Source organism: Patiria miniata, unplaced genomic scaffold, assembly GCF_015706575.1.
Source record: "Patiria miniata isolate m_02_andy unplaced genomic scaffold, ASM1570657v1 HiC_scaffold_3, whole genome shotgun sequence".
Classification (NCBI taxonomy): Eukaryota; Metazoa; Echinodermata; class Asteroidea; order Valvatida; family Asterinidae; genus Patiria; species Patiria miniata.
Window position 1 is genome coordinate 33,647,204 of NW_024037069.1, and position 266,515 is coordinate 33,913,718.

Sequence of the window (266,515 nt, forward strand, 5' to 3'; positions counted from 1 at the left end):
CATTCATTCCTTTGTTTGTACTCTAAAGGAGGGCGCTATTTGTTTGGGGTAAAATCTTTTGTAGGACACCCTCCTACTAAGTCTGCCATATTATTTCGAAGTATCTTACGCAGATCAGATAGATCAGTCGTCGACAGACCATCCGTGCTAAAAGGAAACCGTGCATCCGAACAAAAAAAAATCAAAAAAGGGGGGGAGGGGAGGCCTCACACCATCTTCCTATGATGGACATGACGACCGTGACGTATTTCTATTTTTTTTTCTTTTTTGTGTTGCAAAAGGTTTTATGAACACAAAAGCGTCGCCAGACAACTTTGAAGGGGGGGGGGGGGAGGCTGATAACATATTCGCCGTCGGACCATCCGTGCAAAAAGGACAACCGGCATCCGAAAAAAAAAATCAAAAAGGGGGGGGGGGGACAATAATCGGACATTAAGGGGTGCACTTCATACCGGTGTTTCGTGAATTTAGGACTCTATGAAATACGGACTCATTGGTAGTATAGCGCATGCCTAAGTAGTGATGATTAGGAGAGCGACCGGTCACGTGAGAGGGTTTAATCAAGGATTCCGATTTTCTTAAGAGTCCGATTTTCATATGACACCGGCGCATGTTAAGGGGGCAAACGGGGGTGTCACACCCCAACCCCTCCGCACCCACAACTTGTAATAATTACACACTTGACTTGAAAATACAATACGTTAATTGTATTTACTTAATGATTACCCTGTGTACTTTAAAACCAAACAAAAACAAAACAGATTACCGTAGGCAATCATTTTGAGTGAAATGAAATGGTATCAATGGCAGTGCGCCCTCTTTTGTTTTGTTTTCATTTTCAGATTTTTAATCGAGTAAAACCTCACACATGTTATACCGCTGGATTTTCACATCCTTTCCATCCGATTGATTTTAAGCCGCACAATTACTCTTGAATGTCATTATTCACATTTTAGAAGTAATATCAGCATCAACATACAATGTAAGATGTTCAAGAGCATCTAGGACGATTCCGATGTTTCAACAAGTCTGTATTGTCCATTTTCAGCAAAAACTCGATGATGAAATTTGTAAGTATCAATTCAAATGCATATTAGTCTAGTAAACCATGTAAACTGTGCAGAGAAAAGGTGTGTAGATATTCAATTTTTTACAGTCTTTTTTCTGTTTGCCAAGCACCAAAACAAAATACAAACCATATATAAAAAGTGTATTTTATCGTACACAAATGTGCACTTGATTTAATGAATTACTGCAAAACATGTACACACTTTACTAACGTTTGCAAAGTTACTAACGTATCTGGCGTGACGTATCTAGTGGGCTTCTTTTAGAATCGTGCTGGTCGTAATATAAGTCAACATCGACTGATTTGTCCTGGCTTCAGTTCACGTCAGACTGAGAGTAACTATGCATGCTTCGAGTAAACTTACTGTTATTATAACAACTTTTTTGATAATATTTTTTACACAACTAGCTTCTGAGTAATCCTCAATAGTATATTAAACACGCGACAAAAATTAAGTGGCTTTTCAAAAAAAGTGAGTTTTCCCTACCAGACGTGTTTTAATGGAAGCCCTAAAGGTAGAGAACTTTAAAAGAAAGTAGTTCAAGTTAAAAAATGTGGTAAAAAATGGATCAAATTGAAGTCTTGAAAAATACTTCAGAATCTTCAAACCAGTATCATCCCTATTCCGCTCGTCAGTGATGCCGTGATATTTGTTTGAATCTAAAGAAAAGTGTTTCCTTCTCAAACCAAGATGTTGTCGACAGTGTAAATTGTTATGAATTTGCTTTAATATAAAGTTACACGATTTGTACATAAGCGCTTTATACGTTACTCTGGAATATGACTGAGTAATGATATTGTATTACAAAAAAATATCTAAATATAATTTTACGGCTATTAATTTTTTTGTCTTTTTCTTTTCTATGTAGCGATATTGTATTACAAGCAAATAACTTGATATAATTTTTCGGGTTTTATTGTATTAATTTGTTTCTTTTGTATTGTTAAAAATAAATGCATTGTTAAGTTTAACGATTACTCAATTTAACTAAAATGGGACCTTTATAAACATATCTTGGATAAAAAAGTTTATAATACAGTATATAATTTGTGTGTACCCCTGTTGAGTTTTCTTCGGATTTGAAGTTAAAAACCAAACATCAAAGTGGGACATTAAATAACACAGCGAAGTTTTAGTATCGCGTAAAATCATTGGTATGACCGCATCGTCCATAATTTGCATCGAAATTTTAAATTACAGAACAATGTTTCCATAATTCTAGAATTTTTCTCATATAATTGATTAGATTTGCTTAATATCGCGCCAGCACCGGGCGATGATTGGCTGAGCTGGCATGTGAGCGATCATCACATTCATCTAGTTATCGTCAAACTCAGGCTTGATGGTGAAATTCTCGTAGACAGTCGGTGACAAGTAATCCTGTAAAATCAAGGTTATAACGTACTAAAATGCATCATTTAGAACACCAAGTAATAACCCTTCAATTAAGAAAATAAAATTTAAATTATGTTACAAATCTTATTAAGACATATCTTGTAGTATCGAGTTTTAGAAAGAGATCAGCTTTGAAAAATATTGCAACTAAATAAAGCTCTTAATCAGAGCAACGGGCACATTTGGCATTAGTTCCCAATTATACGTACATTGGCATCTGGATTGCAGTTCATGTCCTCCAGAATTTCAACCAGTTTTCTGAAACTGGGACGGTTGCTAGGTTGCTCCTGCCAGCACTTCAACATCACATCGTAACTTGGTAAAATATCGAGGAGAAAACAATTATAAACCTAGCTTGGAGAGTGATCACGTCAAACGGATAATATAATTTGAGCCATATAAAAAGATGGCAGCAATAGACGAGCTTGTGAACTATTAGAACACTTATTTATTAATAATTCCGGTGCCAGTTTGACTGTTCCCAGTCAAACAGAACGGTGTGTTTTTACAGTGCACTGTTCCAGGAGAATAGGCTTGTTTTCCTTACATTTCATCAGCGCAGTTTTCCGGCTTGGGCATGCGGTATCCATCCAGCAGTCTTTGGGCCAGTGACTTGCTCTCAATACCAGGGTATGGGGTGGATCCTAAAACAATAAGTTATGAATAAGCCGGACTGCAAATTATCCATATCCTTTTAATTCCATCAGAAATGGAAACATAGATACAAAAACAAACTTGCTTTGTAGCTACCGATATTTCGTGGACGTGGTCACTGTATCTTTAAATTTAAAAAAGGTATATGTATGAGTAAACTGTGTTCTGTTCATCAAGATATCTTATTTGCTGCAGTAGTAGTAGACTTCACTTACATTTTATCACTTAAAAACAATTTGTGGAGAAACGCAAAAACACGATCAGAAATGAAACACCTACCGTACGTCACGATCTCCCAGAGCAAAATGCCAAAGGACCACCTGGATGGGGCAATTGTAGATAAAGCAGATTAAAAACACAGGACGGACAAAGTATCTTCTCGAAAAGCCATTTAAATTCCATTAACACATGCCTCATCACAGTTCATAAATTAGCAGGATGTAATTATTTTCATAATTTGTTCAACTTACACATCGCTTTTGGACTTGTAGACACGACGCGTCAAAGATTCGATGGCCAACCAACGAACGGGAATCCTGGTCTAATGAACAAAGATGTAACTAAAAGTTAATTAACATTTTAAATTATTTCTTTATCAATAATATTATACAAAACAATGTCGTGAAAATTTTAGAAACAAATGATTTGATTTGAATGTTATGTTATTTTACCGAGGATTTCTGGACATAGACGTCTTCTCCTCTGGATAGGCCAAAGTCAGACACTTTGGCGGTAAGATCTTCAGAGAGAAGGATGTTCCTTGCAGCCAGGTCACGGTGGATTATCTAAATACAAAATTGTCATTAATGAATTATTGTATTACAAATGTATTCCAAAGGAATATTTTATTCATTACGTCTCTGTATCCACTCCATTTTCAATCATTACCTATTTAATAACAGCTAGCAAATAGGAACAAAAATTGAGTCGAAATTTTTAAAATTACAAACGATCGGACAGAATCCTCCTTTTCGTCTCCAATTAGAGTAAATATGCAGAATCAATTTTTTACAGCACGTTAATTTAAAAAATACATACACTTTCTCCAGTTTCGAACGTTCATTTTTGTTTATCTGTTTTGTTGAATTTGTGACTTGCCCCCGTGTTGGACAGATGTTCCATTCCTATGGCCACATCCAGACCAAACTTGAGCAGGTTTGAAGAAGTCAGCGGCGACACATCATCTTGAGAGCCAGCTGCCCCTTGCTGCTCAGGGCGAGTACTCCTCAGATAATCCCGGAGATTGCCATTAGGTAGAAACTCAAGCGCCACGTAAAGAATCGCTATCAACACAATGGAGACATATTGGTGAAACTTTCAAATGTTGTTCATTGCTTACTATTGTACCGGAAAGTGTAAGGACTTCAGGGCCAGTTTATTCCTAATACATTTTGTATGGTATTCCATTGCATGAATCATTGTGAATGTGGATGACTAGCTTAGTGTCCAGTGGCGATGCTGCTTGCATGACATTGGTTGGCCTTGGCACGTAGCCAAAGACAACACACACTTATGAGCCCAGGAGTGCTAAGGCTCATCTTATAGGATAAGGCCTACCCCTAAAAGCCTTTGAATGGGCTAAATTCGGCGGATGTATGACAGTTCTACTGAGAAGAATTGGGACCAGATTTACAAAAGTTGACTGTTTTTTTTGTATTAAAAAAACACTCTCTATAATGCAATCTGAAGAGTCAAACTTTAATACATCTTTTGGGGTTGTATGTCGTGTAATGGTAAAGAAAATGTGAAGAAGAAATACGGTCGGAAAACAGGATTGGGCAAATGACTACCGATGTACCTTCGTGCATGCATGCACCCAGTAGACCAACGACATTGGGATGGGGCTCAATGCCTGCCATTGTCTGTATTTCCTTCAGAAAATCATCCCGGCTAGATTCTGAAACACTCCCTGTACACAGAAATATATGTTAAATACAAATTATTGTACATTATGTAAATTTAATGATCACTGGAGGTGGTATCGTATCTTTTATTAGGTGATTTGTTACATTCAAGTAAGTTTATCAGTAGGCCTATTGGTAACTTTCAAGATCAAAATTGATTTGCATATTAATTTGCATATGAAGCTGCATATGACCCAAAGAGTTTTCACTATAATCCAATTTATAATATAAATAAAAGTGAAAGGCATCTTGTTATTATTCAAACATTTCATGCTGTCTTACCTTTCATTGTTTTGATGGCTGCTTTGGTGACTTTCCCTTTAATCTTCACGCCTCCTGCCCGTACCTCGCCAAAGTTACCCTTACCAAGAATCTCATCATCGATGATCAAATTCCCCCGTTTGATTTCCAGTTTAGACGCCCAGCTTGGAAGAAGCCCGATATCCTCGTAGACAACGGGGTCGGCGTCGTCGTCATTAAGTGACTCACTTTTGTTGATTTTCGGTTTGGGGTTTTCGGAGAGAACCTTATACAAGTAAAAAAAAAAAAGAAAATGGAACCTAAACCGAAGTTTAGCAGGTAAAAACCTCAAAACTACCGTCCGTAAAACATCAGCAGAGATTTAGTGTACAAGTTTAACCAGCTTTTTGTATTTATTTGAAAAAAAAATACGAATTTCCCTTGACCTCGACGTAACATAAATTGTCATTGGTAAATAAATATCTTCTTGACTTATTAACAGTTCAGAGATATTAAAAGTTCACAGGTATTATGTTATTGTATCAGCTATACATGTTTGCTGATGACTCACCAGTTCGTCGGTCGCAGTTTGCTGTGAGCGAGCCGCGCTACGTTTTTTCCACAAGATGAATGCGGCAACGAGAAGTACAACCAAGAGGCCAATTCCAAGTACAACAGCAGCGATGATAGGCCCTGAACTGGAACTTGGTTGCTCAACTGCATCAAAAGAGGTTTAAATCAAAATAAATAGTCCTCAAAATCAAACAATTATTTCAACTGCTAAACAATTGAAGATCTTACCTTTGATAGTCAGCGGCTCTGAAAATTCAACATTGGCCACCTAGATAATAAAGCCAAAAGAGTTTGTTGAGAGCTATGACATAAATGTGACAACAATAATATTTGGAGACCAAAAAAAACCCCTATCAAGGTAGAGAAAAATCATGTTGTCAATGATTACGGATCTGCGGTATAACAACAAAAATTCAAATTCTAAAAATAAATCAATTGATGTGAGATTCAAATTTCCAGTCTCAGGAAAACTCATTCCAATCTGGAGCATGGAATGAAAGCCAATTTGCCGAATAACTTCAGGCACAAAGACTTGTTAGTCAAAGGTTGTGTGTTTGGGGGAGCAATTAAAGACAGTTCTAGTTTGTGACCCTAACCCCTTGTGTGAAGAATAATTACTAAATTGGGGAATTCAGGACCAGTCGGCAAACGAGCGTATATTTTAATTTTGTTTTAAAACAGAAGCACTGACGTATCAAAGCACGTACCGATTCGTTGCCCTTACTGACAGACCCAACACGAATGTTGTACACAGCACCCGTCTGCAGAGGGGCGTTATAGTAACCACCGTACATTTTGGTGTCCCCCACTACAAATTTGTCAGGCACGCCCCCTTTGGGGAGTTCCGCTGCTATGTAGTCATTGGGGGAATCCTCAAAATGACTTGGAATAAGAACATCTCTCCTGGTCACAGATGAAGACCTGGTTTTCTTGACATGAACAACGTACGATCTGCAGTATATGGACGATTAGCTTAATTTGTTACATTTTATACAAAAACTCAAAATGGGTTATTTAATTGTATTTTGATGGCACATGCTGTAAAATTAGAATTGCAAACTTCAATAAAGTTTTCAAGAGGAAAGGAGACCAATGAAGATATTCATTAATGTTAACAATGTTTGTCGATTTCTAAAATTCACACCTATGGAGAAAACTGAGGTGACATTATTCTACAATTGCACAACATCTGCCCTGGTTTGAATTTTGGTTAAAATTTAAATGGATGATGAAAAGCAGTTGTTTTTATTTTGCAGGATAAGTGTTACACAATATTAACATATTTATTTGATTAACATTCTGATTTTATTAGCATTTGATGCATTCCAACAAACTGAATGCAGTCCTGTATGGTACTCACTCAATGAAGTCATCACCAGATACTGCGGTAGTTATACCAATAGTGACGGTAGTATCTGTGGCGTCTCCTTGGTATGAAATCGGTTGAGGCGGTGCAGGAAGACCTATGGTACAGTAGAATTAAAATAATCGTTAACATCTACAATATTAACAGTGGAGAACTATAAAATCTATGGAGATCCATACTTGTTGGATTTTACCCTTTTCCATCATAAATGTGCGCAAATAATTAATGACAATCAACGCCCTAAATTGTTAGGCTTTTTTCATACTATGAGATTGAATCTGTTTGTATGGGTTGTTTCTTCCACTGTTATGACAAAATATTACTCGTTATTACATGAACAACATACTTGCTTTGCCTTACCTGATTGTGGTTTGGTATAAACTTCCAAAACTGTGTCACGTCCTATGAACAACTGATTCTCCGCTGCCACTCTGAACTCATACTTTGTACCAGGCTCCAGATTGTCTTTCACAAATGGCGGACTCTCCACTTCATTCCTTTCGTATTCGTCAGGTGCAGTGAAACCAGGTTGATGAGGCTTGTCTGTCGCTCGGTACTCCACCTGCGATGTTGAAATGTAGGGTTTTGATGAAAAAAGTCACGTTTATTATGCCAAATATCCATTGGAGATATTGTACATTAAAGGCAGGGGATTTATTGTTGCTCTATATTACCCTCAGCAAAATAACTTCTAAAGGTTAAAAAGGCAGTTTAACGGCGATTTCATGAATGTACGGATTTTCTTTAAATGGTTTTTACATATTAAGATATAATGTTGTAGCAAAATTTTCCTTGCTAGAATAGAATAGGCCTCTAATGTTACTAACTAACTACCTTTTACGTACGTGTTAATATTTAATAATGTTAACACAGAGTCGGCTAGTCACTTTCCAAATGTTTAACTCTGTAAATCAGACTCGCTCATGTCCCTCACAAACATGGTACATGACTTGTATAGAATATAAGTAAGGTCTCCATACGTACGACCAAAGTGATTTATGTTCATTTCTACCAAGTAACCACCAGGTTAAAGCTTATTGTCCGAACTGTTTAGCATTCTTAATCACCCGTTTAGCATTTCTGCGAACTTGGAATACCTGAACAAGGCTTGACTAGCGTTGTTTGCTTTGCTACTAAAGAGAAGTAATAAAAAAAACGTACTATGTATCTTTGTATTTGCCCATTCGGATTGAGCGGCGGCTGCCAGTCCAAGGCGATTGTGGAATCAGTTCTCTCTGTCCAATGGAGATTCTGGATAGGTCCAGGTTCTGAAAAAAAGAGACATTGATTGAGCTTTAACAGTAAAAAGTTGGATCTGTGAGTTGGATTTCGGCATCTGCCAATTTATAAGGCCACGTCCAAATATCTTGTCAAGAGCCATTGTTTAGAACTAAGGTAACTAAAATACACGCGAGATTTTACTGATCACAGACATAACCGAAGCCATATAGCTGGTGTTGTTTTTTATCAAATGTGTCAAAGTATAGAGCCTACAAAATGGCTGATATGAGCCATAACACTGATACCTCGTATTGTGGTCACTGCAGTCACTTCATAACTCCAGGGTCCTGCACCAACTGACGTCTCGGCTTGCACCTGGCGCAAACAGATATCAGACGTTTTAATGTTTCCCTCTCTAGACTATCCAACAAGAAACGGACCGAGCAATTAGATGTGTAGTCGATTTGATGTAAGGCAAATGAAAAGGTGGATTTCTTGTATAAAAACTTCTTCCTTGCATGTTGTTTCCGAGTGGTCAGCATGTTTGATCTGATATTATATACCGATCTGGGCAGTCGGGCACGGTAGCATGACCCCTTTCAATGCCAAAAGCACTGTGCTAGCTACTGAGCGGTTGTTTGTGCAGTATTGAAGCAGGTACAATGGTTTTAACAATTGAAGGGGCCTCCTTGGGTGTACAGTGATAACCTGCCCGGGTTCATTAGTATATATGCAATGATTAAGCAATTAGATTTAAACTGGAAGTGTAACAGACACATCAGACGCAAAAAAAAGGATTGAACATACCCGCACGAAGTATGTCACATTCGCTTCGAGGCCCGTTATCTCATGCATCAATTGCACCACATCGTTGATAACCGTTGGGTTTCCTGACTGTCCATTCCTCCAGTACCTAATGTTGTAATGGATGATGATTCCTTGTGGAGGGTCGGGCTCTGACCACTGGAGAGTGATGGATACGTCATCAACATTCTTAATGACGACATTCAAAGGTACTGTGGGTTCTGTTGAAAATTGTCCAAACAAGTATATGAGTGTTAGTGCAAGTATCTAAAATCTTCGAAATGACAAAAGGCAGTAGTTCGAGCTCATAATATGGAATATGGAATAGTGATTGAGGTTTGAATATTTGTAAGCATTGCTTACTTGCTTCAGCAGTTCTCTGAACGACAACACCACTGTAAGGCCCGGCCCCAGCAATGGTGTTTCCGGCAACTTGAAAACTGTAATTTGTGAAGGGGATTAAGGCATCTATCTCAACTTGTTCGGCTGTTGATACATCTGTGATGAGTTGTGACCCTGGTCCACTCAGCTTGTACGTGTAGCCTGTGATGATGCCACCTCGGCTTCCGCATGCCGGCTGACTCCAGGAGAAAGTCAGGCTGCGTTTCGCCGTTGAATCGACGGTCACTTGCTCTGGTGGGGCAGATGGTACTAAAGTAAAACAAATTAAAAATGAATCAAATTCAAGTGAGTTGATTCTTACTGACATGGCTATTATAACCATCTCAGTAAAAGCGAAGTTGTGGGTGGATGACTATGAGATGGTCTTGCCTTTGGTGCTGGTTGAAACAGTTATTTGAACTGTTAGTCCGGAGCTTCCATCCACGTGGGCTTGGACTCGTATCTCGTACATGGAATTGGCGAACAGGCCTGGTATTACCGTCGAATTAGTTCCAGAACACATGCAGTGCTGGATGAAGTTTAGTGGGTTGATGGGTAGGCAACCCTCTTTGTTTTCCAGCGCATATTGCACGGAGTAGTTGGCACAGTACACCTCACGCCAGCTGAGTGTGACACTGGCAGAATCGTAAGAAGTCACCACCACAGGGGAAACTGATGGATCTGAAAAATGGAGACAACCCATCAAGCCTTCAATCGCAGTTTGTCTTAATTATTATGCTTTGAGTGCTCGCAGTTGATGAAAATAAAAATGTTCATATTTAGTTATGGATATGAGAAAAGTGGCTCCACTCACTTTCTTGTTTTAATGTGGTTCCAGATGTCGATGCTTCAGGTCCTTGCGTACTACTGTACTGTGGGCGAATGTAAACCATATAGGTTGAACTAGATATCAAACCAGTGATGACATGACTGGTAGTTTGACCATCGAGTGGACCTGGAAGTGGTACCCGCTGTGGAGATACAATCTCTTCACATTGGCCCCTGTTTGTCAAGGCATACTCCAGTATGTAGCCAAAGACACAAGCATCTGGTTGCCAGGAAACTTGTAGTTGATATCGATCTATTGGCATCACTTTTAGTCCCAGAACGCCATTGTCAGCTGCAATGGAAAAATGACATCATAATGACAGGGATTAAATATAATGTGTCCGCAAATTTTATATACACGTACAGGTTGAAGCAGTTTTACTGAAAAAAGTAATATTGTAGATGCTTATTCAGTGTAAGATGTGGCCTCTTTTAATTCTTTCCTTCCCACTTCTCTCTATGTTTTGTTTGCTTTGTGTTTGTTTTATCCATCGCTTTCAGTCGAGAGGGTACCATGTGATAATCATAGCCCCTATTTATGCTTCTGTTGTTGTTTTCTTAACTTTCCTATTCAATTCAATTCAATTCAATTCAACTTTAATGGTCCTACCATGGAGGAAAATTGCTATGCATACATGCAATACACGAAATAATTAATTAATTACACACAATCATAAATAAACTACTGAAAATAAATTAGATTAATTAATCAACAAACCACATAATAAACCACAATGGAATCAAACTGAACCAACTGAACAACATCTTAGCAGAAATTGAATAATGTAGTTAACGTCTGGGCTGATCATTCATTGAGAAGACGGACAGAGTATGGTATGAAGGAGTTGAGGTACCTGTTAGTTTTGCATCGAAGTGACTGCCATCTCCTACCACTTCTTAGTCTTATGAAATATTTGTTCAACGGATGGTTGGTGTTACTTATGACTGCCTCTGCTTTAGAAAGAATCTTTTCTTTGCAAGTTACATCAAGATCTATGTCTATCCCTAGGATTTTCGATGCTTGTTTCACAACCCGTTTCATTTTACCAGTATCTTGTTTTCTTGCTCCATTGTACCAAACCACACAGTCATGAGTAACAGCACTTTCAATTAAACAGATGAGTAAAATAGAATCATAATTTCCTTGTCTACATGAAAATAATTTAATTTACGCAAAAAATACATTAACCGACAACCCTTTGCGATGAGCGCTGAGCAATGGTTACTCCAATTCAACTGACTGTCAATTATTGTGCCCAGGTGTCATCGGCATACTTGAATATTTTAACTGAACTGAGATTGGATGTACATTCATTTGTGTAAATAATAAACAATATGGGTGAAATGACACAGCCCTGGGGTGAACCAGTATTACAAACTATTGGGTCTGAACAAATGTTGTTGACTTTAACTTTTTGGACTCTTGCTGAGAGAAAGCCCCTTATCCAGAGAATTAAAGATGGTTTTACGCCTAAGTGTTTGAGGTTCTCTAGTAACAAAGTTGGTTGTATCGTGTTGAATGCCGATGAGAAGTCAATAAACAGAGCCCTTGCATAGCACTGCTGTTTATCCAGATGTTGGTAGATTTCGTGTGTGAGACTCAGAACAGCATCCACTTATCTACAATATGACGTCTGTTCGGATTAATAAGCGGTTGGAGTAGCCTGTAGTCAATAAAAGGAAGCTTCAATGTACTTACTTGAACACTGGCAGTTACTCCCGAAATATGGTAGTATGCAATCTGGAAAGAAAGAAAAAAGACTATAAAATTAGGTATTTTAGTTTATCAGGATAACATGTATCTTCCACAAGTCACATTTAAATTTGTACAAATCTTACTGAATTTCATATTGCAATAGGGTATCCTCCACAATCAAGTTTACCTTCTATTTTTTTTTTTAATAAATGTTACTCTCAATTTGCATTTTCAAACTATATAATTCGTGCAACAAGCTGTTTTACAATACAACTCTACATTCTCTTACTTCCAGTACATTCTCCCGTATCTTTCTCGCAGGAATCTCCAGATGGACAGTGACATGTCTGCTTACAGTCAGCTCCATACTTCCCTTCACTACATTCTATATGCGAAAAAAAAAATACTCATGGAACAAAACAAAAACTCAGTGCGTACTAAGGAGACGAATCAGCAAGGCTCAACGCCGACTATTTGGCCAGACTCTGATTTCAAACTTATCCACTCAAGGAAATCTTTAGACCCCGAATATATAACTACCAAAGAGCACGATGTTAGACAAGAAATACTTGGCAAGAGTTTGCTAATTCCATACCTTGCGTGCAGTCTAGTCCCATATACCCAGCAGCACAGGAGCATCCGTAAGGATCAGGAAGACAAAACAAGCGACCCTGGCAAGCGTCGTTGTGTGGATCAGTGCTATCAGAACAGGTATGACTAGCATTCTTGCCAAAGATGTGACGCCCGTGAACTACAAAAGAATGACATCACGAGAATAACAAGACGTCTAATTTAACCGACAAGTTTAACAAGAGGACAAATTCGCAAAACCTGAAAGATAATAAAGAATACTACCTTGTTGACAGTTTTCTCCACTGAATCCTGGAGCGCAGATACACGTTCCCGTCTTGTCATCACAGATACCTCCATTGTAGCATCGACGACAGGTGTTCTGGCATGAAGGCGGGCCCCACATACCAGCTGCGCATTCTGATTAGCAAAAATATGAAAGACCATATTAGATTTATATCCCTATCTGATTCTTTTTAAAGCGACGACTAAAATTATCAACGACTGTAAGAATTACGAAAATAAAGGTAATGATTTGTTTTTATCAAACAATGCTGCATGATTTGGAAATTGGCCTACTTTTGAAATGTTTCACGTCCATGTGCATACAGAAATCAGTGAAGGTCTACAATATGGTGCCGATCCTTGAAAACATTTCTGATTAAACAGACCAAAGTTTGGCCCAAACAAAATAAGAAAACAGTTAAAATTTACCTCTTACGATGAGCCTCATGAACCCATGGAGTTGCTGATCTTCTTCACCATCTATGAAGCAGCTGAATATTCCCTCATTGGTCTTGATGACATTCCCGATAGTCACGCTCAGCATGCCATCCCATTCCTGCTCGCTGTTTGCATTGTGCTTCCATCTGTAGTTGATGTTCGGTGGATTCACACTCTCCATCCGCAGAGTAACTGCCTCTCCGATACTTGCTGTCTGTGTTCGAAAGACTGGACGTGTGTGAATGGTGCCTGGTGTAGAACAAACATAACAGAATGATAGCCGGGCGATGAACTACAATGTGAAACGCTTCAGATCTAATCCCAATTTCCAAGCGTTTATTGAGCTTGCTATATATAGTTGCGCTCAAGCCTGTTTGGATAGCGGAAGGGGGTTCAATCAAGCTTTTAACTCGAACTTAAAAATCGAAATAAAAGAAACTGGTCAATCGAATCTAATTTGTTCAGGCCTTTCGGAGTAATGTAATTTTCTTTTTCATGATAAAGCCCTGAATGATTAAGGATGGATTCGGTATCGGTAAGGTCCGACACACCTTCAAACTTTAGAAACAGATGCACGCGTAATTTTGGTCATTTTTTTGAAATACAGAGCATAGGCCTAATAAGTCCACTGTCGATTTAAGATCTGTTAAAAGAGTCCAATACATGCCTTCAATCAGAGGCCTAGTAATTTCCTGCAATACCATTTGAATGGGATATTCCTAACTTCACGAATGTTTAAGTCCGATTTATTTCATTAAATCAACAAGTAATCATCCGAGGGAAAATGACTAGCTGCAAATATAGTCATTAGATTGAACAAAAAAGAATTGAACCCCGGACCAGTTTTGAAGCTGCGACCTCAAGAAGACTAACGATCCAATCCCGCTCCAGTCAATGTTCAGTGTACAATTTGATCGTTTTTTACACTAATACGTTTGTTATTTTGATTAACTATTAAGAAAAAGGGGTGTGTACCATCTTTGCGTAAGATCACTGTGCGTATCGTGGTAGCCATGCCGTTTAGAGCTGCAGTGCCGTAGAAGACACCTGTTCTGCCAATCCCACCATCTTGTGGTAAGCTAAGCAACCTGGCTGTACATCCTAAGTTGGCATCGTAAAACCCAGACGATCCTGCAGGAAGGTTGTCATTGCTCCCTCCTGTCGTCAATTGGCGACCGAATGAGACAGCAGCGGCGATGTCTGTCGGACTTTTGTAGGCTGCTAAAGTTGCATCGTTGTCACCTGTGGCTCCAAGCCAAGAAGGATTGGCTACCAGAGTAAAATCTACACCGCCTACTGGATAGAAAAACGAAAAAAAAAAAGAAATCTACAAGATACAAGATGTTCATTTGTAATGTGATCAATTTTAGGAGATATGTTTTGGGGAATTATTATTAATTTTTTAACTAGTTTTGCTATTACGATGTTATGGGATATGATGCCGCAGCTGTCATTGACTTTTAAAACCAACTTATGGTAGCTCTATAATTGAAAACGTTCATGCACATTTTCAGCATAGGAACTTTTGCACTCGTGTGGCAACCAGCTGAATTAAGAACTCGCACAACATTATTCAAATTGTTTTTCCACATTGATTAAAATTGATTACTTCTCAGATATTATGAATTTTTCAAAGCAAAAAAGAAATATTTCAACAAGTACAAATGTTTCATAAAATACAAAATTAATTGAATTTGAAAAAGGGCTTGACCCTTACACCCAACATGTATAAGCTAAGATTGCAACATATTAATGGGCACTCTTGGTAATTCACTAAAAAAAAAAGCAATTAAAAATGTTAAATGTTGAATCAAATGTGAAGTTGGGAATCTGCGGGAGCTTATTTTTTTCCCGGCAAATTATCATTATGCGAAATTTTGGAGACATTGAACATATATGTGTTAACCACGATGTCATTGCCCTCGTGAATATCCTAAATTGTTCAAAGTAACATAACATAAGACTATTGTCTTTGCTTATGTCGCGAACCAAGTGGGAATCCTTGCAAACATATTTTTATCCATCTTACCTGCAACAGAGGAAGTATCCTCAGTGTCTTGAATTTCCTCCACCATGACTTCGGCCAGAGCAAGAATCTGTGTTGTATTTAGGACCACACTGACGTATCGAGCGGAGACGATGGGATCTGCGATGAAATCAATCACTGCTCCGTTAGTTGCCTGAGAACTTGTGACTGCATCTCCTATCTGTGTGTTCTGCGAGAAATCTGCTGGATCCAAACCACCTCGCACTACAGCACCTGCCAATTTGTAACCTGCAGTAATTTGTCACGCCGTAAAGTAATAGGAATTATTTTGACTCATGGGTTTTGCACTTCCCTGGTAATTGAAGACCCCAGACAGTATATGAGGAGTTGCATATCACTTACATATAGCTATAATAAATTTAGATATGTTTCAACATTTGTATTTCTCTTTATCAAACTTCAACCTGTTCGTCGAAGTGAAACATAACGGTATGGATTTTTGTTATTAATACCACAGCTAGGTTTCAAGAGGATTTTAAAAATGAATTTCCGGGGAGCTCACTGTATTAAACATTTTGCAAAATTGATTTCCGACATTAAGCTTTGGTGCAAATGCCCACCTGAATCAGTTCGGCTGAATTGAATTAATGACAGAATTGCATCGCGTCTATGTTTTACACAAATTCTAACCTTACTCTATCATTAAAAATACCCCAATCTGGAAACGAATGTTTTTTACACACTGCGATGAAAACTGGATTATGTTTTTTTTTCTATAATCGCCGAACGCGGCTTGGAAGACATGCATAGAAAACTTACCAAAGCCATCTCTGTTGATAATTGTAATTTTCGTCAAGCAGTAGATAGCCTCAAGATCTACTCTCCACCACTGATTTGGGGCAAAATCTATAACAATAATAATAAATGTGTCTACATTGCCTCGTTTAGAGAAAGAGTGTGCAAACGTTTTTACGTCAAACAATTGCTTATCATACCAAATCTAATGTGATTATCGAGTTGCTTTAATTATTAATACGTAACTTGTTCAGCATGAGGTACAGTCCTGACATGGCTCAAACCACGGCAGTATTTTAGTGTTATAAATAATGATCACAGGCATTTATTTCTGAACGGTTTTGATAGTAAAATAAAACAAAATTTTACATTGCCGATAGCTATTATAAACCCGTTTTGACCACATCCAAATTTGTAGCCACATCGATTTGTTTTTAATCCACTTGTTTTAATCTTGGCTTGCACTTGCACAATCACAGTCAAAAATACATGACATCACAAATCATTGAACCCTAAAAAGGTTATTAAATGATCAAACTTCAGATATTGTGTAACCCATGTAATTCTTTTTGTGGGACGTTCTTAGTGAGGAATTCTTTAGCTATTCGTTTGTATGAGTTTGGATAATGTGGCATAAGCAAAACGGATAAATGACGCAAAAACTAACTAGAAGCTAAATACAATATCCCTGCTCAAAAAAGGACAACCCTACAATAATTTAACAATAGCGAATACGTAAACTTGGCCTCCAGACACTATTTTGTACAAATTTCTATTGGAATTGATATAAATTATTACACACTCTTTTTGAAATAGCCCAACCAATATCTAAAGGGACATCCCCAACATATTTTTCGCGTTTTGGATGGAATTCATCGTGTTAAGCTGTGCAGTTAATGGTAAATGAATCAGTTTAAATCAAATATTGGCCAACAACGTTTAGTGGGGGGGGGGGGGGGGGGCAGAAAAAGTGGGGGTGGTGACAAATGATATGATGTCCTTCCCCTGCTTGGAATAGTGAGGGAGTACATACCCCCTGCCACGTCCTCACCCTGATAGACACAAATAATGAAACAAGTTTATTTATCAACAAAGAATAACACCCCTTTTAAAAAGAAAATAACTTTTACTTGTGTGTGAAATGGTGGTTCGATCGCCATCTACTGCATTCTCCGCACGCCCCTCATTTGCATAAGTTGAACTCTGACTAGTTGGCTTGTTCTGCAGATTGAGGGCCAGACCTGTGTTAAAGGATATTAATAAATATCTTGGAGAGTTGATGGTTTCTGTTTGGTCGAGACTCGATCACGTGGCCGGGCATTAACGGTGATAATGACCGGCTTTAAAGAACAAGCGAATAAATGGCCCCTGAACCAGTCATACGGCAGCTTGTAACAATATTGCACTGCACATGCGCTCAACCACCTTCGCGTGAGACTGACGCGCACGTACGCAACACAGTTGCTATGGGTGCGCGCGCGTGAGGAAGTTTTGAAACGACATCGTACAGCGGCAGTTTACTATACTGAGGATGTTACGACGAAAGCGTAGATCTACGATTTATTTCTGTAAATACTTCGCCCATCGACATATCTACCTTTCTTAAACCAAGCATCTTTGTAATTCTGGATTAAGTAAAGAATCAGTTGAGGGCAAATGTGACTGCAGGGTGATGCTGATAGACATGTCTCTCTTCACTTTCTAGTGAGTGAGGCATAGTCCAACAACCATTGCTCCTTTTCTTATTTCTTGTTTTTATTGTGGGATGGTTTGTTGAAACAAGCACTTTATAGCCATCCTCATTGATTCCAAATACAACTGGGATTAAAATCTTATGAATCAAGATTGAAACATTATTCTTACCGTCAGATTTTTTGTTTTGAATATGGGGAACAATTCAACTCTTTTTCCCCAGAAATATTGGTGATTTTTTTCTATTTTTCTTTTCAATTTTTACTTTATTCGTGGAGGCGGGAAAATGTTTTTTTTCCATTATAGTTATTAATGGATATTCATCAATTCGTAGATCGTTAAATTGCTTTTAGTGGTGGACAGCTGCATTTTGTGATCTCTTTATTAAAATAGGCACGACTTGGGAATAGAGAATTCAAATTACGTGAAATTTTCAGAGTTACTACTCAATAACATGTTCTTTATCCCAATTATATTTTTTTTTATAAAATGGAGGGTGCCATTTCTTTTTCTTTATCATACTGTCACTTTATTTTTGACTTGCCATGTATTCACCTTTTCATCTGTGATAAACACAAATTGAGCTACTGCCATAGTCACACAAAAATAGAGTCTAATTGCCTGTCTTGTCTCCTTTCTAAATGTCAATTGCGTTTGCATGAGTCGAGAAGACTTTTGTTCCATTAATCGCTAAATGCTGTTTACGGCCATCACAATAAACGATTGAAAGATTGGCAATATGTTGTACTTGTAAATTACTAAAATATTCAATATTAAATCGTCCGGCATAGTAGCCGATGCGGGTGATACGCTGGTACAAAGCACAAATAGGCGTGCGCACGCAGCCATGAATCCTAAAAGTACATCTCGCCCACCACATTCAGTTTGTGACAGCGCCCTCCTATTGTGTCGGCCATATTCTCAAATAGGCTAATGGCGATGATGACGGCGGGCAGATTAACAGAAGATAGATCAGGCAAATAGGGTTCATCGATCTTCTATAGTGTATGTAATGGTATTGACATTATACACAAATAAAGTGGCATTACATTTCAGCCTAAGCCAGGCCTCTCTGGCGACCACCTCTCAATTCTTGGGTCTACATGTACAAGTCTATATTCCATGACTGAAATTTTAAAAAATAAATCAATATTTTCTTGCTCCAAATTTTTTTTGAATCAGGTTTACAAGGAGGTCCAATGTAAAATTAAAGCTGCTTTTAAATATCCGTTAGTAGTCATTGCTGAAACCAAGGGGTGGCTGTGGAGTTTAGGGTCCTGTAACAGTTTAGTTTAGTTCCTATAACAGATGAAACATCCACCTTTAACTTTTTACTTTTCAAATCCACCTTTAACTTTTTACTTTTGTCAAATTTCAACATTGCAAAAAACTAGTACAAATAGCCGTACTCCTATGAAGTTAGAGTTTCTTCATCAGATTTACACTTTATAGTAGTTAAACAATATTATATTTAAAAAAACATATGTTTTTAAAAAAGTGGCAACAATATATGGAGTTCATCAAATTAGGTTTTCCCCTTCTTTAAATTAGGTTGTTTCCCTTTTTAAAAAATTGATTGGACAATAACAAATTCTGTTGCCATGTTGTAATTTTTGGTATGAAGCAAACATGAAGAGCACTCGCATGACACAATTAAGCAGGTACAGGTGATTCCTAGCTTTCAATCACTTTCTTCACATCCCCATCAACATCATCATCTCAAGGGCAGACTGTTCAGCTGTAATTAGTGTCTTGTTTTTTTATTTAGATTATTGTTATGTATTATCCGCAGTCTCGGTCTCGGTCTCGGACCATTTCGGTCTCGGTCTCGGTCCGCCTTGAAGGGGTTGGTCTCGGTCTCGGTCTCGCAACTTCAGGTCTCGGTCTTGGTCTCGGTCTCGGACTATCCGGTCTCGACTACAACACTGGTGTATATAACAACGCTTATTGAAGAGACGGGGTACCACGCATAAGCTAAAATATGGCCCATGAACATGAACACAAAAAAGGTCTGGAAATATCGCCGGAAAAAGTCACAAAATTGGAGCGTTTTAACTGTTTATTTCGTTAAAAAGGTATTTATTAAAGGGAATAACAGTGTGAGGATCCACTCTTCACTGTGTGACAATGACCGGGTTTGGGGGTGACCTCGACCTCGTCTCGGTCTATTAACAGCGGTCACCCCTAAACCCGGTCATTATCACGCAGTGAAGACCGGCTCCTCACACTGTTATTCCCTTATTATTAAACAATGTCCATACTTTCAATTTACATATCAGAATGCATTTTAAACCCCACCACACGAAGGCAGCTTGGGACAGTATCTTGGCGATTGTACACAAACTATGTAAAATGCAATTTGTATTTTGTTAGCTTTGTTTTGGAGTGACATTATGTTTTGCCGTTTCAGATTCATGTGTGACATAAAACTATTAACCGAGTCGCAATCGTTCATTTTGTGGAGTCGCAGAATGCGTTCTTACCACACTCTGGAAATATGCTGTAAAACATCAAGCTGACCTTAGCTTTAAGAGGTAAATTGCAAATTCGTTTTGTTTTTAAACTCAAATAGTTTGTACTGAACGAATCGTGGCCGCGCTGTAGGTGCTAGATACGGGCAAATTTAACACAGGTTGCTAAATAAATCATGCAGTTATTAAGAGCATTAACAGTACATGGAGAGCTGTACATGCATGTCAAAAAAACATTCCCGAATCAAACGGCAGATTTTGGGAAAGAATCAGGTTTATCTTCATAACAAAACAACTACTATTGAACAGCAACGACCTCGATTTAGTAATTCCTTAGTTTTGAAGGATAATTTACATAAAAATGGCATTATAAATAGTTGAAAGATTAACGAAAACTACATGCCATTGAACAAACAAAATTAGAACGTGTTTACATTTCCCGAGAAACAAGGATCTTTTGCCTTTCGTGAAACTAAACTGTTACTTAACCAAATAACATGTTTGCCCAAATAAATCCAGAATGACGTCAAACTACACTGTTCATTTCCTCGATGATCAAACTTACCTCCTGTGTGAGTGAGGAGCAGAAACAGAAGCAGTGAAAAGATGGTAAAGTGTCTGTAGTCTCCACCTTGAGACGCCATATTTGATTTTATCCCTTGGAAAATCTTCTTATAACAGGGATGACTCTAACCTGTTCAGTCCTATACAGTTCATGCAAGGAAGTACATGCAATGCTACATGTACCTCCTTGTGTATTGCCCAACAAACTGGTACTGGTATCAACTAATTTCCTCTTGCCAATTCAAATGGCAATTTATAAAAGAAAAAGGTCAGACTTTACACCGTACTGTGATGGTTATATTTACAGAGTACCTTTCGACAAACCTTATGTACAGTGCAGCTTCAAATGCACATTCACATCACAAGTGCATTATGTTTGGTTTGCACTGTTGATATTAAACTTACTGAATATAGCCTGGCACTATGGTAACTCACTGGGATCCCGGTAAGACTGGGTACTGTTGCATTCCGACGATAGCGCATCCAGGTGAGAGGGTCAGGGTAGGTAGATAACGGTTGTAAAGTGCTGTGACGCTTTCGATAAATAAAAAAAAACAATTGCCAAAACTTTGCCAGGAGACAAGTTAACGTTCACCAGGACATTCGTGCTCAATTTAATATTGATTAATTATTTATTCGCATATATATCTGTGACGTATCTAGGGTTGAACTTCTGAGGGAGCACCTGGGGTGCACACATTTTTCAAAGGGGGCGTGAGGAAGGGGCACAGCTATCCACTGGGAAAACACGCGTCCCCCAACCCTCGCCTCTCCCTGCCCCCTCCCCACCTCAGCTCCCCTGTGGCCCCCCTTCCCCTCTTCTGTAGGTACGCCACTGATATACTCCATGTAATATTAATTTAGAATAAAGAACAGGTCGGACAGGTTCCGAATCTAGGCTGAGTCATCGTGTGAGTTTCGATTAAATAAATTCTGCATTGGACTTGAACTGTACGTGTATTTTTTACAAGTTACATCCTGGTTGAAATGTTATGTAGTCATTTTTATCCCCTTTGACCCAAAACTGGAATAAACACAGGCAGTTTGTGTTTCGTTTTCATTCCATTTCAGAGTTTCTTTTTGATCCGGAAACCACAAACACAAAATTCCTCTTGATACTCAGATCCGTCTTTATAATCGGATGATAACTGTTCTTCATAAAGGACCACAAGTGTTTATGAAGATTTGAGAAAATAAAGGTTCAACGAGTAGCGTGATTCCGTTTCTCTGATGAGCCCCATTTGACAATAACAATCATAATTACAGCATAGCAAAGTACATCACCGATTTCAGTATCAATTTCAGTATCGAAAAATCTACTAAACCATCAATTAGAGACTTAATTCCCCCCCCCCCAAAAAAAAAAACCCGAGAAAACTCTTCGGGTTGCGCCCCCCCCCCCCAACACACACACACACACACACACACACACACACACACACACACCCACCCACCCATACTTGTTTCACATGACTAGTGTGGACTTTCCATTGCTTTCGTGTAGTTAAGAAAAACCAGTGAAAAACTCATTTTTCTCAAACTGTGAAAACTCTTTCAACCCAATTTTTTTTCTATGATTCCCTTTAGTGTTTCTCTTCATTCTGCTACCGATAAACCTAACCCAAAAATGCCTCTAAACCTGTTTTCCAGAAATGGGGAAACACTGTGTGGACGTGGGGTAAGTCCACACAACGTCGGTGCTACCTACATTATGTGGACGTCTTTTGTTCGGAAGTCCACACTGCGTATGTAAGACAAGCTCACCCACCCACACATCTTTATTCAAGTATATAAACACCGGGCGATCGTGGACCCACTATTTTCGCTAATCCTCGTTCCTTTGTTTGTAAGGATTTTTTTGAGGTAAAATCTTTTGTAGGATGCCCTCCTACTAAGTCTGCCATATTATTTCAACGTATCTTGCGCAGATCAGATAGATCAGTCGTCGACAGACCATCCGTGCTAAAAGGAGGCCTCACACCATCTTCCTATGATGGACATGACGTCTTTGACGTATTTTTTTTTTTTTGGCCGCTAAAGGTTTCATGAACACAAAAGCGTCGCCAGGGGAGGCTGATAACATATTCGCCGACGGACCATCCGTGCTAAAAGGACAACCGGCATCCGAAAAAAAAAAATCAAAAAAAGGGGGGGGGTGGACAATAATCGGACATTAAGGGGTGCACTTCATACCGGTGTTCCGTGAATTTAGGACTATATGAAATACGGACTCATTGGTAGTATTGCACATGCCTCAGTGGTGATGATTAGGAGAGTGACCGGTCAGTTGAGAGGGTTTAATCAAGGATTACGATTTTCTTAAAGTCCGATTTTCATATGACACCGACGGATGTTAATGGGGCAAACGGGGGTGTCACACCCCAACCCTCCGCACCCACAATGACTTGTAATAATTATACACTTGACTTGAAAATACAATACGTTAATTGTATTTACTTAATGATTACCCTGTGTACTTTAAAACCAAACAAAAACAAAACAGATTACCGTAGGCAATCATTTTGAGTTTTTTTTTAACAGTTACTTCCTGAATGAAATGGTATCAATGGCAGTGCGCCCTCTTTTGTTTTGTTTTCATTTTCAGATTTTTAATCGAGTAAAACCTCACACATGTTATACCGCTGCATTTTCACATCCTGTACAATTAGTCTTGAATGTCATTATTCCCATTTTAGAAGTTATATCAGCATCAACATGCAATGTAAGATGTTTAAAAGCATCTAGGACGATTCCGATGTTACAACAAGTCCCTTTTGTCCATTTTCATCAAAACCTCGATGATGAAATTTGTAAGTATCAATTCAAAGGCATGTTAGTCTACTAAACCATGTAAACTGTGCAGGGAAAAGGTGTGTAGATATACAATTTTTTACAGTCTTTTTTTCTATTCGCCACATACCGAAACAAAATATAAACCGTATATAATAAGTGGATTTTATCGTACACAAATGTGCACTTGATTTAATGAATTACTGCAAAACATGTGCATACGTTACTAACGTTAGCAAAGTTACTAACGTATCTGGCGTGACGGGCTTCTTTTAGAATCCTGCTGTTCGTAATATAAGTAAACATCGACTGATTTGTCCTGGCTTCAGTTCACGTCAGACTGAGAGTAACTATGCAGGCTTTGAGTAAACTTACTGTCTTTATAGCAACCTTTTTGATAGGAATTTTTACACAACTAGCGTCTGAGTAATCCTCAATATTGTAATAAACAAACGACGAAAACTAAGTGGCTTTTCAAAACAAATTTAAATTAAAAAAACGAGGTTTCCCAACTGGATGTGTTTAGATGAAAGCCCTACAGATAGAAAACTTTAAAAGAAAGGAGTTCAAGTTAAGAAAATGTGGTAAAAATGGATCAAATTGAAGTCTTGAAAAATACTTCCGAAATCTTCAAACCAGTGTCATCCCTTTTCCGCTCGTCAGTGATGCCGTGATATTTGTTTGAATCTAAAGAAAAGTGTTTCCTTCTCAAACTAAGATGTTGTCGACAGTGTAAATTGTAATGAATTTGCTTTAATATAAAGATATACGATTTGTACATCAGCGCTTTTATACGTTACTCTGGAATAGGACTGAGTAATGATATTGTATTACAAGAAAATATCTTGATATAATTTTACGGCTATTAATTTTTTTGTCTTTTTCTTTTCTTTGTAGTTATATTGTATTACAAGAAAATAACTTGAAATAATTTTTCGGGTATTACTTTATTATTTGTTTCTTTTGTATTGTTAAAAATAAATGCATTGTTAAGTTTAACGATTAGTCAAGTTAACTAAAAAGGGACATTTATGTACATATCTTGGATAAAAAAATTTATAACACAGTATATAATCTGTGTGTACCCCTGTTGAGTTTTCTTTCGATTTGAAGTTAAAAACCCAAACATCAAAGTGGGACATTATGTAACACAGTGAAGTATTAGTATCGCGTAAAATCATTGGTATGAGCACATCGTCCATGATTTGCAGCGAAATTTAAAATTACAGAACAATGTTTCCATAATTCTAGAATTTGTTTCATACAATTGATTAGATTTGCTTAATATCACGCCAGCACTGGGCGATGATTGGCTGAGCTGGCATGGGAACGATCATCACATTCATCTAGTTATCGTCAAACTCAGGCTTGATGGTGAAACTATAGTAGACAGTCGATGACAAGTAATCCTGTAAAATCAAGGTTAAAAGTACTAAAATGCATCATTGAGAACTCAGGTTATAATCCTTCAATTTAGAAAATAGTGTTAAAAATCCTATTACGATATATCCTGTAGTACCGAGTTATAAAAAGAGATTGATTTTCCAAAAAAAAACCAACCGTTCAATACAAATTAGTAGTCAAATGCACATATTGCAACTAAATAAAGCTCATCATTGGAGTAACGGGCACATTTGACATTAGTTTCCAACTATACGTACATTTGCATCCGGGTTGCAGTTCATTTCCTCCAGAATTTCGACTAGTTTTCTGAAACTGGGTCGGTCGCTAGGTTGCTGCTGCCAGCACTTCAACATCACATTGTAACTTGGTAAAATATCGAGGGGAAAACGATTATAAACTTAGCTTGGAGAGTGATCAAGTCAAACGGATAATATAATTTGAGCCATATAAAAAGATGGCAGCAATAGACGAGCTTGTGAACTATTAGAACACTTATTTATTAATAATTACTCCCTCAAAATCCGGTGCAAGTTTGACTGTCCCCAGTCAAACAGAACGGTGTTTTTTACAGTGCACTGTTCCAGGAGAATAGGCTTGTTTTCCTTACATTTCACCAGCGCAGTTTTCCGGCTTGGGCATGCGATATCCATCCAGCAGTCTTTGGGCCAGTGACTTGCTCTCAATACCAGGGTATGGGGTGGATCCTAAAACAATAAGTTATGAATAAGCCGGACTGCAAATTATCCATATCCTTTTAATTCCATCAGAAATGGAAACATAGATACAAAAACAAACTTGCTCTGTAGCTACTTATATTTCTTGGACGTGGACACTGTATAATTAAATTTTATAAAGGTATACGTATGAGTAAACTGTGCTCTGTTCAAAGTATCTTATTTGCTGCAGTAGTAGTAGATTTCAGATAAATGCTATCACTTAAAAACAAGTTGTGGAGAAACGCAAAAACACGATGAGAAGATGAGAAATGAAGCACCTACCGTACGTCACAATCTCCCAGAGCAAGATGCCAAAGGACCACCTGGATGGTGCGATTGAAGATAAAGAAGAGTAAAACACAAACCGGACAAAGTATCTTCTCCAAAACCATAAACACATGCCTCATCATAGGTCATAAATTAGCAGGATATAATTATTTACATAATTTGTTCAACTTACACATCGCTCTTGGACTTGTAGACACGACGCGTCAAAGATTCGATGGCCAACCAACGAACAGGAATCCTGGTCTAATGAACAAAGGAATAACTAAAAGTTACTTAACATTTTAAAGTGAAAATACAACATTTGCAAACATAAAAAAATAAAACTACCAAATCATTTTGAAATACCTTGCTGGACTGTTAGTGAATGACAGTGTAAAGCATCCTGTAAAATCATGGCACCTGGTATACTGTCATTTTCAAGAAAAGTGGTATTTTTGTATCATTTTCCAACGCTGATCGGCCGATCAGCCGATCAGCGTCGGAAAAAAACTGGCTTTTTTTCAAATACTGGCCGCAGTTGACCGTCGCACTTGTTTGCAATCGTTTACACACCTATGAACGGGTACAAGCCAGCTAGACTGGTTCCCTCACCTTACAATTCCCCTATATATGTAAACTGCTCTGTTTCTTCTTAAATGGAGTCAGGGAACCAGACTAAAGGAAAATGATTGTTTTTCTTGGTTTTTATAGCATTTTCGAACCCAAAACCTCAAAAAAGTCAGTGTGACTATATTTGCTATGTATTTCTAACCCCCCAATTCCATCCATTTCTGAAAATTACAGCAAAAGCAAATGATGTATATTCCCTTTAAATTACTTCTTTATCAATATTATTATACAAAAACAATGTCGTGAAAATTGTAGAAACAATTTTTTTTTGAATGTCATCTTAATTTACCGAGGATTTCTGGACATAGATGTCTTCTACTCTGGAAAGGCCAAAGTCAGACACTTTGGCGGTCAGATCTTCAGAGAGAAGGATGTTCCTTGCAGCCAAGTCGCGGTGGATTATCTAAATACAAAATTGTCGTTAATGAATTATTGTATTACAAATGTATTCCAAAGGATTTTTTTTAATCATTACGTCTCTGTATCCACTCAAATTTTAATCATTACTTATATACTAACAGCTAGTAAATAGGAACAAAATTGTGTTGAAAATTTTAAAATTACAAACGATCCAAACAGAATCCTCCTTTTCGTCTCCAATTAGAGTATATATGCAGAATCTAGTTTTTACAGCACATTAATTAAAAACATACATATAGTTTCTCCAGTTTTGAACGTTCGTTTTTGTTTATCTGTTTTGTTGAATGTGTGACTTGCCCCCGTGTTGGACAGATGTTCCATTCCTTTGGCCACATCCAGACCAAACTTGAGCAGGTTGGAAGAAGTCAGCGGCGACACATCATCTTGAGAGCCAGCTGCCCCTTGCTGCTTAGGGCGAGTACTCCTCAGATAGTCCCGGAGGTTGCCATTAGGTAGAAACTCAAGCGCCACGTACAGAATTGCTATCAACACAATGGAAACACATTGGTGAAACTTTCAAATGTTGTTCTTTGCATACTATTGTACCGGAAAGTGTAAGGACTTCAGTGCCAGTTTATTCCTAATACATTTTGTATGGTATTCCATTGCATGAATGTGGCTGACTAGCTTAGTGTCCAGTGGAGATGCTGCTTGCATGACATTGGTTGGCCTAGGCACGTAGCCAAAGACAACACACACTTATGAGCCCAGGAGTGCTCAGGCTCATCTTATAGGATAAGGCCTACCCCTTAAAGCCGATGAATGGGCTAAATTTCGCGGATGTATAGACATTCTATTGAGAAGAATCGGAGTGTTGAGTGGGTTTTTTTTATTAAAAAAACTACTTTCTTTAATACAACATGAAGACTCAAACTTTAATACATCTTTTGGGGTGGTATGTCGTGTAATGGTAAAGAAAATGTGAACAAGAAATACGGTCGGAAAACAGAATTGGGTAAATGTCTTCTTATGTACCTTCGTGCATGCATGCACCCAGTAGACCAACGATATTGGGATGGGGCTCAATGCCTGCCATTGTCTGTATTTCCTTTCGAAAATCATCCCAAGTAGAATCTGAAAAACTCCCTGTTCACAAAAATCATTGTACATTTTGTAAATTTAATTATCACTGGTGGTATCGTATCTTTTATAAGGTGAGTTTGTACAAGTGCTTACAGGTGTTTTTATCAGTATGAGTAATTTTTAAGATCAAAAATGATTTGCATATTAATTTGCGTATGAAGTTGCATATAATACAAAGACTATTTACTATATTCCAATTTATAATATAAATAAAAGTGACAAGTTTCTTTTTATAAGTTCAACATTTCAGACCGTCTTACCTTTCATTGTTTTGATGGCTGCTTTGGTGACTTTCCCTTTAATCTTCACGCCTCCTGCGCGTACCTCACCAAAGTTACCCTTACCAAGAATCTCATCTGTGATTATCAAATTGCCGCGTTTGATTTCCAGTTTAGACTCCCAGTTTGGAAGGAACCCAATACTCTCGTATGGAACGGGGTCGGTGTTGTCCTCATTAAGTGACTCCATTTTCTTGTTTTTAGATCTTGGGTTTTCAGAGAGAACCTTATAAATTAAAAAAGAAAATAAAAATAAAACGAAGATGATCATGAAACAACCTCCAAACCACCGTACGTAAAACATAAGTAGAAAATTAGTGGATAACTTTTATCAGGTTCTTGTTTTTAATTGAATAATAATAACACGAATTTCCCCTGAACCTCGACGTAAACTTAATTGTCATAAAAAAAAACATATCCTGGACTTATTAACAGTTCACGGTTATTGGAATTGTGTATGTTATTGTATCAGCTATACATGTATGATAATGACTTACCAGTTCGTCAGTCGCAGTTTGTGAACGACCCGTGCTACGTTTTTTCCACAGGATGAATGCGACGACGCCAATCACAACCAAGATGAACACGACAATCCCAAGTACAACAGCAGCGATAATAGGCCCTGAATTGGAACTCGCTTGCTCAACTGCAACAAAAGAGGTTTAAATAAAAACACATTCAATATAGTCCTCGACATCAAAAAATTATTGTTACTGCTAAACAATTAAAAATCTTACCTTTGATAGTCAGCGGCTCTGAAAATTCAACATTGGCCACCTAGATAATAAAGCCAAAAGAGTTTGTTAAAAGCTATGGAATAAATGTAACAATAGCAATATTGCGAGACTAAAAAAAAACACATCAAGGTAGAGACAAATCATTTGGTCAGTTATCACGGATCTCCAGTATAACAACAAACATTCCAATCCTAAAAATAATTCAATTGATGTGAGATTCAAATTTCCAGTCTCAGGAAAACTCATTCCAATCTTGAACATGGAATGAAAGCCAATTTGCCGAATAACTTCAGGCACAATAGCTTGTTAGTCAAAGGCTGTGCGTTTGGGGGAGCAATTGAAGACAATTCTAGTTTGTGACCCTAACCCCTTGTGTGAAGAATACTACTACATTGGGGAATTCAGGACCAGTCGGCAAAAAACCGTATATTTTAGTTTTGTATTAAAACAGAAGCAGACGTATCAAAGCACGTACCGATTCGTTGCCCTTACTGACAGACCCAACACGAATGTTGTACACAGCACTCGTCTGCAGCGGAGCGTTAAAGTATCCACCGTACATTTTGGTGTCCCCCACTACAAATTTGTCAGGCACGCCCCCTTTGGGGAGTTCCGCTGCTATGTAGTCATTGGGGGAATCTTCGAAATGACTTGGAATAAGAACATCTCTCCTGGTCACAGATGAAGACCTGGTCTTCTTGACATGAACAACGTACGATCTGCAGTATATGGACGATTAGCTTAATTTGTTACATTTTATACAAAAACTCAAAATGGGTTATTTAATTGTATTTTGATGGCACATATACTGTAAAATTAGAACTGCAAACTTCAATAAACTTTTCAAAAGGAAAGGAGACCAATGAAGATATTCATTAAAGATATTCATTAATGTTAACAATGTTTGTCGATTTCTAAAATTCACACCTATAGAGAAAACTGAGGTGACATGAATTGCACAACATCTGCCCTGGTTTGAATTTTGGTTAAAATTTAAATGGATGATGAAAAGCAGTTTTTATTTTGCAGGATAAGTGTTACACAATATTAACATATATATTTGATAACATTCTGATTCTATTAGCATTTGATGCATTCCAACAAACCGAATGCAGTCCTGTATGGTACTCACTCAATGAAGTCATCACCAGATACTGTGGTAGTTATGCCAATAGTGACGGTAGTATCTGTGGCGTCTCCTTGGTATGAAATCGGTTGAGGCGGTGCAGGAAGATCTATGGCACAGTATAATTGAAATAATCGTTAAAACCTGCAACAGCGGAGAACGATTTCAACTATAAAATCTATGGAGAACCATACTTGTTGGATTTTACCATTTTACAAAATTAATGACAACTAAATGCTCTAAATTGTTAGGCTTTTTTTCATACTCTGAGATTGAATCTGTTTGTATGGGTTGTTTCTTCCACTGTTATGACAAAATATTATTCGTTATTACATGTACAACATAATTGCATTGCCTTACCTGATTGTGGTTTGGTGAAAACTTCCAAGACTGTATCACGTCCTATGAACAACTGATTCTCCGCTGCCACTCTGAACTCATACTTTGTACCAGGCTCCAGATGGTCTTTCACAAATGGCGGACTCTCCACTTCATTCCTTTCGTATTCGTCAGGTGCAGTGAAACCAGGTTGATGAGGTTTGTCTGTCGCTCGGTACGCAACCTGCGAGGTTGAAATGTAGGATTTTGATGAAAAAAGTCACGTTTACTATGCCTTTTCTGCATTCGATGAGATAGTGTATATTAAAGGCAGGGGATTTATTATCCTCTATATCACCCTTAGCAAAATAACTTCGAAAGGTGAAAAAGGCAGTAACAGGGATTTCATGGAAGTATGAATATATTAGCGAGACTAATACCTTGCTAAGAATAGAATAGGCTCCTACTGTTACTACCTAACTACCTTTTACGTACGTGTTAATATTAATACTGTAACACAGAGTTGGATAGTCTGTAATAGAAAAGTCACTTTCTAAACGTTTAACTCTGTAAATCAGACTCGCATATGTCCCTCACCAACATGGTACATGTATATAATATAAGTAAGGTCTCCATACGTACGACCAAAGTGATTTGTATTCATTTCTACCAAGTTACCACCAGGTTATAGCTTATTTTCTCGGAACACCTGTTCTAGACTTGACTAGTGTTGTTTGCTTTGCTACTGAAGAGAAATAATAAAAGACGTACTATGTATCTTTGTATTTGCCCATTCGGATTGAGCGGCGGCTCCCAGTCCAAGGTGATTGTTGAATCAGTTCTGTCTGTCCAATGAAGATTCCGGATTGGTCCAGGTTCTGTAAAAAAACAACAATAGAGATAACGATTTAGCTTTAAATGTTTAAAGTTGAATCTGTGAGTTAGATTTCGGCATCTGCCAATTAAATAATTAGTAACTCCAAATACACGCAAGATTTTGCTGATCACAGACATAGCCGAAGCTGTACAGCTGGTTTTGTTATTTACCAAACGTGTCAAAGTATAGGGCGTACAGAATAACTGATATGAGCCACTGATACCTCGTATTCTGGTCACTGCAGTGATTTCAGTAGTCCAAGGCCCTGCACCAACTGACGTCTCGGCTTGCACCTGGTACAAACACATGTAATGTTTCCCTTCATAGACGAACCAACAAAAACGAACCGAGCAATTCGATGTACATGCAGTCAATACATTTAAGGCACATAAAAAAATAGATTTGTTGTATAGGAACTTCACTGCACGTTGTTTCCGAGAGCCTCAGGTCTGAATGTTTGTATTATATGCAGTTGGGCACACTGTCACTTCTACAGCGGTGGCCCCCGTCAATGGCGAAAGCTAGCTATATGCTTTGTACAGCATATATAATGGTTTTATCAATTTAAAGTAGCCTCATTGGGTGTACAGTGATCACATGCCCGGATTCGTCATTGAATGCAAGGATTAAGTAATCAGATTGAATCCGTAAGTGTTACACACGTCAGGTAGAATTTAAACAGACCTGCAGGAAGGGCAAGGCCAGTTATCTTATGCATCAATTGCACCACGTCGTTGATAGGTGTTGGGGATCCTGACTGTCCACTCCTCCAGTACCTAACGTTGTAATTGGTGATGATTCCTTGTAGAGGGACGGGCTCTGACCATTGGAGAGTGATGGATACGTCATCAACGTTCTGAATGACGACATTCAAGGGTACTGTGGGCTCTGTTGAAGATTGTAAAAAAACTCAAGTATCTGATCATGTTCGAAATGACCAAAAACAGTAGTTTGATCCTACAATAATTATGAAAACTCGATCAAGGGTTTGGTATTTGTAAACTTACTTGCTTCATCAGTTCTCTGAACCTTAACGTCACTGTAGGGCCCTGCCCCAGTACTGGTGTTTGCGGCAACTTGAAAACTGTAGTTAGTGAAGGGGATCAAGCCATCTATCTCAACTTGTTCGGCTGTCGATACATTTAAGATGAGTTGTGATCCTGGTCCACTCAGTTTGTACGTGTAGCCTGTGATGATGCCTCCTCGACTTCCACACGCTGGCTGACTCCAGGAGAAAGTCAGGCTGCGTTTCTGTGAAGTGACGACAACTTGCTGTGGTGGAGCAGACGGTCCTTAAGGTAAATTATTGTACGAAGGAAAAATGATTCAGATAAATCATTGGCATTGTTTGAATGTGCCAGCCTCAGAGTTGTCAAAGTTATGGGTTTACTGAAAATGGTCTTACCTTTCGTGCCAGTTGTAACACTAATTTGCGACGTTGGTCCGTTGTTTCCATCTACATAAGCTTGGACTTGTATGATATACGTCGAGTAAGCGACCAGACCAGGTATTATTGTAGAAGTAGTTCCCGAACACATGCAATGCTGGATGTATGTGACCGGAGTGATAGGCTGACAACCATCTCTGTCAAGGAGTGCATAGTGAACCATGTAGTTGTCGGAACAGAGTACCTCACGCCAGCTCAATGTAACGCTGTCCGAATCTACGGACGTAATCTTCAGCGGATGAACTGATGTAGGATCTGAAAAAAAAACCACATTGGAATGCAACAAAATTTATGGCTGAAAATATCTTCCTTGACAACATTAGAATGAAATACATTCGGACAAATATTTGTCAGTGAGTTTTGGGTTAAATAGGGCAGTCTTACAATTACAAGCAGGGGTAATGTCAGTTTAATTTGTCTTTGCATAAACACAAATGTATGATTTATCGGCTATGATGCAACAGATTATCACATTTTAATCAAATTCGAAAGAATTGTTTACCGTTTCTTATCAATGTGGTACCAGATGTCGACGATTCGGGTCCCTGCGTACCACTGTACTGTGGGCGAATGTAAACCATATAAGTTGAACGAGATATCAAACCAGTGATGACATGACTGGTAGTTTGACCATCGAGTGGACCTGGAAGTGATACCCGCTGTGGAGATTCAATCTCTTCGCATTGGCCCCTGTTTGTCAAGGCATACTCCAGTATGTGGCCAGAGACACATGGATCTGGTTGCCAGGAAACTTGTAGTTGATATGGAACGTCGGAAAACACCTTTAGCCCCAGAACGCCATTGTTAGCTGCAATTAAATGAATTGTAAAACAATTACACCGAACATTTAAAACGTTTATATTACAATTTGGAGCAGTTGTTAGAATAATTTTAACAATATTTTTGTGTGCTGTTTTACCCATCGCCTTCCTCGAGAGTGTGCCATGTCGTAATCATCTGCACAAACTTCTTTAATCGTGCTTACTAAGACTATCTGATGCTTTTGTTGTTTTGTTCGTAACTTCCATCCACTTATCAGTAACATCTGGGTTAGAGTGTTTGTGACTGAAAAGATTCAATGAACTTACGAGAGCACTGGCAGTTACTTCCAAAGTATGGTGGTATGCAATCTGAAAGGAAGGATAAAAAAATGTGTCAGTTTATCAGATGTAACGTATATATATACACATATACATTGAATTTCACATTGTGTCCTTAAAAGTTATCTTTACTATTTATTACTTTAATTATATATTAACAAATATTACTTTATCAAGCTTCAGTGCAATTCAAATCCACATTTCTCTTACTTCCAGTACATTCTCCTGTATCCTTCTCGCAGGAGTCGTCAGATGGACAGTGACATGTCTGCTTACAGTCGGCTCCATACTTCCCTTCACTACATTCTAAAGTCAAAACAAAAATACTCAGATGAATAAAAGTTGGTATCTTTGGACATAAAATAATTCATTCCTAGCATATGGGACGAATCAGCAAGGTTCAACATAGACTAATTGGAAAGAACATCTCTGATAAAATCAATATCAACTGAAGGAAAACCAAATTAGCAAAAGAGGAGTTAGTTTGTTGGCAATATAATTATCAACAAGTACCCAACACGAAATAGTGGACAAGATATGTTGCCAATTCCGTATCCTTCTCACAGAAATCTCGAGATGGACAGTGACATGTCTGCTTACAGTCGGCTCCATACTTCCCTTCAGTACATTCTATATGCGAAAACAAAAATACTAATGCGGCATGCCTTATATACGGGAAGAAAACATATATGATCTTAAAACTGTACACTTCAGGGAAAAACAAAATTAGCAACATTCAAAGTGATTTTTGGGGCAATCTTCAGACCCGGGGTCTAAATATAGAAACCAACGAGTTCCCAGCACAAAATACTACACACTATTTTGATAATTCCTAATACCTTGCATGCAGTCTGGTCCCATATACCCAGCAGCACAGGAACATCCGTAAGGATCAGGAGAACAGAACAAACGACCCCGGCAAGCGTCGTTGTGTGGATCAGCGCTATCAGAACAGGTATGACTAGCATTCTGGCCAAAGACGTGACGCCCGTGAACTGATTGCAAGTGAACAACAAATCCGGAATTATGTCTATATAAAATCAACATTTTTGGTAGTCTGGTTGGTGTGGCGGTACCTTCCTTGCCTTCCACCGCTGTGATCCGGGTTCGAATCCTGCCTGGGCCAATATGTGGATTGGGTTTTCAGTCCCTGAAATTCCCTTGATTGAAATTCCCTTGATTCCGTGGGTTTTCCTCAGAATACTCCTCTGGGCCTTCCTCCCACCTCTAAAACTGTAATTTCTTCACATTGTCTTCTCTTTACTGGGACACATGGGACCTCAGTGGATTCCACTGAGTGAGTTACCCGGTTAAAATAAGAAATAAAATAAATAAATAAATTGTATATGAATAAAATGTTCACCATTAGTACCAAATAAGAAGATAATGAATTGATACCTTGTTGACAATTTTCTCCACTGAATCCTGGAGGGCAGATACATGTTCCCGTCTTGGCATCACAGATACCTCCATTGTAGCATCGACGACAGGTGTTCTGACATGAAGGTGGGCCCCACATACCAGCTGCGCATTCTGAATGTTCAAATTGCACCAACAAACAAGTCATTTTGATGAGCAAAAAAGTAAAAAGGTGATATAAAATTATCCTTTACATTTCCTTGAGACATCTTTTTTACTTTGCCATTCATATATTTAACTGTATTTTAGACGTAATATATTGTACATTATTATATTAAACAAAATGTTACTATAAATTATATGTTAAACTAACATATGTCGAACATTTAGATGTCAAAACTGTGCATGTGCTAAATAGTATTTCTTATAAGCATCAGGGGCAATGTGAGGAATTGTTGTCCGCCAACCTGACAGTAAATCTGTTAAATTTGTTATAAAAAAGTTAAGAATTCCATATTTTTTTTTTTATCAAACACTGCACAATTTGGAAAAAATTGCCAACTTTTGGAATGTTTCACGGTACATTATCTTTACTCCATTCATAAATACAATAACATAGTGTGCATGTCTATATGCAAATGTTTTTCAGAAATGTGGGCCTAGTACAATACGGTGTCGATCCTTACACATCCGATTACACAAATCGAAGATTGGGCCCAAAAAATAAGAAAACAGCGAACATTTACCTCTTACGATGAGTCTGATAAAGCCATGGAGTTGCTGATCTTCTTCACCATCTATGAAGCAGCTGTATATTCCCTCATTGGTCTTGCTGACATTCCCGATAGCCACGCTCAGCATGCCATCCCATTCCTGCACGCTGTCTGCATTGTGCTTCCATCTGTAGTTGGTGTTCGGTGAATTCACACTCTCCATCCGCAGAGTAACAGACTCTCCAACACTTGCTGTCTGTGTTCGCAGGAGAGGACGTGTGTGAATGGTGCCTGGTGTAGAACAAACTAACAGAATGATAGCCGGGCAATGAACTACAATGTAAAATGCTTCAGATCTAATACCAATTTTCCAAACATTTATTGAGCTTGCTATAGTTGCGCGAAAGCCTGTTTGGATAGCGGAAGGGGGTTCAACGAAGCTTTTAACTCAAACTAAAAAATAGAAATAAAAGATACTGGTCAATGGAATCTAATTTGTTCAGGCCTTTTGAAGAAATGTAATCTTTTTTTTTCATAATAAAGCCCTGAATGATTAAGGATGGATTCGGTTATCGGTAAGGTCCGACACACCTTCAAACTTTAGAAACACATGCACGCGTAATGTTGGTCAATGTTTTGAAATACAGAGCATAGGCCTAATACGTTCACTGTCGATTTTAGATCTTTTAAAAGAGTCCAATACATGCCTTCAATCACAAGACTAGTAATTTCCTGCAATACCATTTGAATGGGATATTCCTAACTTCACGAATGTTTAAGTCCGATTTATTTCATAACAACAACAAATAATCATTCAAGGGAAAATGACTAGCTGCAAACGTAGACATTGGATTGAACAAAGCAAAAATTGAACCCCGACCAGTCTTGAAGCTGCGACTTCAAGAAGATTTACGATCCAATCCCGATTCAGTCAATATTCTGTGCTCAATTTTATCCTTTTTAGCTCTAATACGTTGTTATTTTGAAGAAGAAGGGATGTGTACCATCTTTGCGTAAGATCACTGTGCGTATCGTGGTAGCCATGCCGTTTAGAGCTGCAGTGCCGTAGAAGACACCTGTTCTGCCAATCCCACCATCTTGTGGTAAGCTAAGCAACCTGGCTGTACATCCCAAGTTGGCATCATAAAACCCAGACGATCCTGCAGGAAGGTTGTCATTGCTCCCTCCTGTCGTCAATTGGCGACCGAATGAGACAGCAGCGGCGATGTCTGTCGGACTTTTGTAGGCTGCTAAAGTTGCATCGTTGTCACCTGTGGATCCAAGCCAAGCAGGATTGGCAACCAGAGTAAAATCTACACCGCCTACTGCATAGAAAAACGAAAAAAAGAGGAATCTACAAGATATTAGATGTTCATTTGTAATGTGATCAATTTTAGGAGATATGTTTTGGTAAATTATTATTTAAAAATGTTTAACTAGTTTGCTATTCCGATGTTATGGGATGTGATGCCGCAGCTGTCATTGACTTTAAAAACCAATTTATGGTGGCTCTATAATTGAGAACGTTTATGCACAATTTTCAGCATAGGAACTTTTGCACTCATGTGCAGATTCATTCAATTCACTAAGTGGCAAACAGCTGAATTAAGAACTCGCACAACATTATTCAAATTGTTTTTCCACATTGATTAAAATTGATTACCTCTCAGATATTATGATTTTTTTTCAAATCAAAAAGATTTCAACAAGTACAAATGTTACATAAAATACAAAATTAATTGGATTTGAAAAAAGGGCTTGACCCTTACACACAAGAGCAACATGTATAAGCTAAGATTGCAACATATTAATTGGCACTCTTGGTAATTCACTAAAACAAACAAAAAACAATTAAAAATGTTAAATGTTGAATCAAATGTGAAGTTGGGAATCTGCGGTAGCTTATTTTTTTCCGGCAAATTATCATTCTGCGAAATTTTGGAGAAAGTGAAAATATATCGTTAACCATGTCATTGCCCTTGTGAATATCCTAAATAGTTCAAAGCAACATAACATAGGACTTTTGTCTTTGCTTGTGTCGCAAACAAAGTGGGAATCCTTGCAGACATAATGTTTATCCATCTCACCTGCAACGGTGGAAGTCTCCTCAGTGTCTTGGATTTCCTCCACCATGACTTCGGCCAGACTCAGAGCAGTATTTGTAGTTAGTTCCACACTGACGTATCGAGCGGAGACGATGGGATCCGCGATGAAATCAATCACTGCTCCGTTAGTTGCCTGAGAAACTGTGACTTCGTCTCCTATCTGTGTATTCTGCGAGAAATCTGCTGGATCCAAACCAGCACGCACTACAGCACCTTCCAATCTGTGCCCTGCAGTAATTTGTAAGGCCGTAAAGTAATCGGAATTATTTTGACTCATGGGTTTTGCACTTCCCTGGTAATTGAAGACCCCAAATAGTATATGAGGAGTTGAATATCACTTACATATAGCTATAATAAAGTTAGATATATTTAAAGATTTGTAATTTTTCTTTATCAAACTTCAACCGGTTCGTCGAAGTGAAACATAACGGTATGGATTTTTTTGTATTAATACCACACCTAAGTTTCAGGAAGAATTAAAAATGAATTTACGGGGAGCTCACTGTATTAAACATTTTGCAAAATTGATTTCCGACATTAAGCTTTGGTGCAAATGCCCACCTGAATCAGTTCGGCTGAATTGAATTAATGACAGAATTGCATCGTGTCTATGTTTTACACAAATTCTAACCTTACTCTATCAGCAAAATACCCCCATCTGGAAACGAATTTTTGACACACTGCGATAAAAACTGGATTGATAGTGCTGAACGTTAACTCCCAAAAAGTAACATGTTCTTTTCTATAATCGCCGAACGCGGCTTGGAAGACATGCATAGAAAACTTACCATAGCCATTTCGGTTGATTACTGTAATTTTCGTCAAGCAGTAGATAGCCTCAAGATCTACTCTCCACCATTGATTTGGGGCAAAATCTGTAACATAATTAAAACATTTGTCTACGTTGCCTCGTTTAGAGAAAAAGTGGGAAAACTTTGTGGCGACAAACAAGTGTTTATCATACCAAATTAAATGAGATTATCAAGTTTTTTCTTCAATATATTAATACGTAACGTGTTCGGCATGAGGTACCGTCGGGATATGACACAAATCAGGGCAGTATTGTAGTGTTATAAATAATATTCACAGGCATTTATTTTCGACGGTTTCGATAGTAAAATGATACAACATTAATTAAATTATACCAATATTGAATGCTTCGAGTGGTGTAGTAAAACTAGCCTCCTGGGGTGATCCATGGACATTCTATTTTTCCGAGGCGAAGCTCTCGGCCAATCAAGACACAGAATCTGTGGTTGAGGTGTTATAATACCTAATATTCTATGAACCCATTTTTACCACTTATTTATCAACGGAAATCTCCTTTCTTGGCTTACATAATCAAAGCCGATAATACAACACGTCACAGATCATCCCTTAATTTAATTATAAAGGTGATCGAGGTTGAGATATTGTGTAACCCCTGCAATGCATTAAGGGCCTGTCACACTATTGCAAATAGACCTAACGTGTGCCCGACTTTTTGGAAATTTGGTGTACGTTCGTGTAAGTTGTCATTCGTGCGTGACACGTTTGGCAAAAGTTGTATTCGTTAGCGGTTCGTAGGGGTTCGCAGAGGTGGCTGGGGTCTGGGAAATTTTTTAGCGGGCGACAACTTAGTGATCAATACGCTATGTTCGTTAAGCATTCGCTGTGCAAACCGTTTCGCACGTTGGGCGTAGGTTGCTTCTTCGTCAGCTGTTTGGACATATACGTCCAACCCAAGGATCTTTGTCATATTGCGAATGCCCAACATATACATAGAGTATGTCTAATAACGAATGGCTGACGAATGTGACGACGGGGACTTGGAGAGCGTAATTACGGGTCAGCGGAGACACGTCACGTGACCGGCCGCAGCACGCTAGGCATACGTTGGCCGTTCAGCATTCGTTGGATGGACGCTACGCATGTGCTGTCATGCGTTACTATGGACGCTAGTTATACGCTCAGCATTCGTGTCTCATTCGTTGGGTATTCGTCTTTACGTCACGAACAAAAAAACAGATTTTGGAGGAGAATTGGAGTGTATCTGGACTTTGCCAAATTTTGAGAAAAAAATCAGTATGCTCGGGCATAAGTTAGCTCTATTCGCTACTATGTGACAGGGGCTTAAGCTATTAGTTGTGATATGATCGGATAATGCAACGTTAGCAAAACGGTTGAGAGGGGGGGGGCGGGAGTTTTGAAGGGGTGGTGACTAATGATATGATAGTCCCTCCCCCGCTTATAAAAGTGAGGGAGTACATATTCCGCCGTTATCACCCTGATAGACGCAAATAATTATTACACGAGGTTACAAAGAAGGGCACCCGTTTTTTAAAAGAAAACAACTTTTTACTTGTGTGTGAAATGGTTGTCGGATCGCCATCTACTGCATTCTCTGGAAGCGCATCAGCTGCAAACGTTGAACTCTGACTAGTCGGCTTGTTCCGCAGATTGAGGGCCAGACCTGTGTTGAATGATAGTATTAAACAGTGTCCATACTTTCAATTTACTTCAGAATGCAATTTAAACCCTACCACACAAAGGCGGTTAGGACAATATCAAGGTGATTGTACACGAAATCTTTGTACATATTTTGTGGAGTCACAGAGTACCTTCTTAACACACTCTGGAAATACGCTCTAAATTAGTGGATCTTGCATCAAACTGACCATAGCTTCGACACGCAGATTGCAAATTCGCTTTGTCTTTAAACTCGAATAGTTTCTACTGAACAAATCGCGGCCTCGCTGTGCTAGAAGCGTTTGTCAAACTTACCTCCTTTGCGATTGAGGATCAGAAACAGAAGCAATGAAACGACGGCAAAGTGTCGAAGGACTCCATGTTGAGACGCCATGTTTGATTTTATCCCTCAGGAAATGTTTACAAGACAGTACATGAATTAACTTTTGAAGTCCCAAACAGTTCGTAACTATTCCAACTTTGTCTTGCTGTCTGCTATACTACATGTACTTCCTTGTGTATGGCGCAATACACTGTTACTGGCGTCACTATAATTTCCTCGTGCCTAGTGAGTGTAATATAAATTTCCCAGGGATAGAAACGGACTTTACACCGTACCAAAAGCAATATTTACAGAGTACTTTTCGACAATTCTAGTTATAAGAACATTGTAGCTTCAAATGCACATTCACATTACAGCATTCTTGGTCTGCACTGTTGACAACTTGTTGAAAAAAGCCTAGCAGAGCAATGACTGGTATCCCGTATGACCCAGTTTATTCTGACAATAGCGCATCTAGGTTTGGGGATCAGAGGAAATGTACAGGACTATTTGTAAAAGTGAGGGGATGAAAATATTGGTTGTAAAGTGCCGTGATGTTTTCAATAAAGAATACATTGAAAGAAATTACAACAAAGGGGACAAGTTACCCCTCAGCAGGCCAATCGTGCTCGATTTAATAGCATTTATATGCTCAATGAAGAATGATTTATAACACAAGGCAGGCCGGGCAGATACCCAGTCCACGTTGAGTCATTATGTAGTTCTTTCTAAAAATTTAATTGTATTCCTTTTTAATTCTTTTGTACCATGCAGTTGCTTCCTGGTTGAAAAGTTAAGATGTTATTCAACACCCTTTGACCTAAACCCAGAATAAGCACAGCCAGTTTGTGTTTCGTTTTCTTTCCGTTTCAGAGTTTCGTTTTGATCTGGAAACCACACACAAAATACCTCTTGATGTCCAGATCCTTTTTATAATTGGATGTTAAGCAACAGACCTGCTCTTTATAAAGGACCATTTCATCCCTTAGGAAATGATAAGGAGGGGTTGAATATAACGTTTGCAGATGGATCCGATGCCGTTTGTACATGCCTGCCTGATACAACTTTGTCTTGCACTCTGCAATGTTACATTATACTTCCGTGTGTATTGCACAAGACTGTTTATGGCGTCACCTTATTTCCTCGTGCAAAGTCAGTATAATGTTAGTTTTCGAGGGATAGACCCAGACTTTACAGCCAGTATTGGTTCGTTTTAATTGATTTTTGAGTTTCGGTTTGATCCAAATTCAAACGCATGAGATACCTCTTGATATTCACATCTTTATTATGTGATATTAAGCTATAGAACTGCTCTTTATGAGGGACCACGAGTGTTTATTCAGCTTTTAGAAGTAAATATTCAAAGAGTAGCGCGATTCCGTTGTTTTGATGAGTCCCCATACTGACAATATTACAGTCATTACAGCACAGCCAAATACATCACCAATATTAGTATCAATTTCAGTATCGAAAATCTACTTAACCATCAATTAGAGACTTCCCAATCCCGGGACAGACCGTTATCTCGTTTTTCAAAACTGTAAAACGACAAAACGGTCAATGGTTTGTTTACAGTTGTGTTTTTGAAGAGATGCACAAACGGTAAAACGAAATAACGGTATGTATCGGGATTCTTCCCTCCCTCAATATTCCAGAAAACTCTTCGTCACCAGACATCGTTGAAAGGGGAAGGGGGGGGGTGGAGGGTGATAACTTATTCGCCGACGGACCATCCTTGCTAAAAGGACACCCGGCATCGGAAAGTCAAAATCAAAAACGGAGTGGGATAGACCTCACACCATCTTCCTATGATGGACAATAATCGAACATTAAGGGGCGCACTTCATACCAGTGTACCGTGAATTTAGGAATCTATGAAATACGGACACATTGGTAGTATTGCACATGCCTAAGGGGTGATGATGAGGAGAGCGACCGGTCACGTGAGAGGGTTTAATCAAGGATTCCGATTTTCTTAAGAGTCCGATTTTCATATGACACCGATGCATGTTAATGGGGCAAACGGGGGTGTCACACCCCAACCCATTCGCACCCACAGTGACTTGTAATAATCATACACTTGACTTGAAAATACAGTACGTTAATTTTATTTACCTAGCAATTGTTACTCTGTGTAGTTTCAAACCATTGCAAACACAAACAAAACCGATTACCATAGGCAATCATTTAAAAAAAAAAAAATTACCAGTTACTTCCTGAATGAAATGTCAGTGCGCCCTCTTTTGTTTTGTTTTCATTTTCAGATTTGTTATCGAGTAAAACCTCACACACGTTATACCGCTGGATTTTCACATCCTTTCCATCCGATTGATTTCAAGCCGCACATTTACTCTTGAATGCCATTATTCCCATTTTAGAAGTAATATCAGCATCAACATACAATGTAAGAAGTTGAAGAGCATCTAGGACGATTCCGATGTTTCAACAAGTCCTTATATTGTCCATTTTCATCAAAAACTCGATGATGACATTTTTAAGTTTCAATTCAAATACATGTTAATCTACTAAACCATGTAAACTGTGCAGGGAAAAGGGGTGTGGATAAACATTTTTTGTACAGTCTTTTTTTATGTTCGCCTCATACCAAAAACAAAATATAAACCGTATATAATAAGTCGATTTTATTGTACACAAATGTGCACTTTTGTGTACAAATTTAATGAATTACTGCAAAACATGTGCATACGTTACTAACGTTTGCAAAGGTACTTATGTATAAGGCGTGACGTATCTAGTGGGCTTCTTTTAGAATCGTGCTGTACGTAATATAAGTAAACATCGACTGATTTGTCCTGACTTCAGTTCACGTCAGACTGAGAGTAACTATGCATGCTTTGAATAAACTCACTGTCTTCATAGCAACCTTTTTGATAGGAATTTTTACACAACTAGCGTCTGAGTAATCCTAAATAGTGTTAACAAAAACTAAGTGGCTTTTCAAAACATATTTAAATTAAAAAACGAGGTTTCCCAACCGGATGTGTTTTGATGGAAGCCCTACAGATAAAAAACTTAAAAAGTTCAAGTTAAGAAAATGTGGTAAAAATGGATCAAATTTAAGTCTTGAAAAATACTTCCGAAATCTTCAAACCAGTGTCATCCCTATTCCGCTCATCAGCGATGCCACGATGTTTATTTGAATTTAAAGAAAAGTTTTTTCCTTCTCAAATCAAGATGTTGTCGACAGTGTAAATTGTTATAAATTTGCTTTAATACAAAGTTACACGATGTGTACACTAGCGCATTAAACGTTACTCTGAAATATGACTGAGTAATGATATTGTATTACAAGAAAATATCTTGATATAATTTTACGGCTACTAATTTTTTTGTCTTTTTCTTTTCTTTGTAGTTATATAGTATTACAAGAAAATAACTTGATATAATTTTTCGGGTATTACTTTATTATTTGTTTCTTTTGTATTGTTAAAAATCCACTGTTAAGTTTAACGATTACTCAATTCAACTAAAATGGGACCTTTATGTATATATCTGAGAAAAAAGTTTATAACACAGTATATAATTTGTGTGTATCCCTGTTGAGTTTTCTTTCGATTTGAAGTTAAAAACCCAAACATCAAAGTGGGACATTAGGTAACACAGTGAAGTATTAGTATCCCGTAAAATCATTGGTATGAGCACATCGTCCATGATTTGCACTGAAATTTAAAATTACAGAAGAATGTTTCCATAATTCTAGAATTTTTTTCATATAATTGATTAGATTTGCTTAATATCGCGCCCGCACCGGGCGATGATTGGCTGAGCTGACATGTGAGCGATTATCGCATTCATCTAGTTATCGTCAAACTCAGGCTTGATGGTGAAATTCTCGTAGACAGTCGGTGACAAGTAATCCTGAAAAATCAAGGTTATAACGTACTAAAATGCATCATTGAGAACACCAAGTAATAACCCTTCAATTAGGAAAATAAAACTTAAAGTTATGTTACAAATCTTATTAAGACATATCTTGTAGTATCGAGTTTTAGAAAGAGATCAACTTTGAAATATATTGCAACGAAATAAAGCTCTTAATCAGAGTAACGGGCACATTTGGCATTAGTTCCCAATTATACGTACATTTGCATCCGGGTTGCAGTTCATTTCCTCCAGAATTTCGACCAGTTTTGTGAAACTGGGACGGTTGCTAGGTTGCTCCTGCCAGCACTTCAACATCACATCGTAACTTGGTAAGATATCGAGGGAAAAACGATTAAAAACATAGCTTAGAGAGTGATCAAGTGAACAATAGACGAGCTTGTGAACTATTAGAACACTTATTTAATAATCATGATTACTCAGTTAAAATAAGGTGCAAGTTTGACTGTTTCCCAGTCAAATAGAATGATGTGTTTTTACACTGCACTGATCCAGGAGAATAAGATGTGTTTTCCTTACATTGCATCAGCGCAGTTGTCCGGCTTCGGCATGCGGTATCCATCCAGCAGTCTTTCGGCCAGTGACTTGCTCTCGATGCCAGGGTACGGAGTGGATCCTATACCGATAAGTTATGAATAGGACAAACTGTAAATTATCTATATTCTATTAATTCCATCAGAAATGGAAACATAGATACAAAAACAAACTTGCTTTGTAGCTACCGATACTTCTTGGACGTGGTCACTGTATAATTACATTTTAAAAAGGTATATGTATGAGTAAACTGTGTTCTGTTCAAAGTATTTTATTTGCTGCAGTAGTAGTAGACTTCAGATAAATGCTATCACTTAAAAACAAGTTGTGGAGAAACGCAAAAACACGATGAGAAATGAAGCACCTACCGTATGTCACAATCTCCCAGAGCAAGATGCCAAAGGACCACCTGGATGATGCGATTGTAAATAAAGCAGAGTAAAACACAAAACGGACAAAGTATCTTCTCCAAAAACCATTTTAATTCCATTAACACATGCCTCACCATAGGTCATAAATTAGCAGGATATAATTATGTTCATAATTTGTTCAACTTACACATCGCTCTTGGACTTGTAGACACGACGCGTTAAAGATTCGATGGCCAACCAACGAACGGGAATCCTGGTCTAATGAACAAAGGAATAACTAAAAGTTACTTAACATTTTAAATTATTTCTTTATCAATAATATTAATCAAAACAATGTCGTGACAATTTTAGAAATAAACTATTTGTTTTGAATGTTATCTTATTTTACCGAGGATTTCTGGACATAGACGTCTTCTCCTCTGGATAGGCCAAAGTCAGACACTTTGGCGGTCAGATCTTCAGAGAGAAGGATGTTCCTTGCAGCCAAGTCGCGGTGGATTATCTAAATACAAAATTGTCATTAATGAATTATTGTATTACAAATGTATTCCAAAGGATTTTTTTATTCATTACGTCTCTGTATCCACTTAATTTTCAATCATTACCTATATACTAACAGCTATAGTAAATAGGAACAAAAATTGAGTCGATAATTTAAAATTACAAACGATCCAACAGAATCCTCCTTTTCGTCTCCAATTAGAGTAAATATGCAGAATCTAGTTTTTACAGCACATTAATTTAAAAAATACATATAGTTTCTCCAGATTCGAATGTTGATTTTTGTTTATCTGTTTTGTTGAATTTGTGACTTGCCCCCGTGTTGGACAGATGTTCCATTCCTATGGCCACGTCCAGACCAAACTTGAGCAGGTTGGAAGAAGTCAGCGGTGACACATCATCTTGAGAGCCAGCTGCCCCTTGCTGCTTAGGGCGAGTACTCCTCAGATAATCCCGGAGGTTGCCATTAGGTAGAAACTCAAGCGCCACGTACAGAATCGCTATCAACACAATGTAAACATATTGGTGAAACTTTCAAATGTTGTTCATCGCATACTATTGTAGCGGAGAGTGTAAGGACTTCAGGGCCAGTTTATTCCTAATACATTTTGTATGGTATTCTATTGCATGAATCGTTGTGAATGTGGCTGACTAGCTTAGTGTCCAGTGGAGATGCTGCTTGCGTGACATTGGTTGGCCTAGGCACATAGACAAAGACAACACACACTTATGAGCCGAGGAGTGCTCAGACTCATCTTTTAGGATAAGGCCTACCACTTAAAGCCGATGAATGGGCTAAATTCGGCGGATGTATGACAATTCTATTTAGGAGAATCGGAACCAGATTTACAAGAGTTGACTGTTTTTTTTTATTTAAAAAACTACTTTCTTTAATGCAACCTGAAGACTCAAACTTTAATACATCTTTTGGGGTGGTGTGTCGTATAATGGTAAAGAAGATGTACCTTTGTGCATGCATGCACCCAGTAGACCAACGACATTGGGATGAGGCTGAATGCCTGCCATTGTCTGTATTTCCTTGAGAAAATCATCCCGGGTAGATTCTGAAACACTCCCTGTACACAGAAATATATGCTAGATACAAATTATTGTACATTATGTAAATTTAATGATCAATGGAGGTGGTATCGTATCTCTTATTAGGTGATTTTTTTTTACATTCACGTTTGTTTATTAGTATGAGTAACTTTGAAGATTAAAAATACAGTTTGGTATTGCTTTGTATATTAATTTGAATATTAAGTTACATGTAATACAAAGAGTATTCACTATATTCCAATGTATAATATAAATACAAGTGAAAGGCTTCTTGTTATTCTTCTAACATTTCAGACTGTCTTACCTTTCATTGTTTTGATGGCTGCTTTGGTGACTTTCCCTTTAATCTTCACGCCTCCTGCTCGTACCTCGCCAAAGTTACCTTTACCAAGAATCTCTTCTTCGATGATCAAATTCCCCCGTTTAATTTCCAGTTTAGACGCCCAGCGTGGAAGAAGCCCGATATCCTCGTAGACAATAGGGTCGGTGTTGTCCTCATTAAGTGACTCCATTTTCTTGATTTTAGATCTTGGGTTTTCAGAGAGAACCTTATAAATTAAAAAAAGAACATAAAGCGAAGCTTATCATGGAACAACCTCTAAACCACCGTCCGTAAAACATAAGCAGAGAATAAGTGCATAACTTATATCAGGTTCTTTTTTTACTTGAATATTAAAAAAACACGAATTTCCCCTCGACCTCGACGTAAACTTAAGTGCCATGAAAAAAAACCCATATCCTTGACTTATTAACAGTTCACGGTTAAAGGAATTGTGTGTTTTATTGTATCAGCTATACATGTATGATAATGACTTACCAGTTCGTCTGTCGCAGTTTGTGAACGACCCGTGCTACGTTTTCTCCACAGGATGAATACGACGACGCCAATCACAACCAAGATGAACACGACAATCCCAAGTACAACAGCAGCAATATTAGGCCCTGAATTGGAACTCGTTTGCTCAACTGTATCAAAAGAGGTTTAGATAAAAACACATTCAATATAGTCCTCAAAATCAAACAATTATTGTTACTGCTAAACAATTGAAAATCTTACCTTTGATAGTCAGCGGCTCTGAAAATTCAACATTGGCCACCTAGATAATGAAGCCAAAAGAGTTTGTTAAGAGCTATGAAATAAATGTGACAACAATAATATTTCTAGACCAGAAAAAAACATCAAGGTAGAGAAAAATCATCTTGTCAGTTATCACGGATCTCCGGTATAACAACAAAAAATCAAATCCTAAAAATAATTCAATTGATTTGAGATTCAAATTTCCAGTCTCAGGAAAACTCATTCCAATCTTGAACATGGAAGGAAAGCCAATTTGCCGAATATCTTCAGGCACAATGACTTGTTAGTCAAAGGTTGTGTGTTTGGCGGAGCAATTGAAGACAGTTCTAGTTTACGATCCTAACCCCTTGTGTTAAGAATCCTATTAAATTGGGGAATTCAGGACCAGTCGGCAAACAAACGTCTATTTTAGTTTTGTTTTAAAACAGAAGCACTGACGTATCAAAGCACGTACCGATTCGTTGCCCTTACTGACAGACCCAACACGAATGTTGTACACAGCACCCGTCTGCAGCGGGGCGTTATAGTAACCACCGTACATTTTGGTGTCCCCCACTACAAATTTGTCAGGCACGCCCCCTTTGGGGAGTTCCGCTGCTATGTAGTCACTGGGGGAATCCTCAAAATGGCTTGGAATAAGAACATCTCTCCTGGTCACAGATGAAGACCTGGTCTTCTTGACATGAACAACGTACGATCTGCAGTAAATGGACGATTAGCTTAATTTGTTACATTTTATACAAAAACTCAAAATGGGTCATATAATTGTATATTGATGGCACATACTGTAAAATTAGAATTGCAAACTTCAATAAAGTTTTCAAAAGGAAAGGAGACCAATGAAGATATTCATTAATGTTAACAATGTTTGTCGATTTCTAAAATTCACACCTGAAAACTGAGGTGACATTATTCTAAAATTGCACAACATCTGCCCTGGTTTGAATGTTGGTTAAAATGTAAATGGATGATGAAAAGCAGTTCGTTTTTATTTTGCTGGATAAGTGTTTCACAATATTATTATATTTATTTCATTAACATTTTGATTTTATTAGCATTTGATGCATTTCAACAAACTGAATGTAGTCCTGTATAGTACTCACTCAATGAAGTCATCACCAGATACTGCGGTAGTTATACCAATAGTGACGGTAGTATCTGTGGTGTCTTCTTGGTATGAAATCGGTTGAGGCGGTGCTGTAAGATCTATGGTCAAGTAGAATTGAATTAATCGTTAAAATCTACAACATTAACAGTGGAGAACGATTTCAACTATTAAATCTATGGAGATCCATACTTGTTGGATTTTACCATTTTCCATCATAAATGTGCGCAAAAAGTTAATGACAATTAACGCCCTAAATTGTTAGGCTTTTTCATACTATGATATTGAATATGTTTGTATGGGTTGTTTCTTCCACTGTTATGGCAAAATATCATTCGCTATTTAGGTGGCATGGGCGGCTTGTGCGTAAAGCGCTCGCCTCTCACCAAGGTGACCACGGTTTGAATCCTGGCCGCGGATCACATGTGAGTAGAGTTGTGCGTTGGTTCTCTCCTGTGAGGGTTTTTCTCCGGGCCCTCCGGTTTTCCTCACTCCGGAAAAATCACTTTCGATATCAGGCTGTGCTCCGTGGTCATATACGGGTCGATGTGGCCGGCAGCCATAGGCGCCTTTACGTGCCAGCGGCCCGACCACGTTGTAGCCGCGTCCTTCGCAATTCAGCATACCAGCTGTGAGTAAGGATGATTAGCCTCCCAAATTATTATGAATTATTATATTATTTGATGTACAACATAATTGCATTGCCTTACCTGATTGTGGTTTGGTATAAACTTCCATGACTGTATCACGTCCTATGAACAACTGATTCTCCGCTGCCACTCTGAATTCATACTTTGTACCAGGCTCCAGATTTTCTTTCACAAATGGCGGACTCTCCACTTCATTCCTTTTGTATTCATCAGGCGCAGTGAAACCAGGCTGGTGAGGCTTGTCTGTCGCTCGGTATTCTACCTGTCATTTTAAATGTAGGATTTTGATGAAAAAGAAGTCATGTATATTATGCCAAATATCCATTCGAGATATTGTACATTAAAGGCAGAGGATTTATTGTTGCTCTATATTACCCTCAGCATAATAACTTTGAAAGGTTAAAAAGGCAGTTTAGCAGTGATTTCATGAATTTACGGATTTACTTTAAATGGCTTTTGCATATTAAGATATAATGTTGAAGCAAGATTGTCCTTGCTAGAATAGAATAGGCCTCTAATGTTACTACCTAACTAACTTGTGCGTACATGTACGTTTGGCATTTCTGCGATCTCGGAACACATGTACTAGGCTTGACTAGCGTTGTTTGCTTTGCTAGTAATGAGAAATAAAAAAGACGTACTATGTATCTTTGTATTTGTCCATTAGGATTGAGCGGCGGCTCCCAGTCCAAGGCGATTGTGGAATCAGTTCTGTCTGTCCAATGAAGATTCCGGATTGGTCCAGGTTCTGTAAACAAAACAAAAATAGAGATACTGATTTAGCTTTAAATGTAATCTGTGAGTTAGATTTCGGCATCTGCCAAGTAATTAATAAGGCCACGTCCAAATATCGTGTCAAGAGCCTTTGTGGTCAGAACTTAGGTAACTACAAATACACTTGAGATCTTGCTGATCACAGACATAGCAGAAGCCATATAGCTGGTTTTGTTATTTACCAAACGTGTCAAAGTATAGGGCGTACATAATGACTGATATGAGCCACAGATACCTCGTATTCTGGTCACTGCAGTGACTTTGTTACTCCAGGGTCCCACACCAACCGACTTCTCGGCTTGCACCTGGTACAAATAGATACGTTTTAATGTTTCCCCTCACAGACGAACCAACAAAAACGAACCGAGCAATTTGATGCCCATGCAGTCAATAGATTTAGGGCACATAAAGAAGTAGATTTGTTGTATAGAATCTTCTTCTTTGCACGTTGTTATGCAGTCGGGCACACTGTCACTTCTACAGCGGAGGCCCCCGTCAATGGCGAAAGCTAGCTATATGCTTTGTACAGCATATACAATTGTTTTATCAATTTAAAGGGGCCTCATTGGGTGTACAGTGATCACGTGCCCGGATTCGTCATTAAATGCAAGGATTAAGTAATCAGATTGAATCTGTAAGTGTTACACACGTCAGGTAGAATTTAAACAGACCTGCAGGAAGTATGTCACATTCGTTGCAAGGCCAGTTATCTTATGCATCAATTGCACCACGTCGTTGATAGGTGTTGGGGATCCTGACTGTCCACTCCTCCAGTACCTAACGTTGTAATTGGTGATGATTCCTTTTGGAGGGTCGGGCTCTGACCATTGGAGAGTGATGGATACGTCATCAACGTTCAGGATGACGACATTCAAGGGAACTGTGGGCTCTGTTGAAGATTGTAAAAAAAACCTCAAGTATCTGATCATGTTCGAAATGACCAAAAACAGTAGTTTGATCCTACAATAATTATGAAAACTCGATAAAGGGTTTGATATTTGTAAACAGTACTTACTTGCTTCATCAGTTCTCTGAACCTTAACGTCACTGTAGGGCCCTGCCCCAGTACTGGTGTTTGCGGCAACTTGAAAACTGTAGTTAGTGAAGGGGATTAAGCCATCTATCTCAACTTGTTCGGCTGTCGATACATTTGAGATGAGTTGTGACCCTGGTCCACTCAGCTTGTAAGTGTAGCCTGTGATGATGCCACCTCGGCTTCCACACGCTGGCTGACTCCAGGAGAAAGTCAGGCTGCGTTTCTGTGAAGTGACGACAACTTGCTGTGGTGGAGCAGACGGTTCTAAAGGTAAATTATTGTACGAAGGAAAAATGATTCAGATAAATCATGGGCATTGTTTGAATGTGCCAGCCTCAGAGTTGTCAAAGTTACGGGTTTACTGAAAATGGTCTTACCTTTCGTGCCAGTTGTAACACTAATTTGCGACGTTGGTCCGTTGTTTCCATCTACATAAGCTTGGACTTGTATGATATACGTCGAGTAAGCGACCAGACCAGGTATTATTGTAGAAGTAGTTCCCGAACACATGCAATGCTGGATGTATGTGACCGGAGTGATAGGCTGACAACCATCTCTGTTGAGGAGTGCATAGTGCACCATGTAGTTGTCGGAACAGAGTACCTCACGCCAGCTCAATGTAACACTGTCCGAATCTACGGACGTAATCTTCAGCGGATGAACTGATGTAGGATCTGAAAAAAATAAACACACATTGGAATGCAACCAAATTTATGGCTGAAAATATCTTCCTTGACAACATTAGAATGAAATACATTCGGACAAATATTTGTCAGTGAGTTTTGGGTTAAATAGGGCAGTCTTACAATTACAAGCAGGGGTAATGTCAGTTTAATTTGTCTTTGCATAAACATATCGGCTATGATGCAACAGATTATCACATTTTAATCAAATTCGAAAGAATTGTTTACCGTTTCTTATCAATGTGGTACCAGATGTTGACGATTCGGGTCCCTGCGTACCACTGTACTGTGGGCGAATGTAAACCATATAGGTTGAACGAGATATCAAACCAGTGATGACATGACTGGTAGTTTGACCATCGAGTGGACCTGGAAGTGGTACCCGCTGTGGAGATTCAATCTCTTCACATTGGCCCCTGTTTGTCAATGCATACTCCAGTATGTAGCCAGAGACACATGCATCTGGTTGCCAGGAAACTTGTAGTTGATATGGAACGTCGGAAAACACCTTTAGCCCCAGAACGCCATTGTTAGCTGCAATTAAATGAATTGTAAAACAATTACACCGAACATTTAAAACGTTTATTTTAACAATATTTTTGTGTGCTGTTTTACCCATCGCCTTCCTCGAGAGTGTGCCATGTCGTAATCATCTGCACAAACTTCTTTAATCGTGCTTACTTAGTCTATCTGATGCTTTTGTTGTTTTGTTCGTAACTTCCATCCACTTATCAGTAACATCTGGGTTAGAGTGTTTGTGACTGAAAAGATTCAATGAACTTACTAGAGCACTGGCAGTTACTTCCAAAGTATGGTGGTATGCAATCTGAAAGGAAGGATAAAAGAATATTGCTGTGTCAGTTTATCAGATGTAACGTATATATACACATATACATTGAATTTCACATTGTGTCCTTAAAAGTTAACTTTACTATTTATTACTTTAATTATACATTAACAAATATTACTTTATCAAGCTTCAGTGCAATTCAAATCCACATTTCTCTTACTTCCAGTACATTCTCCTGTATCCTTCTTGCAGGAATCTCCAGATGGACAGTGACATGTCTGCTTACAGTCGGCTCCATACTTCCCTTCACTACATTCTAAAGTCAAAACAAAAATACTCAGTTGAATAAAAGTTGGTATCTTTGGACATAAAATAATTCATTCTTAGCATACGGGACGAATCAGCAAGGCTCAACATAGACTAATTGGAAAGAACATCTCTGATTTTGTCAATATCAACTGAAGGAAAAGCCAAATTAGCAAAATAGTTAGTTTGTTTGCAATATAAATATCAACAAGTACCCAACACGAAATAGTGGACAAGATATGTTGCCAATTCCGTATCCTTCTCACAGGAATCTCGAGATGGACAGTGACATGTCTGCTTACAGTCGGCTCCATACTTCCCTTCAGTAATTCTATGCGAACACAAAAATACTCATGCTGCATGCCTTATATACGGGAAGAAAATATATTTGATCTTAAAACTATACACTTCAGGGAAAAACAAAATTAGCAACATTCAAAGTGATTTTTGGGGCAATCTTCAAAGTGATTTTTGGGGCAATCTTCAGACCCGGGGTCTAAATATAAAAACCAACGAGTACCCAGCCCGAAATACTACACACTATTTTAATAATTCCCAATACCTTGCACGCAGTCTAGTCCCATATATCCAGCAGCACAGGAGCATCCGTAAGGATCAGGAAGACAAAATAAACGACCCCGGCAAGCGTCGTTGTGTGGATCAGTGCTATCAGAACAGGTATGACTAGCATTCTGGCCAAAGACGTGACGCCCGTGAACTGATTGCAAGAGAACAACAAATCCGGAATTAAGTCTATATAAAATCAACATTTTTTGGGAGTCTGGTTGGTGTGGCGGTACTTTCCTTGCCTTCCACCACTGTGATCCGGGTTTGAATCCTGCCTGGGCCAATATGTGGATTTAGTTTTCAGTCCCTACATGATTCCGTGGGTTTTCCTCAGAATACTTCTCTGGGCCTTTCCTCCCACCTCTAAAACTGTAATTTCTTCACATTGTCTTCTCTTTACTGGGACCCATGGAAGATCAGTGGATTCCACTGAGTGAGTTACCCAGTTAAAATAAGAAATAAACAAATAAATAAATTTTATATGAATAAAATGTTCACCATTAGTACCAAATAAGAAGATAACGAATTGATACCTTGCAGGCAATATTCTCCGCTGAATCCTGGAGCGCAGATACACGTTCCCGTCTTGTCATCACAGATACCTCCATTGTAGCATCGACGACAGGTGTTCTGACATGAAGGTGGGCCCCACATACCAGCTGCGCATTATGAAAGTTCAAATGGCACCAACAAACAAGTCATTTTGATGAGCAAAAAAGTGAAAAGGTGATATAAAATTATCCTTTACATTTCCTTGAGACATCTTTTTTACTTTGCCATTCATATATTTAACTGTATTTTAGACGTAATATATTGTACATTATTATATTAAACAAAATGTTACTATAAAATATATGTAAAACTAACATATGTCGAAAATTTAGATGTCAAAACTGTGCATGTGCTAAATAGTATTTCTTATAAGCATCAGGGGCAATGTGAGGAATTGTTGTCTGCCAACCTGACAGTAAATCTGTTAAATTTGTTATTAAAAAGTTAAGAATTCCATATTTTTTTTATCAAACACTGCACAATTTGGAAAAAATTGCCAACTTTTGGAATGTTTCACGGTACATTATCTTTACTCCATTCGTAAATACCATAACATATTGTGCATGTCTATCTGCAAAGGTTTTACAGAAATGTGGGCCTAGTACAATACGGTGTCGATCCTTACACATCCGATTACACAAATCGAAGATTGGGCCAAAAAAATAAGAAAACAGTGAACATTTACCTCTTACGATGAGTCTCATGAAGCCATGGAGTTGCTGATCTTCTTCACCATCTATGAAGCAGCTGTATATCCCCTCATTGGTCTTGCTGACATTCGCAATATTAACGCTCAGCATGCCATCCCATTCCTGCACGCTATCTGCATTGTGCTTCCATCTGTAGTCGGTGTTCGGTGGATTCACACTCTCCATCCGTAGAGTAACTGCCTCTCCGATACTTGCTGTCTGTGTTCGCAGAACTGGACGTGTGTGAATGGTGCCTGGTGTAGAACAAACATAATAGAATGATAGCCGGGCGATGAACTACAATGTAAAACGCTTTAGATCTAATACCAATTTTCCAAACATTTATTGAGCTTGCTATAGTTGCACTCAAGCCCGTTTGGATAGCGGAAGGGGGTTCAATGAAGCTTTCAACTCAAACTTAAAAATCGAAATAAAAAAACTGGTCAATGGAATCTAATTTGTTCAGGCCTTTCGAAGTAATGTAATCTTCTTTTTCATAATGAAGCCCTGAATGATTAAGGATGGATTCGGTTATCGGTAAGGTCCGACAAACCTTCAAAACTTTAGAAACAGATGCACGCGTAATTTTGGTAACTTTTTTGAAATACAGAGCATAGGCCTAATACGTTCACTGTCGATTTAAGATCTTTTAAAAGAGTCCAATACATACCTTCAATCAGAGGACTAGTAATTTCCTGCAATACCATTTGAATGGGATATTCCTAACTTCACGAATGTCCGATTCATTTCATAAAAGCAACAAATAATCATCCAAGGGAAAATGACCAGCTGCAAATATAGTCATTAGATTGAACAAAGCAAATATTGAACCCCGGACCAGTTTTGAAGCTGCGACCTCAAGAAGACTTACGATCAAATCCCTTGCCAGTCAATATTCTTTGCTTAATTTTATCATTTTTTGCACTAATACGTTTGTTATTTTGAAAAAGAAGGGATGTGTACCTTCTTTGCGTAAGATCACTGTGCGTATTGTGGTAGCCCTGCCGTTTAGAGCTGCAGTGCCGTAGAAGACACCTGTTCTGTCAATCCCACCATCTTGTGGTAAGCTAAGCAACCTGGCTGTACATCCCATGTTGGCATCGTAAAACCCAGACGATCCTGCAGGAAGGTTGTCATTGCTCCCTCCTGTCGTCAATTGGCGACCGAATGAGACAGCAGCGGCGATGTCTGTTGGACTTTTGTAGGCTGATAAGGTTGCATCGTTGTCGCCTGTGGCTCCAAGCCGAGCAGGATTGGCAACCAGAGTAAAATCTACACCGCCTACTAGATAGAAACACGAAAAAAAAGGAATCTACAAGATACTAGATGTTCATTTGTAATGTGATCAATTTTAGGAGATATGTCTTTGGGAATTATTATTAATTTTTTTAGCTAGTTTTGCTATTCCGATGTTATGGGATGTGATGCCACAGCTGTCATTGACTTTTAAAACCAACTTATTGTAGCTCTTCATGCATATTTTCAGCATAGGATCTTTTGCACTCATGTGCAGATTCATTCAATTCACTTAGTGGCAACCAGCTGAATTAAGAACTCGCACAACATTTTTCAAATTGTTTTTCCACATTGATTAAAATTGATTACTTCTCAGATATTATGAATTTTTTTTCAGAGCCAAAAAATAAAATTTTCAACTAGTACAACTGTTTCATAAAATACAAAATTAATTGGATTTGAACAAAGGGCTTGACCTTTACACCCAAGAACAACATGTATAAAATAAAATTGCAACATGTTAAAAATGTTAAATGTTGAATCAAATGTGAAGTTGGGAATCTGCGATAGCTTATTTTTTTTCCCGGAAAATTATCATTATGCGAAATTTTGGAGACATTGAAAATATATATGTTAACCACGATGTCATTGTCCTCGTGAATATCCTAAATTGTTCAAAGCAGCATAACATAAGACTATTGTCTTTGCTTGTGTCGCGAACAAAGTGGGAATCCATGCAAACATATTTTTATCCATCTTACCTGCAACAGAGGAAGTCTCTTCAGTGTCTTGGATTTCCTCCACCATGACTTCAGCCAGGCTCAGAGCAGTATTTGTAGTTAGTTCCACACTGACGTATCGAGCAGAGATTATGGGATCCGCGATGAAATCAATCACTGCTCCGTTAGTTGCCTGAGAATTTGTGACTGCATCTCCTATCTGTGTGTTCTGCGAGAAATCTGATGGATCCAAACCAGCCCGCACTACAGCACTTGCCAATCGCCAACCTGCAGTAATTTGTCATGCCGTAAAGTAATCGGAATTATTTTGACCCATGGGTTTTGCACTTCCCTGGTAATTGAAGACCCCAAATAGTATAGAGGAGTTGCATATCACTTACATATAGCTATAATACAGTTAGATATGTTTAAAGATTTGTATTTCTCTTTATCAAACTTCAACCGGTTCGTCGAAGTGAAACATAACGGTGTGGATTTTTTGTATTAATACCACACCTAAGTTTCAGGAGGATTTTAAAAATGAATTTACGGGTAGCTCACTAAATTGATTTCTGACATTAAGCTTGGGTGCAAATGCCCACCTGAATCAGTTCGGCTGAATTGAATTAATGACAGAATTGCATCGCGTTTATGTTTTACACAAATTCTAACCTTACTCTATCATAAAAAAATACCCCCATCTGGAAACGAATGTTTTTTACACACTGCGATGAAAACTGGCATTTATGTTCTGTTCTATAATCGCCGAACGCAGCTTGTAAGACATGCATAGAAAACTTACCACAGCAATCGACTCTGTTGATTATTGTAATTTTCTTCAAGCAGTAGCTAGCCACAAGATCTACTCTCCACCACTGATTTGGGGCATGATCTATAACATAAATAATAAATGTGTCTACATTGCTTCGTTTAGAGAAAGAGTGTGCAAACGTTTTTACGTCAAACAATTGTTTTCATACCAAATGTAATGTGATTATCGAGTTGTTTTAATTATTAATACGTAACCTGTTCAGCATGAGGTACAGTCGGGACATGGCTCAAATCACGGCAGTATTGTAGAGTTATAAATAATGGTGACATGCATTTATTTCTGAACGGTTTCGATAGTAAATAAACAAAATTTAACATAACTAGTACCTAATATTCTATAAACCCGTTTTGACCACATCCAAATTTGTAGCCACATTGATTTGTTTTTAATCCACTTGTTTTAATCTTGGCTTGCACATTCACAATCACAGTCGAAAATACATGACATCACAAATCACTGTCTTAAAAGGTTATTAAATGATCAAACTTTAGATATTGTGTAACCTACGTCATTCTTTTTGTGGGACGTTCTTAGTGAGGAATTCTTCAGCTATTTGTTTGTATGTGTTCGGATAATGTGGCATTTAAACGGACGAATTAACCGAATACTAACTAGAAGCTAAATACAACATCCTTGTTTTATAAAAACAAATGGTTTAACACTAGTGGACCGCTGTTAAGCTTTTTCGTAGTTGTGTATGCTCTACTGCCCTCCATTCAGTGGCGTAGCCACGGGGGGGGGGGGGGGGGGGGGGCGTGGGTGTCGCCCCTCCCCCAATGAAACCTTGTCGTCCCCCAGTCGCCACCCCCCCCCCCCACACTGAGATTTTGAGTTTCTAAAAAAAATATCATTGATCTACATGACGCCCCCCCCATAAAATGTTCAAGGCCCCCCCAGCCCCCCCCCCCCCCCCCTGGGCATTTACAAAATGATGTATTTTTTAAGATTAGAATCAAAAGTCTGCTTCGATGAGGTAGTTTCTCACCCTTGAATAACTGCAGATTGAATCATTTCTACAGTGCAATCAATTGCCCAAATGAAAATTAAGGAGTAAATGAATGTTTGACACGAAATTCAGTAATTTGGTGTGCACTGGAAGCCTACATTTTGGACGAGTAACTTGATGTTACAGTGTAGGCCTAAACTCCTTTTGTTTTAAGATAACAAAATGGCCGCCGTCATTTGTAACATGTTTGAAAAGTGTTTTATTTTTTATTTAGCAAGATTTATACCTAATTTCTTTTAACAATTTTTTTTAATGTTTCAGAGGTCATTTATGAAATATTACAAGGATGATAATGCAAATTACGCTAAAATATTTGGAGTTATTGATTAATTAATTACACACGAAATGTTCGGGGCTACTGGACCGCCATATGTCGGGATAACTGGCCCGCCTGGGCCAGTTGCCCTGACGGTGTAATTAGTATTCCCATATGATTGTATTTTCTTTATAAGAGTTTTAGTTCTTTACTAATGTTCATTCCAGCATTGATAAGGCTGCAGTATATCACTATGGGTTTTTTTTTGGTCTCCCTAATTACAGAATCATGCTGCGGACATATCGTGCTACGAAGCGTGGGCCTCGAAACAAATGGGAGGCAGATGCGAGGAGTAGAGCCATCACTGCGATCACAAGTGGAGAGATAATCAGTCCTCAAGATGCATCAAAGCTATTCAGATATAGTTCATGATTTAGCCATCCCAATCTAACATTAAAAACATGCAAATTGTAAGCATAATGTGTTCAGTTTTAAGGTCCAAAAAGTGCCAAAAATTGTAGTTAGCGTTTATGCAGAAACAATGTTTGCGGTTAATCAAGCTGCCTTAGAATTTTCTCAAAAGCAAAACCATGCATAAAGTGTGACCCATGTGAGGTATATACACTTGAAAAAAAACTTCAAATCGTGGTTCAGGGAATACAAAATACCTATGACAAACAACTCTGTAGGGCCTATTTGACTCACTGACATTCCGAGAATAGAAATTGCAGATTTTCTTCTGAGAAAAAGTACAAACTCTTTAAATTATATTGAAACAACTTAGTGAACACTTTGGTGTTTCTAAGATATTCACAGTTACATATTTGAGTGTTTTATCATCCATTTACTGTTTACAGTATTCATTTTTTTGCACTTTTGATGCCACAGGAGTGGGGCTAGTAGCCCACTTTTGGCGGAATTTTTAATTAATTAATATTCATATGTTTAATGAATGTGATTGATTTCAATTGTTTGCAATAAAGAAGCAAGTGTTTTGGTCATGTAATAAACATAGTTCTATCCCTTGCCTTCATCATTTCTATAGTGTTAGAATTGAAAATGTGCTTTGGTCCAGTAGCCCCACATTCCCCTATGACATAACCAGCATGGGAGTCGATTGCTTGTCTAACGTGTGTACATGCACATGGCTCCTTATGGGGCAGTAGGCACAATAGTACAATGTAGGAAGGAAGTATTTGAAAATCTATCTGCCCTTTAAGGATAACGCAATTGAGTTTGAGATTTCAATAAGAACAAAGGAGAACAAAAATACGCAAACAAAGATATTCACCAAAGGGCTATGTGTTGGGGATGTCCCTCCTATATTTGTATTTCCTCAAAAAAGGACCCTGGCGAGCGCAAAGCCCTAACGTCGTTGGGTCCGGGCCCGCTTGATGCCCAGGCAAATTTTGGACTCAAGAACCTCTGTTGTGGAACGAAGCACACATTTCTTATGGCTTTAGTCAGTTTTTGAGAGCATTTTTTTTGTTTACAATTGTATGCCGTCATTTATAGGCCTACGTACGTGCACGAACCAGTGGGACGTGTGGGTATATCCACTCGCTGTGGGCCCTGTAGATGTTTTAAACATTTATAAATCTGTTTCGCGTTTGGATGGAATTCATAATGTTAAGCATTAGCTTTGCAGTGAAATGATAAATGAATCAGTTCAATCGAATATTGGCCTACAATGTTTAGTTGAGAGTGGGGAAAGCAGAAACAAGGGCGGTGACAAATGATACGATATGTCTCCCCTGCTTGGAATAGTAAGGGAGTACCTTCCCCCACCCCCGTCCCCACCCTAATAGACACAAATAATTACACGAGTTTATTTATCAACAAAGAAGGACACCCGTTTTGAAAGAAAATAACTTTTACTTGTGATTGAAAAGGTGTTTCGATTGCCATCTACTGCATTCTCCGCAGACGTAACAACTGGAATAAAAGTTGAACTCTGATCAGTCGGCTTGTTCCGCAGATTGAGGGCCAGACCTGTGTTAAAGGATATTATACAACACCTGAATAAATCCCTGTCATCTGATTGGTGGATCGTTGATCACATGTCTTGAATTGTTCGTACCAATGCACGGCGCGCGCGTGGCGCGCAACGCGCGGTGCAATGGTAGTACTATTGGTCTGTGATTAGAAGTATTATATAACCGACATACAGATCATTGTCATTTGATTGGTGGAACTCACATCACATGGCATTCGTTATTGCTCCCATTTATGCCGCGGCTCAAAAAGTACTATCCGCCCATGGGGAATGGAAAATACTGTTCAACAGTTAGGATCATGACGCGGTATTTGTGTGCAATGGTGCAAATGCATGCTGGTGAGCGCGTTCAGCGTTGCGCGTAGCGCGTATGGTTCCAAAGAGCCAGCGCTACAGCGTTGGGTTCAAACATTTTCGTGAAGGGGTGGTTTGGAAGACAGAAATACATTTTCTTCCAGCTTTGTATTGCAAAAAGTTCAAATATATAAAATGACAAGGATCTATATGTCAGTTATATAAAACAAATAATTATTTAGTGGCTTTAAATTGTGAAATGAGAGGAATATTATCGCCCGGGTAAAATCTGGAATTTCCCAGTTCACTCGGCTTCGCCTCGTGAAATGGAAAAGTCCAAATTTTACCTTGCGATAATATTCCTCCCATTCCACGCTGAGCCACTCAATAATTGTATACCATTGCACTGTCCCTGCACATGTTGCCGATGGCGGCGCTGTGGTGTTTAAATTGGCAATTAAAGTTCTGAACTTATTGAACGGTTTGAGTTCTAAACTTATGGAAATGTTTTAAGGTAAGATAATTTTGAATATTATAGTTCTCAACCTGTTGAACAGTTTGCATAATATGATAACTCTGAACTTGTCAAACTTGTACACCTTTTTAACCTGAATAAATTGGCTATTAAAAGTCAACCAGATGAAATGTTCCATTCCACTCGGCTTCGCCTCCTGAAATGGAACATTTCATCTGTCACCTCATGAATTTATTTTTTATTCCATTGCACTCACAAACAGTCATTATTTGTATACTATTAAACGGTGTCCATACTTTCTATTTACATACCAGAATGCATTTTCAACCCTACCACACAAAGGCGGCTTGGGACAGTATTAAGGCGATTGTACACAAAATATGTGAAATGCAATTTGTATTTTGTTAGATTTGTTTTGGAGTGACTTACGTTTTGCCGTTTCAGATTCATATGTGACATAAAACTATTAACTTAATTGCAATCCTTCATTTTGTGTAGTCACAGAATACGTTCTCACCAAACTCTGGAAATATGCTGTATAACAGTGACACTTGCATTTAAGAGGTGCATTGCAAATTCGTTGTGTTTTAAAACTCAAATTAGTACTGAACAAATCGTGGCCCCGCTGTAGGTGCTAGATGCAGGCAAATTTAAGGATAGCTTAAATTATAAAAAAAAAATGTAACGTGATCATAATAAATTCTTAAATTGTAAACAATAATATTTTGAGAGAAGCGTTCATTATATACGGTTTTCACAGTAGAGGCGTTGAAAACTGTATCAACTTTGATTTAATTGTTGTGGAAAAAAGAGAAGTGTGTTGCCTCAGCATAGCATAATGGATGGGACTGATGGGGTGGGGGGGGGGGTTGTGTTGTGTTGTAGTTAGTATTGTAACAGGATAGGGACTCTTAAAAAAAGAAGGACAATTAGCTAGATCTTCATTGCAATGGTCAAACGTCATGATCAACTAACAGCAAGCCCTAGTAAGACCGTTTGAAAGCTCATAGACTGCTTTAAGACCAGTTATTGAAATTCCTGTACTTGGGCCACGGACCTACATTGGGCACATATGTCATGCATGTTGGACCTGAAAAAACATGACCAAATCACCCACATAAGTGGTGGGGCAGCACAGGGAGGGCAAACAGCTTACAGCAAACAGCAAACAGCTTTTTCGTTCGAACGCAGATTTGTTTCGTTCGAACGCAGATTTGTTTCGTTCGAACGCAGATTTGTTTCGTTCGAACGCAGATTTGTTTCGTTCGAACGCAGATTTTTTTCGTTCGAACGCAGATTTTTTTCGTTCGAAAGCAGATTTTTTTTCGTTCGAACGCAGATTTTTTTCGTTCGAACGCAGATTTTTTTTCATTCTTACCATGATTTTTTCAATTTTTTTTCTTCACCTATGTCCCATTAAAAGCTCCGTAAAAACTACATGCCATTGAACAAAAAAATTAGAAAGTGTTTACATTTCCCGAGAAACAAGGATCTTTTGTCTTTCGTGAAACTAACTGTTACTTACCGATTGTGGCAACAACTCTTGACCAAATAGCACGTTTACCCATATAAAATCCAGAATGACGTCAAACAACACTGTTCATTTCCTCGATGATCAAACTTACCTCCTGTGTGAGTGAGGAGCAGAAACAGAAGCAGTGGAAAGATGGTATCGTGTCTGTAGTCTCCACCTTGAGACGCCATGTTTGTTTGTATCCCTCGGAAAATGCTCCGATAACAGGGATGACTCTAACCTGTTCAGTCCTATACAGTTCATGCAAGGAAGTACATGCAATGCTACATGTACCTCCTTGTGTATTGCCCAACAAACTGGTACTGTGGTGTCAGTTTATTTCCTCTTGCCAAATCAAATGACTGTTTATGATAGAAAAGGCCAGATTTACACAGTACAGTAATGGTTATATTTACAGAGTACATTTCGACAACCCTTAAGCACAGTGCAGCTTCAAATACACATTCACATCACAAGCGCATTACTTTTGGTTTGCACTGTTGATATTAAACTTACTGAATATAGCCTGGCACTATGGTAATTTACTGGGATCCCGGTAAGACTGGGTACTGTTGCATTGCGACGATAGCGCATTCAGGTGTGAGGGTCAGGGTAGGTAGGTAACGGTTGTAAAGTGCTGTGACGCTTTCGATTAATAAAAAAAAAACAATTGCAAAAACTTCGCCAGGAGACAAGTTAACGTTCACCAGGACTTCCGTGCCCAATTTAAAATTGATTAATTATTTATTCGCATATATATATATATATATATATATATATATATGTGTGACGTATCTAGGGTTGAACTTCTGAGGGAGCACCTGGGGTGCACACATTTTTCAAAGGGGGCGTGAGGAAGGGGCACAGATATCCACTGGGAAAACACGCGTCCCCCAACCCTCGCCTCTCCCTGCCCCCTACCCACCTCAGCTCCCCTGTGGCCCCCCTTCCCCTCTTCTATAGGTACGCCACTGATATACTCAGTGTAATATTAATTTAGAATACAGAACAGGTCGGACAGGTCCCCAGTCTAGGCTGAGTCATCGTGTAAGTTTCGATTTAATAATTCTGCATTGGACTTGAACTGTACGTGTATTTTTTACAAGTTACTTCCAGGTTGAAATGTTATAAAGTCATTTTTATCCCCTTTGACCAAAAACTGGAATAAACACAGCCAGTTTGTGTTTCGTTTTCATTCCATTTCAGAGTTTCGTTTTGATCCGGAAACCACCAACACAAAATTCCTCTTGATATTCAGATCCTTCTTTATAATCGGATGATAACTGTTCTTCATAAAGGACCACAAGTGTTTATGAAGATTTTAGAAATAAAGGTTCAACGAGTAGCGTGATTCCATTGCTCCGATGAGCCCCATTGACAATAACAATCATAACTAGAAATGTGTTTATGGACAAACACAAGCTGTTTCGGATATTTGAAATACTCTGTGCATGTGATGAACAATTAATGACGTCACTACAAATGTCATCTATAACAGCACATTATATGTACATATCAAGTTACATCCAAATCGAGCATATACTGTAGTTCTGTAGATATAGGCTTTTAATAGAAAAGTGCCCCTTTAATTAATGGACGTCACATAACATTTGATGATGCCATCACTTGAATTTTTATCTGTAACACATCCAGGTATGGGTATACATATCAAGTAACAATCCAATCAGACCAATGGTTCTGTAGATATAGGCCTTAGAAAATGCCCTTTTAATGTGACGTCACATGAAATGTGATGACGTCATGATGATGTTACTTCAATGTCCATCTGTAACACATCATCGGGGACCATTTTTGGCTGCTGGTCTTAGTGTGTGCCAAGTCTAAAGTCAATTAGATATGAAAGTGTCAAAGTGTATGGTTTGAAGAAAAACGTGTACAAAACCTATGGGGAAAATGTGCATCTTTAATGTGACGTAAAGTGACACCTGATGACGTCACAATCACGAATTTCTTCTAGGACCATCTGTGGGTGGTGATGTAAGTATGTACCAAGTCTGAAGTCGATCAGATTTACATAGGTGCCAAAGTGGAGTGTTTTAAAACGTGTACAAACCCTATGGGGAAAAATGCATCTTTAATGTGACGTAAAGTGACACCTGATGACGTCACGATTACAAATTTCTTCTAGGACCATCTGTGGGTGGTGATCTAAGTAAGTACCAAGACTGAAGTCGATCAGACGTACGAAGGTGCCAAAGTACAGTGTTTTAAAACGTGTACATCCCTATGGGAAAAAAATGCATCTTTAATATGACGTAACCTGACACCTGATGACGTCATGGTCATGAATTTCTTCTAGGACCATCTGTGGGTGGTGGTCTAAGTATGTACCAAGTCTGAAGTTGATCGGATTCACGGAAGTGCCAAAGTGGACTGGTAGACGAAACGTGTGCTAAACCTATGGAGAAAAAGTTTGAAAAAGGAGAAAAAGAAAAAAGAAACTAGAAATGTGTTTGTGGACAAACACAAGCTGTTTCGGATATTTGAAATACTCTGAGCACGGGATGAACAATCAGTGACATCACTATAAATGTCATCTATAACAGCACATTATAATATGTACATCTCAAGTTACAACCAAATCGAACATTTTAGTTCTGTAGATATAGACCTATAAAAGAATAAATGCGCCTTTAAGGGACTTCACATGACATTTGATGATGATGTCACTTCAATTTCTATCTATAACACATCCATGTAATTATGCATACCAAGTTTTAACCCAATCAGACTTGTATTTCCGAAGTTTAGTTTAAAGAAAAACGTATACAAAAACCAATAGGGAAATAATGCATATTTAATGTGATGTAACCTGACACCTCATGACGCCACGATGAAGAATTTCTTCTATGACCATCTATGGGTAGTGGTCTAAGTGTGTACTAAGTATAAAGTCGATCAGATTTACGAAAGTGCCAAAGTGGAGCATTTTAAAACGTGTACAAAACCAATGGTAAAAATGTGCATCTTTAATGTGAAGTAACGTAACACCTAATGACGTCACGATCACGAATTCCTTCAAGGACCACCGGTGGGTAATGGTCTAAGTGTGTACCAAGTGTAACGTCGATCGAATTTACGAAAGTGCCGAAATGGAGCGTTTTAAAACATGTACAAACCCTATGGGGAAAATGCATCTTTAATGTGACGTAACCTGACACTTGATGACGTCACGATCACGAATTTCGTCTAGGACCATTTGTGGGTGGTGTTCTAACTATGAATCAAGTTTAAAGTGGATCGGATTTACGAAGATGCCAAACTGGAGTGTTTTAAAACGTGTACAAAACATATGGGGAAAAATACATCTTTAATGTGACGTAACCCGACACCTGATGACGTCACGATCACGAATTTCGTCTTGGACCATCTGTGGGTGGTGGTCTAACTATGAATTAAGTTTAAAGTTGATTGGAATTACGAAGATGCCAAACTGGAGTGTTTTAAAACGTGTACAAAATATATGGGGAAAAATGCATCTTTAATGTGACGTAACCTGACACCTGATGACGTCACAATCACAAATTTCTTCTAGGAACACCTGTGGGTGGTGGTCTAAGAATGTACCAAGTCTGAAGTCAATCGGATGTAAAAAAGTGCCAAAGTGGACTGTCAGAAGATACGTGTGTGAAACCTATGGAGAAAAAGTCTGAAAAAGGAGAAGAAAAAAAAAAAGAAAAAAGAAAAAAGAAAATCTTAACGAAAACAAGAGCTGTTTCGGTGTGTCACCGAAACAGCTAAAAAAAAGAAAAAAACAATCTTAACGAAAACAAGAGCTGTTTCGGTGTGTCACCGAAACAGCTAATTACAGCACAGCAAAATACATCACCGATTTCTGCATCAATTTCAGTATCGAAAAATCTACTAATCCATCAATTAGAGACTTAATTCCCCACTATTTTCCCTAATCCTCATTCATTCCTTTGTTTGTACTCTAAAGGAGGGCGCTATTTGTTTGGGGTAAAATCTTTTGTAGGACACCCTCCTACTAAGTCTGCCATATTATTTCAAAGTATCTTACGCAGATCAGATTGATCAGTCGTCGACAGACCATCCGTGGTAAAAGGGAGGCCTCACACCATCTTCCTATGATGAACATGAGGTCTTTGACGTATTTCCCTTTTTTTGGCCGCAAAAGGTTTCATGAACACAGAAGCGTCGCCAGACAACTTTGAAGGGGGGGGGAGGGGAGGCTGATAACATATTCGCCGACGGACCATCAGTGCTAAACGGACAGCCGGCATCCGAACAAAAATTAAAAGGGGAGGGGGAGGCCAAAAATCGGACATTAAGGGGTGCACTTCATACCGGTGTTCCGTGAATTTAGGACTTTATGAAATACGGACTCATTGGTAGTATTGCGCATGCATAAGTGGTGATGATAAGGAGAGCGACCGGTCACGTGAGAGGGTTTAATCAAGGATTCTTATTATCTTGAGAGTCTGATTTTCATATGACACCGGCGCATGTTAATGGGGCAAACGGGGGTGTCACACCCCAACACCTCCGCACCCATAATGACTTGTAATAATTACACACTTGACTTGAAAATACAATACGTTAATTGTATTTACTTAATGAATACCCTGTGTACTTTAAAACCAAGCAAAAGCAAAACCGATTACCGTAGGCAATAATTTTCGGGTTTTTTTACAAGTTACTTCCTGAATGGAATGTTATCGATGTCAGTGCGCCCTCTTTTGTTTGGTTTTTATTTTTAGATTTTTTTCATCGAGTAAAACCTCACACATGTTATACCGCTGCATTTTCACATCCTGTACAATTAGTCTTGAATGTCATTATTCCCATTTTAGAAGTAATATCAGCATCAACATGCAAAGTAAGATGTTTAAAAGCATCTAGGGCGATTCCGATGTTACAACAAGTACCTTTTGTCCATTGTCATCAAAACCTCGATGATGAAATTTGTAAGTATCAATTCAAAGGCATGTTAGTCTACTAAACCATGTAAACTGTGCAGGGAAAAGGTGTGTAGATATACAACTTTTTACAGTCTTTTTTTCTATTCGCCACATACCGAAACAAATATAAACCGTATATAATAAGTGGATTTTATCGTACACAAATGTGCACTTGATTTAATGAATTACTGCAAAACATGTGCATACGTTACTAACGTTAGCAAAGTTACTAATGTATCTGGCGTGACGTATCTAGTGGGCTTCTTTTAGAATCGTGCTGTTCGTAATATAATAAACATCGACTGATTTGTCCTGGCTTCAGTTCACGTCAGACTGAGAGTAACTATGCATGCTTTGAGTAAACTTACTGTTATTATAACAACTTTTTTGATAATATTTTTTACACAACTAGCTTCTGAGTAATCCTCAATAGTATATTAAACACGAGACAAAAAATAAGTGGCTTTTCAAAAAAGTTTAACATAAAAAGTGAGTTTTCCCTACCAGACGTGTTTTGATGGAAGCCCTAAAGGTAGAGAACTTTAAAAGAAAGTAGTTCAAGTTAAGAAATGTGGTAAAAAATGGATCGAATTGAAGTCTTCAAAAATACTTCAGAATCTTCAAACCAGTGTCATCCCTATTCCGCTCATCAGTGATGCCGTGATGTTTGTTTGAATTTAAAGACAAGATTTCTCCTTCTCAAACCAAGATGTTGTCGACAGTGTAAATTGTTATAAATTTGCTTTATTAAATATAAAGTTACACGATTTTAACATCAGCGCTTTATACGTTACTCTGGAATATGACTGAGTAATGATATTGTATTACAAGAAAATAACTTGATATAATTTTTTTCGGGTATTACTTTATTATTTTGTTTCCGTTGTTAAGTTTAACTACTACTCAATTTAACTAAAATGGGACCTTTATGCATATATATCTTAGAAAAAAGTTTATAACACAGTATATAATTTGTGTGTACCCCTGTTGAGTTTTCTTTGGATTTGAAGTAAAAAAAACATATCAAAGTAGGACATTGGGAAACACAGTGAAGTATTAGTATCGCGTTAAATCATTGGTATGAGCACATCGTCCAAGATTTGCACTGAAATTTAAAATTACAGAACAATGTTTCCATAATCTTAGAGTTTTTTTCATATAATTGATAAGATTTGCATAATATCGCGCCAGCACCGGGCGATGATTGGCTGAGCTGGCATGTGAGCGATCATCACATTCATCTAGTTATCGTCAAACTCAGGCTTGATGGTGAAATTCTCGCAGACAGTTGGTGACAAGTAATCCTGTAAAATCAAGGTTATAACGTCCCAAATGCATCATTGAGAAAACAAAGTAATAACCCTTCAATTAAGAAAATATAACTTAAGTTATGTTACAAATCGTATTAAGACATATCTTGTAGTATCGAGTTTTAGAAAGAAATCGACTTTGAAAAAATTGCAACTAAATAAAGCTTTTAATCAGAGTAACGGGCACATTTGGCATTAGTTCCCAATTATACGTACATTTGCATCCGGATTGCGGTTCATGTCCTCCAGAATTTCAACCAGTTTTCTGAAACTGGGACGGTTGCTAGGTTGCTCCTGCCAACACTTCAACATCACATCGTAACTTGGTAAAATATCGAGGAGAAAACATTTATAAACCTTGGTTTGAGAGTGATCAAGTCAAACGGATAATAGAATTTGAGCCATATAAAAAGATGGCAGCAATAGACGAGCTTGTGAACTATTAGAACACTTATTTATTAATAATTACTCCCTCAAAATTCGGTGCAAGTTTGACTGTTCCCAGTCAAACAGAACGGTGTGTTTTTACAGTGCACTGATCCAGGAGAATAAGATTGTTTTTCTTACACTTCACCAGCGCAGTTTTCCGGCTTGGGCATGCGATATCCATCTAGCAGTCTTTGGGCCAGTGACTTGCTCTCAATACCAGGGTACGGAGTGGATCCTTAAACAATAAGTTATGAATAAGCCGGACTGCAAATTATCCATATCCTTTTAATTCCATCAGAAATGGAAACATAGATACAAAAACAAACTTGCTTTGTAGCTACTTATATTTCTTGGACGTGGACACTGTTTAATTAAATTTTATAAAGGTATACGTATGAGTAAACTGTGCTCTGTTTAAAGTATCTTATTTGCTGCAGTAGTAGTAGATTTCAGATAAATGCTATCACTTAAAAACAAGTTGTGGAGAAATGCAAAAACACGATGAGAAGATGAGAAATGAAGCACCTACCGTACGTCACAATCTCCCAGAGCAAGATGCCAAAGGACCACCTGGATGGTGCGATTGAAGATAAAGAAGAGTAAAACACAAAACGGACAAATTATCTTCTCCAAAACCATAAACACATGCCTCATCATAGGTCATAAATTAGCAGGATATAATTATTTTAATAATTTGTTTAACTTACACATCGCTCTTGGACTTGTAGACACGACGCATCAAAGATTCGATGGCCAACCAACGAACGGGAATCCTGGTCTGATGAACAAAGGAATAACTAAAAGTTACTTAACATTTTAAATTATTTCTTTATCAATATTATACAAAGCAATGTCGTGAAAATTTTAGAAACATATTATTTGTTTTGAATGTTATCTTATTTTACCGAGGATTTTTGGACATAGATGTCTTCTCCTCTGGAAAGGCCAAAGTCAGACACTTTGGCAGTCAGATCTTCAGAGAGAAGGATGTTCCTTGCAGCCAAGTCACGGTGGATTATCTAAATACAAAATTGTCATTAATGAATTATTGTATTACAAATGTATTCCAAAGAATTTTTTATTCATTACGTTTCTGTATCCACTCAATTTTCAATCATTACCTATATACTAACAGCTAGTAAATAGGAACGAAAATTAAGTTGAAAATTTTAAAATTACAAACGATCCAAACAGAATTCTATTTTTTCGTCTCCAATTTGAGTAAATATGCAGAATCTAGTTTTTACAGCACATTAATCTAAAAAATACATATAGTTTCTACAGTTTCGAACGTTCATTTTTGTTTATCTGTTTTGTTGAATTTGTGACTTGCCCCCGTGTTGGAAAGATGTTCCATTCCTTTGGCCGCATCCAGACCAAACTTGAGCAGGTTGGAAGAAGTCAGCGGCGACACATCATCTTGAGAGCCAGCCGCCCCTTGTTGCTTAGGGCGAGTACTCCTCAGATAATCCCGGAGGTTGCCATTAGGTAGAAACTCAAGCGCCACGTACAGAATCGCTATCAACACAATGGAAACATATTGGTGAAACTTTCAAATGTTGTTCATCGCATACTATTGTAGCGGAAAGTGTAAGGACTTCAGGGCCAGTTTATTCCCATACAGGCTGGAATATACTAGCTGTCAGTATGGTATTCAATTGCATGAATCGCGGTGAATGTGCAAAGCAATGTGGCTGACTAGCTTAGTGTCCAGTGGAGATGCTGCTTGTGAGCCCAGGATTGCTCAGGTTCATCTTATACGATAAAGCCTACCCCTAAAAGCCTATGAATGGGCTAAATTCGGCGGATATATGACAGTTATACTGAAAAGAATTGGGACCAGATTTACAAGAGTTGACTGGTTTTTTTTTTTATTAAAAAAACACTCTCTATAATGCAACCTGAAGAATCAAACTTTAATACATCTGTAACCAGGTCGGGTTTCAGTACTTACTTTTACCCGACAGGTTCCTTACTCCAGCATTCATTTCATAACTTTTTCAACTTCGTGGTTGTGTCATTTCACATGTGAGAAGCCATTGCGATCATGCTTTTTGCCTAGCGCCCTCTCGCGGCCAACTAAACTTTTTTTGCACAGCGCGCGCCACCTAGAATTTTGCCCGCTACTTTTTAAACTATGCAATGGGCGTAGCAAGCAGGCGAGTTTTGCATTCCACCACGCTTTGTTTAAGAGAAATAGCTGGCATTCCGTGCGAAATAACTTTGATTTCGATCCAACACCTCGTTGCGGTCAGATCATCATTTTGCGAGCACTTACACTCTCCACTTTTATCTGCAAATTTTGAGTGCGGCTCCCCGATAGCAGTAAAATATTTTCGTCTATTTTGCTGCCGATCATCGATTTGACATCGACAGTAGCATGAACGTAGATCATCCCAAGTGATTCTTTAATGCAACCTGAAGACTCAAACTGTAATACATCTTTTGGGGTGGTATGTCGTATAATGGTAAAGAAAATGTGGACAAGAAATACGGTCGGAAAACAGGTTTGGGTAAATTGACTTCTTATGTACCTTCGTGCATGCATGCACCCAGTAGACCAACGACATTGGGATGGGGCTGAATGCCTGCCATTGTCTGTATTTACTTCAGAATATCATCCCGGCTAGATTCTGAAACACTCCCTGTACACAGAAATATATGTTAGATACAAATTATTGTACATTTTGTAAATTTAATTATCACTGGTGGTATCGCATCTTCAAGTTTGTTTATCAGTATGAGTAACTTTGAAGATCAAAATTGATTTGCATATTAATTTGCATATGAAGTTGCATATAATACAAAGAGTATTCACTATATTACAATTTATAATATAAATAAAAGCCTGAAAGGTTTCTTTGTATTAGTTCAACATTTAAGACTGTCTTACCTTTCATTGTTTTGATGGCTGCTTTGGTGACTTTCCCTTTAATCTTCACGACTCCTGCCCGTACCTCGCCAAAGTTACCCTTACCAAGAATCTCATCATCGATGTATGTTATTGTATCAGCTATACATGTATGATAATGACTTACCAGTTCGTCAGTCGCAGTTTGTGAACGACCCGTGCTACGTTTTTTCCACAGGATGAATGCGACGACGCCAATCACAACCAAGATGAACACGACAATCCCAAGTACAACAGCAGCGATAATAGGCCCTGAATTGGAACTCGCTTGCTCAACTGCAACAAAAGAGGTTTAAATAAAAACACATTCAATAATGGCGCGAAATCAAACAATTATTGTTACTGCTCAATTGTTACTTCATATGCAAATTGTTATTGCAAATCTTACCTTTGATAACTGCATCAAAAGAGGTTTAAATGAAAATAAATAGTCCTCAAAATCAAACAATTATTGTAACTGCTAAACAATTGAAGTTCTTACCATTGATAGTCAGCGGCTCTGAAAATTCAACATTGGCCACCTAGATAATAAAGCCAAAAGAGTTTGTTAAGAGCTATGAAATAAATGTAACAATTGTAATATTTCGAGACCAAAAAAAACCCATCAAGGTAGAGAAAAATCATGTTGTCAGTCATCACGGATTTAAATTTAAATTCTAAAAAAAAACTCAATTTATGTGAGATTCAAATCTTCAACCTCAGGAAAACTCATTCCAATCTGGAGCATGGAATGAAAGCCAATTTGCCGAATTGCTTCAGGCACAATGACTTGTTAGTCAAAGGTTGTGTGTTTGGGGGAGAAATTGAAGACAGTTCTAGTTTGTGACCCTAACCCCTTGTGTGAAGAATACTACTAAATTGGGGAATTCAGGACCAGTCGGCAAACGAACGAATATTTTAGTTTTGTTTTAAAACAGAAGCACTGCCGTATCAAAGAACGTACCGATTCGTTGCCCTTACTGACAGACCCAACACGAATATTGTACACAGCACCCGTCTGCAGCGGGGCGTTATATTAACCACCGTACATTTGTGTGTCCCCAACTACAAATGTGTCGGGCACGCCCCCTTTAGGGAGCTCCGCTGCTATGTAGTCATTGGGGGAATCCTCGAAATGACTTGGAATAAGAACATCTCTCCTGGTCACAGATGAAGACCTGGTCTTCTTGACATGAACAACGTACGATCTGCAGTATATGGACGATTAGCTTAAATTGTTACATTTTCTACAATAACTCAAAATGGGTTGATATATGTATTATCAGCAAATATTGTATATTGATTGCACATACTGTGAAATTAGAATTGCAAACTTCCAAAAAAAATCAAGAGGAAAGGAGACCAATAAAAAATATTCATTAATGTTAACAATGTCGATTTCTAAAATTGACACCTATGTAGAAAACTGAGGTGACATTATTCTAAAACTGCACAAAATCTGACCTGGTTTGAATTTTGGTTAAAATTTAATACACAATATTAACATATTTACTTCATTAACTTTTTGATTTGATGAGCATTTGATCCATTCCAACAAACTGAATGTAGTCCTGTATAGTACTCACTCTATGAAGTCATCACCGGATACTGCAGTAGTTACACCTATAGTGACGGTAGTATCTGTGGCGTCTCCTTGGTACGAAATCGGTTGAGGCGGTGCAGGAATTTCTAAGGTTCATTAGCAAGAGTAGAACTGACACAATATTCAAATATTGTAGGAGAATTCACAGAGAATCAAAGTGGGGCTATTTCACCTGTTTCTATAAAAACATGCACTTAGAACATTTGTATCAGTAATTAAGAGGTTTTTTTTCTCCATGGCATGAAATTGAATATGTTTACAGTCGTTTCTTCTCTTCCAATGTTAGGATGAAGTAACATTTGTATGCTGCCGTGACATCGAAGCACAAACAATGGGAGTCAGGTTGGCGAAGCGGTACTTTCCTCGCCTTCCACCGCTGTGACCCGGGTTCGAATCCCGCCTGGGCCAATATGTGGATTGGGTTTTCAGTCCCTGCCTGATACCGTGGGTTTTCCCCAGAAAATTCTTCTGGGCTTTTCCTCCCACCTCTAAAAATGCAACTTCTTCTCATTGTCTTCTCTCCACAGGTTTCTTCAGGCTTGCGAGCTACAGTGCCTAGGGCGCTTTTGAGGAATCCTTGGTTTCATTACCAGAAATGATTAATAATAATAATAATAATAATAATGAAATACAAAACGAAATACAATCTTTACCTGACGGTGGTTTGGTATAAACTTCCAGAACTGTAGCACTTCCTATGAACAACTGATTCTTCGCTGCCACTCTGAACTCATACTTTGTACCAGGCTTTAGATTTGTTTTCACAAATGGCGGACTCTCCACTTCATTCCTTTCGTATTCGTCAGGTGCAGTGAAACCAGGCTGGTGAGGCTTGTCTGTCGCTCGGTACTCAACCTGCGATGTTTAAATGTAGGATTTTGATGAAAAAAAGTCACGTTTATTATGCCTAATCTGCATTCGATGAGATATTGTACATTAAAGGCAGGGTATTTATTATTGTTCTATATCACCCTCAGCAAAATAACTTCGAAAGGTTAAAAAGGCAGTAACAGCGATTTCATGGAAGTACTGATTTACTTCAAATGGCTTTTACATATTAGCGAGACTAATACCTTGCTAAGAATAGAATAGGCCCCTACTGTTACTACTGAACTACCTTTTACGTACGTGTTAATATTAATACTGTAACGCAGAGTTGGCTAGTCTGTAATAAAAAAGTCACTTTCTAAACGTTTAACCAGGTTGTAAATCAGACTAGCTTATGTCCCTCACCAACATGGTACATGTATATAATATATATAAGGTCTCCATACTTACGACCAAAGTGATTTTTATTCATTTCCACAAAGTTACCACCAGGTTATAGCTTATTGTCCAAATTGTTTAGCATTCTTAATCACCCATATAGAATTTCTGCGATCTCGGAACACCTGTACAAGGTTTGACTAGCGTTGTTTGCTTTGCTACTAATGAGAAATAGTAAAAGACGTACTATGTATCTTTGTATTTGTCCATTAGGATTTAGCGGCGGCTCCCAGTCCAAGGTGATTGTGGAATCAGATCTGCCTATCCAATAAAGATTCTGGATGGGTCCAGGTTCTGTAAACAAAACAAAAATATTTTGATTTAGCTTTAAATGTTTACAGTTGAATCTGTTCTTCCTGAAGTACCGTACTGGTGCAGCATACAGTCCTGAGTTGGATTTAGTCATCTACCAATTGGTTAATTAGGCCACGTCCAAATATCGTGTCAAGAGCCACTGTTTAGAACTTTGGTAACTACAAATACACGCGAGATTTTGCTGATCACAGACATAGCCAAAGCTGTACAGCTGGTGTTGTTATTTACCAAATGTGTCAAAGTAAAGGGCGTACAGAATAACTGATATGAGCCACTGATACCTCGTATTCTGGTCACTGCAGTGACTTCATTACTCCAGGGTCCCACACCAACCGACGTCTCGGCTTGCACCTGACAATAAGATATCAAACGTTTCAATTCTTCCCCTCTCAAGACGAACCAACAAGAAACGAACTGAGCAATTTTGATGTCGAGTCGATAAGTGTAAGCCACAGGAAGAGGTGGATTTCTTGTATAGGAACTTCTTCCGTGCATGTTGTTTCCGGGTGGTCAGCATGTTTGATCATATATTATATACCAATCTGGGCAGTCGGGAACGCTATCTAGACCACTTTTAAAGCCGAAAGCAAAGTGCTAGCTGCTGAGCAGTTGTTTGTACAGTATTGTAGCAGGTACAATGGTTTTAACAATTGAAGGGGCCTCCTTGGGTGTACAGTGATTACTTGCCCGGGTTCATCAGTATATATGCAATGATTAAGCAATTAGATTTAAACTGTAAGTGTAACAGACACATCAGACACCAAAAAGTATTGAACATACCCGCACGAAGTATGTCACATTCGCTTCAAGGCCCGTTATCTCATGCATCAACTGCACAACGTCGTTAATAACCGTTGGGTTTCCTGACTGTCCACTCCTCCAGTACCTAATGTTGTAATGGATGATGATTCCTTGGGGAGGGTCGGGTTCTGACCACTGGAGAGTGATGGATGCGTCATCAACGTTCCTAATTACGACATTCAAAGGTACTGTGGGCTCTGTTGAAAATTGTCCAAAAAAGTATCTGAGCGTAAGTGCAAGTATCTAAAATCTTCGAAATGACGAAACGCAGTAGTTCGATCTCATAATATGGAATTTTGATTGAGGTCTGGATATTTGTAAGCAGTGCTTACTTGCTTCAGCAGTTCTCTGAACGACAACGTCACTGTTAGGACCTGCCCCAGCAATGGTGTTTGCGGAAACTTGAAAACTGTAATCTGTGAAGGGGATTAAGCCATCTATCTCAACTTGTTTGGCTGTTGATACATCTAAGATGAGTTGTGATCCTGGTCCACTCAGCTTGTACGTGTAGCCTGTGATGATGCCACCTCTGCTTCCGCAAGTTGGCTGACTCCAGGAGAAAGTCATGCTGCGTTTCTGTGAAGTGACGGTAACTTGCTGTGGTGGTTCAGATGGTACTAAAGTAAATCAAATTAAACATGAATCAAATTCTAGTGAGTTGATTGTTGCTGACATGGCTATTATAACCACCTCAGCAAGGGCAAAGTTGTGGGTGGATGACTAGGAGATGTCTTACCTTTGGTGCTGGTTGTAACACTTGATTGAACTGTCGGTCCGGGGCTTCCATCCACGTAGGCTGTGACTCGGATTTCATACATCGAATTGGCAAACAGACCAGGTATCACGGTTGAATTGGTTTCAGAACACATGCAGTGCTGGATGAAGTTTAGCGGGTTGATGGGTAGGCAACCCTCTTTGTTTTTCAGTGCATATTGGACGGAGTAGTTGGCACAGTACACCTCACGCCAGCTGAGTGTGACACTGGCAGAATCGTAAGAAGTCACTACCACAAGGGAAACGGATGGATCTGAAAAAAATCAATAAATAAAGGAGCGTTTAATCGCAGGTTGTCTTAAATTATTTTTGTCAGCTCAAAGGTGATAACAATCGAAATTGTTCCATTTCGTTAGCTCTTTCTTACTTTCTTGTTTTTGTGTTGTTCCAGACATCGATGCTTCTGGTCCTTGCGTACCACTGTACTGTGGGCGAATGTAAACCATATAGGTTGAACCAGATATCAAACCAGTGATGACATGACTGGTAGTTTGACCATCGGGTGGACCTGGAAGTGGTACCCGCTGTGGAGATACAATCTCTTCACATTGGCCTCTGTTTTGTCAATGCATACTCCAGTATGTAGCCAGAGACACATGGATCTGGTTGCCAGGAAACTTGGAGTTGATGAGGATCGTCTGTAAGCACCTTAAACCCCAGAACGCCAATGTCAGCTACAATAAAACGAAGGGTGATACAATTATATGGATCGTTTAAAAGGTTTATAATGATAAAAAAAAAAATGAAGAAAGGTTACTGATAAAACAATATTGCACAAATTTATTTGGTGTAAAATACCGCCTGATTCATGTATGATTCCTCTCTCTCTTTTGCTGTTTTATCCATCTCCTTCTTAGATAGGGCGCCATGTCATAATCATCTTCCAAAAGATCTTTTAATTTTGCCCATTTCAACTATGAGATGCTCGTCATGTTTTGTTTGTAACTTTCTAAACCACCTATAATCATCTGCAAGATAACATCTGTCTAGATTACAGATAAGCGTTCAGAGTATAAGTAAATATAAAAAAAACCCGTTCAGTCAACTTACTTGCACATTGGCAGTTACTTTCAAAATAAGGAGGAATGCAATCTGGAAGAAAGATAAAAGACAATCAACAAAACTATGCTAGTTTATCAGGATGTAACAAATTATACACCGTTTAACAAGTAAAAGTCGAATTGAATTTTCAATTCCATTAGATGGCCTTAAGATCAAATTAAACAACCATTATTTCACTTCTCATTGTCACAATACAAAATCCTTCAACAAGCTTTGTTGTGTTACAAGTCTACGTTCTCTTACTTCCAGTACATTCTCCCGTATCCTTCTCGCAGGAATCTCCAGATGGACAGTGACATGTCTGCTTACAGTCAGCTCCATACTTCCCTTCACTACATTCTAATGTTGAAAAACAAATTCTCCTTTGATTAGAGTTGGAAAATTGGGACATAAAATAGCGCTTACATAAGTCAGGGGGTCAATCAGCGAGGCAATAAAGTAAGACAATAAAGCATTAAAGACAAGCCTATAGCAGGAACATTCTGTGATACCAAAAAAAATATCCCATGAAGCAATAATTGCATTTGCATTTGTTTGCAAGTTGAAGATCCTGAGTCTGAATATAAAAACTAATAATCAGCCCAATAGACAACCGACATTCGACTCGATCTTCTTTTTCTTTACCTTGCGTGCAGTCTAGTCCCATATACCCAGCAGCACAGGAGCATCCGTAAGGATCAGGAAGACAAAACATGCGACCCCGGCAAGCGTCGTTGTGTGGATCAGTGCTATTAGAACATGTATGACTAGCATTCTGGCCAAAGACATGACGCCCGTGAACTGAACGTAAGAGAATGACACAATTCACATATTTGAATATATGTTTAATCAAACCAACAGAGTTGTTCTACAAGAAAAAAAGTTTACCATACAAAATAAGATGATGAAGAATGTTACCTTGATGGCAATATTCTCCGCTGAATCCTGGAGCGCAGATACATGTTCCCGTCTTGTCATCACAGATACCTCCACTGTAGCATCGATGACAGGTGTTCTGACATGAAGGCGGGTCCCACATTCCTATAGCACAACCTGAAACAGACATTAATGAAAAGTTACGAGACTTTGGAAATAACGATTTACTGGAAACGTTGCACGCGCGGAAATGTTGAAAACGTACCTCTCACAATAAGTCTCATGAAGCCATGTAGTTGTTGACTTTCTTGGTCCGAGACGTAGCAGCTGTATATTCCTGCATCATCTACAGCAACATTACTGATAGACACACTAAGCTGGTTGTTCCATGCTGTGATGACGTCACCTCCATTATGCCTCCATCTGTAGTTGCTGTTTGGTGAATTCACATTCTCCATCTGTAGTGTCACCAACTCTCCAATATTAGCAATCTGTGTTCGCCGTGTAGGTCGTGTGTGGACTGTGCCGTCTGCAATGAGATAATAATCATTTAGTTACAATAAGCAATAACCATGGCAACTCATAGAGAAAGTGGAAAGCATCCCTAGCTCCTTATTTGTGAATAAAACTCTATGGTTACAAGAAAGTGAGAACGGTTGATTTTAGATGTAATGAAATGAAAGTCCAGAGGTGATTTCAGATTGCGGCGGTGAGTTTCTATCAGCTTACCATCTTTGTTCAATATGATTGTCTGTATCCTGGTCACGTTTTCATTCTTGACAGCTTGAGCGTAGAAGACACCCGTTCGGTCGATTCCCGCTGATTCAGGTAACGTACTGGACAGTGTAACATTACATATCGTCTGTGGATCATCCACAACCATCGATCCTGCTGGTAGTTCGACATTGCTACCTCCTGTGGTCAGTTGCCTGCCGAAGATTATCCCAGCGGAGGCATACGTAGGACCCTTGTAAGCTTGTATGACTGCATTGTTGTCTCCAGTCTGGCCGAGACGAGCGGGGTTGGCCAACAGAGTAAAATCCACACCTGTTTATTTAAATCATATGGAAAGTCTTGTTCACTTTGCATCGGTCGGCTGGAGTGTGTAGAGTGCAGTGATGCAAAGGTTTCGGTGTTTTACTTATGTGCCATTTACGTTGATTCTAACCCTGACGGGGAACATTTGCCTCTCTTAAAAATTCAATGGTTCCCTCTGAGAGTACAAACCAGAGTGTGGTTATCTGAGCCACATAAAAGTGGCCTCATGTCCTCAGAACAGGTGTAATCATTGCAAAGCGTTTTAATAACTACATTTGATGGAAAGCGCTATAAGCACTGTGCATTATTATTATAGGCTGATAAAAATATGTACACAAATAAAATGTCCTTCCGGATTCTTCTTTGAATGGTTCAATTCAAATGTGTTCGGAACTCAATAAAAAAAATCGAAATGAATGATGGCCACCACAGTCTCGATCTAGTTTGTTCAAAACATAGATTGTACTGTTTCAAAAGAACTCTCTCATCTGCAATTTCATTTACTAAGCAACATGTGATTTTATCATTTTTATCATCAATGTTAATGACGAGCTCACTACAATAAGAGGCAAAAAGTTTATCAATTGTGGTTTCGTGGTTTAAATAGAGAAGAATTAGTTACATATCGTGTTTTTCATTTCACAAATGTTAATCTGTCAGCATAACTGTGATATTGTAACCAAGCTCTTTTTTAAATGTCCATCGAAGAGAAAAGGATTAAGAAATTAATAAAGGTAACTTGTTGAAACTAAGACCATTTCCGATTGAACAAATATATACTCCAGTCAAAAGATGTTAAAATGTATGTACCTTCGACACTTGTAGTCTCCTCGGTGTCTTGGATTCCCCCCACCATGACTTCAGCCATGTGCAGAAAGTCTTGTCTAGGTCGATCCACACTGACGTATCGAGCGGAGACGACAGGGTCCACTATGAAGTCAATGTATATGCCAAAGGTTTGAAACTCGTGGATTGGAGAGCCTATCATTGTGTTCTGATAAATGTCTGAACTCAAACCAGCTCGCACTACGGCATCTCTCAATCGTCGAGCTGCAATGTTAAAGCCATCAGATAATTATATTTATTTGGACTCACTATTATGGTACAGTTTGGTGTTGCAGTTTTCAAGTATGCATAAACTTTAATTATTTCCTTGTTCCAAATAACCTACATTAGCTACATTACAGAATAGGTGAATTCTTATGGAAAAAATCATTTTACTCCTTGTCCACAGCTTTGCAATGCGTTACTTCCTTTTTTTTATTCGGACGTGTTTAATGAAATGTGTTCATGATTAGACGTTTTGTAATTCATAATGTATCATATATTTGCTAGGCATTCGTTTCAATGCATGTATGCCATTATGAAACCTATGTTCATTCGCTTGTGATTTTTCGAATCGTTAGTTTCGAGAAATATGTTGCTAAGGCGATATTACAAAATAAAATGGAAATAAGAACCAGGTAAAACTGCTTACAAGAGCCAATGCTGGTTTGGGGTTGGCGGGAACTGCTTTATAGAAAGATAGGAACATAATTTGATTGTATGTTTGGTGGATATCAGTTTGAAAAGTGCGTAGAATGCTTACGGCAAACTCTGCATTGTTGCGCGTTGATGACTGTAATTCTTTTCAAGCAGTAGATCGTCTCCAGGTCCACCCTCCACCATTGATTAGGGCCGTAATCTGTAACATAAATATACCACCATGACATTCTTCCAGTCGTCCTAAATTACAATCTTCATGAAAAACATCCACGTTCATTGAAATGCATATCACACGCAATCAATATGTGCTTATTAACGTTTTTTTCATTATACAAATACATCTCTGTGAACAGGTTGTTTTTCATATGCATACAGTTATGTTGGTGAGCCCAATGATAAAACAAAATACCAGAATATAGGATTCAGAATTTTCCGAAGAGGACGGCGGACTGGCTGAGCTGATTACGTCCAGGGTTTTTAAGGGGTCGATAATAAGGCGTTGAAGACAATTAATAAAAAGACTAAAAGCCTGCAGCAAGAAATCGACATTTGCAATACTGAATGACATCGTTGTTCAAGACACATAGGAAATAAGCGATTTTAACCAACCACCTTTTTTTTAAATTATAAATCCGCATTATAAAATGGCACACATTGCAGAACAGGCAGGAGATTTATCAGATTTTTATCTTAAATCAGAACTTGTGAATCCGAGACAAATACATTATCAGTATCGAAAGAAGTGCATCTTTCGGACCATTCATTAAATCTACCGATTTTTTTTTTAATTGAAGAAATATGATATCTAACAGTTTCACTCAGTACATAATTTAGACAATGTGTAGTATATCCTCGTCTCTATCACATTGTGAGATTCGCGCTATGTTACATTAAGGCAGTATTTCCGATTATTGTACAACATGCTTCTATCACTTTAAACAAAAAATAACTAAAATTAGTTTCAACCACGGAGGCAGGGCAACATCGCTCTTCACTAATGGCGTTGGGGACCGCACTTTTCAATACAGACACACAGACCAGCACTTAATTGCAGATGTGTGACAAACTTTCCGGTTATTACATGTCACGTGACGTAGGTTGAATCGTATTAGACGGAATAACGTCATGATGACGTCTTAACATGTTAAATCGATATAAACTTGATATAAACGTATGTAATGGAAGAGAGGTAGCGATTTTGAAATAGAAAACGTTTATGCAACGCCTTGTCTAAGATTAAAGCTGCTTCCAGTAGAAAAAAAACGATGATACTAGAACAGGCCGATTCTTGTTCATAATTAATTACTTCATTCACCTGTCTTTAAAATAATAAAATGTATGTTAATTAGCGTCTTGAGAGCCTTATTGTTGGTAGATATACGTGCGCTATATAAGACCCGGTATTATTATTATAATTATTATTATTCATTAAAACGTATTATTAATAGCAAAATGAAAGACACCCATGTAAAAAACGTAGTTGCTTGCCTGTGTGTGAAATGGTTCCCCGATCGCCATCTACTGCATTAGACGCAGGCGTATACATGTACGGTGCATAAGTTGTACTCTGATTGGCCGGTTTGTTCCGCAGATCGAGGGCCAGACCTGTGTTGAAAATTATCATTACAGAGTTATTATGTTAAATGGTGTTTAGATCGCCATCTATACTGCATCCGCAAGCGAATCACTTGTAACCGTTGAACTCTGACTAGTCTGCTTCTTCCGCAGATTGAGGGCGAAACCCCTGTCAAAATTCATTATTACAGGATAATAAGTATAGTTTTTATTTCATTATTATTGATACTTATCGCGGCTCCTGAGGTGGGGCGCTGTGATTTTCACTCACAGTGCCTTGCTAGACAGAACAAACATTGTACCTAAAACATCACAGAAAGTGTTATTTCATCAAGCTCTTAACTTTCTCAATTAAAAGCTCGAGTTACCCTGCCGTAAAAGATAAGAGAGAATCTTTTTCACGATTTGATTTGGAAGTGTGCAGTGAATCCTTTTAAAATTCGATCCGCCCCACCCCCCCACCAAAAAATAATATTAATAATAATAATGATAATAAGACTAAATTGGAACTGAATATGTGAGTGGAGATGGTACTGTTTAAAACAAATTCTGGAAAGTTCATTGGGGAATGTCCGACTTTTGATCAAGTGCGCCGCATTAGAGAACACCCGCCGATTTTGTTCCATATTTCCGCAAGCCACTGTGATTTTTTTTTTATTGTTTCGGACTAAATGTTACCATCATACATGTGTATACAACATTTGCTTTTGCTGTTATTGTTTTTTAGAAATGGATGGACTTGGGGATTAGTATTTCAAAGCAAATATGGCGACACAGACACATAGATGCTAGAAAAACTAAAGAATCAATGCTGTTCTACTTTTCTGGTTTCCTGAACTTACTTCAGGAGAATTGGAGCAATTTATAGTCTTGAGCATTTTTGTTGCTAGTACTCGTACTTTGTACTCAAGTAGTACTCGAGTCCTTTTTTGGTCGAGTACTCGTACTTGACATGTCGAAATTGTACTCGAACATCAAGGTTCTCGTACTCGAATAGCAGTTATCAAAAAAAAAGTTTGTCTGTAATACCACGGCCTTATTTTATCAATACTTTCAGTTTGAAATGGATTGGCTTGCGAAGAAATCGAACTTTCCTCTGCGCACGTCCAGAGAAACACAATTAACAGCTAGCCGGAATTAAAGTGGGTTTGTATATCGGTCTGCCTGGGCCTGGTCCAATTAGCCTACGCACAATGACCCATTTACCGTATGTGGGCATAATGACCAATCATGTACGTGAAACGCCGAAGTGTTCCTGAAAATGGTCGTTCGATTAACTGGGCTGTTTCGGTCAATGCCGTTTACGAACCCTGGTTTCGGCTCCCTTCCGGGTCCAGCCCCATTCCCAACCGGCATGAATGGAGAAAGAGACGGTGCCTAAGCCGGGGTCTGGTCTTATACGTCAGGCCCACAGATAAACGCAGGCCTAGTACTATCACGAATCTGTCACGCTGCAAATTGTTCCGTCCACGTTTGCTTGTTAAAATGTGTCGGCCCGTGAAGAATTTGTGGCACTTTTGTGCCGAAGTTAATGTAATAGGAAGTACAAGTACTCGTACTCGGAGACCTGTACTCGGCAACAAAGAACTGACTACAACACAGTAAAAATGTACTCGACAACAACACTGGACTCGGGGAATTGTCAGGTAAGAGATTGCACGCGTTAACGGATGTGAAACCGATTCACACAAAGTGTAGAGTAACTAAATATGGTAAATTTGGGGCAGTATTTGAAAAAAAGGGCAAGTTTTCTAACGATTTTGTAGACCGACCATCATTGGACATGTATACATAAATTCCACTTTCTTGAAAATCCGAGCAAACCAGGTGCCAATTTTGCACGGGACTCTTGAGACTATTATTCACTTAAGTTAAAAGCATTTCATAACAATTTGGTAGTTTTGATTTTTGATGTTTGAAAAATGTTGCCTTTAACGATACTAAAATTGATCACAGGGTTCAATAGCAAGTGTTAATAATATAAACAAAGAGGTTCGGCAATATTGCACGAAGACAAAGTCGCATTTAACCTTGAAGGCTTGTGGAACAAGAAAATAAATAATAATACCAAAACAAAACAAAATGCGTGCTCAGCAGTGTTGGAGGTCTCGAGGCCGGCCTCGGCCTCGAGGCCGGCCTCGAGGCCGGCAACGAGGCCGATTTTCATGGCCTCGGCCTCGGCCTTGGCCTCAGAGTGCAAGGCCTCGGCCTCGGAGCCTTCCGGCCTCAGCGAATTGGTCGAGGCCGGCTCGAGGCCGCCAATTTTGATGTGTTTTCTATTTAACATGTAATTAATTTTATTTTTTTTACCGTATCAAACCCTCAAGATTCTGCCGCAGTGGGTTCCGTGAAACGAAAGTTATATACGCACGAATGAACACACTGATAATGGTTGCATTGAACGTACTCATATACGTAGCATCTTCGCCTAGCCTGCGCTTCAGCTTTCCATGTGCGTGCAGGATATCACTCAGTTCATCAAAATGACCACGAATTTTTGGATCATCCAATTTGGATCCAATGTCTTCGAAGAATTTTAAAATCATGGCAAGAGGTAGGGAGTCCAGTTGTTTTGGCCGTATATCTGTAATCACGCAAAATTAGTCAATTTCAAACCGTGCTAATACGTGTAATGTTGACATGGCTCTAAAAATACAAAAATGTATCCTGGTACCACGAGGAATACTGACTCCTATTATTAAAACATTAATTCAGAACTTTGAATTCATTTGGATGGAAAAACGAATTCTGAAATCGCACTTTCCATATCGACCGATTGCGCCAAACATTACCGTGTGAGCCCAAACTGATTAATTAAACCACCGTGTAAAAATATCTACTTGATGAATCGTAACTGTTTTTATCATGTCTTTATGAAAAAAAAAATGGTACGGACTAGTACACTCGTACCTAGAAAGGTCAGACTTTTATTAAAACAGTGGCCTATAATAAGAAATGATTAAAAGCTTGCCGCACCTTGCCGCAAATCATTTTTAAAAGTTGGGTACAGAGGCGAAACGAGAAAATTTTGTACAACACTGCAACCAGACTAGTCTACTACCGCATGTTATTGTACGCGGATGGGATTGGTGCCAGACTTATGTAGTCTGGCACGCGGTAACAGTAATAACGCGTGCACTCATGTTCCGTTTTGCCGTGTAGTGTGGAGCGGGGCTTTGTCTGGCACGCAGTGTTAACAGTGGTAATGCGTGGACACTTCTTCCGTGTGCTGCGTTGTGTGGAGCGCGATTGAAACGATACTTTGCCCGTGCGCGACGGCGGGCCGTCTGGCATTTTCTGGTGGCATCGCGGTGTTTGCTCGGCGCGCGCCTGGACAGTGCGAAGGTCCGGGGGGGGGGGGATCGTAACTGTTTGGTTATGAGTGGTAAAAACCTGATTCAAAAATCGAGTTGTTGTTTATTTAATGGGGATTCCTATGATTATTAAACATTTTGATAGGTTTGGAAAATTTGATATTTATAAAGCATGCTATAAGTAAATAATGTAAATCTTACAGAATTGAAACTCCAAATTTGGCCATTTAAATTATTATATCTCCAAAGTGCAAACACTTATGAAGCTGATTTAATCTCCATTGACTTTGTTGTGTAATTTACTTTTTGGTGATACACAACTTGAGAGTTCTGTCTTTAAAAAATAGAATTACCCGGACTCCCTACAAGAGGAAACACATTGCAAGCTGTAAATTTGTAAGCCAGGCACTCCAAAGGTCAGTGAATTCAACTACAAAGATGTTAAAACTCCAACACAATCTTAGCTTTGTGTTAGTGATTTATATTTTATTCCGTGTTTTAATAGCTGGCCTCGGCCTCGGCCTTGGCCTCGGAGGTTGTGGCCGCGGAGGTTGTGGCCTCAGCCTTGGCCTTGGCCTCGGAGGTTGTGGCCTCGACTACAACACTGGTGCTCAGTAAGCGTTTTCACCTGTATCTCGCTTTTCTTTGAAAGCAGTGTATATTGGTCTTCTGCGGTCTGTAATAAGTTATGGAAAGTGGGTTCAGACCTGACATGGAAAACAAAGCATTACAATCTGCACATAATGATTACGCGTTTATTAAGAGCGGAGTCCGCGATGAACGGATGATACTCAGACTTGTGAAGTTCAGGCTTTTTTATCACAAATAGTAAGACTATATACGCTATCAGGAACGGAGATTTAGTACTTCCTCGTCAGTTAAAGATGTTTACCGAATTTAGAGTTAATGTCACTTAACACAAATTAAAATGTTTACCATTATGAAACAATGTGTCCTTTGTCATTTGATGTACTCCACTAGTGGCAACAACATCAGTCGCTACACATTGAGACTAAAGTCCAATACGTCGTCAATGTCTGACACTGTTGTTGTATGTGGTAGTAGACTTTTGTTTGTCAGACTTACCTCTTTTTTGAGAGAGCAGCAGAAACAGAAGCCATGAAAGTACGGCAACGTGGCAAAAATCTCCATGTTGAAACGCCATGTCTGATTTTAGCCCTTTGAAATGTTCACAAGACTTTGCCTTGCTGTCTGCAAAGCTACATGTACTTCCGTGTGTATTGCACAAGACACTGACATATGGTACTGGTGTCACTCTACTTCCTGGTGCCAAATCAGTATAATATTACTTTACGTGGAATAGGCCCGAAACTTACACCGTAGTAACAGTTGTATTTGCAATACAACTGAATTGTTTTTTTTTCTACAATTCTATTAATAAGAACATTGTAGCTTCAAATGCACATTCACATGACAGTATTCTTGGTTTGGACTGTTGACAACTTGCTGAAAATATCCTAGCAGAGTAATGACTGGTACCCGGTAGGACCACAGTTCATTCTGACAAAAGCGCATCTAGGTTTGGGGATCAGGGCGTATAGGACTATTTGTAAAAGTGAGGGGATAAAAGTACTGGTTGTAAATTGCCGTGATGCTTTCAATAAAGAATACATTAAAACACATAACAACAAAAGGGGGCAAATTACCCCTTAGCAGGCCAATCGTGCTCGATTTAATGGCATATACATGCTCAATGAAATAATGATTTAGAACACAAGGCAGGCCGGGCAGATACCCAGTCCACGTTGAGTCATTATGTAGTTCTTTCTAAAAATTTCACTGTATTCCTTTGTACCATGCAGTTGCTTCCTGGTTGAAAAGTTAAGATGTTATTCAACAACTTTTGACCTAAACCCAGAATAAACACAGCCAGTTTGTGTTTCGTTTTCTTTCCGTTTCAGAGTTTTGTTATGATCCGGAAACCACACACAAAATACCTCTTGATGTCCAGATCCTTTTTATAATTGGATGATAAGCAACAGACCTGCTCTTTATAAAGGACCATTTCATCCCTTAGGAAATGATAAGGCGGGGTTGAATATAACGTTTGCAGATGGATCCGATGCCGTTTGTATATGCCTGCATAATACAACTTTGTCTTGCACTCTGCCATACTACATGTACTTCCTTGTGCATTGCACAAAACACTGTTTATGGTGTCACTTTATTTCCTCGTGCCAAGTCAGTATAATATTAGTTTTCGAGAGATAGACCCGGACTTTACAGCCAGTATTGGTTCGTTTTAATTGATTTTTGAGTTTCGGTTTGATCCAAATTCAAACGCATGAGATACCTCTTGATATTCACATCTTTCTTTATAATGGGATATTAAGCTATAGAACTGCTCTTTATGAAGGACCACGAGTGTTTATTCAGCTTTTAGAAGTAAATATTCAAAGAGTAGCGCAATTTCGTTGTTTTAATGAGTCCCCATACTGACAATATTACAGTCCTTGAAGGATAGCCAAATACATCACCAATTTCAGTATCAATTTCAGTATCGACAAATCTACTAAACCATCAATTAGAGACTTCCCAATCCCGGGACAGACCGTTATGTCGTTTTTCAAAACTGTAAAATGACAAAACGGTCAATTGTTTGTTTACAGTTTTGTTTTTGAAGAGATGCCAAAACGGTAAAACGAAATAACGGTATGTACCGGGATTCTTCCCTTCCTCAATATTCCAGAAAACTCTTCGTCACCAGACATCGTTGAAATGGGGGGGGGGGGGGGGGATGGAGGGTGATAACTTATTCGCCGACATACCATCCTTGCTAAAAGGACACCCGGCATCGGAAAGTCAAAATCCAAAACGGAGTGGGGGAGGCCTCACACCATCTTCCTATGATGGAAAATCATCGGACATTATAGGGTGCACTTCATACCAGTGTAGCGTGAATTTAGGACTCTATGAAATACGGACTCATTGGTAGTATTGCGCATGCCTAAGTGGTGATGATTAGGAGAGCGACCGGACACGTGAGAGGGTTTAATCAAGGATTCCGATTTTCTTAAGAGTCCGATTTTCATACGACACCGGCGCATGTTAATTGGGCAAACGGGAGAGTTACATCCTAACCCCTCCGCACCCACAATGACTTGTAATAATTACACACTTGACTTGAAAATACAATACGTTAATTGTATTTACTTAATGATTACCCTGTGTACTTTAAAACCAAACAAAAACAAAACCGATTACCGTAGGCAATCATTTTTTTTTTTTTTTTTACCAGTTACTTCCTGAAAGAAATGTTATCAATGGCAGTGCGCCCTCTTTTGTTTTCCTTTCCATCCGATTGATTTTAAGCCGTACAATTACTCCCATTTTAGAAGAAATATCAGCATCAACATACACTGTAAGATGTTGAAGAGCATCTAGGACGATTCCGATGTTACAACAAGTCCCTTTTTTCCATTTTTATCAAAAACTCGATGATGAAATTTGTAAGTATCAATTCAAATGCATATTAGTCTACTAAACCATGTAAACTGTGCAGGGAAAAGGGGTGTGGATAAACATTTTTTTACAGTGTTTTTTCCTGTTTGCAACATACCAAAACAAAATATAAACCGTATATATAATAAGTGGATTTTATAGTACACAATTAATGTGCACTTGATTTAATGAATTACTGCAAAACATGTGCATACGTTACTAACGTTTGCAAAGTTACTAACGTATCTGGCATGACGTATCTAGTGGGCTTCTTCTAGAATTGTGCTGTTCGTAATATCAGTAAACATCGACTGATTTGTCCTGGCTTCAGTTCACGTCAGACTGAGAGTAACTATGCATGCTTCGAGTAAACTTACTGTCTTTATAACAACCTTTTTGCTAGGATTTTTTACACAACTAGCGTCTGAGTAATCCTCAATATTGTAATAAACACCAAGGGCGGATCCAGGGGGGGGGGGGGGCCAAAGGGGGCCATGCCCCCCCCCCCAAAACGAAACCAATTATTTTTTTTTTTTTATGTGACATCGCAATAAAGGCAGGCAATGAGTACACCACCATCTTTTCCTCAAAAAAAATTGGTTAAAGTGGTCAGAAATTGCCTCAGATCGCACCACAGAGCATCTAGAATCCAAAAATTTTTCGGGGCCCTCACGGGCCCCGAACCCCACGCCGTAATTTTTGAGACCCACTTTTTTGGGGGGGACCAAATTTTTTTTTTGCCCCCCCCCAAAATTGTGTTCTGGATCCGCCCTTGATAAACACACGACGAAAACTAAGTGGCTTTTCAAAACAAATTTAAATTAAAAAACGAGGTTTCCCAACCGGATGTGTTTCGATGGAAGCCCTAAAGAAAAAACACTTTAAAAGAAAGGAGTTCAAGTTAAGAAAATGTGGTAAAAATGGATCAAATTAAAGTCTTGAAAAATACTTCAGAATCTTCAAACTAGTGTCATCCCTATTCCGCTCATCAGTGATGCCGTGATATTTGTTTGAATCTAAAGAAAAGATTTCTCCTTCTCAAACCAAGATGTTGTCGACAGTGTAAATTGTTATAAATTTGCTTTATTAAATATAAAGTTACACGATTTTAACATCAGCGCTTTATACGTTACTCTGGAATATGACTGAGTAATGATATTGTATTACAAGAAAATATCTTGATATAATTTTACGGCTATTAATTTTTTGTCTTTTTCTTGTCTATGTAGTGATATTGTATTACAAGAAAATAACTTGATATAATTTTTACTTTATTATTTTGTTTCCGTTGTTAAGTTTAACTATTACTCAATTTAACTAAAATGGGACCTTTATGCATATATATCTTAGAAAAAAGTTTATAACACAGTATATAATTTGTGTGTACCCCTGTTGAGTTTTCTTTGGATTTGAAGTTTAAAAAAAAACATCAAAGTAGGACATTAGGTAACACAGTGAAGTATTAGTATCGCGTAAAATCATTGGTATGAGCACATCGTCCATGATTTGCACTGAAATTTAAAATTACAGAACAATGTTTCCATAATTCTAGAGTTTTTTCATATAATTGATTAGATTTGCTTAATATCGCGCCAGCACCTGGCGATGATTGGCTGAGCTGGCATGTGAGCGATCATCACATTCATCTAGTTATCGTCAAACTCAGGCTTGATGGTGAAATTCTCGCAGACAGTTGGTGACAAGTAATCCTGCAAAATCAAGGTTATAACGTACTAAAATGCATCATTGAGAACACCAAGTAATAACCCTTCAATTAAGAAAATATAACTTAAGTTATGTTACAAATCTTATTCAGACATATCTTGTAGTATCGAGTTTTAGAAAGAAATCGACTTTGAAAAAAAATGCAACTAAATAAAGCTCTTAATCAGAGTAACGGGCACATTTGGCATTAGTTCCCAATTATACGTACATTTGCATCCTGATTGCGGTTCATGTCCTCCAGAATTTCAACCAGTTTTCTGAAACTGGGTCGCTTGCTAGGTTGCTCCTGCCAACACTTCAACATCACATCGTAACTTGGTAAAATATCGAGGAGAAAACAATTATAAACCTTGGTTTGTGAGTGATCAAGCCAAACGGATAATAGAATTTGAGCCATATAAAAAGATGGCAGCAATAGACGAGCTTGTGAACTATTAGAACACTTATTTATTAATAATTACTCCCTCAAAATCCGGTGCAAGTTTGACTGTTCCCAGTCAAACAGAACGGTGTTTTTTACAGTGCACTGATCCAGGAGAATAGGCTTGGTTTTCCTTACATTTCATCAGCGCAGTTTTCCGGCTTGGGCATGCGATATCCATCCAGCAGTCTTTGGGCCAGTGACTTGCTCTCAATACCAGGGTATGGGGTGGATCCTAAAACAATAAGTTATGAATAAGCCAGACTGCAAATTATCCATATCCTTTTAATTCCATCAGAAATGGAAACATAGATACAAAAACAAACTTGTTTTGTAGCTACTTATGTTTCTTGAACGTGGACACTGTATAATTAAATTTTATAAAGGTATACGTATGAGTAAACTGTGCTCTGTTCAAAGTATCTTATTTGCTGCAGTAGTAGTAGATTTCAGATAAATGCTATCACTTAAAAACAAGTTGTGGAGAAACGCAAAAACACGATGAGAAGATGAGAAATGAAGCACCTACCGTACGTCACAATCTCCCAGAGCAAGATGCCAAAGGACCACCTGGATGGTGCGATTGAAGATAAAGCAGAGTAAAACACAAAACGGACAAAGTATCTTCTCCAAAACCATGAACACATGCCTCGTCATAGGTCATAAATTAGCAGGATATAATTATTTTCATAATTTGTTCAACTTACACATCGCTCTTGGACTTGTAGACACGACGCGTCAAAGATTCGATGGCCAACCAACGAACGGGAATCCTGGTCTAATGAACAAAGGAATAACTAAAAGTTATTTAACATTTTAAAGTGAAAATACAACATTTGCAAACATAAAAAAATAAAACTACCAAATCATTTTGAAATACCTTGCTGGACTGTTAGTGAATGACAGTGTAAAGCATCCTGTAAAATCATGGCACCTGGTATACTGTCATTTTCAAAAAAAGGGGTATTTTTGTATCATTTTCCAACGCCGATCGGCCGATCAGCGTCGGAAAAACTGGCTTTTTTTTTCAAATACTGGCCTCAGTTGACCATCGCACTTGTTTGCAATTGTTTACACACCTATGAACGGGTACAAGCCAGCTAGACTGGTTCCCTGACCTTACAATTCCCCTATATATGTAAACTGCTCTGTTTCTTCTTAAATGGAGTCAGGGAACCAGACTACAGGAAAATGATTGTTTTTCTTGGTTTTTATAGCATTTTCGAACCCAAAACCTCAAAAAAGTCAGTGTAACTATATTTGCTATGTATTTACAACCCCCAAATTCCACCCATTTCTGAAAAGTACAGCAAAAGCAAATGATGTATATTCCCTTTAAATTACTTATTTATCAATAATATTATACAAAACAATGTCGTGAACATTGTAGAAACAATTTTTTTTTGTTAATGTCATCTTAATTTACCGAGGATTTCTGGACATAGATGTCTTCTCCTCTGGAAAGGCCAAAGTCAGACACTTTGGCAGTCAGATCTTCAGAGAGAAGGATGTTCCTTGCAGCCAAGTCACGGTGGATTATCTAAATACAAAATTGTCATTAATGAATTATTGTATTACAAATGTATTCCAAAGGATTTTTTTATTCATTACGTCTCTGTATCCACTCAAATTTTAATCATTACCTATATACTAACAGCTAGTAAATAGGAACACAAATTGAGTTAACAATTTTAAAATTACAAACGATCCAAACAGAATCCTCCTTTTCGTCTCCAATTAAAGTACATATGCAGAATCTAGTTTTTACAGCACATTAATTAAAAAAATACATATAGTTTCTCCAGTTTTGAGCGTTCATTTTTGTTTATCTGTTTTGTTGAATGTGTGACTTGCCCCCGTGTTGGACAGATGTTCCATTCCTATGGCCACATCCAGACCAAACTTGAGCAGGTTGGAAGAAGTCAGCGGCGACACATCATCTTGAGAGCCAGTTGCCCCTTGCTGCTTAGGGCGAGTACTCCTCAGATAATCCCGGAGGTTGCCATTAGGTAGAAACTCAAGCGCCACGTATATAATCGCTATCAACACAATGGAAACATATTGACTTCAAAATGTGTTTTCCTGATTTTAATTATAATGGTGAAACTTTCAAATGCTGTTCATCGCATACTATTTTAGCGGAAAGTGTAAGGACTTTAGGGTCAGTTTATTCCTCATACATTTGTATGGTATTCTATTTCATGAATCGCTGTGAATGTGCAAAGCAATGTGGCTGACCAGCTTAGTGTCCAGTGGAGATGCTGCTTGCATGACATTGGTTGGCCTAGGCACGTAGACAAAGACAACACACACTTATGAGCCCAGGAGTGCTCAGGCTCATCTTATAGGATAAGGCCTTCCCCTTAAGCCAATGAATGGGCTAAATTCGGCGGATGTATGACAATTCTATTTAAAAGAATTGGAACCAGATTTACAAGAGTTGACTGGGTTTTTTGTATTAAAAAATCACTCTCTATAATTCAATCTGAAGAATCAAACTTTAATACATCTTTTGGGGTGGTATGTCGTGTAATGGTAAAGAAAATGTGAAGAAGAAATACGGTCGGAAAACAGGATTGGGTAAATGACTACCGATGTACCTTCGTGCATGCATGCACCCAGTAGACCAACGACATTGGGATGGGGCTGAATGCCTGCCATTGTCTGTATTTCCTTCAGAAAATCATCCCGGGTAGATTCTGAAACACTCCCTGTACACAGAAATATATGTTAGATACAAATTATTGTACGTTATGTAAATTTAATTATCACTGGTGGTATCGCATCTTTTATTAGGCGATTTTTTTACATTCAAGTTATCAGTATTAGTAACTTTGAATATCAAAATTGATTTGCATATTAATTTACATCTGAAGTTGCATATAATACAAATAGTATTCACTATATTCCAATGTCTTACCTTTCATTGTTTTGATGGCTGTTTTGGTGACTTTCCCTTTAATCTTCACGCCTCCTGCGCGTACCTCACCAAAGTTACCCTTACCAAGAATCTCATCATCGATGATCAAATTCCCCCGTTTGATTTCCAGTTGAGACGCCCAGCTTGGAAGGAGCCCAATATCTTCATAGACAACGGGGTCGGTGTTGTTCTCATTAAGTGACTCCATTTTCTTGATTTTAGATCTTGGGTTTTCAGAGAGAACCTTATAAATTAAAAAAGACAAGAAAAATGTAACGAAGCTTATCATGAAACAACCTCCAAACCACCGTACGTAAAACATAAGCAGAGAATTAGTGGATAACTTTTATCAGGTTCTTGTTTTTAATTGAATAATAAAAAACACGAATTTCCCCTGGACCTCGACGTAAACATAATTGTCATGGAAAAAAAGTCCTTGACTTATTAACAGTTCACGGTTATAGGAATTGTGTGTGTTATTGTATCAGCTATACATGTATGCTAATGACTTACCAGTTCGTCTGTCGCAGTTTGTGAACGACCCGTGCTACGTTTTTTCCACAGGATGAATATGACGACGACAATCACAACCAAGATGAACACGACAATCCCAAGTACAGTAGCAGCGATAATAGGCCCTGAATTGGAACTCGCTTGCTCAACTGCAACAAAAGAGGTTTAAATAAAAACACATTCAATATAGTCCTCGAAATCAAACAATTATTGTAACTGCTAAACAATTGAAAATCTTACCTTTGATAGTCAGCGGCTCTGAAAATTCAACATCGGCCACCTAGATAATAAAGCCAAAAGAGTTTGTTTAGAGCTATGAAATAAATGTGACAACAATAACATTTCGAGACCAGAAAAAAAAGGTAGAGAAAAATCATGTTGTCGTTTATTACGGATCTCCAATATAACAACAAAAATTTAAATCCTAGGAAAAACAAAGAAATCAATTGATGTGAGATTCAAATCTCCAGCCTCAGGAAAACTCATTCCAATCTGGAGCTTGAAATGAAAGCCAATTTGCCAAATTACTTAAGGCACTATTAAATTGGGGGAATTAGGACCAGTCGGCAAACGCAATTATATTTTAATTTTGTTTTAAAACAGAAGCACTGACGAATTAAAGTACGTACCGATTCGTTGCCCTTACTGACAGACCCAACACGAATGTTGTACACAGCACCCGTCTGCAGCGGGGCGTTATAGTAACCACCGTACATTTTGGTGTCCCCCACTACAAATTTATCGAAAACGCCCCCTTTAGGGAGTTCTGCTGCTATGTAGTCATTGGGGGAATCCACGAAATGACTTGGAATAAGAACATCTCTCCTGATGACCGATGAAGACCTGGTTTTCTTGACATGAACGACGTACGATCTGCAATATATGAACGATTAGCTTAATTTGTTACATTTTATACAAAAACTCAAAATGGGTCATATAATTGTATATTAATGGCACATACTGTAAAATTAGAATTGCAAACTTCAATAAAGTTTTCAAGAGGAAAGGAGACCAATGGAGATATTCATTAATGTTAACAATGTTTGTCGACTTCTAAAATTCACACCTATGGAGAAAACTGACGTGACATTATTCTAAAATTGCACAACATCTGTCCTTGTTTGAATTTCGGTTAAATTTAAATGGATGATGAGAAGCAGTTTGTTTTTATTTTGCAAGATAAGTGTTACACAATATTAACATATTTATTTTATTAACATTTTGATTTTATTAGCATTTGATGCATTCCAACAAACCGAATGCATTCCAGTATGGTACTCACTCAATGAAGTCATCACCAGATACTGCGGTAGTTATACCAATAGTGACGGTAGTATCTGTGGTGTCGTCTTGGTATGAAATCGGTTGAGGCGGTGCAGGAAGATCTATGGCACAGTATAATTGAAATAATCGTTAACATCTACAATATTAACAGTGGAGAACGATTTCAACTATAAAATCTATGGAGATCCATACTTGTTGGATTTTACCATTTTCCAAAATTAATGACAACTAAACGCTCTAAATTGTTAGGCTTTTTTTCATACTATGAGATTGAATCTGTTTGTATTTGTTGTTCCTTCCACTGTTATGACAAAATATTAATGGCTATTCCATGTACAACATAATTGCATTCCCTTACCTGATTGTGGTTTGGTATAAACTTCCAAGACTGCATCACGTCCTATGAACAACTGATTCTCCGCTGCCACTCTGAACTCATACTTTGTACCAGGCTCCAGATTGTCTTTCACAAATGGCGGACTCTCCACTTGATTCTTTTCGTATTCGTCAGGTGCAGTGAAACCAGGTTGATGAGGCTTGTCTGTCGCTCGGTACTCCACCTGTGATTTTAAAATGTAGGATTTTGATGAAAAAGAAGTCACGTATATTATGCCAAATATGCATTCGAGATATTGTACATTAAAGGCAGACGATCTATTGTTGCTCTATATTACCCTCGGCAAAATAACTTCCAAAGGTTAAAGGGGCAGTTTAACAGTGAGTTCATGAATGTACGGATTTACTTTCAATGGCTTTTACATATTAAGATAAAATGTTGCAGCAAGATTTTCCTTGCTAGAATAGAATAGGCCTCTAATGTTACTACCTAACTAACTTTTACATACATGTACGTGTTAACATTTAATACTGTAACACAGAGTTGGCTAGTCGCTAGTCCAAATGTTCAACTCTGTAAATCAGACTCGCATATGTCCCTCACCATCAGGGTACATGTATATAATATAAGTAAGGTCTCCATATGTACGACCAAAAGTGATTTTTGATTCATTTCCACCAAGTTACCACAAGGTTATAGCTTATTGTCCAAATTGTTTAGCATTCTTAATCACCCATATGGAATTTCTGCGATCTAGGAACACCTGTACTAGGCTTGACTAGCGTTGTCTGCTTTGCTACTAATGAGAAATAAAAAAGACGTACTATGTATCTTTGTATTTGTCCATTCGGATTAAGCGGCGGCTCCCAGTCCAAGGCGATTGTGGATTCAGTTCTGTCTGTCCAATAAAGATACTGGATGGGTCCAGGTTCTGTAAACAAAACAAAAATATTGACATTGATTTAGCTTTAAATGTTATAAGTTGAATCTGTTCTTCCCTGAAGTACCGTACTGGAGCAGCATACAGTCCTGAGTTGGATTTAGGCATCTACCTATTGGTTAATTAGGCCACGTCCAAATATCGTGTCAAGAGCATTAATTATGTCTGGAACTTTGGCAACTACAAATACGGGCGAGATTTTCTTGATCACAGACATATCCAAAGACATAGCTGGTTTCTTTTTTATCAAACAAAATCAAATTTGTCAAAGTAAAGGGCGTACAAAATGACTGATACCTCGTATTCTGGTCACTGCAGTGACTTCATTACTCCAGGGTCCTACACCAACCGACGTCTCAGCTTGCACCTGACAACAAGATATCAAACGTTTCAATTCTTCCCCTCTCAAGACGAACCAACAAGAAACGAACTGAGCAATTTTGATGTCGAGTCGATAAGTGTAAGCCACAGGAAGAGGTGGATTTCTTGTATAGGAACTTCTTCCTTGCATGTTGTTTCCAGGTGGTCAGCATGATTGATCATATATTATATACCAATCTGGGCAGTCGGGCACGCTATCTAGACCACTTTTAAAGCCGAAAGCAAAGTGCTAGCTGCTGAGCAGTTGTTTGTACAGTATTGTAGCAGGTACAATGGTTTTAACAATTGAAGGGGCCTCCTTGAGTGTACAGTGATTACTTGCTCGGGTTCATTAGTATGTATGCAATGATTAAGCAATTCGATTGAAACTGTAAGTGTAACAGACACATCAGACACCAAAAAGTATCGAACATACCCGCACGAAGTATGTCACATTCGCTTCGAGGCCCGTTATCTCATGCACCAATTGCACCACGTCGTTGATAACCGTTGGGTTTCCTGACTGTCCACTCCTCCAGTACCTAATGTTGTAATGGATGATGATTCCTTGTGGAGGGTCGGGCTCTGACCACTGGAGAGTGATGGATACGTCATCAACGTTCTTGATGACGACATTCAAAGGTACTGTGGGCTCTGTTGAAAATTGTCCAAAAAAGTATCTGAGCGTAAGTGCAAGTATCTAAAATCTTCGAAATGACGAAAGGCAGCAGTTCGATCTCATAATATGGAATATTGATTGAGGTTTGGATATTTGTAAGCAGTGCTTACTTGCTTCAGCAGTTCTCTGAACGACAACACCACTGTAAGGCCCGGCCCCAGCAATGGTGTTTGCGGAAACTTGAAAACTGTAGTTAGTGAAGGGGATTAAGCCATCTATCTCAACTTGTTCGGCTGTCGATACATCTAAGATGAGTTGTGATCCTGGTCCACTCAGCTTGTACGTGTAGCCTGTGATGATGCCACCTCTGCTTCCGCAAGTTGGCTGACTCCAGGAAAAAGTCAGGCTGCGTTTCTGTGAAGTGACGGCAACTTGCTGCGGTGGTTCAGATGGTACTAAGATAAAACAAATGAAAAATGAATCAAATTTAAGTGACTTGATTCTTACTGAAACCGCCTCAGCAAGTTGTGGGTGGATGACTAGGAGATGTCTACCTTTGGTGCTGGTTGTAACACTTGTTTGAACTGTTGGTCCGGGGCTTCCATCCACGTAGGCTGTGACTCGGATTTCATACATCGAATTGGCAAACAGACCAGGTATCACGGTTGAATTGGTTCCAGAACACATGCAGTGCTGGATGAAGTTTAGTGGGTTGATAGGTTGGCAACCGTCTTTGTTTGTCAGTGCATACTGGACGGAGTAGTTGGCACAGTACACCTCACGCCAGCTGAGTGTGACACTGGTAGAATCGAAAGACGTCACAATCACAGGGGAAACGGATGGATCTGAAAAAAAAATCAATAAATAAAGGAGCGTTTAATCACAGGTTGTCTTAAATTATTTTTGTCAGCTCAAAGGTGATAACAATCGAAATTGTTCCATTTCGTTAGCTCTTTCTTACTTTCTTGTTTTATTGTTGTTCCAGGCATCGATGTTTCTGGTCCTTGCGTACCACTGTACTGTGGGCGAATGTATACCATATAGGTTGAACTAGATATCAAACCAGTGATGACATGACTGGTAGTTTGACCATCGAGTGGACCTGGCAGTGGTACCCGCTGTGGAGATTCAATCTCTTCACATTGGCCTCTGTTTGTCAATGCATACACCAGTATGTAGCCAGAGACACATGCATCTGGTTGCCAGGAAACTTGTAGTTGATCAGGATCGTTTGAAAACGCTTTCAGCCCAAGAACGCCATTGATAGCTGCAATTAAATAGACGGTGAAACAATTACACGGAGCACTTAAAATGTTCATATAAAAAGTTGGAGCAGTTGTTTTTTGACCTTCTTTTGCTGTTTTACCCATCGCCTTCCTCGAGAGGCTGCCATGTCGTAATCATCTGCCCAAAATTCTTCCAATCGTGTTTACTTCAACTATCTGATGGTTTTGTTGTTTTGTTCATAACTTCCATCCACGTATCTGTAACATCTCGGTTGAGAGCGTTTGTAACTGAAAAAAGATTCAATGAACTTACTAGAACACTGGCAATTACTTCCAAAGTATGGTGGTATGCAATCTGGAAGAAAAGATACAAGACTATAAACTTAGGTATGTCGGTTTATCAGGATGAAACTTATCTATACACTATACATTGAATTTCACATTGCAATAATTATGGTGTGCTTGGGAGTTCGATTAATTTTATTTTTTATAAACAAATTTTACTTTCACTTTTAATTTAAAAGAAAACATTTCCTTTAACAAGCTTTATTGCAATACAAGTCTACGTTTTCTTACTCCCAGTACATTCTCCTGTATCAATTTCGCAGGAATCTCCAGATGGACAGTGGCATGTCTGCTTACAGTCGGCTCCATACTTCCCTTCAGTACATTCTATATGCGAAAACAAAAAATACTCATACTGCATGCTTTATATACGGAACGAATTAGCAAGGCTCAACAGCGACTGTTTGACAAAAATATCTACGATAAAAAATTAAATTAGGAAAATTAGGGGTGCTTTTTAGGGAAATCTTCACACCCAGGGTCTGAATGTAAAAACCAACTAGCTAAAAAACCTACACGAAATTCTACACCCTCTTTTGATAATTTCTTATACCTTGCATGCAGTCTAGTCCCATATACCCAGCAGCACAGGAGCATCCGTAAGGATCAGGAGAACAAAACAACAGACCCCGGCAAGCGTCATTGTGTGGATCAGTGCTATCAGAACAGGTATGACTAGCATTCTGGCCAAAGACGTGACGCCCGTGAACTGGATGTAAGACAACAACAAATCCAGTATTATATTTAATGAAATCAACATATTTGTTTTATATTATAAATAACATGTTCAACATTAGTACCAAATAAAAAGGCGAAGAATGTTACCTTGCTGACAGTTTTTTCCGCTGAATCCTGGAGCGCAGATACACGTTCCCGTGTTGTCATCACAGATACCTCCATTGTAGCATCGACGACAGGTGTTCTGACAGGAAGGCGGGCCCCACACACCCACAGGACACCCTTTTAACAACAACAAATAAAACGTTACGAGACTTTTAAAGTAGCATTTTACTAGAAAAGTCGGTGGGCGGAAGTGTTGAAAACCTACCTCTTACAATAAGTCTCATGAATCCATGAAATTGTTGACTTTCTTGGCCAGAGACGAAGCACCTGTATATTCCTCCATCATCTGCAACAACATTACTGATAGTCACAATGAGCTGGTTGTTCCAAGCTGTGATGACGTCACCTCCATCATGCCTCCATCTGTAGTTACTGTTGGGTGAATTCACATTCTCCATCTGTAGTGTCACCAACTCTCCGATGTTGGCAATCTGTGTTCGCTGTGTAGGTCGTGAATGAACTGTGTTGTCTGCAGTGAGGTCATGATCAGTTAGTTCAGTGCTATTAACTACTAATCATGGCTTCTTATAAGGAATTACGTTAAAATCATCCCTAGCCTCTAATCTGTTAATACAACTCTACAGGGCGAGTAAAAAAAAAAGCGAAATCCAAATGTCGGGACAATTGTTTTAGTGAAGTTCTCCATGAAGCACTTTCAAAATTTAGGATATGAAAGCCCGATTAATAAGCTTTCTTTTTAGTACAAGAATCAATTCAATCACTTCTGTACTTTTCCAGTTAAGCAATTTTAAACACAACCACTGTTTTAAAGTTCTGTCCACGGATCACAAAAAAAGTGTGCGTTCTTTCAGCAAAACGAAAACAATTCACGTTATTTTGTTTTGTTTTGCTGAAAGAACACATACCCTCTTGTGATCCGTGAACAGAACTTTTAAAGGTGGTTGTGTTTAAAATTCCGTAACTTGAAAAGTACAGATGTGATTTGAATGATATTTGTGCTAAAAGAAAGCTTGTGAATTGGGCTTTTATATCCTAGATTTTGAAGGTGCTGCATGCAGAACTTTACTAAAACATTGGCCCCGACATTTGGGTTTCGTTTTTTTGACTCACCCTGTATACATTAATGTAACGAGAAAGAAAGAACACAAGCATAGAATGATTTCAAATGAAATGAAATGAAAGTAAAGAGGTGATAACAGATAACGGAGGTAGGCTTCTATCAGCTCACCATCTTTGTTCAATATGATTGTCTGTATCCTGGTCACGTTTTCATTTTTGAGAGCTTGAGCGTAGAAGACACCCGTTCGGTCAATACCAGCTGATTCAGGTAACGTACTGGACAATGTAACTGCACATATCGTCTGTGGATCATTCACAACCATCGATCCTGCTGGTAGTTTGACATTGCTACCTCCTGTGGTCAGTTGTCTGCCGAAGATTATCCCAGCGGAGGCATAGTTAGGACCCTTGTAAGCTTGGATGACTGCATTGTCGTCTCCAGTCTGGCCAAGACGAGCGGGGTTGACCACAAGAGTAAAATCCACACCGATATCTGGGGAGTTAAATGAATGCATTGACATGTTTTAACATTGCCATAGGTCTGCTGGATTGGGACAAATCATCACAATAAAACAAAAAAATCACAATTATAACACTTGCATTTTGCATGTAAAAACCAGGTGCCAAAAAATGACCACCTTAAAATCCATATTTTGTAGCCCCCACCCCAACCTTTGACATCATATACACATTACTATATTGCATCACACTGGCACAACAATCAAATAAAAGGCCTTGTTGTCCCCTTTCATTTGATACCACAGCCATGTGAGGTTGCGGTGCTTGTAGCTGTAAAGATTTCATAAATTTTCAAACTATCTTAAGCCGTGTCAACTTTTGCATAAAATTGACCTAATGAAAACAAATTCCATTAATAAAAGTTAACATGGGCTCGACCTTATTACCCAAGACCAACTACGATATATGCTTGGTAATTCGCCAAAGAAATTTAGCAACTAAAAATGTTAATCATTTGTGAAGTTAGGAATCCTTTTTCGATTGTTTATTTTTTCCATACAAATATTCATTATGCGAAATGATGAAGATATTGAAAATGTATCATGAACCACGATGTCATTGCGCTCTTGACGAATATTCATAACAACACACATAATATATTTTCTTTGTTTGCAAACATATTTTTATTACTTTTACCTTCAACAGTAGAAGTCTCCTCAGTGTCTTGGATTTCCTCCACCATGACTTCGGCAAGACTCAGAATATTATATGTATATCTAGATGAATTTTTTTTTTCCACACTGACGTATCTAGCAGAGACGATGGGATCCGCGATGAAATCAATCACTGCTCCATTAGTTGCCTGAGAACTTGGGACTGCATCTCCTATCTGTGTGTTCTGTGAGAGATCTGATGGATCCAAACCAGCCCGCAGCACGGCACCTGTCAATCTGTGACCTGCAGTCATTTGTAAAGCGGTAAAGTAATCAGAATTATATTCACCGCAGATTTTGCACTTCCCTGGTTACTGAAGAACCCCGATATTGGAGCGACACCACTCATTTAAGAAACAAAAAATACAATGTTCGCTATGTTTCAAAGTTGGTATTGCTTTTTTTCCAAACCTCAACCGGTTCGTTATTGGAGGATTTTTAACATTTATTTTCGAGAGGTCATTATAATAAGCATTGGAAAAGACTGATTTCCAACATAAAAAAATGACACGTGGAGCAAAACTCAGCCGAGTCAGTTCGGGTGAATTATATTGATGGTAAAATTTCATCAGTTTTATGCGATAAAAGCTGGATGGATAACGCTGAAGGCGAACGCCAAAAAGAAGAATTTTGTTTTCTACGAACTTGGTTTAGAAAGTATGCATAGAGAACCTACCACAGCAATCGACTCTGTTGAATATTGTAATTTTCTTCAAACAGTAGATAGCCTCCAGATCTACTCTCCACCACTGATTCGGGGCACGAACTGTAACATAAATAACACATTTGTTTACATTGCCTCGTTTAGAGAAAGGGTGTTTAAACGTTGTGGCGTCCAACAATTGTTTATCATACTAATTTTACTTGATTATCGAGGTATCATTTTAATATAGTAATACGTAAACGTGTTCGGCATGGGGTACCGTCGAGACATGGCACAAAACTGTTGGGCAAAGTATTACCCGACATTGAAATTTCCTGATATTGGGTTGAATTGGGTAAAAACTGACAAACTATTGGGAAGAATTCGCTCAAGAGTGTAGGCAGTTGATAATTCGACCAGCACTGGTCGAATTATCAACCCATTTTGCATATGACATTAGCGAAACGGATGAATGTTCCGAAAAAAATATAGAAGCTATAAGTACAACATCTCTGTTCAAAAAGAGGACAATCTAACATGAATGTATACCCACTTATTTTAAAGGGTTTTCCTTTGTATATAATTTAGATGTTTTACATTTTTTACTGGTTTATTTTTATTTCTGTGAAGCGCCTTGAGTGTCAAATTTGACGGATTTGGCGCTATATACAAGAACTAGCAGTTATTTTTTTGTTTGTTGTTTGTTGTTTTATTCCACAAAGGAGCATACCCCGTTATCCTGAGAAGGGTTACATCAAAAGTTTAAATAAACAATTTAATTTCAAATCATGACATAGGAGTAAGCTAAGATTTTTCATTTTACACTCGTAAGATTAATATATTTTAATTTAGCCGAAAGAAAAAAAAAATTGGCTAAACAATGCATTTAAATTTTATCCTAGATGTCATGACAAAAATGAATTTGTCTTTTTTTTCGATAAAAAACTGCAATCTGCATTGCCTTTACAAGCGGTATTTTACTTGTTTGTTTTTCTCAAAGAATTGTACATGGGACAGGAACATAAAAAAATGCATTTCTGTTTCTACCTCTTCCAGACAGTGTGGACAAATACGTTGGTTTAATTCCAAACTAGTGTACCTATCGGTTTCTACAAGCACTTCATGAGCTGACCATCTATTAATCTAACCAAATAATGTCTGAATTGAGGATTATTAAACAAACAAATAAATGGGGTTTCATTTCATACTCTATTTTAAACGCAGGGGCGGATCCAGGAATGTTCGCAGGGGGGTGTTTCATCAGCAGAAATTCTTAAAATGTACACAAGTTTTTATTTCTCCGGACACTTGGCCTTAGTTAAATCCAAAACTGGGGGGGGGGGGGTTCCATATTTCAATAGGGGGCGCTGTTCAAATTCTTATTAATTATTAACACTAGATTACAAAAACATGTACCGTATTTTGAACAGGCAGACATTATACCAGTATAATTTTTTTTGGGTGTCACAGCAGGGGGGGGGGTCGACTTCTTTTTTCTTTGTTAGGAATTTGTATGGAAATTTTTTTAGACAGAGCTGGGGGGGGGGGGTCGAAACCACCCCTCTGGATCCGCGCCTGAAACGTCCGGTAGGTTCACAGTTGATGTTTGTGGCTATACCTTATTTAGTATCGTTATGTAACCTACCAGACCCACTACAAATGAACTCATGTACAAATTTATCAAAAAGAACACGCTGAATATGGGGCCCGATTCCATTTAACCAAGTCAAAGGTGTTTTTTAACTTAATGAACAAAGATGACCTTAAATGAAATATTCGCCTACAACGTTTAGTTGGGGGGGGGGTAGACAAAAGTGGGAAGGGGGTGGACAAAAGTGGGGAAGGGCTGGTAACAAATTATTTGATATCCCTCCCTGCTTGAAAAGTGACGGAGTACATAAAAAAATAATCCCCCCCCCCTCCGTCCTGACCCTGATAGACGCAAATAATAATTACACTAGTTTATTTAACAAAAAAGGACAACTCTTTTTAAAAGAAAACAACTTTTACTTGTGTGTGTAATGGTGCTTCGATCGCCATCTACTGCATTCTCCGCAGGCACATCAAGTGCAAACGTTGTACTCTGACTAGTCGGCTTGTTCCGCAGATCGAGGGCCAGACCTGTGTTAAAGGATATTATTAACAGTGTCCATACTTTCAATTTTCATAATAGAATGCCATTTAAACCCTACCACACGAAGGCAGCTTGGGACAGTATCTTGGCGATTGAACATGAAATACGTGAATGCGATTCGTATTTTGTTAGATTTGTTTTGGAGTGACATTATGTTTTGCCGTTTCAGATTCATGTGTGACATAAAACTATTAACCAAACCTTCATTTTGTGGAGTCACAGAATGCGTTCTTACCACACTCTGGAAATATGCTGTAAATCATCAAGCTAACCTTAGCTTTAAGAGGTGGATTGCAAACTCGTTTTCGTTTTTAAACTCAATTAGTTTGTACTGAACGAATCGTGGCCGCGCTGTAGGTGCTAGATGCGGGCAAATTTAAGGATAGCTTAAATTTTAAAAAAATGTGACGTGATCATCGAAATTCCTTAAATTGTAAACAATAATATTTTGAGAGAAGCATTCGTTATTCACAGTGGAGGCGGTAAAAACTTATCAACCTTCATTTTATTGTTGTGGAAAAAAAGAGAAGTTATCCCTTGAACAATTCTCAGCTCGGCTAAGGTCTGGGATAAAACAAAAATATAATCATATCGTAATGTTCACCTTGTATTTGGTTTTCACAAGTTGCTAAATAAATCATGCAGTTATATGGAGCAATAGTAATACATGGAGTGTTGTACATGCATGTCAAAATAACCATTCCTGAATCAGACGGCAGATTTTGGGAAAGAATCAGGTCTATCTTTATAACAAAACAACTACCAGATTGAACCATGCATATCTCCATGATTGAACAGCAACAACCTCGATTAAATACTTCCTTATTTTTGAAGGATAATTTACATAAAAATGGCATTATAAATAATTGCAAGATTAACGAAAACTACATGTCATTGAACAAACAAAATCAGAACGTGTTTACATTTCCCCAGAAACAAGGATCTTGTGCCTTTTGTGAAACTAAACTGTTATTCACCCATTATGGCAACAACTCTTAACCAAATAACATGTTTGCCCAAATAAAATCCAGAATGACGTCAATGTCTGACACTGTTCATTTCCTTGATGATCAAACTTACCTCCTGTTTGAGTGAGGAGCAGAAACAGAAGCAGTGAAAAGATGGTAAAGTGTCCATATTGAGACGTCATGTCTGATTTTTATCCCTTGGAAAATGTTCTGACGACAGGGATGACTTTAACCTTTTCAGTTCTACACATTTCATGCAACTTGTAGATGTACTTCCTTGTGTATCGCACTAGTGTCAATTTCCTCTTGCGAACTCAAATGACTGTTTATAATAGAAAAGTCCAGACTTTAAACCGTACAGTGATGGTTATATTCATAAGTACAGTGCCGCTTCAATTGCACATTCACATCACAAGCGCATTTAGTTTGCACTGTTGATATTAAACTAATACTGAACATAGCCTGGCATTATGGTAATTCACTGGAATCCTGGTAAGACTGGGTGCTGTTACATTCCGACTGTTCCATTCCGGGTCAGGGTAGGTAGGTACCGCTTGTAAAGTGCTTTGACGCTTTCAATAAATATAAATAGTTACAATTGCAAAACGTCGCCAGGAAACAAGTTAACCTTCACCAGGACAATCGTGCTCGATTTAATATTTAATATTTAGTAATTAATTTATTCACACATATATATCAGTTACGTATCTAGGGTCGAACTTGTGAGGGGGCACCGGGGGGTGCACACATTTTTTAGTGGGGGCACGGATATCCACTGGGCAACACGATTCCCCAAACCCTCGCCTCCCCCTCCCCCTCCCCCTCCCCTGTGCCCCACCTCCCATGTTCCCCCTTCCCCTCTCCCTTAGGTACGCCACTGATATGTAATATTAATTCAGAATATAGAACAGGTCGGACAGGTCCCCAGTCTAGCTTGAGTCATCGTGTAATTTTCGATGAAATAAATACTGCATTGTAATTGAACTGTGTATTTTTTACAGTTACTTCCTGGTTGACCCCTTTTACCCCAATTACTTCCTGGTTGACATCACCGATTTCTGTATACATTTCAGTATCGAAAAATCTACTAAGCGAATTCCCTCCCCAAAAGCCGAGAAAACTTGTTGGGTTTGCCCCCCCCCCCCCTCACACCCATCTTTGTAAACACCGGGCAATCGTGGACCCACTATTTTCCCTAATCCTCATTCATTCATTTGTTTGTACTCTAAATAAAGGAGGGCGCTATTTGTTTGGGGCGAAATATTTTGTAGGACGCCCTCTTACTGAGTTTGCCATATTATTTCAAAGTATCTTACGTATCTTTTGTAGGACGCCCTCACACTGAGTCTGCCATATTATTTCAAAGTATCTTACGTAGATCAGATAGATCAGTCGTCGACAGACCATCCGTGCTTAAAGGAAACCTGGCATCCGAAAAAAAAAATCAAAAAAAGGGGGCGGGGAGGGCGTGGGAGGCCTCACACCATCTTCCTATGATGGACATGACGCCATGACGTACTTTCTATTTTTTGGCTGCAAAAGGTTTCATGAACACAGAAGCGTCGCCAGACAAATTTGAAAGGGGGAGGCTGATAACATATTCGCTGCAAAACCATCCGTGCTAAAAGAACAACCGGCAAAAAAAATGAGGGGGGCAATAATCGGACATTAAGGGGTGCACTTCATACTGGTGTACCGTGAATTTAGAATTCTATGAAATACAGACTCATTGGTAGTATTGCACATGCCTAAGGGTGATGATTAGGAGAGTGACCGGTCACGTGAGAGGGTTTAAACAATAATTCCGATTTTCATAGGAGTCAGAAAAACAAAATATTAACCGTATATAATAAGTGGATTTTTATCGTATACAAATGTGCTCTTGATTTAATGAACTACTGCAAAATATGTAAACACCTTACGAACGTAAATGATGTGACGTGTCTAGTGGGCTTCTTTTAGAATCGTGCTGTTCGTTCGTAAAAAAAAGAGGATAAAAACCGACTGATTTGTCCTGGCTTCAGTTCACGTCAGATGAGAGTAACTATGCATGCTTTGAGTAAACTTACTGTCTTTATAGCAACCTTTTTGATAAGAATGTTTACACAAAGAGCGTCTGAGTAACCCTCAATAGTGTAATAAACACACGACAAAAATTAAGTGTCTTTTAGAAACAAATTTAAGCTAAAAAACGGTTTCCCAATGAATGTTTTTTGATGGAAGCCCTAAAGATAAACAACTTGAAGAGAAAGGAGCTCAAATTAAGAAAATGTGGTAAAAATAGATCAAATTGAAGTCTTCCGAAATAATGAATACTTCCGAAAACTTCATATGAGTGTCATCCCTATTCCGCTCGTTAGTGATGCCGTGATGTTTGTTTGAATCTAAATAAACGATTTCTACTTCTCAGTTCAAGATGTAAAAATTGTGTAAATTGTCATTAATTTGCTATAATTAATTTACACGATTGGTACATTTAGCGCTTTATACGTTACTCATTGAATATAACTGAATAATGATATTGTATTACAAGATTATATCTTGATATAATTTTACGGCTATTAATGTATTACTTTTTTCTTTTTATGTGGTGATATTTTATTACAGGATAATAACTTGATATAATTTTTCGGGTATTACTATTTTTTTGTTAAAATGCATTGTTTATTTTAACGATTACTCAATTTAACTACAATGGGACCTTTATGCATACATCTTAGAAAAAAAGTTAATAACGCAGAATATAGTCCCTGTGGAGTTTTCTTTGGATTTGAAATCAAAAACCCAAACATCAAATTGGTAGAGCACATCGTCCATGATCGCACCGAGATTTAAAACTACAGAACATTTTTTCCATAATTCTAGAATAGTTTTCATATTATTGACTATATATAGATTCGCTTAATATGGCGCCAACACCGGGCGATGATTGGCTGAGCTGTCACGTAAGCGATTATCGCATTCATCTAGTTATCGTCAAACTCAGGCTTGATGGTGAAACTATAGTAGACAGTCGATGACAAGTAATCCTGTAAAATCAAAGTTTAAAGTCTTAAAATGCATCATTAAGAATTCAGGTTATAATCCCTGAATTTAGAAAATAGTGTTACAAATCCTATTAAGAGTTATAAAAAGAGATTGATTTTCCAAAAAAAACAACCGTTCAATACAAATTAGTAGTCAAATCTGTTTAAGCACATATTGCAACTAAATAAAGCTCATCATTGGAGTAACGGGCACATTTGGCATTAGTTTCCATATATTATACGTACATTTGCATCCGGGTTGCAGTTCATTTCCTCCAGAATTTCGACCAGTTTTCTGAAACTGGGTCGGTCGCTAGGTTGCTGCTGCCAGCACTTCAACATCACATCGTAACTTGGTAAAATATCGAGGGGAAAACAATTATAAACTTAGCTTGGAGAGTGATCAAGTCAAACGGATAATAGACTTTGAGCCATATACAAAGATGGCAGCAATAGACGAGCTTGTAAACTATTAGAACACTTATTTATTAAAAATTACTCCCTCAAAATCCGGTGCAAGTTTGACTGTTTCCCAGTCAAATAGAACGATGTGTTCTTACAGTGCACTGATCCAGGAGAATATTTTTGTTTTCCTTACATTTCATCAGCGCAGTTTTCCGGTTTGGGCATGCGGTATCCATCCAGCAGTCTTTGGGCCAGTGACTCGCTTGCAATACCAGGGTATGGGGTGGATCCTAAAACAATAAGTTATGAATAGGCTGAACTGCAACTTATCTTTATCCCTCAATTCCATCAGAAATGGAAACATAAATACAAAAACAAACTTGCTTTGTAGCTACCGATATTTCGTGGACGTGGTCACTGTATAATTAAATTTTAAAAAAGGTATATGTATGAGTAAACTATGTTCTGTTTAAAGTATCTTATTTGCTGCATTAGTAGTAGACTTCAGATAAATGCTATCACTTTGGAGAAACGCAAAAACACGATGAGAAATGAAGCACCTACCGTACGTCACAGTACCAGGGTATGGGGTGGATCCTAAAACAATAAGTTATGAATAGGCTGAACTGCAACTTATCTTTATCCTTTTAATTCCATCAGAAATGGAAACATAAATACAAAAACAAACTTGCTTTGTAGCTACCCAAATTTCGTGGACGTGGTCACTGTATAATTAAATTTTTAAAAAGGTATATGTATGAGTAAACTATGTTCTGTTTAAAGTATCTTATTTGCTGCAGTAGTAGTAGACTTCAGATAAATGCTATCACTTTGGAGAAACGCAAAAACACGATGAGAAATGAAGCACCTACCGTACGTCACAATCTCCCAGAGCAAGATGCCAAAGGACCACCTGGATGGTGCGATTGTAGATAAAGCAGAGTAAAACACAAAACGGACAAAGTATCTTCTCGAAAAACCATTATAATTCCATTAACACATGCCTCATCATAGGTCATAAATTAGCAGGATATAATTATTTTAATAATTTGTTTAACTTACACATCGCTCTTGGACTTGTAGACACGACGCGTCAAAGATTCGATGGCCAACCAACGAACGGGAATCCTGGTCTAATGAACAAAGAAATAACTACAAGTTACTTAACATTTTAAATTATTTCTTTATCATGATATTGTACAAAACAATGTCGTGAAAATTTTGGAAACAAATTATTTGTTTTGAATGTTATCTTATTTTACCGAGGATTTCTGGACATAGACATCTTCTCCTCTGGATAGGCCAAAGTCAGACACTTTGGCGATCAGATCTTCAGAGAGAAGGATGTTCCGTGCTGCCAGGTCACGGTGGATTATCTAAATACAAAATTGTCATTAATGAATTATTGCATTACAAATGTATTCCAAAGGAATATTTTATTCATTACGTCTCTGTATCCACTCAATTTTCAATCAATACCTAAATACTAACAGCTAGTAAATAGGAACAAAAATTGAGTAAATTTTTAAAATTACAAACGATCGAACAGAATCCTCCTTTTCGTCTCCAATTAGAGTAAATATGCAGAATCTAGTTTTTACAGAACGTTAATCTAAAAAATACATACAGTTTCTCCAGTTTCGAACGTTCATTTTTGTTTATCTGTTTTGTTGAATTTGTGACTTGCCCCCGTGTTGGAAAGATGTTCCATTCCTTTGGCCACATCCAGACCAAACTTGAGCAGGTTGGAAGAAGTCAGCGGCGACACATCATCTTGAGAGACAGCTGCCCCTTGCTGCTTAGGGCGAGTACTCCTCAGATAATCCCGGAGATTGCCATTTGGAAGAAACTCAAGCGCCACGTACAGAATCGCTATCAACACAATGGAAACATATTGGTGAAACTTTCAAATGTTGTTCATCGCATACTATTGTAGCGGAAAATGTAAGGACTTCAGGGCCAGTTTATTCCTCATACATTTGTATGGTATTCAATTGCGAGAATCGCTGTGAATGTGCAAAGCAATGTGGCTGGACAGCTTAGTGTACAGTGGAGATGCTGCTTGCATGACATTGATTGGCCTAAGCACGTACACAAAGACAACACACACTTATGAGCCCAGGAGTGTTCAGGCTCATCTTATAGGATAAGGCCTACCCCTTAAAGCCGATGAATGGGCTAAATTCGGCGAATGTATGACAATTCTATTTAAAAAAAATTGGGACAAGATTGACAAGAGTTGACTGTTTTATTTTAAAAAAGAAAAATACATTCTTTAATGCAACCTGAAGACTCCAACTTTACATCTTTTGGGGTGGTATGTCGCGTAATGGTAAAGAAAATGTGAAGAAGAAATACGGTCGGAAAACAGGTTTGGGTAAATTGACTTTTTAGGTACCTTCGTGCATGCATGCACCCAGTAGACCAACGACATTGGGATGGGGCTGAATGCCTGCCATTGTCTGTATTTCCTTCAGAAAATCATCCCGGGTAGATTCTGAAACATTCCCTGTACACAGAAATATATGTTAGATACAAATTATTGTACATTATGTAAGTTTAATTATCACTGGTAGTATCGTATCTTTTATTAGGTGATTTGTTTACATTCACGTTTGTTTATCAGTATGAGTAACTTTGAAGATTAAAAATACAGTTTGGTATTGCTTTGAAAATTAATTTGAATATTAAGTTACATGTAATACAAAGAGTATTCACTATATTCCAATTTATAATATCAATTCAAGTGAAAGGCTTCTTGTTATTCTTCTAACATTTCAGACTGTCTTACCTTTCATTGTTTTGATGGCTGCTTTGGTGACTTTCCCTTTAATCTTCACGCCTCCTGCTCGTACCTCGCCAAAGTTACCCTGACCAAGAATCTCTTCTTCGATGATCAAATTCCCCCGTTTGATTTCCAGTTTAGACGCCCAGCATGGAAGAAGCCCGATATCCTCGTAGACAACGGGGTCGGCGTCGTCGTCATCAAGTGACTCACTTTTGTTGATTTTCGGTTTTGGGTTTTCGGAGAGAACCTTATACAATGAAAATGAAAATGAAACATAAAGCGAAGCTTAGCAGGTAAAAACCTCAAAACTACCGTCCGTAAAACATCAGCAGAGATTTAGTGTATAAGTTTAACCAGCTTTTTGTCTTTATTTGAAAAAAAATACGAATTTCCCTTGACCTCGACGCAACATAAATTGTCATTGGTAAATGAAATATCTTCTTGACTTATTAACAGTTCAGAGATATTAAAAGTTCACAGGTGTTATGTTATTGTATCAGCTATACATATTTGCTAATGACTCACCAGTTCGTCGGTCGCAGTTTGCTGTGAGCGAGCCGCGCTACGTTTTTTCCACAAGATGAATGCGGCAACGAGAAGTACAACCAAGAGGCCAATTCCAAGTACAACAGCAGCGATAATAGGCCCTGAATTGGAACTTGGTTGCTCAACTGTATGTAAAAAATGGATCAGTATTGAAAATAAATCAACTAGCTGTCAAAATCAAACTGAAAAAAGAAGAACCTCATAAACTTACCTTCGATAGTCAGTGGCTCTGAAAATTCCACATTGGCCACCTAGATAATAAAGTCAAAAGAGGAAAAGCTATGAAATAAATGTAACAATATGTAATATTTGAAGACCAAAAAAAACCCCATCAAGGTAGAGAAAAATCATGTTGTCAGTTATCACAGAGATCCGGTATAGTGACAAAAATTCAAAAAAAAAACAGTTGATGTGAGATTCAAATCTCCAGCCTCAGGAAAACTCATTCCAATCTGGAGCATGGAATGAAAGCCAATTTGCCGAATTAAACAGGCAAAATGACTTGTTAGTCAAAGGTTGTGTGTTTCTGACCCTTACCCCTTGCGTGAAGAATCGGTCGGCAAACAAATGTGTATTTTAATTTTGTTTTAAAACAGAAGCACTGACGTATCAAAGTACGTACCGATTCGTTGCCCTTACTGACAGACCCAACACGAATGTTGTAGACAGCACCCGTCTGCAGCGGGGCGTTAAAGTAGCCACCGTACATTTTGGTGTCCCCCACTACAAATTTGTCGGGTACGCCCCCTTTCGGGAGTTCTGCTGCTATGTAGTCATTAGGAGAATCCTCGAAATGACTTGGAATAAGAACATCTCTCCTGACGACCGATGAAGACCTGGTTTTCTTGACATGAACAACGTACGATCTGCAGTATATGGACGATTAGCTTAATTTGTTACATCTTATACAATAACTAAAAATGGGTCACACATGTATTATCAGCAAATATTGTATATTGATGGCACACACTGTAAAATTAAAATTGCAAACTTCAATCAAGTTTTCAAGAGGAAAGGAGACAATGAAGATATTCGTTAATGTTAATAATGTCGATTTCTGAAATTCACACCTCTGGAGAAAATTGAGGTGACATTATTCTAAAATTGCACAACGTCTGCCCTGGTTTGAATTTTGGTTAAATTTAAATGGATGATGAGAAGCAGTTCGTTTTTATTTTGCAAGATAAATGTTACAAAATATTAACATATTTATTTCATTAACATTTTGATTTTATTAGCATTTGATCCATTCAAATAAACTGAATGCAGTCCTGTATGGTACTCACTCAATGAAGTCATCACCAGATACTGCGGTAGCTACACCAATAGTGACGGTAGTATCTGTGGCGTCTCCTTGGTATGAAATCGGTTGAGGCGGTGCAGGAAGATCTAAGGTTCAAGTAGCAAGAGTGTAATTGACACATTATTTAAATATTGTAAGATAATTCATGGAGAATCAAAGTGGGGGCTTTTTTACCCGTTTCTATAAAAACATGCACTTAGAAATTTGTCAGCAGTAATTGAGAGGTATTTTTCTCACTTGCATGAAATTGAAAGTGTTTACAATCGTTTTTCTCTTTCAATGTAAGGATGAAGTAACATTTGTATGTTGACATGGAAGCATATACAATGAAATACAAATTTACCTGACGGTGGTTTGGTATAAACTTCCAAAACTGTAGCACTTCCTATGAACAACTGATTCTCCGCAGCCACTCTGAATTCATACTTTGTACCAGGCTCCAGATTTGCTTTTGAAAATGGCGGACTCTCCACTTCATTCCTTTCGTATTCGTCAGGTGCAGTGAAACCAGGCTGATGAGGCTTGTCTGTCGCTCGGTACTCCACCTGCGATGTTGAAATGTAGGGTTTGATGAAAAAGAAGTCATGTATATTATGCCAAATATCCATTCGAGATATTGTACATTAAAGGCAGGGGATGTATTGTTGCTCTGTATTACCCTCAGCAAAATAACTTCGAAAGGTTAAAAAGGCAGTTTAACAGTGATTTCATGAATGTACGGATTTACTTTAAATGGCTTTTACATATTAAGATATAATGTTGTAGCAAGATTTTCCTTGCTAGAATAGAATAGGCCTCTAATGTTACTACCTAACTAACTGTTACGTACATGTACGTGTTAATATTTAATACTGTAAACACAGAGTCGGCTAATCACTTTCTAAATGTTTAACTCTGTAAATCAGACTCGCTCATGTCCCTCACAAACATGGTACATGACTTGTATAGAATATAAGTAAGGTCTCCATACGTAAGACCAAAGTGATTTATGTTCATTTCCACTAAATAAGTTACCACGAGGTTATAGCTTATTGTCCGAACTGTTTAGCATTCTGAATCACCTGTTCGGCATTTCTGCGATCTCGGAATACCTGTGCAAGGCTTGACTAGCGTTGTTTGCTTTGCTACTAAAGAGAAATAATAAAAAAACGTACTATGTATCTTTGTATTTGCCCATTCGGATTGAGCGGCGGCTGCCAGTCCAAGGTGATTGTGGAATCAGTTCTCTCTGTCCAATGAAGATTCTGGATGGGTCCAGGTTCTGGAAACAAAACAAAAAAAAAGAGACATTGATTTAGCTTTAACAGTAAAGAGTTGGATCTGTGAGTTGGATTTCGGCATCTGCCAATTAATAAGGCCACGTCCAAATATCGTGTCAAGAGCCATTGTTTAGAACTTAGGTAACTAAAATACACGCGAGGATTTGCTAATCACATAACCGAAGCCAATTAGCTGGTGTTGTTTTTTATCAAATGTGTCAAAGTATAGAGCATACAAAATGGCTGATATGACCCATAACACTGATACCTCGTATTGTGGTCACTGCAGTCACTTCATAACTCCAGGGCCCTGCACCAACTGACGTCTCGGCTTGCACCTGGCCAAAACAGATATCAGACGTTTTAATGTTTTCCCTCTCTAGACTATCCAACAAGAAACGAACCGAGCAATTAGATGTGGAGTCGATTTTATGTAAGGCAAATGAAAAGGTGGATTTCTTGTATAGAAACGTCTTCCTTGCATGTTGTTTCCGGCTGGTAAAGAATGTTTGATCTTATATTATATACCAATCTGGGCAGTATTAGGGCACGGTAGCATGATGAACCCTTTCAATACCGAAAGCAATGTACTATGAGCGGTTGTTTATTCAGTATTGTAGCAGGTACATTGGTTTTAACAATTGAAGGGGCCTCCCTGGGTGTATAGTGATTACCTGCCCGGGTTCATTAGTATATATGCAATGATTAAGCGATTAGATTTAAACTGTAAGAGACACATCAGACCAAAAAAAAAGAGTATTAAACATACCCGCACGAGGTATGTCACATTCGTTTCAAGGCCCGTTATCTCATGCACCAACAGCACCACGTCGTTGATAACCGTTGGGTTTCCTGACTGTCCACTCCTCCAGTACCTAATGTTGTAATTAGTGATGATTCCTTGGGGAGGGTCGGGCTCTGACCACTGGAGAGTGATGGATACGTCATCAACGTTCTTGATGACGACATTCAAAGGTACTGTGGGCTCTGTTGAAAATTGTCCAAAAAACTATCTGAGTGTAAGTGCAAGTATCTAAAATCTTCGAAATGACGAAAGGCAGCAGTTCGATCTCATAATATGGAATATTGATTGAGGTTTGGATATTTCTAAACAGTACTTACTTGCTTCATCAGTTCTCTGAACGACAACGTCACTGTTCGGCCCTGCCCCAGCAATGGTGTTTGCGGAAACTTGAAAACTGTAATAAGTGAAGGGGATTAAGCCATCTATCTCAACTTGCTCGGCTGTTGATACATCTAATATGAGTTGTGACCCTGGTCCATTCAGCTTGTACGTGTAGCCTGTGATGACGCCACCTCGGCTTCCACACGCTGGCTGATTCCAGGAGAAAGTCAGGCTGCGTTTCTGTGAAGTGACGGTAACTTGCTGCGGTGGTTCAGATGGTACTAAAGTAAATCATGATCAAACATGAATCAAAATCAGTGCGTTGATTCTTGCTGACAATGCTACTATAATCACATCACAAAGTTGTGGGTGAATAACTAGGAGATGGTCTTACCTTTGGTGCTGGTTGTAACACTGGTTTCAGCTGTTGGTCCGGAGCTTCCATCCACGTGGGCGTCAACTTGTATCTTGTACATGGAATTTGCGAACAGACCACGTATCACCGTTGAATTGGCTCCAGAACACATGCAGTGCTGGATGAAGGTGGGCGGGTTGATGGGTAGGCAACCCTCTTTGTTTTCCAGCGCATATTGCACGGAGTAGTTGGCACAGTACACCTCACGCCAGCTGAGTGTGATACTGACAGAATCGTAAGAAGTCACCATCACAGGGGAAACGGAAGGATCTGGAAAAAAGAGAGACAACCAAAGGAGAGTTTAATCGCAGGTTGTCTTAAATTATCTTTGAGTGCTTACAGCTAATGAGCACATGGCAAAATTGCTGTATTTAATTATGGATGTGAGGAAAAGTGGTTCGATCTACTTACTATCATCTTTTAGTGTGGTTTCAGATGTCGACACTTCGGGTCCTCGCGCAGCATTGTACTGAGGGCGAATGTAAACCATATAGGTTGAACGAGATATCAAACCAGTGATGACATGACTGGTAGTTTGATCATCGAGTGGACCTGGAAGTGATACCCGCTGTGGAGATTCAATCTCTTCACATTGGCCTCTGTTTGTCAATGCATACTCCAGTATGTAGCCAGAGACACATGCATCTGATTGCCAGGAAACTTGTAGTTGACATCGATCGATTGACATCACTTTTAGCCCCAGAACGCCATTGTCAGCTGCAATTGAAAAGGGACATTTTAATGACTGGGGTCTTATATAATGTGTCCGCAAAGTTTATATTCATGTAAAGCTTGAAGCAGTTTAACTGACGAAAGTAATATTGAAGATGCTTATTCATTGTAAGATGAGGCCTCTTAATTCTTTCCTTCCCACTACTCTCTATGTTTTGTTTGCGTTTTGTTTGTTGTATCCATCGCTTTCAGTCGAGAGAGTACAATGTGATAATCATCTCCCCTATTGATGTTTCTGTTGTTTTCTTAACTTTCCTATATCCTATTTTCTTTCTTCAATATGACGTCTGCTCGGATTAATAAGCGGTTGGAGTAGCCTGTAGTCAATAAAAGGAAGCTTCAATGTACTTACTTGAACACTGGCAGTTACTCCCGAAATATGGTAGTATGCAATCTGGAAAGAAAGAAAAAAAGACTATAAAATTAGGTATTTTGGTTTATCAGGATAAAATGTATCTTCCACAAGTCATATTTAAATGTGTACAAATCCTACTGAATTTCATATTGCAATAGGGTATCCTCCACAATCAAGTTTACCTTCTATTTTTTTTTTTAATTAATGTTACTCTCAATTTGCATTTTCAAACTATATAATTCGTGCAACAAGCTGTTTTACAATACAACTCTACATTCTCTTACTTCCAGTACATTCTCCTGTATCCTTCTCGCAGGAATCACCAGATGGACAGTGACATGTCTGCTTACAGTCGGCTCCATACTTCCCTTCAGTACATTCTATATGCGAAACAAAAAAATAATCATGGAACAAAACCAAAACTCAGTGCGTACTAAGGAGACGAATCAGCAAGGCTCAACGCCGACTATTTGGCCAGACTCTGATTTCAAACTTATCCACTCAAGGACATCTTTAGACCCCGGATATATAACTACCAAAGAGCACGATGTCAGACAAGAAATACTTGGCAAGAGTTTGCTAATTCCATACCTTGCGTGCAGTCTAGTCCCATATACCCAGCAGCACAGGAGCATCCGTAAGGATCAGGAAGACAAAACAAACGACCATGGCAAGCGTCGTTGTGTGGATCAGTGCTATCAGAACAGGTATGACTAGCATTCTGGCCAAAGACGTGACGACCGTGAACTGAATGTAATAGAACAAGAAATCCAGAATTAAATCCGTCTCATCAAACAGACAAAGTTTTAGAATAACAAAACTTCGCAATTTCCAAAAGACAAGAGAAAATTTACCTTGCTGACAATTTTCTCCGCTGAATCCTGGAGCGCAAATACACGTTCCCGTCTTGTCATCACAGATACCTCCATTGTAGCATCGACGACAGGTGCTCTGACATGGATCCTGGCCCCACATACCAGCAGCGCATTCTGAATGTTCAATGGCACCAACAAACAAGTCATTTTAATGAGCAAAAAAGTGAAAAGGTGATATAAAATTATCCTTTACATTTCCTTGAGACATCTTTTTTACTTTGCCATTCATATATTTTAGACGTAATATATTGTACATTATTATATTAAACAAAATATTACTATAAATTATATGTAAAACTAAAATATGTCGAACATTTGGATGTCAAAACTGTGTATGTGCTAAATAGTATTTCTTATAAGCATCAGGGGCAATGTGAGGAATTGTTATTCGCCAACCTAACAGTAAATTTGTTAAATGTATTATTAAAAAGTTAAGAATTCCATTTTTGTTATCCAACTCTGCACAATTTGGAAAAAAATAGCCAACTTTTGGAATGTTTCACAGTACATTATCTTTACTCCATTCGTAAATACCATAACATAGTGTGCATGTCTATCTGCAAAGGTTTTACAGAAATGTGGGCCTAGTACAATACGGTGTCGATCCTTACACATCCGATTACACAAATCGAAGATTGGGCCCAAAAAATAAGAAAACAGTGAACATTTACCTCTTACGATGAGCCTCATGAAGCCATGGAGTTGCTGATCTTCCTCGCCATCTATGAAGCAGCTGTATATCCCCTCATTAGCCTTGCTGACATTCCCGATAGTCACGTTCAGCATGCCATCCCATTCATGCACGCTGTTTGCATTGTGCTTCCATCTGTAGTTGGTGTTCGGTGGATTCACACTCTCCATCCGTAGAGTAACTGCTTCTCCGATACTTGCTGTCTGTGTTTGCAGGAGAGGACGTGTGTGAATGGTACCTGGTGTAGAACAAACATAACAGAATGATAGCCAGGCAATGAACTACAATGTAAAACGCTTCAGATCTAATCCCAATTTTCCAAACATTTAGTGAGCTTGCTCTATATAGTTGCCCTCAATCCTGTTCGGATAGCGGAAGGAGGTTCAATGAAGCTTTCAACTCGAACTTAAAAATCGAAATAAAAGAAACTGGTCAATGGAATCTAATTTGTTCTGGCCTTTCGAAGTAATGTAATTTTCTTTTTTCATATTAAAACCCTGAATGATTAAGAGTGGATTCGGTTATCGGTAAAGTCTGACAAACCTTCCAAAGCTTTACAAACAGAGGCACGCGTAATTTTGGTCTTTTTTTTGAAAAACAGAGCATAGGCCTAATAAGTCCACTATCGATTTGAGATCTTTTGAAAGAGTCCAATACACACCTTCAATCAGAGGCCTAGTAATTTCCTGCAATACCATTTGAATGGGATATCCCTAACTTCACGAAAGTTTAAGTCCGATTTATTTCATTAAATCAACAAATAATCATCCGAGGGAAAATGACTAGCTGCAAATATAGTCATTAGATTGAACAAAAAAGAATTGAACCCCGGACCAGTTTTGAAGCTGCGACCTCAAGAAGACTAACGATCCAATCCCGCTCCAGTCAATATTCAGTGTTCAATTTTATCGTTTTTTGCACTGATACGTTTGTTATTTTGATTAACTATTAAGAAGAAGGGATGTGTACCATCTTTGCCTAAGATCACTGTGTGTATCGTGGTAGCCATGCCGTTTAGAACTGCAGTGCCGTAGAAGACACCTGTTCTGTCAATCCCACCATCTCGTGGTAAGCTAAGCAACCTGGCTGTACATCCCAAGTTGGCATCGTAAAACCCAGACGATCCTGCAGGAAGGTTGTCATTGCTCCCTCCTGTCGTCAATTGGCGACCGAATGAGACAGCAGCGGCGATGTCTGTCGGACTTTTGTAGGCTGCTAAAGTTGCATCGTTGTCGCCTGTGGCTCCAAGCCAAGCAGGATTGGCAACCAGAGTAAAATCTACACCGCCCACTGGATAGAAAAACGAAACAAAGGAATCTACAAGATATTGGATGTCCATTTGTAATGTGATCAATTTTAGGAAATATGTTTTTGGGAATGATTATTACTTTTTTAACTAGTTTTGCTATTCCGATGTTATGACTGGAATGTGATGCCGCAGCTGTCATTGACTTTTAAAACCAACTTATGGTAGCTCTATAATTGAGAACGTTCATGCATATTTTCAGCACAGGAACTTTTGCACTCATGTGCAGATTCATTCAATTCACTAAGTGGCAACCAGCTGATTTAAGAACTCGCACTACATTATTCGAATTGTTTTTTTCACATTAATTAAAATTGATTACTTCTCAGATATTATGAATTTTTCAAAGCAAAAAAAAAAAGATTGCAACATATTAATGGGCACTCTTGGTTATTCATTAAAAAAAAAAATGTTCAATGTTGAATCAAATGTGAAGTTGGGAATCTGCGGGAGCTTATTTTTTCCGGCAAATTATCATTATGCAAAATTTTGGAGACATTGAAAATATATATGTTAACCACGATGTAATTGCCCTCGTGAATATCCTAAATTGTTCAAAGCAACATAACATAAGACTATGTGTCTTTGCTTGTGTCGCGAACAAAGTGGGAATCCTTGCAAACATATTTTATCCATCTTACCTGCAACAGAGGAAGTCTCCTCAGTGTCTTGGATTTCCTCCACCATGACTTCGGCCAGGCTCAGAATACCAGTTGTTTTTTGCACACTGACGTATCGAGCAGAGACGATGGGATCCGCGATGAAATCAATCTCTGCTCCGTCAGTTGCCTGAGATCCTATGACTTCATCTCCTATCTGTGTGTTCTGCGAGAAATCTGCTGGATCCAAACCACCTCGCACTACAGCACCTGCCAATCGCTCACCTGCAGTAATTTGTAACGCCGTAAAGTAATAGGAATTATTTTGAACCATTGTTTTTGTACTTCCCTGGTAATTAAAGACCCCGAATAGTAGAGTACAGTCGCATATCACTCATGACTATAATAAAGTTAGATATGTTTTAAGATTGGTATTTCTCTTTATCAAAACTTCAACCTGTTCGTTGAAACTACACCAAATCTAAGTTACAGGAGGATTTTAAAAATAAACTTCGGGGAGCTGGGAGCTCACTGTATTGAATATTTTGAAAAACCGATTTCCCACGTAAGAAAATGGAACTTAAGCTCGGGTGCAAATGCCCACCTGAGTCAGCTCGGCTGAATTGATTTAATGACAAAAATGCATCGCGTTAATGTTTTACACAAATTCTAAACTTACTCTATCATCAAAATACCCCCATCTGGAAACGAATGTTTTTTTACACACTGCGATGAAAACTGGATTGATAGTGCTAAAGGTTAACTCCACAAAAGCAAAATTTTCTTTTCTGTAATCGCCGAACGCGGCTTGGAAGACATGCATAGAAAACTTACCCCAGTTATCGACTCTGTTGAGTATTGTAATTTTCTTCAAGCAGTAGATAGCCTCAAGATCTACTCTCCACCACTGATCCGGGCCATTATCTTTAACATAAATAACACATTTGTCTACATTACCTCGTTTGGAGTAAGAGTGTGCAAACGTTTTTACGTAAAACAATTGTTTATCATACAAAATTTAATGTGATTATCGAGTTGTTTTTATATATTAATACGTAACCTTTTCAGCATGAGGTACAGTCGGGACATGGCTCAAATCACTGCAGTATTGTAGTGTAAATGATCACATGCATTTATTTCTGAACGGTTTCGATAGTAAATAAACAAAATTTAACATAACTGGTACCTAATATTCTATAAACCCGTTTTGAACACATCCAAATTTGTTGCCACATTGATTTGTTTTTCATCCACTTGTTTTAATCTTGGCTTGCACAGTCACAGTCGAAAATACATGACATCACAAATCACTGATTTTCTTAAAAGGTTATTAAATGATCAAACTTCAGATATTGTGTAACCTATGTCTTCTTTTTGTGGGACGTTCTCAGTGATGAATTCTTCAGCTATTTGTTTGTATGAGTTCGAATAATGTGGCATTAACAAAACGGACGAATGAACCGAATACTAACAAGAAGCTAAATACAACATCCCTGTTTTATAAAAACAAATGGTGGAAAAATAGTGGACCGCTCTTAAACTTTTTGTAATTGTGTATGCTCTACTGCCCTCCATTGGTGAAACAAAGCCATGTGGCATTTGACCTAGTACTGTTCTTTCTAAAACCACGGAGTTTACATGTGTGCACCAGGTTTACCCGGAATTATTGTGACTTTTTTCCGTTTGCTGGTGATCAAAAGCTGCGAAATACGTTCTACATTTCTGCTTAGTAGCTGTGCTTAAGAAGGGTAAGTTTTAATCACGATTTGAAGAATTTAACGTAAGAATATGACCTTGAATGGGTGGTGATTTGAAGCACGACATTCAATACGCCACGTCAGTGGGTATTTTCTTGTTGGACGGGTCTTAAGTTGAAGCATCGGAGGTTGTTGGCCTGCCGGTGTTTAGGGCTGGGCATTTACAAATGGCGTATTTTTTAAGATTAGAATCAATAGTCTGCTTCGATGAGGTAGTTTCTCATCCTTGAATAACTGCAGATTGAATCATTTCTACAGTGCAATCAATTGCCCAAATGAAAATTAAGGAGTAAATGAATGTTTGACATGAAATTCAGTAATTTGGTGTGCACTGGAAGCCTACATTTTAGAAGAGTAACTTGATGTTACAGTGAAATCATTTGTAACATGTTTGAAAAGTGTTTAATTTTTTTATTTAGCAAGATTCATACCTAATTTCATTGAACAATTTTTTTTTAATGTTTCAGAGGTCATTAATGAAATATTCCAAGGATGATAATGCAAATTACGCAAAAATATTTGGAGTTATTGATTAATTAATTACACACGAAATGTTCGGGGCTACTTGACCGCCATATGTCGGGGTAACTGGCCCGCCTGGGCCAGTTGCCCTGACGGTGTAATTAGTATTCCCGTATGATTGTATTTTCTTTATAAAAGCTTTTTACTAATGTTCATTCCAGCCTTGATAAGGCTGCAGTATATCACTATGGTGTTTTTTTTGTCTCCCTAATTACAGAATCATGCTGCGGACATATCGTGCTACGAAGCGTGGGCCTTGAAACAAATGGGAGGCAGATGCGAAGTAGAGCCATCACTGCGATCACAAGTGGAGAGATAATCAGTCCTCAAGATGCATCAAAGCTATTCAGATATAGTTCATGATTTAGCCATCCCAATCTAACATTAAAAACATGCAAATTGTTAGCATAATGTGTTCAGTTTTAAGGTCCAAAAAGTGCCAAAAATTGTAGTTAGCGTTTATGCAGAAACAATGTTTGCGGTTACTCAAGCTGCCTTAGAATTTTCTCAAAAGCAAAACCATGCATAAAGTGTGACCCATGTGAGGTATATACACTTGAAAAAACTTCAAATCGTGGTTCAGGGAATACAAAATACCTATGACAAACAACTCTATCGGGGCCTATTTGACTCACTGACATTCCGAGAATAGAAATTGCAGATTTTCTCCTGAGAAAAAGTACAAACTCTTTAAATTATATTTAAACAACTTAGTGAACACTTTGGTGTTTCTAAGATATTCACAGTTACATATTTGAGTGTTTTATCATCCATTTACTGTTAATAGTATTCATTTGTTGCACTTTTGATGACAAATATTAAGGTTTTTTCATGCAGCCCACTTGCCCCAGGAGTGGGGCTAGTGGCCCACTTTTGGCGGAATTTTTAATTAATTAATATTCATATGTTTAGTGAATGTGATTGATTTCAATTGTTTGCATAAAGAAGCAGGTGTTTTGATCATGCAATAAGCATAGTTCTATCCCTTTCCTACATCATTTCTATAGTGTTAGAATTTAATATGTGCTTTAGTGGTCCAGTAGCCCCACATTCCCCTATGACATAACCAGCATGGGAGTCGATTGCTTCTCTAACGTGTGTACATGCACATGGCTCCTTATGGGGCAGTAGGCACAATTGTACAATGTAGGAAGGACGTATATGAAAATCTATCCGCCCTTTAAGGATAACGCAATTGAGTTTGAGATTTCAATAAGAACAAAGGAGAACAAAAATACGCAAACAAAGGTATACCCCAAAAGGCTATGTGTTGGAGATGTCCGTCCTAGTTGTATTTCTAGTCAGGTGGCATAATGGTCGGAATCGTGACCGACTGGTCCAAAGCACCAAACTTGGCAGATAGATTCTTATAGACCTAAAGAAGATATTTAGAAGGGGTGACACCTGGAATTCTTTTGGGAAGGGTGCCTAATTTGCATAAATCTTTAATGCCTGCCGTGCAATATATTTTTTCCCATATTTGGCTATATTTTTATTTTTTATTTTTTTGAAAAGTGTATTTTGGTGATTCTACTTGCATATTCTTACTTCAATAACATTTTCTAAAGCATGTAAGTGACTGAATAATTACGAGGACATAGTAAATCAACAAAATGGCTACTATTTTACCCTAAAGTTACGCGCATTTACTTTTTCCTCAGATATCATCAACTAGTCTCGCCAAACGTGGGTATTGATGAGCTTCAAATTCACAAAGGTACTTACTGACACAGTTAACCTAACAAAAATAAGTGAGAAATCATGTGAACATTGATATCATCTTGATGTTTGGCCCAAAAGACCAAAAAAGGGGAGAAAATGTGGTGTCCGTAAATTGGGCTACTACAGGAAGGTCAACGCGGGGACTTGAACAAGTTCAACAAAATCCCCCCAAATAAGAGATTTTTTTTTTTTTTTTAATAATTTTGTCTACGCCAAAACGTTTTCTCAACAATAATTTCGGGAATTTCCTTGAACTTGTTCCAGTCTTCCATGTTAGGCAACCCTTCACCTTACTTGTTAGCCCAATTTATGGACACCTCGTTTTTTCCCCAGTTTTTGTTTTCTGGGCTAAATATCACAATGTTCTCATTGTTCACATGATTTTGCATGAGGTTTCAATAGGGTAACTGTACCAGTAAGCTACGTGGTGAATTTGAAGTTCATCAATGCTGATGTTTGGCAAGACTAAATGATGATATCTGGGGACTGGCAAGGTAAATGCGCGCAATTTAGGGCAAAATAGTAGCCATTTTGGATCGTTACTATGTCCTCATAATTATTCAGTCACTTATATGCTTTGGAAAATGTTATTTAAGTAAAGATATGCAAGTAGAATCCCAAAAATACACTTTTCAAAAAAATTAAAAAATAAAAATATACCCAAATATGGGAATAAATATATAACACGGCAGGGATTAACGATTTATGCAAATTAGGCACCCTTCCCAAAAGAATTTCGGGTGTCACCCCTTCTAAATATCTTTTCTAGGTCTATAAGAATCTATCTGCCAAGTTTGGCGCTTTGGACCAGTCGGTCACGATCTTGACGAAAAAAGCCACCTGACTATTCCTGGATAAGGACCATGGCAAGCGCAAAGCCCTAACTTCGTTGGGTCCGGGCCCGCTTGATGCCCAGGGAAATTTTGGACTCAAGAACCTCTGTTGTGGAACAGAGCAAATTCCTTATGGCTTTAGTCAGTTTTTGAGAGCATTTTTTTGTTGGCAATTGTATGCCGTCATATATAGGCCTACGTGCACGAACCAGTGGGACGTGTGTCCACTCGGTGTGGGCCCTGTAGATGTTTTAAACATTTATAAATCTGTTTAGCGTTTGGATGGAATTCATTATGTTAAGCACTATAGCTTTGCAGTGAAATGGTAAATGAATCAGTTTCAATCAAATATTGGCCTACAATGTTTAGTTGAGAGTGGGGAAAGCAGAAACAAGTGGGGAAGGGTGGTGACAAATGATACGATATGTCTCCCCTGCTTGGAATAGTAAGGGAGTACCCACCCCTCCCCCGTCCCCACCCCGATAGACACAAATAATGACACGAGTTTATTTATCAACAAAGAAGGACATCCCTTTTGAAAGAAAATAACATTTACTTGTGTGTGTTATGGTGTTTCGATCGCCATCTACTGCATTCTCCGCAAGCGAATCAGGTGCATAAGTTGTACTCTGACTTGTCGGCTTGTTCCGCAGATTGAGGGCCAGACCTGTGTTAAATGACAGTATTAAACAAACTGTGAAGTGCAATTTGTATTTGGTTAGATTTGTTTTGGAGTGACTTGTGTTTTGCCGTTTCAGATTCATGTGTGACATAAAACTATAAACCAAGTCGCAATCCTTCATTTTGTGGAGACAAAGAATGCGTTCTTACCAAACTCTGGAAATATGCTGTAAAACAGTGACACTTGCATAAGCTGACCTTAGCTTTAAGAGGTATATTGTAAATCCGTTTTGTTTTTAAACTCAATTAGCTTGTACTGAACGAATCGTGGCCGCGCTGTAGGTGCTAGATGCGGGCAAATTTAAGGATAGCTTAAATTTAAAAAAAATGTGACGTGATCATCGAAATTCCTTAAATTGTAAACAATAACAACTTATCAACCTTGATTTTATTGTTGTGGAAAAAAAAGGGAAGTTATCCCTTGAACAATTCGCAGCTCGACTAAGGTCTGGGATAAAACAAAAATATAAACATATCGTAAAGTTCACCTTATATTTGGTGTTCACAGGTTGCTTAATAAATCATGCAGTTATATGGAGCATGTCAAAATAACCATTCCTGAATCAGACGGCAGATTTTGGGAAAGAATCGGGTTTATCTTTATAACAAAACAACTACTATTGAACAGCAACAACCTCGATTTAGTACTTCCTTATTTTTGAAGGATAATTTACATAAAAATGGCATTATAAATAATTGGAAGATTAACGAAAACTACATGCCATTGAACAAAAAAAAATAGAACGTGTTTACATTTCCCCAGAAAAAAAAGATCTTGTGTCTTTCGTGCAACTAAACTGTTATTCACTGATTGTGGCAACAACTCTTAACCCAATTACATGTTTGCCCAAATAAAATCCGGAATGACGTCAATGTCTGACACTGTTCATTCCCTCGATGATCGAACGTACCTCCTGTGTGAGTGAGGATCAGAAACAGAAGCAGTGAAAAGACGGGAAAGTGTCGGTAGACTCCACCTTGAGACGCCATGTCTGGTTTTATCCCTTGGAAAATGTTCTGACGACAGGGATGACTCTAACCTTTTCAGTCCTATACAGTTCATGCAAGCCTTATACTTCACCTGCAATGCTACATGTACTTCCTTGTGTATCGCCCAACGAACTGGTACTGGTGTCAGTGTATATGCCCTCTTGCCATTTCAAACAGCTATTTATAATAGAAAAGGCCAGGCCTTACACCGTACAGTAATGGTTATATTTACAGAGTACTTTTGGAAAACTCATTCATGCGTACAGTGCAGCTTGAAATGCAAATTCACATCACAAGTGCATTACTTTTGGTTTGCACTGTGGATATTAAACTTAGGTAAAGTAAAAAAAACAACATGTTTCTCGTCCCCGCCCGCTTCCTTTTTTGGAGGCCGCCTGGGTTTTGTTATCATTTTTTATTTTTGAAAAATGCAGTAAAAAAACACCGAAAAAGTCCACGGTTAAAGCAAATGCATCTTATCTAAAACTGTTCATTGTAGACGAATACACGTTTAAATGACACTGTAAATATGTTCAGTTCTCTTGTCCAACTTGACTTTCATTTTAAACGTGTCTTGAACAGTGGAAACACCAGCGGTTGCAGGAATTTTTGAAATGGCGGCCATCTTGAAAAAAATAAAAAATAAAAAATAAAAAGCCCCTCTTCCTCCTTTTTTTCATAAACCCGGACGAGAAACATGTTTTTTTTCTATTCGGCCTTATGGAATATAAAATTATAGCCTAGCACTATGGTACTTCACTGGGATCCCGGTAAGACCGGGAACTATTTCATTCCGACGATAGCGCATCCAGGTTTCAGGGTCAGGGTACCGGTTGTAAAGTGCTGTGACGCTTTCAATAGATAAAACAATTGCAAAACTTCGTCAGGAGACAAGTTAACTATTACCAGGACATTCGTGCTCGATTTAATATTCAGTATTAATTAATAAATTTATTCGCATATATATCTGTGACGTATTTAGGGCTGAACTTGTGAGGGAGCACCTGGGGGTGCACACATTTTTCAATGGGGGCACGGATATCCACTGGGCAACACGATTCCCCAAACCCTCGCCTCCCCCTGTCCCCTCCCCACCTCCCCTGTGCCCCCTTCCTCTCTCCCTTGTACGCATCTGATATACATACTCAATGTAATTTTAATTTAGAATACAGAACAGGTCGGACAGGCCCCAAGTCTAGGTTGAGTCATCGTGCATTTTTCGATTAAATAAATACTGCATTGTACTTGAACTGTGTATTTTTTACAACTACTTCCTGGTTGAAATGTTATGAAGTCATTTTATACCCTTTGACCTAAAGCTGGAATAAGCACAGCCAGATTGTGTTTCGATTTCATTTCATTTCAGAGTTTCGTTATGATCCGTAAACCACACACACATAAAATACTTCTTGATATTCAGATCCTTCTTTTTATAGAATCGGATTTTAACTGTTCTTTATGAAGGACCACAAGTGTTTATCAAGATTTTAGAAATAAAGGTTCAACGAGTAGCGTGATTCCGTTGCTCTGATGAGCCCCCATTGACACTAACAGTCATGATTAATCTACAAAACCATCAATAATCGAAAATCTACTAAACCATCAATGAGTGACTTAATTCCCTTCCCAAAAGCCGAGAAAACTCTTCGGGTTGCGCCCCCCCCCCACACACACATCTTTGCATATAAACACCGGTCAATCGTGGACCCACTATTTTCCCTAAGGCCAAAAAAAAAAAAAAAGTCTCCGGTTTCTGGTATGCGCGCGCGTCGCCGTAGCCATGCGCGTCGGCAAAATGAAAACGTTTTTTTTTTCAATAAAAGATGCTGTCTCAAAACCGCCAAACGCACTGGTTTGACTGGAATCCTGCTGCTGCACAATTTTAACGTGTTTTTAGATGGGGTTATGATCGAGAAAAAAGCTTTATGTGGCCTCTCCGGCCTCCCATTTGCACTAAGTTTAGTCGGGCACCATTTGCAGTCATCAGCCGACATTTGAAGCAAAAAAGACAGGTAAAAAAAAAAAAAAAAAAAGCCGCGTCGCCGCACCACTTTTTGGGCAAGCTCCATACCAGAAACCGGAGACTTTTTGGGGGGCCTAATCCTCATTCATTCCTTTGTTTGTACTCTAAAGGAGGGCGCTATTTGTTTGGGGTAAAATCTTTTGTAGGACACTCTCTTACTAAGTCTGCCATATTATTTCAAAGTATCTTACGCAGATCAGATAGATCAGTCGTCGATAGACCATCCGTTGTAAAAGGAAACCCGGCATCCGAACACAAAAAAATAAAAAAGGGGGCGGGGAGGCCTCACACCATCTTCCTATGATGGACATGACGTCTTTGACGTATTTTCTTTTTTTTGGCCGCAAAAGGTTTCATGAACACAGAAGCGTCGCCAGACAACTTTGAAGGGGGGGGGGAGGGGAGGCTGATAACATATTCGCCGATGGACCATCAGTGCTAAATGGACACCAGGCATCCGAAAAAAAAAAAAAAGGGTGGGGGAGGCCAATAATCGGACATTAAAGGATGCACTTCATACCGGTGCATCGTGAATTTAGGACTTTATGAAATACGGACTCATTGGTAGCATTGCGCATGCCTAAGTAGTGATGATTAGGAGAGCGACCGGTCACGTGAGAGGGTTTAATCAAGGATTCCAATTTTCTTAAGAGTCCGATTTTCATATGACACCGGCGCATGTTAAGGGGGCAAACGGGGGTGTCACACCCCAACCCCTCCGCACCACACCAGTGACTTGTAATAATTACACACTTGACTTGAAAATACAATACGTTAATTGTATTTACTTAATGATTACCCTGTGTACATTTAAACCAAGCAAAAACAAAACCAATTACCGTAGGCAATCATTTTGGGTTATTTTACCAGTTACTTCCTGAATGAAATGTCATCAATGTCAGTGCGCCCTTTTTTGTTTTGTTTTCATTTTTAGATTTTTTTTTCTCGATTAAAAAAAACCTCACACATGTTATACCGCTGGATTTTCACATCCTTTCCATCCATTGGATTACTCTTGAATGTCATTATTCCCATTTTAGTAGTTACATCGGCATCAACATGCAATGTAAGATGTTGAAGAGCATCTAGGACGATTCCGATGTTACAACAAGTCCCTTTTGTCCATTTTGATCAAACACTCGATGATGAAATTTGTAAGTATTGTAGCGCAATGCATTTTATGGAGGGCGCACTTTAGTTTTTTACTGGTAGCCAGCGGGGTGCGCGTGCACTCACCCAGGTTTATGGGGGCACCAGCCAATTAGCGCCAGTGTATATAAGCGGCCATGCGCTCAGCTTCGCCCTCTTTCTGCTGTGGCCGGAACCCGTGCGCGGTCTCAGGAAAAGTTGCACTATTCTAATCTCCCACAATAATAACCAATCACCAATCACCTATAGTCGCAGCGGAGGGAGCCTCATACTTTGTGTGAGTGTAGTTAATTAATGATTCCTGCATTATAATCCAGATAATTAAGTAATCTCTGAGTTTGTAAGGGAAGTGATTGAGTATAAGATCACGTAGGCGAGGCGCCTGGGTAGGCGAATAAAATAATCTTCCGAAACACATATCTGGTGTCAGGTCCCCATCCTTCCCCAGTCCCCCTGGTTAGTCCGCTTGGGTTGTGTGAGCGAGAGTGCATGTGAGGGTGATCCTTTGGTAGTCTGCTGCGGGCCTGGCGGTAAATCTCCGCCGAAACGGATCTGCGTACCCGACCGTAGAGGCTAGGCCGTTCGCCGCTACTCGCCGGGGCCGTCGTCCGAGGCAGTACCGCTACAGTATCAATTCAAATGCATATTAGTCTACTAAACCATGTAAACTGTGCAGGGAAAAGGTGCGTAGATATACAATTTTTTACAGTCTCTTTTTCTGGTCGCCACATACCAGAACAAAATATAAACCGTATATAATAAGTGGATTATACGTACACAATTAATGTGCACTTAATTTAATGAATTACTGCAACACAAGTGCATACGTAGGCTAACGTTTGCAAAGTTACTAACGTATCTGGCGTGACGTATCTAGTGGGCTTCTTTTAGAATCCGGCTGTTCGTAATATAAGTAAACATCGACTGACTTGTCCTGGCTTCAGTTCACGTCAGACTGAGAGTAACTATGCATGCTTTGAGTAAACTAACTGTCTTTATAGCAACCTTTTTGATACAAATTTTTACGCAACTAGCGTCTGAGTAATCCTCAATAGTGTAATAAACACACGACGAAAACTAAGTGGTTTTTCAAAACAAATTTAAATTAAAAAACGAGGTTTCCCAACCGGATGTGTTTCGATGGAAGCCCTAAAGAAAAAACACTTTAAAAGAAAGGAGTTCAAGTTAAGAAAATGTGGAAAAAATGGATCAAATTGAAGTCTTGAAAAAACTTCAGAATCTTCAAATCAGTGTCATCCCTATTCCGCTCATCAGTGATGCCGTGATGTTTGAATTTAAAGACAAGATTTCTTCTTTCTCCAACCAAGATGTTGTCGTCTGTGTAAATTGTTATAAGTTTGCTTTAATATTAAGGTACACGATTTGTACCTCAGCGCTTTATACGTTACTCTGGAATAGGACTGAGTAATGATATTGTATTACAAGAAAATATCTTGATATAATCTTACGGCTATTAATTTTTTTGTCTTTTTTCTTTTCTTTGTAGTTATATTGTATTACAAGAAAATAACTTGAAATAATTTTTCGGGTATTACTTTATTATTTGTTTCTTTTGTATTGTTAAAAATCCATTGTTAGGTTTAACGATTACTCAATTTAACTAAATGGGACTTTTATGTACATATCTTGGATAAAAAAAGTTTATAACACAGTATATAATTTTTGTGTACCCCTGTTGAGTTTTCTTTGGATTTGAAGTTAAAAACCCAAACATCAAAGTGGGACATTAGGTAACACAGTGAAGTATTAGTATCGCGTAAAATCATTGGTATGAGCACATCGTCCATGATTTGCACTGAAATTTAAAATTACAGAACAATGTTTCCATTATTCTAGAAAATTCTTCATACAATTGATTAGATTTGCTTAATATCGCGCCAGCACTGGGCGATGATTGGCTGAGCTGTCACGTGAGCGATCATCACATTCATCTAGTTATCGTCAAACTCAGGCTTGATGGTGAAATTCTCGTAGACAGTCGGTGACAAGTAATCCTGAAAAATCAAGGTTATAACGTACTAAAATGCATCATTGAGAACACCAAGTAATAACCCTTCAATTATAAAAAAAAATTTAGTTTTGTTACAAATCTTATTAAGACATATCTTGCAGTATCGAGTTTTAGAAAGAGATCAACTTTGAAAAATTTAGCAACTAAATAAAGCTCTCAATCAGAGTACGGGCACATTTGGCATTAGTTCCCAATTATACGTACATTTGCATCCGGATTGCAGTTCATGTCGTCCAGAATTTCGACAAGTTTTCTGAAACTGGGTCGGTTGCTAGGTTGCTCCTGCCAGCACTTCAACATCACATTGTAACTTGGTAAAATATCGGGGAGAAAACAATTATAAACCTTGGTTTGAGAGTGATCAAGTCAAATGGATAACAGAATTTGAGCCATATAAAAAGATGGCAGCAAAAGACGAGCTTGTGAACTATTAGAACACTTATTTATTAATAATAACTCCCTCAAAATCCGGTGCCAGTTTGACTGTTTCCCAAACAAATATGATGTGTTATTACAGTGCACTGATCCAGGAGAACAAGATTTGTTTTCCTTACATTTCATCAGCGCAGTTGTCCGGCTTGGGCATGCGGTATCCATCCAGCAGTCTTTGGGCCAGTGACTTGCTCTCAATACCAGGGTATGGGGTGGATCCTAAAACAATAAGTTATGAATAAGCCGGACTGCAAATTATCCATATCCTTTTAATTCCATCAGAAATGGAAACATAGATACAAAAACAAACTTGCTTTGTAGCTACTTATATTTCTTGGACGTGGACACTGTATAATTACATTTTATAAAGGTATACGTATGAGTAAACTGTGCTCTGTTCAAAGTATCTTATTTGCTGCAGTAGTAGTAGATTTCAGATGAATGCTATCACTTAAAAACAAGTTGTGGAGAAACGCAAAAACACGATGAGAAGATGAGAAATGAAGCACCTACCGTACGTCACAATCTCCCAGAGCAAGATGCCAAAGGACCACCTGGATGGTGCGATTGAAGATAAAACAGAGTAAAACACAAAACGGACAAAGTATCTTCTCCAAAACCATAAACACATGCCTCATCATAGGTCATAAATTAGCAGGATATTATTATTTTCATAATTTGTTCAACTTACACATCGCTCTTGGACCTGTAGACACGACGCGTCAAAGATTCGATGGCCAACCAACGAACGGGAATCCTGGTCTAATGAACAAAGGAATAACTAAAAGTTACTGAACATTTTAAAGTGAAAATACAACATTTGCAAACATAAAAAAATAAAACTACCAAATCATTTTGAAATACCTTGCTGGACTGTAAGTGAATGACAGTGTAAAGCATCCTGTAAAATCATGGCACCTGGTATACTGTCATTTTCAAGAAAAGTGGTATTTTTGTATCATTTTCCAACGCTGATCGGCCGATCAGCGTCGGAAAAAACTGGCTTTTTTTTCAAATACTGGCCTCAGTTGACCAATGCACTTGTTTGCAATCGTTTACACACCTATGAACGGGTACAAGCCAGCTAGACTGGTTCCCTGACCTTACAATTCCCCTATATATGTAAACTGCTGTGTTTCTTCTTAAATGGAGTCAGGGAACCAGACTACAGGAAAATGATTGTTTTTCTGGGTTTTTATAGCATTTTTGAACCCAAAACCTCAAAAAAGTCAGTGTAACTATATTTGCTATGTATTTCTAACCCCCCAATTCCATCCATTTCTGAAAATTACAGCAAAAGCAAATGATGTATATTCCCTTTTAATTACTTCTTTATCAATATTATTATACAAAACAATGTCGTGAAAATTGTAGAAACAATTTTTTTTTTGAATGTCATCTTAATTTACCGAGGATTTCTGGACATAGATGTCTTCTCCTCTGGAAAGGCCAAAGTCAGACACTTTGGCAGTCAGATCTTCAGAGAGAAGGATGTTCCTTGCAGCCAAGTCGCGGTGGATTATCTAAATACAAAATTGTCGTTAATGAATTATTGTATTACAAATGTATTCCAAAGGATTTTTTTAATCATTACGTCTCTGTATCCACTCAAATTTTAATCATTACCTATATACTAACAGCTTGTAAATAGGAACAAAAATTGAGTTGAAAATTTTAAAATTACAAACGATCCAAACAGAATCCTCCTTTTCGTCTCCAATTAGAGTATATATGCAGAATCTAGTTTTTACAGCACATTAATTAAAAACATACATATAGTTTCTCCAGTTTTGAACGTTCATTTTTGTTTATCTGTTTTGTTGAATGTGTGACTTGCCCCCGTGTTGGACAGATGTTCCATTCCTTTGGCCACATCCAGACCAAACTTGAGCAGGTTGGAAGAAGTCAGCGGCGACACATCATCTTGAGAGCCAGCTGCCCCTTGTTGCTTAGGGCGAGTACTCCTCAGATAATCCCGGAGGTTGCCATTAGGTAGAAACTCAAGCGCCACGTACAGAATTGCTATCAACACAATGGAAACACATTGGTGAAACTTTCAAATGATGTTCTTTGCTTACTATTGTACCGGAAAGTGTAAGGACTTCAGGGCCAGTTTATTCCTAATACATTTTGTATGGTATTCCATTGCATGAATGTGGCTGACCACCTTAGTGTCCAGTGGAGATGCTGCTTGCATGACATTGGTTGGCCTAGGCACGTAGCCAAAGACAACACACACTTATGAGCCCAGGAGTGCTCAGGCTCATCTTATAGGATAAGGCCTACCCCTTAAAGCCGATGAATGGGCTAAATTTCGCGGATGTATGAACATTCTATTGAGAAGAATCGGAGTGTTGAGTGGGTTTTTTTTATCAAAAAACTACTTTCTTTAATACAACATGAAGACTCAAACTTTAATACATCTTTTGGGGTGGTATGTCGTATAATGGTAAAGAAAATGTGAACAAGAAATACGGTCGGAAAACAGAATTGGGTAAATGTCTTCTTATGTACCTTCGTGCATGCATGCACCCAGTAGACCAACGATATTGGGATGGGGCTCAATGCCTGCCATTGTCTGTATTTCCTTTCGAAAATCATCCCAAGTAGAATCTGATAAACTCCCTGTACACAAAAATCATTGTACATTTTGTAAATTTAATTATCACTGGTGGCATCGTATCTTTTATAAGGTGAGTTTGTACAAGTGCTTACAGGTGTTTTTATCAGTATGAGTAATTAAGATAAAAAATGATTTGCATATTAATTTGCGTATGAAGTTGCATATAATACAAAGACTATTTACTATATTCCAATTTATTATATAAATAAAAGTGACAGGTTTCTTTTTATAAGTTCAACATTTCAGACCGTCTTACCTTTCATTGTTTTGATGGCTGCTTTGGTGACTTTCCCTTTAATCTTCACGCCTCCTGCGCGTACCTCACCAAAGTTACCCTTACCAAGAATCTCATCTTTGATGATCAAATTGCCGCGTTTGATTTCCAGTTTAGACTCCCAGTTTGGAAGGAACCCAATACTCTCGTATGGAACGGGGTCGGTGTTGTCCTCATTAAGCGACTCCATTTTCTTGATTTTAGATCTTGGGTTTTCAGAGAGAACCTTATAAATTAAAAAAGAAAAGAAAAATAAGACGAAGCTGATCATGAAACAACCTCCAAACCACCGTACGTAAAACATAAGCAGAGAATTAGTGGATAATTTTTATCAGGTTCTTGTTTTTAATTGAATAATAATAAACACGAATTTCCCCTGGACCTCGACGTAAACTTAATTGTCATAAAAAAACATATCCTGGACTTATTAACAGTTCACGGTTATTGGAATTGTGTATGTTATTGTATCAGCTATACATGTATGATAATGACTTACCAGTTCGTCAGTCGCAGTTTGTGAACGACCCGTGCTACGTTTTTTCCACAGGATGAATGCGACGACGCCAATCACAACCAAGATGAACACGACAATCCCAAGTACAACAGCAGCGATAATAGGCCCTGAAATGGAACTCGCTTGCTCAACTGCAACAAAAGAGGTTTAAATAAAAACACATTCAATATACTCCTCGAAATCAAACAATTATTGTTACTGCTAAACAATTGAAAATCTTACCCTTGATAGTCAGCGGCTCTGAAAATTCAACATTGGCCACCTAGATAATAAAGTCAAAAAAGTTTGTTAAAAGCTATGAAATAAATGTAACAATAGCAATATTGCGAGACTAAAAAAAACACATCAAGGTAGAGACAAATCATTTGGTCAGTTATCACGGATCTCCGGTATAACAACAAACATTCCAATCCTAAAAATAATTCAATTGATGTGAGATTCAAAGTTCCAGTCTCAGGAAAACTCATTCCAATCTTGAACATGGAATGAAAGCCAATTTGCCGAATAACTTCAGGCACAATAACTTGTTAGTCAAAGGCTGTGTGTTTGGGGGAGCAATTGAAGACAGTTCTAGTTTGTGACCCTAACCCCTTGTGTGAAGAATACTACTACATTGGGGAATTCAGGACCAGTCGGCAAAAAACAGTATATTTTAGTTTTGTTTTAAAACAGAAGCACTGACGTATCAAAGCACGTACCGATTCGTTGCCCTTACTGACAGACCCAACACGAATGTTGTACACAGCACCCGTCTGCAGCGGGGCGTTATAGTAACCACCGTACATTTTGGTGTCCCCCACTACAAATGTGTCGGGCACGCCCCCTTTAGGGAGTTCCGCTGCTATGTAGTCATTGGGTGAGTCCTCGAAATGACTTGGAATAAGAACATCTCTCCTGACGACCGATGAAGACCTGGTTTTCTTGACATGAACAACGTACGATCTGCAGTATATGGACGATAAGCTTAATTTGTTACATCTTATACAATAACTAAAAATGAGTCACACATGTATTATCAGCAAATATTGTATATTGATGGCACACACTGCAAAATTAAAATTGCAAACTTCAATAAAGTTTTCTAGAGGAAAGAAGACAATGAAGATATTCGTTAATGTTAACAATGTCGATTTCTGAAATTCACACCTCTGAAGAAAACTGAGGTGACATTATTCTGAAATTGCACAAAATCTGACCTGGTTTGAATTTTGGTTAAAATATAATGGATGATGAGAAGCAGTTCGTTTTTATTTGCAAGATAAGTGTTACACAATATTAACATATTTATTTCATTAACATTTTGATTTTATTAGCATTTGATCCATTCAAACAAACCGAATGCAGTCCTGTATGGTACTCACTCAATGAAGTCATCACCAGATACTGCGGTACTTATACCAATAGTGACGGTAGTATCTGTGGCGTCTCCTTGGTATGAAATCGGTTGAGGCGGTGCGGGAAGATCTATGGCACAGTATAATTGAATTAATCTACAACATTCACAGTGGAGAACGATTTCAACTATAAAATCTATGGAGATCCATACTTGTTGGATTTTACCATTTTCCATCATAAATGTGCGCAAAAAAAGTAATGACAATTAACGCCCTAAATTGTTAGGCTTTTTTCATACTATGAGATTGAATCTGTTTGTATTGGTTGTTTCTTCCACTGTTATGGCAAAATATCATTCGCTATTAAGGTGGCATGGGTGGCTTGTGCGTAAAGCGCTCGCCTCTCACCAAGGTGACCACGGTTTGCGTAATTTTTTTTCCTAGGAGGGTTAGGGGCAATGTCATGAATAATTCAGTTTTTCCTTTGAATCATTGCAAGACTTAGGTTCCCGTTCTATTTTCCCCTTTATTTAAAATTATCTCAGTGATAAATTTGGAGAAGAAAAATAGCTGATGAAAATGAGCAGCGACGACTTGGATTCGAACCAGGGATCTTTGTATCCATAGCTCATCTCGCTATCCACTAGGCTACTATGTGGTAGCTCGACGACAACCGTTCTTTAAAATGCTTTAATGTATTGTAACTAGTGGAGTAACTAACAACAATGCTGTTGATGTCATTGTCCGTTCTCATGGATAAACATGAATTATTCATGACATTGCCCCTAACCCTCCTAGGAATAAAAATTACGCCCACGGTTTGAATCCAGGCCGCGGATCACATGTGAATAGAGTTGTGCGTTGGTTCTCTCCTGTGCAACGAGGGTTTTTCTCCGGGCCCTCCGATTTTCCTCAGGCTGTGCTCCGTGGTCATATAATGGGTCGATGTGGCCGGCAGCCATAGGCGCCTTTACGTGCCAGCGGCCCGACCACGTTTTAGCCGCGTCCTTCGCAATTCAGCATACCAGCTGCGAGTAAGGGCAGGTAATTAGCCTCCCAAATTATTATTAATTTATTACATGTACAACATAATTGCATTGCCTTACCTGATTGTGGTTTGGTATAAACTTCCAAGACTGTATCACGTCCTATGAACAACTGATTCTCCGCTGCCACTCTGAACTCATACTTTGTACCAGGCTCCAGATTGTCTTTCACAAATGGCGGACTCTCCACTTGATTCCTTTCGTATTCGTCAGGTGCAGTGAAACCAGGTTGATGAGGCTTGTCTGTCGCTCGGTATTCAACCTGTCATTTTAAATGTAGGACTTTGATGAAAAAGAAGTCACGTATATTATGGCAAATATGCATTCGAGATATTGTACATTAAAGGCTTCTTTGTCGGTTGCTCTGTATTACCGTCCGCAAAATAACTTCGAAAGGTTAGAAAGGCAGTTGAACAGTGATTTCATGAATGTACGGATCTTTTACATATTAAGATATAATGTTGTAGCAAGATTTTCCTTGCTAGTATACAAATAACGAATGTTTGTGAGTGCGATGGTAAGAATAATTTCATGAGGTGACATATTGAATGTTCTATTCCACGAGGCGAAGCCGAGTGGAATAGAGCATTCAATCTGTCACCGAATGAAATTATTCTTTCCATCGCACGAACGTAAAACATTCGTTATTTGTTTTATACAACACCTGAATAAATTCTCGTCATTTGATTGGTAAATTATAAACTACAATTTGCTTTGATTTTGCTTTGAATCCAACGCTGTAAGGCTGGCTCTCTGGAACAATACGCGCTACGCTGAACGCGCACACCAGCATGCATTTTGCACGCAAATACCGCGTCATGGAACAAGCGCAAAGTGAAACGGTATAACGCATGGGTATAACGCATGGTCGCACCGTGCATTATACCGAATAATAATATGTCACATGATCTACAATTCACCAATCAGATGACGGGGATTTATTCAGGTGTTGTATAAAATAGAATATGCCTTTAATGTTACTACCTTACTAACTGTTACGTACATGTACGTGTTAATATTTAATACTGTAAACACAGAGTCGGCTAGTCACTTTCCAAATGTTTAACTCTGTAAATCAGACTCGCTCAGGTCCCTCACCAAAATGGTACATGACTTGTATAGAATATAAGTAAGGTCTCCATACGTAAGACCAAAGTGATTCATGTTCATTTCCACCAATCAAGTTACCACCAGGTTATAGCTTATTGTCCGAACTGTTTAGCATTCTGAATCACCCGTTCGGCATTTCTGCGATCTCGGAATACCTGTACAAGGCTTGACTAGCGTTGTTTGCTTTGCTACTAAAGAGAAATAATAAAAAAACCGTACTATGTATCTTTGTATTTGTCCATTAGGATTTAGCGGCGGCTCCCAGTCCGAGGTGATTGTGGATTCAGTTCTGTCTGTCCAATGAAGATTCTGGATGGGTCCAGGTTCTGAAAACAAAACAAAAATAAAGATATGATTTAGCTTTAAATGATTGAAGTTGAATCTGGAGTTGGATTTCGGCATCTGCCAATTTATAAGGCCACGTCCAAATATCGTGTCAAGAGCCATTGTTTAGAACTTTGGTAACTAAAATACACGCGAGATTTTGCTGATCACAGACATAACCGAAGCCATATAGCTGGTGTTGTTTTTTTACTAAATGTTTCAAAGTATAAGGCCAAAAAAAAAAGTCTCCGGTTTCTGGTATGCGCGCGCGTCGCCGTAGCCATGCGCGTCGGCAAAATGAAAACGTTTTTTTTTCAATGAAAGATGATGTCTCAAAACCGCCAAACTCACTGGTTTGACTGGAATCCTGCTGCTGCACAATTTTAATGTGTTTTTAGATGGGGGTTATGATCGACAATAAGCTTTATGTGGCCTCTCTGGACCCCCATATTTTTGCACTAAGATTAGTCGGGCACCATTTGCAGTCAACAGCCGACATTTGAAGCAAAAAAAAATCTGGTAAAAAAAAAGCCGCGTCGCCGCACCACTTTTTGGGCAAGCTCCATACCAGAAACCGGAGACTTACTTTTTTGGCCTAACACTGATACCTCGTATTGTGGTCACTGCAGTCACTTCATAACTCCAGGGTCCTGCACCAACTGACGTCTCGGCTTGCACCTGGCCCAAACAGATATCAAACGTTTTAATGTTTTCCCTCTCTAGACTATCCAACAAGAAACGAACCGAGCAATTTGATGTGTAGTCGATTTGATGTAAGGCAAATGAAAAGGTGGATTTCTTGTATAAAAACTTCTTCCTTGCATGTTGTTTCCGGGTGGTCAGCATGTTTGATCTTATATTTTATACCGATCTGGGCAGTCGGGCACGGTAGCATGACCCCTTTCAATGCCAAAAGCTTTGTGCTAGCTACTGAGCGGTTGTTTGTGCAGCATTGTAGCAGGTACAATAGTTTTAACAATTGAAGAGGCCTCCTTGGGTGTACAGTGATAACCTGCCCGGGTTCATTAGTATGTATGCATTGATTAAGCAATTAGATTTAAACTGTAATTGTAAGAGAAACATCAGACAAAAAAAGAGTATTGAACATACCCGCACGAGGTATGTCACATTCGTTTCAAGGCCCGTTATCTCATGCATCAATTGCACCACGTCGTTGATAACCGTTGGGTTTCCTGACTGTCCACTCTTCCAATACCTAATGTTGTAATCTGTGATGATTCCTTGTGGAGGGTCGGGCTCTGACCACTGAAGAGTGATGGATACGTCATTAACGTTCTTAATGACGACATTCAAAGGTACTGTGGGCTCTGTTGAAAATTGTCCAAAAATGTATCTGAGCGTTAGTGCGAGTATCTAAAATCTTCAAATTGACGAAAGGCAGCAGTTCGATCTCATAATATGGAATATTGATTGAGGTTTGGATATTTGTAAGCAGTGCTTACTCGCTTCAGCAGTTCTCTGAACGACAACACCACTGTAGGGCCCGGCCCCAGCAATGGTGTTTGCGGCGACTTGAAAACTGTAATTTGTGAAGGGGATTAAGCCATCTATCTCAACTTGTTCGGCTGTTGATACATCTAAGATGAGTTGTGACCCTGGTCCACTCAGCTTGTACGTGTAGCCTGTGATGTTGCCGCCTCGGCTTCCACAAGGTGGCTGACTCCAGAAGAAAGTCAGGCTGCGTTTGTTTGAATTGACGGTAACTTGCTGTGGTGGTGCAGATGGTACTAAAGTAAAACAAATGAAAAAATATCAATCAAAATTTAAGTGAGTTGATCCCAAATAGCATGGCTGGGGGTGTAAAGGTGTGGGTTAATGACTATGAGATATAGTCTTACCTTTATGGCCGGTTACAGCACTTAGTTGTGATATTGGTCCGGAGCTTCCATCCACGTAGGCTGCGACTCGTATCTCGTACATCGAATTGGCAAACAGACCAGGTATCATGGTCGAATTGGTTCCAGAACACATGCAGTGCTGGATGAAGTTAAGTGGGTTAATGGGTAGGCAACCATCTTTGTTTGTCAGTGCATATTGGACGGAGTAGTTGGCACAGTACACCTCACGCCAGCTGAGTGTGACACTGGCAGAATCGTAAGAAGTCACCACCACAGGGGAAACAGATGGATCTGGGGGAAAAAAAGAGACCCAATCCATGAAGCCTTTAATCGCAGTTTGTCTTAAACTATCTTTGTTTGCTGACGTAGAAAGGTTAACGTCTAGTTATGGATGTAAGAAAAATGGTTTTGCTACTCACTTTCTTGTTTAAGTGTGGTTCCAGATGTCGACACTTCGGGTCCTCGCACAGCATTGTACTGAGGGCGAATGAAAACCATATAGGTGGAACACGATATCAAACCAGTGATGACATGACTGGTAGTTTGACCATCGAATGGACCTGGAAGTGGTATCCGCTGTGGAGATACAATCTCTTCACATTGGCCTCTGTTTGTCAATGCATACTCCAGTATGTAGCCAGAGACACATGGATCTGGTTGCCAGAAAACGTGTAGTTGATATCGATCGATTGGCATCACATTTAGTCCCAGAACGCCAATGTCAGCTGCAATTGAAAAAAGGACATGATAATGACAGGGATCAAATATAATGTGTCCGCAAAGTATATATTCATTTAAAAGTTGAAGCACTTTTACTGAAAAAAGGTAATATTGAATATGCTTATTTATTGTAAGATGAGGCCTCTTAATTCTTTCCTTCCCACTACTCTCTATCTTTTGTTTGCGTTTTGTTTGTTGTATCCATCGCTTTTAGTCGAGAGGGTACTATGTGATAATCATCTCCCCTATTGATGCCTCTGTTGTTGTATTCTTAACTTTCCTATATCCTATATTCTTTCTTCAATATGACGTCTCTTCGGATTAATAAGCGGTTGGAGTAGCCTATAGTCAATAAAAGGAAGCTTCATTGTACTTACTTGAACACTGGCAGTTACTTCCGAAATATGGTGGTATGCAATCTGGAAAGAAAGATAACAGACTATAAAATTAAGTAGTTTAGTTTATCATGATAACATATTTAAATTTGTACAAATCCTACTGAATTTCATATTGCAATAGGGTATCCTCCACAATCAAGTTTACCTTCTAATTTTTTAAAAGTAAATGTTACTCTCAACTTGCATTTTCAAACTATATAATTCCTGCAACAAGCTTTTTTGCAATACAACTCTACATTCTCGTACTTCCGGTACATTCTCCCGTATCCTTCTCGCAAGAATCTCCCAATGAACAGTGACATGTCTGCTTACAGTCGGCTCCATACTTCCCTTCACTACATTCTAAAGTGAAAACAAAAAATACTCATGAAAAAAATACCCAGGGGACGAATCAGCAAGGCTCTGATTTCAAACTTATCCACTCAAGGAAATCTTTAAACCTCGGGTATATAACTACCAAAGAGCACCAAATCAGACAGAAATACTTGGCAAGAGTTCGCTAATTCCACACCTTGCGTGCAGTCCAGTCCCATATACCCAGCAGCGCAGGAGCATCCGTAAGGATCAGGAAGACAAAACAAACGACCTCGGCAAGCGTCGTTGTGTGGATCAGTGCTATCAGAACAGGTATGACTAGCATTCTGGCCAAAGACGTGACGACCGTGAACTGAATGTAATAGAACAAGAAATCCAGAATTAAATCCGTCTCATCAAACAGACAAAGTTTTAGAATAACAAAACTTCACAATTTCCAAAAGACAAGAGAGAATTTACCTTGCTGACAATTTTCTCCGCTGAATCCTGGAGCGCAGATACACGTTCCCGTCTTGTCATCACAGATACCTCCATTGTAGCATCGACGACAGGTGCTCTGACACGGATCCTGGCCCCACATACCAGCTGCGCATTCTGAATGTTCAATGGCACCAACAAACAAGTCATTTTAATGAGCAAAAAAGTGAAAAGGTGATATAAAATTATCCTTTACATTTCCTTGAGACATCTTTTTTACTTTGCCATTCATATATTTAACTGTATTTTAGACGTAATATATTGTACATTATTATATTAAACAAAATATCACTATAAATTATATGTAAAACTAAAATATGTCGAACATTTAGATGTCAAAACTGTGTATGTGCTAAATAGTATTTCTTATAAGCATCAGGGGCAATGTGAGGAATTGTTGTTCGCCAACCTAACAGTAAATCTGTTAAATTTATTATTAAAAAGTTAAGAATTCCATTTGTGTTATCCAACTCTGCACAATTTGGAAAAAATGGCCAACTTTTGGAATGTTTCACAGTACATTATCTTTACTCCATTCGTAAATACCATAACATAGTGTGCATGTCTATCTGCAAAGGTTTTACAGAAATGTGGGCCTAGAACAATACGGTGTCGATCCTTACACATCCGATTACACAAATCGAAGATTGGGCCAAAAAAATAAGAAAACAGTGAACATTTACCTCTTACGATGAGCCTCATGAAGCCATGGAGTTGCTGATCTTCTTCACCATCTATGAAGCAGCTGTATATCCCCTCATTAGCCTTGCTGACATTCCCGATAGTCACGCTCAGCATGCCATCCCATTCCTGCACGCTGTTTGCATTGTGCTTCCATCTGTAGTTGGTGTTCGGTGGATTCACACTCTCCATCCGTAGAGTAACAGACTCTCCAATACTTGCTGTCTGTGTTTGCAGGAGAGGACGTGTGTGAATGGTACCTGGTGTGGAACAAACAAAACAGAATGATAGCCAGGCAATGAACTACAATGTAAAACGCTTCAGATCTAATACCAATTTTCCAAACATTTATTGAGCTTGCTATAGTTGCGCTCAAGCCTGTTTGGATAGCGGAAGGGGGTTCAACGAAGCTTTTAACTCAAACTTAAAAATCGCAATAAAAGAAACTGGTCAATGGAATCTAATTTGTTCAGGCCTTTCGAAGTAATGTAATCTTCTTTTTCATAATAAAGCTCTGAATGATTAAGGATGGATTCGGTTATCGGTAAGGTCCGACAAACCTTCAAAACTTTAGAAATAGAGGCACGCCGCACGCTCAATTTTGGTCATTTTTTGAAATACAGAGCATAGGCCTAATAAGTCCACTATCGATTTGAGATCTTTTGATAGAGTCCAATACACACCTTCAATCAGAGGACTAGTAATTTCCTGCAATACCATTTGAATGGGATATTTCTAACTTCACGAATATTTAAGTCCGATTTATTTCATTAAATCAACAAATAATTATCCGAGGGAAAATGACTAGCTGCAAATATAGTCATTTGATTGAACAAAAAAGAATTTAACCCCGGACCAGTTTTAAAGCTGCGACCTCAAGAAGACTAACAATCAAATGCCGCTCCAGTCAATATTCAGTGTACAATTTTATCGTTTTTTGCACTAATACGTTTGTTATTTTGATTAACTATTAAGAAGAAGGGATGTGTACCATCTTTGCGTAAGATCACTGTGCGTATTCTGGTAGCCATGCCGTTTAGAGCTGCAGTGCCGTAGAAGACACCTGTTCTGCCAATCCCACCACCCTGCGGTAAGCTAAGCAACCTGGCTGTACATCCCAAGTTGGCATCATAAAACCCAGACGATCCTGCAGGAAGGTTGTCATTGCTCCCTCCTGTCGTCAATTGACGACCAAATGAGACAGCAGCGGCGATGTCTGTCGGACTTTTGTAGGCTGCTAAAGTTGCATCGTTGTCACCTGTGGCTCCAAGCCAAGCAGGATTGGCAACCAGAGTAAAATCTACACCGCCTACTGGATAGAAAAACGAAACAAAGAAATCTACAAGATATTGGACGTCCGTTTGTAATCTGATCAATTTTAGGAGATATGTTTTTATGGAATTATTATTACTTTTTTTAACCAGTTTTGCTATTCCGATGTTATGACTGGGATGTGATTCCGCAGCTGTCATTGACTTTTAAAACCAACTTATGGTAGCTCTATAATTGAGAACGTTCATGCATATTGTCAGCATAGGAACTTTTGCACTCATGTGCAGATTCATTCAATTCACTAAGTGGCAACCAGCTGATTTAAGAACTCGCACAACATTATTCGAATTGTTTTTTCACATTGATTAAAATTGATTACTTCTCAGATATTATGAATTTTTCAAAGCAAAAAAAGAAAGATTGCAACATATTAATGGGCACTCTTGGTAATTCATTAAAAAAAAAAAAAAGGTTCAATGTTTAATCAAATGTGAAGTTGGGAATCTGCGGTAGCTTATTTTTTTCCGGCAAAATTATCATTATGCAAAATTTTGGAGACATTGAAAATATATATTTTAACCACGATGTAATTGCCCTCGTGAATATACTAAATTGTTCAAAGCAACATGACATAAGACTATTGTTTTTGCTTGTGTCGCAAACAAAGTGGGAATCCTTGCAAACATACTTGTATCCATCTTACCTGCAACAGAGGAAGTCTCCTCAGTGTCTTGGATTTCCTCCACCATGACTTCGGCCAAAACAAGAAACTCTGTTTTATTTAGGACCACACTGACGTATCGAGCGGAGACGATGGGATCCGCGATGAAATCAATCACTGCTCCGTTAGTTGCCTGAGAACTTGCGACTGCATCTCCTATCTGAGTGTTCTGTGAGAAATCTGCTGGATTCAAACCAGCCCGCACTACAGCACCTGCCAATCTGGACCCTGCAGTAATTTATAACGCCATAAGTAATCGGAATTATTTTGACCCTCAGGTTTTTTTTTCCTTATCAATTGACTGACCCCGATATTATAGTTACATCACTCATTTATGAAAATAACAATATCTTTCAAGATTTGAATTTCTTATGGATTATGTATGGATTTTTTTAAAATGTATTTCACGAGAGCTCATTGTTTTGAGTATTTTGCCACATTGATTTCCGACATAAGAAAATGAAATGTAAGCTCTGTTGCAAATGCCCACCTGAGTCAGCTCGGCTGAATTGAATTAATGACAAAATTGCTTCACGTCTATGTTTTACACAAGTTTTAGCCCATACCTCTATCATCGATACCCCCTTAGCTGGAAACGAAATGTTTTTTTTTACACTGCGATAAAAATTGGACTGATAATGCTGAAGGTTAACTCCCAAAGAGCAGAATTTTGTTTTCTTATAGACAAACTTATGACTGCATCTCCTATCTGAGTGTTCTGCGAGAATTCTGATGGGTTCAAACCAGCCCGCACTACAGCACCTGTCAATCGCTCACCTGCAAGTAATTAATTTTGTAACGCCGTAAAGTAATCGGAATTATTTGGACCCACGGGCTTTACATGTTCCTGGTTATTCAAGAACCGAAATAATGGACTCTATAAAGTTAGATTTGTTTTAATATTTGTATCTTGTTGGTAAAAAGCTTAAATCAACAACAGTTTTGTGTTTTTAGACGTTTTAAAATTTATTTCTCGAAAACACGTTTTTTTCGAATCTCGTATTGTGCACAACCGAATTCCGACTAAAAACAGTTTCGCTCGGATGTAAATGCCCACCTGAGTTAGTTTGATTAAATTGAATTAATGACAAAAACGCATCACTTTTATGTTTAACATAAATTCTTACCGAACTGCACATCGAAATAGCCCCATACTTGGCAACGAAATGGATTTTTCGTATATACACTGCGATAAATATTGGATTGATAATGCTGAAGGCCAACGCCAAAACCAATTTTCCAATCGACAAGCGCGGCTTGGAAGACATGTATAGAAAACTTACCATAGCCATCGACTCTATTGATTATTGTAATTTTCTTCAAGCAGTAGATAGCTTCAAGATCTACTCTCCACCACTGGTTTGCGGCATCATCTATAACATAAATACATTGTAATACAGTTGCTACATTACCTCGTTTAGAGAAAGGGTGTGCAAACGTTGATGTGTCAAACAACTCTTTACCATACCAAATTTAATGGGATTATACAGTTTTTTTTCATATTAATACGTAAAGTGTTCGGCATGAGGTACCGTCGGGACATGACAAATCAGGGCAGAATTGTAGTGTTAAAAATGATCTTCACAGGCCTTTATTTTCAATGGTTTCGATGGTAAAATGATACAAAACTTAACATTAGCTAGAATCCTATCAACCCGTTTTTCTGGAAGCTAAATACAACATCTCTGCTCACAAAAGAGGTCAATCAAACAGGAATGTAACAATATAGATTTTATTAGCCTCCGAGCAGTTTTTTAGAATTTCCTATTGCAATTAATACAAATTACGACAACCCCCTTTTGAAACGTCCTAACCAATATCTGTGGGAAAAAAACGCCTCTCAAACTAGAGCTTCTACTCGTTGAAGTAACAAAAACAATGGTTGAAAGGCAACCATGTACATTATGTATGACATAACCAGCATGGACGTCGATCGCTTCTCTAACGTGTGTACATGCACAAGACTCATATGGGGCAGTAGACACAATAGAACAATGTAGGAAGGAAGTCTGTGGAAATCTATCTGCCCTGTGACAAGGGTGGATCCAGAACACATCCTTTGGGGGCAAAAAAATGACCCCCGATAAAGTGGGTCCCAAAAATTCGGCGTGGGATTCGGGGGACATCTTTCTGGGATACTAGATGCTCTGTGGTGCGATCTGAAGGCAATATCTGAACACTTTGAATTTTTTTTTTTTTTTTGAGGAGAGGTTGGTGGTGTACGCGGTACCTGCCTTTATTGCAAAGCCCTAACGGCGTGGCATCCGGGCCCCCTTGAAGCCCAGATAAATGTTGGACTCTAGAACCTATGTTGTGCATTAGAGCAAATTCCTTATTGCTTAAGTCAGTTTTGGAGAGCATTATTTTGTTTTGTTTTAGAATTGTATGCCGTCATAGGCCTACGTACTCGAACCACTAGGACAGCCACTCGCTGTAGGCCCTATAGATGTTTTGATCAACATTTCAAAATCTGTTGCGCGTTTGGATGGACTTCATTATGTTAAGCTCTGCAGTAGAGGTAAATGAATGAGCTTAAATCAAATAATGAAAGGTTTGCGGAAACACCATGTGCGAATAATTTCTCAACTAAGAGAATGGTTCTGAAAAGAACCAGAGGTATAAACTCGACGTTCCGGTCAGTATGCTCTGACCGTCTTCAGGAGAGTGCCTAAACTCTAAGAAAGTGAATAATAAGCATTGCTCAGGGATCCTGTCTACTTGGCATCCTCACAGGATGCAACTTCACAGGATGCAACTTCACACTCCATTGATTTCCCCTTTTGCCACTTAAGTATTCACTTTCTTAGAGTTTAGGCACTCTCCTGAAGACGGTCAGAGCATACTGACCGGAACGTCGAGTTTATACCTCTGGTTCTTTTCAGAACCATTCTCTTAGTTGAGAAATTATTCGCACATGGTGTTTCCGCAAACCTTTCATTATTTAGCATCTCCACCATGCAAAGCCTCAAATCTTACTTAAATCAAATATTTACCTGCAACGTTTAGTTGAGGGCGGGGGGGGGGGCAGAAAACAATTGGGAGGGGGTGGTTTCAACATGATATATCATGATATGATAAAAATTGGCATTACATATACCCCCCCTTCCCCTGTCCTCACCCTGATTGACACAAATAATAGTACACGAGTTTATTTATCAACAAAGAATGACACCCCCTTGAAAATAACTTTACATGTGTGTGAAATGGTGTTTGGATCGCCATCTACTGCATTCTCTGCGATTGCATCAGCTGCATAAGTTGTACTCTGACTAGTCGGCTTGTTCCGCAGATTGAGGGCCAGACCTGTGTTAAAGGATATTATTAAACAAACAGTGTCCATACTTTCAATTTACATATCAGGATGCATTTTAAACCCTACCACATGAAGGCAGCTTGGGACAGTATCTTGGCGATTGAACACGAAATATGTGAAATGCAATTTGTATTTTGTTAGATTTGTTTTTGGAATAATGACATAGGCCTGTGTATTTCCGTTTCAGATTCATGTGTGACATAAAACTATCAACGAATTTGCAATTTTTCATTTTGTGGAGTCACAGAATACCTTCTTAACACACTCTGGAACTACGCTGTAAATTAGTGGATCTTGCATCAAACTGACCGTAGCTTTGACACGCAGATTGCAAATTCGTTTTGTTTTTTAAACTCGATTAGTTTCTACTGAACAAATCGCGGCCTCGCTGTGGTAGAAGGTTTGTCAAACTTACCTCCTTTGCGATTGAGGACCAGAAACAGAAGCAATGAAAAGACGGCAAAGTGTCGAAAGACTCCATGTTGAGACGCCATGTTTGATTTTATCCCTCAGGAAATGTTCACAAGACAGTACATGAATTAACTTTTGAAGTCCCAAACAGTTCGTAACTATTCCAACTTTGTCTTGCTGTCTGCAATGCTACATGTACTTCCTTGTGTGTGGCGCAAGACACTGTTACCTGGCGTCACTATAATTTCCTCGTGCCTAGTCAGTGTAATATAAATTTCCCAGGGACAGAAACGGACTTTACACCGTACCAAAAGCAGTATTTACAGAGTACTTTTCGACAATTCTAGTTATAAGAACATTGTAGCTTCAAATGCACATTCACATTACGGCATTCTTGGTCTGCACTGTTGACAACTTTTTGAAAAAAAGCCTAGCAGAGCAATGACTGGTATCCCGTAGGACCCAGTTTATTCTGACAATAGCGCATCTAGGTTTGGGGATCAGAGTAAGTGTACAGGACTATTTGTAAAAGTGAGGGGATGAAAATATTGGTTGTAAAGTGCCGTGATGTTTTCAATAAAGAACACATTGGAAGAAATTACAACAAAGGGGACAAGTTACCCCTCAGCAGGCCAATCGTGCTCGATTTAATGGCATATACATGCTCAATGAAATAATGATTTAGAACACAAGGCAGGCCGGGCAGATACCCAGTCCACGTTGAGTCATTATGTAGTTCTTTCTAAAAAATTAATTGTATTCCTTTTTAATTCTTTTGTACTATGCAGTTGCTTCCTGGTTGAAAAGTTAAGATGTTATTCAACACCCTTTTGACCTAAACCCAGAATAAGCACAGCCAGTTGGTGTTTCGTTTTCTTTCCGTATCAGACTTTCGTTTTGATCCGGAAACCACACACAAAATACCTCTTGGTGTCCAGATCCTTTTCATAATTGGATGTTAAGCAACAGATCTGCTCTTTATTAAGGACCATTTCATCCCTTAGGAAATGATAAGGCGGGGTTGAATATAACGTTTGCAGATGGATCCGATGCCGTTTGTACATGCCTGCCTAATACAACTTTGTCTTGCACTCTGCAATGTTACATTATACATCCTTGTGTATTGCACAAGACACTGTTTATGGTGTCACTTTATTTCCTCGTGCCAAGTCAATATAATGTTAGCTTTCGAGGGATAGACCCGAACTTTACAGCCAGTATTGGTTCGTTTTAATGGATTTTTGAGTTTCGGTTTGATCCAAATTCAAACGCATGAGATACCTCTTGATATTCACATGTTTCTTTATAATGGGATATTAAGCTAAAGAACTGCTCTTTATGAGGGACCACGAGTGTTTATTCAGCTTTTAGAAGTAAATTTTCAAAGAGTAGCGCGATTCCGTTGTTTTGATGAGTCCCCATACTGACAATATTACAGTCATTACAGCATAGCCAAATACCAATATTAGTATCAATTTCAGTATCGAAAATCTACTAAACCATCAATTAGAGACTTCTCATTCCCGGGACAGACCGTTATCTCGTTTTTCAAAACTGTAAAACGACAAAACGGTATGCATCGGGATTCTTCCCTACCTCAATATTCCAGAAAACTCTTCGTCACCAGACATCGTTGAAAGGGGGGGGGGGGGGGTTGGAGGGTGATAACTTATTCGCCGACGGACCATCCTTGCTAAAAGGACACCCGGCATCGGAAAGTCAAAATCAAAAACGGAGTGGGGTAGGCCTCACACCATCTTCCTATGATGGACAATCATCGGACATTAAGGGGCGCACTTCATACCAGTGCAGCGTGAATTTAGGACTCTATGAAATACGGACTCATTGGTAGTATTGCGCATGCCTAAGTGGTGATGATTAGGAGAGCGACCGGTCACGTGAGAGGGTTTAATCAAGGATTCCAATTTTCTTAAGAGTCCGATTTTCATATGACACCGATGCTTGTTAATGGGGCAAACGGGGGTGTTACACCCCAACCCTCCCCACCCACAATGACTTGTAATAATTACACACTTGACTTGAAAATACAATACGTTAATTGTATTTACTTAATGATTACCCTGTGTACTTTAAAACCAAACAAAAACAAAACCGATTACCGTAGGCAATCATTTGTTTTTTTTTTTACCAGTTACTTCCTGAAAGAAATGTTATCAATGGCAGTGCGCCCTCTTTTGTTTTCCTTTCCATCCGATTGATTTTAAGCCGTACAATTACTCCCATTTTAGAAGAAATATCAGCATCAACATACACTGTAAGATGTTGAAGAGCATCTAGGACGATTCCGATGTTACAACAAGTCCCTTTTTTCCATTTTTATCAAAAACTCGATGATGAAATTTGTAAGTATCAATTCAAATGCATATTAGTCTACTAAACCATGTACACTGTGCAGGGAAAAGGGGTGTGGATAAACATTTTTTTACAGTGTTTTTTCCTGTTTGCAACATACCAAAACAAAATATAAACCGTATATATAATAAGTGGATTTTATAGTACACAATTAATGTGCACTTGATTTAATGAATTACTGCAAAACATGTGCATACGTTACTAACGTTTGCAAAGTTACTAACGTATCTGGCATGACGTATCTAGTGGGCTTCTTCTAGAATTGTGCTATTCGTAATATCAGTAAACATCGACTGATTTGTCCTGGCTTCAGTTCACGTCAGACTGAGAGTAACTATGCATGCTTCGAGTAAACTTACTGTCTTTATAGCAACCTTTTTGATAGGATTTTTTACACAACTAGCGTCTGAGTAATCCTCAATATTGTAATAAACACACGACGAAAACTAAGTGGCTTTTCAAAACAAATTTAAATTAAAAAACGAGGTTTCCCAACCGGATGTGTTTCGATGGAAGCCCTAAAGAAAAAACACTTTAAAAGAAAGGAGTTCAAGTTAAGAAAATGTGGTAAAAATGGATCAAATTAAAGTCTTGAAAAATACTTCAGAATCTTCAAACTAGTGTCATCCCTATTCCGCTCATCAGTGATGCCGTGATATTTGTTTGAATCTAAAGAAAAGATTTCTCCTTCTCAAACCAAGATGTTGTCGACAGTGTAAATTGTTATAAATTTGCTTTATTAAATATAAAGTTACACGATTTTAACATCAGCGCTTTATACGTTACTCTGGAATATGACTGAGTAATGATATTGTATTACAAGAAAATATCTTTATATAATTTTACGGCTATTAATTTTTTGTCTTTTTCTTGTCTATGTAGTGATATTGTATTACAAGAAAATAACTTGATATAATTTTTACTTTATTATTTTGTTTCCGTTGTTAAGTTTAACTATTACTCAATTTAACTAAAATGGGACCTTTATGCATATATATCTTAGAAAAAAGTTTATAACACAGTATATAATTTGTGTGTACCCCTGTTGAGTTTTCTTTGGATTTGAAGTTTAAAAAAAAACATCAAAGTAGGACATTAGGTAACACAGTGAAGTATTAGTATCGCATAAAATCATTGGTATGAGCACATCGTCCATGATTTGCAATGAAATTTAAAATTACAGAACAATGTTTCCATAATTCTAGAGTTTTTTCATATAATTGATTAGATTTGCTTAATATCGCGCCAGCACCTGGCGATGATTGGCTGAGCTGGCATGTGAGCGATCATCACATTCATCTAGTTATCGTCAAACTCAGGCTTGATGGTGAAATTCTCGCAGACAGTTGGTGACAAGTAATCCTGCAAAATCAAGGTTATAACGTACTAAAATGCATCATTGAGAACACCAAGTAATAACCCTTCAATTAAGAAAATATAACTTAAGTTATGTTACAAATCTTATTCAGACATATCTTGTAGTATCGAGTTTTAGAAAGAAATCGACTTTGAAAAAAAATGCAACTAAATAAAGCTCTTAATCAGAGTAACGGGCACATTTGGCACTAGTTCCCAATTATACGTACATTTGCATCCGGATTGCGGTTCATGTCCTCCAGAATTTCAACCAGTTTTCTGAAACTGGGTCGCTTGCTAGGTTGCTCCTGCCAACACTTCAACATCACATCGTAACTTGGTAAAATATCGAGGAGAAAACAATTATAAACCTTGGTTTGTGAGTGATCAAGCCAAACGGATAATAGAATTTGAGCCATATAAAAAGATGGCAGCAATAGACGAGCTTGTGAACTATTAGAACACTTATTTATTAATAATTACTCCCTCAAAATCCGGTGCAAGTTTGACTGCTCCCAGTCAAACAGAACGGTGTGTTTTTACAGTGCACTGATCCAGGAGAATAGGCTTGGTTTTCCTTACATTTCATCAGCGCAGTTTTCCGGCTTGGGCATGCGATATCCATCCAGCAGTCTTTGGGCCAGTGACTTGCTCTCAATACCAGGGTATGGGGTGGATCCTAAAACAATAAGTTATGAATAAGCCGGACTGCAAATTATCCATATCCTTTTAATTCCATCAGAAATGGAAACATAGATACAAAAACAAACTTGCTTTGTAGCTACTTATGTTTCTTGGACGTGGACACTGTATAATTAAATTTTATAAGGGTATACGTATGAGTAAACTGTGCTCTGTTCAAAGTATCTTATTTGCTGCAGTAGTAGTAGATTTCAGATAAATGCTATCACTTAAAAACAAGTTGTGGAGAAACGCAAAAACACGATGAGAAGATGAGAAATGAAGCACCTACCGTACGTCACAATCTCCCAGAGCAAGATGCCAAAGGACCACCTGGATGGTGCGATTGAAGATAAAGCAGAGTAAAACACAAAACGGACAAAGTATCTTCTCCAAAACCATGAACACATGCCTCGTCATAGGTCATAAATTAGCAGGATATAATTATTTTCATAATTTGTTCAACTTACACATCGCTCTTGGACTTGTAGACACGACGCGTCAAAGATTCGATGGCCAACCAACGAACGGGAATCCTTGTCTAATGAACAAAGGAATAACTAAAAGTTATTTAACATTTTAAAGTGAAAATACAACATTTGCAAACATAAAAAAATAAAACTACCAAATCATTTTGAAATACCTTGCTGGACTGTTAGTGAATGACAGTGTAAAGCATCCTGTAAAATCATGGCACCTGGTATACTGTCATTTTCAAAAAAAGGGGTATTTTTGTATCATTTTCCAACGCCGATCGGCCGATCAGCGTCGGAAAAACTGGCTTTTTTTTCTTCAAATACTGGCCTCAGTTGACCATCGCACTTGTTTGCAATCGTTTACACACCTATGAACGGGTACAAGCCAGCTAGACTGGTTCCCTGACCTTACAATTCCCCTATATATGTAAACTGCTGTGTTTCTTCTTAAATGGAGTCAGGGAACCAGACTACAGGACAATGATTGTTTTTCTTGGTTTTTATAGCATTTTCGAACCCAAAACCTCAAAAAAGTCAGTGTAACTATATTTGCTATGTATTTCCAACCCCCAAATTCCACCCATTTCTGAAAAGTACAGCAAAAGCAAATGATGTATATTCCCTTTAAATTACTTATTTATCAATAATATTATACAAAACAATGTCGTGAACATTGTAGAAACAATTTTTTTTTTTTAATGTCATCTTAATTTACCGAGGATTTCTGGACATAGATGTCTTCTCCTCTGGAAAGGCCAAAGTCAGACACTTTGGCAGTCAGATCTTCAGAGAGAAGGATGTTCCTTGCAGCCAAGTCACGGTGGATTATCTAAATACAAAATTGTCATTAATGAATTATTGTATTACAAATGTATTCCAAAGGATTTTTTTATTCATTACGTCTCTGTATCCACTCAAATTTTAATCATTACCTATATACTAACAGCTAGTAAATAAGAACACAAATTGAGTTAACAATTTTAAAATTACAAACGATCCAAACAGAATCCTCCTTTTCGTCTCCAATTAAAGTACATATGCAGAATCTAGTTTTTACAGCACATTAATTAAAAAAATACATATAGTTTCTCCAGTTTTGAACGTTCATTTTTGTTTATCTGTTTTGTTGAATGTGTGACTTGCCCCCGTGTTGGACAGATGTTCCATTCCTATGGCCACATCCAGACCAAACTTGAGCAGGTTGGAAGAAGTCAGCGGCGACACATCATCTTGAGAGCCAGTTGCCCCTTGCTGCTTAGGGCGAGTACTCCTCAGATAATCCCGGAGGTTGCCATTAGGTAGAAACTCAAGCGCCACGTATATAATCGCTATCAACACAATGGAAACATATTGACTTCAAAATGTGTTTTCCTGATTTTAATTATAATGGTGAAACTTTCAAATGCTGTTCATCGCATACTATTTTAGCGGAAAGTGTAAGGACTTTAGGGTCAGTTTATTCCTCATACATTTGTATGGTATTCTATTGCATGAATCGCTGTGAATGTGCAAAGCAATGTGGCTGACCAGCTTAGTGTCCAGTGGAGATGCTGCTTGCATGACATTGGTTGGCCTAGGCACGTAGACAAAGACAACACACACTTATGAGCCCAGGAGTGCTCAGGCTCATCTTATAGGATAAGGCCTTCCCCTTAAGCCAATGAATGGGCTAAATTCGGCGGATGTATGACAATTCTATTTAAAAGAATTGGAACCAGATTTACAAGAGTTGACTGGGTTTTTTGTATTAAAAAATCACTCTCTATAATTCAATCTGAAGAATCAAACTTTAATACATCTTTTGGGGTGGTATGTCGTGTAATGGTAAAGAAAATGTGAAGAAGAAATACGGTCGGAAAACAGGATTGGGTAAATGACTACCGATGTACCTTCGTGCATGCATGCACCCAGTAGACCAACGACATTGGGATGGGGCTGAATGCCTGCCATTGTCTGTATTTCCTTCAGAAAATCATCCCGGGTAGATTCTGAAACACTCCCTGTACACAGAAATATATGTTAGATACAAATTATTGTACGTTATGTAAATTTAATTATCACTGGTGGTATCGCATCTTTTATTAGGCGATTTTTTTACATTCAAGTTATCAGTATTAGTAACTTTGAATATCAAAATTGATTTGCATATTAATTTACATCTGAAGTTGCATATAATACAAATAGTATTCACTATATTCCAATGTCTTACCTTTCATTGTTTTGATGGCTGTTTTGGTGACTTTCCCTTTAATCTTCACGCCTCCTGCGCGTACCTCACCAAAGTTACCCTTACCAAGAATCTCATCATCGATGATCAAATTCCCCCGTTTGATTTCCAGTTGAGACGCCCAGCTTGGAAGGAGCCCAATATCTTCGTAGACAACGGGGTCGGTGTTGTTCTCATTAAGTGACTCCATTTTCTTGATTTTAGATCTTGGGTTTTCAGAGAGAACCTTATAAATTAAAAAAGAAAAGAAAAATGTAACGAAGCTTATCATGAAACAACCTCCAAACCACCGTACGTAAAACATAAGCAGAGAATTAGTGGATAACTTTTATCAGGTTCTTGTTTTTAATTGAATAATAAAAAACACGAATTTCCCCTGGACCTCGACGTAAACATAATTGTCATGGAAAAAAAGTCCTTGACTTATTAACAGTTCACGGTTATGGGAATTGTGTGTGTTATTGTATCAGCTATACATGTATGCTAATGACTTACCAGTTCGTCTGTCGCAGTTTGTGAACGACCCGTGCTACGTTTTTTCCACAGGATGAATACGACGACGACAATTACAACCAAGATGAACACGACAATCCCAAGTACAGTAGCAGCGATAATAGGCCCTGAATTGGAACTCGCTTGCTCAACTGCAACAAAAGAGGTTTAAATAAAAACACATTCAATATAGTCCTCGAAATCAAACAATTATTGTAACTGCTAAACAATTGAAAATCTTACCTTTGATAGTCAGCGGCTCTGAAAATTCAACATTGGCCACCTAGATAATAAAGCCAAAAGAGTTTGTTTAGAGCTATGAAATAAATGTGACAACAATAACATTTCGAGACCAGAAAAAAAAGGTAGAGAAAAATCATGTTGTCGTTTATTACGGATCTCCAATATAACAACACAAATTTAAATCCTAGGAAAAACAAAGAAATCAATTGATGTGAGATTCAAATCTCTAGCCTCAGGAAAACTCATTCCAATCTAAAGCTTGGAATGAAAGCCAATTTGCCAAATTACTTAAGGCACTATTAAATTGGGGGAATTAGGACCAGTCGGCAAACGCAATTATATTTTAATTTTGTTTTAAAACAGAAGCACTGACGAATTAAAGTACGTACCGATTCGTTGCCCTTACTGACAGACCCAACACGAATGTTGTACACAGCACCCGTCTGCAGCGGGGCGTTATAGTAACCACCGTACATTTTGGTGTCCCCCACTACAAATTTATCGGGCACACCCCCTTTAGGGAGTTCTGCTGCTATGTAGTCATTGGGGGAATCCACGAAATGACTTGGAATAAGAACATCTCTCCTGATGACCGATGAAGACCTGGTTTTCTTGACATGAACGACGTACGATCTGCAATATATGAACGATTAGCTTAATTTGTTACATTTTATACAAAAACTCAAAATGGGTCATATAATTGTATATTAATGGCACATACTGTAAAATTAGAATTGCAAACTTCAATAAAGTTTTCAAGAGGAAAGGAGACCAATGGAGATATTCATTAATGTTAACAATGTTTGTCGACTTCTAAAATTCACACCTATGGAGAAAACTGAGGTGACATTATTCTAAAATTGCACAACATCTGTCCTTGTTTGAATTTCGGTTAAATTTAAATGGATGATGAGAAGCAGTTTGTTTTTATTTTGCAAGATAAGTGTTACACAATATTAACATGTTTATTTTATTAACATTTTGATTTTATTAGCATTTGATGCATTCCAACAAACCGAATGCATTCCAGTATGGTACTCACTCAATGAAGTCATCACCAGATACTGCGGTAGTTATACCAATAGTGACGGTAGTATCTGTGGTGTCGTCTTGGTATGAAATCGGTTGAGGCGGTGCAGGAAGATCTATGGCACAGTATAATTGAAATAATCGTTAACATCTACAATATTAACAGTGGAGAACGATTTCAACTATAAAATCTATGGAGATCCATACTTGTTGGATTTTACCATTTTCCAAAATTAATGACAACTAAACGCTCTAAATTGTTAGGCTTTTTTTCATACTATGAGATTGAATCTGTTTGTATTTGTTGTTCCTTCCACTGTTATGACAAAATATTAAGGCTATTCCATGTACAACATAATTGCATTCCCTTACCTGATTGTGGTTTGGTATAAACTTCCAAGACTGCATCACGTCCTATGAACAACTGATTCTCCGCTGCCACTCTGAACTCATACTTTGTACCAGGCTCCAGATTGTCTTTCACAAATGGCGGACTCTCCACTTGATTCTTTTCGTATTCGTCAGGTGCAGTGAAACCAGGTTGATGAGGCTTGTCTGTCGCTCGGTACTCCACCTGTGATTTTAAATGTAGGATTTTGATGAAAAAGAAGTCACGTATATTATGCCAAATATGCATTCGAGATATTGTACATTAAAGGCAGAGGATCTATTGTTGCTCTATATTACCCTCGGCAAAATAACTTCCAAAGGTTAAAGGGGCAGTTTAACAGTGAGTTCATGAATGTACGGATTTACTTTCAATGGCTTTTACATATTAAGATAAAATGTTGCAGCAAGATTTTCCTTGCTAGAATAGAATAGGCCTCTAATGTTACTACCTAACTAACTTTTACATACATGTACGTGTTAACATTTAATACTGTAACACAGAGTTGGCTAGTCGCTAGTCCAAATGTTCAACTCTGTAAATCAGACTCGCATATGTCCCTCACCATCAGGGTACATGTATATAATATAAGTAAGGTCTCCATATGTACGACCAAAAGTGATTTTTGATTCATTTCCACCAAGTTACCACAAGGTTATAGCTTATTGTCCAAATTGTTTAGCATTCTTAATCACCCATATGGAATTTCTGCGATCTAGGAACACCTGTACTAGGCTTGACTAGCGTTGTCTGCTTTGCTACTAATGAGAAATAAAAAAGACGTACTATGTATCTTTGTATTTGTCCATTCGGATTAAGCGGCGGCTCCCAGTCCAAGGCGATTGTGGATTCAGTTCTGTCTGTCCAATAAAGATTCTGGATGGGTCCAGGTTCTGGAAACAAAACAAAAATATTGACATTGATTTAGCTTTAAATGTTATAAGTTGAATCTGTTCTTCCCTGAAGTACCGTTCTGGTGCAGCATACAGTCCTGAGTTGGATTTAGGCATCTACCTATTGGTTAATTAGGCCACGTCCAAATATCGTGTCAAGAGCATTAATTGTGTCTGGAACTTTGGCAACTACAAATACGGGCGAGATTTTCTTGATCACAGACATATCCAAAGACATAGCTGGTTTCTTTTTTTATCAAACAAAATCAAATTTGTCAAAGTAAAGGGCGTACAAAATGACTGATACCTCGTATTCTGGTCACTGCAGTTACTTCATTACTCCAGGGTCCCACACCAACCGACGTCTCGGCTTGCACCTGACAACAAGATATCAAACGTTTCAATTCTTCCCCTCTCAAGACGAACCAACAAGAAACGAACTGAGCAATTTTGATGTCGAGTCGATAAGTGTAAGCCACAGGAAGAGGTGGATTTCTTGTATAGGAACTTCTTCCTTGCATGTAGTTTCCAGGTGGTCAGCATGATTGATCATATATTATATACCAATCTGGGCAGTCGGGCACGCTATCTAGACCACTTTTAAAGCCGAAAGCAAAGTGCTAGCTGCTGAGCAGTTGTTTGTACAGTATTGTAGCAGGTACAATGGTTTTAACAATTGAAGGGGCCTCCTTGGGTGTACAGTGATAACCTGCCCGGGTTCATTAGTATGTATGCAATGATTAAGCAATTCGATTTAAACTGTAAGTGTAACAGACACATCAGACACCAAAAGGTATTGAACATACCCGCACGAAGTATGTCACATTCGCTTCGAGGCCCGTTATCTCATGCACCAATTGCACCACGTCGTTAATAACCGTTGGGTTTCCTGACTGTCCACTCCTCCAGTACCTAATGTTGTAATTAGTGATGATTCCTTGGGGAGGGTCGGGCTCTGACCACTGGAGAGTGATGGATACGTCATCAACGTTCTTAATGACGACATTCAAAGGTACTGTGGGGTCTGTTGAAAATTGTCCAAAAAAGTATCTGAGTGTAAGTGCAAGTATCTAAAATCTTCGAAATGACGAAAGGCAGCAGTTTGATCTCATAATATGGAATATTGATTGAGGTTTGGATATTTGTAAGCATTGCTTACTTGCTTCAGCAGTTCTCTGAACGACAACACCACTGTAAGGCCCGGCCCCAGCAATGGTGTTTGCGGAAACTTGAAAACTGTAATTTGTGAAGGGGATTAAGCCATCTATCTCAACTTGTTCGGCTGTCGATACATCTAAGATGAGTTGTGACCCTGGTCCACTTAGCTTGTACATGTAGCCTGTGATGATGCCACCTCGGCTTCCACACGGTGGCTGACTCCAGAAGAAAGTCAGGCTGCGTTTGTTTGAATTGACGGTAACTTGCTGTGGTGGTGCAGATGGTACTAAAGTAAAACAAATGAAAAAATATCAATCAAAATATAAGTGAGTTGATCCCAAATAGCATGGTTGAGGGTGTAAAGGTGTGGGTTAATGACTAAGGGATATAGTCTTACCTTTAGTGCCGGTTACAGCACTTAGTTGTGATATTGGTCCAGAGCTTCCATCCACGTATGCTGCGACTCGTATCTCGTACATCGAATTGGCAAACAGACCAGGTATCACGGTCGAATTGGTTCCAGAACACATGCAGTGCTGGATGAAGTTTAGTGGGTTAATGGGTAGGCAACCATCTTTGTTTCTCAGTGCATAATGGACGGAGTAATTTGCACAGTACACCTCACGCCAGCTGAGTGTGACACTGGCAGAATCGTAAGAAGTCACCACTACAGGGTAAACGGATGGATCTGGGGAAATAAGAGACAATCCATGGAGCCTTTAATCGCAGTTTGTCTTAAATTATCTTTGTTTGCTCAAGGATGGTGACGTAGAAATGTTTACGTTTAGTTATGGATGTAAGAAAAATGTTTCTGCTACTCACTATCTTGTTTAAGTGTGGTTCCAGATGTCGACACTTCGGGTCCTCGCACAGCATTGTACTGAGGGCGAATGTAAACCATATAGGTGGAACACGATATCAAACCAGTGATGACATGACTGGTAGTTTGACCATCGAGTGGACCTGGAAGTGATACCCGCTGTGGAGATTCAATCTCTTCACATTGGCCCCTGTTTGTCAATGCATACTCCAGTATGTAGGCAGAGACACATGCATCTGGTTGCCAGGAAACTTGTAGTTGATATCGATCGATTGGCATCACTTTCAGTCCCAGAACGACATTATCAGCTGCAATTGAAAAAAAAAGAACATAATAATTACTGGGATCAAATATAATGTGTCCGCAAAGTTTATTTTCATGTAAAGGTTGAAGCAGTTTTACTGAAAAAAAGTAATATTGTAGATGCTTATTCATTGTAAGATGAGGCCTCTTAATTCTTTCCTTCCCACTACTCTCTATGTTTTGTTTGCGTTTTGTTTGTTGTATCCATCGCTTTCAGTCGAGAGGGTACAATGTGATAATCATCTCCCCTATTGATGCTTCTGTTGTTTTCTTAACTTTCCTATATCCTATATTCTTTCTTCAATATGACGTCTGCTGGGATTAATAAGCGGTTGGAGTAGCCTATAGTTAATAAAAGGAAGCTTACTTGAACACTGGCAGTTACTTCCGAAATATGGTGGTATGCAATCTGGAAAGAAAGATAACAGACTATAAAACCAGGTAGTTTAGTTTATCAGGATGACATATTTAAATTTGTACAAATCCTACTGAATTTCCTATTGCAATAGGGTATCGTCCACAATCAAGTTTACCTTCTAATTTTAAGTAAATGTTACTCTCAATTTGCATTTTCAAACTATATAATCCCTGCAACAAGCTGTTTTGCAATACAACTCTACATTCTCTTACTTCCAGTACATTCTCCTGTATCCTTCACGCAGGAATCTCCAGATGGACAGTGACATGTCTGCTTACAGTCGGCTCCATACTTCCCCGCACTACATTCTAGAGTGAAAACAAAAAAAATACTCATGAAAAGAAAAAAAACCGGGGGACGAATCAGCAAGGTTCAACGCTGACTATTTGGCAAGACTCTGATTTCAAACTTATCCACTCAAGGAAATCTTTAGACCCCGGGTATATAACTACCAAAGAGCACCAAATCAGACAAGAAATACTTTGCATGAGTTTGCTAATTCCATACCTTGCGTGCAGTCTAGTCCCATATACCCAGCAGCACAGGAGCATCCGTAAGGATCAGGAAGACAAAACAAGCGACCCTGGCAAGCGTCGTTGTGTGGATCAGTGCTATCAGAACAGGTATGACTAGCATTCTGGCCAAAGACGTGACGCCCGTGAACTGAATGAAAGGGAATGACACAATTAACATAATTTGAAAATATGTTTAATCAAACCAACAGAATTGTTCTGCACGAAAAAAAGTTTACCATACCAAATAAGATGATGAAGAATGTTACCTTGATGACAATATTCTCCACTGAATCCTGGAGCACAGATACACGTTCCCGTCTTGTCATCACAGATACCTCCATTGTAGCATCGACGACAGGTGTTTTGACATGAATCCTGGCCCCACATACCCGCAGCACAACCTGTTCACAGAATTATCGCAATAATGATATTTAGAAAACAAGACCTTATAAGTTGAGGCAGTTATAGGCAGAAATGTGAAAGACATACCTTTCACAATAAGTCTCATGAATCCATGAAGCTGTTGACTTTCTTGGCCAGAGACGAAGCAGCTGTATATTCCTCCATCAGCTTCACCGACATTACTGATAGACACACTGAGCTGGTTGTTCCATGCTGTGATGACGTCACCGCCATTATGCCTCCATCTGTAGTTGCTGTTAGCAGGTGAATTCACATTCTCCATCTGTAGTGTCACCGACTCTCCGATGTTGGCAATCTGTGTTCGCTGTGTAGGTCGTGTATGGACTGTGCCGTCTGCAATGAAATCCCAAATCATAGCAATAATCACTGATAACCATGACAACTAATAGAGAAAGCGGAAAGCTTCCCTAGCCCTTAATTTGTGAATACAACTCTGTGAAATAAAGGTACGAGAAAGAGAGAGCAAAATCATACGTTAATTTCAAATGAAACGAAAATGAAAGTCAAGAGGTGATTTCAGATTACGGCGGTGAGCCTCCATCAGCTTACCATCTTTGTTCAATATGATTGTCTGTATCCTGTTCACGTTTTCATTTTTGAGAGCTTGAGCGTAGAAGACACCCGTTCGGTCAATCCCAGCTGTTGCAGGTAACGTACTGGACAGTGTAACATTACATATCGTCTGTGGATCATCCACAACCATCGATCCTGCTGGTAGTTCGACATTGCTACCTCCTGTGGTCAGTTGCCTGCCGAAGATGATCCCACCGGAGGCATACGTAGGACCCTTGTAAGCTTGGATGACTGCATTGTCGTCTCCTATCTGGCCAAGACGAGCGGGGTTGGCCACCAGAGTAAAATCTACACCGATTTCTAGGGAGTTAAATGCATGTATAACATGTTTAAACACTGCCGTAAGGTCTGCTCGATTGGGACAAATACAATTCTCCCAAAAATATTTTATGGGATCTTCTTCTCGGAATTAACAAATATATAATGTAATGATATTATTTGGAATGGTTTAGTTAGAACGCATTTAAAATTCTCCAAATAAAAAATGTAAATGTTGCCCAAAACTCTATTTTTTCAGTACAACTGTTAAAAAAGAACGCAGAATTAAGAGCATCTAATTGTACTTTACACGTGATTTATGTGCTCATTGACAAAGGTGATAAAAGCTCAGCATGAATGGGTCAGGTCGGTCAATTTAATCACCCCCCACAACCCAACCCTTCCTGCCATTGTCGACAATGTCCATTTAAAGTTTATAAAATACACTTATTTAAGGAATGTAGTGTTTGTGGCTCTCAAGATTTCATAAATTGTCCTATTTTTTTTTACCCGTTTCCACTTTTCATGAAACTGCACTTATGAGTAATGCAAATAAAAAAAAAATGTAACGAAAAACAAACGTTAAATAAATAAAATCGGGATTGGATTTGATACCTAAGACCAGAAAGGATAGGGGACTCGTGATAATTAGCCAAAGAATAAAAGCAACTAAAACTGTCAAGTGTGAATTTAAGAATGTAGGTTGAACATTGTTTTCCCCGGCAGATTATCATTATGCGAAATGTTAGAGATATGTACAGTGAACCGCGATGTCATTTCCCTCGTGACTTTGGTGAATATGATGTGACTATGACTGAATAGATTGTTTTTGCTTGCAAACATATTTTTATTCCACTTACCTGCAGCAGTGGAAGTCTCCTCAGTGTCTTGGATTTCCTCCACCATGACTTCGGCCAAGCACACAAAACCATTTGCATTTCTTTTCACACTGACGTATCTAGCGGAGACGATGGGATCCGCGATGAAATCAATCACTGCTCCGTCAGTTGCCTGAGAACTTGTGACTGCATCTCCTATCTGTGTGTTTTGTGAGAAATCTGATGGATCCAAACCAGCCCGCACCACAGCACCTGCCAATCGCTCACCTGCAGTAATTTGTAACGCCGTAAAGTAATCGGAAATACTTTGACCTACGGGTTTTGCATTTCCCTGGTTATTGAAGAACCCCGATATTGCAGCGTCACCACTCATTTACGAAAAAATACAATGTGAGATATGTTTTAAGATTGGTAGTGCTTTTTTTCATCAAAACCTCAACCGGTTCGTTATTGAATGGTTTGAACATAAGCATTGGACAAGACTGACTTCCGACATAAGAGAATGAAATTTGGAGCAAATGCCCATGTGAGTAAGTTCAGTTGAATTGGATTGATGGAAAAATGTCATCATTTGTATATTTATCATATTTTTTTATCATAGAACATAACCCCATATCTGGAGAGAAAATGGATTTTTAGTATATACACTGCGATGGAAACTGGATGGATTAGGCTAAAGGCAATCGCCAAAAAAAAGGTTTTTTAATCGACGAACTTGGCTTGGATAATTTTCATAGAAAACTTACCAAAGTTATCAACTCTGTTGATTATTGTAATTTTCTTCAAGCAGTAGATAGCCTCAAGATCTATTCTCCACCACTGATTCGGAACTCTACCTTTAACATAAATAAAACATTTGTTTGCTTTGCCTCGTTTAGAGAAAGGGTTTGCAAACGTTGTGTCGTCAAACAATTGTTTATCATACCAAATTTAATATGAGCATGAGGTACCGTCGGGATATGGCTCAAATCACGGCAGTATATTGTAGTGTTATAAAGAATGTTCACATGCCATTATTTTGACGGTTCGATAGTGAAATGATACAAACATTTACATTAGCGCTAGAATCCTATCAACCCGTTTTTAACCACGTCCACTTTCTTGGCCGCATCCATATTTCTGGATTCAGTGTGGTTAAAATCGCTTCCACATTTCTATGTTTTATTTGTCACAGCCACGTGGTAGCCATTCCCCAGGTCATCTATCACTAGTATGGACCATGGTACATCCACCAGAGGGGATGTCAGTCTTGTGATCCTACTGGAGGGGTTGAAAATTTGGCGGGAAATCCTAGTGTGCTTGTGCACATTTACATAGGCTTGTGTACAAAGGCTTGTGTACAAATGTTCACATAGGGATTGCCTCGATCACCCCTGTGACCAAAATGGAAATGTCAAATGGCATTGACGTGGTAAGTGTGCGGTTTTAATGGCTTTTTGGGGCCAGAGGGATACCAGGGGTTAAGCAGGGGTGAATGGTCTGACTGTGAGGGCCAGGTGGCTCAAATTACATGGTGTCATGGATTGATTCCCACCAGGCACCTGATATTGTACATTATTTGCACACTCCGCGTAGGGTTTAACCTAATTGTATCAGTCAATGATATTTCAATCAAGTCACGTTACAAATCGTCCCTGAATTAATTATGAAATTGACCAAACTTGAGATGTTGTGTAACTCCTGTAATTGGAAGGTAAGGAATTTTTTCAGCAATTCGTTTGTATGTGTTCTAATAATTTGATTTTAGCAAACGGATCAATGACGCAGAAACAAAGTGGAAGTTCAATTCAACGTATCTGCTCGAACAGAGCACGAACAACAGGCCCAAAGCTCGTTAACCATGGTAACGTATAGGACTAACATATTTCCAGTGGGGTGACGGGAGGGGGCGACGATATTTTAAGGGGGAGGTAGCCGCCTCCCCTCCCCGGCTACGTCACTGACCTGATCGACGTTCGTGATTACCAGTTTATTCATCAACAATGAATCAAACCCCCGTTTAAGAGAAAAGAGCTTACTCGTATGTGAAATGGTGATTAGATTGCCGTCTACTGCATTCTCCGCACGCCCCTCATTGGAATAAGTTGTACTCTGACTAGTTGTCTTGTTCCGCAGACTGATGGCCAGACCTGTGTTCAAGTTATCATTAACCGGTTACCAGTGTCCATACTTTCAGTGTTATATCACAGTGCATTTGAAACCCTACCACAAGGAGGTGATTTTGTAAAACCTCAATGTCATCCTTGTAACAGTATCAAGGCTGCTGTACACGAAATATCACATGCATTATTTTCTTTTTGAAGATTTACTTTGGAATCATGATTATGACAGGTGTAGTTTAAACAAGTTTGTGTTACTATACTACAACCCAGGCGCGGTTCAGGGGGGAGGGGGGGCTTTAGCCCCAAAACTTTTGCCTAGCCCCCCCTCAAAAAAAAAAAATTGCATAGCCCCCCCCCAAAAAAAAATGTTTAGAAGGTGACACTTTCGAAGGTGAGTCACATGAAAATTGTCGCCCCAAAACAAAAAAAATAGTCGTGAGAAGGGGGCATTTGTACACTATTAGGTATATAGTGTGCATGATTGTCGGATTTGATCAGCGCTCAACATTGATAATATGGTCCACCCCCCCCCCCCCCCCCCCACCACCACCACCACCATTACCACCACACCCGCCCCCACCTATTGATTTTCGGAGTCCTAAGTGTCCGGAGAAAAACGCCGATCTACATTTCAGCACGCCTCCCTGCAAACATTTCTGGATCCACCCTCGCTAGCCCCAAAAATATAGGTTCTAGAGCCGCACCTACTACAACCTTGTTAAACGACTACAATTTTTTTCCACGAATTTGAGGAATTGTCATATCATTTTGTCTTGCGTATGAAACAACAGAATGACATTCTCTTTTGATGTTTACAGCGTTGCAAACATTTGCTAATTTTGACAAAATCTCTAAATATTGGTTGGCTTCGTCTTTACTGGGTAGCTTGTGTGACTTGCTGAGGTGGAATGTACTTATAAGCATATACATTAGGACTCTTGTAGTGCATTTGATTACAAACAAACCTCTCAATATTGTTATTTGTCGGTCTTTGCAGTTTTCAATTAATGATGAAGCATTGAGCTGTGTGTTAACTTCACCTTTCTCACTGGTTGAGAGCACACATCGAACATAACCAAAAAGAGGAATTGGTGACTGCAGATTTCATTTCTTCACTTTTGAGGCAAATCATTGATCAATACGGTCGCAAAATGTAGGGGTTTAACTGTGACCCACATGTAAAGAGTTCTGAGCATATTCGAATTTGTTTTGCAGTTTCAGTTTCATGTGTGCAATTTTGCATTTTATGAAGTCACAGAAAAACTTTTTAACACACTCTGGAAACACACTAGAAAGCAAAACTTGCGCATAGCTTGCCGTAGCTTTAATCGGCGGATTGCAAATTTTTTTTATATCAAATCTATATATATCATTTTTTTCCCTATACTGAACAAATCGCCGCCGCGCTGCGCCAGATGCCCGGTAATCTTTCAGCTATTTTTTTTTTTAAATGTACAGTGTTAACAAATACTAATCGAATTGTAATCAATTCGATTTTGAGAGAAAGGTTCAAAATGCCGTTTTTCAACTTTGATCAATGGCTGATGAACAATATAGTTAAAAAAATCCCTTGAAAACCTCACGCTAGGTATGGTACATGACAACACATTTCTAAACAGTCATGATCACCTTGTATTTTATCGGGTTTTCACAGGTTGCTGGACAAATCATAAAGTAAGGTAATTAGAGCATTAATAGTGGAGCGCTGTACATATTAAAATAACCATTCCTGAATCAGATATTTATAGATATATGGATTTTACTTAAAAACTAGGAATTTCCAAGCTATGTTGATACGTCGCAAATGGAAGAGTTTTAGAATAGGGATATTAAGTCAAAATTTTAGCCCAGGAAATTAATTCTGGTTAAAATAAGAGCATTTTGAAACTACATTTGGAAACACGAAAACTTTAGTACACAAGAACAAAGGAATGTCTCCACAAGGATATGGGTGTGCGTGTGAGTGGTTGAATGTGTGTGTGTTACGGGGCTGTTCCGGAGGGAAACATGCAGCCAGTGTATTTGTGTGTTTGGAACGGAGTTGTTCTGAAGGGAAACATTGTGTCTGTCGTATGAATGTGTGTGTAACGGAGCGATTCCGGAGGGAAACGGGCATCCGTCGTAAGAATGTGTGTGTTACGAGGCTGTTCCCACCGTGGACCCTGGCACTTGTGTTGATGCAGAAGACGCGGGCGTCTCCAGACGATCACGTCCGGCCATCCCTGCTGCATCAACAGGCGCAACTCGGCAGGGTTCCGAATGCATGGAACGGAGCGTCTGTTGCGCCGCTGTGCACATCAGCGCAGAGCGTTTATATAACCGACATACATATCCTTTTCATTTGATTGGTGGAACTCACATCACGTGACATTCGTTATTGCTCACATTCACGCCGCGGCTCACAAAGTACTATCCGCCCATGGGGAATGGGAAATACTATTCAACATTTAGGATCATCACGCGGTATTTGTGTACAAATGCTTGCTAGTGTGCGCGTTCAGTGTTGCGCGTAGCGCGTATTGTTCCAAAGAGCCAGCCACAGCGTTGGGTTCAAACATTTTCGTGAAGGGGTGGTTTTGAAGAGAGAAATACATTTTCCTCAAGTTTTGTATGGAAATAAAAGTTAGAATATATCAAATGACAAGGATCTATATGTCAGTTATATAAAACAAATAATGAATATTATCGCTCGATAAAATCTTGACTTTTCCAGTTCACTCGGCTCCACCTCGTGAAATGGAAAAGTCCAGATTTTACCTTGCGATAATGTTCCTTTCATTCCACGCTAAGCCACTCAATATTTTCATAATATACCCCGTGGGACTTGGCACTAGCAAAACCATCCTGTAGCGTCCCAAAACGAAGCCCCGCCCCTGCTGCATCGACAGGCACAGTCTGACAACGTTCCGAGTGGAACATAGACTTGACTCAAGTCGGAATTGCTCTTAAGTCGGTATCTTTAAAAAAAAAAAAAAAAAAAAAGTAGTAAAAATCCCTTTGGTTTACTTCTTTCCAGATGCCCGACAAGGTACACTTCCGCGCGCGTTTCACTTCAGTGCCGTATAACAATGCGCACACACTGTACGTACATTGTACAGCACGCGCATTACATGTGTGTGCATGTATTGCAGAGCATGTGCATACATGTGGTGCAAAAGTAAGCAATCCCGACTTGATCAATCTGCCATCAGCACCCCCCCCCTCGCGTGAACGCGCACGTATTCATCGATATCGATGCGTATGCAACACCATCTCTATGCATATGCAGCAACATCGCTTGACCAATCAAAGTAACACATTTTTAAAGACTCGTTTATTATTTTCAGTAGGTATGGAAGGCTGGATAACAATCTGCAAAAGTTTAAAAACGTAATCTCAATTTGTAGAGTTCAAACACATTATATTGAGATGATAATGCTAAGATCAGCTGCTCTTGGATTGAATTAATAAAGAATACGACATTCGAATGTTATTCAAAACAAAAGGGAATATTTATTGGGGTTAACCTGTAAAAGATGTTGAGATCCATTGATACCGCTTCGTGTTGTGCGTACCCAGAGCCGTTTCAAAGCATTCGAGCGTGTATCTGTTTCTACTCCTCACCATGGGATGCGTGTGCGTTCTCCGCGAAACCTTGGCTGCGCGAATACGCAGACAACGCTGATTGCGTGTTAGGAATAATATCAAAACAATCTGCGCGCGTTTTTAAGAATCAAAACGCTCATTACCTGAAATACTGTGATATGATTGGCTTCTACCGAAATCGGTAGAAGCCAATCACATCGAGAATTAATTTCCATAGACTGTGTACAAACGTGGAACAAACCAGCGCGTACGCTTGGCAGATTGACCAAGTCTGGGTTGCTGCATCACTTGAAAATAACATGTACATGTACGTTTTTAACATGATGGTCCGGATTCGACGCATGAGGGCGCGCGTTATGTACTGTAAGGACGTATGCGATATGCGCTGTGAGTGGAATTACTCTAGGCACAGGCCGAGCGCAACCCAGACTTGGCCAAGTCTAAGTGGAACAGAGCGTCTGCGCCGCCGTGTAAAGCGCGGGGCGATTCTACGTGGGGCCTAGCATGTAGGCCTAGCTGGCTCCCAAACCCCGAAAATTTTCAACTGCGAGTCATGTATCGAGCGCGACGAACGCTTTTCTGGCCATCTCACTAGGTTGGTCTCAGTCAGTTGCCGTGTCACGCGTAGCTGCTCTATTTTCTCGTCCTCACAATTGACAGCAACGCGAGGCCAGCGAAAGATGGCAATAAAAAGGGCTTTAGAAAATTCGTAATTTTCATGGCAAATCACAATCGATCCAAACAAACAAAGTTGTTTTAGGTAGTTAAAGATCTACTTCATACATCCATCAAGGTATTTTTTTCCTAAAAAAAGGGAAAGATTTCGATGCATTTTGACGATATAATTTCACGGACAAATCTACTAAAAATTAGGTCATGAAATTTTTCGACAACGACGACAGTCTCCTAAATGTTGCGGTAATCAAAGGAAGAAATGAACTTTCATCTACAAAAAAATCCCGTGAACGTGATGTCGCTGATATTTTAAGAATTCGATGTACACCTAATGTTTCCAACAACTTCCATTTTTCACAACGCGAAAAGATCGTCGCCATTGTAAACCATAGAGCGAGAAACTCAAACACGGTGTGACCTTGTGACCCCATTCGCCCACTGATTGGTCGAGCTTGAGTATGACCTGCTTAATATTCATAAGTCATTCAGTGCAAGTTCGCCCGTGCTCTTCACAATGTTTTCACGCCAACGTTGTCGTACTTACGTTCGTTTACACGCGTACATGTGATTGCAAATCATGAAATCTCGCAAAAGTCTTCATTTTTCAACAGGCTATTTGGACCAAACATTAGAAGTCTCCTGCACGTGTTTCATATTAAAATGAAACGTATACTTTCCTCTATCTAGTGAATCTTGTCGTGTCTTTCGGCCTCTTTTAAGAAGCAAATGTACACCTAAAAACTATCGGCCCTCGCTTTTATTGATTAAAAATATGATTTTGTTTGGCAGGCTGTACCAGCACTTTATATTTGTCACAAACAGTTATTTTTGGTATCAAAATAAAACACACACGATTTCAACTTTTCACATATTTAGCCATCCTAGCCGAACAGTGCATGCATCCAGGCACTTTTCGTGTTTTTCTATAGTCTCACATAAATCTCGTAAAACCTCACGTACGCTTTTGGGCCATGTGTGCGCGACCTCGGGACGAGAAACTGTGGTCAAACAGGACTGTGTGCGTGACACAGCTACTGACTGGTCTACGCTCTGCGAGGCCCAGATCCAGCGTGCGTACCCGCCGCTTGGCGAGTCGGACGCCAGACTAACTCAGCCTGGTGTAATCATCATGGCGAAAACACTCGAAATTTGACCTGTTTTTCCTCCGTCGACGTACGGCTGCCACTAATGTAACGTTGACCATATTCTGGGTTTTCACACGCCAGACGAAGGAAACCACAGACACTATTCTTCAGGGTTTCGGGGCTCTAGGCCGTTTATTTTTGCCACTTTCTTACACAAGGCTCTTTTTGTTTACAACTCACAACAAAGACACATTATACAAAAATGTCACACTACTAAGTGGGCGCAGTCCGGCAACGGGTTTTCCTGGCCAAGCGAAGGGGTCCTGACGCTGCGGCTGCACCGTGAGTCCGTGCTGGCGTTCTACCGGCGGACCGGCACCGACGTTACACTATCATCAATTGAAAGTACTTGACTATTACATTTTATTTTGACAGTTAATTTATTGAGGTTCAAAAATGGAAGATCCCCTACCACAATGTCTCCCAGACCGGGTCCCGGGCTTTTTTATCGTCACAAAATCCACATCGAAATTGTTAAAATGTCAATATTTGTAGTCTATTTTTCAATTTTTCAAAAATGTATCCTTATCTGGGGCACGTTGATGATTGGTCTCTAGGGCTTGCTAGAGCAAAGGTTTTACCTCAAATTTCACTGTAAGCACATATCAAGTTTCTAACCTTCCCGCCTATAAACTTTGAGTTTGATTACTATTGAATTGCATTAAGGATTGAGTACTATTGTATTACATTAACGTCCACTTAGTATTACTTATCATTGAAGGGTAATTTGCATGAAAAAAACATGGATAAAGAAAACAACTGAAGATTAATTAACAGTACCTGCCATTGAATATAAATTCAAGTTATTACGTGTATATGAAACAAGGATCGTGCTTTTTGATAAACTAAACTGTCATATCCCGATCGTTGCAATATTGTCATACCAAATTATTAAGTCCAACTAAAATCCAGTGTGTGACGTCTATGTCTGACACTGTTCGTGTCCTTGATGGTAGATTTTTTTGCCAAACTTACCTCCTTTGTGAGTGAGGATCACAAACAGAAGCAGTGAAGGAAAGAGAAAGTGTCGGTAGACCACATGTTGAAACGCCATGTCTGATCCCTGCAGACAAGGTGGATTAACTTTTGCAGTCCTGTACAGTTCGTATATTCCAACTTTGTCTTGCTGTGTGCAATGCTACATACTTCCTTGTGTGTTGCACAAGACACTGTTTATGGAGTCAATTCATTTCCTCGTGCCAATTTCCGAGGAATAGACCCGGACTTTACACCGTAGTAATAGTTGTATATTTACAGAGTACGGTTCGACAATTCTATTGATAAGAACAATGTAGTTTCAAATGTACATTACATCACAGTAATCATGGTTTGCACTGTTGACAACTAGCTGACAATAGTCTAGTAGGGAACTAGCAAGACCAAAAAAAAAATACTTCTGCTTCCGATTACATGCCTTTCAAAAATAGGGTCGGTCGGTGTTTTTATGCAGATTTAATGGGGTATTCAATTATATGCGAAGTGTTTAGCCTGAACTATTTCCATTGCACTACGAAAGCTATACACAAAATGGCAACAAAGTGTGAATAAAAACTACCTTTAATTATTGTAAATATATTTACGTTCGATAATTTCAAAAAATAATGGAAAATTCAGGTGGTTCGCACCATATGCACAACGCTAGTCAAGACGCGGGGAGCTGGCCAAAACTCCGAGGTGTGTGATGCGTGTTTGTGTGGCGAGCGGCCCACCATGGGCCGACAGACCTGTTTTTACGGTCAAAAATTTCGGGAAACACTCGGCATGTATCACTCCAAATACGAGTAGTGCGATCTCAAAATGAACTCTTGAACACAGACAAGCTAGATCAATTCTGTAAATTAACTTGCAAAAATGTTCTTTCTCCATCGGTGTTTTCTTGGCATTTTTACGATGTCGAATCCGACCAGTTGACAGTGGCCTGCACTGCCAGCGCGCTATCGGTCGCATAGTTATGGACTGGTTACCGCATTTTCATCATGTCTTCTAAATTGGCCCCTGCGCGGCACGGCAGTCGTCGCCACGTGATTACAGTCACTGTGACGTTGAATTGCGATGTAGTTATATCGCGAAGCGAATTTGTAAAAATAACGGAGGTTTCTTTTGAAAAAAGGCGAATGTAAGTAAGAAAACAAATAAATACAAGCATTTTTTTGATGCAAAAGGGTTGTTGAGAGGTATTTTGTGAAGAAGTGCCGGTGATGCTTACAATAAATAATACATTGATAACAATTGCAAAATGTCGCCAGGGGACTAGTGACCCCTCACTGATTTTATCCCTCGGGAAATGTTCTGACGACGCAGTCCTATATATACAGTTCATGTAAACCTTATACCTCATCTGCAATGCTACGTGTGTATCGCCAAACAAACTGGTACTGGTGTCAATTTATTTCCTCTCGCCAATTCAAACGACTGTTTATAATATAATAGAAAAGGCCAGATTTACACAGTACAATAATGGTTATATCTACAGAGTACTTTTCGACAACCCTTAAGTACAGTGCAGCTTCAAATGCACATTTACATCACAAGTGCATTTAGTTTGCACTGTTGATATTAAACTTGCTGAACATAGCCTGGCACTATGGTAATTCACTGGAATCCTGGTAAGACTGTGTACTGATAGCGCATCCAAATTTGAGGGTCAGGGTAGGTAGGTACCGCTTGTAAAGTGCTGTGACGCTTTCAATAAATATAACAAAAAGCTACAATTGCAAAACGTCACCAGGAGACAAGTTAACCTCCACCAGGTCTTTCGTGTTCGATTTAATATTTATTATTTATTGATTAATTTATTCGCATATATATCTGTGACGTATCTATGGTTGAACTTGTGAGGGAGCACCTGGGGGTGCACACATTTTTCAATGGGGGCACGGATATCCACTTGGGAACACGATTCCCCCAACCCTCGCCTCCCCCTGCCCCCTCCCCACCTCCCCTGTGCCCCTTCCTCTCTCCCTGCCTTGTACGCCACTGATATACATACTCAATGTAATATTAATTTAGAATACAGAACAGGTCAGACAGGCCCCAAGTCTAGTTTGAGTCATCGTGTAATTTTCGATTAAATAAATATTGCATTGGACTACTTGAACTGTGTATTTTTTACAACCACTTCCTGGTTGAAATGTTAGTAAGTCATTTTATCCCCTTTGACCTAAAGCTGGAATAAACACATCCGTTTGTGTTTCGTCTTTATTCCATTTCAGAGTTTCGTTTTGATCTGGAAACCACACACATAAAACACTTCTTGATATTCAGATCCTTTTTTTTATAGATTTGGATTTTAACTGTTCTTTATAAAGGACCACAAGTGTTTATAAAGATTTTAGAAATAAAGGTTCAACGAGTAGCGTGATTCCGTTGCTCTGATGAGCCCCCATTGACAATAACAGTCATGATTACAGCATAGCAAAATACATCACCGATTTCTGCATCAATTTCAGTATCGAAAAATCTACTAAACCATCAATTAGAGACTTAATTCCCTCCCCAAAAGCCGAGAAAACTCTTCGGGTTGCGCCCCCACCCCCACCACACACACACCCATCTCTGCATATAAACACCGAGCAATCGTGGACCCACTTTTTTCCCTAATCCTCATTCATTCCTTTGTTTGTACTCTAAAGGAGGGCGCTATTTGTTTGGGGAAAAATCTTTTGTAGGACACCCTCCTACTAAGTCTGTCATATTATTTCAAAGTATCTTACGCAGATCAGATAGATCAGTAGTCGACAGACCATCCGTGCTAAAACGAGACCCGGCATCGGGAAAAAAAACAAAAAATGGGGCGGGGGAGGCCTCACACCATCTTCCTATGATGGACATGACGATCGTGACGTATTTCTATTTTTTTTGGCCGCAAAAGGTTTCATGAACACAGAAGTGTCGCAAAACAACTTTGAAGGGGGGGGGGGGGGGCTGATAACATTTTCATTGACAGACAATCCGTGCTAAAATGACAACCGGCATCCGCAAAAAAAAATCTAGAGGGGGGGGGGGGAAGAATAGGACATTAAGGGGTGCACTTCATACCGGTGTACAGTGAATTGAGAACTCTATGGAATACTGACTCATTGGTAGTATTGCGCATGCCTAAGGGTGATGATTAGGAGAGTGACCGGTCACGTGAGAGGGTTTAACCAAGGAGTCCGATTTTCAAAAGAGTCCGATTTTCATATGACACCGGCGCACGTTAATGGGGTAAACGGGAGAGTTACATCCCAACCCCTCCGCATCCCAGTGACATGTAGGTTTATTATAAACTTGACTTGAAAATACAATACGTTAATTGTATGTTACTCTGTGTGGTTTCAAAACAAACAAAAACAAAATAGATTACCGTAGGCATTTGGGTTTTTTTTTACCAGATACTCCCTCATTGAAATGTTATCAATGTCAGTGCGCCCTATTTTGTTTTGCTTTTTTTCAGATTTTTGTTCGAGTAATCCGCACACATGTAATACCGCTGGATTTTCATATCCTTTACATCGATGTATTTTAAGCCGTACAATAACTGTTGAATGTAATTATTCCCATTTTAGAAGTATTATTAGCACCCGCCCCCCAAAAATGTTAAATTTTAAAGAACATCTAGCACGATTCTGCTGTAACAAGTCCCCATTGTCCATTTCATCAAAAACTTGATGACGAAATTATAAAGTATCAATTCAAATGCATGTTAGCCTTCTAAACCATGTAAACTGGTTTTTTTTTACACAGGGTTCTTTCAGTTCGCCACATACCCCCATAAAACGTAAACCTTATAATTGGACTTTATCGTACACAAAATGTGCACTTGATTTAATGAATTACTTCAAAATATGTGCACATCTTACTAACATTTGCGGGGTCCGCGTACTCCGCGATGAACGGATGAAACTGAGACTTGAGAAATTAAGGCTATTTTAACACAAATAGTAAGACTACTATTACGCTATAGTATATCACGAACGTATATTTAGTACTCCCTCGTCATTTATGGATATTTACCGAATTCAGAATTAGTGTATGTCACTGAACATAAATTAATATGTTTACTGTTATGAAACAAGGTATCTTGTGTCATCTGCTTAACTAATCTTGTAAACCATTATAAGGTGCTACATAATGGGTCTCAAATATCTCATAAACTTTATTTACCTTTCTTTAATAATAGACATAATTTCCAGCGTCTCGAGTACCTAAATGTTGGTAGATACGTGCACCATATCAGACTCCGGTATTATTATTATTATTATCTGTCATACTCCAGTAGTGGCAACAACATAAACGTCGTTACAACCAATAATAACTAATAAAATCAATTGCCTCGTCAATGTCCGACACTGGTTTTTTTTTTACTTGATAGTAGACTTTTGCCAAACTTACCTCCTTTGTGAGTGAGGAGCAGAAACAGAAGCAATGAAAAGACAGGAACATGTCGATAGACTCTGTGTTGAAACCCCATGTCCATTTTATCCATTAGGAAATGTTCATAAGACAGGTTGAATATACATAACCTTTGCAGTCCAATACCGTTTGTTTAAGTCTAATACAACTTCGTCCCGCTGTCTGCAATTAATGCTACATGTACTTCCTTGTGTATTGCACAAGACACAGTTAGGTCAAAAAAAAAAAAAATAGTCGGTCTCTGGTCAGACCGAAGTTCCGGAATTGATGCGGCGACGCGGTTTTTTGGGGGTTTTTTTGGTAGCTTTTTTCCAAGCTTGTATTATACAGACAAGGTGGGTACTATTTTGCTTTTTTGTGTCCTCATTGTACATTGGTGTCCTCCATAATTTGCCTTGGTGCCCTTCATCATTTGCCTTGGTGCAATTTCCCCATTCCTTGGTGCTCCTTGGTACAAAAAGTTGAGGAGGCGCGGCAATAGAGGGCGCCGTTGTAGCTTCCGTGTTAATTTGAAGAGAAAAAAAAGGTTGACGCGCATGATTAAAATCGACGCGCGCGCTGACCAGAGACCGAGTATTTTTTTTTTTTTGGTCTTACTGGAGTCACTTTATTTCCCCGTGGCAAGTCAGTATGCTATTAGTTTCTGACGGATACGTCCGGACTTTAAAGTGTATATACACCGTACAGTAATGGTTGTATTTACAGAGTATACTTTCCGACAATTCATTGATAAGAACATCGTGGCTTCATATGCACATTCACATTCAGTAGTCCTGGTTTGCACCGTTAACAACTTCCTGAAAATAGCCTTCCCGGATACTTGACTGGTATCCTTGTAGGATCCGGTACTGTTGCATTGGACAATAGCGCATCTGAACATGAATGCTAATATCAAAAAAAGTGTGTAGGTCTGCATCTTTTGGCATTCATAAAATAGGAAAAATAAGGAAATTTTTGGACAAATCCTCTAGTGAACGTCTTATTCATGCTTTTGTCACTTCCCATTTAGATTACTGCAACAGCCTCCTTATTAACCTGCCTTCCTCCCATCTTGTGCCTCTTCGGCGTATCCAAAATACTGCAGCACGCCTTGTTACACGATCACGGCATCATGAACATATCACCCCAATTCTTTGTCATCTCCACTGGTTTAAAATTGTTCTGTATACTTTCAAAACTCGTAATGGTCAGTGTCCAACTTATATCTCAGAACTAATTAAACCCAAAGTTCCATCAACCCGGCTACGCTCTTCCACATCCTCTCATCTTCAACTTATGCCTGGTCCTCGAGTGAAAACACGCTATGGTGACAGAGCTCTCTCCGTCGCCGCTCCCAAATTAGGAAACAGTCTCCCTCCTAAAATTCAAAATGCCTCGTCCTTAGAAACATTTAAATCTATGTTAAAAACTCACTTACACAAATCTCTGTAATATGTCTTACTCCAATCTGCTGCTTGGTCCACACAAAATTTAATCTTGTTTTCTGTTAGTTTCCTTTGTATTTTGGCAACTTTATGTTTGTACACTCCATTTCAGTTAGTGTTTTCTACCTGTAATTCTGTTCTTTGTATTTGGTGCGGTTGCCCTTGTTTCACCTAATTGTCTACAAGGACAGCAACATCATAGCGCTTAGAAACGTGGTATTAAGCGCGGTATAAATGTTTGCTATTATTTATTATCATTATCTAGTCCCTTAGACACCAGTGATAAATACCCATTGGTCAAAATTATTTTTAAAATACTCAGATCTCCACAGGTGTTCAGGTTGCTCAGAAAAATGACGATTAACATGTCGGCTTTCATTTTCCTTTCCTTTTTAATTGGGTTGTCCTGTGATTTGCTAAAGAAATTCAAAGAAGACAACCCATTAGCGAATTGTATTCCCAAACTGGAAATGAGGCAATTATTTTGAAAATGATCCCATCGCAACTTGGCTAAATTGCCCCACTTTGGATCCAATTGCATCCAGAGCCCTCATAATTGGAATCCCCAAGCCCCAGCCAAAGGTACAGTGTCATAATGTCTGCAATCCTAAAATTCCCTGGCTCTCAAAACTCTTTTAATACAGAATAATTTGAATGTATAAACAATTATTCATGAGCACGGTGGATGTCCCCCCCCCCCTATTTACCTGGTAGCACCATTACGCCATTTTTTTTCAATATCTGTTTAAGAGGGTGGGGTGAAAGTAAAGGTTGTAAAGTACCGTGATGCTTTCAACAAGGAAGACATTAATACAAACTTCAAAATGTTTCCAGGGGGACAAGTTACCCCTAAGCAGGCCAATCGTGCTCGATTTAATACTGCAATTTGTTTAGAATACAAGACAGGTCGGACACGTGCCTTCTTCCTGGTGGAAGTCATTTAACCCCCTTTGACCTGTAGCTCGAATAACACAGCCAGTTTGTGTTCCGTTTTTATCCCAAAGCTTAGGTTTGATCCGGTCGTGTGGTGTCCAGCCCCCCCCCCCCCCCCCTGTTTAAGAGGGCGGGGTGAAAGTAAATGATGTTGATGCTTTCAACAGAGAATACATTTAATAGAAATTGCACCTCTAATGAGTTTCATTTCGCTAGTGGTTGAGAGTTCACTTTTGAAAAAGTGTTTTGAAACCAAGTTATGAAATTAAATACAAATCGATTTCCAAATGATTAATTTCATTTCTGGTCTCTTATTGCGTTCAGTTGCATTTGTAACTTGGGTTTGTATAACCTTTAATCTGCCCTGCTTTTCAGTGTTGTAGTCGAGTACTTGTTTTCCGAGTACCGAGTACTGCCGAGTACTAATAGGTTGCCGAGTACGAGTGCTCGAATTTGTTATATTTTATCAAATGTTTATGCGAGTTCCAAATCTGACCCTTTAGCCATAAACGCCTCTAAAATGTGCTAATGTACGCGCTCCCGATCTAGACCTTTAATTGATAATTTCGGGGGGCTAGTCATTCTTAATCGCAGCTGAGAAGCTGAATTATGAAAGACGCGGCAACAACATGCAGTGGCGTAGCACGGTCAAATAAGAAATAAGCAAAACTGTATATCAGGATATTCCCTGCGGTGCTTGCCTCGTGAAACAATATTGGTATTTAATAGTACGTGGCCTTATGCGAAATAGTTTTAAAGTAATAAACAACATTCTAACAAATACATTTCAATTCAGCCTTATGAAAAGGCGTATTTAAGCATAACATCGTTACGAAAAGCTCCAATTAAACAAGAGCCTGATAGTTAACACTTGCTCTTTACATGCTCTACTTATATTTCCAATTGTGTTTAAATGTCAAAGCTATGTCTAATTTTATCTGCCGTTGTCCTTCGGTAAAAAGTTCGGTTATGAAGTATTATTATGACCAGCATGATCTTCTTTTGTTGAAGGCTTATACTGAAGTGCCCTGTTTTGTGTCATTTTGTCAATTGTTTTTCATTTTATTTTTAATTAAATATCACCATCTTGAAAGTGGCGGAACTAGGGTTAAACTTCTATAGGGGCACCAGGGGTGAAATAATTTCTCATGTGGGCATGATAAATATTGCTTTTGTGCAAGATTTTAAATCAGGGGTGGGGGACCGGGGTGGGGGGGGGGCAAAAACCTTAGATGGTGGGTGCCGCCCGTGCCCCCTTGTAGTTACGCATCAGCCTCTAGTCACAATTCTTGATCATTGAAGGACCTAGTTCGCCTTTTCAATATTGCAGGCACAAAAAAGATGAGGGCGCCATTTAGTGTGCGTGAATATGAGTAAATACAGGAGTTTACTAACTCAAAAGAGCGCCCTCATATTGTGTCAACCAAAAATCAAAACGGTTTGCGAGGACTCGAGAAAGAAAGGGGTGAAACACCAGTACCTAGCCCACAAATGGGGTGGGGAGTAAATTCCACTGCCGGAAAGGGGTATAGGATGGGGTTTTGTTCAGCACATTTTTAATATAAATTAACACCGTCCTCTACGGTAGGAAAAAAGGTCCATCCTCTCCCCTTTTCCAATTTTCCAAGGAAGGTCGACAAACACTGGTCATTTCATCATCTTTGTCTCACTTTTCTAAATTGAAGGCATATGTTAAACAATAAAAACAACTCATTTTTTACTCAAACTTTTTTTTATTTGGCCACTGAATAGAAAATATAAATTTAGTGTTTGCACATAATATTTCCGAGGGCTCGGGGAGAGGGCGGGGGCTGAAACACCCCCACTCGTCCAACGGTGGGGAGGGGAAGAAAGTAAAATCAGAAACTTCAGAAACAGCCGGAAAGGGTATCAAACGTTCCGTTTCATACCTTTTCGTACGTAATTTCCGTACATAATGTGGGGAATCGATTATTGATGTTATACCCGCTGCGTCCCAGAGGGCGCCCTTCCTTACGACCACTGTTCATTGCTATGCATGCACAGCACAATGCATGAAATCATGACGAGTTGGAAGCAAGATCTCTTTGGGTTTATATAGACAGTGACCAATGCACTGTACATGTTATAAACATGCTATAAGACTCGAGGTAGAAGTCGAGAAGTTGTTTCCTTACCTGGCGTTGGGTAAGTGAATGAACAAACTCTATTTTAATTTTGGCAATGTAATTGTATTAGAACTTTAACATGTACATGTACACGGATGTATTTACATCTCCAACTCTTGTCTTTATTTTGTACTTTTATTAGTTTTAGTTTTCCTTTGTATCTTGGTTGTATGGAGACTTGATCTACTGACCACAATTAAACCACGTACTGTTGAAGAAAACCCAAGAGAGTGTCAATTTCTGGTTCGTCCTCGAAGAAAGCAACTCTTCACCCGCGCATGGTGATGAGCTACCGTAGTCACCCCCTCCCCAACCTCGTCCCCAGTGCTTACTTTATTTCCAACACAGTTTCCAATAGTAAACCCTGGATAGGAAACTTTCTTCCTGTATCCTGATTGGATACCGCAATTGGCTAGTAATGGAATGTTTATCGTGTACTTGGTGCTATTATTCACAACGTGCAGTACGTGTTTTCGCGATCATTCGTCCACGCCTTCTCGAAAATACTAATTTCCTTTCTAATTTGCTCATATTAATATGAAATATGATACTGCATGTTGTCTCGATAAGATCGTAACAGTTTGATTTCAAAAATCGTGTTTTCGCAACTCACACTGTGCTCGCGCTGCTACGAATTGACTGTGTTTTTACCCCAGACACCGCATACAAAAACAAACGCTAATGTGTAACGCAAAACCAGGCACCAGACTGTTCCTCATTTGCATACGTGTTCAAAAATCTTGCACATGCAAATGATCCAATACCAGGGTGAGAGAGCAGGTAGTGGTGGGTGCGTACTGCTCGACACCCTGGGGACGAGGTTGCCCCCTCCCAGGGCTCGCACATCGCAGTTCCTGACAATAATTATCAAGCTACAACGCCCTGTATAGTAAGAAAAGGCCCCCTCCTCTCCCATTCCCAAATTCCCAAGGACCGTCGACAATCTGTGCTCACTTCATCTTTCTTTACCTCATTTTTGTCTAAACTCAGGTTTATTTTGAAGAATAAAAAACAACACTTTTTGACCTCACATATTGAAATATGGCTCAAATGGAAGACAACAGTTTTGTGACATTGTTTAAATTTCCTGGTTCCTGTTGGTGGATTTCGTCATTGTTTTTCACGAAGGGACGAATTCAGCCCAAATCCATATTTTGTGTGAAAGTCTTTTTCCGGGCGAAACCTAATTTGATGAACTCCATATATTGTTGCCACTTTTTAAAAACATATGTTTTTTTTTTAATGTAATATTGTTTAACTACTATAAAGTGTCAATCTGATGAAGAAACTCCAACTTCATAGGAGTACGACAATTTGTACTAGTTTTTTGCAATGTTGAAACTTGACAAAAGTAAAAAGTTAAAGGTGGATTTGAAAAGTAAAAAGTTAAAGGTGGATGTTTCATCTGTTATAGGAACTAAACTAAACTGTTACAGGACCCTAAACTCCACAGCCACCCCTTGGTTTCAGCAATGACTACTAACGGATATTTAAAAGCAGCTTAAATTTTACATTGGACCTCCTTGTAAACCTTATTCAAAAAAAATTTGGAGCAAGAAAATATTGATTTATTTTTTAAAATTTCAGTCATGGAATATAGACTTGTACATGTAGACCCAAAAATTGAGAGGTGGTCGCCAGAGAGGCCTGGCTTAGGCTGAAATGTAATGCCACTTTATTTGTGTATAATGTCAATACCATTACATACACTATAGAAGATCGATGAACCCTATTTGCCTGATCTATCTTCTGTTAATCTGCCCGCCGTCATCATCGCCATTAGCCTATTTGAGAATATGGCCGACACAATAGAAGGGCGCTGTCGCAAACTGAATGTGGTGGGCGAGATGTACTTTTAGGATTCATGGCTGCGTGCGCACGCCTATTTGTGTTTTGTACCAGCGTATCACCCGCATCGGCTACTATGCCGGGCGATTTAATTGAATATTTTAGTAATTTACAAGTACAACATATTGCCAATATTTCAATCGTTTATTGTGATGGCCGTAAACAGCATTTAGCGATTAATGGAACAAAAGTCTTCTCGACTCATGCAAACGCAATTGACATTTAGAAAGGAGACAAGACAGGCAATTAGACTCTATTTTTGTGTGACTATGGCAGTAGCTCAATTTGTGTTTATCACAGATGAAAAGGTGAATACATGGCAAGTCAAAAATAAAGTGACAGTATGATAAAGAAAAAGAAATGGCACCCTCCATTTTATAAAAAAAAAAAAAATTGGGATAAAGAACATGTTATTGAGTAGTAACTCTGAAAATTTCACGTAATTTGAATTTTCTATTCCCAAGTCGTGCCTATTTTAATAAAGAGATCCCAAACTGCAGCTGTCCACCACTAATAGCAATTTAACGGTCTACGAATTGATGAATATCCATTAATAACTATAATGGGAAAAAAAACGTTTTCCCGCCTTCACGAATAAAGTAAAAAATTAAAAAGAAAAATAGAAAAAAATCACCAATATTTCTGGGGAAAAAGAGTTGAATTGTTCCCCATATTCAAAACAAAAAATCTGACGGTAAGAATAATGTTTCAATCTTGATTCATAAGATTTTAATCCCAGTTGTATTTGGAATCAATGAGGATGGCTATAAAGTGCTTGTTTCAACAAACCATCCAACAATAAAAACAAGAAATAAGAAAAGGAGCAATGGTTGTTGGACTATGCCTCACTCACTAGAAAGTGAAGAGAGACATGTCTATCAGCATCACACTGCAGTCACATTTGCCCTCAACTGATTCTTTACTTAATCCAAAACTGGGGCCGGGGCGGAATCCGCCCCCTCACTTTTTGGCTGGTCTCGACTCGAGACCAGCCAATATATCGAGACCAAAGGGGACCGAGACCGAGACCAAGACCGAGACCACAGCTCCCGAGACCGAGACCGAGACCGAGACCGGCAAAAAGTGGTCTCGAGACCGAGACCGAGACCGAGACCGGTCTCGAGACCTACAACACTGATAATTGAGGAAAGAAAATACTATAACCCTTTCATCTCAGTCCTGTGTAAAACTGATCGCCGGCGATCGAAAATTTCTGAGTACTGTATTTTGTGTTTGCCGCCCTCTTTTGACTCATGTTTGATACCATTAGCCTTATAGACTGGCTACCCAATAGTGTCATTTGTTTTTGTATCTGAACGTTATGTTCTCACAGGTGAAGTGATAAAGACGCCAGACCTCTGTTATTTACCGCGCGTGGTCCGTTTGCGTTCGTCATGTACATGGAATTCAAGTGCGCTCTTTGTCTCTTCTTTTGCCCTAATTTCTGCCTAATTCTGACCGGAGAAACTCCTAAAAAAAAATTAAACATGCAGATAACAAAGAACAACCCAAGAGGAACTTGGTTGAAAAAGATGTTTGAAATCTTCTTGATTTGGGCAACAAAAATGATGAGAAAGGAGACCTTGACAGCAGTGCAGACATTCTGAACGACATGCGATGTATGTAGTAGGCCTACAGGTAGTCCCACTAACTTTTTTTTTGACATTTGGGATGTTACTGTCGTACTAGCGACCCACTAAGGAACTATTGTCAATTCGACAATTTCTAAAAATCACGCAAAATACTTAACAAAACTACCTTTGAAAGCACCTACTGGCTTCTCCACATGTCAAAGACAAAGTAATCGGGCTACAATGATACTCACGATTATTTTGGGGCTGCAAATCTGTGAATTTCAACCACCATAGCACAGACATCATACAGCGATAACTGATGGCTCTGATCTATCAGCGCATTTCTATATGCACGTCACCATGGACATTTTTGTACATGCAAACACGTACGTGAAGCATAGGGACTCGACCAGGAGCTGCGTCGGTAAACAAACTCCGCATGTAGATCGGGGATGCACCTACGACTGTTTCATGACAAGGCAGTCACTGCACTGTACGTGTATCATGTAGCGTGGCACGCATGCACGACGATTGGACAATGGCTATGTGCCTGTCATAAAACAGTCGTAGGTGCATCCCCGATCTACATGCGGAGTTTGTTTACCGACGCAGGTCCTGGTCGTGTCCCCGTGCTTCGTGTCCCCATGCTATGTCACTATTTATGCAAAGAAACATTTTTCAACAACTTGGTAGAAAGGCATTTATATGTATTTTATGCAAAAAAATACCAATTGTTGGACTCATGGAATAGTGAATAAATGATTGCGTGGAATACCTCAAAATTCATACATTTTGCACCAAAACCGCACTATTTGTGTCATTTTGGGGCGGTTGCTATGACCACCATAAATGCACACAATTGCTCTCGAGTTGTTTACTCATGAAGTGAGAGTCGTATTTTGTAGTGATGCATTCAAAAGTCTCCTAGCAGTTTGTTTTCATAATTTATTTTTGCCCAAAATCCTCAAAAATTGATTAAAACAACCCAAAATTTTGGTTTTTAAAATGGCCGCCATTGAAAGAGGGGTCACATTTTAATTGTTTTTCTCCAAAATTGTCGATTGCCTAGCTCACAAGCTTTCAGTTGGTATATAACTTACCCAGACAAAATTAAAATAACTAATGAAAAAGGTCCCAGAAATTAACTTAGTCAAAAAAACCTCAACATAAGGGCTGAGTTTAAAGGGTTAATGGAAACGAAATAAAAAAACAACAACACTAATTTCCGTCAAGGACATGACACAAACGCTGAACAAGGAACTAAGACATATGTTCCCACTGAGTCACAAAAACACTAATTCGGACCCAATTCATATGTTTTGATGACCCTGCTAATAACGGAAACATTGAAAATCATAGACTTGGCTCAAGTCCAGTGGCCCGTTTGGCCTATTATACACGCTGGATATGACACTTGTACACAATTCGGTTTCATTTTGTACGTAGTACATTTATGAGCTCCGTGCGCCAACGAAAGAGGGCGCCCTTTTACCTAGCATCGACGTCCCATGGGCGGGACATTTAGCTGATTGACGCGCACCGTTGCTTGTACTTTGTGTGTGACGCATGTACACCAGGGGATTTGTATTATGTAAACGCAGTGGTACGGCCGCGCGTTGCGGCAAAATTGCAGTCAGGCAAGATGGCGTCGTTCGGTCACACCCGACTGAACTCTGTTTACCAGTGAGGGGGTACTTGTGAACGGAGCGAATAGAGTGCAATACACGGAGAGCCTGGGAGTTATCTTCTTCAGTGTGGCAGCAACTGAAGACATCCCACATTCTTTAACACGTTACATGTAGGGCCTGTATGCATCTTATCTTGGCTGACCATAGGGCAGCGGCTTGCTTACGATAACCACTGAAGCAAGACTTGAGGTAGGTCTGGGGGGAAATCGCAGCTGTTTTTGTTCTGGCCAAAAGAAAACAAAGACAACTGTATCGTTTAATAAGTACGACGGGGCATAGTTTTCTTTTAAATTGTTAGTTGGGGAATAGTGATTCACTACAGGTGTAATTTACATAACTTGGGTATTTTTTGGGCCGCCACCTTCAAGAATTTTATGAGGAGACGAAGTCAATTATTTCCTCTTTTTTTTTAAGTGTCCTCTTTTGTGTCATTTTGGCAATTGTTTTTCATTTAATTTTTAATTAAAATATCACTAGGGTTACACTTCTAAAGGGGCACCGGGGGTGCAAAAAAATTCTGAAGTGGGCATGTTAAATATTGTTTTTGTGCGATATTTTAAATGAGGGGTGGGGGACCGGGGTGGGGAGGGGGTGTGGGGCGCAAGAACCTTAGATGGTGGGTGTACCGCCCGTGCCCCCTCGTAGTTACGCAACAGCCTCTAGTCACAATTCTTGATCATTGAAGGACCTAGTTCGCTTTTTCAATATGGCGGGTACAATAAAGATGAGGCTGCCAATTACAGTGCGTGAATTCGGGTAAAAACAAGAGTTTACCAACTCAAAAGAGCGCTCTTAATGTTGTCAACCACAAATCAAAACGGTTTGCGAGGATTCGAGGGAGAAAGGGGTGACACACCCACCCAACCCACAAAGGGGGAGGAGGAAGACAGTAAATTAAACTGCCGGAAAGTTGTATAAAATTGGGTTTTATTCAGCACATTATTATAAAAACAACGTCCCCTACGGTAGGAAAAAAGGTTCCATCCTCTTTTCCAAGGAAGGTGGACACACACTGGCCATTTCATCATATTTGCCTCATTTTTCTAAATTGAAGGCCTTTTTTTACATTAAAAAAAAAAATCATTTTTTTTACTCAAAAATTTAAATCTGGACAAAATAGAAGATAGAAATTTAGTGTCGGCGCATATATTTCCTGAGGGCTCGAAGACCCACCTGACCAACAATGGGAGGAGAAGAAAGTAAACTGAACTTCAGAAACTGCCGGAAAAGGGGTATAAAACAGAAATGTGTATACCCTTTCCGTACGTATTTCGTGTACATAATATTATCATTATCAAGTTACAACGCCATCTGCAGTACGAAATAGTCCCCCTCTCCGTTTTCCAAATTCACAAGACCATCGACAAACTTTTATCACATTTCTCTGCCTAATAACTGAAGGTATATTTTGAAGAATAAAGACAACTCATTTCCGTCTTCACATATTGAAATATGATCAAATAGAAGAGATCAATTTTGTGACATTGTTTAAATTTCCTAGTTCTGATGGTGGATGGGCATATACTTGAAATGTCTTGAATGGAAACGAAAGAAAAACAAAATATTTTCATTATTTCTGTAAATGACATGACATATGTGCTCAACAAGGAAACAATAATACGGACATAATTCATATCTTTTGTTGACTCTGCTAACAGAAACAATGAAAATCATAAACTTGGCTTAAGTCGAGTGTTATTGACCTGTTATTCACACTGTCGTAGTATGACACTTGTAAGGAGTTATCTTACTAAGTGTGGCAGCAACTGAAGACATCACACATTCTTTAACACGTTACATGTAGGGCCTACATGCATCTTGTCTTGGCTGACCATAGATCTTAGAGCAGCGGCTTACTTGTGATGACCTCTGAAGCAAGACTTGAGGTACGTCTGGGGGAAAATCGCAGCTGGTTTAAGTGGTTTTGTTCCACAAAATTATCAAAAGAAAACAAAGCCAACTGTATTATTATCAAGTGATAGCTAAATAAAATAAGCACGACAGGGCATACTTTTCTTTTATTTAAGCGTTGGCGAATAGTGACACACTAGGAGTAATTCATATAATGAGGGGAATTGTTTTGGCCCAGACCTTGGAATTTTGGCAACCAATGCAGCCATTTACAAAATTGTGTGGCAACCAATCATATCTACCTTAAGAGACGAGGCGATTTATTTCACAAGTTAGAATCTTTTTCTTTTCTATTTGCTGGGGGTACCAAATAGTATCTGCGTTTTAACCATGAACTGTTATGCACAATTACTATTATCATATTCATACTTTTGAATACCTTTTCAGCTTTAAGGCAGGTATTAGGTCAGGCTGCGCAACCATTTTATGTGAACCATGTGATCATGCATGTAAACAAATTTACTTCCTCAACCATTGTCATTCAAATTAGACCTGGCCCTTTTATTGTTGTAGTGCACTTGACGAAACAATGCGATACAATCCGATACGATACGACGTACTGTACCCGGGACGAGTGAGACTTTTAGTGCAAAGTTGTTACGCTTAGCAGTAATTCATGATACAAAAATACCTCCCGCTCTAAAAAAAACAAGGCATGGCATCGTGTAGATCATTTGGAGGCTGTGTGGAGGCGTCATTGCTACTTTCCGCTGTCTTCTTTCTTCATGAAGGTAAAAAGAGTTCTTTTTTTTACAAAATGGCTACGAGGAAATAGAAGAAAAGTAATGCACTGGTTGTTATGTGTGATCATTTTGACATTTGGCTGTTGGATTTGATCTTGTCTTCGTCCAAAATGTGCAGGAGTAGGCCATTGGTTCCTTTTGACCGATATTTTTTTTTTAATCTTAAAACCAGCCCTAAACAGTCATGTGGTTGCGAAGGCGAAGAGTCTGCCCTTGTTAGCAAAAGCTAATCCGATTACGTACTTAGACGCTATAGCAGAGCAGTGAAATCCATGCACCACAATAAAAATGGCCTTTTGAACGTTGTGTTTCTCAGGAAGTATGCTCAGTATGATTGAAGTGTTAATTTATAACGGAAGAAGAAATTCTAAACTTCATGTCAGTGGAAAAATTGCCGTCATCGATGCCGAAACGTCAATACTGGTTACTGGTATAGCTGACCTTCAAGTCTGGAAGAAATAGTTCGAAAACTTCCCCAACTCTATTTATTTATATCAATTTCTAGGAATTCCTCCAAATTGTTATTGCACGAGTAGTTGAACACTTATATCATCTAAGTATGTTCCGAATTCCAGTTTAATCTGTTGTCGCAAACGCTAGTGTACACCTTTAACTATCTCCAAGGAAAATTACGGCAAGGATTTTCTCCCGATCCAACCCAAGTGCATTGTTCAGCGAAGCGCCGTGAGCGCTACGGTTTACCGATTCCAGCCAAGTTAAAGGTGTACACTAGCGTATGGTAGATTAGCATATTCATTAGTGTCACTCGGCGTGTTTTGGCGTGGGTCCCGGTATCGACCAATGGAAGCCGGCAAAAAGAGCGAAATGTATCAATTAATAACTCGTAAAGGAGGCTTTTTTTCAATTGTTATGGCACACAATAATTGATAGGAACCTTATTAATAATCGTGTGGCTTGAAAAGATTGACAGATATTGCATACGCCAGTGTTACAATTTTCAAAAATGTATGCAGCCAGACCTATTTTTCCAATTTTAAAGAAAATTAATGAACATTTCACAACGATTTTTAGCACATACTTGGATCATTGGAAATAAATCTTGGAAATAAATCCTGAAAGTTGCGTGCAGATACGGTGTTCCAAACTGGAGAAATTAATTTTCAAAGATTTCATCCCGCGCCATCGTGAACATGTCTGTGTAAATGAAGTTTCATTCAAAGTAAAGTGTTACGTAACATTTAGAAATCACCCTTCGCAACCACAAAGCTATACACAAACATATTTTGTACGAATGAGCTCCATTCAGTCTTTTGAAAATGTGATGGTTGGATAACTTGGATTTTATAGTCACCAATATTATTGTAAGGCCCATGAAAAGGCCATAAGTTGACGGATAAAAAATGGGGGAAAACGAATTAGATTTATTAAGCGATTGAGTGACTGAGGCTGTTGAAACAGTTTTACATTTTTAATGTACATGGACTTAAGTAAACTTTATTAAACGTTTTACAACGAGATTAGTTCAGATTCTGCACAGACAAATCGAGTTAATATTCAACCCATTTGTAATGTATTCCCATGTGGTCTTCAGTGACCTAAAACAATTATGACAAACTGGGCTTCTCCGTGCACTGTCCCATCCTACGCTCATTGTTAGTTTGGTGTTAAAAACGAAAACAGTTACTATAAAAATCACGGCATAATTAACTTTTCATTCTTTTGTATCTTCATATTCTACTTTTCATTGTAGGTTCAGCCGTTGATCTTGATCTGCGAAGCAAGACGGCCAACCAAAGTAGCGATTACGCTGAAAATGGTGTCACCATGGTTGCAAGCCGAGCAATAGATGGAAATGTGTACACACTAGCGCACACGCGTAAATAATTTCTTAAATTTTTTATTTCGTAAATTTAGGAACCAAGAGCCGTTTACCTTTAAAAATGCTGACTTAGAAGGGGGAAAACGGTTCACGAGAAAAATATGGTATGGATTTATTATAACTGTAAATTTCAAATATAATACTCAGTCTCAAACAATGTAAGGGCAATATTTTTACCTAAGAAGACGCGTTTAAAGTGTATATCTAGCCGATATCTGACAGATCGATTTTAATTTTAACCGTGACGCCTACACGTACCTGACAGTATGTTTGAACACTTTCACGATATAAGCCTTTTTTTTCTTTAATTTAAGCAGTCCATCTGATTATCCGTCTGCAAATCTGTCTAAATGTTTGGATCATTGTCCATCCCTCCTTCCAAAAATGTCTTTCCCTTTCTTTTCGGCTATCCTGTACTATGTGTGTTGTTGTTGACTCTTTCCAGTAATAAACCATGAAATGAAAATTCGATGGACGTGGTCTTATTTTGATGCAACATTTTATTTTCATGCAGAGTAACTAGATTTAGGTTTTCCTTTTTTATGAATTCAATTGTTTCCAGTGTGTCGGGGAGACCAATGGTGGAGAGTTGATCTGGGGACTACGTACTGCTTGACAAGAATCACTATGGTAAACAGATGTGTTTATGGTAAGTCTTATGCATCGCGTGTGTGGTTGAATGACAGGGTATATATTAAGTATAATTTAATGGTTAGACAGTTGTCTAACGACCCGTCTCTTGATAAAAACTGATTGACCGACTGTCTTCAATATACCGGCTTTTACAAATAGTTCCCTCTTTCCCGTGGGTAAGAAAGATCATGTGACTTCAGATGAGCACATACTTCAAAGGTAATATATAATCCAGTAACAGTATTATAGTCTAGTCACTCTAGTCGATTACTGGACCTCAGTCCTTCAACACTGTCCAATAAGGAAATGAAGTAAAACCGAGAGCTGTGGCGGGCTCGAGGCCTTCAATGGTGTAGACTTAAGTAGCAATATACTTAACAATACATAGGTAAACTAAATCTATAAAATTAGACCACGACATAAGTTGAATACTTCGTAAACGGGGTGAAACCAGAGGGTGCTAGATTTCCATTATCAAGGATTTTGGGTTCGAAAGAACAATGTCCCAATCTAATATTGCTGCCACTGTTTTGCAGGTCACAGATTAACTGGGGCTGTACTTCGTGCTGGTTTGAGTTCAAATCACTCCCAGAACACACAGATGGGATCTGCAGTCACCAGTGATCAAGCACTTGACGGAGCAGTGATTGATTTTACATCGAATCCGGCCATCTCTGCTCGATACGTTAGTGTGGAACTGTCAGGGACTTGCCTTCAACTGGCTGAAGTCAGGATCAGCACAGAAGATGCCATTACAAGCGGTATTTGTGAAACTTGTCGATACTTAATTATCTCAGTTGCATTCCAAGTCAAAGTGAACGATGATGCAACATTAGCTCATCTCTGCCATGTTGGGTATTTAACGAATAATCTGGACCACATTTTCACTGACAATCCAAGTCTTACTGTGTTGTACATTTAGCTTTGTGCCGTTTCAAAAATGGTTGACACCCAATAGTTGATAAGAGGTGCCTCCCATTTCATATTATATTAGGTACGAGCACATGAAGACACGAAACACAATACACACATGGCCAGGGTTACACAAATTAAGTTAAAAAAACAAAACCAATATTGAAAACGCCTTTAAAGGATTGTCAAAAAGCAGTGGATTGCCAAAATTGCAGTGGTCCCAAAATAAATTCAGTTCGTCGTTTCCATCGGGATTCTATTAGGCTAAACCTAAGAGCTAATGGGGATATTTTGTAGCGTCCTCAAGAACAGATTCTGTAAAGAAGGGTACATAATGTTATGTACTTGTATTATCTAATATCCACATTCATTGTTTGTCCACAGTAAAGCAAACAGCTGTGGATTCCAATAGTATGACAGTCAGCTGGTCTACAGTGACCTGTGCTGTTTATTACAACATGGAGTATGCCCTAACGAACAAGGATAACTGTCAATGCATCAATCAACCAACGTATATCAGTCCCTGCGATATGTGTCCGGGTAACACGACCACTTTAACTAGTCTGACACCAAACTCCCAGTACACTGTACGAGTCAAGGCTTTTGTATACGGTGCATACGGACCAACAAAAACATTAATCTACAGAACCACATCATCAGGTTTGGTCCTTTAGTTTTACTTTTCAGTTGTTTTTTCTTTTATATATGTTTGCTTTTACATGTTTTAAACCAAATAGCGACACTAGCAGGCAGACTTGTAGGGCCGTATGACTCGTGACTCGAGTCTGAATCAAGTCCCATTTTCTGTGACTCGGACTCGGACTTGAGTCACAATGACAAATAACTCGGACTCGGACTCGACCCTGCAGACCTGGACTTAGACTCGGACCCGACTTGGGTGACTCGGGACTCGACTAAACTTACCACAAATCACTTTTTTTTCTCAACAATATAATAACATGACAATCCTCTCCTGAGCAAGCAATACAGGTGCAGACACAGGCCGGGCGTCGCTAGACCATTTTGAATGGGGGGGTGGATTTCCATCATGAAATTTGGGGACGGACCGTCACGCAAAATGTAACTCATTTTCCTCAAATATATCAAAGGCGACTCGTGATTCGGACTTGGACTCGACCAGTAGTGACTCGGACTCGGACTCGATGTCGGGTGACTCAAATACCAGTCTGCTAGCAGAAAGGTGTTGTTTGCTGTCTTTACCCAAATGCAATTATCTAACCTTTAAATAATTGATTTTCTATTACAGCACCGACTAGACCACCACATTTTGTGACACCTGGGTCTCAAGCCGAACGCAGCCTAGCTTTCTCCTGGAGCCTCCCAGCATGTGGAAGCCGAGGCGGTGACATCACAGGATACGTCTATAGGCTTAGTACAAGTGGCGCTGCACCAATGACTGGTCAGACGACAGCGAGCCCCTCTGGTGGAGCAGTTACAATAGATGGACTTACTCCTTTCACTCTTTACAGTTTCAACATTGCTGCACAAACAAATAATGGGACTGGACCGTACAGCGCGGCTATAACATCAAGAACACTGGAAGCAGGTTAATTTACGTTTTTTTCTGTTTGTCGTTAATGCTCGAACTGGTTCGCCTATCTCCGTCGTCTCCTTCTCATTTCGGTTTGATTCTAAGTTGGGAGCGATTGTCTTAAGGTAGTCCGAGCATGAAAAATCCTAGAAACCAAGAATGACAAAAACGCCGATGCTGGAAGACTCTACGCTGGTAAAGACAGTTCGTAAACGCTGATTCAGATGTTTAGGTCCCGTATGCACCCGTTATTGGTTGTTTTCGTAATGCATAAAATGCACGGCACCAACACTTTCTTATCATCGGCAAGATTACTGGAATATTCACTTTTGTTTTCAGTCTCAACAGAGCCCACGGTTCCCTTGGATGTTCGCGTCCTGTCGACAGATGACAGGTCTGTCAGTCTGGGTTGGAGTAAACCAGATCGACCAAATGGACGCATCACGCACTACAATGTTCGCTACTGGAGGAGTGGAGAAATAGGAATCAAACAGACTGACACCAATGTAGTGGGGCTGGTGCATCGTATCCTGGGCCTTGAAGTCGATGTGACGTACCACTTTCAGGTCTGTGTTCCTGTTAAAATCTCATTTATTTCAATACATCCTGAGTAGCTTAAGCGGAACTTTATTCTTCGCTGTTAAAATATCAAATTGGAATTTGGACCAACACTCCAATAACTAACCCGGGGCAAGCTATCTGATTGTTTGAATAGATTTCGAAACACCTGGAACAAAGCATGCATTCCCATGTCCTTGAAAAGTTCCTAGAAATTGTAACAATCTCATGATATTTGCAGGTGCAAGCTGTGACGTCTGCTGGTCAAGGCTATTGGAGTGAACCTATCGAAGCAACGACAACAATCGGAGGTACAGACATTCTATATTCAAGGCCTCCACATTAATTGTAGCCTGAATTAAAGTATTTTATACGCTGAAAGAAATTGTCTTAGAATTAACTTGGTGGTATCTAAATTATACATAGGATCACATGTGTCAAATGTTTATGGGTTTTCTATAATATCGTAGGTGTTGAATGCACACCGCAGTTGTTCCAATTTTTCTGTCTCTAATTTGTAGCATATAATTACGACTTATACGATGATCAGCCTATCACCATAAAAAAACGTAAGGGGATGGAAAAAAAATATTCAGAACAGTGCCCCTGTCTGAACAGATCTGGACAGTCATATCAATGTATAGCCATTCGGGAAAAGAAAAGTTTCAACGATAACAATTTCATTTAAAGATGAAATAGAAAGACTATTCTAACGTTTCATAAAGGTTTGTACACTATGTCAATCTTAAAGAATGCTTCGACAGCGGCTGAAAGTCGAGCACATTAGAATGGAACAATTGTAAAGAAAAACTGTATCAATTACTATTTTGGTGAATTTGTTATCTCGAAAAAAAAATCTACATGTAATGACATCATGGAAATATGACATTTTGTTGTCAGTGCAAAAACCACAAGATGACATTCCATCAGCGAGTGGCAGCGGAAGCACAATTGCTGCAGCGGTGCTTGGTGCGATATTGTTCAGTTTGGTTCTAATTCTTTTCATCGGGTGTGTGGTGTTGAGAAGACGAACCCGCCAAAATACCTCGATGGTACCTGTAGTAACTGTGGAAATGGTAAGTGACTTCTCATTACATGCGATTTAGCATTGCTTTTATTTGTATATTTTTTTTAGCTAGATATGAAATGTAAGTCTAAATTGTTGCAGCAGACCCTCAAACCAATATTGATTTTGTAGCGTAATGGGGATTGTATTGCATTGGTTATTTATACACAAGGGAGCCAAATCTACAACCTACGAAAATGACTCACCAGGTGTTGTCAACACTGATGGCCAGATATACGAGGATGTTGGGCTTCCCATCTGGGCCAGGAAACTGGAAATCAAATGGGAGAATTTGATCATCGATGATGAGATTCTGGGTAAGGGTAACTTTGGCGAGGTCCGGGCAGGAGGCGTGAGGATCGGAGGCCAGGTCACCAAAGCAGCCATCAAAACTCTAAAAGGTAACTGTACTCGTGATTACGATAAACAGATCATAATTGCTGGTTCAGCGGGCCATTCATGTGTTCTCTTACTTCCTGACGTACTTACCGACTGACTGACTCGGTGGCTCGCTCAGCGACTCATCGAAGGTCACATGTGAGCCAAGCAGAGCTATGGACTCAATTACCCTGCAACAACAATGAACGGGCTACACAGACGCATGGAGAGGTTTCAGGGAATAGCCATGATGAACAATTGAATTGAACTGTGTGCGTTCTGCAACCACTGAAGGAGTGACTGAGTGACTAAGTGAGTGAGTGACTTACTGACCGAGTGACTGACTGACTGAGCGACTTACTTCAGTGAATGTCTTAAATCAAGGCTTTTGGTTCCGGCTTGGCAAGCCTAGTGTTGTTCACCAAAACAAGTATTGACAATTTTCAGTTGCCTCTTTATTTCGCAGTTAACTGTGTTTCGTTGGTCTTCCAATAACTGTAACAAATTAGAATGAAAACAGATGTGACTGTTAATAGTCCAACTTTTCAGTAGTCAGCTGAGTGTTACCTGTTTTTCAAGAATGAAGTTTGGAATGTTAGTTTTAAACTGATAGTTGTTCTTTTCTAGATACAGACAGCACCCCTGATGCTGCTATGGATTTCAAGGCAGAGTTGCAGACGATGGTGGGCATCAAACCACATCCCAACATTGTGCGTCTCCTTGGCGCATGTTTTCATGAAGGTATATCCATTCATACTATCGGTATACCAAAGGGGAAAAAGGTTTTGCATTTTTTTTAAACTGCTTCTCCAAAATCAAGACTAGGCTTTTACTAAGGTGGTAAGTAAACCAGCTACTGGAATTAAAATAATATCTCCAGCATCAATCTCATAAAGAAACATATTAACTATTGGAGTTGAAGCTATACATTTTGATACAAGACAACTAATTCTCGAATATTCTAACTTCATAATTGGTGCTTCAAGGTAAACAACACACGATCAAAAACATCACTCGGTTCGGAAGTAAGTAGACATGACGTCATCCTTTTTAATTAAATAAGCCTAAAAGTTAATTAGCCAACCTGACTTTTGTCGATCTCGATTTTGGTAAAAATACTTAGAATCGCATCATGAAGCAAGGCATATTCAAATCCAAAATCACTGTGATTTTTTATCAAAGGCATTCTGTATGTGGCACTGGAGTTTCTTCCCAACGGCAATCTTCGTGATTATCTGAGGAGCATTCGCCCGAAGCAGAGAGGAGCAGGCCAATCAACTGATGGAGCATCTCCGCTGACTTCTTCAAATTTGTTGAAATTTGGCACAGACGTTGCCAAGGGAATGGATCATCTCTCCAAGACAGGGGTAAGAAAGTTCGGAATTGATTTCTTAAGAATTTTAAATATTGTCCGAACTTCAATGATTAGGGAAACTACCACTGTGTTGTGGTTCTCATTAACTTGAGCATTTTGAGCAAGTTTTTCTAATTACGTCATTTTATAAATGCTTCTACAGCGAATATATGTTTTTATCAATATTCCCAAGGATACTTCAAGTAAGGTTTAATTTGAAGCCATTCTAGCTTTAAAAACATTTGGTAAGTACTTTCCTAATGTTCACATGCCATTTAACTCCCGCGATATGCCCAGGGAGAAGGTCCGTTTGCAAAGTTTAGTGTAGTGGTAACATGGGGCTCTGTGCCTTGCTCTGTGATGAGAGTTGGAGGTTCGTCACTAAATAGCCAGATACAACTGCAAACGCTTCATTGTTTTTAGATAATCCACCGTGACTTGGCTGCCAGAAACATCCTTCTCTCTGAAGATCTGACTGCCAAAGTGTCTGACTTTGGCCTGTCCAGAGGAGAAGATATCTATGTCCAGAAATCCTCGGTAAAGTACAGATTCTTCAAATGTAGCTGCATATTTAATTTACGTTTATTGCAAAGGTCCTGGTTTTTTTATGACTAATGTGAGTGATCAAAAGGAGACAAGTTATTATTTTATGACTTAAATTTTGTGGTGAATGATTGAAGAAAGCTAAAAGAATCACTACGTTTAGTGTTAATCAAGCACACAAGACTGGCAATGATTTAACATGGAAGTCACGAGTCTCGGAGGAGATGGTAAGTCTTTCAGTTGTTTAAAGTCTTTCAGTTTGTTTTTCCTTCTGGCAATTTAGTTCGGGAGTTGAATTCCAACAATATTGTCTTTGATTGTAGACCAGGATTCCCGTTCGCTGGTTAGCCATCGAATCTTTGACGAGTCGTGTCTACGAGTCCAAGAGCGATGTGTAAGCAAACGCAACATATTTAACAAAACATTTTGTATGTGTTATCTTTGCGGTGTAAAACTAGGCTAAAGGCCTTCCGTTTTAAAACAAAGAAACCTGGTTATGTAACATACCTGCATGCCCAATATCAAAAAAATGTATATTTAGTCACAACTCGGCCCAATAAGGAAAAAATTATGTCGTCTAACTTTGATGCTTCTCTTATTTCTTCAATTATGTCTACTGATCATCATTCAGGTGGTCGTTTGGCATCTTGCTGTGGGAGATAGCAACATACGGTAAGTTATGTAAGCTGGGATTAAATACGAGTACTTTGCCCTCTCCTGATGTCAATTTCCTGCATATGCTAACACAACGGTATACTACTTTATACAACTTACAACTATTCGTGGATCATTGCTCCTAGGATCTACTCCATATCCTGGTATTGAGAGAAAGTCACTGGCCCAAAGACTGCAGGATGGATACCGCATGCCCAAGCCAGACAACTGCACCGATGAAATGTAAGAACCTACACATACGCACCTTGATTAAAAAAAAACTATGATACTTAGACCTGCTCAGGTAATTTTTGCAGGATATTCTTTTTATTTTTCCTTTTCCTCTTCATTTTTATAACCATTAGTTATAATCTGATGTTGAAATGCTGGCAGGAAGTTGCAAGTAAGCGTCCAACATTCAAAGTACTCTACGACTCTCTCGAAAAAATGAACTGCCACTCAGATGAAACTGTAAGTGTGGTATCTGGTTGAACATAAATATAATGAACATATTTAAAGTTGCGGAACTAACTATTTACTAACGATTTACTCGATTTATTAACATTTACGATAGTTTACACGGATCAGAATGATATTGCATGAATTGATTAGTGTGCTATTTATCTTAGCGTATTAAATTGGACATCTTCCTTGGAAATAATTTCATTGTTTTGTTTAATATTAATAGTTTAACAAAGCAATATCTTTTTTGAAATGTGTAGATTTACTTGGCACCGACTGTCTACGAGAACTTCATCATCAAGCATGAGTTTGATGACAACTAGATGACGTCATGACCTTGACGCTGTCACGTGTCATCTTCAATATTACTCAACCGAGTGGTTCAGCATTGTTTTTCTGATGTTTCAGTAACGAGTTTGAGTGAAAGCATTGACGCAAACTTTCATTTTGTAACAATGTTTAGTGAAACATTTATAACAGCTTAATATGTCATTGTAATTAAAGGATCTTTACTCATAGTTTACACAGATAAGAATGATATTGCATGAATTGATTAGTGGGCTATTTATCTTAGCGTATTAAATTGGACAAATCTTCCTTGGAAGCAATGTATAGTCGAACATTTATAAAAGCTTAATATGTCCTTGTAATTAAAGGATCTTGATTCATTAATGGTTTAGGCTGTTGTAAATCTACAGCAAGACTCGTGTTTCTGCATCTTTATCGAATTTAAATCTCATTGACGGTTTTAGAAAAAAATAGCGAGGACATTACTAAGACATACCGATGTATTGTCTATAGTTGGCGCCTAAATTAATCTTTGGTGTAATGCGGGCATATTTTGAATTGTAAAACGATGTAAAGTTACAACAAGACTTTCCAAATGTTTTTGCATTTCTTATCAAATTTAAAACTGATAGAATAAAACATTGCATTAAATATCGCAGTATGTTGGTTAGAGTGTTGTTTACAATCTCAAAAAGCTGTTGCACTAGATACTATATCATTAAATCAAATGTAATATTGATAGCGAGGACGTTACCATGAATTACCGATGAAGTTGTCTACGCAGGATGGTGCAAAAAGAAGGAAACCCACTTTTGACAGCAATGTTCACCTACTTGTAAAGCATAAATTAAAATATCCTTTTTTGGTATTAAAATCTTGATTTTCAAATATAAGTGACCAAAACAAGTTTACAAATGCGTATTTTGTCTCTGAGATATGGTAGTTTAAAAATGTCATGTGCCAAACCCGTTTGTCCACAGACGGTTTTATTCCATCCGCTTGACTGAGCTCCGGAGCTTCATTTGAAGACAAAAAAACACTACACTAGACTTACACGTGGACAACAGTGATTTTGCTGACTTGTATTCGAATTAGCATAATAACATTATTCTTGCAATTTTTTTTTAAGATATTTTTATCATGTATGATTGAAGACAAATACTTCACGAAATCATAAAAAAGTTCAAATAAGTTAAATAAGTAGGTTATAATTCCTGTCAAAAGTGGGTTTCCTCTTTTTGCACCACCCTGTCACTGACGCCTACAAATAACCTTTGGTATTTAGCGGGGGTATTTTGTATTGTAAAATGATGTCTTATTAACATTATATACTCGGATTAAAATATTACGGCTCAATTGTGTATGTACAAACGAATCTGTAGTGTTTAATCACTCATATGAATGTAAATGAAAACATTAACAATTTCTCCTCGTAAGTCAAATATGTAAGTTTGTTAATGTCGTATTGGAGACTTTGGATCAGTGGCATCTTTGTATTGCCTAATGCAAGTATACTTTTTTATTGTCAATTGATGTGTTACCAACACTATCTACTCAGCTTAACAATATTAAGACTAATATATTATGAATATTACCTGTACATGAAATTGTAATTTTCTATTGCTGACAAATATGTCAAATACGTCGAAATCTACTCTTCAGCTGTTATTTAGCCAAAAACCAGTTCTAGAAATGTTTGGGTTTTTTCAAAGTTGATTTCGTTAATTCTTTAGAGAGATTCATAAGGCTTTATACAGGTTGTCCAAACCAAAACTAATTAATAAAGGTATATTGCATTGGGTTTTGGATTATTTTCAAATTACATCTTAAAGTCTGATAACCAATTACCACACATACTTTATTTCATTCCAATCGATGCATTGGAACAAACGCTATGCTTCATCGAACTCAAGGGTTGAAAATTGTCTTGGGCCACTTTCCTTGAAAGTGAGAGAAAATGGGCCACTTTCCTTGAACATGAGAAACTCTGTTGGAGAAACACACGAAGGAATTTTTCCCTTGTTTTTTTGATCAGTGAAGTACCAAGTTAGCCTTGGGGGCGCTATTTAGGGTGCGAGAATTTGGGAAAATACAAGAGTTTGCTAACTCAAAAGATAAGGGCGCCCTCATATTTGGCCAACCATAAATCAAAAAGGTTTATACCAGGACTTGAGGAAAATAGGAATGAAACAGCCCCACCTAACCCACAAAGGGGGTGGGGCAAAAAGTAAATTGAACTGTCGGAAAGGGGTATAAAACGGGGTTTTGTTCAGCACATTATTATTAAATATATAAACGTCTCCTACGGTGGGAAAAAAAGTTCCCTTTTCCTTTCGCTTGCACCCCCGCCCTGCAAACAGGGCGCTGGGAAGAGCAGATGAGTTTCACAGAATCTTGTGAAGGAAGTTGGGATGGTATTCTGGGTTATTTATCATGACCTATGTAAAAACATCTGGCTGCAGCTGTAGACCGCCGTCTTACTAATGGAGATCAATGTAGACCGCGGTTAGGCAATGCGCGCAAATACAATCCGAAAAGTTTGCCATAGAAATACATATACACCAAACCGGATGTGATTTCTTTTTCATTGCGGACCATGTGGACAAATTGTGAGTGTCGAATGGTATGCATTTCGACCTTTCGTGAATTCGAAACGGAGCCTGAGCAACTGACGGGGGTTGAAAATTGACAAATCAGATAAGTTTTATAGCTTTTTCAACATTATTATGCTTTTCAACCAAAAAAGGGCGTCACATTTATGAATAGGAATAAAAAAAAAATAGCGATGAATGACTCAGTCTTAATGGCCGTTTCAAACCTTGCAGGGTCGTGGTCGGGATGAGTGTAGGTCAAAGGTCACGCAAAATCTAGCCAATCAGAGCGTTAATTCGTCTGCCCTTCCCGGCGTCCTGTTTGCAGGGCGGGGGTACGAGAGAACCTTTTCCTAATTTCCAAAAAATCTGGTCGTTTTATCATCTTTGCCTTACATTTTGAAGGCATATGTTAAACAATAACACATTTTGACTCAAAAAATTTAAAACAAGACAAAATAGAAGAATTAAATTTAGTGTTGGCGCATATATTTTCCAAAGGGCTCGGGAGGCGGGGGAGGGGGGCAACAACAATGCGAAAGGGGAAAGATGTCAAGGACATGATGACTCAAACGCTGAACAAGGAATTAACCCTATTAAGGGCCGGGTTATTTTGACCATCTCTCAGCCGGGGTCCCCCCCCCCCCCCCCGTAAGATATCGGCCATTGAGTGACGAAAAATTTTGAAACTCGGTACATGCAAAGAGCAACTCTTCATAAACATAACCAAGAAATTTCATGACTATAGGTCAAAGGGTTTCGTACTATAGCTAATTAATTATTCATATGTACGAATGGTAATTCTGGTCTGTGTACACGACGTATATGGGAAGGCGCAAGGCTCGAGGCTAAAAAGTCATAACAGCTCGGGTCGCAAAAACTTTTTTTAAGGCTATCGCTGAAAAAGTCGATTGGGGTGGATTTCGCCCCCGGCCCTAATAGGGTCAAGCCATATTTTCCCACCGAGTCTCGAAAACAATAGTACGGACCAGATTCATATCTTTTGTTGACACTGCTAGTTTAAATACGGAAACAATTTTTTTCACAAGTAATATGATCATAGCAAACATTTTTAGTTTGGAAACAGCCATGCAGTTTGGCTGCGTTAAAGGAACTATTTGATGTGATTCTTGTAAAATTGCTCGAAAAAAATACTTCCTCAACCACTGTGATTCATATTAAGCCTGGCCCTAATACTGTTGTAGTGTGCTCTAAACACCCCATGTCCAACCCACAAACGGGGGGGGGGGGGAGAGAAAGTAAATTTAACTCTGGAAATTACGGGAAAGGGGCCTAAACGGGGTTTGTTTTGCACGTTATTACGATGTTCGTTTTTCGAAATTTCCAAAGACAGTTGATGAACACAAATCTCTTTTTCCTTTTTTTCCTCATTTTGGCTGAACTGAGGTAATTTTTTTAAAGAATATCAACATTTGTTGACAACAGATTTAACTTTGGACAAAATAGAAGACATTTATCACTGCATGGCGACATATTATTTGCGAGAGCTCGGCGGTGGGTGGGGTGGGGAAGGGTGGGGAGGGGAGGGGGGGTATGAAACACTCCCTCCCCTGACCAAGAATGGGGAGGGAAGTAAGAAAAATTGAACTTCAGAAACTCCAGGAAAATGGTAAAAACGCAAAGTTTCCGTGTGTAATTTCCGAACGTTGTAATAGTCATGAATATAAAACACCCTCCAAGGTGAGAAATGGTCCCCTTCTCTTCGCTTTTCCAAATTTCAAAGGAAGGTCGACAAACTGTGATCACTTCATCTTTCTTTGCCCTAATTTGATCTAAACTGAGTTGGAAGAATGAAAATAACTTATTTCCGGCTTCATGGTTTTAAATCTGAATCATTTAAAAGACACACAAAAATTGTGACTTTGTTTAAATTTCCTGGTTCAATAGATGACATTGGCATACACTTGAAGATATGTCATGAATGATATATGTACTTGAATGGAAACGAAACAGGAACATATTCTGTTTATTATTTCCTTGAAGGACATGACACATATGCTCAATAAATTTGGCCATATTTGCCAGTTATATATCAAAATTTGGCACTGCCAAAGCAATCATCGGAATCATAGACTTGACTTAGGTTGAGTGGCGTTTTTGGTTTTTATTACTCACCATCCCAATAAGGTGTGTTCACAAATTAGTTCGAGACCAAGTGTCCTTTCCCCGTATGGATTCTATTTGATCTTGAAGTGTGGAAGCAACCAAAAACATTACAAATATTTAAACACGTTATGTACATGGTCATTTGTATCGGTGAATCATCAACCAAAAACCTTAGAGAGAGTGATCACGAGTGAAGTCAGACTTCAGAAAAGTCTATGAAAACTCTGCATTTTTCTACACATCAAGAGGAAACCAAAAAAGACCAGGAAGGTACTATCACGCACATAGAGGAATGGACAAATGAAATGCCGCATCTGTTGATGAATATTAATGAGGCAGGGTAAAACCAAATACAACATGTTTTTGCGAGGAAATAGTAATAATGATCCCTCAGCGCTGGCTTCGCCTCGGGAGATCAATCCAACATCTGGGGGTCATTAGTTTTCACTTTTTCCTCACATTGTATGTTGTATTTTTTACACTAATACGACACGGCGAACTGTACCCGGGAAGAGTGGGGCTTTGAAGTGCAAATCTGTATTCCTTTTCATAAACTGATAATACAAATAAAATCTCCAGCCCCGCAAACCAGCCAGGATGTCGTGGAGACTGTGTCGAGGCTCTCTGGAGGCGTCATTGCTACTTGCCATTGTCTTCTTTCTCCATGAAGGTAACCATTGTTCTTTTTTTCGGGTGGGGGGCTACCAGGAAATTGAACAAAAATTGCACTAGTGATTAAATGCGTTCACTTTTACGCAGACCTATACCAAAAGTCACGCGTCCGGCCCAGAGTCAATTCACACATACATACACATGTAACTTTGTAAACACCGGCAATCGTGGACCCCTATTGTCCCTCATCTTCGTTTCTTTGTTTGTATTATAAATTTTAGCAATAGCTCTATCAGTTTGAAGTTGTACGTACGAACACCAGTTAAAAAAATGCAATTAAAACACTCACGTTACTTTCTGTCATTACGATTGTGGACTTTCGGTCAATCGTGGACGTTTTGTTTGTGTCCTAACCCTTTTGTCCAATTGTGACAATTACAACTTCCATTTGCGTGGTGAAACCATGACAATGAAGTCTATGTAATAGACCTTTGTGAAGCGATTCGGCTATGAAACACAAAAAAATGACCGCATCTTGACATCAAGATTCGAGGTAAGTTGTGAACAGTTTCTTGGGGAACTTTACGAGTTTCCTGTGCAGTGGGCCAGATGGTGCGCGATACACTGCGCAGTGATTGTCATCTTTATAGTCATGTTGCGTTTTGTCGTTGTCATCGTCATTTTACCCCTCAATTTCCCTCAAAAATTTAAAACCCTGCCCTTTATCTATATGTTATTCCTGTATATTCTTAATGTCGCCAACTAGTTTGGTAGGATAAATATTTTAAAAGTGGATTTTGATCCCCTATAGGGACCAGGCACGTAGATACACGATCACCAAGATTCTGACAATTCAGCGGGCGCTTTCTATATCGGGTCTTCGGTTATATACTCATTAACCATAAAAAAAAAGACCGGGGGCGGAATCCGCCCCCCCCCCCTTCGACTTTTTCCGTGATAGCCTTTAAAAAAAAAATTTCGCGACCCGAGCTTCCATGACTTTTTATTCCGCCCCCCCCCCCCCTTCTAAGATCTCAGCCATCAAGTGACATTTTTTTTTAAACTCAGCATATGCATAGAGCAACTCTTCCTAAACATACCCAAGAAATTTCATGACCAAAGGTTTTTGGAATTATGGCTAATTAATTATTCCTATGTACGAATGGCAATTCTGCTCTGTGTACACGACATATATGCGAAAATTCAGTTTTCAAGGCGCATAGCGCCGGAATTTTTTTCGCTACGCGGCAAGCCGTGGTCCGATTTTATGTTTTTGGTATCAAAAGATGCGCAAAGCTCGAGGCTAAAAAGTCATAACAGCTCGGGTCGCGAAAACATTTTTTAAGAAGCTATCGCGAAAAATGTTGAGGGGGGGGGGGGGTCCGGAATCCGCCCCCGACCCCTTTTGGGTTTAAACGTGTTTTTGTTCTATCTGACATATTCGAACGTCGGTTTTTCCAAACTCTCCGAACACCGAATGGTTTACGGTCCAGATTGTGTACATCCTACGTATTATTGTCAGAAATATTTGTTTTCGTCTCTATGTAAGATTTCCATCGATTTACTTTTCATTTGTGATTGTAGGTTCAGCCGTTAATCTATATTTGCGAAACAAGCCGGCAACCCAGAGTAGTACCTACTATAGTCGTGATGACGGCGTCAGTCTGATTGCAGACCGAGCATTGGATGGAAATACGGACACACTTGCACACACACGTAATGAATTAAATAATATTTTTCAATTGATTGAAATTAAAATAAAAAGGGACCTGTATTTCGAGTAGTTTCACAAAAATTATACTTAATAAGAAAACGTGTATACTAAAAACGGTCATTATGAGAAGACGTTTTGGCACAGTCGCAGTAAATGTTTGTAATATTAATTTTCTTTATAATGTTTTGAGTAAACAACTATGTTTGACCACTTGACAGACTCTCAAAATAGAAAAATATAAACAGTATATTTTATGCGATACAATGTTGCAAACCATTCAAGCAAAATGATTTTGCCTCAAAGAAGACGCGTTTGAAGGACATGGGCGTTGCGAAGGGCAAGGGGGTGCTCCCCCCCCCCCCCCATCCAGCAAAACTCAAAAAGGGGGGAGAAAGAAAACAAAAAGGGACATAGTTAAATTACTGTTATGGGTTGGGGGCAAATGTCCCTGCTCACTCTCCAAACATGATAATTCGAAAATATGCTGGAAAAATGCATTGGTTTTGGGAGAAAAATGTGCTTTGCTCCCCCCCCCCAGAATAATGCATGCGACGCCTACAAGCATGCCGTGTGGGAACTAGGACAAATCGCTCTTTTCTCACTCCTCCATGAGGCATGCAGAGCCTCGATCTGGCAACCTTACACAATAAAATTGCCGGTTCAATGATCTGAACCACGACACGGGAATCACTGAACCGGCTTTAGTAAAGTTACCGGGTCGAAGCTCTGCATGCCCATGGCGGAAGTGTGACAAGAGCAAATAGTTCAACCTTGTATTCGTAATATGCCTGACATTATATGACGAAATGTTTCATAATGATAATAGCATTTCTGATCTTTTGTTGAAGAAGTAAATCATCTGTCTCCATATCTGAAGATCTTTTACAATAATCACAAATGACCTACAGATCTTTTTCTTTCCTCCTTCCAGCAATGACTTTTTCCCTACCTAGTTGTAGTCACTTGTTGCATCTGTTTACAAGTGGTAAACCCTAACTCCAATGTGGCCCGGTAATATACTGACACATTGCCATATTTGAAGTAACTTATTTTTTTTTTATATAACTTGAAAAGTAACTAGATTCTTATTTCGTTTTCATATGTCAATTGATGTTTTGCCAGAAAGAAATGGATACCAATGGTGGAGAGTTGATCTAGTCGATGCGTACTGCCTGACTAGAGTCACTATCGTCAACAGAGATGATTATTATGGTAAGTCTTCCAGAGCAGCATGCCTATACGTAACTAACTATAGGTTCATGGGTGAATAATGACCGCAACAGACCTTATGCTTAGCGGCCATTTTAGAGGGCATCTATTGTAAATAAGATGTACTTAATATGTTTAGCGTCAACCTCGCTTCCAGGGTGTCGAACAGTACGCTCCTACCACTACCCGCTCTCTCACCCTGGTATTGGATCATTTGCATATCCAAAAATGTTGGATACGTATGCAAATGAGGAATAGTCGCGGTTCGTTTTAGGTTAAAATGTAACAATCTTATCCCGCCAATATGCAATATAACTTTTCATATTCGTGTGACCAAATTGGAAAGGAAATGATTATTTTTGAGAATGTGTGGACAATAAACGTGAAAACACGTAATACACGTTGGAAATAACAACACCAAGTACACGATATAAATCCATTACCATCTACTTGTGCTATCAAATCAGGATACTTTTGTTAATAAGAGTACTTATTCATAAGATGTTTTATAGTTTTCCTTATTAGAAGCGCTGCGTGACTGATACTAAGCAATCCCAGATTCACTTCAATCCCTGCCTCCCTCAAAAAATTGCCCCAACATTATGATGTAGCCATTTTCTGCAGGGAGGCGACTTACAGGTGCTGTAGTTCGTGCCGGTTTGAGTTCAGTTCGCTCCCAGAATACACAGATAGGATCTGCAGTCACAAGTTCGCAAGCAACTGAGGGAGCAGTGATTGATTTCACATCGAACCGAGCCATCACCGCTCGATACGTCAGTGTGGAACTGACTAACAATTTCCTTCAACTGGCCGAAGTCAGGATCAGCACATCAAACGTCATTACAAGCGGTAAATATGAAACCTGTCTATGACTTTACTCAATAACCTCAATTGCATTCCAAGTCATAATGAACGATTATAACATTGGCACCTCTGCCATGTACGTGACATAAAATAGTCTGCACCACATTGTCACTGACAAACTAAGTATTACGATCTCATAATTACGATCACATACAGTTGACAACCAAAGGGTGATAAGAGGTGCCTCCCGTACTGATTTGCAGTCGTTCAAGAGGTTTCAGTTGGTCCAAAATAGTCGAAATCAGTTCCACGTTTCAATCAGGTGTTATGGCTAAACCGCAGGGCTAATGCAGGGTATTTAAATGTCCCAACAAACGAGAACTATTCTGTGGACTCATTCACTGTTCCTGTCTAAACACTGTGCTCACGTTGAGCTACTAGTACCTGAAAACATTTGTTAGTTTGCAGTCGAAGAGGCAGACTGACTTTTTGGAAACCACAAATTCCATTTCTATAATTTAACCCTGTGGTTTGATGAATTGTAAACGCACATGATTATTCAAACCGTGTTTTTTTGCTCTAATGCATGATTCATGGTTTATTTTCCATGTGCGGGGAAAATTCCCTCACCTTAGCCAGAAGGGTGAAGGTGTCGAAACGTCTTAAAATCATCGACAGAATTGTACCCAAAACGGTTTGTCCTTAGCAGTTGAACTTAATTATTTCAGTTCATTTGGTATTAGCGATATTAACAACCCGTGCCTTAGGATAAGGAGTGGTTTGTTCTAAGTCTACAAGAGGGAATGGCTATAGATAAGAGAAGAATGAAATGGGCATTTCTTCTTATGCAACTACAAGTCTTTAGGCCTATGTACTTTCATCATAGCCATTATATTGGCATGTTGGCATTTTCAAGTAATTGTATGTGCTGGTATTTAATATCCACATTTTTTTTGCCACAGTAATGCAGACAGATGTGGATCCCAATGGTATGACAGTCAGCTGGTCAACAGTGCCCTGTGCTGATCATTACAGCGTGCAGTATGCCCTGACCAACAGGGATCGTTGTGAAAACTTCTACATGTATTTCCCAACGTATAGTAGCCGCTGCAGTATGTGTCAGGGAAGCACAACCACTATAACCAGTCTCACACCAAACTCCCAGTACGCTGTACGAGTCAAGGCTTCTGTATATGGTGCGTACGGACCAACAAAATCAGCACGTTTCACAACAGCAGCATCAGGTATGACACTAGGTTTAACCCTTCCTTTTTTCCTTTTTTTGTTTTACTTTTATAACATTTTGTTACATAGTTAAGATATCTTTAAACAAAATAGCGACAAGAGCAAAAAAAATGAAGAAGAGTATTCTTAATTTAAAAGGCGGTAACTAACCTAAAGGTTGAACTCCGAGGTAGCTCAGGCTTTTCCTACGTGCCACACGGTTTCTCTATAATGAGCTCATTGTATCCAGGTGTTTACTCGAATACAATAAGGCCTACTAGACCTTTTTTATACTTTTGGTATTAATTTTCCATTGCAGCACCGACTGGACCACCCACTATTGTGACACCAGAATCTCAAGCCCAGAGCAGCCTAGCCTTCTCGTGGAGCCTCCCAGCATGTGGAAGCCGAGGTGGTGTCATCACAGGATACGTGTATAGGCTTAGTACAAGTGGCGCTGCTCCAGTGACTGGTCAGACTACAGCTGGCTCTGGTGGAGCAGTTACAATAGCTGGACTTACGCCCTATACTTCTTACAGTTTTCAAGTTGCTGCAAGGACTAATGATGGGACTGGACCGTACAGTGTGGCTGTAACATCAAGAACACAAGAAGCAGGTAATCTATGTTTGTCTTTCCTCAAACTCGTTCCAATAACTCCGTCTTCTCCATTACGTATAATCATATCGTTTGTCTTGCGTTGTGTATGGACCCAGCGCAAAAGCCCATCTTAGAAAAAAAATCAAGGCTCGAAACCTGGTGAAAACGACAGTTTTAATTTCGTGTACGCACTCGTTCTTGGTTGCTTCTCAGTGCAAGATACCAATACCAGCTGCAAGAACAACTCCAATATTCATTTTGGTGTTTGATCTTTACAGTGCCCACAGTTCCCCGCAATGTTCACGTCCAGTCAACGGATAACGCTTCAGTCAGTCTGAGCTGGAGTGAACCAGATCCACCGAATGGACGCATCACACACTACAATGTTCGCTACTGGAGGAGTGGGGACATGGGAACCAAGAAGACTGACCCCAATGTGATGGGGCTGATGCATCGTGTCACGGGCCTTGAATCCGATGTGACGTACCTCTTCGCGGTATGTTGAATTGTATAAATTAGAGTGAACTATTATCATTCAAAGACAAGTGGCGTAAATCTGTCCAGGGACTGGGGAGACTGGGGGAGGGGTGGGGATTACTAAAATCCACAAATTGCCCGGCCGTTGTAACTCAAAAACCAAGGGGGAAGGGGCTTGCTGGACACCTTATGACACTTGGGGGCACTGTTCATGACACTAGGGGATGTTGTAAATGACAGTTGGGGGCGCTGTTTATGATACAGTTGTGCATATTATGTATACTTACTCCCCTTAACCTTACTCCAAACCGGCGCATTTAAAGCTTTTTTACTTTTTCTCCCCTTTTCAGTACTATTGAATACATAAAGGTTGTTGGGAAGTTCGAAAATCAGCCTACCTCAAAACCAAAGTTTCTCACCACGCAAAAAGTGAGGGATAAACCAACAGTCCTTCCCCGCCCCAGGTCAAAAGTTTGGGGATTTTTACCCTCCATCCTACGGGGAATTACGTCCCTGTTACAAGGGGATTCATGTCGCAGAAAGTAATTTCTTCCAACGTGAAGCTAAAAATAATAAGTCGTGTCGTTAACGTTCCGAATCATTTCATGGCAAACATGAACAAACTCACCCTGCTAAATGAACACAACAATCGAAAACTAGGAATTTTTGTAAGCTTGTTTGTTTGCCTACTGTTTTACGATCACTTTTGAAGCAAGTTGAGTTATCGCAAGTAACTTTAAAACGATTTTATGTGCAGTTTCGAATTGCAATAAAATGAAAGATTTTGAAATGATTTGTACAGGTGCAAGCTGTGACGTCTGTTGGTTCAGGCCCGTGGAGTGAACCAATCGAAGCAACTCCAACCAGAGGTAGACTATCAAAAATAAATCAATGAAAAAAAAACCCAAATGGTCCTCTCAAGCCGATTTCCTTATTCAGACATGTAATCAATTATCACATAATTTTAAATGTCTTTTATTTTACTGATCGATATACATATTGCTTCAGTGGTATTTTTATCAAAACAGTGAACAGATCGTTCTGATGTTTTATATACAAGTATAACGTTCACATCATATTGTTCTAATGTTTACTATGATTTTCGCAGTTCCTGGACCTGTTGGGAATCTTAACTTCACAGAGAGGACAGAGACATCTATCACTTTGGTCTGGGACCCACCACTACAACCAAGAGGAGCCATCACTGGTTACATAGTATGTACATACAAGCATCTATTTTTCATTCAGGAAGAGGCTGTATAACTTCCTGTCTGACAAATTGTCACAGCAGCCACGCGGTGATAAAATTCTCCACATTTTCCAAATATGGGCTTATTTTTTTTTCAATGGGTCATTTAGGCCAAGCTTTCATGTGATCCTCACCCCTACTATACACCACAAGCCTGTAGACCCCCATTGGCCAGACCTAGCCACTCCGGAGTAAAGAGTGTTGAAAGACAGAAGCCAAGATGGCGCCTAATGCCTTTGTGCAGTAATTGGAGATCTTAGTGGCCAACCCCTAAGTGCCGCCGATCCCTTTGTGTCAACCCCTCGTGCCGCCCAGAGCTCACACAGGTTGTGAACAATCCCTGGCCATGTGAATGACCTATATCTTGCACATGTACAGGCATACCAGGGTTATTGACCTATAAGCACATGTGGTGATAAAACTCTCCACGTGGTTCCACCGCGTACATTTTTAATATTGTTGTCTTAAATCAAAAGCAAAATCCATGAATACAATCTTAACATACAGTACCTGAATTCGACATTGAATTTTCCTTTTGTTAGGTTGAGTACCGTATCTTGGAAAGGCCTGATGATCAACCAGACTTCACAGCAGAAACCAAGGAAGCTCAGAATTCACCCTTCACAATAACCAACCTGGAACCTGGTACTAAATACGAGTTTAGGGTGCTTGCGAAGAACGAAATGTTCACAGGAACAGAACACCGAGTGTTGGAGGTTTACACGAAGCCGATGACAGGTACAATCTAATTATTATTACCATTGCGTACTACCACGAAGCATATGTGATTATAAACGGCCTATAAAATAATATGCCCTTTGGGGACTAGTGAAATATTATCTTGTTCGACCTCTGCATGACAAAAATGGAAATTGAAAATTGAATATTTTTTTTAAACCTGGATGTGAATCAGAGAGAACAAAATGTTTACAGAATTCCAAAACTTTACAAGTGTGTACAAAGCCAAAATCGTTATCAATATCAATCGATGATAAACAGCAATATAAATATTTTAAAAAATACTGACTGCTTCTACTGTACTTGAAAAAGAAACAAGGTCAGATTGATTCCAATTCAACTTTAAATCTTATACATGTATAGAGTCATTCTTACAAAATATATTCCAAACCACTGCGGTCACCTGTACGCATAATTATTGGGGGTTCTTTACGGAACAACAAAAAAGGTCAAGTACTGTGGAAATACTTTATCAAATTGATGATTTGTTTTTTGTCAGTGCTAAAGGCAGAAGATGGCATTCCTCCTGCGAGTGTCAACGGAAGCATTATTGCTGTTGCCACGCTTGGAGCAATATTTTTTGGTTTGGTCCTAATCATTGTCATTGGGCGTGTGGTGTGGAGAAGACGAACTCACCAAAATGACCCAAATAGTTCTCTAGTATCTAGAGCGATTGAGATGGTAAGTGACCTCTCATGACTGAGATGAGCATTGTATCTTATTCACGAGATATGGTTTCAAAACTTTCATGCTTTTTAAATGAGCTGATAATGTTGGCAGTTAGCACGAAGCTAGATGACTTCATAGCTATCGTGAGCCTAACACCTAACAAGCATTTCTCTAGTTTCTAGTTTGTATTTTCCCCTGATCATTTGAGGTAACGAACTCAAAGGTTATTCACATACCTACAATCGTTCTTAAGATGTAAATCAAAAAGTGATTCAGGAGTCCGCTGAATGAAATAAGGATTTCAAAGCATTGTCTTTATTCCCGAGGTTGACAGACCTACAACCTGCGAAAATGACCCACAAAGTGCCGCCAACACCGATAACGAGATATACGAAGATATTCTGCTTCCCGCCTGGGCCACGAAACTGGAAATCGAATGGGATGATTTGATCATCGATGATGAGATTCTTGGTAAGGGTAACTTTGGCGAGGTACGGGCAGGAGGCGTGAGGATCGGAGGCCAGGTCACCAAAGCAGCCATCAAATCTCTCAAAGGTAACTGTACTCATGATTAGGATAAACACATCATAATTGCTGGTTCCAGAGGGCCAGTCCTGTGTTCTGTTACTTCCTGATGTACTCACTAGCTGACTCACTCAGTGACTCAGTCAGTGACTCACTGAATGTCACATGTGAGCCCTAATTGTGGACTTCATTACCCTGCAACGACCACGAATGGGCTTAACAGATGCATGGAGAGACATGAGGGAGTAACCATTCTGAATCGACTGAATAGACCTTTGTGCGTTCTAAAACCACTAACTGAGTGACTGAGTGACTTGATTTAGATAATGTGCGCAACCAAGGCGTTTGGTTCCAGCTTGGTAAATACAGTATCATCCAATGAAGAATTAACAGTGCTCTGTTGCTCCCTTTTGGCAGTTACTTGTGTATTCCTAGGTCTTCAAATATCTACCCTCCATCCCATAATACCGTAACACGCCTATACAAATATATGAGGTTGAAAAGTGATGAGACTGTAAAACAGTCAAGCCTTTAGGAAGTCCGCTGAGTGTTATCCAAGTCAAGCATGAACTTTGGTTTGACGGTTTGCTTTGAAAGTTATTTTTGAGAATAAATTTTGCCTCTTCCTAATACAGACAGCTGCACGTCTGATGCTGCTATGCATTTCAATGCAGAATTTCAGACGATGGCGGGCATCAAACCACACCCTAACATTGTGCGTCTCCTTGCCGCATGTTTTCATGAAGGTAAACCATTGATAATATCCCAATACCAAAGGTCAATATTTCACTTTTCAAAAGTGCTTCTCAACAGTCAAAAGTGCTCTTTTGCAAGGTTGGAAATAAACTAGCTCCTTGAATTAAATGCCTTCTTTGTTTCATTCGAAGTTAGAATTTACACATTTTGATTAAGGACATCTATGTATTTTGACTACTCCAACTTCGATTGTGCTTAAAAGTTAACAACGTACGAACAAAAACTTATAACGGCTTACAACTATGCATGATGATATACTTTCAGGTAGAAACCCTAAGTTATTTACCGGACATTTGTCGATCTGGATTTTGGCACTCGCACGTAAAATCACATCACAGATTAAGGCATGTCAAATCCAAAACCATTGTTATGTTTTTATCAAAGGCATTCTGTATGCGGCACTGGAGTTTCTTCCCAACGGCAATCTTCGTGATTATTTGAGGAGCATTCGCCTGAAGCAGAAAGGAGCTGGCGACTCAAATGACGGAGCATCTCCGCTGACTTCTTCAAACTTGTTGAAGTTTGGCAGAGACGTTGCCAATGGGATGGTTCATCTTTCAAAGACAGGAGTAAGAAGTCTATTCATTAATTTCGTGAGACAATCCAAAATTATTCGACCTTCTGTGTACGTTTCAATACCACCGCTCTATTATCAGCATTTTATAAATGCTTCTATACAGTTACGTTAATTTGAATAAAGGTTCCCAAAGAAAGTCGGAAAAAGCTTGAATTTGAAGCCATTCAAACTTTAAAATGTTTGGTCAGTGCTTCCTCAATGTTCGTATGCCATTCAATCCCCACCAAATTCCTGGAGAGAAGTCTAGAAACAGGCTGAGGCTTGGCGCTTAATGTTCGTTTTAAAACGTATCCTTCTTTAAAGATAATCCATCGTGACTTGGCTGCAAGGAACATCCTTCTCTCTGAAGATCTGACCGCCAAAGTGTCTGATTTCGGCCTATCCCGAGGAGAAGACATCTACGTTCAGAAATCCTCGGTAAAGCAGACATTCCTGATATGTTTTTAACATTTATTGCAATTGTTATTTATAAATAATGAAGATCTACAAGAGAAAGGTAGTTAGTTAAATATACTGTGTGGTAAATGGGAAACGATAACATAAGAATCACATACTAATATACCGATTAAGTCACGGGTTCTGAGTGGAGTTTGGGGAAGTTGGTAGGTCTTTCAGTATCTGTCTGGAAATTAACTTCTTAAGTTGAATTCAAACAATATTTTCTTTGATTGTAGACAAGGAATCCCGTTCGGTGGTTGGCCATCGAATCTTTGACGTGTAGTGTCTACAAGTCCAAGAGTGATGTGTAAGCAAACGTAACAAAATTTCCTCAGTGAATTTGGGATTCGTGCAGTGTTTATTTATAAGTGTTATCTCTTTAGTGCCGCACACAAGTCGGCTACAAGTCTGTTTTTCAATTGTCCTAAAAAGAAAGTTGTGTCGTATAAGCTTGCATAATGAATTATCAAACGAAACAATTGCTGAAATTGTCATGTTTATCTTTAAGGTGGTCGTTTGGCATCTTGCTGTGGGAGATAGCAACATACGGTAAGTTATTTAAGCTAGGATTGTGAGGACTTTCTCCTGATGTAAATCAACTGCACATGCTAACAGAATAGTACTACTTTATCCAATATATAACGTTTAGTTGATCTTGCTTTTAGGATCCACTCCGTACCCTGGTATTGCAAGCGAGTCACTGGCTCAAAGACTGCTGGATGGATACCGCATGCCCAAGCCGGACAACTGCACCGATGAAATGTAAGAACCTAATAATACACACTTTGATTTAAAAGGGAAAAAAGGCAAAAGGTTCCCAATGTAAAAGATCATTAACGGTACTTCCTTAGACGACTATTGAATGAACAGACGATACCTAGACCTTTTATGGAACTTAGATTTTCCCTTTTCGTTTTCCTTGTAATATTCTCATACAGTTATAAACTGATGTTGAAGTGCTGGAATGGAGTTCCAAGCAAGCGTCCAACCTTCAAAGTATTGTACAATGCTCTCGAGAAGATGAACTCCCAAGCGGATGAAAATGTAAATGTGATATTGAGTTGAACAAATATTTCATGGACAATCTACAGATACAGACCTAATAATATCATATGCATATCTAACCAAAATTTACGATACACGTATCTTTATAAGAATATAACGTCAGAAATCTTAATTTCCGCTATGTCTGTCAAAATTGAGATCTTTCGTCTTTGGTAGGAAAAGGACTTTGCTTTGTTCAATCTTTGAACAATTCAGCATTTCCATATCTTGTTGATTTTTGTAGGTTTACATGACTCCGACTGTCCACGCGAACTTCACCATCAAGCATGAGTTTGACGACAACTAGATGACGTCATTACCTTGACGATGTTACGTGTCATCTTCGAAATTAGTCAAGCGAGTGGTTCAGAATCTTTCCTGATTTGTAAGTGTCGAGTTTGAGTGGATGCATTCACGCAGACTGTTATTTTGTAATGTAATGTAAAGTAGAACATTTACAGCAGCTTTTGTCCTTGTAATCAGCGGGTCTTTTACGTCAGTCAAGATTTAGCCTGTTATAAATTTAGAGCAAGATTTACTGATTTTTTTTTTTTTTGCATTTCTTATTCTGATCGAATTTCCAATTCATTGACGGTTTTAGAATAAGCCTTTAAATTTACAGACATTTTAACGTTATATATTGCTATTCTGGACATTATTTTGTTTTCGTGTAGAAAAACCTGTAAAAAACAGTCATCTTACTCACACTGTGAAAACGTTTTCAACCAAAATGTTTTTTTTCTATGATGTACATTAGGTTGCACATCGCAGTATGTTTGTCAGAGTGTTGTTTATAATCCCAAACGCATTTCGCACGAGACCATGTTTCATTTAATCAACGCTTATATTGTATAGCGAGGACGTTACAATGGAATGCCAATACACTGTGTATAGTTCTGTTGATGCCTAAAGCATTTAACCTATGATGTAACCCGGGAATATTTTGTATAGTAAAATAATGTGTTATGGACATTATCTACTCAGACTGACAATATAAGGATCAATTGTGTATGTACAAACGAATATGGAGTTTTCAATCACTGTTATCAGTGTATTAGGACAATCTACAACTCATGTAGTTGTTAGTACAGATAGAGTACTACCCTTATGTAATATTTGTAAAATACAGGGCCACGGTGTGTCAAAACAAGAAGTAATCCAAAAAGAATGGGTAAACATGCAGGTATAAGTAGTAATATGTAAATTGTTGAATAAGTGGTGAGTTAAGACGTCAGAAGAATACGCTGTCGTTGTTGACAGTGCATTAAGATGGGACGTTTTGCATATATTGTTGCTTATAATGGTACTTCATGTTATCCATAAATAATAAATCATTCCAAAGATTTTGTTTTTCATCACAACTAGCAATCCAATTTCAAAATTTCAAAAATATAATAATATCTTCCGATGGGCAAAGCCAAGGCTATGCTAAGTTGGGCCGACACCCAAGTTATGTTCTGAGTACATTTTTGCAATAGGTAGTTATTGTTTTATTATTTGTTTTTTAATGGTTAAAATTATTGGTTTTATCATGAAACAAGATATTCAATTGATGCTCAAATAGTGTAACAGGTTTGCCTCCTCATTCAACACATAATCCACTGCGACTGCACGCCTTTTGGACAGCTCAATTCATCACTGACTCAGTCAAACTTGAAAAAAACTAGATTTTTTGGCCTTGTGATGTTGGAAAAATCTCTGGAAGGATCAATCATTCATGGACAAGATTATATTATGTACCATTGTATGCACCGACATCTTGAACATACCCCTGTTTTGATGCACTCTCCACAGCGGCATTGTTCTGACAGCTTAACTCACCACTTATTAAACAAATTTTGGGGGAAAAGATGATTAGTGGTCTTTGTTTTGAAATCAATGGTGCTCGGTCATCCGTGACTTAAGACATAAAAATAGGACATCAATGAAAAGCTTATGAACTACCCCATTAGATTGAGCCAATTTGACAGTGTTCAGGTTCATAACTGTTACATATTAACCCATTATTTGTGGAATACCTTTTTTTATACACCCTGTATAGTAACATTTGGGAGACATTTGTCAAGCTTCATACGTAAGTGTTTTTATATCACATTGCAGACATTGGATCAGTAGCCTCTTTGTATGGCTTGATGCATTTACTTTTTTATTATCAAATGATGTTAACAGTAAGGCTAAATGATACATAAACATGAAAAAGTAATTTTCAAGCAGTGAAGAATACTTAATTTTACTTCTCAGATGTTGTTTAGGCCAACACATTTCACATGTAATTTCGTTAATTCTGTGAGAAAGATTCGAAAGGCTTCATGTATTTTGTAGCGTATTTTGAAATACGATTTTTCGACAGTTTTTCCAATGTAATCTCAACATTTTAAATCTTTACAATTATTTGTAGTCCAAAATTGAGCATTTTTATAAGAATTATAGTTTGTCAGATTGATTAGCTTTTGCTATGTGACAACAGCGACTGACTTAAGACGTTTCATTGAATTTAGGATTTTGTTGACTTTCTTTCGATTGTTCTACATTCGATGTCCTTTTTTTGCTGAGAATCCATATTGACCAAACAAAAACAGGGAAAAGAGCACCTTTTAGTGAAAATGTGAGATCACGTTTTTAAACTTTAAGTTTAATATATGTATGGGCTTAATTATATATGTAATCGATAACAGATCAAAATGATAGGAATGCTAAAATGAAAAAAAAAGTTGCTTCCATCGAAAAACGAAGTATTCTATTATTTTTAGCCTGTATATACTCTTCCAAAACTATTGCGTAAATCTGAAGGTGGGATGGGAAGGTTACTTTTTGACCAGAGGGGATGAGCGAATCATCCCGCCCAGATTTGTGTGGTGAGAAACCAAACATGCCGAGTTTGAGCTTATCTTGTAACTTTTTTTAACAATCCAAATAATCATATGAAATAATTCTGAAATATCATCAGAAGAAACATTACAAAAGGTTCAAATGCACCGTTCTGATGCAAGGCTATGGGACGTAAGGGCGCAAGTTTGCAGAAATGTTCATGCGTACACATTTTTTATCATGAACTGTGGCCTCTAATGTAGGTGGTGTTCAGCACCCCCCCCCCCCCCGCCTTTCGAATATCCATGGCGGGGGAGCGCAGGAATTTTGTTCATCCCCCTCCCCCACACGCCGACACGGATTTCAGCCACCGTCGAAAACCACAAACGCAAACATTGGTTTAGGGAAGGAATAATATATATTCTCCGATTAAACATTCATTTCATCGGTTGTAAAGGTCGTGTAGTTTTGTCAACGGTTTCATTGTACGTTTTACGAATAAAATAAATAGCGCCCTCTAAATAATGATAATAATATTCGATTCCTCAAAGCGTTTACAAATAGAACGAGGAACACACCCAATTTAAAAGCCATGAAAGCTATGGGCAGTTAATTTTGAAGTGGTGACTTCTTGCACAGGAAATTGTAGATTAAATTTCGTGACCCCATATCTTTGCGCTCTTAGTTTTGTTCTATACCGGTGCAAGGGTCATGCACGTCCACTTCCGCAAATTAACTGGGTATACGAGAATGTACGGCCACTGACCGTGGCTAAAAGCTGCAATGCGAGATCAATTTGTCCTTAAAAACATTTTGTGAAAACGATAATCGAATATCAGCTGTGGGGGTAACCGAATATTGCCGGTACCTTGTTGGAGCTGGTTGAGAAATGTCATGTGAGGGCGCACTACTATAAAACTTTGTTCGTCCTACTGCTCTATATCCATGACCTCTATTTTATATTTAGCTCCAATAAACATTTTGGGCAGCACGTGACCAATGGTCCCGTACACACGAAATAAGCGCCTTTGTTAGGGCGTTGGGGAAGAGAGAACTTCAAAACAAACAGCACCATTTGCATCGCGAACATCAAAAAAAAAATAATGTGTCACAATCTTGGCATTTATACAAACTGAGAAAATGACGTGCAACCTCTGTTATAAACTTCAAATGTCAATTTATACAGAGATATTAATAGCAACGGCGTGGGACGAAAAGGGGAATTCTCCGGCATTGTTATAGTTATTCACAGAAAGGATTGGGAAACTAGACTGGAATGTAATACACACAATTTGCAGCGAGCGATTTTTGTTTACATATCTTTATATTGTGACGGAGCACGAAGTGTATGTGATTAATTCAATGAAACCACTTGTCTGTATAATGGCTATATTACATCGAGTTACCCACACTTTGCATATTGGCAGATCCTGATCGCTGATTGGTCAGTTGGACTTAGCCACTATTGTATGGCAGAGTGAATTTGTATTGGGGCTATAGGCTACCGGGTGAACTCAGGGGTAAACAAGCAGCTGGATTTTAGGCAGATGATTAAGATGATTCAAGTGATAACTTAAAGGGAATATACATCATTTGCTTTTGCTGTAATTTTCAGAAATGGATGGAATTGGGGGGTTGGAAATACATGTATATAGCAAATATAGTTACACTGACTTTTTTTGAGGTTTTGGGTTCGAAAATGCTATAAAAACCAAGAAAAACAATCATTTTCCTGTAGTCTGGTTCCCTGACTTCATATAAGAAGAAACAGAGCAGTTTACATACATTGGGGAATTGTAAGGTCAAGGAACCAGTCTAGCTGGCTAGTTTGTAATTGATTGCAAACAAGTGCATTGGTCAATTGGGGCCAGTATTTGAAAAAAAAAAACCGGGTTTTTTTCCAACGCTGATCGGCCGATCAGCGTTGGAAATTGATACAAAAATACCACTTTTCTTGAAAATGACAGTATACCAGGTGCCACAATTTTACAGGATGCTTTACACTGTCATTCACTAACAGTCCAGCAAGGTATTTCAAAATGATTTAGTAGTTTTATTTTTGATGTTTGCAAATGTTGTATTTTCCCTTTAATGATTGGAACAAGTAACTGGGGTTTAAGTAATACTAGACCAATAAGGATGATGATGAGGATTGATTAAAGGCTTGACCATTGTTTGTGATCTTATGACTCCGATTCCACTCATTCCACTGGCTCAAATTATTGCTACTTAGACTTATAATCGCCGAATGTCAGGGCCGAAGTCCCAGGGTAGATAAAAGGGCCTGAGAGGATTACAAATCCCAAGGATTCCTCCTCCCTACTCCCCTTCCGCAATCCCATTCCACAAACCCCTTCCACCTTCAATCGGCGGTATTCCACCGAGGATTCCACTGACGGTATTCCACCGAGGATAACTTGTGCCGTGGCCCACCGCTGCGGGGACAGGACGCCATCGAGGCGGCACGCTACTTATCAAACCAGCCTGACGAAGGAGAGCTGGCACGACAACGTCACAATAGGATACAGTATCTAAAACTAAATTGTTCCTTCATTTGTTTGGATTCTGAACGTTAGAATTATCATCACAACTCATATCTCAGAATCGATCTGACAAAAATCTCTTGTATTTGTAAAAAAAAATCCCTGGCAGATATCATTATTACCTATGACAAAGTTCGATTCTGAGTACTGAAAAGAGGTTAATTTTAATTGATTGTATAATTAATTATGTAGCCTAGTCACTGTTCCTGTTCATTAAGGAAATACAAATCAGACGGCATAAAGGTTAATTATAAATACGCGACTGTCACACAAGTAAGCAAATTATGAGCCAGTATTTCGTTTGGCACACAGCCCCACTGGATGTTGTTGACTCAAACGCGAACTCATTTTATATTCATGGTTTCGTAAACCCATTCTACTTTCTAGATGGCATTCATTTATTGCAGAATTCAGTTGTGCTCCTACCACAAGTTCAATCAGAACGTGACCCTTATACGCTTGGCTTACTCGCAACTGCGCATGTATTTTGTCGGAGGCCAGATAACTGTTCTTCATTCTGGAACATGGCGACTTTTGCGTTTCGGTTTGTGATCTAGTTACCCAATTTACGTCCCGGTAAACATATTCTGTTGAACAAAACATACCATGGCATCATCTCCAAAATGTCGTCTCCTAGTTTCGGTGTTTTTGTGGGCTTGTGCCATTCTTCACACAGGTAAATATACAGTTAAATATATCAAAATTACAACCCGGAAATGAAATAAATAAAATGTCAGTGTATCCGTATATTGTGCCAATATCTACATATACTATGTACATTATCGTCATTTTGATTGAACGTAAGAGGAAATTCTTCGGAACTTTCACAAGTGGAACTAACACACGGATAAAATATTCCTTACACTACTTCAATCTAAAACACTTTGTTGAACCAAAAGTATGAAACATTCTGTTTTTTTAACGAATAGCCGAACGCAGTAAACAAAAATGTGTAAAAAAAAGTTTAAACTCCCCTCGTAATAAAGTAATGGTGATTTAATAAATTGACCATCCTTTACAAGGCAAAATACTTTGGCTACAACTGTTTTTCTTTTTGATCAGCCTATTTTGTTTTTCTTTTTACGTTTACAAACGGTGCTATTAAAACGTGATTTTCTATGTGGCATATTCCTATGAAGGTTACGCCTAACTCTCGTACCATCTAAATGCTAACAACTATTTAACCTATGAATTGTCTTTTGTTATATGATTTTCACCTCTGTGCTCAATACAGTTTCGGTCTTATTGTTTTGTTTTTGATTGTAGGTTTATCGGCTGATCTGGATCTGCGAAACAAGCCGGCCACGCAGATTAGCACTTACCCTGGTGGTTATACTGCAGACCTAGCTTTAGACGGAAATATCACAACCTTTTCATTAACAGGTAATTATTTTCTAAATTTTCAAAAACAATATTAGGCTCTCCGTATATAAAACCCTAAGGGGACGATTTGAAGTTAAGTTCCATATATTTAAATAATGTTTTTCCTAGATCGAATCGGAATATAATGTGTCTCGCGTAGCTTTATAAAAGTCTACTGTGTACAAGACGACGTAGTAGATTAAACACATATCGTATGAAGGCGTCTTAGGTATAATAGTAAGTATTTATTAAATTATTTCTTCGTTGTTGGCCTACTAATGTTTTCAGTCTTGTTCCCGCCGTTAAAGGTTGCAAGGCCAATGATTTTGCCTCAAAAGAATATAAATTTGAAGTGCATAGCTAGTAAGACATAAGAGGAAAATGTTAAGTTCAACCTCGTACGCAAACCTGACAATAGATGCCAAAACGTTTCAAAATGATAAAAGCATTTCTGCCCTTTTATTGAAGAAGTCAATCCTATCATTCATCTGCAAATCTGTCCAAAAGTTAAGATTGTTTCAAATGATGGCAGATGACCTGCGGAGTTAGTATTGTCAAGTGGCGTATCAAGCAGGTCATTGTAAGGGGGGGGGGGGTGAGGTAGACATAAAAAGCACTTTCCTCATCCATTTCTATGGGGGCGCTGTTCAAACTTGACGATCATGTGCACTATCGCACAATGGTGGCGCTTTTCATTCATTGGCTCACTCATTACGATTTATTACACATAAAGATCAAACAGCAAAGTGGGATTAACAAGTGAAAAACAAATTTATACAAGGGAACAAACAGTAATGACTATTTTGACGTTGGTGGCGCCACTTACAGCCCTACTATACTACTCGAAAAAAGGCCAAATACATATCAATAAGGTCAAATCGTGGGACTAAAATAAAAAAATACCAAATAAAACCAAAAGGTTAAGCCCCCCCCCCCCCCACTTGGGTGCGCCACTGCCACCGTGCTCATCCCTCCTGTTTACCCCTCTAGTTTGTAGCCACTGTTTTGATAAACCACATTTAATGAATAATACACATAATGGATGCAATTTATTTTAATGAAGGGTAACTTGGTGTTTTGTTAATGAATTCAGGTTATAACAGAGACCAATGGTGGAGAGTTGATCTGGAGAGTACGTACTGCTTGACAAGAATCACTATAGTCAACAGAAATTTTTTGGGTAAGTCTAATACTGCGTGTGTATTAGCAAGTAAAAGTGTAAATTATAAATCAATTTTCTAGTGTGGGCAGTCATTTCAAGACCTGTTATATATTTTGAGGAAATCTGTTTCATCAAGTTACTGCAATTTCCTGACTATCACTGTAATTTGTTCACATCTACTGACCATTCGAAAGAAAGATCACGTGGCCTCAAATGGCGGCATTCGTCAGTTTTAACACACGAAACAAAAAAATACAAATAACCGAATCCTTACAAAATGGAGTTCTCCATTAGTCTAGAATCAACATGTGACTTCATGTGTCGTGTATGTTTTTTTTTAGTCCGGAAGGCATTTCTTCTCTATCACATCAGTGCAAATAACGAACCGTATTTTTGGTCTCCCTATTTTTGAAAAAAAAATGATGTTAGCGACTATGGTAATTTGAAATCAAGGGCATTCTTGATATGTGTTTTATGTTAATTCATTCAATGTAAAGAGATCAAACAACCGCTATTAAACAAAACACACACCTCAAAGATGACTGCACACGCATATAGGTATTATTGCATCGCAATTATGAAATCAAAAGATTTTCTTCCATTCACGTGAAAGTTATATTCAGCAATACACTGTATGAATCGGATTTATTATGCAAATATGACTACAACAAAGCCTCCAGCAGCCGGTTGACGCTATGCAGCTGCTTGTGACTGAAATCAGACTTTCAGGAAACAATGATTAACATTCACTTTACGTTGGTAATTTAACGCCTTGTAAACAGCCTCGATTGTCATTCAAACAAGAGTTACAATAAGTGCCGAATGACTGACACACAAGCAAAAGTAATTTTTACTGCAACCCATGTTCTCACAAACAGATTTTCCAAATACTATACTGATGGGACTTCATTGCAGGTTTGCGACTGACGGGTGCTGTAGTTTGTGCTGGTGTGAGTTCAACTCACTCCCAGAACACACAGATAGGATCTGCAGTCACAAGTACCCAGGCAACTAAACGGAGCAGTGCTATCACTTTTTGCAGGTTACTTATTATCAGGTGCTGTAGTTCGTGCTGGTGTCAGTTCAAATCACTCCCAGAACACACAGATAGGAGATGCAGTCACAAGTACCCAGGCAACTAAACGGAGCAGTGCTATCACTTTTTGCAGGTTACTTTTTATCAGGTGCTGTAGTTCGTGCTGGTGTCAGTTCAGATCACTCCCAGAACACACAGATAGGTGATGCAGTCACAAGCGATCAAGCATTTGACGGAGCAGTGATTAATTTCACATCGAACCAACCCATCTCTGCTCGATACGTTAGTGTGGAACAGTCGGGGAATTACCTTAGTCTGGTTGAAATCAGGATTAGCACAGAAGACATCATTGCAAGCGGTGAGAGAAGACTTTGTGAATGAAGACTTAATAATCTCCACATTTCGAATCATGGTGACCGAAAATATAACATTTGCATTTATGCCATTTTGGTAATTACCCCCTCCCCCCACCAATATTGTGTAAAGGCTGCCTTTTTCCATTCAAATGCCTTTTTTTCAACGGGCTTACCCCCCTCCTCAATAATTTGCAAAGAGTGCCCTTTTTTACGAAGTGCCCTTTTTTCAGAACAAGTGCCCTTGGTGCATTTTTTTGTGGCATCGGCCGTTTTGGGTGCCTTTTCAGAATTTCGCACATGTATCGCCCTAAAAAAAACACCATATATTGGCCCGTTGTGTGCATAATTGAAGGTTTTGAACAGACCCGCTTTTTGATTTTACGGAGGCCAAGTGTCCGGAGAAAAAAATCTGTCTACATTTCACAACGGATGTGGAAGTGCCCTTTTCAAAACATTTTAAACCCCCCCCCCTTCCCAATAAAAATGACCGTGCTACGCCCCTGTGATATAAAACAAACAGTCTTGACCATATTTTCACTGACAAACCAAGTCTTACGGCCACAGAAAGAAATATTGTATCAGTTTGAAAAAAAAGTTGATAAGAAGCAAGTCCAATATGCAGATTGGCAGCCTTATAAAGGATTGTATTTGGTTGCAGTTTCCATCGAGATTCCAATCGGTAGCTAAAATGCAGGATATTTTGATATTGTCCCGTCAATTAGATTCAGCAAATATGGCTCGCCTAAAGTATGCGACGAATTAAATTGGCGTGCTTTCTTCAACAACATGCTTTAGACCTATAGACTTACATAAGTAAAATTGGCTGGTCAATGATATTCACAAGTACCTTTTTGTACTCATATGAAGTAATCACGTACTTTTTTGGCCGAAGTAATGCAAACAACTGTGGGTTCTAACAGTTTGACAGTCAGCTGCACATGTTTAACTCTTTTTTCCATAGTAACGCCAACAAATGTCGACGCTACTAGTGTGACAGTCAGCTGGTCTACCGTGCCATGTGCTGATCATTACAGCGTGCAGTATGCCCTGACCAGCAGGGATAACTGTGAAAGCATCAATACACCAGCGTATAGCAGCCACTGCATGTGTCAGGGAAACATGACAACTATAAACAGTCTGATGCCAAACTCCGGGTACACTGTACAAGTCAAGGCTTATGTATATGGTGCATACGGACCAATAAAAACAGCAATGGTCACTACCCCATCATCAGGTATGGCACTATAGGTTTTACGGTCTTCAGTCTTTTGGCTTGTATGTCGTAACTTATTGTCTTCATCCAAATGCAGTATCTCTAACCCTCTGGTACTTATTTGATATTGCAGCACCGACTGGGCCTCCCACTTCTGTGACACCTGGGTCTCAGGCCCAACGCAGCCTAGCCTTCTCCTGGAGCCTCCCAGCGTGTGGAAGCCGAGGGGGTGTCATCACAGGATACGACTATAGGCTTAGTACAAGTGGCGTTGCACCAATGACTGGTCAGACTACAGCTGGTCCCTCTGGTGGAGCAGTTACAATTTTTGGACTTACTCCCTATACTTCTTACAGTTTTCAAGTTGATGCAAGGACTAATGATGGGACTGGACCGTACAGTGCGGCTGTGACATCAAGAACGCAAGAAGCAGGTAAATCTATGTTTCTTGTTGTTCTTCCTCAAACTAATTTCCCTATCTCCATCTTCTCCGTCTCAATTAGGTTTGATTCTAATTTGGATGCGGTTGTCTTGCGGTTGTTTATGGATTCTATACACAAATAACCCCTCGAACAAAACAGATAAACACGCCGGAAATAAAAGAAATTCATTTAAATCACTAAAGTTTTATTCCAAAACGCACTCATTATTGGTTGATTGTTTCGTATTGCAAGGTACCGATATTTTAAATCAGTTGCAAGAGCAAATACAATATTTGTTTCGTGTTCGATTTCAACAGAGCCCACAGTTCCCCGCAATGTTCACGTCCAGTCGAGAGATGACATGTCTGTCAGTCTGGGCTGGAGTGAACCAGATCCACCCAATGGACTTATCTTGCGCTACAATGTTCGCTATTGGAGGAGTAGAGACATGGGAACCACGCAGACCAATTCCAATGTGGTGGGGCTGACGCATCGTGTCACGGGACTTGCTGCCTTTGTAACATACACATTCCAGGTCTCTATTCACTTTATCAAATGGAATACACTATATCATTATACATCATGAATACAATGGACAGTTTTATTGATGATCTCAATTATTGCATGGCATAATCGATACATTGAAATACACATAAAGTTATTTTACACTTAACTGTATTTTTCGAAGCTATTGAAGCATAACTGATCTTTGTGCTTGAGGAGCACATGTCATGTTAATCATTTTCGTCTGAAGGATAGGAATTGCATTAAGTAATACAGTTTTGTTTTGTTCTTCAGGTGCAGGCTGTGACGTCTGCAGGTGCTGGCCCTTGGAGTGTACAAATCGATGCAACAACACTGCAAGCCGGTGAACTGATTTCTTTGTTCTTGTGTCCAAACCTTTTATGTAACTCAGTTTGATTCATACCCTTATGCAATCGTCTAAACTCAAATTTAATAACTTGAGCATAAACGCAAACTAAATGTGATAATTTTTTTGTGTACTTCCAACAGCGCCAACAGTTCCCTTAGATGTTCGTTCCCAGTCAGTTGATAGCGTTTCTGTCAGTCTTAGCTGGAGTGAACCAGATCCACCGAATGGACGCATCACACACTACAATGTTCGCTACTGGAGGAGTGGAGACATGGGAACCATGCAGACTGACTCCAATGTGGTGGGGCTGATGCATCGTGTCACGGGCCTTGCAGCCTTTGTAACATACAGATTCCAGGTCTCTGTTCATTTTATCAAATGGAATAAACTACAATCACTGTACAAGTACTTCATGATTCTCTTTGACGAAACTAACATATTTTCCACACTGAAAGATTCCATTAATTATTCCAATTATTTCAAGGTAGACGAACTGCCTGATTGAAATAATCGATACATTGGAATTCACAGGTATTAAACATAACGCTCACCTAATTTTTTTTTCTCAAAGCAAATACAGGATAGCTCATCGTTGTGCTTGAGGAGCACGGGTCATTTAATCTTTGTCGTTTGTAGGATTTAAATATTAATAGACTACCTGCAAAAATAATGTTATTTTGTTTTTCAGGTGCAAGCTGTGACGTCCCCTGGTGCTGGTCATTGGAGCGAACCTATCGAAGCAACGACACTGCAAGCTGGTAAACTAACTTCGTTTTGTGTGTGTGCTTTGTTTCACATGTGCAAATCTTCTAAAATTCTTCTCCGACTAAACCTGTTTTCACAATTCAGTTCGACTCCTACCTCTAATACACAATCCTCTAAACGCGTATGTACGCTATTAAATTATATAGCGACTTAACACACAATACATGTAATGTTATATTGACTCGTATTTCAACAGCACCAACCGTTCCCTTAGATGTTCGTATTCAGTTAGAGGATAACGCTTCTGTAATCCTGAGCTGGAGTGAACCAGATCCACCGAATGGACGCATCACGCACTACAATGTTCGCTACTGGAGGAGTGGAGACATGGGAACCATGCAGACCGACACGAATGTGATGGGGTTGATGCATCGTGTCACGGGCCTTGCAGCCGGTGTAACATACCAATTTCAGGTCTTAACATGAAATCACTTCCTTTTATTCTTTATGTCTTTCCCACAGTTTCATTAATATCCATCAGTTAACGACACATTGACACAATCAATAATATGAATGTTATTGTTTGCATACATTATTCGCGATCTATTTCGAAATCAGCAAAACATAAATTGTGCTCTTCCAGAATTCAAGTGATTTGAAACAATTATGTCCGATGTTTTGAACCTAAAATAAACTTGTAGGGTTTAAAAAAAATTGGTGCAGGTTCAAGCTGTGACGTCTGCTGGTCCCGGCTCTTGGAGTGACCCTATCGAAGCAACAACAGCAACCGGAGGTAGACAATCGTGAACAATCTTTCTCATTGTATTCATAATAAATTAACATGTAGTTTCCATGATCGCTTGGTATTCTATAAAAGTTGTGATCATCATATGAAAGATATCGCCATTATGTGATTTTTCTTTTCTTGAGTTCCTGGACCTGTTCGGAATCTAAATGTCACAGTGAGGACAGAGACGTCAATCACTTTAACCTGGATCCCACCCCTGCAACCTGGAGGAGTCATCACTGGTTACATAGTATGTTGTTGTTTCCATTTTTAATGATGTCAGGGCCCTATGGAAGACCACTGAATGGTGAATATAGGCAATTCTGGATATATCAGAAATAAATAAATGTAGCCTTTCGAAATTGTATAGAATTAAACAATTCGCATAAAGAAAGTGTCTCCTATTATCGAATTTTCAGAAGTCAAAAAGGAAAACATACAGAGTTTGGGGCTGACATCCAAGTTCCTGATGTGGAGGACGTGAGCATTTTGTGTATTACACCTCGACATCTGGAGATAATATGAAAGGTCCCTCTCCCTTTTGTTAAACCGGCATCCATAAATAATGGGATTATAAAGAAATCAAGCTCTCAATCTATTGTCTTAAATGTTCTTTTGGTAGGTTGAGTACCGTATCTTGGAGAGGCCTTATCAACCAGATTTCACAGCAGGGGATACATACGAAACCAATGAAGCTCAGAATTCACCCTTCACAATAACCAACCTGGAACCTGGTACTAAATACGAGTTTAGGGTGTTGGCGAAGAACGAAATTTTTACAGGAACTGAGCACCGAATTTTGGAGGTTTACTCAAAGCCGATGATGGGTAACACTATTTTCGTTTGAATTTTAATTACTGATTGTCAATATGTGTTAAACCTGTGCGATACGCCTGAAGATCAAGACAACTGCCATGAAGGTGGGGTTTAAAATCCGTTTCGAAATGCAACCTTTGGCGATTACAGCGAAAGATTGTCTTGTTTGGCCTATAATATGTAGCACATAACGGAAAGGTTAGGTAAAGTTCGGTTTTTAAATTGCATCAAGAGAAACACATATCGGCTCAGAACGAAATCTTGACAAGAACTCTAAAAACTTGACTGGTGTATACAAAGCCACAATCAGGTATGATGTCTGTGTCACTTAGTATTTATAAACTTCAATCGATCATAAGATGAAAACAGGCGTATAGAATACTTTTCAAAAACCATCGGTGCAAAAAATGACTGATTCCTCTGTGTGTCTTGAGAATTGACTTTAACGTCTACTCGTTTTCCAAAGACAGAAAAAACAACAACAACAACAACAATGGCCGACTGTTTCCACTTTTTAAATATAAAGTAAATATATTTTGTGATAAAATACAGAAAATTCAACTTAATTTCTATTTTATCGCAAAATAAATTTACTTTATATTTATTGTATATTCACCCATCTGAAACTAAATGACAAGGACATTAAATGAAAAACCGCAAACGTTTAATTTCATCAGATCCACCTGCTCCACCCAAACCCATTCCAATTCAAGAGAGAACAACAGACATGACAGTCACACTTAGTTTGGCAGCTCCAAGGTCTGCTGTGTACATTGAGTAAGTCAACAGAAACAACCCTTTTGTTTAGAAAAAAGACCTTTCGATTATAGATATACTTTTAACACAAAAACCTATTATAGCAAAATATAAATGGGCTCTAGTTGTAGAGCATCTACCGACGTGTTTGAGTTTGCTTATCATGGATTTTTAAACCTGACCCTCGTTACGATCGTTAATTGTCTTAAGTTGCATCATTCACCTGCAATGCTTAATATCCATATTAGGCACATTTCGATATGTTATGGTATAAGGTAACTGTTTAAAATGTAATACATGTATTAGACAACATCACGTATTAGTCAACAACATGTATTAGACAACATGCTACGTTAAAAATCATGTATTTTCAGTTAAATTTGTATTATTACATTTTGTTACAGATCATACGTTATTCGGGTTAAGAAGACTGGTACATTGTCTGTGACCAAAAGAGAAGTTACGAGACGTTCAGAGGACCCGGTTGACGGTTATATTGCAGCTGAATTTCCTAAGAATAGCCTTCCTGCTGAATTCGTAGTCGGAGACTCTAAGATGTATGGCGGCTACCGGAACGCACCGCTGCAGCGAGATGCTGTGTACAACATCCTAGTTGGGTCTGTTACCAAAGGCAACGAAACTGTGAGTTTCCATAACAATGTTTTGCCTGAAAATGTTCAAAAAACATAATAATGTTTTGCTCGAAAAAAATATCAACGAATGCTAAATTATTGGCTTACGCTGGAGGGTCGCATTAAGCGTGTCTCTTATTCTTTTTCTATTCTCTTATTCTAGTAGGGACGACGCTTTCGTAGCCCAATAGAAACACGCACAAGTAAACAAAGTGCACGTCATCAATACAGAGGTTTATTGAGTTCATGAAAAGTCCACTCATAGCAACACGGCGATTTTAGAAGCTGATATGGTTCCCATTTTCAATTACAGTTCTTTATGTTTATAAAACTCTTGGCAGAAGTGATTTATTTTCCTATTTTATGTTCCCGATGTTTTTTACCAAATTAGTGATACCAGTTTCTTTCACGTTCTTTAGTTACATATAATGTCGTACTTACAAATTTCTTCGTATCGCTCACTTTGAGTCACATTGTCGTTCTGCAGGAAGCCACGGTAACATATTCAGAGCCACTGACAGTTATTGGTTAGTATATATGGAGAATTTATTACAGAAGAGCAAAATACGGTAAAAGTGCTATGAAAATATCTTACTTGACTGAAACTTCTGAATTTGTTTTAAGTGCAAAAACCATCGGCGAGCAACGGAATCACTATTGCTGCTGTCGTGGGTAGTGTGATAGTATTCGTCTTGGTCCTAATCATTGTCATCGGTTGTGTGGTGTGGAGAAGAAAAACTCGCCAACATGCATCAAATAGTTCTCTAGTACCTAGAACTATGGAACTGGTAAGTGACTCTCATAGCATGCAATTGGGTATTGATTTTTTTCATGTGATCATTTGTTTGATCTAGTTTTGAACTGTAAGGTACACAACTAGGATTGTTTATTGGATGAGTTCACGTGTTGGCTCTGATGCCTGATTTCTACAGTGTTATTGCCAAAACTAAAAAAACCAAAATATTTCTTCTGTCATTTGAGCTAATTGACTTCAACAAATGTGCTACACTTACTTACAATCAGTGTCAAGATTGATTACAAGATGTTTTAACAGACCCTTGAATAAATTATTGATTGTCCAGCTTCATAGGGAATTCCTTAATGTTTTTATTTATTATTTCCTAGGTTGCCAAACCTACAGCCTACGAAAACTACCCACCAAGAGCTAACAACCCCGATGGCGATATATATGAGGATGTTGGGCTTCCCGCTTGGGCCAGGAAACTGGAAATCAAATGGGAGAATTTGATCATCGATGATGAGATTCTTGGTAAAGGTAACTTTGGCGAGGTACGGGCAGGAGGCGTGAAGATTAAAGGGAAAGTCACCAAAGCAGCCATCAAAACTCTCAAAGGTAACTGTACTCATGATTAGGATAAACACATCATAATTGCTGGTTCCAGAGGGCCAGTCCTGTGTTGTGTTACTTCCTGATGTACTCACCGGCTGACTCACTCAGTGACTCACTGAATGTCACATGTGATCCCACCAGAGCTATGGAACCAATTACCCTGCAACGACAATGAATTGGCTAAACAGATGTATGAAGAAGCTTCAATGAAGCTTCTTACTTCCTGACGTACTCACCAACTGACTCACTCACTGACTCACTCAGTGACTCACTGAATGTCACAGGTGATCCCACCAGAGCTATGGACCCAATTACCCTGCAACGACAATGAATTGGCTAAACAGATGTATGAAGAAGATTCAATGAAGCTTCTTACTTCCTGACGTACTCACCAACTAACTCACTCACTGACTCACTCAGTGACTCACTGAATGTCACAGGTGATCCCACCAGAGCTATGGACCCAATTACCCTGCAACGACAATGAATTGGCTAAACAGATGTATGAAGAAGCTTCAATGAAGCTTCTTACTTCCTGACGTACTCACCAACTGACTCACTCACTGACTCACTCAGTGACTCACTGAATGTCACAGGTGATCCCACCAGAGCTATGGACCCAATTACCCTGCAACGACAATGAATTGGCTAAACAGATGCATGAAGAAGCTTCAATGAAGCTTCTTACTTCCTGACGTACTCCCCGACTGACTCACTCAGTGACTCACTGAATGTCACATGTGATCCCACCAGAGCTATGGACCCAATTACCCTGCATCGACGATGAAGGGGCTATAAACAGATGCATGAAGAGGCTTCAAGGAATAGCCATGCTGAATCAATAACATAAAACTGTATGCGTTATGCAACCACTGACTGAGAGAAAGACTGACTGAAGTTCAGATAATATCCTAAATCAAGGTTTTAGGCTCCAGCTTGGCAAACCTTGTGTTGTTCATCATTCAAGTATTGACGATGCGACTTCCTTGTTTGTCGGTATACTGTATTTTCATTTGTCTTTAAATATCTGCAATGTTTTGCATCACACTGTAACATACTCATTTTTAAAAAAAAGTAGAATTAATATAATGAATTAAATAATGAACTGTAAAATATTTAGGGCAGTCAGCTGAGAATAATTTTTGAAAGAAACCTTAGGACTGATATTTGTTTCCTTTTCTATATACAGACAGCACCTCTGATGCTGCTACGGACTTCAAGGCGGAGTTGCAGACGATGGTAGGAATCACACCACACCCTAATGTTGTACGTCTCCTTGCCGCATGTTTTCAAGAAGGTAAACTAATCATGGTTTCTATACCAAAAGTCAACCCAATGTTTGACATTTTGTAAATACTTTCCACAATTCAATACTGGGCCTTTGGCAAGCCAGAATTGAACAAGTAAAGCTACTGGAATAAAAATATGTCTCCAACATTAATGTTATCAACGGAAATTTTACCTTTTAAAGTTCAAACCACTATTTTGATTAAAGACAACTAATACCGGTTATTCCACAACTTCCATACAGTTTAATCGTTAAGAACACACACAATCAACATTTTGCTCTGCTTGAAACCAGACAACAGGACATACTTTTAGGTGGAAGGCGTAAGTTAATTGGCCGACCGCACTTTCGTCAATTTGAATTTCGGTTACCCTATATACAATCACAACATAAAGCAAGGCAAGTTCAAAACCATAGTCTTGTAATTTATTGAAAGGTAAGCTAAATAGTTTGAAAAACGACCACTAATCCTAATTATTCTAGCTTCGATGTAGCTTACACGTTAGTAACAACTGTTAAGATATAGACACGTGGACATACTTTTGGGTAGAAAGGGCAAAGTGTATTGGCCAACCGGACTTTGTCAATCTAAATTTGATAACCTTACGCAGTATAAAGCGAGGCTTTTTCAAAAAAAAACTTGTAATTATTTGTCTTATCAAAGGCATTCTTTATGTGGCGCTGGAGTTTCTTCCCAATGGCAATCTTCGTGATTATCTGAGGAGCATTCGCCCGAAGCAGAAAGGAGCTGGCCACTCAACTGACGGAGCATCTCCGCTGACTTCTTCAAACTTGGTGAAATTTGGCACAGACGTTGCCAAGGGGATGGATCATCTCTCTAAGGCAGGGGTAAGAAGTCTATTATTCCCTTTCGTGAGACAGTCCAAAAGTCTTCGACCTCCTGCATGTGTTTGCTTGAATGCCACCGCTCTGTTGTGATTCTGATCACTTGCAGCATTTTTTTGAGGGATTTTTTGAAAGAACGTTATTTTTTAATCGTTTCTACAGTTAATATAACTTGCAAAGAAAATTCCAAACGATAGTTGAAGAAAGCTTCAGTTTGAAGCCCATTCGAGCTTTCCAAATGTTTAGTCAGTATTTTACTGATGATGTTCATATCCCTTTCCATCCAAACGAATCTCCCAGGGAGAAGGTCTATTTCCAAAGTCTAGTGTGGTTTGTTTGTGGCTTGCAGTTATATAATTGTTAGATAAGTGCAAATGGTCGATTGAAATACTTGTCTGTTTTATAGATCATCCACCGCGACTTAGCTGCAAGGAACATCCTTCTCTCTGAAGACCTGACCGCCAAAGTGTCTGATTTCGGCCTTTCCAGAGGGGAGGACATCTACGTTCAGAAATCCTCGGTAAAGTACAGAGTGACTTTATACGAGAGAACAGAAAGTAACTCAATTGCGTTTAGTGAATGTTGTAACAAAAATATATATTTCATTTTATGAATTGAGTTAAAAATATATAACAGTATCTTCTTTGATTGTAGACCAGGATTCCCGTTCGCTGGTTGGCCATCGAATCGTTGACGCGTAGTGTCTACAAGTCCAAGAGTGATGTGTAAGCCAAAGCAACATACTTTCGTCACGGAATTTGATTCTCACGCAGTTATTTTAGAACACGCAAATAAGCTTGAAGCATTTTGTTCATTTGTCCAAAAAAAAGTCAAGCAAAATGAGTTTCTGTTGTATTGCTATTAAAGGTAAAATCCATCATTTGTTATTTGTGCATTTTGTTCGATTGGAGCCATAGCTTGCTCAAAATCTAAAGAAGGATGCTGAACAACTAACCTGATGAAAGTTCAGCTCAGCTTCAGCTGTATATTCCGCGAAAAACAACATTCTAGGATCTCAACTTCAAATCAAAAGTTGCTGAATCGTGTTTTGAATTGGGCCTGTATTCAGCGTCCGAGACACGTTCCCACTGAGTTCTCTTCAAAATGAGAGCTTGCCAGAAAGAGTAATTTCACAGGGACTTTAGTCCCCTTACTATATTTCAACTATGTTTTTCAACAATTATTACGTAAGTTATATTTTGGATAGCTGCAAATGATGGACTTATGCTTTAAAACTGTTTCTATTTTTAAATTTTTGAATAATGTGTGTGTCCACTGTTTATCTTTTAGGTGGTCGTTTGGCATCTTGCTGTGGGAAATAGCGACATACGGTAAGTTATGTGAGCTATGATAACGATACTTCTCTGCTTCTCTAAACTTGCTACCTATGCTAATGCATCGAAAGTACCTTTGAGATTTGCATCTACTTTTTGATAATCACCTTTAGGATCCACTCCGTACCCTGGTATTGCGAGCGAGTCACTGGCCCATAGACTGCTGGAGGGATACCGCATGCCCAAGCCGGACAACTGCGCCGATGAAATGTAAGTAACAAATACTGCTCTCCGTCAGCAGTATGACTGAAGTTTTGAATTAACATTCACTGAACTATTCGAATATAAAACTTTAAAAAACTATTGTTGTAATAATGATAAATAAGAATGTATATTGAGATGGAATTTGCGTCGGGGTGATATAAATCAAATTTAAGTAGCCAAGTATACAGTGTTTAAATGTCGGTGAAGGGCAAAACCTCATTTGATAAATAAGAATTTATTGTTCAAAAGGTAACAATTTCAAGTGGACAGACGATTTTCAGAAGTTTTCTGTGGGCAGCGATCTATGACGCAGGAATAAGAAGTTCAGACCTACTTGGGTAACTGTGACAGGTGTTGATTTAGACTCTCACTGGGACTTTCATTTTAGTTTTCTTTGTATTTGTATTGATTCAGTTACAATCTGATGTTGAAGTGCTGGCATGAGGTGCCAAGTGAGCGTCCAACCTTCAAAGTTCTCTGCCAAGCTCTCGAGACAATGAACTCCAAGTCGTATGAAAATGTAAGCGTCATGCCAACTTGAAAATCAGATTTCATGAACACTTTTCAGGTTACGGATCTGATAAAAATTGGATATCTCCTTTTACCAAAATGTACGATAGATGCAAATGACAATAGTTATATATCTGGTTTGGCTATTACTCTCAGTACATTAAAGCGCACCATATTTTCTTTGATAAACAGATTTTGTTTCGTTCAATTTTTTGAACAATTCAGCAATGCAATATCTTCTGATTTTTGTAGGTTGTCTTGTCACCGACTGTCTACGAGAACTTCATCATCAAGCATGAGTTTGACGACAACTAGATGACGTCATTACCTTTACGCTGCAATGCATCTTCTTCGAAATAACTCAAGCGAGTGGTTCAGCATTTTTTCAGATTGTGAAGTGTTGAGTTCGTGTTTAAGCACTGACGCAGACTAGAGCATTCATAGCAGCTCATGTTCAAGATTTAGCCTGTTATAAATTTAGAGCAAGACTTAATAAGATTTGTTTTCACTTCTTATCGAATTTACAACTATTTGACGGTTTTAGAAAAAAAACATTTGCACCAGGTTAATAATCGCAGTAGTTGGTTAGAATGTTGTTTAAAGTCTCAAAAAGCTTTCGCAAGAGACCATGTTTCAAAATGTTATATTGCATAGCGAGGACGTTACCATGAAATACCGATGTACATTGTATTGTCTATAGCAGGGTATTTTTGCATTGTAAAATAAGGTGTTGACACCATTGTCTACTGGGATTACCAGTTGTTAAGGCTCAATTGTGTATGTACAAACGAATCTGTTGTGTTCAAACGCTCATATAAATGTTTAGAAAATGAAAAGAATATTCATCGTGTAGCTGTAAGTAAAGGGTTTTTAAGAAAAACTAATATGCATAATATATGGGAAACAGTCGTCAGGCTTCATATATACATTTTGTAATTTTCTTAGTATCGTATTAGAGACACGATATCAGTCGCATCTTTGAATTGCCTAATGCATGTATACTTTGTTTTAGTTTCGATTGATGTGTTATCTACTCAGATTAACAATATTACCTACTCAGATTAACAAGATTAAGACTGATATACCTATATTATGAATAATGCTTAAGAATGAAACTGTAATTTTCTATCACTGACGAACACTTCTTTAAAAATCTACTCTTCAGCTGCTGTATTAATTCTGTTAAAATGCTTTAAATCGTTCTACATTTGACGCCTTTTTGCGGAAAAAAAACATCATTTACCACAAAACAAGTGAAAAAGAGCCTCTTAGTTTCAGTGACAGTGTAAGATCAATTTGTGTACATGGCTTTGATAACAAATTCAATATTTCTGAATGCTTGCATTTAACAGTTTTGCTTCCGTCAATGTAACAACCTTGGGTGGATTTTACACTGTGAATGCACCATTGAAGCAAGCCGTTGATGAATGGGAATGGCATAACTCAAGAATATTGGATTTTTTTGGGAATTAAAAAATAACACTTCAAAAATTCATTCACACATTCATCGGTTATAAAGATTGATGTATTTTTGTCAAATGTTTCATCGTGTGCAACTGACGGTAATCTTGTTGGAAGTAAATATCGCCCCTGTTGAACAGTTTTACGTGTCAAATAAATAGCGCCCTCTTAATTTCTATGAATGCTACGGGCAGTTAATTTTTACCATTGTTAGAGTGGTGAATTCTTTTCAGGAATATTGGAGAATAAATTTGGCGACCTCATATTTATGCAATCTTATTGGCTAGATTTTGTACTACCAATGCAAGAGTCACACTCCGGTCCTCAATAGCTGGATCCTGCCCTGCGGAGGCCATTTTCCTTTCAAAACATAGTGTGAAAACGATAAGCGACTATTAGCAGTGGGGCAACCGCGAATATTGCTTTTAACTCGGCGCACAACTTGAGACTTTGCTCGTCCTTAGCAGCCTCTCCATAGCTATGACCTTTCCATGCTTTTGAAGTCTTATTCGTGTCGTTCTTATTAGATATATGATACTAATATACACGTTGTGTATCTCGGGAACAGCAGTGACCAATCACCAATGCAAAAAAATATGGTTTCTTCAACGTCTGCAAAAGGCGAACACTTTACGAATGCAATCACAACTAGAATCAAATCAGCTAGAATTTATTGGGTTCCAAAAGTGGACCCCGAAATTTGTTTTTGCACGCTTAAAGGAATAATACGCAAACGCCCAGTTTTTAAAGGATAGTTGTGTGGATATTTATATCCTACTTTTAGATGTTCTTTCCAATTAACATCATCTCGTTCAAAGTGCGTTTTGTAGCCCAATTGGGCTGTTCCAGGACCCAGTGTCCCTTTAAGTAAACAAAACTCAGACAGCATGGAGACTAACGATTATAATGCGCAACAATTTGTTTAATTTATTCGAGGTCTGTGTGTGGTTTGGCTCACAGCTGTACTGGATATTGTTGACTCATCTCATATGAAATGATCTCATTGCATATTCACCGTTTTGTGATCCCTTTCTATCTTATCAACGGCATTCACGTCTACATGAATTCTTGTGCTCCTACCACAAGTTCAATCTGAACGTTTGGCTTGCTCTCGCAACTTTGCATGTATTTTGTCTGTGACGGAGGCCAGTTACCTTCTATTTTGTGCGGAACATGGCGGCTATCGCTTTTCGATTTGTAATCCAGTTACCCAATTAGCTTCCCAAAACATCATTTCCGTTGGACAAAATACATCATGGCTTCATCTCCGACATTTCGTCTTCTAGTCCTGGTGTTTGTGTGGGCTTGTGCCATTCTTCACACAGGTAAATATACAGCTTCATATACACCCCGGAAATAAATTAAATTTTAGCGATGTATTTTGTGACAATGTACATGTGATATGTTTATATCGCCATTTTCATTGAGGTAAGGCAGGCAATTTAGACAAAATGGAACCAAGTTACTGACATGATGTTCTTCACAAAATTTTAAGCTTAAAGGGCCCATGAAATAAATTTGTTTTAATGCAAACATTGAAATTATACCTTTGCGTCCCATTTAACCTTATTTCCAATTTTCATTTTGCCATTTTCAAGGGTATTTTTGTATCTTTTTGGTTTAAATGCTAATTAATGGAATTTCCATATGACATGAGCAAAAGGGTGATGTCATATCAGGCATAAACCTCAATGTTGCAATTACGTTATGCCTAAAAAGTTGCCAACATTTTGGATGTTTCGCTGTCGTAAACTTGCTTTTCATTAGTGATTTGTTGTTTTGTCAGTTCATGGCAGCAAGCCAATTAGCAAACTTGTCTCACAAATGTTTTCAATGGGCATTTTTGGGGTTTCACGACACCTAATATGAGCAGTTCCTTCCTGAAATGAAATCACGTTAAAAAAATTTAAAATGTTTAAAGAAGTGCACTTTCCTCGATAATATTCACTTCATGAGCCCTTTAATCATGTGAAACAATTCGTTGAAAAAAATGTAGGGGGAAAAGAGAGAGAAGAAGAAAATGGATAGCTGAACAAGATGCAAATGTGAACATGGGCGTGTTGGAAAATTGTTACCAGATTATTTTCATATATAAAATGGGATGTTATCTCACTTTTAAATTGCAACAGCTCAGAAAGGCAAAGGAAAAGGCCTTACGCTTTTCCTACCATCAGTATAACTACAGTTTTTACTCCCTCTCTCGATTTATCCCCAAAGGTTTGCAACTGTCTCACACTCCCTGCTTAGGAAACCTCCCACCACACCTTCAAAGGAGATGGAATCAAGTTATACATGGTGCCTCTATTAAACTCATCAATATTCTCTCTCAGCAGTGTCAATTTACACGCGAGGACCTCCATCAGAATATTTCCCACTTTGACTCCCAACTCAAATCCAGTTGTTCTGACTCCACGTACAGGAATTTCCATGATGAGATTGAAAGGGGTTTGTCTAACCTTGACTCTGTCCTACTCAACAGGAGAAACAAGAAGATTGGTGGCTTGCTTGCCAAGCAACAGCAACGCAGACACAGACGTTTCAGACGTCCTAGGTCCCCATCTACCACGCCACCGCCAGAACCCCCTGTCAACACTGTAGTTAATCTTTCTTCCTCATCAATATCTGACGCAGAGCACAAACTTCTCTCCAAGGGTCTCAATTTTTGTCCCGCTCCCCGTTCTGTGAACCAGGTTCAGCTCAGCCAAGATCTCACGGAATACTACCGTAGAATCCGTCTGCGTGAGTTTTTCCTGGACAGTGAACCGTGTGAGCCAGAGCCTTTTCGAGTCAAGAGTTCATGGGTACCCCCCAAGAATCGTGTGCCAGCCATAGAGACATACGTTCAAGTTATCAATTCCCAAGTCACTAACCCAGACAACTTCCCCCACAGGACTCATGATAATCTCCCCCAGAGAGGAGCGCCTGGCTCTCAACTCCTTGCGCTCTCGCACCGACATCATCATCAAGCCAGCAGATAAAGGTTCAGCTGTGGTCATCATGGATCGTCAGCAGTACATTGATGAGGCCCACCGCCAGTTGGATAATCGCACTAACTATACCCGCCTTGACTCTGACCCCACAGGCACTTTCTGTCGAGATATACAACAGGTACTTGACGATATGCGATCACGTGACCAGTTGTCCAAGAAAGCTCACAAATTTCTTTCTCCCTGTGATTGTAGGACTGCCAGATTTTACCTTCTACCCAAGATTCACAAGGCTGGCAACCCCGGTAGACCAATCATCTCCGGTAATGGCTCACCCACGGAACGCATCTCCCTGTTCATTGACAGTTTTCTCAAACCCCTTGTCCCACAGATTTCGTCATACATTCACGACACCCCAGACTTCCTACGCAAGCTTGAAGGAATCAAGGACCAGATTCCCAGCACAGCCATCATTGGGACTTTCGACGTCTCATCTCTGTACACCAACATCCCACATGAGGAGGGTGTTCGTGCTTGCTCCTTGGCTCTGGCCAAGGCAGGACACACGACTCCTCCCATCAGTGATGTTGGCACCCTCATGAGACTTATACTAACGAAGAACAATTTTTCCTTCCTTGGTGAACACTATCTACAGATACACGGCACTGCAATGGGCACTCGCATGGCCCCGTCGATGGCTTGCCTCTTCATGGGCGACCTCGAAGAACGCATTCTTGCCTCGGCCCCATGTCGCCCTTGGATCTGGTGGAGATATATTGATGATGTTTTTTTCATCTGGACCAGTGATGAGAACAGTCTCTTGACCTTCACTAACCACATCAATTCCTTCCACAGAACCATCAAATTCACATCGGAGTTCTCGGCTCACCAAACCCACTTTCTGGATATCACCGTCCGCAAGCAAGGCAACTCACTAACCACTGACCTGTATTTCAAACCCACAGACACCCACCAGTACCTCCACTCCTCCAGCTGTCACCCCAGGCACTGCAAAACTGGCATAGCGTTTAGCCAGGCACTCAGACTCCGAAGAATTTGTTCTAATGATTCCGATTTCTCCCGCCATACTCAGATACTGAGGAACAATTTGGTGGCCAGGGGTCACAGCTCTCGCCAAGTTCATCGTGCCATTGCCAGAGGTAAAGCTATCCCCAGAAATCTAGCTCTCACGGGAAAGGCCCCTGATGCCATGGCCAAACCCATGATTCCCTTGGTTACCACGTTTCACCCCAATCTCCCTCCCCTTCGCAAAATCACTAATGACAATCATCATATCCTCCATACTTCAGATCGCCTTGCCCGCGCCATCCCCCACGGCCCCACATTGGCTTACAGGCGTCCTCGAAATTTACGGGACTTGATTGTTCGAGCTGAAGTCCCTTCCTTAGATGCATCCCCTCCCATCCAGCATGGTACTTTCAAGTGCAGTTCCAGATGTGTTGTCTGCCAGATTCATATCCAGGAGTCTGACTCCTTTTCTGGCCACTCTTCTGTCACTACCCACAGAACCATTGGTAACATCACTTGTAACACCTCTAATGTCATATATCTCATTTCTTGCAGGGTCTGTGGAGTGCAGTATGTAGGTGAGACTAAGAATACGCTCAAGAAGCGTTTCTATGCCCACCGGTCAACGGTCAACACCAAGAAACTAGACACCCCTGTTGGTCATCACTTCAACCTGCCTAACCACTCCATTTCTGATATGATTTTGCAGGGCATTGAATCTCTTGGCCATCGCAAGGACTCAGTTCGCCTCAGCAGAGAGAAAGTGTGGATGAACCGTCTTCGAACTATTCAACCACATGGTCTCAACATCCAACTTGGAAATGATTAATCCTTTTCTTCCTCCATTGTCTTCTGTTACAGATAATCTATCTGGTCTTCCTTGTTTGTGTTTACCCATCTTCCCCCATCTTTCATCCCTTTCCACCTCAATACTGTTCCCCCCCCCCCCACATCATCCCTTCACTCTCACACTCTTTTGTCCGTTCCCACTCCCTGTGACCTTTGATCCTTCCCCTTTCTGGTCCCTCCCCTGTTTACACAAGACCCCTTGTGGTTTGCCATCTCCCTTTGTTTCTTTGTTCTCTCATCCACCCTCCCCTGCATCTTTCCACACCTTTCACACCTAATCCTCCTTTTGTGTTTCTTCTCTCAGCCCTGCATGTTTGTGTGCACCCCCATGTTAATGTATGTACCTCTGTCATTTCTGTTCTAGCCTCTGAAGAAGAACTTGCTAAGTTCGCAACGTCAGGCCACATTAATTTTAAGACTTTTAAATTGCATTAAAACTCATCTCGTAGTATATATAAAGGAGCGGTTGTGTAATAAATTGACCATTTTTTTTAACTGCAAAATAATTACGGTTTTGTTACAGTATTTTCTGTTCCTCTTTGATTGGCTCCAATTTTTTTGTCAAGTGAAACTGGTATTTCTGCGTTAACGTATTCTAAACATGTTGGGGACGTGTCACTAAAAACGCTTGCACTTCACATTTCGGAAAATTATTAAAACGTGATTTTCGATTCTGGCACATTCCTACTTAGGTTATGTCAACTCTTATACCACCAAAATACCACACACAAAATTATCGTCAGATATTTGCTTTTCATCTCTATGATAAATACAATTTCATATCTTTTTTTTCCACTTTTGATTGTAGGTTTTTCCGTTGATCTGGATCTGCGAGGCAGGACGGCCACACAGAGTAGCACCTACTATGCCGATGATCTTACTCCGCCCATATATCTTACTGCAGACAGAGCATTAGACGGAGATACCACAACATGTTCACATACTCGAAAAGCATGGTAATTCGTTATAAGCGCACTCACGCTCTCTATTTTGAATGCGTCAACCGTCAAAAGGTTGCAAAGACTTAATCTAAGAATGCTACAAATTAAGTCTTGAAAGCACCAAAACGAAATAAATGTCCAAAAATAAAAACTAACATTCAGAGCAAAATTGTGGCTGCCTAAAAATGATATTGAATGCCCCTAAAATGAAGAAAAAAGAAACCCACGTGCAAAGATCACGCGAAATAGAATGGCTTATAATGAAAATGATTAGAAACATTCAGGAATTGGCCGGGAAAACCTATACAACGTAGTAAATAAAACGTATTTAATGAGTAGGTGTCTTTAAGGTATAATCTTAATTATTTCTTCGATATAGACTAACTAATGGTTGAGTGTAGAAAACTGGAATATTTTGATGGAGTGTAATTTGCTAATCAACATGGCTGTCGCAAGGGGGGGGGGCAAGGGGGTAAACCTTAACAGCAAAAATCTGGTTTTCATTAGGTACCCACAATAAACTAAACTAATTCATATGAATTTTAGTAAACATGTTTTACAAAATCGAAGGCTTAAAAAAAAGAATATAAATTAAACAAACAAGAAAACATCTGAGACAAGATAAAAGCCATCAAACAAAACAAATCAACCCTCTGGGTAAAATAACGTTACCAAAAAAAGTGCTAAACAGGACCCCCAAAAACGAAATAAAAGGTTCAGGTGCATGTATAAACAAACAGAGAGACTTCAATAGGCATGAGAACGGAAAAAAAATTAAAGTATAAAAACAAACATTACATCCCTTAAACAAATTAAGAAATTTGAGAAGATCACATTAAACAAGAACACATAAAGATCAAAAACTCAAAGATTATTTAAAAACGAATACAAATATTCAAACAATATTTAAAAACAAAACACAAACTAATAAAAAAAAACATACAACATCCCAAACAAACCCTAGAATTGAAGAAGCAAACGTGTAACTCTAAGTTGGGCAGGAAACTATTCCAAATTGTTGCTCCAGTGACTGCAAAATTTTGAGAATAATATTCTGTTTTAAAGGTCAGTCGTCAGTGTCAGCTAAACAAGATTAAAACAATGAATTAATTGTTACACAGGCTATCGTTAAAAACATCACAGTTGCAACCACCTAAATTATTATATCTCTTAAATCACGCGATGCCTTCTCAAGCAGGTCATTAAGATTGTCAAGGAATGAAGGTGGTTTATAAATACAATGCATTGGATGTCTGCATTTGTGCTCAATTTCAACCCAAATACATTCATTGGCATCCACTTTGAGATGGGTGCGGTGGGTTGAAGACAAATTATTGTGGATTAATTTATTGAAGGAGAACTTATTGAATAAGTCAATCGTATTATCCGTCTGTAAAAATGTCTACATGTTTATATCATTTTTAATAATCGCAAATGACCTGCAGACCTTCTCATCCCTCCTTCTAGAAATGTCTTTTCCTTTTGTTCCCGCCTAGTTTGCAGTCAATTTGTGTAGTGATAAACCCTAATTTTAATTTTAATAATCCACTGACACTTAGCCATACTGGATGCAACTTATTTCCATGAAGAGTAACTAGATTTCCTTTGGTTAAATATCGAATTTGCCAGTAAATAGCGGAGACCAATGGTGGAGACTTGACCTGGAGGATGTGTACTGCCTGACTAGGATCACTATCGTCAACAGAGATGATTCCTATGGTAAGTCTTGCAGTGTAGCATGTTTAAACGAGACTAACTATAGGCTCGTGTGTGGATAATTACTTGCTGCCAATTTAGAGGGCATCTATTGTAAATAAGATGTACTTAAAATGTTTAGCGTCAACCTCGTTTCCAGGGTGTCGAACAGTACGCTCCTACCACTACCCGCTCTCTCACACTAGTATTGGATCATTTGCATATCCGAAAATATTGGATACGTATGCAAATAAGGAATAGTCAAACCGTGAGTTACGAAAACCCTATTTTCGTTTTAAGTTAAAATGTTACAATCTTATCCAGCCAATATGCAGTATAAAATGTCATATTCATATGACCAAATTGGAAAGGAAATTATCATTTTCTGAGAATGTGTGGACAATGAACGTGAAAACACGTAATACACGTTAAAAATAACAACACCAAGTACACGATATAAATCCATTACCTGCTACTTGTGCTATCAAATCAGGAAACAGGATGCAAGTTCCCATCCCAGGGCTTACAGTTGGAAACGATATTAAAAATAATGTTAGCCCTGGGAACGATGTTGTTTTAGCATTACTGTTGTTTTAGCAGTGCTGAGTGACTGACCCTAACCAAAACTTGGGTTAACTCCCAGCCCTGCCCCCCTCAACATTATGATGTTGGCTTGTTTTGCAGGTAGTCGACTGACAGGTGCTGTAATTCGTGCTGGCTCCAGTTCAGATCACTCCCAGAACACACAGATAGGAGATGCAGTCACAAGTGTTCAAGCAACTGAGGGAGCGGTGATTGATTTCACATCGATCCAAACCATCTCCGCTCAATACGTCAGTGTGGAACTGACTAACAATTTCCTTCAACTGGCTGAAGTCAGGATCAGCACATCAAACGTCATTACAAGCGGTAAATATGAAACTTGTCTATGACTTTACCCAATAATCTCAGTTTCATTCCAAGTCGTAATGAACGACGATACAACAATAGTCTGGACCACGTACGTTTTCACTGCCAACCAAGTCTTACGGTTACATACAGTAAGCTTAAAATCAACATTTATTTGCCATATTTTGTTTTGCCACAGTAATGCAAACAGATGTGGATCCCAATGGTATGACAGTCAGCTGGTCTACAGTGCCCTGTGCTGATTATTACAGCTTGCAGTATGCCCAGACCAACAGGGATACGTGTGAAAACATCTATGCACCGACGTATATCAGTCCCTGCAATAGGTGTCAGGAAAGCACGGCTACACTATATGGCCTGGTACCGTTCTCTCAGTACACTGTACAAGTCAAGGCTTATGTATATGGTGCATACGGACCAATACAAACAGGCATCTTCACAACATCAACATCAGGTATGGCACGAGGTTTTATTCTTCAGTCCTTTTTTTTTTTACTTTCATATCTTTTGTTGTAACTTCAATATCTTTAAAACGAAATAGCGGCAATTGCAGAAACGTGATGATAACAGTTTTTACTAAAATGCATTATACAACACCTGAATAAATCCCTGTCATCTGATTGGTGAATCGTTGATCACATGTCATTGAATTATTCGTACCAATGTACGGCGCGCGCGTGGCGCGCAGCGCACAGTGCAATGGAAGTACTATTGCACTGTGATTAGAAGTACCATTGCACTGTCACTGCACATGTTGCCGAAGGTGGCGCTGTGATGTTTAAATTGGCAATAAAAGTTCTGAACATATTGAACTGTTTAAGTTCGAACTTTTGGAAAAGTTTTAAATTGAGATAAATTGAATATTGTGACGAAATGTAGCTTCGGTGCTTGTAGTTTGGGGGCGCTGCTGCGCTCGGGCGCGCTAGACCTAGAGGGCGCGCGCGTAGGCTGGAAGAGCCGGTGTAGTGCACCAGCGCGTATTACCTGGGGGTGCGTGCTCAGTAGCCGGATAAACTCGTGTGGGATTGCCGCGCTTTTTGGACTCGTGTAGAATTTGGGGAGTTGGTGCTAAGAAGCCAGTAGAGGCGGACGTGGGTTTCAGTTGCTCGTGGTTCAAGGTGCCGTAAATTGCGTGGGTGCGCAACGGACGCCGTCGAAGAGACCGACTAGCTTGGCGTAGCAGTCCGGGGCCGTTAGTGGTGGTCGGCGGTAGCGGCCAATTGAGTGGAGCACCCGGGGATCGGAGCAGTGAGCAGAGCTCGAGGCGTCGCGCTGTTATTGCGTCTGAGAGTTTAATTGCATTAGTGTGCATTTTGTGTTAAGATCCGAACTTATAAGCACTTGGGCCACATTTGTGTAGTTTTTCCTCCACTCAACTCCCGTAGTTTAATTAATTATAATTGATACCAGCCTCCCACCCGACTAAACACAATTTTCTGTCAAGTATAACCTCAATTTCATTTACGGAACCCAAACATTTCTTTGAGTAATCAATATTTGCCTTGAGGAACCACTATTCCCTTAAAGAATATGCATTCCCCTTAAGGAACTTCAACTTCCCTTAAGGAGCTTAAACTTCTCTTAAGGAACTTTAAATTCCCCTTAAGGAACCCAAATTCCCCTTAAGGAACCCAAATTCCCATTAAGGAGCCAAATTCCCCTTAAGGAGCGTTTTTATTAATTAAAGGTCCAAGTCAGTTTTTCAGTGGTTGTTTGAATAAAGGGAGAAACCCACTGTCTTCGAATAAACCTAGCCCTCTATTGTCAGTTATTCTGTGTGCCCAATTGAGGTAATCCAAGCCCACCCTACCCCTAAGTTAAGAGTCACGCGCGGCGATATACGGTCTCCAAACGGACCACCCCAAGTGCTGCAGGAGTCGAGAGGACCCGGACGGGTTTCGCCACAATATGATAGTTCTCAGCCTGTTGAAACAGTTTGCATCAATTAAATATGATAACTCTGAACTTGTCAAACTTGTAAACAGTTTTTATCTAATTTTTAACACAACTAATGAATGTTTCACGTTCGTGCAATAGAAAGAATAATTTCATTCGGTGACAGATGAAATGTTCCATTCCACTCGGCTTCGCCTCGTGGAATGGAACATTTCATCTGTCACTTCATGAAATTATTCTTACCATTGCACTCACAAACGTTCATTATTTGTATAATATTCTAACCTGTTGGTAATTCATTTCTATTGCAGCACCGACTGGGCCTCCCACTTCTGTGACACCTGGGTCTCAAGCAGAACACAGCCTAGCCTTCTCGTGGAGCCTCCCAGCGTGTGGAAGCCGAGGCGGTGTCATCACAGGATACGACTATAGGCTTAGTACAAGTGGCGTTGCACCAATGACTGGTCAGACTACAGCTAGTCTGTCTGGTGGAGCAGTAACAATAGATGGACTTACTCCCTATACTTCTTACAGTTTTCAAGTTGCTGCAAGGACTAATGAAGGGACTGGACCGTACAGCGCGGCTGTAACATCAAGAACGCAAGAAGCAGGTAATTTCTGTTTTTCTTTCCTCAAACTCGTTCCCCTAATTCCGTCTTCTCTATTACATAATCCTTACTTTGGATATGTTTGTCTTGTGTTGCGTATGGACCACGCACACAAAGTCATGAAAGAAAAAAGAGACAAAAACGTCGACACTGCAGGACTCCTTGATGGTAAAGACAATATTTGAGTGGTCGGGCACAACCCGACCACTCTTTGGATCTGTTACAATTAATTGAGTGGTCGGGCACAACCCGACCACTCTCTGTTATTGTTCTGGTAAATCTTTCTTTTTTTTTTCCGGACAATACTTCTCCGCGGCTTTTCTCCTAAACGGTAGATGGTATGAACTTGTAACTTTCAATATATATCGACCCTCATCCGAAGTGGTGCATATTACTCTGACGTCATGATTACGTCATCAGGTGTCAAATTACAAGTCATTTTATCTGAAAAAGTGACCAATTACTTTCACCTATAACTTTTGAACTAAACATTCAATGATGTTTGTATTCTGTAAATCAGATAGACCATTAATCGCTTAACAGTTTTTGTCGTGTACGTGAACTCGCTTGACCTTTACTTCCGGGTCTACCGGAAGGTCAAAGTTAGGTGAATTCAAAATGAATACGTTAGCCTGAAATCAAAACAAAGCAACATTTCTTCCGAACAGTTCACGGTATGATCACAAAACCTTGTGTGAACTTGTACCGTGTTACGAAGATGTTATAAATTTTGTTACGTCATCATGACGTCATCAGGTATCAAATTACAAGCGATTTAAGGGTATATTTTGACAAAATAGTTTGCTTTATATCTTTTGAACTAAATAGAGTATCGTGTTCGTTTTTTCGTGAGGTTGTAGACTATGCCGTGAGAAACATTTCGTGTTCCTGGACGCAAAACCGCTTGACCTTTACTTCCGGTGTTACCGGAAGTGCAATAAAAACTGAATATAACTCAAAAGCGGAAGCATTTTACTACAGACATATATATTATGAAAGTGTTTAGTGAGGAATGCAAGATGCAAAAAAAAAGTGTGATGACGTCATCATCCGAAAGGGCGCCCCCTATCGGCACATAAAATACAGTTTCCCTTCTTTAATTGTAAAACCATCCGTCCAAATTTTACCAAATCGCCCCTTGACATTCTCTGATTAACCACAGATAACTTGGCAAGGTTTCAAATTCATGACGTCATCGAACCGGAAGTTGCCTTAAGGAGAATTTGAAAAAGATCATAGTTTTAATTTAATTCTATCATTTGATCCCTGTCATATCTTCGAAGTCCAAATAATGATATCCATTACAATGTTCACCTTTGGATCTCTAATGCTGTGACGTCAAAAAACCGGAAGTTAGGTGTTATCAATACGTCATCAAACCGGAAGTTAGGTGTTATTAATACAAACAATTATATTTCCCATATTTTCATACGTTATTTTAACTTTACAATGAGAAATTATCCTCTCCGAACTTCATCAGTATTCACTCACCATTTTTGACTGATGACGTCATCAAACCAGAAATAACTTTTTGTGCACATAGAATGTTTACTGAAATTTATTACACCGTTAAAGATACCTTTTTGAAACATTGATTGTGCTTGAAGGGATTTAATGTCCTGATCCTTTTTTCTACATAAACATATACTCTTAACTTAACTGGGCAGTGTATAATGAAAAGGCTGTCTGCCCGACCACTCTGCGTTTGTAACTAAACAAACGCGAAACTCTAGTCTTTCTTTCTTTCTTTCTTTTTTCCGGACAATACTTCTCCATGGGTTTTCTCTTAAACGGTATATGGTATGAACTTGTAACTTTCAATATATTTCGACCCTCAACCGAAGTGGTGCATATTACTCTGACGTCATGATTACGTCATCAGGTGTCAAATTACAAGTCATTTTATCTGAAAAAGGGACCAATTACTTTCGCCTATAACTCTTGAACTAAACAATCAATGATGTTTGTATTCTGTAATCAGATAGACCATTAATCGCTTAACAGTTTTTGTCGTGTACGTGAACTCGCTTGACCTTTACTTCCGGGTCTACCGGAAGGTCAAAGTTAGGTCAATTCAAAATAAAGACGTTAGCCTGACATCAAAACAAAGCAGCATTTTTTCCGAACGGTTCACGGTATGATCACAAAACCTTGTGTGAACTTGTACCATGTTACGAAGATGTTATAAATTTTGTTCCGTCATCATGACGTCATCAGGTATCAAATTACAAGCGATTTAAGGGCAAATTTTGACAAAATAGTTTGCGTTATAACTTTTGAACTAAATAGAGTATCGTGTTCGTTTTTTCGTGAGGTTGTAGACTATGCCGTGGGAAACATTTCGTGTTCCCGGACGCAAAACCGCTTGACCTTTACTTCCGGTGTTACCGGAAGTGAAATAAAAACTGAATATAACTCAAAACCGGAAGGATTTTACTACAAACATATATATTATGAAAGTATTAAGTGAGGAATGCAAGACACAAAAAAAAAGTGTGATGACGTCATCATCCGAAAGGGCGCCCCCTATCGGCACGTAAAATAGAGTTTCCCTTCTTTAATTGTAAAACCATCCGTCCAAATTTTACCAAATCGCCTCTTGACATTCTTTGATTAACCACAGATAACTTGGCAAGGTTTCAAATTCATGACGTCATCAGGCCGGAAGTTACTTTAAGGAGAATTTGAAAAAGATCATAGTTTTAATTTAATTCTATCATTTGATCCCTGTCATATCTTCGAATACGTCATCAAACCGGAAGTTAGATGTTTTTAATACAAACAATGATATTTCCCATAGTTTCATACGTTATTTTAACTTTACACTGAAAAATTATCCTCTCCGAACTTTATCAGTACTCACTAACCTTTTTTGACTGATAACGTCATCAAGCCAGAAATAACTTTTTGTGCACATAGAATGTTTACTGAAATTTATCACACCGTTAAAGATACCTTTTTGAAACATTGATTGTACTTGAAGGGATTTAATTTCGTGATCTTTTTTTCTACATAAACATATATTCCTAACTTAACTGGGCAGTGAATAATGAAAAGGCTGTCCGCCCGACCACTCTGCGTTTGTAACTCAACAAACGCGAAACTCTAGTTTATATTCAAGTATGCACTAGTTATTGGTTGTTGATTTATACGAGTACCGATAAAGTACTCATCGATAAAAGACTTCACACTTCTTACGATTATTTACTGAGTGATAAAGTTACTCATTGTTTTGGTGATTAAGCATGTGCCCAGTCTTTTAATTAATGATTGCCGTTGCGTATTTAAAAGACTACCATGAAGACGGTGTTTGTAAAATGTTAAGAAACGTATCATTTGGCGACTAGTGAAACAACGTTTTGTTGGGCCACTGTACTGCATGACGGAAAGGGAAATGTTAATTAAAATATTTTTTTTAGCTGGATTTTAATTAAGCCATTTTTATGGCATAGAGAAAAAGACTTTGGCTAAGAACAAAATGTTTACAGGAATTGCAAGAACTTCACGAGTATATACGAAGCCACCATCATTATTAATATCAATCGATGATAAACTGAATCAGCCGTATAAAATATTTTAAAATACTGACGGGTTCCTCTGTGGGTCTTGAGAACTGATTGTAACTTCTACTCCCTTTGAAAAAGAAAACAGGGCCGATAGTTTAAACTTTTCAATATATTTCAATATTCTGTGGAGTTATCCTTACAAAATATATTCAGAGCCACTGACGGTCATTGGTACATAAAGTATAAATAGTTACTTTATTACAGCAACAATAGGGTCACAGTACTTTGGAAAATACTTAACAAAAATTTACCACTTTTCTGTTGTCAGTGCAAAAGCAGGAAGACATTCCATCTGCGAGTGGCAACGGAGGCACCGTTGCTGCTGCCGTGCTTGGAGCGGTGTTCGTCTTGGTCATAATGATTGTCACCGGGTGTGTGGTGTGGAGACAACGAACTCGCCAAAATGCTACAAACTGCGGTGGTGCGATGTAAGACCCTACTTATATGCACGCTGGTTTTTCAAAAGGCAAAAGGTTTCCAATGTAAAAGATCATTTGCAGATGTTCCTCAGACGATATTGAACGGAAATACGATGCTTAGACCTGCTATGATAATGTTTGCAAGACGTTTGTTTTGGTTCTCCTTTTTCATTTTCCTGTTTATATTCTTATTCAGTTGTAATCTGATGTTGAAGTGCTCGAATGAAGTACCACGTAAGCGTCCAGCCTCCAAAGTACTCTCCAAAGCTATCAAGAACCTAAACTCCCAAGCGGATGAAAATGTAAGTTTAGCATTGAGTTTAACATACAATTAATGAGCACTCTGTACATATACAGAGCTTAATATCAGATACACTGGATATCTCGATTTACAAAACAAATACAATAGTGTGAAAAGATTCAAATGATATTGTTTGAATTGTTTAGTTAGGGTATTTATCTCAGTAGGCTTATATTAAATTGAATTCGTTCTCCTTTGTAGTTCTCCTGTGTTGTTTCGTTTAATACTTTTAACAGTCCAGTAATGCAATATCTTCTTGATTTTTGTAGGTTTACATGTCACCGACTGTCTAAGAGGCCTTCGTCATCAAGCATGAGTTTGACGACAACTAGATGACGTCATTACCTTTACGCTGTTCCGCTGTTTTCAGGGCGACATATGGTTTGTGCGCATGTCCGTGCTTTAGCTAGTGTAAAACGCCCTCTTGTGGCTGATTTTTTTCAAGGCTCATTTTCCATAAAAATATCTTACCGGGGGACGTCTTTTCAATCACTTTTTTAATATTATAAATCAGTTGGAGATATTCAAGATACACCAATCAATCGACAGAGAAAAGACTAAGATAATAATCTAAAAGATTATTAGATAGGACTGTGAACATTTCGGCAAGACACTTGATGGGAGAACACTTCCGCAAAATTACCTTTGATTGTGACGCGACGTTAATCAATGGCTCAATCGGAACCGTTAATTAACGTTCACGCTTCTTGGGATTTTTCGTCGACTTAGAAAGTTTATTCCGAATCAAGTGAAGTACCGTTGAAAAGACTAATTGAAGAAGAACACCACTGTGATAGACTTTAGAGAAAATCCCGATGGAGCCAAGTACGTAAAGCTATCGACTACAAAACAAACGGTGCCATCTGCACACATCCAACTGGTACGCAGACGTACACTACGCGGGGCCCCGCAGCCCCGCGGCCCAGCATCGGCATGGTGGGCCTTCCCCATGCGTACTACAATGCGTATATATGCACATGACACACACACCCAAGTGTGTATTTGCCTGCACTCGGGGACCCCCTATTGCCCCTCTTTTGTTTGTACTCTTTTTAGGTAGACATCCCATATGTTTTGTACACGAATCCAAATTGGGGACCTCCGGGAATTGGGGGCCCTATTGTCCTCTCTATTGTTATAGAGGTCCCCTATTGAATGCAGAAACAAATTCACGAACACCCATTTTGGCATTTGTATCCTTGTGGCGACATCTCTTTGTTTTCGAGTAATAACATTTTTAGGTGTGAAAATGTAGTTTTAAAAAGCTCCTCATTCTTACCAGAATTAATTTCCTGGGCTGAAATTCGGACCAAATATCCCTTACATAAATACTTCAATTTACGACACACCTTTGAATTTCCTAGTTTTTTTTGTAAAATCCATCTTTTCGTGAAAACTTTGTGAAGACGTATTCACCTTTATATAGAAATTGCCTTGTGGAGACCCTCACAATCTTTGTTCTCTGTTGCACACATGTTTTCATGAGATAGTGATTTACGAAAGCCTCGAGAGTGGGGTCTTTTGTTCAAAACGGTCCTCTGTAGTAGGTTTGTGTGCTTAGTTTATGGGAGAGTGTTATATTACAGGGACAAAGGAAAACACAAAGCATTATCCTCGGGAGTATAGTAAAACAAGAGAACATGTACATGACTATGTGCAGTTGATTTGCGGAAATTTCACTCTGCGTTCAGTGAACCTAAAAGGGAATCCCCATCTGCCGGCGAGTTTTGGGGTTTGTCCTTTTCAAACCACAGGCAATGGACAATTTCAAGTCAAATGATGTTTTCATGACAGTCTTAATACACTGAATAAGGTAAACTTAATACACTGAATAAGGTAAACTTGACTTTTTTGTGGAAAAACATTTTTTTTTATCTTGGATTGTTTACGTTCGGTAGTGCCTCTCGTTCAACGAATTTGGTTTTTTGGAATTTCTCGCAATCGCCGGCATTACATTTAATTTTACCCACAAAAAAATGTGAACACGATTTATTTCCCCAACTCTTTTGGGCGAATCTTACCAAATTGTTACATTTTTAGTGTATAAGAGCAGCTTTTAAGAATTGTGTAGCCGATCTTTTTAAGAATTCGCCAAGCTCATTTTTAATCAATGCATTTTGCAAAAAAAGTCAATAACACTAGCTCATGCGCTTAAACCCAATGTCCTGCACAGAGCCTGTGTTGCAGCGGTGGTAATCACTCAAGCGAGTGGTTCAGCATTTCCTAATGTTTAAGTGTAGAGTTCAAGCATTGACGCAAACTTTTTTTGTAACAATGTCAAGTAGAACATTTGACGCAGCTTATGTCCTTGTACTCGTAGGATCTTAATCCATTCACTGATTTTGCATGTTATGAATTTAGAACAAGACTTACTGAGTGGTTCTTTTTGCATTTTAATTGTATCAAATTTACAAGACATTGACCGTTTTAGAATTAGCCTTTGGATTAGTAGGTTTGCAAATAGGTGCGTCAGAGTGTTGTTTTTAATCTCAAAAATGTGCACGAGACCGCGTTTTAGTAAATCAAATGTAAAACTGTACGGTGAGGACATTACTATGGCATACCAATGCATTGTCTATAGTTGATAGGTCTACCTAAATCATTTAACCTTTTTTTGGAATATTTTGTTTTGTAAAGTAATGTGTTATTAACATTATCTACTCAGATTGACAGCATTAAGGCTCAATGGTGTATGTACACATGAATCTGTAGTTTCAATAACTCATATGTATAATGAAAAATCTACTCCTCATGTCACTGTGAGTACTGAAAGAGTTCTTGTCGGAAACAAAATATACAAACTATTTGGGGAAACATTCGTCAAGCTTCATACATTAGTTATAGATGTCGTATTTGAGACATATAAGATTAGTAACGTGTTTTTATGGCCTAATGCAAAAGCCATTTATACATTTTCTTTTTTCAAATAATGTTATCAATACTATAGACTCAGATTTACATTTCTTTTTAAAGCTAAACAAGACATAAACATGAAATTGGAATTTTCAATCACTGAAAAATACTGTTTTTAAAATCTACTTTTCAGCTATTATTTAGTCCCCCAAAATGATTTTAGAAATGTTTCAATGTTTTCAAAAGTTTTTTCGTTAATTTCTTGAGAAAGAGTCGCAAGGCTCCATATATTCTGTAGCGTATTTTAAACAAGGATTTTTCGACAACTGATTAAATGTGAACTCAACTTTCTCAATCTTCGCGAATATCTGTAGTCCAAAAGGTCTGCATTTTTATAGAATCATAATTGTTCAGATTGATTTCTATTTGTTTTGTGACCAAAACAAATGTCTTAGGTCGTTATATTAAATTTAGGATTCCGTTTAATTCCTTTAAAGTGTTCTACCGAAAAGAACATTGACCATCAAAACATAGAGAAAAGAGCCCCTTTAAGTGACAGTGTGAGATCAAGAAGTTTAAACAACAAATTTTCAATATGTGTACATGACTTAATTATTTGTAATTGATAACAAATTGAATATTTCTGAATGCTAGCATTAAACAGGTTTGCTTCCGTCAATTAACAAACTTAGATGGATTGTACACTGTGATTACACCATAGAAGCAAGCTGTGGCTGAATGGGAATGGCATGACTCAAGAATAAAGCGTTTAGGGAGGGAATAAAACTCTCTCATCATTTCGTCGGTTATATATAAGGTTGCTGAATTTTGTCATAGGTTTCACTACGTGCAGACGAAGTTATTGTTGAAAGTAGATGTCGCCCTCTGTTAAAAAGATTTACTGTTTAATAAAACAGCGCCCTCTTAATTTCTACGAATGCTACGGGCAGTTATTTTGGACTAAAGTGGTGCCTTCTTTTATGAGAATTTGGAGATTAAATTTTACTAACTAAATATCTTTGCGTTGAATGATTTTGTTCTACGGATGCAAGGGTCACACACGTTCACTTGCGCAAAATACCTGCGTATACGAGAATGTACGGGCACTGGAAGTGGCACTGCGAAGTCTATTTGTATCTTCCTTCAGAAGGTTTTGTGAAAACAATAAGCGATTATTAGCGGTGGGTGCAACCGAATATTGCGCCTGTAGCTTGTGAGGGCTGGTTGAAACATGTCATTTGAGGGCGCGCAACTATGAAACTGTGCTCGTCCAAACCGCTCTATATCCATGACATTTACTTTCTTTTGAAGTCCAATTAGATACATTTTGGGCGGCACGTGACCAATGGTCGGCACATACATGTTTGTGCACACGCGAGCCGTACGCACAAAAAGCGGCCTTTGATTGGGTTTTGACTTCGGAACCAAACAGCATCTTTGTTTTAGCTCATCGCTTGAAACAAGGCTGCAGTTCGAGCTACGTCACGACCAGGAAACAAATCGGTAAAACATGCAGCAAGCATACCGAGGAAATGACGTGTACCGCTATTACATATATAGACTGAAAACGTCTGCGGTGACCCCGAGACTCTTTCGTGCCGAGTGTGGGACTGGAAGGGGAATTCCCCGGCACTGTGATTGTTCCGTATAAGAAGGGACTTAGGCAATAGACTGAAATTTAATACACACATGGTTGACTTGAGCTTTATCAAGTGTGCAGCCTCTAATAAGGCCCCCTTAGGGGCCCTGTCACACTTCTGCGTATCCTTATTCCTTATGAGTTGCGCACTGACATTTTTTCATACGCAGTCGTACGCACAATACGCTCCTCATATGCATCTCTATCGTTTTTTGTAAGTTTTACGTATGCAGGCATACGCATGGTACGGCCCAGTACGATGGATAGTTTTGGGTATGCACAAAACTACGCTGCGTACGCTGTTACTCAGGTCATAAGTTATAAACACGCAGCGCATCGGTCCCGCATCGGTCGAGCGCGGTACGAGTACGCTATGTGTTCATATGGGGGATAAGCCGTTCATACGCGGTAATACGCTGACCTATATTATAAACGTATACGCTGAACGAACTCATATCGAATGCCGACGTATTGCACGAATTAGTACCGGTCGTCCTGTGGGCGGGCAGCACATTGTACTTATTCGTAACTTATGAGAAACGCACAGATAGCTTACTTACGCACTGCATACGCAACTCATACGCATCTCATACGCATTGGATACGCTGAATTCGTTACTTATTCGCTAGATGTACGTCGCACATCAGTCAAAGTGATCAAAACATTTCGACGTTAATTGAGCGTACGGCTGCGTATTGAACATTTTTGATAAGGAACTCATAAGGAATTAGGATACGCAAAGGTGTGACAGGGGCTTTAGGACACTGTCACAATTCTGCGTATCCTTATTCCTTATGAGTTGCGCATTGACATTTTTTTCATACGCAGTCGTACGCACAATACGCACCTCATATGCATCTCTATCGTTTTGTGTAGGTTTTATGTACGCAGATATACGCATGGTACGGCCCGTACGCAGGATAGTTTTGGGCATGCACAAAACTACGCTGCGTACGCTGTTACGCAAGTCATAAGTTATAAATGCGCAGCGCATCGGTCCCGCATCGGTCGAGTGCGTTACGAGTACGCTATGTGTTCGTGACGCACCCTGGCAGCAAATGAGCCACATATATTGGACGTATACATAGCGTACCTGCAGCGCAGACGCACGCTGGACGGCGAGCGGCGGAAATGTGGCGGGAATACGCTCAGAAGTGCGTCAAGCATGCGGTCGGCATAAGTCGGGTGCGTCCGGAATACGCTCGGCTTGCGCATTGCATACTGACCTATTCGCAGCCCGAAAAATAATGTTGTGCACTGCATACGCAACTCATACGCATCTCTTACGCAATGGATGCGCTGAATTCGTTACTAGTACGCTAGATGTGCGTCGCACATAAGTAAAGTGATCAAAACATTTCGACGTTAATTGAGCGTACGGCTGCGTATTGAACATTTTTGATAAGGAACTCATAAGGAATTAGGATACGCAAAGGTGTGACACGGGCTTTACACAGGGCTGCAACCTATGAGCGACCAAAAAATGGCCTGGACGCTCAATGGTCGCCTAAAACCAGAAAATCCTGTTTCTATGTAACTGCCCCAGCCATCCTTGTGCCTCCCTTGAACCACAAGAACTGCAATTTTCAGACGTTTTCAAGTCGAGCTACGAGCGACCTGTGCGTCCACCGAGCCACTTGCCTGCCTAGCTCCCCTGTGTGCGCGTCTACTGTGCAGCCTACGGCAACCGACGCAATTAAAGGCAACATAGGTGACCCCCGAGCAATGTTTGGGCAACCATTGAGCCTCCTCTTTGCCTCCTCTATGTCATCATCGGTGGCCACCGGAAACTAACGGCGATCACTTGTCAACCATTCAGCCATGCTTCTGCCTCCTATGCGACCCTTGAGGCACAAGGGAGGCAGAAGCATCGCCCAGATTGACGGTAAAATTTGCAACAGAACGAATCTATTACGTGGCGACCATAGGTCAACCATTGTGCATCCATTCTGCAACCATGGCAATGCTTGTGCTTCCCTTCTTGCCTCATTTAAGCCACATTTGAGCAACCAATCTCCTCGGCGACCTTAGTGCGACTGTTCAAAGTAAACACGTTCAAAACTTTACGGCGACCATGGCGTCCATGGCGATTACTGAACATCCTGGGTACCACCTTTGAACGACCTAGGCAACCATTCGGCCTCCTGTGAGCCTCCAACGGCGACCTGGCCAGTTTTATGGTCGCACAAGGGAGGCCCAAAGGTCGCAGCCCTTGTGTAAAGGGGGTAGTCTAACCTGGTATACCCACCTTCTGCAAGCTCTGCATCTGGTAGGAAATAAATTCGACCTGATTTTTGAGTCAGCATTTCCCAATGATAATTGAATGAAGCAAATCTCATTATGCACAATTTAAATCTCACTGTTCGTAAATTCAAGCAAACCCATTCTTACGAGGACAACACACAACTCGAGCAGAAATATCCATGTTCACCGAGCACAGACTTTCCATGCACGACCTGATCAAGTTTCGCAGAAATTTGGATGTTCAGCAGATGATAAAGAAGTTTTAAATTTAATTTAGTTTTCCGAATAGAATCACTCCCTCACATATTCTTTGAGGTATTTTTTTTTATCTTTTAAGTTGCAATTCTTAAAAAACTTTCCCTCAATTTGTTTAAATTCCATACTGTCGAATTTTTAT

The 266,515-nt window shown here is 38.9% G+C and overlaps 10 protein-coding genes, 1 long non-coding RNA gene and 1 pseudogene across 11 annotated transcripts; 4 read left to right on the forward strand and 8 right to left on the reverse strand.

Annotated features, from left to right (window-relative positions):
- Positions 1 to 2,315: 2,315 nt before the first annotated feature.
- Positions 2,316 to 21,014, reverse strand: LOC119736723 (angiopoietin-1 receptor-like). The gene is made up of 30 exons (XM_038210736.1): positions 20,936 to 21,014; positions 17,338 to 17,448; positions 16,232 to 16,318; positions 15,455 to 15,700; positions 14,401 to 14,718; positions 13,417 to 13,674; positions 12,988 to 13,122; positions 12,728 to 12,883; positions 12,422 to 12,517; positions 12,136 to 12,177; positions 10,423 to 10,728; positions 9,999 to 10,289; positions 9,591 to 9,878; positions 9,231 to 9,448; positions 8,729 to 8,798; positions 8,364 to 8,470; positions 7,563 to 7,764; positions 7,197 to 7,299; positions 6,544 to 6,787; positions 6,065 to 6,104; positions 5,835 to 5,980; positions 5,306 to 5,549; positions 4,918 to 5,028; positions 4,218 to 4,402; positions 3,791 to 3,904; positions 3,590 to 3,660; positions 3,399 to 3,439; positions 3,013 to 3,109; positions 2,675 to 2,780; positions 2,316 to 2,450 (listed from the first exon to the last, which is right to left on the reverse strand). The coding sequence occupies exons 1-30, from the start codon at positions 21,012 to 21,014 to the stop codon at positions 2,388 to 2,390; spliced, it is 4,575 nt and encodes a 1,524-aa protein (XP_038066664.1). The 3' UTR covers positions 2,316 to 2,387.
- A 3,764-nt stretch (positions 21,015 to 24,778) lies between these two features.
- LOC119736724 (angiopoietin-1 receptor-like) lies at positions 24,779 to 40,042 on the reverse strand. The gene is made up of 29 exons (XM_038210737.1): positions 39,976 to 40,042; positions 39,102 to 39,179; positions 38,287 to 38,544; positions 37,204 to 37,521; positions 36,233 to 36,490; positions 35,526 to 35,660; positions 34,967 to 35,122; positions 34,338 to 34,433; positions 34,116 to 34,157; positions 33,530 to 33,835; positions 32,986 to 33,282; positions 32,588 to 32,872; positions 32,265 to 32,468; positions 31,804 to 31,899; positions 31,475 to 31,581; positions 30,746 to 30,947; positions 30,392 to 30,494; positions 29,735 to 29,978; positions 29,260 to 29,299; positions 29,020 to 29,168; positions 28,505 to 28,748; positions 28,137 to 28,247; positions 27,459 to 27,643; positions 27,031 to 27,144; positions 26,305 to 26,375; positions 26,127 to 26,167; positions 25,736 to 25,832; positions 25,386 to 25,491; positions 24,779 to 25,133 (listed from the first exon to the last, which is right to left on the reverse strand). The coding sequence occupies exons 1-29, from the start codon at positions 40,040 to 40,042 to the stop codon at positions 25,071 to 25,073; spliced, it is 4,473 nt and encodes a 1,490-aa protein (XP_038066665.1). The 3' UTR covers positions 24,779 to 25,070.
- Positions 40,043 to 44,875: 4,833 nt separating this feature from the next.
- LOC119736725 (angiopoietin-1 receptor-like) lies at positions 44,876 to 64,190 on the reverse strand. The gene is made up of 29 exons (XM_038210738.1): positions 64,112 to 64,190; positions 58,430 to 58,519; positions 57,670 to 57,915; positions 56,636 to 56,953; positions 55,669 to 55,926; positions 54,965 to 55,099; positions 54,427 to 54,582; positions 53,779 to 53,874; positions 53,553 to 53,594; positions 52,997 to 53,302; positions 52,463 to 52,759; positions 52,065 to 52,349; positions 51,721 to 51,938; positions 51,285 to 51,354; positions 50,917 to 51,023; positions 50,336 to 50,537; positions 49,624 to 49,726; positions 48,975 to 49,218; positions 48,500 to 48,539; positions 48,260 to 48,408; positions 47,747 to 47,990; positions 47,349 to 47,459; positions 46,699 to 46,883; positions 46,271 to 46,384; positions 46,070 to 46,140; positions 45,880 to 45,920; positions 45,497 to 45,593; positions 45,179 to 45,284; positions 44,876 to 44,953 (listed from the first exon to the last, which is right to left on the reverse strand). The coding sequence occupies exons 1-29, from the start codon at positions 64,188 to 64,190 to the stop codon at positions 44,891 to 44,893; spliced, it is 4,473 nt and encodes a 1,490-aa protein (XP_038066666.1). The 3' UTR covers positions 44,876 to 44,890.
- Positions 64,191 to 70,047: 5,857 nt separating this feature from the next.
- LOC119736726 lies at positions 70,048 to 82,997 on the reverse strand (annotated as a pseudogene).
- Positions 82,998 to 92,767: 9,770 nt separating this feature from the next.
- Positions 92,768 to 108,773, reverse strand: LOC119736727 (angiopoietin-1 receptor-like). The gene is made up of 30 exons (XM_038210739.1): positions 108,704 to 108,773; positions 107,500 to 107,610; positions 105,523 to 105,612; positions 104,824 to 105,090; positions 103,844 to 104,167; positions 102,860 to 103,123; positions 102,637 to 102,771; positions 102,365 to 102,520; positions 102,043 to 102,138; positions 101,780 to 101,821; positions 101,202 to 101,507; positions 100,795 to 101,085; positions 100,411 to 100,695; positions 100,058 to 100,275; positions 99,559 to 99,628; positions 99,146 to 99,252; positions 98,343 to 98,544; positions 97,983 to 98,085; positions 97,330 to 97,573; positions 96,941 to 96,980; positions 96,701 to 96,849; positions 96,188 to 96,431; positions 95,868 to 95,978; positions 95,122 to 95,306; positions 94,694 to 94,807; positions 93,975 to 94,045; positions 93,797 to 93,837; positions 93,406 to 93,502; positions 93,055 to 93,160; positions 92,768 to 92,830 (listed from the first exon to the last, which is right to left on the reverse strand). Exons 1-30 carry the CDS (start codon positions 108,771 to 108,773, stop codon positions 92,768 to 92,770), a joined length of 4,602 nt encoding a protein of 1,533 aa, XP_038066667.1.
- A 2,745-nt stretch (positions 108,774 to 111,518) lies between these two features.
- Positions 111,519 to 130,522, reverse strand: LOC119736728 (angiopoietin-1 receptor-like). The gene is made up of 30 exons (XM_038210741.1): positions 130,444 to 130,522; positions 129,402 to 129,518; positions 124,852 to 124,941; positions 124,060 to 124,302; positions 123,082 to 123,402; positions 122,093 to 122,350; positions 121,401 to 121,535; positions 121,138 to 121,293; positions 120,831 to 120,926; positions 120,544 to 120,585; positions 119,871 to 120,176; positions 119,439 to 119,729; positions 119,041 to 119,325; positions 118,688 to 118,905; positions 118,187 to 118,256; positions 117,814 to 117,920; positions 117,003 to 117,204; positions 116,643 to 116,745; positions 115,979 to 116,222; positions 115,568 to 115,607; positions 115,336 to 115,481; positions 114,814 to 115,057; positions 114,421 to 114,531; positions 113,710 to 113,894; positions 113,285 to 113,398; positions 113,085 to 113,155; positions 112,895 to 112,935; positions 112,216 to 112,312; positions 111,864 to 111,969; positions 111,519 to 111,620 (listed from the first exon to the last, which is right to left on the reverse strand). The coding sequence occupies exons 1-30, from the start codon at positions 130,520 to 130,522 to the stop codon at positions 111,558 to 111,560; spliced, it is 4,581 nt and encodes a 1,526-aa protein (XP_038066669.1). The 3' UTR covers positions 111,519 to 111,557.
- Positions 130,523 to 136,276: 5,754 nt separating this feature from the next.
- Positions 136,277 to 153,633, reverse strand: LOC119736729 (angiopoietin-1 receptor-like). Its single transcript, XM_038210742.1, has 27 exons — positions 153,555 to 153,633; positions 153,019 to 153,129; positions 149,809 to 150,054; positions 148,825 to 149,145; positions 147,836 to 148,093; positions 147,135 to 147,269; positions 146,872 to 147,027; positions 146,607 to 146,702; positions 146,340 to 146,381; positions 145,662 to 145,967; positions 145,243 to 145,533; positions 144,847 to 145,131; positions 144,494 to 144,711; positions 143,992 to 144,061; positions 143,279 to 143,385; positions 142,010 to 142,211; positions 140,931 to 141,033; positions 140,268 to 140,511; positions 139,792 to 139,831; positions 139,552 to 139,700; positions 139,038 to 139,281; positions 138,673 to 138,783; positions 137,996 to 138,180; positions 137,568 to 137,681; positions 136,850 to 136,920; positions 136,672 to 136,712; positions 136,277 to 136,377 (listed from the first exon to the last, which is right to left on the reverse strand). The coding sequence occupies exons 1-27, from the start codon at positions 153,631 to 153,633 to the stop codon at positions 136,277 to 136,279; spliced, it is 4,326 nt and encodes a 1,441-aa protein (XP_038066670.1).
- A 2,567-nt stretch (positions 153,634 to 156,200) lies between these two features.
- On the reverse strand, positions 156,201 to 177,626 carry LOC119738267 (angiopoietin-1 receptor-like). Its single transcript, XM_038213094.1, has 30 exons — positions 177,498 to 177,626; positions 171,034 to 171,144; positions 169,762 to 169,851; positions 169,037 to 169,282; positions 167,895 to 168,218; positions 167,412 to 167,678; positions 167,189 to 167,323; positions 166,915 to 167,070; positions 166,620 to 166,715; positions 166,357 to 166,398; positions 165,689 to 165,994; positions 165,264 to 165,554; positions 164,868 to 165,152; positions 164,515 to 164,732; positions 164,016 to 164,085; positions 163,602 to 163,708; positions 162,800 to 163,001; positions 162,441 to 162,543; positions 161,788 to 162,031; positions 161,399 to 161,438; positions 161,159 to 161,307; positions 160,646 to 160,889; positions 160,326 to 160,436; positions 159,580 to 159,764; positions 159,152 to 159,265; positions 158,431 to 158,501; positions 158,253 to 158,293; positions 157,862 to 157,958; positions 157,510 to 157,615; positions 156,201 to 157,285 (listed from the first exon to the last, which is right to left on the reverse strand). The coding sequence occupies exons 1-30, from the start codon at positions 177,574 to 177,576 to the stop codon at positions 157,223 to 157,225; spliced, it is 4,593 nt and encodes a 1,530-aa protein (XP_038069022.1). The 5' UTR covers positions 177,577 to 177,626; the 3' UTR covers positions 156,201 to 157,222.
- A 20,401-nt stretch (positions 177,627 to 198,027) lies between these two features.
- LOC119736730 (ephrin type-A receptor 3-like) lies at positions 198,028 to 201,618 on the forward strand. The gene is made up of 6 exons (XM_038210743.1): positions 198,028 to 198,109; positions 198,837 to 199,136; positions 199,461 to 199,687; positions 199,921 to 199,990; positions 200,955 to 201,146; positions 201,590 to 201,618. The coding sequence occupies exons 1-6, from the start codon at positions 198,028 to 198,030 to the stop codon at positions 201,616 to 201,618; spliced, it is 900 nt and encodes a 299-aa protein (XP_038066671.1).
- Positions 201,619 to 203,651: 2,033 nt separating this feature from the next.
- On the forward strand, positions 203,652 to 204,128 carry LOC119738730. Its single transcript, XR_005272496.1, has 3 exons — positions 203,652 to 203,692; positions 203,821 to 203,917; positions 204,040 to 204,128. It is a non-coding gene; the product is annotated as an uncharacterized LOC119738730 (long non-coding RNA).
- A 5,611-nt stretch (positions 204,129 to 209,739) lies between these two features.
- LOC119736731 (tyrosine-protein kinase receptor Tie-2-like) lies at positions 209,740 to 221,043 on the forward strand. The gene is made up of 14 exons (XM_038210744.1): positions 209,740 to 209,812; positions 212,591 to 212,680; positions 214,444 to 214,725; positions 215,025 to 215,321; positions 215,582 to 215,799; positions 216,583 to 216,649; positions 216,889 to 216,995; positions 217,572 to 217,767; positions 218,267 to 218,448; positions 218,763 to 218,991; positions 219,597 to 219,707; positions 220,102 to 220,286; positions 220,598 to 220,711; positions 220,969 to 221,043. The coding sequence occupies exons 1-14, from the start codon at positions 209,740 to 209,742 to the stop codon at positions 221,041 to 221,043; spliced, it is 2,226 nt and encodes a 741-aa protein (XP_038066672.1).
- Positions 221,044 to 226,832: 5,789 nt separating this feature from the next.
- Positions 226,833 to 243,475, forward strand: LOC119736732 (tyrosine-protein kinase receptor Tie-1-like). The gene is made up of 21 exons (XM_038210745.1): positions 226,833 to 226,854; positions 228,394 to 228,510; positions 232,005 to 232,277; positions 232,390 to 232,689; positions 234,514 to 234,731; positions 234,981 to 235,050; positions 235,188 to 235,294; positions 235,667 to 235,871; positions 236,538 to 236,637; positions 237,021 to 237,262; positions 237,740 to 237,775; positions 237,873 to 238,036; positions 238,374 to 238,602; positions 239,789 to 239,896; positions 240,552 to 240,736; positions 241,140 to 241,253; positions 241,388 to 241,458; positions 242,024 to 242,064; positions 242,181 to 242,277; positions 242,686 to 242,791; positions 243,034 to 243,475. The coding sequence occupies exons 1-21, from the start codon at positions 226,833 to 226,835 to the stop codon at positions 243,094 to 243,096; spliced, it is 2,868 nt and encodes a 955-aa protein (XP_038066673.1). The 3' UTR covers positions 243,097 to 243,475.
- The last annotated feature ends 23,040 nt before the right edge of the window (positions 243,476 to 266,515 follow it).

Excerpts from the sequence above, each read along its gene's own strand:
- LOC119736723 (XM_038210736.1), bottom strand. The coding sequence starts at position 21,014 with ATGGCGTCTCAAGGTGGAGACTACAGACACTTTACCATCTTTTCACTG. Across the intron at positions 3,440-3,589 it reads TACAAGTCCAAAAGCGATGT|GTGGTCCTTTGGCATTTTGC; the intron begins GTAAGTTGAACA and ends TGCCCCATCCAG. Across the intron at positions 3,110-3,398 it reads CTGGGAGATCGTGACGTACG|GATCCACCCCATACCCTGGT; the intron begins GTAGGTGTTTCA and ends TTATTGTTTTAG.
- LOC119736724 (XM_038210737.1), bottom strand. The coding sequence starts at position 40,042 with ATGACAAAGATCCTTGGGTTGGACGTATATGTCCAAACAGCTGACGAA. Across the intron at positions 37,522-38,286 it reads GGAGACTTCCACCGTTGCAG|GCGGTGTAGATTTTACTCTG; the intron begins GTGAGATGGATA and ends TCTATGCAGTAG. Across the intron at positions 28,749-29,019 it reads AAACTGCGACTGACGAACTG|GTTCTCTCTGAAAACCCAAG; the intron begins GTAAGTCATTAT and ends TTAATTTATAAG.
- LOC119736725 (XM_038210738.1), bottom strand. The coding sequence starts at position 64,190 with ATGGCGTCTCAAGGTGGAGACTACAGACACGATACCATCTTTCCACTG. Across the intron at positions 49,219-49,623 it reads TCTGGTGATGACTTCATTGA|ATCGTACGTTGTTCATGTCA; the intron begins GTGAGTACTATA and ends CATTTACTGCAG. Across the intron at positions 46,385-46,698 it reads AACATCTGTCCAACACGGGG|ATAATCCACCGCGACTTGGC; the intron begins GCAAGTCACAAA and ends TTTTGTATTTAG.
- LOC119736727 (XM_038210739.1), bottom strand. The coding sequence starts at position 108,773 with ATGACGTCTCAATATGGACACTTTACCATCTTTTCACTGCTTCTGTTT. Across the intron at positions 101,086-101,201 it reads AACAACAATAAAACAAGAAA|ATCCATCCGTTTCCCCTGTG; the intron begins GTAAGAAAGAGC and ends TTTTTTTTTCAG. Across the intron at positions 100,696-100,794 it reads TGTTACAACCAGCACCAAAG|TACCATCTGAACCACCGCAG; the intron begins GTAGACATCTCC and ends GTTTTATCTTAG.
- LOC119736728 (XM_038210741.1), bottom strand. The coding sequence starts at position 130,522 with ATGGCGTCTCAAGGTGGAGTCTACCGACACTTTCCCGTCTTTTCACTG. Across the intron at positions 121,294-121,400 it reads CGGAGAAAATTGTCAGCAAG|TTCACGGTCGTCACGTCTTT; the intron begins GTAAATTTTCTC and ends TATTACATTCAG. Across the intron at positions 119,730-119,870 it reads AACCACACTAAAAGATGATA|ATCCTTCCGTTTCCCCTGTG; the intron begins GTAAGTAGATCG and ends TCTTTTTTCCAG.
- LOC119736729 (XM_038210742.1), bottom strand. The coding sequence starts at position 153,633 with ATGGCGTCTCAACATGGAGTCTTTCGACACTTTGCCGTCTTTTCATTG. Across the intron at positions 146,703-146,871 it reads GGGACTGGACTGCACGCAAG|AATGTAGTGAAGGGAAGTAT; the intron begins GTGTGGAATTAG and ends TTTTCACTTTAG. Across the intron at positions 140,512-140,930 it reads TCTGGTGATGACTTCATTGA|ATCGTACGTTGTTCATGTCA; the intron begins GTGAGTACCATA and ends CATATACTGCAG.
- LOC119738267 (XM_038213094.1), bottom strand. The coding sequence starts at position 177,576 with ATGGCGTTTCAACATGTGGTCTACCGACACTTTCTCTTTCCTTCACTG. Across the intron at positions 168,219-169,036 it reads GGAGACTTCCACTGCTGCAG|AAATCGGTGTAGATTTTACT; the intron begins GTAAGTGGAATA and ends TTAACTCCCTAG. Across the intron at positions 165,153-165,263 it reads TGCTGTAACCGGCACTAAAG|TACCATCTGCACCACCACAG; the intron begins GTAAGACTATAT and ends GTTTTACTTTAG.
- LOC119736730 (XM_038210743.1), top strand. The coding sequence starts at position 198,028 with ATGGAGTATGCCCTAACGAACAAGGATAACTGTCAATGCATCAATCAA. Across the intron at positions 198,110-198,836 it reads TCCCTGCGATATGTGTCCGG|CACCGACTAGACCACCACAT; the intron begins GTAACACGACCA and ends TTTCTATTACAG. Across the intron at positions 199,137-199,460 it reads ATCAAGAACACTGGAAGCAG|TCTCAACAGAGCCCACGGTT; the intron begins GTTAATTTACGT and ends TTTTGTTTTCAG.
- LOC119736731 (XM_038210744.1), top strand. The coding sequence starts at position 209,740 with ATGTCGTGGAGACTGTGTCGAGGCTCTCTGGAGGCGTCATTGCTACTT. Across the intron at positions 212,681-214,443 it reads CAACAGAGATGATTATTATG|TAATGCAGACAGATGTGGAT; the intron begins GTAAGTCTTCCA and ends TTTTTGCCACAG. Across the intron at positions 214,726-215,024 it reads TTTCACAACAGCAGCATCAG|CACCGACTGGACCACCCACT; the intron begins GTATGACACTAG and ends TTTCCATTGCAG.
- LOC119736732 (XM_038210745.1), top strand. The coding sequence starts at position 226,833 with ATGTCAGGGCCGAAGTCCCAGG. Across the intron at positions 238,603-239,788 it reads AGCCATCAAAACTCTCAAAG|ACAGCACCTCTGATGCTGCT; the intron begins GTAACTGTACTC and ends TTCTATATACAG. Across the intron at positions 241,254-241,387 it reads TCTACGTTCAGAAATCCTCG|ACCAGGATTCCCGTTCGCTG; the intron begins GTAAAGTACAGA and ends CTTTGATTGTAG.